This window comes from Microtus oregoni, unplaced genomic scaffold, assembly GCF_018167655.1.
Source record: "Microtus oregoni isolate MIOR12 unplaced genomic scaffold, Mior012 000006F_ref0000085, whole genome shotgun sequence".
NCBI classification, from domain to species: Eukaryota; Metazoa; Chordata; class Mammalia; order Rodentia; family Cricetidae; genus Microtus; species Microtus oregoni.
The window spans coordinates 3,417,483-3,705,840 of NW_024543065.1; the positions used below are offsets into that span (position 1 = coordinate 3,417,483).

The 288,358-nt window shown below is 40.6% G+C and overlaps 2 protein-coding genes and 1 long non-coding RNA gene across 6 annotated transcripts; 2 read left to right on the forward strand and 1 right to left on the reverse strand.

The window, feature by feature from the left end:
• The first annotated feature begins 4,363 nt into the window (after positions 1-4,363).
• On the forward strand, positions 4,364-154,617 carry Ahi1 (Abelson helper integration site 1). 3 transcript variants are annotated; one of them, XR_005974495.1, is made up of 25 exons: positions 4,364-4,644; positions 22,749-23,229; positions 25,159-25,340; positions 25,769-25,988; positions 26,866-27,058; positions 28,852-28,947; positions 31,384-31,569; positions 33,100-33,252; positions 34,938-35,070; positions 37,960-38,083; positions 42,248-42,477; positions 43,290-43,396; positions 47,307-47,425; positions 49,555-49,685; positions 51,691-51,831; positions 61,577-61,776; positions 69,292-69,318; positions 79,645-79,765; positions 104,943-105,004; positions 124,993-125,155; positions 128,004-128,101; positions 139,092-139,140; positions 139,545-139,788; positions 141,924-141,982; positions 148,581-148,683. XR_005974495.1 is itself a non-coding variant. In XM_041653427.1 (24 exons), the coding sequence occupies exons 2-24, from the start codon at positions 22,919-22,921 to the stop codon at positions 153,209-153,211; spliced, it is 3,159 nt and encodes a 1,052-aa protein (XP_041509361.1). In that variant the 5' UTR covers positions 4,364-4,644; positions 22,749-22,918; the 3' UTR covers positions 153,212-154,617. The 3 variants fall into 3 exon arrangements, 2 of the variants coding, with proteins under 2 accessions (XP_041509361.1, XP_041509360.1); XM_041653427.1 differs by lacking the exons at positions 139,092-139,140; positions 139,545-139,788 and adding an exon at positions 153,209-154,617 and having other exon boundaries at positions 61,580-61,776; XM_041653426.1 differs by lacking the exons at positions 139,092-139,140; positions 139,545-139,788 and adding an exon at positions 153,209-154,617 and having other exon boundaries at positions 4,367-4,644.
• A 55,764-nt stretch (positions 154,618-210,381) lies between these two features.
• On the reverse strand, positions 210,382-246,411 carry Myb (MYB proto-oncogene, transcription factor). 2 transcript variants are annotated; one of them, XM_041654913.1, is made up of 16 exons: positions 246,235-246,411; positions 242,003-242,120; positions 240,359-240,430; positions 238,704-238,796; positions 238,237-238,457; positions 236,027-236,261; positions 234,839-234,919; positions 234,387-234,491; positions 232,351-232,605; positions 231,119-231,487; positions 229,219-229,355; positions 228,229-228,343; positions 228,015-228,140; positions 226,837-226,947; positions 225,571-225,678; positions 210,382-211,706 (listed from the first exon to the last, which is right to left on the reverse strand). In XM_041654913.1, the coding sequence occupies exons 1-16, from the start codon at positions 246,255-246,257 to the stop codon at positions 211,590-211,592; spliced, it is 2,286 nt and encodes a 761-aa protein (XP_041510847.1). In that variant the 5' UTR covers positions 246,258-246,411; the 3' UTR covers positions 210,382-211,589. The 2 variants fall into 2 exon arrangements, with proteins under 2 accessions (XP_041510847.1, XP_041510849.1); XM_041654915.1 differs by lacking the exon at positions 231,119-231,487.
• On the forward strand, positions 231,402-234,765 carry LOC121450138. The gene is made up of 3 exons (XR_005974553.1): positions 231,402-232,111; positions 234,290-234,388; positions 234,470-234,765. It is a non-coding gene; the product is annotated as an uncharacterized LOC121450138 (long non-coding RNA).
• Positions 246,412-288,358: the final 41,947 nt, after the last annotated feature.

The following is a 288,358-nucleotide window of genomic DNA, read 5'->3' on the forward strand; positions in this document are numbered from 1 at the left end:
ACATGCATTCAAGAGAGCAGAAATATACATTTTATATACAATAAGACTAAAATTTAAAATGCATGAAAACAGACAGAAAACAAATTTGTCAAAAAAGCTAATTAAGATTCTCTTTCAATAGTGACATTGACTATGTTTTTCTTATACTCCCTATATTTCAAATTCTCCATAATATGTGTATTTTTTACTTTATATGTTTGTTATGAAAATAGCAAACACAAAGAAAAAGTACAGCAAAATTGTCAGTTTGAACAAGTAGCAAATTTAAGATATAGAAGTGTCTTCTTTACTTTTTGATTTTAGTGTGCAATACTTGAAAGCAAAATTAAAACGAATTTTGTCATTCTGTGCATTTAAGATAAATACTTACACATCCACAGGTCATTAAGAGCATTTAATACTTAGACCACAATAAAAATTTGATTACATAATACTTATCTTTATATAGTCATTTCACTTGAGACAGAAACCAACCACTCAATAGAACTTTTGTTTTAATCAAACACTGTTATGGCTGCACTATACCCACTTCCAAAATCATTTACTTATATCCTGAGCCCAATGCTTTAGAATGTGGCTATATTTAAAGAGAGGGTCTCTGAAGAGATAACTGATTTAAAATGAGGTCATTAGGGTGGGTCTTAAACCGGTATGATTGAGCCCTTAGAGAACATTGGGACACACTCAGGTAGAGTGGTAACAGATCACGTGAAAACACAAGGAAAAACAGTCATCTTAGAGCCAAGGAGAGAAATCTTGCGGATATGTTCATCCTGAACTTCTAACTTCCAAGACTGTGAAAAACCAAATTTTTATTCTTTAAGTCAGCCAGGATGCAATGAGTTCATTCTGATGACTTAGTACATGAATACAAGTAGTAAAGGGAACACGAGTCTGGTCGATGGGTATCCTATACCACAGGTTAAAACTTTTGTATATCAATTGTCTAGGTGGTTTTGTTTGTCCATCAATTTGACACAAGCTAGCTAGCTATCATACAGTGTTGTCATCAGACCGGCATGGAGACAAGTCTATATGGCATTTTCTTGATTAATGATTAATGTTGGAGGTCTCAGCCCACTCCTAGGCAGGTGTTCCCAGGGTGCATCGGAAAACATACTGACCAAACTAGGGGACTAAGCCAATAAGCAGCATCCCTGCATGGCTTCTGGTTCAGTTACTGCTCCTGCATTGAGTTCCCGCCTTAGCTCCCCACAATGGACTGTGGCATGGAATTGTAAGCCAAATAAATGCTTTCCACTCTAAGGTGCTTTCATCATAGTGTTTTATGACAGCAATAGAGAGAGAGGTAACTAAGACATCGATCACACATTTCATTTAATAAAATTCACCACTTGCATATCAAATGCTTTGAATACCCTTAAACAATTTCATCCCTGAAAGTATGCGTATGCGTGTATACATACCACAGAGATATTAGATAGATAGATAGATAGATAGATGGATAGATAGATAGATAATAGACAGACAGACAAACAGACGATAGATAGTGCCTCTTTCCAGGTGGGTTTTGATGTTAATATTTGCCTGGCTGGTAACAGTAATTTTGATCACTGCTGGCAGATTTCTACAGTGTCAAGTTTGTGCCTTTTCCCTTTTATTACAAATGTGTACTTAATAGGTTACTTAGTATGTATGTAGTAATAAAATTAAGAGCTTCTTAAACTCTTAACCTCTGGTTTTAGCATACAGTGAGGATTTTTTTTCTAAACAAATGATTATTCTAAAGATTGCCAAATGGTGATATTTTTTGCATGTATCATCCCTTCTATATTTGTTGGTTGGAATTTTAATGTAACAGAGAACCAGAGAACCTTTTTTTTTTTTTTTTTTTTTTTTTTTTTTTTTTTTTTGGTGTTTGGAGACAGGATTTCTTTGTAGCTTTGGAACCTGTCCTGGAACTAGCTGACCTTGAACTCACAGAGATCTGCCCACCTCCACTCATAAGGAAGAACTCTCTATTTCAATTTTTTTGAAATATTCTGTATTTCACTTATAGCCTTAAGTATTCTTGGTTAGTGCATTGTAACATATGATTATAATGATGCTTACACTGAGTCACCTGTATGCAATTGTGACTATTTCAAGATGACTTCTGGCAATCTTTGGTATGTTTCAATATTCTGTAAGAACATCCTTAGTTTCTGGTACAGTATTTTTCAATTCTGTTTTGTACATTATCTGTTCCCATTCTAAGATCAGCCATTTCTCCAAGAGGCCCTAGATCTTTGAAAGAAGAATGGTGCTCAGGAAACCAAGATCTTGTAGGCACCATGTGCTCATGTTCATTGTTTCTCCTAGGTGTCTCCAACCGGCAAGACTAGGGGAAAACCATAGATAGGCAGATACATAGATTATTTTACCCAGAATTTTTTGCAACCCAAACAACTGTATACATGTTATTAGGTTTTAAATGTCATTTCTGCTAGAAATACTATCTCATGCCACACTGTAGCTCTGCAAACACCCATCCCGTATATACCTCTGCAAGGATGTCAAAAGGATGGAGATCAGAACGGTCACTGGTGTGGATGTCAGGCAACTGTGTGCTCCAAACAATAGCTGACCAAGAATAAGCAACCAGCATTGTAACTGTGAAACTGGGAATTTAAGTGTCAGTTATGTGGAAATATGAAAAGTAAATAAGACACAATGCGCAGTTCTAGAAGGAGCTTGTTATTCATCTAACAAAGGCTGATTAAGTACTGTTGGATACTTCAGTACATGCTGTGGATGAAAACAGTAAAACAATGAAAATATATAGAACCAGCACCCACCGTCTAGCGAGGTGGACATGTTTGCAGTGCTCAGAGTATTTCATTTAGTAGGTGTCTTACTAAGATCCACAGAAAAGGCACCACTTGGGAGTAGTTTACAAGGAAAAATTTTCAAGGAGAGGAGGACACTATGATGAAGGACCAGGGCTGTAAAGGGTGTAAATTGTTTAGCATCGTATTCATAATTCAATATTGTATAAAATTATGTGCAATATATAATTCAATATTGCTTATTTCGTGATGTACATAATTTTAAAATTGGGAAACGAGGGAAATGAGAGAGAAAACCCAGGGAGATGGAAGGAACATCTGTATCCATGACAAAGTGATTAGATTTTTCTCCTTTGAAGTAATTTTTAAAAGAGGGTGGTAAGTCAGGAATACACAGAAAAAAACCCTGTCTTGAAAAACCAAAAAAAAAAAAGAAAGAAAGAAAGAAAGAAAAAGAAGAAGAAAGAAAGAAAGAAAAGAAAAAGAAAAAAGAGGGTGTTAGCATTATCAGCTCTACATTAGTAAGGTTAGCCTCATGACAGAGTGAAAGAAAGTCATCAGAACTGAACTCAGGATACATGAATGGGGCAGTTCCCCATTTGTTCATACTGGCAGCTTGCCTCGGGCAATGGTAAGGATGGATAGGCTATACAGTGGGAACACAAAAAATACAGGTTTAATTTAAAAAATAATAATCTAAGAACCCCTAAGGGTATCTTGCTGAAACCCTGAAGGGATGGTGGTAGCATAAATCAAGAAAGAGATTTAGAAGGGGAATTTTGAGATTTTTGAGTGGAAAACCCAGCAGCTCCTCTTGGCAGGCTTTAGATAGGTGACTTTGCCCGTTGTCTCCTCATTGCATTTTGAAAACAACATGAGATTTGTTTTGTTAGGCAGGATGATACCAGTCAGAAGGAGAAAGCTGGCCTCCAAACAAAAGCACGCAATACCGTCGCCACACAAAGGCAGGTTGTGTGGGAGGGCAGCTGCAGAAAATGGCCTCTAATTCTCGTGGAGGGAATGACGCACTGAGTATTTTTCCATTCCTGGTGATTCACAACCAAAGATGGCGCCTGAAGCAAAAATGAACAAAGGGGGAGTGGGCGTTTGGAAAACGTGACGTTCTTAATTCTTGTTTTCAACTCAGTCAACGGCGCCAGTGGAACTGTGAATCTGTCCTCCCTACGAACTAGTGTGTAGTGGGGCTCTTCATTCACACTTAAAAATTCACACGTTTCATTATGTGGGCGCGACTGCGTAGGGGGTGACAAGTCTTTCTGGGCCGCACGGCATGCATACATGCATGCATGCATGCAAGCATTCATTCATTCAATTATGTTTTCTACGCTGGGCGCGACCCCGTCGGCTTCCACCTCTGCTTCTCCCCACACGCCTTTGAGTCCTGAAGCGTGGCGCTTCTCCCCCCGCGGCGGCGGAAGGCACGTTGTCCGCGGAGAGAAGGAGCCCTCGTGACCGGCTTCCGGCTCCACGCACGGAACCTCGGCCCCGCGCGCGTGCACCCGGGCCGGAGCGCGTGCCCGCCGGATCCCGAGAGCCCGCGGGCACGAGCTGCCGACGGCGCTCGGCGGCACTCGGGGAGGGGGCGGGGCCGCGGCCCAGCCGAAACCTCGGGCCCTCCGACCGGGTTACCTAGGTAACGGCGGCAGAGGCAGGCCTGACGTCAGCGGGCAGCGCGCAGCCCGCACTGCGGCACGGGGCCCACTCTTCAAAGCGCGCGTCGCCAGCGGTGGAGGTGGCTGAGGGCCCGTCTCTCTCCCTCGCCGGGCGCGGGGAGCCGCTTCGTACTGCCGGGCTGTCGCTCGGGCGGGACAGGCCGCGCTGCGCGCTCCTCTCCGTGAGTATCCCGCGGGCGCGCTGTGGCGGGAGCCGGGGTGCGGGCGCTCGGCCAGGCCCGGCCTCTCGGGGGCGGCGAGGGGGCTGCTGGAGGCCCGGGGCGCGGGGCAGCACTGCGCCTAGCAGGTCGAGCTCGGCCTTAGCCCCACGCGCGGGGCCGAGGGATGCCGCTGCGAGCTACGTCTCCTACTTCCCGCTCTCCTGGTCCAGGCTGCCCGGCATGGTGCTCGGATGGAGGGGATGCAGCCTCTTCCTCTCTGCTCCCAGTTCGGGCTTAAAAGCTTCTCACGTTGATGCTCACCAAGTCTCTTTCCCTTTACTTCTAAGAAGAGTGATCGATGGGTTCTATTTATAAATAGAGTCAGATTATATCGATAGGGTCATTTCAGTATACGCCTCCCCCACCCCAGGCTACTTAAAAACCTACCAAATGCTTGCTCTGCCTTTTTTGTTACTGCAAAAACATTCGCGGAAACGTTTCCTCTTCGTTTTTTTTTTTTCTTAGAAAACGATGCTAACAGGTTTTTCACCTGTTGCATAAATTATTGTTTGAGCTTTCTGGAGAAGACTTAGAGGAAGATGGGGAAATTTTAGAAGAATATTTGAAACATTCGAATGCCAAAAGAATTTTTAACAATATTTAGAACATCATTATTTATGAGGACTGTCACTGATTTATTGGTTGAATTATGCAAATAAAATTTCTGTTGCTTTTTTTTCTTTGCTTTGAAATTTTGTTAAAGAGCGAATCATCAAGTGCGTATGCCTTTTTTCTTGCCTTGATGTGTAGGCGTATACTCCATGTTTTTCGAAGGAGGGAGGGAACGTAATCCCGTTCGTTTTTCTGCGTAGTCTCTCTTAGAGGCTCCTGTAAAGCTTCTTCGAATGGGGAAGTCTTAAAAATAATGGTATAATGACATCTAATATCATGTATGATAATTTTTAAAATTAAAAAATGTTTTATAAGATGATAAACACAAAATTCAAAGATGTTTTATTAAACCTAACCTTAAATTTTGGTGATATTAAAATATGAGATATTATTAAAATATGAGATATTATTTCTGTTTTTCTGTAACATTAAAAGATGATTATTTCTGTAATATATTTGCTGCATTATCATTAAATATTAGTGTTTATTCAGTTGTGCCTCAAAATATCAAATAATACTAGATAATATATATTTAATTAATCATGTATTTTCTTTTTTAGTTATTTGTTAACTGGGCATAAAGAATATACTGAGCACCTGCAATGTGGTTTTTTTTTTTTTGCAATTTCTTTTTTCTCCTTTCAACAAGTAGGTGCCATTTTAAGATGTTGGGCATTGAAATAGACAAGGCCTAGTGAAATTAATACCTTATTCAAAGCCATTTATCAGTAAATCACAGAACGATACTAGAATCATTGTTAACAGCTTTTTTTATAACTGAGGCACAGAGCTGGCCCTTCAGAGGCTAGCAGTGTAGTGTGTGTGTGTGTGTGTGTGTGTGTGTGTGTGTGTGTGTGTTGGGGGTGTGCTACAGAACAGAACATTTTACACAGATGAAAGTGGAGAATTTTGGGGTGCTGGTATCAAATTCAGATCTTGCAAATGCGTAACAGGCTTCCACCATTGAGCTTCCCCTCAGCTTCCCCTCTCCATGGCAACCAAAGAAAGTCAAATCCTTTCAAGATGGGTTTGTCCTTCCGAGGGGGAAGAAAATTCTAGAAAGAATTTATCTACATGCCTCTCCCACATTCACATTGTTTATGTCAGTGGCCGTCAGCTTTCTCTAAACAGCTATGGCACACATGGCTTCCTGATTGTAAACCTAGTAGGCATCCTTCAAATTTTGTAGCATCTTTGACACCTCACAGTACAGATTATTTTCTCTGTGTAACATTCCCTTTTCTTCGTTTTTTAAAACGCCGTTCTCCTCGAATTCTTTTTATTTTGTGGGGTCCAGAGTTAAACCTTTCGGTATTTTATGTTACAGAAACTATCATATATATAGGTGGATGCCCAAATCTGCAGCCTCTACTGGCTTAATGCATTCTACTGCCTACTAAACATAATATTATGCTATTATTTTTATTAAACAATGTTATGATGGCTGTTATTACTGCTATATATGCATATATTTGAAAGCTTGCTATGTGACAAATATCGTACCAAGTGTGTTGCTTATATATTCTCATTTATTCTTTATAAAATCTTACGAATGGTTCACTTTTATTCCCTTGAAATATTAGGAAATTGAGGTCCACAGGTAGTAGTCTTCTGACAGATAAAACTAGGATTTGAACCCAGGAGTTTGATAACTGTTTTGATGCTTGTGATTGCTTAGAACGCCTCAGATGCCCAGTCAGTGTGCCTCACTAAGTTGTGTTCCCATAAGAATTTCCTGTTGTAAGTGGACCTGCTATTTATTGGTACTTGTTTAATGCACTGTGGTAAGTCATTTAACTGCTAGAATAACCCATAGTTCCGTGAGTAAGCACTGTCAGGCAAAGTTTACAAATAAGACACAGAAGAAACCTCCCTCAATTCTCCTACCTCTTGTACTAGTTATGTAGTGTTTCTAAAAGATTAAAAACGTTCTCTTCAAGGGTCTGATCACACTGGCCTTGCAGCCTCTGTCTCTGTAATTTGGTGTGAATTAGAAAGTAGATGACAAGAAAAATGCTGAGGGTGAGTGGCTGCTGAGTGCTCAGCTCTGATTAGAACACCTGTACCACCACCCGCAGTGGCTGCTGAGTGCTCAGCACTGATTAGAACACCTGTACCACCACCCGAAGTCTCGGGAAGCAACACAAAAGAGTGGATGGGGAAAAATGTAATAGCTGGAGGATGGATGGTTTGTGCTGAGGAATAATGTCTTCTGGATGTGAGATAACTTAAACTCATGAGCTCACTGCTCCTGTGGTTAACCTGTATAAGGGTAGACCCCTCAACATTTTCTCATGGACAGCCAGCCCTCCCACCCCTGCTTCCCTGCATTAGGGACAATTGACAGAATATGGTTACTGGGCACGAGAGTGTCATTTTCTTCAGCCGTGTAGTCACTGATAAGTTACCCAACTTCCAGTAAATAATTGTCACTCTTGCTTATACAATCAACCTTACTTCAATTCAGTGAGTCACACACACAGACCTGAAAATTGGAGGGGACTTGGTAGGGAGAAGGGTTTCAGTGGGGGAGGGGGATGGCAGGTGAGAGAATGAAATGGCAGTGAAAATAACTAAAATTCATTATCTGTTTATCTGTCTATATATGAAACTGTCAAAAACTAAGATTTTTTTTTTTTTAAAAAAAGGAAAGTAGGTGACCAGGTGTATTAGGTCTGTAGCTACTTAAAGAATAAACACCACCTTTTAGCAACAAAAATATAGTGGTTTTCGCTGCATGTGTTAAGTAAATTCATTTATATAATCATTCTTTTCTTTTTAGTATTCTCTTTCTCTCCCAAGGAACAAGGATGAGGATGCCTGGAAAACATGGACCATTAACTAATAAAGCTTGAGTCAGTACAAAATATGTTTCTGTTTTTCATTTTCTTTCCTCTCTCCTTCCCTCATTTTCTAATATTACCTCCAGTTTTATTCTTGAAAATAGAAACATTGTATTCTGCTGAAGGAATTGGTATTTTTCATTGCAGATACAAGTCCCCATTCTTAAATAAAACGGGCAGTTGGGAAGATATGTGTTGAGTTTATCCATGATTTCAATAGCTTTGACACAAAACACATAAGGTATTCATTGGAGAAAAATGATACAAATGCTTGTCCTAAGCTTTTCTGTCGTCACATAATTTTAATGCCATACACAGGCAAACTTAAAATCATTATCCATAAATGCTACTCTGCTGGTTAACTTCTGTCAGTTTGACACAAACTGATCACCTGGGAAGAAAAAGCGTTGAGGAATTGCCCCCATTGGATCGTCCTGTGGGCATAGCTGTTGGACATTTCTTGATCAATGAGTGATATGGGAAGGCCCAGCCCACTGTGGGTGGTCCTGGGTTATATTCGAAAACAAGTTGAGCAAGCAATGGAGAGCAAGCCAGTAAGCAGTGTTCCTCTGTGATCTCTGCTTCAGTTCCCACCTCTAGGTTCCTGCCTTGATATCCTGCCCTGATTTTCCTTCAAGATGGACTATGATGTGCAAATGTAAGCCAAATCCACCTTTCCTCTTCCAGGTTGACGTGTTTAGTGATTTATCACGGCAAACAGGGCATCTTCCCTGAAGCTTATGTCTACTAATGTGTAATAAGTGTGTCCTCTTGACAGGTTGATTCCTTCAAAGCCTGTTAAGGCATTCCTTATTAAAATAGTTTTAGAAGTTTAACATACAAAGGGGGATGTTTGCTGCTTTTCTCAATTTTTTTGGTATGTGAAAGTAGTTTATTCAAATATAATGCAGCTTACTTAACCTGATACCAGGATCCTAAACTAATTCAAATGTCCTGCAGCCCTTCATGGAAGATTGGTGTAAGAGAACAGAACTTTAGAATAAACCTGATGCTATAGTGAATACACTGTAGCACAATCTTAAGTGCAAGATGTTCTGTGATGTTCTATTTAGATGTTCTGTATTACAAATTAGCCATCTGTTTCTGTAGGATTCTGACTGAGTCAACCTTAACCCTGTTTACCAGCTCTTGACATAAAGCTGGTAGATGTCTACTGGTAAGACATTGATGGAATCTACAAAATTCATGTTTTATGCATTCGTTTTTAAGTTTGGTTTAATTTAAGGAATTCTATAGCAGAAAAACAAAGTAGATGTAATTAGTCAAATAATATTTAGAGATAGAGATACCTATTTTAAGTTTGGTTTCTGCTCTAGCTGTTTAACTCTATAAATAAAGCATGAAAGTAGCCATAAAAATTCTTAACTCAGTGAGCATGTCGGTTTTCCATAAATCTGTTCATCCCACATCTATTCCTTTTTTTTTCCTTTTTCTTTGTTTTTTGTTGAGGTAGGGTCGCCAGAACCTTGACTGGCCTGGAAATCACTATATGCACTTTGCTACCCTTAAATTTGTGAAAATCCTCTTGCCTCTGTCTGACCACACATAAGGCATATGTCCATATGCAGACACACATACATACACATAAATAAAAACAGATCTTAGACAAAAAGAAAAATATATCAACTACTTCCTCTGCACAAGACTTCGTGTTAGTGGCATGAATATAATATAGGGATATAAGATACATAGTACAGTGGACAAAACAATGTGTTTCTGCAGGCAACCACGTAATTATCTGTATTCCAGATGAGTTAAGTACTCTGAGAGAAAAGGGCCTCTGGTAAGTGAGAAGCAGAAAACACAGTTGAGGTTTTTAGGTGCAGTGTTTAAATAAGAAGCTTCACCCTTATTTATTAAGCTGAAAAATTGAATGAAACTTGTACCAATAATAGCAGATTCATTCCCATGAGAGGGATTTATTTTGCCTGAACTATAAAAGGAAATATAACTGGGGTATCAATATCTAAGTGAACATTGGTTTTGATCTGAGTTAGAATGTCTAGAACCCTATGGCACATGTGAAGGACTTGTTTTATCCCAAGTGAATGGGCAATCTGGTATTTTAAGCAGGGGAATAATGTGATTTGATTTCTGTTTTAAAGAAATAATATGTGTTCAGTGCTGACTAGAGGCTAAGCAAATGCTAGTTATTTCTCATGCACCTCTGGAGGAAAACAAAATTTAGAAAGGTTAAATAGCCTGTCTAAGGTCACATGACTAGTGGAGGGAGGTGCTAGTGTGCTTCAGATGTTATCTGAGCAAAGGAGGATTTATGAGAAAGTCTCCAAAAGGTAAGAGAAGTACCAGGAAGAATTGTGTCACCAAAACATTTAAAAATCACTTGAAGAAAGAGGGACTACTAAATTGTTTTAATAAAACCAGGGAACTCAACCATAGGACTATATCCTTAACATAATAATAGTACACATTTGTATAGTAAGAGTAGTTTGGAAAATTGCTTGTGTCTTCATTTATATTTGAGAGCAAAGTTAAAAAGTAAAGTTGGCTTTGAAGAATTGCTTAAAGCATCAAACTGTCTAATAGGTAAAGGAAAAAATAAAAACCCTAAAAATCTAAAGAAAATACTTGATAAATCTGAAAATCTGGAGAAGACATCACAGTGAGTATTGTTCATTTGGTTATTATATGTAGATATCTGCATCAAATTATAGCTTTTTACTAAAGTAATAAAGTTTGGAACTGAGATCAGTAAGTAAAGTTCACATTAGAACCACATCACCCTTAAAGTATGTGGTTCACGTGGACTGTTGCCATCTACCAAAACAACACACCAGTAAAGTGTGTGCGCTGTACATTGTTGAGGAAAATGCTTTTACTCAGAATTGTGAAAAGCATAGAGTACAGTTTTATATCAGATATTCAGTGGATTGCCTTTATTGGGATTTCTTCTGTAATGTCCTACCCTGTAGAACAAGAAGAAATGATTCTTAAGGAATCATTATCTTTTCATGTTGGAGACACACTTTAAACTGAGGAATATAGCTTATTTTGAGGGAAACTCAAAACAAAAATAAATCAGTAACTAACTATGGTTTGATTCCTTTAGTATTATAAAGAATCTGTATTTACACCCATAGTAAGTGCACTGTTCAGTATTCATACTACCTTAGTATTTCAGTTCTGTTTTTTTATTATGATCTCTAGTGTTTACACACACAGAGAAACACATACATGCATGTGCATACATACACACTACCACCACCAAAAAAAAAAAACCCAAAATCAAACCAAAAAAAAAAACCACCATGCAGAAGATCTTATATATCACAGCAAATGGTACATTTTAAGCAGAAATTTAGTCGTCAATTATAGATTGTGTTTTGTTTTATTCCTTTCTGTTTGTATGTCATTAAAAACCATGCTATGTTAGTGTTCTGTTGTTTTGTGTGTGTGCACATATACACTGAGCTTTTCATTTGGGCCTTAAATGTTAATTAATCAGTACTTTACCACAGCTAATCTCTCTCTTTCTCTCCGCATACACACTCAGCCCTTTACAAAATCTCCATAACTGGGATTTCAGGCCTTTGCCACTAGGGTGGTGATGGCGCACGCCTTTAATCCCGGCACTTGGGAGGCAGAGGCAGGCAGATCTCTGTGAGTTTGAGGCCAACCTGGTCTACAACAAGAGCTAGTTCCAGGCCAGGCTCCAAAAGCTACAGAGAAACCCTGTCTCGAAAAACAACAACAACAAAATCTCCATAACTGGGATTTCAGGCCTTTGTCACTTAGGCCTGCCTTTAACCAAAGAGTTTTCAAAGATCAAGCAAAATAACCTATATGCAAGAAAGAAAACGTCATGTAACTATGATTTTTACCTGTGAGGGTAGTTACTGTTTATTTCATACAAGAATTTGGAACAACTAAGCAATATAAATTTTATTTTAAAAAGAGTTTGTTGTACTTTATAAGCTATCAGAATTCAGGTTATATTTTTTAAAGGAAGGAAACAAATGTAAGAAATGTAGAAGTCAAAAGTTAAATATCTTGAGTGTTTACATGTAAGTATCTATAATCTCAGCATGTATATGCAGAGAGAAGGAAGGTAGAAAATGAGGAATTTTGAGTATCCCAGGCCAGCTAACCTGCTTATGCAGCAGGGAAGAAAGACTCTGTCTCAGAGAAGCTGAAAGGCTAGGATTGACACAGGAAGGGTGCCCTCTGACCCTCATACAAATGCTGTAGCATCCGTGTGCCTGTACCTACCCATGCAAGCAAGGGTTAATTTTTGTACACACACACACACACACACACACACACACACACACATGCTTTTTTTTAAAACAGATAATGTATGCACAAATTTCACCAAACAAAATAGCCACAAAGTTTAAAAATGAAAATGGAAAAATACAGATGATGAAAGTTTTGTAAAGAAGCTGGGCACTTTCTCATGGCATGAATATATATTGAAAGAATAGAAATCAGGAGAGATGGAGAAAAGAGGAACTCTAGGCCTCACTGGAGAGCCAGGCCAATAGGAGACACTTTCTCAAAGGAAGTGAATAGTATTCTTCATGATGACATCGACAGTTGACCTCTGGCCTTCACATGTATTCACACCCAAGTAACTGCACATACATGTGTATTTACCCTCAATGTATACATACACAGGCATTCACAAAATGTGACATGACATTATTTGTCTGTAGATGGTGATAAGTTATTTTATAAAATATGAAGTAATTGCTTAAAAGGATATCTAAAAAGCCAATGATGGTATGGAGAAATCTAGAAAAATAATGAAACAGGAAAAAGAAAAAGGACAAACAGAAGAAAATATGTTTGAAGTCTGGCATATTAAGAATCCCATGATTTATAATGATGAAAGTCAACTCAAAAGAATTCAAGAAGTGGAAAATTAAAGACTGCCAGATAAGAAAGTTACGAGTATACATTGAGTATAAAAACAGGTTAAGAGTCAAGGGATGGAAGAAAGGAGAGCATGTGATCTTTGATTCTTGATTGCCAGGCAGTCTTAAGCTCCTGCTTTTATGCCTTTCTTGCCATGCTGCACTGTCCTTTCTGGACAAACCCTTTCTCCTTTAAGTTGTCTTGGTCATGGTACTTAATCACTGCAACAGAAAACTAATTATACACACTAAATGTGTTAAATAAATATATCTTAGATCCATTATAGAAGCTTTCACAAAAAAGTATCAGTGATAAGTAATCCCAGAATAAATAGAAGAGGAAAATAAAAAGAGTAAGTCCAAATCTTTTTAAAGGAGTGGTAGGATTGGTTATTTTATATATTCAGGGTCCCAGCTTCAAGCTTGCTAACTTACTAAAGATATACCCAGTACTCAAAAGCTAATGTACTTGGATTGTGTTAGAAAAGGTTACAGATTAATAAAATCAGCAGAGAGAAATAGCACTTGGGACTCAGCCCATTAAAAAGTCTTGGTGTCCATTGCTTTATGTGGACAAGAGTATGTCAGTCACATATGCAGTGCCTGAGTGACTGTAGCTACTCTTATTACAGAACCTTAAAGAAAATATATTTACTATAAATCATATTGTTAATAATAAGTCTTTGATCATAGTAATACAGTATGACTCAAGGCTTCAGGTATATAATATCGCAATAACTGGGAGTTTCCTTTCTAGCATCCTGTCAAGGGGTTGTCCTTAAATTTGACCTTGTTTGGGATTTGAAATATACATGAAACAATTTGAAATAAACCTGTATATTAATATATTTTAAATTGCTTTGTTATTCAACAATTTTATAAACAAGTATGATGTATTCTAATTATCTTCACTCCACCCTCTCATAGCTCCCTCCCACCTGTGAGGCCTCCTTCTCTACAGATCTCTTTTCCACCATCTTAAATTTTTACTTGTTATTTACTGAATGTTCCCGGACCGTCTGTGTGACCCAAGGCTTGAACCTATCCACTGGAGCTTAGGACTTCAGCAATGGGCAAATAACTGAAGGCAATGGTCCTCTTCTCCCAGATTCTGTTACTAACCCTTAGTTCAGCAGTGAGGAGTTGGGTCCCATGGATGACTCTTGCAGGGCAAGTCTCATGCAAGCCTAGAAGGCTGAGATGGCAGTGGCTGTATCTTGGTTAGAATGTGGCATTTCATAGCCTTTCTTCTGTTTTGTTTGCTTTATTTGGTTTTAAAAATACATTTATGTGTTATAATTAATTTTTTATTTATTATTGTGAGTGCACATACGTGGTGTGTACATAGAGGTCAGAGGACAACATGTAGGAGTTTGCTTTCCGATCATGATGGTACTGGGAATCAAATTGGGGTTGTCAGATTTGACAACTTGCATATTTTTTCCAGTGAGCCATTTCACTGGCTGTGGGCAAATTACTCTTTTTTCATGAATTTTAACCAGACTTTGAAAAAGGAAAGAAGACACAAATCACCAGTACTTGGGATCTAAGAAGAGACTCACTGTAGGCCTATAGACTTTGAAAGTGTGAAGAATAATAATGAATATCTCTGACAGAAAACTTAGTAAATGAGATGGAATACCTCAAAGGAAAAAAAAACTCCCCAAAAATCGATAACCTGAATACTGTATATCTTTTAAATCATTTGAATATGTTCTTAAAAGCCCTCTTAGAAAGGAAACTATGCTAGGAGTAATGAGTCTTTATCAGTCCTACCAGCCAGTTCCCAAATAACAACACAGACATTATTAATTATGAAAGTTCGACCTTACCTTCTTTCTCTTTCATTCAGTTGAAAACCAGGGTCTTGCCGGGCGGTGGTGGTGCACGCCTTTAATCCCAGCACTCGGGAGGCAGAGGCAGGCGGATCTCTGTGAGTTCGAGACCAGCCTGGTCTACAAGAGCTAGTTCCAGGACAGGCTCCAAAACCACAGAGAAACCCTGTCTCGAAAAACCAAAAAAAAAAAAAAAAAAAAAAAAAAAAAAAAAAAAAAAAAGAACATACTTCACCACTCAGTTATACCCCTGGCCAGGTTAGTTGATTTATTATAAAATTGGCAAAGTTATCAGTGAAGAAAAGGCTAATTTCAACAAAAGGTCCTGGAACAATTGAATGTCTATGCAGAACATAATAATCAACATGCTCAAGGAGGGCTAGGAAATGATTCAGTAAAGTGCTTGCCTTAGACGAGGACATGAGTGCAGCCACCAACACCCATGTTAAAACAAATAGTTGAAATGTGTTTATAATCTTAGTTGGACTACACTGGGTCTGCCTTCCATTGTTTTCTTGTTAGGTTAGCTTCCTCAAGAAATTTCAAGGTAGTGAGAGATTGTGTTAAAAAAAATATGTGGTTGGTACTGAGAAATGACACCTGATGTCTTCCTGCCTCTACATACACACCTATACATGTATGTGTACCACCTGGCATGAACATACACACGAAGAAATGGATCAGTGGGATTCCTTAGGAACCCATAAACTATAGGTTTTAGCCGATGCTATTGGTTGTACTCCACCAATTAGTGGCAATTGCCTATTGCTGAAGACACCACATACTTGAGTTAAAGAATATGGAGAGAGGCTGGTACTCTATTGGAAATTTTATCCATATTGTCTAGCCTTTATTGTGCTGGAAGGTGCTGTACACATTACCAGAGCAAAAAAGTAATCATCGGTCTCACCCAGCTATGAACCTTCAGAGTTACAATAATGATCTACCTGCAAAGTACACCCACTGATGCAATAGTAACAAGAGTGTTATAGGAATAATCAACCACTTTTTGGTTGGATTTAAGGTCCATTTTTTGATATGAAGCCCACACCTGACATTGCCAATGAGGCCAAGAAACTGAAGCAAAATAGGCCATGGGCCTTAGAGCAAAAACAGACTAGTGTTATTTTGCTAAGTAAATATATTAATAAAATGACATATCATGGCATGGTGCAATATGCATTTATCAGGGCATTGATCACCTTTGATCAGAGAAGCTTTTAGTAGATGATGATTAACAGAGACTCACAACTAGTCAGTGCAGAGAATGAGACTTTAGAATGCTCAGCTCTAAATGGAATGTCTATCTCATACCCCTCTTTTCAAGGCTCAAGGATCTATGCAGAAGAGGAGGTAAGATGGCAAGAGCCACGGGTTAATAGATATGTTTAAAAAAACAGTGTCCTCCAGACACAGCAGGTAGATGCATGTATGAATTCACAGAGGCACAAGACCTGCATAAGCTCAAGCCAAACAAAATCCCAGCACAGAGGAGAAGTAGGTATGAAGCCCCACCCCTAGCCGAAAAGCTACTCACAATTGATAGCGTTTAGAAGTGGGAGCAGTTTTCTTCAGTGGTTTCAAGTGGCGTGTCAACCACATTCCAGGACAGGCTCCATGCTTTAGGGTAGTTATCCAACCCAAATTTGTCTTCAAGGTTTTATTGCTCTTGTTTTGTTTTAAGGGGAAAAAGAACATGAAGTTGGGAGGGTAGGGACAATCTGAAGGGATTGGGGAGGTGAAAATTTATGAACAAGCACATTGCAGGAACTGGGAAGGCTAATCTGAGGAGGCCAGTTTTTATTTTACTCTGTTCTAACACAGTTCAAAGGTTTCAACCATTTAAGAAACATTATTTTAGCTCTTTTATCTAAGCTTTTAAAATGTTTTTATTCACTGAGAATTTCTTTTCAAAATCTCTGGTTTTGCATTCTTGGTTATTTATTTCCTTCTGAGTGTCCTCACAGTTTGTGAACATTGATACAATATTTCTGATATTCATTGAAAAAGAAAGAAAAATTTGTGTATGCTTCATTTAAGCATAGTAGAAATTCAGTTACTGAACTATAACTAAAAACAGTTTCTGAAAAGATAAACAGCATTTTTCACCATAGCAGGCTGCTAGAATTGAATGGACCTTTTTATTTTTGCTTCATCTTTGAAATTTTCTTTTTTTTTAAATTTGTATGTTACTATTTTAAATTAAACATTTTGCTCCTGAAATAAGATACATAAAACTAAATGTGCTATTTCGTGTGTGCGTGTGTGCGGGCGTGCATGTGTGTGCGTGTGCTGAGCCTGTTGCTCATATGTGTATGAGTTTAGGGTTGACTCATTGAGATTGGATTTGGATAACCTGTCAGGGGTCTCATCCCTAGCGAAAACTGATCGTCCCTCTTATTAACTAGTATTTTCATTGTGCTGATCCTGCTTAGACAGTTGGGTTCTTGAGGTTTCTTGAACTTCCCTGTCATATATAAAAAAATATCAAAGCAGATGTCCTTAATCCCTGGCTCTTGCAGCCTTTTCTTCCCTCCTGTGATGTTCATGAGCCTAAGGTGTAAGGGTTGTATAGCCAGTTGTTCTCGGCATTTGGCCAATTGTAGATATATATATCTATAATGATTTCTAACTGCTGCAAAAAGGAGCCTTGATAAGGAGGGAGAGCATACTTCTCTGTGGGTATAGGAAAAGCATTAGAATGCATATTGGTTTAAGAATGAGACAGTTCTCCTCCAGGGCCAGAGTAATAGATTTCTACATGGCTTTTTCATACAAACTTAGCTGAGTTCTTGTTAACTCTGACCTCTCCCCACATCTTTCTCTCCTCTGTCGAGTATTTTCCCACATGTTTTACTGTCTTATGTCCTGTAGTTACACAATTGCATCCTTAACACCTCTTCTGACACTGTGGTATCTTCCTTGCTTCCCGACCTCTACAGATGCTCCAACTCAAACACACAGATGTAGTAATTCTAAGCTAGGCTTTGCTTATAGTTTGTCTTTCTGGGCCTGTTACATCCTTCAGTATTTTTTCAGTTCTCTCTGTTTTCCTGTGAATTTCATTTTTAATGGCTGAATATCAATGTAATCTTGTTTATGTTTAAATTCTTAGAGAATTTCTCTAACGTACTTCCTTTTTTATTTTATTTATTTATTTTTTATTTATTTATTTATTAAAGATTTCTGTCTCTTCCCCGCCACCGCCTCTCATTTCCCTCCCCCTCCCCAAACCAAGTCCCCATCCCTCATCAGCCCAAAGAGCAATCAGGGTTCCCTGCCCTGTAGGAAGTTCAAGGACCACTCACCTCCATCCCGGTCTAGTAAGGTGAGCATCCAAACTGCCTAGGCTCCCACAAAGCCAGGACGTACAGTAGGATCAAAAACACATTGCCATTGTTCTTGAGTACTCAGTAGTCCTCATTGTCCTCTATGTTCAGCAAGTCTGGTTTTATCCCTGGCTTTTTCAGACCCAAGCCAGCTGGCCTTGGTGAGTTCCCAATAGAACATCTTCATTGTCTCAGTGTGTGGGTGCACCCCTCGCGGTCCTGAGTTCCTTGCTCGTGCTCACTCCTTCTGTTCCTGATTTGGACCTTGAGATTTCTGTCCAGTGCTCCAATGTGGGTCTCTGTCTCTGTCTCCTTTCATCACCTGATGAAGGTTAATATTCAGGAGGATGCCTGTATGTTTTTCTTTGGGTTCTCCTTATTTAGCTTCTCTAGGATCACTAATTATAGGCTCAATGTCCTTTATTTATGGCTAGACCAAGTATGAGTGAGTACATCACATGTTCCTCTTTTGGGGTCTGGCTTACCTCACTCAGGATAGTGTTTTCTATTTCCATCCATTTGCATGCAAAATTCAAGAAGTCATTGTTTTTTTACTGCTGAGTAGTACTCTAATATGCATATATTCCATACTTTCTTCATCCATTCTTCCATTGAAGGGCATCTAGGTTGTTTCCAGGTTCTGGCTATTACAAACAATGCTGCTATGAACATAGTTGAGCATATACTTTTGTTGTATGATAGGGCATCTCTTGGGTATATTCCCAAGAGTGGTATTGCTGGGTCCAGGGGTAGGTTGATCTTGAATTTCCTGAGAAACCACCACACTGCTTTCTAAAGTGGTTGCACAAGCTGCATTCCCACCAGCAATGGATGAGTGTACCCCTTTCTCCACAACCTCTCCAGCAAAGGTTATCATTGGTGTTTTTTATTTTAGCCATTCTGACAGGTGTAAGATGGTATCTTAAAGTTGTCTTGATTTGCATTTCCCTGATCGCAAAGGAAGTTGAGAATGACCTTAAGTGTCTTTTGGCCATTTGAACTTCTGTTGAGAATTCTCTGTTCAGCTCAGTGCCCCATTTTATAATTGGGTTGATTAGCCTTTTATGGTCTAGTTTCTTGAGTTCTTTATATATTTTGGAGATCAGACCTTTGTCAGTTGTGGGGTTGGTGAAGATCTTCTCCCAGTCAGTGGGTTGCCTTTTTGTTTTAGTGACAGTGTCCTTTGCTTTACGAAGCTTCTCAGTCTCAGGAGGTCCCATTTATTCAATGAGGCCCTTAGTGTCTGTGCTGCTGTGGTTATACGTAGGAAGTGGTCTCCTGTGCCCATGTGTTGTAGAGTACTTCCCACTTTCTCTTCTTTCAGGTTCAGTGTGTTCGGACTGATATTGAGGTCTTTAATCCATTTGGACTTGAGTTTTGTGCATGGTGATAGATATGGATCTATTTTCATTCTTCTACAGGTTGACATCCAGTTTTGCCAGCACAATTTGTTGAAGATGCTCTCTTTTTTCCATTGTATACTTTTAGCTCCTTTATTGAAAATCAGGTGTTCATAGGTTTGTGGGTTAAAGTCAGGGTCTTCTATTCGATTCCATTGGTCGACTTCTCTGTTTTTATGCCAGTACCACACTGTTTTCAATACTGTAGCTCTGTAATAGAGTTTGACGTCAGGGATGGTAATGCCTCCAGACGCTCCTTCATTGTATAAGATTGTTTTGGCTATCCTGGGTTTTTTGTTTTTCCATATAAAGTTGATTATTGTCTTCTCCAGATCTGTGAAGAATTTTGATGGGGATTGCATTGAATCTATATATTGCTTTTGGTAGAATTGCCATTTTTACTATGTTGATCCTCCCAATCCAAGAGCAAGGGAGATCCTTCCATTTTCTGGTGTCCTCTTCAATTTCTTTCTTCAAAGACTTAAAGTTCTTGTCAAATAGATCTTTCACTTCCTTGGTCAGAGTTACCCCAAGATATTTTATGCTATTTGTGGCTATCGTGAAAGGTGATGCTTCTCTGATTTTCCTCTCTGTTTCCTTATGCTTAGTGTATAGGAAGGCAACTGATTTTTTGGAGTTGATCTTGTATCCTGCTACATTACTAAAGGTGTTTATCAGCTGTAGGAGTTCTTTGGTAGAGTTTTTGGGGTCGCTTATGTATACTATCATATCATCTGCAAATAACAAAAGCTTGACTTCTTCCTTTCCAATACGAATCCCCTTGATCCCCTTACGTTGTCTTATTGCTATTGCTAGAACTTCAAGCACTATGTTGAAGAGGTATGAAGAGAGTGGACATCCTTGTCATGTTCCTGATTTTAGTGGGATGGCTTTGAGTTTTTCTTCGTTTAATTTAATGTTAGCTGTCGGCTTGCTGTAAATAGCTTTTATTATATTTAGGTATGACCCTTGTATCCCTAATCTCTCCAAGACTTTTATCATAAAGGGGTGTTGAATTTTGTCAAATGCTTTTTCAGCATCTAATGAAATGATCATATGGTTTTTCTTTCAGTTTATTTATATGATGGATTACATTGATAGATTTTTGTATGTTGAACCATCCCTGCATCTCTGGGATGAAGCCTACTTGATCATAATGGATAATTTTTCTTATGTGTTCTTGGATTCGGTTTGCCAGTATTTTGTTGAGGATTTTTGCGTCGATGTTCATGAGTGAGATAGGCCTGTAATTCTCTTTCCTGGTTGAGTCTTTGTGTGGTTTTGGTATCAGGGTAACTGTAGCTTCATAAAAGGAATTTGGCAATGACTCTTCTGTTTCTATATTGTGAAATACATTAAGGAGTATAGGTATTAGCTCTTTTTGGAAGATCTGGTAGAATTCTGCATTGAAAGCATCTGGTCCTGGGCTTTTTTTGGAAGGGAGATTTTTGATAACAGTTTCTAGTTCTTTGCGACTAACAGGTCTATTTAGATCGTTCACCTGTTCTTGGTTTAGCTTTGGTATATAGTACTTATCTAAAAAAATGTCCATTTCTTTAGCATTTTCCAGTTTTGTGGCATACAGGCTTTTGTAGTAAGATCTAATGATTCTCTGAATTTCCTCTGTGTCTGTGGTTATGTCCCCCTTTTCATTTCTGATCTTATTTATTTGCATGTTCTCTCTCTGTTGTTTAATTAGTTTGGATAGGGGTTTGTCGATCTTGTTGATTTTTCTCCAAGAACCAACTTTTTGTTTCAATGATTCTTTGGACTGTTTTCTGTGTTTTTATTTTGTTGATTTCTGCCCTCAGTTTGATTATTTCTAGTCTTCTACTCCTCCTGGGCATGTCTGCTTCTTTTTTTTCTAAAGCTTTCAGGTGTGCTGTTAAGTCCCCAATGTATGCTTTCTCTATTTTCTTTAAGTGGGTACTTAGTGCTATGAACTTTCCTCTTAGCACTGCTTTCATCGTGTCCCATAGGTTTGAGTATGTTGTCTCTTTATTTTCATTAAATTCAAGGAAGACTTTAATTTCTTTCTTAATTTCTTCCTTGACCCAAATGTGGTTCAGTAGTTGCCTGTTCAGTTTCCATGAGTTTGTCGGCTTTCTGGGGGTTGCGTTGTTGTTGCCTTCTAACTTTTATCCGTGGTGATCTGATAAGACACAGGTGGACACTGATATTTTTTTGTATCTGTGGAGGTTTCCTTTGTTTCCGAGTATGTGGTCAATTTTCGAGAAGGTTCCATGAGCTGCAGAGAAGAAGGTATATTCTTTCCTATTTGGGTGGAGTGTTCTATAGATGTCTGTTAAGTCCATTTGCTTCATTACCTCCATTAATTCTCTTAATTCTCTATTAGGTTTCTGTCTGATTGACCTGTCCATTGGAGAGAGAGGTGTTTTGAAGTCTCCTTCTACTAGTGCGTGTGGTTTGATGTCTGCCTTGAGTTCTAGTAATATTTCTTTTACATAAGTGGGTCTTTTATATTAGGGGCGTAGATATTCAGGATTGAGACTTCTCTAATGTACGTTCTAACTGGAAACATTCTTTTATGAATTTTAGCCCGTTGCTGTTTTATTAAAAATTCATCTTAAGTAAATTTAGCAGAAGGATATGTGTTTATATTTGTCACTTGAATTGCTAGTTAATATTTAGTGTTTCAGTGATATAGTTGAAAAATGCAGGATGGCCTTTCTGTACAATCTTGGCTTGAGAGTATTATTATGACACAATATTAATAACCCATGCATTTTTTTCCTTGGGAAACTTGAAATGTTTTTATTATCTATAACTTTCTGATGAGTTTTCTCTAACATATCTTAGCCAAATTAAATGTTGTATTACTCTACCAGTAAGGAAATAGCAACTGAACAATTAATTTATTTCTGTAAAGACCTTAAGTAAGTACTCTTATCAATATTAATTAACTCAGTTAATCTAAAATCACTTTTAGAGATTTCTAATCTTAAGTCTGCAACTCTAAATTGAGAATGTGCATCAGATGCTCAAGAGAAGCACCATTCTATCCAAAAACGAAATGAAACAAAAAACCAAGTAATTGTCTCAGTAGTGTTGGGCATCAATCTTTATTTTTACCTTTAAGCACTTGAACTATGCTGAACTGAGCCTTTCTTGTTGTATATTCTCCTAGGCTGCCACCCTAAGAGTACTCTTCAGGATACATTAGAAACTCAAATTAACACTAATAACCTAGAGCACTGAAGAGCACGTGATCAGAAGCTGAAGATTCAGAGGACAATGTTAGTGTAGAAGAAGGCAAGCAAGAAAATACATATCAGAGTTAGCCAGACCACAAGAGAAATGGAACAAGAAACTCCAGAGAACGCAGATTCTGCACAGCAGAATGTTAGTGCCAAGTCAGAGGCAGGCGATGATGCAAATGACGGAGGAGAAAAGACTGAACTGGAAGGGAAGGAGGAACTGGCAGACACCTATCAGCTCCAGGTGGCTGAAGAAATGGCGAAGGAGATTAAGAAGAAGATAAGAAAGAAACTAAAAGAGCAGCTGACTTATTTTCCTGCAGATACTCTATTACACGATGACAAACTGGGCAGCGAAAAGAGAAAAAAGAAGAAGAAGAAAGTCCCGGTCCCATCTAAACCCGAAAAGAGGTACTTCACATTGACAAATAGAAACACACACTAGTATCTTCCAGTTCTGAGTGAAAACTATAATGTAACAAAGAATGTTAGTGCTGCGTTTGTAACAGCCACCGAGGGGATAATTGTGACCGTTTATGCAGTACTATGTTTGCTATTGCTAGAAGCTTTACAAGAATTCACTCACTGAATCATTTTACCATGGCCTTGTGAGAAGCAGTAATGGGATGATCCTGTTTTTCTAAGAAGCTGGGTGGTATAAGCCCCAGCACCAGTAAGAGGCTCAGCCAGAACACCAACAGTCTAGCTCCACACTGACTACATTTACCCGCTTATACCCACTTTTGAAATAACAGGCCTGCCGAGTATGGTGCTTCATGCATGTGATGCACTTGGACACCAAGGCAGGAGATTCTGAAGATCAAGGCCAGCCTACATTCCATGGTGAATTTGATACCTACCTACCAGAGCACCATGGTGAAACCCTGTCTCAGAAAGCCCCTATACCCAAACAGACACATGCACAAATTCATTTTGATTTTGGGGTGGATATGTTTTCTTCCTTGTTATACAAATAACATTTGTTCATTGTGTAACAATTACAAAGGTGATAACTATTGGCAAGGTTCTGACAGAGTAATAGCAAGACAGAAGTGAAACTGTTAAAAATAGCATCCATTTTCCTGTATCTTATTGGAACTGGGTGATGAGGCCCAGCAGGTAGTCATAGAGTGGGATTCTTGAAAAACTTGAACATGAAGAAGCAAAGATCCGCTGGGGCCATCATATAGGCTGCTGCTCACAGTGTACTGTGAGTCATTACCACATTAGTGTGGAAACAGGAAGACGTTCTCACGAGAAATGAGAACTAGTTTATGAAGTCTAACTCAAACTATGCCGTACATGATGGTGGCATGCCAGTGTGACTGTCCTGTAAGAGTAGTGTTTTGTGACTGATAAAATAGCATAGTTTTGGCTGGGCGGTGGTGGTGCACACCTTTAATCCCAGCACTCAGGAGGCAAAGGCAGGCGGATCTCTGAGTTTGAGACCAGCCTGCTCTATAAGAGTTAGTTCCAAGACAGACTCCAAAGCTACAGAGAAACCTTGTCTCGAAAAACCTAAATAAATAAATAAATAGAAAAAAATTAAAAGTAGCATAGTTTTTGGGAATAACTACATGAAATACTTTTTACATAATCTTTTTATTTCTCAGTGCTCTTTTTCAAAAGATAGCTGAGTATGTTGAAAATTAATTTTTATTATTTAAAGGCTTATTTTTACTTCTTAAATTATGAACAGACTCCAGTAGGCCAGTTTCTGTTCCTGCCTGTTACTTCTTGCTGTATGCATGTGGTGCAGATTTTATTTTAATCAAGACTTCTGAAAAATGTAGTCATATACCAGCCTCTGGAAATCAAAAGCAATGAACTTTGTCTAGAAATCAAAAGTTGTGTGGCTAAAGTTTCTTAAGAACGAACTTTGAGATTTTCTTCTACTTTTTGAGTGATTTAGACATTTGCTCATTAATCATTTAGTCAGTAGCAGGAAGAGGATACTCAGAAATCCCATGTAATACAGGTTTGTAATCATGAAATACTATTTTATTTCCCCTTTGCTTATTTGCTTTTAGACAGCATCACAATTTGCTCCTGAGGCTAATTGTATGGTCCTCATGACTGAGTCTACTTGGTGCAGAGAGTACACTGTGGCATTTATAGCTTTGTTTATGCTGGCTTCCAGGATATGTAGCTCTTCATCAGGTAGAAAGTATTATCTATGGTTCCTAGTTTTTTATATAAGAAAATTCCAAATGATGACATTTGTAAGAGGAAGATGATATATTATTCTTTTTTCTATTTACCATTTATTCTTTCATAACATAAATAATAATTATAAAAATATCACATTTATAATGGCTCATTCTTGGGTTATACTTGCAGTACCTCAGACGTCTGTGATAATGCAGCTGCAGATGAACAAAAGAAAGAACGTTCCCTTGAGACGGCTACTCCAGGATCTCAGCCTGACGAGGAAATATGCTCAGCAGACAAGAAGGGAGATAACAATATGCCAGAGACCAGAAAACCCAAACCCAAAAAGACAAAAAAGAAGACTAAAGCAGGTTTGTTGCCTAAATTAAATAAAAATTATGTGTCTTTGTGGGGTAACTTGGCCCTAGAAACTTGTTCTGAAAACTGAAGGATGTAATTTAAAATAAGTCAACCTACACTTATTGGTGTATCTTAATTCTTGTGGAGTAAGGTGTTCATTTTTTAATAACTGGGTCTGTATGATGAGTTTATAGTTCCTGACTTAATTTAACTAAAGAAGGATATGATTTGTAGCTGCTTTGTGACATAAAAATTTAATTTTTAAGCCCCTGATGTTAGAACTGCAAATTGTTACATTGGTGAATGAAAGCTGGCAGAGGCTTTTTGTTCCCTGGAAGGTCTGTTGTTAGCGGAGAAAGGCACTGGAGATGGTCAGAGGAATTCTGTGTAAACCTAACGTGAGAGCAATTATGACACTGGTGTTTCTTCCCTGCCGTAGGTCTGGTTGAGAAGGAAGACATGAATAGTGATGGTGTTCATGAAATAACAAGCCGAGACAGTCCAGTTCATCCCAAATGTTTGCTTGATGATGATCTTGTCATGGGGGTTTACATTCACCGAACTGATCGGCTTAAGGCAGATTTTATGATTTCTCACCCAATGGTAAAAATTCATGTGGTTGATGAGCATACCGGTCAATATGTCAAGAAAGATGACAGGTAATTTTTAAAAAGTTAAACCACTTTTAAGTTGAAACTGTCTGAAATAGAAATCCTGTTTGCTGCCCTTTATGACTGAAAGTTAATAGGCATAGAGCTGTGGATTGGTATTAGAGAACAGGCATTCCTCAACTTGACTTTAGAGAGGAAATGGAGGAAGTGCATCTGTCTTGAGTGGAAAGTCTATCAAGCATAGTATTTAGGTCATAAATTTGCATTGTAAATATTGTGACTGTTCTACTGTTTAACCTCCTGCTTTTCCTTTGAGATTAATGTCTTATATGGACCTGAGGTGAGCAAATGTGTAATGACTATGTTTTCTCCTGAGGTTATTTCTAGAGAGAATGCATGTGTGAAAGTCTAGATTTAAAAAACAATAAAATAAATCATTATTCTAGATTATACTAATTCAAAATAAAATTTACTTGAAAGGATATTGGGAGGAAAACATTAAGATTATTACAAAACAAAAGACACCCACTTAATTTCTTGTGTTAATATATACACAGAAAATAGGATGCAAAAGAGTTCTTTTTTTACAGTTGTATTTGGAGTTATGCATTTTATCATGCACTCATTTAAACTTCTGAAGTAGCTGCTATTTTAGCTCTGTACGTTAAAGGTTATTCATACCTTTCATTTTCTATTATAATAAATTATGTGACCCAAAGGAAAAAAATATAATACAAGATTGTAGTAAGATGTCATCAATTTTAATTTTTAATAAAATTTATAGTTTTTATATGTTAAAGAACATTATTTTTGCTTTTGTGCCATTATAGCTATTTTTCTGCTTCTTTTATGGACTATACATTTTTCTCTCTTTTTCTAAAAAAGTGTATTGAATTGTAGTAATGGAAACTTTGTCTTTGAACAGTGAACGTCCTGTTTCATCTTATTATGAAAAAGACAATGTGGACTATATTCTTCCTATTATGACTCAACCATATGACTTTAAAAAGTTAAAATCAAGACTTCCAGAATGGGAAGAACAAATTATATTTAATGAAAATTTTCCCTATTTGCTTCGAGAGTTTGATGAGTGTCCAAAAGTCATTCTCTTCTTTGAGGTATGGATTAAAGAAAAAATTCAATTTTAATAAATATCATACAAGTATGAGTTATAAATTTAGTAGTTTTATAATGCGATAATGTAAGAATTTAATGCCTGGAATTTATTGTTGCAGTATGCTCTGTGGGAGCCAATGAGAAGCCCTTTTAGAAACAGAGATGGCACATTTGCTAGCTTCTTCCCAGTGCTAGGAGTTAAGTCATTTGGACTGTTCTAGAATGTCTTGTAATCTTTACATCAGCTCAGTGATTATGAACTGAAGTCACAAATGCCATCATCCATTTGACTGTAATCCTCCGTTGTGAATCCATCTCACAAAAGCAAAGCCATTGACTATATCAGACTATCTAAATATAGGCATGTAACCTGGAAAAGTAGAGAAGCATGTGCAGATCGGTTAGCAAATACAATGTAACACATGATAAAACGGCCCAGAACTTCTTAGATGTGGAGTAGAAGGGGAGAACAGTCAGGAAGCCCTGTGGCATGGGCAGACTTTGAGCTGACTTGTTCCAGTTTTCTCAGCTGCAAAGGCCAGGGGGCTGCGAGGACATTGATTTTCCTAAAGGCACTCCAGCTGTCTGTATGGGCAGTTTGTTTCCCATAATAACTGAAAAGTATGATGTTCCTCTTTGTCTGGCTTATGTTGTCTTTCCATAACAAAGGGGAAATAGAGAAAGCCACTCATTCAATATAACCAAGCTGGAGAATTTTAAGATGAGAACAGCAAGAAACTGCAATGACCAGAGCTGATGATTGATTTTTTTAGAGCTGTTTTTGATAGATCTGTGACTACATTATGTGTGATTTATACAAAGCTATGTTTTTAAAGGATATAATGTATCTCAAGGAACTTTAATAAAAACTTACCATTTGCTATTTATTGATACTTTTTTTATAATTTAAGAGAATAAAATATATATAGATCAAGTAGGTAACCATTAAAATGATATTCATGTTGATATATTAACATAAAAATAGATATCCATTTCATTCTGTATGAAAATTGTTTGCAAAATAGAATGTATTGCATTTGTAGTTCCATGCATGCATGTACTTAAGAACGCACAGAAAACATTAAATTTGCATAAAACCAATGTTGTTGATGGGGGGATGGGTCAGTGTATAAAATGCTGTTGCACAGCATGGATACCTCAGTTCAGCTCCCCAGGACCCACTTAAAAGTGAAGCCCAGTGGTATGTATCTCCAGTCGCAGCACTAGAGGACAGAGAGGTGGATCCCCAGCCTTCTGTAAAGATTTGTTATCTCAACTGAGCTTTTTTATTTTAATCAGATTTATTAAATTCAAAGTGATATCCTCAAACAAGTATCTGGAATACCATCTATGGCAGATTGCCTATACCCCCTTGATATTTAATATGCAGGCAGGGTAAAGATATGATGAAAACCTCGAGAGGCCTAGTCATAGCATATCCAAAGAAAAACCCTACCTTCAAAACAGACACAGCCATGACCCTGTATATTTATGAGGTAAAAGTGTGACTTTTCAGTATTTATACAATATGTAGGAGTCAGACTGGATTAACTGCTATAGTTATCATATTTGAGGTGGTTAGTGCTTTGAAATAAATTCTAATAAAAGGAATTAATATCAAAATTGAATCCTCAATAGTTGGATAAGTTAATTTGAAAATAAGCAAATGAGATAAATATTTTTTATTCCTTGTAAGGTAGACATTTTAAATACATAGATGATAATGTGTCCATAGAGAATATTAAATTTAGACAGTCTAGTATTCTGTGAAATAATTTTTAAAATATATTTACAGATTCTTGACTTTTTAAGCATGAATGAAATTAAGAATAACTCTGAGGTTAAAAACCAAGAATGTGGCTTTCGGAAAATTGCCTGGGCATTTCTTAAGGTATGTTATCACCTGTTTTTTGAATACATTTAAAATAATCTCTTCCAAGTTTTACTGGGTGTTTTTCACTAAGTCATTTTGGTCTCAACGAGTTGTTGACTCAAGTCTTAGCAAGACTTATTAAGAGTCTGAAATAGGGTTGGAAAGATGGCTTAGTGATTAAGAGCACTGACTGCTCTTCCTAAGGACCTGGGTTCAATTCTCAACACCCATATGGCAGTTCACAACTGTCTGTAACTCCAGTTCTAGAGGATCCAACACCCTCACACAGACATACATGCAGGCAAACACACATGCACATAAAACATATGAGGGGGGGAGAGGTAGATTGGTGGCACATGCCTTTAATTCCACTGCTCAAGAGACAGAGGCAATCGGATCTCTGTGAATTCAAGGCCAGCCTGGGTCTACAAAGTGAGTTCCAAGATAGCAAGGCTGTTACACAGAAAACCTTGTCTCAACAAAACAAAAAGAGGCGGAAATACTTGCTGATTACCCAGTGTGTACCTTTTATACTTTTTGACCATAAAGATACTGTACTCAAAGATACATACATTCCTGCCATCTTTGTTCAATTTATGAGATACTACTTAGCCAGTCATTGCTCAGCCAACAGCCCTGAATTTCTTACCCCATAACATGAGCACTGGATAGATGGGAGAGTCTAAGCCATTATTAAGTTTTAAAGAACATTGTGAAGAATAATAATATTTTAAACCAAAAGCAGTTTACTAGGAACTGCTCATATTTCTTCTGTGTTAAGTTTTGTACATATCTGCTGTATGAGCTATAAACTGCAATTACTCACTTACGTCACAACATTTTATTTTTTACTTTTAAAGATCAAATGAGTCTTAATTCATCCATATTGAATCATTGCTAGAAGGTATGAATTCTTGAGTCCATATCTCTGATCCTATAAGGGGTAATGGATTCTGTGTGTTTCCCATTTGTAATACTATGTGTCTTTTTCTTCATTGTAAAACTTACAAGCTTTACAAAGTTATCAGTAGTTTCTGTTGGATTAATTCTTTGAGCAATTTTGGTTTTTATTTTATATTTGCTGTATATGGTTGTATTAAATTTGTTACATAATTCTCTTGGAGTTTCTCATGTTCACTCTCTCCCCACACTTACAGACACACAGGAGGGTTGAAGATCTACTGAAGGATACAGTTTTCTTAAACCCACTTTTGTTTCTTGTTCTTCGGATTTGTGAATACAATTACTTACTGGACATTTCAGCTTTGACTATCCTGGAAAATCTCTTACCTCTTGTCTCTTAGTTCTCCTCATATTATCTGCCTAGGCTCGTGAGTTTATAACCATAAGTAACACATATCATGTTTTTCTCAGATTAATTCAAATGAAATATAATTAAATATTTACTTCCATAGTTACACGAGTCACACTTAAGGACTTGCCAGTCTCATGTGATATCCTCACATTGTGATGGCACTTCGGTCATCATAGGTTTTGGGACAACTCTACACCGAGCCTTCCTTGGCTCTTTTTTCTTCTTTCCAAGTTGCATTAGCCAACAGCACTAAGTGCCCTGCCCTCGGTGCCTTACTTCCAGTCCTAGCCACCTGAAAACTCCGTGAACTGCCGCAAAACACTAACTTTCTTCTCAAATTCACAGTGGACACAGTGCTTACAAGGGCATTTCCTATTTAGCTTTTATGGAGTAAAAGAAAGCTTCATTTGAACTGCTAAGTTCTTTTCCTAATACTCTCCATTTATCTGCTTATCTTGTTTTGTTTACTTGGCTTTTTAAATAGGCCTTTCAAAGAAGGTAAACTAAAATACTGAAAAATAGAGTGGTTGGTTTGAATTAACTTATCTTAAAATGATTTGTGTATACCATTTTATTCATTAAAAGTATTAATGTAGTCCTGTAGTTCCAGATACTGGGAAAGCTGAGGCGGGGTAGCGGGGAGGGGGTTATAAGCTCAAGATCTGCTTGAGTCCAGATTTCAAGACCAGCCTGGGTAGTTTACTCGGGATATAGCTTAGTAACAGAGCACTTGAGGGGCCCTGCAAGACCTCAGTAGGATTCATCTTTAGCACTGCTAGAGAAAAAGTACTGACAGTAAGCAGAAATGCTTGTGTAGAGTTATATGTACTTTCCTCTTCATCATAATTATTTCAAACACGTGTTTGTTGCTCACTCTTTTTCTGCTGCCATGATGTAAATGTTTTCTCAGCAGTTGGCAGCAGTTTTGCAGCCGAAAAGAGTGCTGCTGGAAAATGTCTTCAGATTTGCCATGCTGATCAGAAAGTGCCTCCTGCTGGGTTCATCTCCCTTTTTCTCTATACATCTAAACCATTTCAACCTGTTTTAGTCTTTTAAAACCAAGCTTCTGGCTCTGTGATTGCTTTATTTAATGTGTGTTTTCAAAAAAGATAACGTTTTACATAAAATCTTGTTTTAAGCTTCTGGGAGCCAATGGAAACGCAAACATCAATTCAAAACTTCGTCTCCAGCTCTACTACCCACCCACCAAACCTCGGTCCCAGTCAAATGTTGTTGAGGTTTTTGAATGGTGGTCCAAGTGTCCAAGAAATCGTTATCCATCAACATTGTACGTAACCGTACGAGGACTGAAAGTTCCAGACTGTGTAAGTTAAGTTAATAGTAAATACAAATGTCTCTCCTCTATTATCAAAATTAAGGATGATCTAATGTACTTTCCATATTTAAAGATCTAAGCTCTCAGAATGATTTTAACAGGTTTCTGTAACAGAAAGAATCCTGTAAAGACTGTGTTTAGTCTATAACAGTTAAAAGAGTAGATGAACTTGTAAGTTTTAAGGAGTAGACTTCACTGTTAAGAAAACTGTTTTGGCATAATTTTTTATTTCGTAGTTGAAAATAAATAGATGGAAAGTTGGTACTGGGAAACATTTTCATATAAAGGGCAATAAATAAAATGTTTTAGGCTTTGTAGTCAGGTGTCAAAACTTCTCAACGTTGTAGTAGGAGATGAGCCATAGAGGCACACAGAAAATAAAGAACATCTTAATGTGTCCCAGTACATCTTATTTATAATAACTAGTAGTGAACCAAATCATACTTGGGCTTTACTTTGCAGATCTTGATTTACATATTTTACACTAGAATCAGTAAATATTATTAACCAGCGAATAGCATTTCTACTTCTGTTGTCTATGAATGAACATTATTAATGATCTCATTCTAAATGAACATAAGATTGAAAAGCTTATGCTAATGTCTTTTTTATATTAATCTTTCATGTAAGTTGTACAGTCTGTAGCTGATTTTGTATGCTCTGAGCACAGGATTGATTTGCATTGGTCTAAATGGAATTAAATAAAATCCATCAGATCGTAGGGTTTGTTTTTAAGAATTTCAGATTTTTTATGATATTGGTTTTGTGATTGTTTTTAAGCTAACAGAATCATGTTCTATCAGAGGCATGGCATAACATTAGGTAGGTATTTATGAAGAAGCAGACGCAAGGGCTGTAATTCCAGGCACATCAGAAGTGGAATATAGAATACACAGCTCACTTCAAATACATAGCAAGTTTGAGGCAGCCTGAGCTACATGAGACCTTGTATCAGAAACTAAAACAAATAATGAAATAAGAATAATTAAGTAAAGCCATTTTTACTATTGGAATCTACTATTTTATCTAAACTTCTAAAGCTTTGTGATTATAGGAGAATAGTTCACATAACTTTTATTTCATTTAGAATGATATACAAATGAAAAAAAATTCTGGCTTGTGTTTCTAAAAGGTTTCCATACCATTTGTCTCAGTATTTTAATTTTATGAAGTTTGTTTGTTTGTTTGTTTTTATTCAAGCCAGGGTTTCACTATGTAGCTCTGGCTGTCCTGGGACTCACTATGTAGACCAGGGTGGTCTTAACTCATAGAGATCCATCTGCCTCTGCCTTCCAAATGTTGGGATTAAAGGTGTGAGCCACCACATGTGCTTTGTCTCAGTACTTTAAAAACTATGTACATTAAAAATATGACAACTTGTTGACAGTATTCTTGACTTCCACATGACCCCCGTGGAGGAAGAAATGCACCAATTCCTACAACTTGACCTCCACAAGTGTGCATGGCTTTAACATGTTTGTGCACTTTTAACATTTTCTCATTTTTCTTACACACATAGATAAAGCCATCTTACCGCTCTATGATGGCTCTTCAGGAGGAAAAAGGTACACCCGTGTATTGTGAACGCCACCGTGACACAAGTTCAGTAGACACAGAACCTGGATTAGAAGATTCAAAGGAAGTGGTAAAGTGGAAACGTCTCCCCGGTCAGGTGAGAGGGTTGATGATGCTTGCATTTGTTCATTTGCCATTGCTCTGACAAAATATTTGAGAAAAGCGGTTTTGTTTTTTGTTTGTTTGTTTTGATTTTTCGAGACAGGGTTTCTCCGTAGCTTTTGGTTCCTGTCCTGGAACTAGCTCTTGTAGACCAGGCTGGCCTCGAACTCACAGAGATCCGCCTGTCTCTGCCTCCCGAGTGCTGGGATTAAAAGCGTGCTCCTGGCACCAACTTCCTCCATCCAGTAAGCTTGACCTGACCATCTGAATAATCTTTATTAGCTATATTTAGTTAATATTTACAGTCATCTGATAATAACTGTTTGTAGGGCTGTTGTGATGAATATAGCTAAAGAAAGACATTTGTAGTGATGTCAACGTTCATGATATACAATAAGGGCTCTGTGTGTACTTACTTCATCTTCTTAAGTAGCTCAAGAACTAGGCTTTCTCATCCTTACACTTTTAAAGGAAGTATTTTTACAGCTTGGTATTTTGATATTGGCTGGCAGCACTGCTTTGGTACCACCCTTAATGAAAATACAGATCATTTGAACACAAACACTGCAATATCATGATAGTCTAACAGCTAATCAACTACTAATGTATTGACTGGGTTTTCTGTCCTGCCCAGTTCCCTGCAATTGCTTAGTCCCAAAGAAATTACACAGAGGTCTACATTAACTATAAACTGATTGGTTCATTAGTTCAGGCTTCTTATTAGCTCTTATAACTTATATAGCTCATTATTAGCCCATTATTCTTATCAGTGTTAGACATGTGGCTCAGTACCTTATTCAGCGGGGCAGTCATATCTTGCTTCTTCTGGGATTGGGCCAGAACTCCAGAGGAATGGGCTTCCTCCTTCCCAGAATTCTCCTGTTCTCAGTGATCCACCTCTACTTCCTGTCTGGTTGTCTCACCTATACTTCCTGCCTAACTACTGGAATTCAGCGTTTATTTAAAATATAATTGACAGAATACAGACCATTCTCCCACACCACTAATGGTCCAGTAAAATGCTTAACACTGATACAATAACCAGAGATAATTCATATCCAGGGTAGGATGTGAGGTGGCAGAATTCCAACACACTATTTAGAATGGAACACATTTTAAAACTTAGAAATCATTTATTACTGAATTTCCCACATAATATTTTCAGACCATAGTGACCATGAATAACTCAAACCACAGAGAAAGCAAGGCTCTCTGTCTTGGAGATAGCAACAGTGGGTGGTTATTTTAGGAGAGAAAAGCCAAGGATGACCATTCCTAAATCCTGAATTTAAACTAGGACATGCATGGCATTTGTAGCTTTCACATGTTTCTGACCTTAGGAAAAGTGACTGTTATCATTGAGTAAGGAGGTGAAAAACATTCTTAGTGTGGCTGTATGAAAGCAATATAACAATAATAGTGTTGGAGCATTAGATACTGAATTGTTTATTTGTGCTTTAGATTACTTAAGTGCTATTAGACATAAATTTGTTTTATGGAAAACCAATTCTGTACTAAAAGAATAATTTTTTATAGTTTTTCATTACTCTGTGTACGTGTCTTTCTTTTCCTATGTGTTATAGTAAAAGAACTTTAGCAGGAAATTATGGTAATGGAAATTATGGGGTCATTTTATTTTAATGTTTTCTAATTTATGTAGTTTTAATAAATTCTTTTTAGGCTTGTCGTATCCCTAACAAGCACCTCTTCTCACTGAACGCTGGAGAGCGAGGGTGTTTCTGTCTTGGTTTCTCCCACAACGGAAGAATACTAGCAGCCGCCTGTGCCAGCCGAGATGGATATCCGATTATACGTAAGAATGATGCTACCTATTTGACCCGATTGTATTCAGTGTGATCAATATTGGGTTTTTAGTTAACTGAAATCTTATTTAACAATTTCCTAGTAAATCAATCATATTTCTTAAAATAAAGGGATGGTTACTGTATAATATCTATTCAGAATGAGAAGATTGAATGAAAGATGTTATTTGTTTAACCAAGAGGTGGATTTTTATAAACGTTGTCTATTTTAAATATACACATCTAGTACAAGGAGAATGTTGAGTATCATGGGAAACTTTTAGCCCACTGTGATTTAGCTGGTAGTCGTCATGATCTGAATTACAAAGGGCAGCAGTTTTGCCATGTGCTAAGATTCTAATACGTGATCCTGAAGGACCTCAAAGAAAGCTCCCGTTGTGGTAGGGAAGGCAGCAGAAAGGCTTTTTATTTAGCCTTGGGAGATTTGAAAAGCAGGATTATAATATTCTGGATTTAGTTGTTTATCTCGGTAATGACATTAGCTTTCATTGTCTAGAAGAAGCCAGCTCTTCTTGGGCAACTGCCCTGATTCTCAGGCCACACTGGACTTAACCTAGCTTCACACGGTTCATGATATTCATAAAATACATGTTCCAACATATTAATTGTCATTATTATCTTTTGGAGAATGAAAGGGTTATTCATGATTTGTGTGCTTTAGATTTTTCTCTGTTAAATGTTATTCTGTGCTTAAATAATTATATATTTAGATTTATTTATTACTTTAATCTCAACAAATATAATAAGAATCATTATCTCTAGCTTTGCATTCTATGATTATGGGATGTCTGACTGAGAATTCACCCAGCTTGCTCCATGAATTTTGGAAGTATCCCTTCATTATTTCTCCAGGTGTTCTGTTTGCTGCCTTTGTCTTTCTTCTCCTAGGGCTGCCATCATATCTGTCTTTGGAGACAGGTGTTGTCTATTGGGTCTCTGACACTTAATCATTTTTATTCATTCATTTTCTGTTCCTTAGATTGGATAGTGTCAGTTCCCCTAAAATCAGGTTTAGTGATTCTTTGGCCAGTTTAGGTCTGTTGTTGAACCATTCTCTTGAGTTCTTTATTTCAGTGATTATACTTTTCAATTCCAAAGCTCCTTTTGGGCTCACCCTTAGCATTTCTGCTTATTTACCTATGCTTTCTTTTTTGGTGAGGAGAGCCTTAGGCTTTCTTTAGGTCTTTGACCATGTGACAATGATAGGTTTAATTGTCTTGCTAAGAAAGATCAGAACTGGGCTTCCCAGGTTACTGTATGGACAACTGCTTTTTCTTCCTGTGTGTAGTTATACTTTTCTGTTTGTTTGCCTGTTTCCATGTCACAACTTCATGTTGAAAGCTGAGTATTTGAAGTAACATAGTGCAGTATAGCTCTGCTTCCATTGTTCTCCTTCGGCCACCTAAGCTGTGCTACTGCTTCTGGTTGTGGGGTTAATCTCCTAGACACATTCTGTAAAGAATTTGTTCTCTGCTGTGTTATCAATCCCCTGTAGACTGTACCCAGTCAGCTAGTCTGATGCTGCCCTTCGCCAGGGAGCATTATTCTGGGATATTCTTTCAGTTATTTAGCACACAATTTTAAAAAGTTCCTAAGCTACTTCGGGTCACCCACATAAAGATAAAGCCTCCCAGTTTTTTCTTGGTTATGCATGTTGCCTTTACATACTTGTGTGGGGAGCCTAGATTCTTAGCAATATTTTGAAGGTGTCTATAGTTCCCCATAGCCATCCAATTCCAGGTTCTGCTTGTATTTAGATTTTGTGTTCTTTAGTGCACTGCTTCTTATCCCCAGCTGGTCTCAATCTAAAGCAACCGCAGCATTAGAGGGTGCCCCTGGTTGTTTCTGCATGCACACTGGAGCAGGTGCTTAGGGAAGCTACTCAAAGTAGTTAGCTAAGCCTGGGAGCCTGCTTTGAGTAGGACAGGTCATCGAATAGGAAGAAGTCTTTGCACTAGAGTTGTTTGTTGGGAGCTTCAGACCTCTTCTGTATCAGTGAGTGGTTTCTGGGCTTCTGATTTTCATTGTTTTTTTTTTCTTTACGGTTTCTTCAGTGTTTATTTAGGAGAGAGGAATTAGATAGTTGTAACAACACAAAGCTCAGTGTTCTTACTGAAACAACCGTTTTCTCAAGTAAGTGTTCCTCCAGCTCTCCCAAGCCTTGCACGGTCAATTCTGAGTTCTGTAACACCATTTGCAAGTCTTCTTTTTTCTTTTATAGGGGATTAGATTTTCCAAAGTCCCGATTTTGCTCTGGTTTCTGAACTGCTTAGTTGTCTGAAGGGTGGTTGATTTCACCACTAGGTGGAAGTAGAGGCTTGGGCACTGGTCGTTGTTGAGCACTCAGTTTAGATTTCCTTGAGTATCTGCCCTACCTTGCTTTGTCTATTCAACTCATTTGCTGCTAATTCCATTATGCGCGCTAACATTTTACTATTAGAATTTCTTTCCGACAATGCAATAGTTTATATTTCTCATTACATCCAAAAATTTTGGGAATTTAATTGATTTTAGAAGAAAGTAATACCTTATTTATGAAATTCTAAGTTATAAATTATTTAAAGTGAATTGCAATGTAAATAGTATTTAGTTTTTACTAATAAATTGACTATGAAAAGTTCTTTGGGGATTCTAGCAATATGAGTAATTGATAGCATGTTAAAGAATATTGTCAAAATTTAGCATATAAAAATTTTATGTAAACTGAGATCAAATTAAAACAGTTCTTGTGTTTTGAAATTGTGTTAATATTGTAAATATTTTTTACTTTAATTTTGCAGATAATGCTTAACTTTTTCTAAATTATTAGAAGTTGTGAATTTATATATTTGTTGAATTAAAGATATCCTAGACATTTGATTTCTAAATATTTTTATTAGTATATGAAATTCCTTCTGGACGTTTCATGAGAGAATTGTGTGGCCACCTCAATATCATTTATGATCTTGACTGGTCAAAAGATGATCGCTATCTCGTTACTTCATCGTCTGATGGCACTGCCAGGTTAGTATACGTTCCAGAAGTTCTTACTGTCTGTGCTGTTTGCCATCAAAGAAAGCTACAAGAATATAGAGACAGATACGCCTCTGATCATCACAGGTGTGCATCATACATACTGTCTGCTTAGACAGCAGTAAAACTTGATGCTAATTCTCTTGACTCTCTTTTATTTATTTAATGTATATCATTTCTGGCCCTTGATGTTTTCAAACGATTATGTGTAAACTGCTAACTAATATCTTGCAAGAAGTGTGTGATATTTGTGCTATACTGTAACCGAGGATTCTGTCTTGATTGTAGGCTAGGTATAGGGGCCCGAACCCATAGTGTTCAGTAGGTAGGTATAAACCAGTAAAGGACTCGGTTACATACATACCGTAAAGCTTTATGGCTTGTTAAATATTAACATTTTCATGAAATCAGTCTTAACTTATTCCCTTTCAATTTAATATGGATCACAACACAACATTTTATTTATTGTGTGATTCTTTAATTTTTTTTTTCACAGTCTTACTTGTAGCCCAGGCTGACCTCAAATGTGCAGTCTTTCTTCCTCAGCCTTCTCTGTGCAGGAATTACCGGAATGGCCATCACACCTGGCTCAATCAAATACTTTAAGAGCTAATTTTTAAACGTTATTTACTTCTTTTTGCTCCTTGTTTAACCTTGAATATTCATGATCTAAAAAGAAAAGGGTTTCGAGATTCTTTCTCTCTGTAATCTAGACTAGGTAGACACATGTTCTCTACCGCCTGGGAAACTGCATTGCTATCTTTTGGTGACCTGCACTAACTTCATTCTCACTTACTTTCCCTGCCTCCTGTTCTTGCTTAATAGGCCGTGTGATTTCTAGTGCTAGGCTCCTTCTACTGCTAACCTTAACTTCCCTTTCTATGTAAAATGACTATTGGTCAGTATGTCACCATTGTTCAGTTTATATTTAAGTGAAAAGTGATAATTAATGACAATTTACTTACGTTTCTATTAGTCTGGGGCAGTTATTGCTCCCTTAAAAGTACTAAAGCTGTTGACTGGCTTACTCTTTTATGGCAGCCATTCTATCTAGAGGTGGGTAATAACAGTAGAGAAAAGGTCTCAGTTTGCTGAGCCATGACAAAGGCTTTTAAGGTGTAAATCTCCTGAGCCTTCATACCTGCTGAGTCATCTTTCAGTCTCTCAGTTCCTTTTTCTCATTCACAAGCAGCAGATCCAGACATTAGATGCATCAGTTTTATCATCTTTTATTTGCTGACTTCAATTTATGATAAAATTTTCACTGGATATATGGATGGTCTCCATAATGTCAATCAGTGGACCCAGTTTTATATCTGTGCATCTCTTGATGAAACTGTATGGGCATAGACTCCTTAATCAATTAAAATCCAACCAGAGTGCTGGTGAAGAAGTTCGTCGGGTAAAGACTACTGTCTGTAAACCTGGGATATCTGGGACCCACACAGTGGAAGGAGACAACCAACACATGCAGATTGTCTGCTTACTCTATGTGTGTGCAGTGGCACATGAATCCCCCCCCACACACACAATTTTAAAAATTTTAAATCAACTAAGATTTCACCATGTGTATCCATATGTCACATATCGTTCATTATGTTTTCCTCTAAGTACCTTTAAAATTGGCATGAATTGAACTCTATAGATCATAAAAAGTCTTGTGAAAGCGCTGAGTGAAGAAAAAAGCATTATAACTAAGACTAAAATGATGAAGCGGCCTCTGGAAGAGATAGGAGGATGTTAGTAATGAGGAAGTGATAGCCAGAAGGAAGTTAGGAGGGTTGGTCATGCTCACAAGTGGCAAGTTGTGGACCCTCTGCCTCTGCCTTCTATCTGTTTTCCTGAAATCATATTCACGTGTTTCCATTGCTTTCTCCCAGGTAACCATTTTTGACCTGCTAGCTCCTTGTCATATAGTTTTAGCTTATTTTCTCCTATACGTGCTTCTAGAAAAATCTGGTTTTTCTCAAGTTAGCAGCTTCTAATACAGACAGAAAGACAAACACCTGTAATGGCTCTGCAGTAGGCTCATGTGTCCTGAGTTATATCCCATTTCACACACTCTGCTTTAACTTTTTTCCATATGTGCATTTTCTTTCCATCTAAAGGGTTTTTTTGCATTTTCATCTACTCTTTAATAATTTGCATCTCTTTGTTCTTTATGAATGGCTTACAAACTATTAATACATTTCTTTGGATGTTGGAGTCTACCTTTACATAAACACACACACACACACACACAAACACACACACACACACCCAGTATTGAGTCCTTTTGAAGGTCTTCATTTTTTTCTCTTATGTATAGTATGTCAAATAATAACACCAAGATTTATTAGTAATCAAATGAGAATTTTACTTTTAAATATCATAATATTCCTTTCAAATGAGCACTTTTGTTATTTTGTGTCAATTCTATATGTAGCATATGTTTATTGAAATATGCTTTTTCAATAAAATCTTTTGGCAATGACATGTATGCTTGATTTTCACCTGAACATTCTTTCATCCTTTCATTATTAGTTTGTCCCTTTAGTAATTTGCATATATCTTAATCAGCTACTGAGAAAATGCAAAACATCTCTATTGAATAGCTGACTCTATTTTTTCTTTTATTTGTAATTTGGTACATGTGTTTTACACAGAAATTTAAAAATTTCAAGACAAATATATTCCTTTTGCCAGGCGGTGGTGGCACATGCCTTTAATCCCAGCACTCGGGAGGCAGAGACAGGAGGGAATCTCTGTGAGTTTGGGGCTAGCTCCAGGACAGAGTCCAAAGCTACAGAGAAACTCTGTCTTGAAAAAAAAAAAATATGTTCTTTTGTTTCCAATAACTTAATCCATCATATAAAATACCCAATGATTAATACTCATAGAACTACTATACATTTCTAGATTTCGCCCATTTTACACATGCACACACATTTGGGAAGAAAATGGAGTGGTAAGCATAAAGGCAGTCCTTAGTATAGGAGAGCTTGTTCTCTGTCAGAGGACCATGATTATTTTAATAAAGGCAGTCCTTAGTATAGGAGAGCTTGTTCTCTGTCAGAGTGCCATGATTATTTTAATAAAGGTAGTACTAAGTATAGGAGAGCTTGTTCTCTGTCAGAGTGCCATGATTATTTTAATCAAATAGAGTAGGACATAGAGCAGTTGATAAAGTGTTTGCATATAAGCACAAGGACCTGAGTACAGATCCCCACCATGTATACACAGAAGCCAGTCACAGCAGCACACATCTGTAATGACAGAAGACGGAAGGATCCCCGGAGTTTTCTGGACAGCCCATCTAGCCAATCAGTGAGCATCTGTCTCAAAAAGTAAAGTTCAGAAATGTTTGAGGAACACATCCATGGTCAAACTGTGTGTGCCTCTTCGTGTGTCACATGGGCACACACACATAAACATTTAAAAAATAAATTTCTTATTTAATTATGATGTTTTAAGTGTTTAGGATCTGTATGTATATTATTAAGGCTTTGAAATACAAATTAAAAGTTACTGGGTTCTCTAGTTCTCTTGGCCTCCACATTTTCAAAAGGAGTACATACAACCTATTGGGAAAGTCCTTCAAAGTTTCTTCCTATCTTTTAAAATTATATATATAATGTATTTGAGTGTTTTGCCTGAGTGTATGTATGTACATCACATGCAGTCTATGTGCCTGCAGAGGTCAGAAAAGGCTGTCTTAGATCTGGAACTGGAATTACAAATGGTTGTGAGCCACTGTATGGGTTCTGGGAACCTAACCTGGGTCTTCTGAAAAGCCAGCCAGAACTCTGAGCCATCTCTTCAGTCCTCTTTCCTATCTTTTAATGCATATTGTGTTAAATAATGTTTTACCAGCTGTTCAGTGTGTATTTACCCAGTGTCAAAACTGGTTATAAAACAGATTATGTCCTAGTGAAAATAAGTTTACAATATAGGTTATAGTTACAGATAAAATATATTTCATGAGAAATTGTCTTTTAAAATGGTGGGATAATCTAATATGTGGTCATTATCATATTTTTATTATAAATATTAATTTATGTAAGTTTATCGTTGTTTGGCATTTGCTTACCTAAGTTTTATTGGCTATATTCTTCTATAGACAGTTAAAGAACATTGTGAATTTTCATCAGTCTGTTACTTTCTATCCTTTTCCAGGGTTTGGAAGAATGAAATAAACAGTACAAGTACCTTCCGAGTCTTACCTCATCCTTCTTTCGTCTACACGGCAAAGTTCCATCCAGCTACACGAGAGTTGGTGGTTACGGGATGCTATGACTCTATGATAAGGATATGGAAAATTGATCTGAGACAAGATACTCCTGTATTAGTCCGCCAGCTTGATGTCCACAGGAGTTTCGTCAATTCCGTCTGTTTTGATGATGAAGGTATATCACAGATATGCTCTAAGTCAGGATAGTTACATGAAGAGAGAGATTATTTTCTTGAACTGATAGGTAATATTGAGAGATCTTGCATTAATATTTGTAAGTGTTACTGAACTGATACTCAGATCAGCTTTAGAGATTCTAGAAAATTAAGGACAATTTTTTTGGTTTTGCTCAGAAATTAAAAGAGCATTCTAATACATAGCAGTATTCACCAGTTGAATAAGCTATTTTGTAAAGTATTACATTCACAGTGCTAAATAACCATATTTGTTAGCAATGAAGTGTAACGTATTCCTGCATGACTGTAATGTTTTCTGAGTCCCACTCAATTTTTAAAGACTGATATTAATACTTGTTATGATGGTTTTATTAATTTTCTGATCATTTTAAATGTAATGGTCATTGGGATTATGTTAACAGTATATATTAGAACAGGTATTTTCCTAGGTAGATAAAAAATTGCATAGTCTAATAATGATCAATACAGATACATGTTGGGCAATTTAAATAATTTGGATATGAGTATATGGGTGCTATACATGTAGATTACATTGCTCGTTTCTTTTTGTATTTAGAGTCAGATAAATGACAGAGGGAAATGTTACCAAAAATGCTCTTTAAAGGTGAATTTTCTTAAAGATAATTGGGATTATAGTGTGAGCTGTCTTTTTCTTTTTAACCTTTTACTGAAAAACCTTTCATTGGCAATTCAGTGCTTTGCTTGTTAATCTGGGATATGGCTCCCCCAACTTTATACCATTTTCTAGCTTTGCGACATTCTTAAGTGAGTAATTTGCTGTTGTCACTAGGTCATCACATGTATTCAGGAGACTGCATCGGGGTCATTGTTGTTTGGGACACTTACGTGAAAGTGACCGATTTGCAGCACTCAGTGCGCCACTGGGCGATAAATAAGGTACAGAACCCCATTTCATACCTTGAGAAACCATGAAGGAAACTGAGGCGAATCAAACACAGGGCCCGAAAAGACCGTAAGGGCATCCTAGTCTGCCCTTTGAAAAAATAATCTTCTCTCAGTCCAAAAACCAATTATCGTGTCTTCCTGGCAGCTAAAGTCAATAGTCATTAATTAACTCTCACGTCTTTCTGAGAGTTGATTGATCTCAACTCATTGAAGGGTTTTCCTTTGGGCGCCACGCTTCACTCTTTATGTTTAGGGCCTGGAACATTGTAGGCAGTGACTCTCCCGCTAAGTTCCAGCCTCTTTCCATTTGTCATCTTTTGAGGTCCGAGTTGCGGCATGGCATTCACTGAAGTTCACAGTGCACAGGCACATAAGCAACAGCTAATTTTCTGTTACTGGTAGCCTGTGTTTTCTCCTCAATCTCTACAGTCACTAAGAACAGCATCAGTTTCTGTGTCAGAGCAATGTAATTATGATGGGAAGCTGTCACTTTCATTGCAATAACTGCTTCATTTGAAACTTGCTAATGATAGAAACTAGCAAGAAATGTGTTCCCGATTGAAGTAAATACGGAAGTGCATTCCTTTTGGGAAAGAGTTTTATGGTCTGTAAGCAATTTTGTTAGTTCTTTTTAATTAAAGATAAATGGATTGGTAAACTTGATCTTATGTTTGTTATATATTATTATATTGTTATAGCTTCTACCTCGCATATTTTTCTTTATTTTTAAATGAATTTTGACAATAGATACCAACATGTTTGAAAAAAATTCTGTAAATTTCAGTTAAATCAAGTCTATCAGATCTATCAAGAATATCCTGTCTTTAGTTACTCTTATCTGGTCTGTCAGATTAACAGGGGACACCTTAAGACTCGTCATGTAGCCTGATTTCATACATTACATTTTTAAAAGAATTTTCTAATTACATGAACACTTACTGGATTGCTAAGTCTCTAATAAAGGCACCAATTTTCAATCATTTGAACCTACAATGCCAACTTAGTTATTGGCTTTAAAGTTCTTGTGTTTCCTTGTCTTAACACAGTGTCTTAAACAAGTATTAAATAATTTAAGCATTATTAGCTTAAACAGTGTTAACAGTATTCAAACACCTTAAAACAGGTGTCTTCAACCCAGACACCTGCTTGCCTTGAAAATCTACATGTTAGCATTATTTGAAACAGTCAGAAATAAACATAGGAAGTGAGCTGCTGTGTTGTTTTAGGAGTGAATGTACATGGTAAACAGGGGATTGATTTCATCGTTAGCTGTCTTCTGCCAGTGGTATGGGAAGTGCTGAGGTACTCACTCATCTGCCCCTAAAGATGAAGTGGCCATGTGCAGACTCCTAGCTAAGCTCCAAAACAAGGGTGTTTTAGTTTAGCATGGCTATGGCTCAGAACAGTTTGAAGGACGGAAGTCAGAGATAACCACTATCGGCCATTGCTTTCTCAGATTCGCACCTGACACTGGTCCCACATTGGTTTGGATTTTGCCCTTTTGCATGTCTTCTAGTTGGTCAGCTCTCCTTCAGGGTTTCTCCATCTCTCATTTGTGATAGTTTAGCTCACTCAACTTCCTGTGTGTAGTGTCGGTATTTTACTGTTTTCTGTGATGTTTAACAAGAGTTTATAGATCTTAGAACTGGATGGCAGCAGGGGTTCAGCCGCTGATCTTAGGGCAGCAGCAGGATGCCTGCCTGCCACTGTAGGTTTAGTCCCCTCACTGAAGAGGAGAACCTCTAGATGAAAAATAGAAAGCTCACATGAGAAGAAGGCTGATTCAGAGTTCTGCCCCAGGTTGAGGGACTTTCCTTAGACTCTGTGGACTTTAACCAAAGTTATCTGGGGAGACAGCTCTGCTCAGCCTGGTACTAGCATCACTGACACCTAAGTTATTTTGCATTTGCAGTTTTTTTTCTTCCTGTGGCAATACCAAGAAAAATCTTTGGTAATCATTTTTTAAAAATGTTTATTCTGTACATTAAAGGTTGTAGTACAGTTATGAGAGTGCTCATAGTAAAACTGTTGCTATAGTGAATCGAATTAACCCAAATCATCGTGGTACGTTGCCCTTTCAGTTGTTCTGTGACCAGAAGCGTATCTGTACATTTTTCACGATTCAGTACTATCTCATTGCATGTAGCCTTCATATTGCATACTACATGACCAGAGTTGTTCACTGTTCAGTGTGTCCTGACCTAAGGCTTTCTATTTCCTTCGTAACTTGGTTTCTTTCGCATTTGAATTTTTTTTTAAGTTCCACATAAAATTGAGACTGCAGTATTGGCAATATTTTTTATGTGGTGTCTTCCAAACTCATTTTTGTTATGGCAAATGAAAATCTTTCCTGTTTTGTGAGGATGAATAATACTAATACTGGAGAGGAGAGAAAATAGATGAATGATGGATGGATGAATTTCTTTAATGATATTGAACATCTGTTCATGTATTTCCAGCCATTTCTATGTCCTTTGTGGAGATATGTCTGTTCAATTCTTTTGCCCATTTTTTTTATCTAGGTTACTTGGTTTTTTCTTGTTATAAGTGTATGTGTGAAAGGATTAATCTCTTATCGGGTAGATGATTTGCAAATTATTTTCCAAGTGTATACACTGCAGTCCATTGTGCTGTTGCTTATTCCACAATGCATCTGCCTTTTAGTTTAATGGAGTCCCATTTACTTATATTTTTGTGGCCTACATTTTGGCATTGACCTTCCCCCAACATTTCCCTTCCAAAAACTATTGCCAAGGCTAATGCTCAGAAGCTTTCCCCTTTCTTGCTAACAGCTTTATAGTTTCTGGTCTTACCCATACATATTTTATTTACTATAAGTAATTTTTATTGTGAGAAAGGATAGTTCTTATGCAAGGCTCAGGCAGATTTCTTCTTCAGTTTTGCTACATGACATTATAAATTAGGTATCTTCATTAGCTGCTGCAAGTAACTGTAAGGAACGGAGGGAGGGGTGTAGTCAAAGCCTTTCCACAGTGATTATAAATCATATAATGAAAATATTATGCCAGCAGCACATTCTTCTTATAGAAAGTGGAAGTTTATAAGTGTGGCACCTGCACTACCTGGAACTGTGGTTGGGCAAGGGTCTGAGGAGTAGAGAACACACAGAGACACGGGTCACTCTTGAAGCAAGAATGACAGTCTTATTATGTTCCAAGGCAGCTTATATAGGGCTCTCTTAAACTAGTGGCCACGCCCTAGCTCTCGGGGTTTTTCAGCTGCAAGCCCACCAGAGACCACTTCCTTGTTATCAGGAACTCTTGAGGGTTCTGTGCTCAGGGCAGCTACAAGCATAGAAAAGCAAGTTGTTTACTCCAGCAGGCAAGGGTCCATAGAACATTCAGGGTCTGAGGGTCTGCAGCTCCCAACATATAAGGAAAGTCTGAATCTAACTAAGACTTCCAAGTATGGAAGTAATTTTTACGTGACATGAACAGAAAAGACCATGTGAGGAGCACTTGTGTTAGGACTGACTGACACTGAGAACCAACTGAGGAAGTGAGTACCAGACAGAACACATAATAATTGAACATAGCACTATATAACAGATAATACAGTTTATCATTTTTATTTCTTAAATATAAATTGAAGTTGATAAAATTCTTGTTACTAATAACTTTAAAATATTCAGTGTAGTAGAATTGAATTTTTGGTTCATTATTTTATTTTATTTTATTTCGTTGAGAAATACTCTTATATTGTAGCCCATGGTAACCAAACTCATAGCAGTCCTCCTGCTTTAGCCTCGCAAGTGCTGGCATTGTATGGATATGGTACTATCTCAGATGGAAATGACATTTTAAAATTCATTCTGTCCTTTATAAACAAACACTTCAGTAGCAATAGTTTGACTTTCTTTTCATTTTGGGCACCATTTTAGGAAATCAAGGAGACTGAATTCAGGGGAGTTCCAATAAGTTATCTGGAGGTCCACCCCAGTGGAAAACGTTTATTAATCCACACCAAAGACAGCACACTGAGGATCATGGATCTGCGGATGTAAGTGTTTTAGTAGTAACAGGAGAATTACTTCAGTTGGCTACTTTACATTTATAAAATGCAGCAATATTTTTGAGCCAGCAGTTTTGTGTACTGGGGGCATTATCTGTGGAGATTTTTTTTTGCTTCTTCCAGCTAATGGATGAAAGTCAGAGCTGCTCCTAAGCGTGCTCTAGCTAAGACAGCCCGCACAACAGAGTTACTTAATGCTGTTTGAATCGCTCTGAGGCTGAAATGGAATCAGCTGTTTTTATGTTTGCAATGAAACGCAGGCACTCATACCATCAACAGGGAGATACCTTTTGTTTCCATGATATGACTGAGATTATAATACTGTGTGTTATAATACACAGTAGATGGAGGTTGTGAAGGAGATGGCTCTTTGTCTGCTTTACTTCAGCAAAGGAAAGGGGTGGAGTATGGCAAAACAGTATGGACTACTAGTGTCTCTCTTTGTTGGTGTTTGAATTCCATGTGAAACAACCAAGAGAAAGCTACCGCATGGGTTTCTTATTTTATTTAGAAATACACATATCAGTCTATGTGAATTAATCCCACACATATCTTTTTAGTACTATTAGCTCTTACATGTTTAAACATAATAGCCCAAGACCTTAGCATGGGTACTGTGGGAAACTGACAGCAAAATTACTACATCTGAAGTTTATAATCTAGTCATTACCTTTCACATTACAACAGCAAACACTTAGATTATAATTTGAGATCTGGAATCTGACTTCGAGGTCAGCTTGGTCTACAGAGCAAGTGCCAGGAGAGCCAGGGATACACAGAGAAATCCTATGTCAAATAAACAAAAAACTTGAGATCTGGTATTGGAATCTGAATATTCTTTTTTCTATACTTTACATCCATGGCATACCAAATAAATAAGTCAGCTCTCAATATGTGTATCTTAATAAATATAAATGTAAGGTATAATTACTGTATATGTCACAGCAACAATAAAGGTGACAGCTGTAATTTAGCCTTTCTGTTAAGGTTCTGTTGAAAGACTAACATTTGAGTTCAGTCCTGAAGGATGGATAACTCAGAGACAATAGAGGTTTTCATTAGGGTAGAGAAGGAAACAAAGTGCAGACTGGGGATGTGCTCAGGGCAGATGGGTAGCCCGAGCGGAGGTTTCCTGACAAGGAATACTAACAGGGAAGTTTTTAAAAATAGAAAGTAAGGTCAGGCAGTGATGGCGCACGCCTTTAATCCAAGCACTCAGGAGGCAGAGGCAGGTGGATCTCTGAGTTTGAGGCGAGCCTGGGCTACAAGAGCTAGTTCCAGGATAGGCCCCAAAGCTGCAGAGAAACCCTGTCTCAAAAAAGAAAAAAAAATAGAATGTGGGACTGGATTAAGAGACCAAATTATTCCCTTTTAAAGCCCTATAATATCATACCTGGGTTCATAGGCAGGAAAAGAGTCAGCTGCTACTTTCTCCTCCCCTTCCTCGTTTCTCAGGTGGGAAAAATAGTGTATCCTGTTTCTAAGGCTTTGTGGAGGAGTGAGAGAGTCAGTAAGTAGAGTACCGACAAGAAACACACAGCAAGGACTCCAGAAGTGTCTCACTCAGTAGCTCAAGGACTGGAAATTTAAATTGAAAATGTTAAAAAATAAATACATATACATACAGCAAGATTGTTATGGAAATCATGTTCATGGTAGGAGCACATTGTCTAACAGTGGAACATTTCTTAAGATACACCTAGACAATGACGTAAGTGCATTGACATAATACAGTCTGTGTTATCTGACACCCTGTGAGCACTGAAACAATCTCAGCGGTTGCTCTAGGTCAGAACATCTAGGTAGTTTGTATTTTATATATATATATATATATATATATATATATATATATGTGTGTGTGTGTGTGTGTGTATGTATGTATGTATACGTATACGTATATACGTATATATATGTATATATTTCTCTTTATTATGGGGACTCAGCAGAGGAGAGAAGAAATGGGTCACATAAATTAGAAAGGAACATGAAAACTACTCTTGTTTCTTGAGTCTTCATCGCAGAATGCCTAAATTCAGTATTTACAACGAACATTTCTACACCACTAGTCTTTAAACGGTTAAGATGGGTTACATTTGCACATGTTTGCTTGTTTATAGACTAGCAGCAAGGAAATTTGTCGGAGCCGCGAATTACCGGGAGAAGATCCATAGCACTTTGACCCCATGCGGGACTTTCCTCTTCTCTGGGAGTGAGGATGGAATAGTGTATGTTTGGAACCCAGAGACAGGTAAGTGTTTATTGATCTTGAAAAAATGTTTTAGAGAATGGGATAGAAAGTTTAAAGTATGTGAAAACTATGGTTTTTGATATTCTTTTTTTAAAAATATTTATTTATTTATTATGTATACAATATTCTGTATGTATGCCTGCTGGCCAGAAGAGGGCACCAGACCTCATTACAGATGGTTGTGAGCCACCATGTGGTTGCTGGGAATTGAACTCAGGACCTTTGGAAGAGCAGGTAATGCTCTTAACCTCTGAGCCATCTCTCCAGCCCCCCCTTTTTTAAAATATTTAATTATTATGTATACAATATTCTGTCTGTATGACTGCAGGCCAGAAGAGGGCCCCAGTCCTCATTACAGGTGATTGTGAGCCACCATATGGTTGCCGGGAATTGTACTCAGGCCCTTTGGAAGAGCAGGCAATGCTCTTAACCACTGAGCCATCTCTCTGGCCCAGTTTTTTATATTCTTAAGAAAAATATGCCTTTGTGTTTTAAATCTGACTTTGTGTTTTAAAATCGGGTAGTATATTCGTTACTTTTCTCATCACGGTAACAAAACCCCTGAAAGAAGCAATGTAAGGAAGGAATGGTGTGCTTTTAGCTCGCAGCTCCAGGGATAGAACATCAGTGGTGAGGAAGGCATACTGGCAGGAGCAGGAGTTTACTGCTCACATGAGCAAGTTGGAAGCAGAGAGTCAGGGGCTGAGGGAATAGTTCAGTAAATAAAAAAAGGTGTTTGTCATGTAAGTGTGGGGATATAGTTTGAATCCCCAGAAACCATGTAAACCCAGAATCAGTGACACCTATCTGTATCCAAGCATTCCTATGGCAAAAGGGAGGCAGAGGTGGAAAAAAATACCAGAAGCTCTTGGACCAGTTAGTCTGGCTTCTGAAGAGGCAAGCAAAAGATTCTTTCTCAAATAAGATATAAGGTGAGGACACCCCCCCCCCACACACACACACACGGAGAGGGAGAAAAAGAGAGGGAGGGGGACTGACTAATGACCAGGAAATAGGACTAGTGACCAGGAAACAGGACTACTAGAAAACTTCAAAGCCCATCCTCAGTGCCACCTCTTCCACCTCTTCTTCCTCCACCTCCTCCTCCCCTCCTCTACGTCCTCTTCCACCTAAAGGTTTCAGAACCTTCAAAAGCAGTACCAGCTGGAAGCCAAGTACTCAAATATTCAAACTCACGAGCTCACAGGGAATGTTTTAATCAGTCCACAACAGATAGCTTTTGATTAAATTCATTTGTATTCTAAATACATATTAAATTTGTTCTTGATTGCTTTAATGTCTTTGTAAATTTAGAATTTCACATTATAAATCCAGATTTATTCTTTCTGTACCAATAAGATAGTGCAGATGCTTGAAAAGTATCTCATGAATACTGTAATACAAAACACAGAACACGGTAAGCTGAATTGTAAGTGGGTAGATAGGTGGGTGAGCACTGATGATTTCTGATGAATGGTTCTGGTGCCTTTTGACTTCTGGCTGATTTCCTAGGTTTCGGTGACTTCTGTTTGTGTCTACTAGCTCTAGACATAAGACAGACCTTTCAATCAGTTAACACCTCAGCCTCTAGGAAAAAAAGTAAAACAGAAAAATTGAGCCCTTGCCAATTCTTCCCTGTCTAGAGAATTTCTTCAACTACAGAGTTTTATGATCCCTCCCCAGTTTTACCAAATTCTTTGTTACTTATAGTTTTCTCACTTTTCTCAGGTCTCTCTCAGGCATACATACCTGGTCCCATCAGAACACTTCATGTGTGTTTTGTTTCCCCAAAATTGAAAAGCTTGGATTAAAACGCAGAAAGAAGCCAATAAAATGCAAAATAGACATAATTATTCATCACAGTGGTGCTCAGCACCTACAAGTATTTGAGCTTTTTATGCAAATAATGTGAGCCTCATGCTGTATTTTCACGTAAGGTATAGAATAATCTTGGAATGAGAAATATGTGACATAGTACAAGCTGTTGCATTTCTTTCCTCTTTAGGAGAACAAGTAGCAATGTATTCAGACCTGCCATTCAAGTCAACTATTCGAGACATATCCTACCATCCGTTTGAAAATATGGTTGCATTTTGTGCATTTGGGCAGAGTGAGCCAGTTCTTCTTTATGTTTATGATTTCCATGGTAAGTCCACTGCCTATGCAAATGACGTAATGGTTACTTTTATAATGGACCAGATAGCATGAGCACTATAAAATTTATCAGCAGTTCTTTCAATTGACGTAGTCTTTTTGACTATACTATACAGAAGAGCCAAAAAGATGGCATAGGTTAATTATAAAATTATTTGGATTTATGTTGTTTTTTAAATATTTACTTTCTGTCCTGAAATTAGGATTTTGCTTTTCTAATTGCACGATATTTCTCAGAAATATTTTATAACCTCCATATATTAATTGTAAAAAATAAAAAAAGTCTTTATTATTTTCTTTGCTTTAATTTGACTATGATATAACATCGTTCAGTATTTTGATAAGCTAGAGTGATATATATAATACTTATATACATGGAAGTATACAATTGTGTGGGTGTTATTCATGTAAAGCTGTAATCATACTTTAGTGAAATATGTTGAATTATCTAAGGCTATGATACATGTGATTAGACAATTGAGCTGGTATAAACCTGAAGGTTTTGTTCGTGGTACAGATTATAGTATACATTTTCCAATAAATTATCTTAAAAATGAATGCAGGAAATGAAGGTTTTTCTCTTAGTGATCCTTATAGAGAAGAAATGATTTTTGCATTCATATTCAAGTTTAGGAACTGGTGAGGCTAGTGATAAGCTGTCAGGCAATGAGTACCATTAAGGTATTACTAGCAGCTGTTAGCAAAGTTGTGCTGCCCTGTTACAGAGAAGGCCAATAGGTTTCTCAGGTCAGCCAGTGGCCAAAGCTGGCATCTCGCTCTAAGAAGTATCCTGAAACAGTTGCCTGCCCCATTCTAGCTTTCCCATGGACTGAAGAGTTGCCCCTGATTACTATAGGATTGGAACTACTCTCCACAAAAAGAGAGCACAGTTATTGCCTCAGACTCTTAGGCGATTTCACAACCATCTTCATTCAGTTTATAATTTGTTTTTTAGACTTTTGAAATTTCACTGTGAAGATTAGTTAAGTTCCGCTCTGTTTTAGTCTTCACGTAGCTTCCCTCTCTTCATTGCTAGAAGAGTTCCTTGGCTCAGAAAGGAGGAGGGGCTTTAGCTGGACAGTAGCATGGATCCCAGGGCCTGCTCTGCTCACTTCTGCGCCCTTAGCTACTGCCTCCTGCCTTTCTGACCCTCCACTCTTTCATCTCTTGAAAGACTTCTAGTAATAGTGCCCCCTCCCAAAGAGAGCTCTAAGGACTCCGAGACAGTGGCTGTAACGGAGCCCCGTAAAGTGAGATGCACTCTAGTTGAAGAAACCAAAATTAATATTCGTGTTTCTGCTCATCCAGCAGTAGCCACGGAACTTTACAGGAATTTATGCTTTAACAGCCAGCAGCATCTCTCTGTGGAATGGAATTGGAAAAGACAGTCTTCCCCTTTACTCTGTTAGTCATTCTTTCCTATTATTAACCCACATGCCAGCCCAGCCCAACTGTATCCACATTGTCTTTGACTACAGAAGGAAGGGTTTGGGCAAGCATCTCAGAATGATGATATCTGAGAAACAGCACCTGACAGCAGTTAGTTTATGCAGCATATTTAAAGCACAGTTTTGATATACTACACCTTTACAAAAAGAATTTAAGCTGAAAATGTTTCAACATATTCCCCAGACTCTTTGTTGCCTATTTTTAAAAAGGGGAAGCTTAGGAAGAAGTTAAATAACCTCAAGCCATCTAAGACTTGGTTCAGTTCTTTTGAATGGTTTAGATACAACAGAAACAAGAGTTATTTCAGTGTCTGAAGGGTTTTACACACTGAATAAAGACTGCAATCAGTAGTTTACATAATCTTTACATTTTTCATTAAAATTTAATGTTTAATTAACCTATTAGTGTTTTGCACTATACTTTATTTCTTAACAAAGGTATTTTGCTCAAAATATATTTTCTGAGAATGAAGTTCATATGTGGTTTTACTAAGTTTTAATGATACACAGTTCAAAAGAAACAGAATGGCTAGGTTACTTTAAAATAGCTTCTGAAATTTTCAAGGAAAAAGAAACAGTTCATTTTTTTTGTAAGTTAAATAAGCCCCAAATGAGACCAGAGTGGTAGCTGAATGTGTCACCTTCTTTCAGTTCTAGCAGAACCTGCGAAGAGTCAGCAGGAGTCTTTCCCTGCAGAGCATATGTTCAGCTTGTGGTCTTTTGAGTCTTTCATTCTACTGACTTTTTGCTTTTTTTTTTTTTGGGTAAGAAATATGATTTTTACTTTCAGAAGGCAGTCTTATTTGCCTGGTGTTGAAAGGGTTAATCATCTAGTGATACAAAGTTTAGTCACAGGGTACCACAAATAATGTACACTGAGGATTCCCATAACAAAGTGCTGGGCAGAGAAACGGTTTCTGCTGAATTAAGTTTATGAAGCCAGACTTTAGCAATAAATGTTTTGTTATTAAACATTGTTTGTCTACTTATATCTCTGTAATGTCACTACACATTTAAGAATAATTATAGTGCCTACATAGCAGTATGTTTTAACAAATTTGTGTGCGTTTGTGTGTGTTTAAATTGTTCACAATGGTTTTATGACATAAATGTTGTTTTCACACTATATCACAGGATATAGGAGTTGAATCAACATAGACTGTTCTTAAAATCTGGACTCTTATTTGCCCACTAAATTTACTTACTAGCAAATGACCTAATGAATTCACTTTTGAATATTAAAACTTTTCTATATAGTATCAGTTTCTCTGTGGGATATGTATTTTTATGGCATTTTTATACCTTGTAGGAAACAAAAATATAGACTTGTTCATTTGTTTATTACTAGTACCTAGCCTGAATAGTGACATATACTGACTGTTCATGCAGTTTTGTAGGTAGGGTCAAGTCTGTTTGACAAACTCTTACTATTGTTATTCCTAGGTAAGGAGCCTGAGTTCTCACTAGGTGGCAGTGTCTCCTCTAAAGGACTGTAATACTGTCTTTCTGAGGTAGTAGGAACCTTTTGAAGCTTTAGATATGCTATAAAACCAGAAATCAGACTCAGATTTTCCTGCTCACTGCTAGCCTTCATTCTTTTTACATAATTGGTTAAAGTACTGGAAAAACCTTAGTCAAACTGAAAGACCATTCCTACAGTTGTAGAATTTCAGAAGTAGAATTTGTATTCATCAGTGATCTGCATTGTCACTGTGGTGGCTTTATTTTTCACTCCATGGAACGCTTTCCCATAGTGCAGGAAATACACACCTTTTAGTTCGTAAAATTTGTTATAGCTGAGCACGGGTGCATGCCTGAAATTGTAGCACTTGGCAGATAGAGACAGGAAGATTATGACTTCTAGGTCATCCTGAGGCACATAGAACATTCAAGGCTGGCCTGTCCTGGAAGAGACCCTATCTGTCAAGCTGATAATTGCCTATAGTGTTTATAAAGTACTAAGTTTAGCATAGTTCCTGTTCAGTACATGTTTGCATTAAAAGTTAAAATTCTTATGCAATAGAATTATTTATTAAATTTTATGAAAATATAGAAAGACATCATTAGTAAAATTGATATCATTTGCTTTCTTATAGAATACTTCCAAAATACTTGAAAAAGATTGTCACCTTTTTGCAGATAGCGAAACTCAAGCCACAGAAGAATGAAGAAATAGTTCTTGGTACAGCTACCATTTGGTTCTAGGCTGTCTGGCTGTTGTCTTCATATATCTAAGTGATAGGAATTTAATAGCCACAGCTTATTATCATTTATGCTTCTAAATCAGGCTCAGATATTATAATTCTCATGTTTTTATGAAATTTTACCAGATAGTACTGATTATAGGATGGGATTTTAAATATTTATTTTTAGTAGAAGACATTAAAAATTAAATCTGCCACATTTTAAGGCCTGTTGAAGGTGCTTTATTGTATTCTGAAGTATTTATTATTTCTCATATAATGGATTCTTGGTTTTTAAAGCCAATAACATTCAATGACTAAGGAAATATGAAAAACTTATCAACATGATGGTCTTGAGCATCAAAAAGAACTATGAATTCTTCCCTGGGCCTTTTTTATGCTTAACTGGGTGCCTTGTAAAGTACAGCAGAGGGGCCCCAATGTGACCAGGGCTGACAGCAGCCTTGTTCAACCCTCAGCAAATGTATGTATGCATCTTTTTCTAAGCTGTGGAGTGAAACTAATACACACTCAGTCTTACCTCATATTTTATCAGACGATACAGTGAGACTATAAAGCAAGGCATGAGCTTAGGAACTGACAAAGGTCATGGCCCAGGCTTCAGTAGGCAATGCTGGTGGTTTTTCTATAGTGGCCCATGTCACACACTTCCAGCTGCACAGTATAGTATGGCTAGGAAGACAACAGGAAGGAGCAGCACTTACTGCAGGGCATTTGTAGGCAGCCTGTGGAGACAAGCTGTAAGCATTTCAGGGTCCTAACATTCTTTTAAGTAAATAACAGTTGCCACCTTCATGTTCCTGACACCTTGTCCCTTCCTCTGCCATGCCACTTAGCTCCCTGCAGTAACTGGTTCACCTCCAAGAGGTTTGAACCCCAAAAGGAGTCTCTGTGTTCTCCAAGCCTGCTTTAGTACATGTGTGTGGGCATTTTTTAAAAAGGGATGAAAGGGTGAGGATGTAAATATTAAAAGTGTGAGCTTTAAACATAGCAGGTTATTTCAGAGCTGAGTCTTTAACGGACAGAATTGATTAGCACAAAGAAAAAAATGTGATAAAATAGAAAAACAGGGCTATCTAATTGCAACATGATCTCTAACTGGAGCCTAAAAGTAACTTGGAAGCCTCCAAATTATTACAAGCATAGAGCTTGAAGGAAAATCCAAAAGTTATCTATTACCAACTATTTTACACTGAAAACCCAATGTCCTAAGCAGTTGTGTTCATCGGTGTTTGTGTGGTATGGGGACTGAAGCACTCACAAGCAGCATCTGTATGTAGTCTGAGAAAGTACACTTTGTGAATACTTCTGCAGACTGTGATGGTCCTCGTCAAGGAACAGAGGATGCTGACTTGGTGATACAGTCAGGTATTGAAATGACTGCCTGAAATCCAGCTTTTTATATAAAATGTTAACAGGGCTTCATAGGGTATTTGGAGTTTTGCTATTTTACTCCATTTACAATAGTTTAATACCGTTGTTATATCTACTTTGAAAAAATTGAAAGACATGTTTAGTCAGTGCCTTTTGCTATTTTGATTATCAGTTTAGAATCTTTGAAAGAGAAAAGTTAATACATTTTTAGGATATCATAATACTTAGGAAAAATGGCTTAATGAAAAGAAAAAGAGAAAAAATAGTTAAATCCCGTTAACTTGTTAGTGATACCAGTATGTGTACTTCTTGGCCATCCTTGTGACTGCTTCTCAGAGGGTGAAACTATGGTTGGCAAATACAGAATCTCAGGAAATGTAGTAAGTTAGAATGACAGGCTCTTCTTAGATGTAGCTTTACATACAGCAAGAAGATAATTGAAGGTTGATAGCACATTTTCAAAACAGAGAAGGCAGAGATCATCAAACATGCTGTTCATTGACTTCTCAGCTCTAGAGGCAGGCCTTCCAAGTGCCGGCACGTGGAGCACTACTCTTTAGTCTTTTCTACAGCTTTGGAGTTCCTCATTTTTTAAAGCTATCTTTGAATAACTGAAGGTGAAGTAAATGTTCTTGTTACTCTGGAATAATTTAAAAATATACACAAAAATGTGGAGTCAAATGGAAAAAAGAAAAAATTGACGTGCAGTGGCAACCCTTGCACTTACAGACAGAATATCGGTACTGAGAAATTGTGGTCATTGACAGTTGGAATAGTCAGCAGGCCTGCTCCCAGGGCCCTGTCCTCTGGAACTCATCCAGCATGGTCTGAAGAGAGAACTCTAGGTATTAGCTGGCTCTTCTCTTCAGTTTGCATAGATGAAGTTGTGTATGGATATCAAAATATGTATTTTCTACAGGCACGATATCTCATAGATAACTTTTACTTTAAAATGCCCCATGTTTTATGCTCATGCTGTATATGTTATTTTAGAATCTGGCTGATGCTTCATGCCTTTAAACCCAGTACCCAAAGAGGCAGAGGCAGACAAGTTTATGTGAATTTTGGACACACCTGGTCTACATAGCAAGTTCTAAGACAGCTAAGGCTACATAGAGAGATCCTTTCTCAAACACACACACATACTTTTAAACCTACTTTATATTATTTTATGGCAATAACTGTACTTGATAATCAGTGGTGATATTCCGTGATATTCCATTTTATCTCTCTCTCACACCAACACACACATCAATAATTTATTTAAATAATTTTAGACAGTAATTGTGGTATATGTTTAAGTGTATACCTTTCTTATCCATTTTTTTCCTTAGGAAAAATTGTCTAGAAGTACATCAGTCAGTTAGACAGGAAAAAAGGCATATTTTATTTGCATTTTTACTACTGTTTTCTTCTTTGTTAGCTGTTTGCTACATAGTTCTTCTTTTGACTGCAAAAGAACACCAACACACACATCAATAATTTATTTAAATAATTTTAGACAGTAATTGTGGTATATGTTTATATATGTGGTATATGGTGTTCTATGGTTCTGTTTTCCTGTTAGATTATTCATTTTAACTGGATTGTTGTGGGTCCTGTCCTCATATCAAAAGCAGTTACCCACTTTGATCTTTGTTGTGCCATTTGCGTGTGTGTGTGTGTGTGTGTGTGTGTGTGTGTGTGTATACAGCTTTATTGGGATCATTTACATACAATATACTGTCTGGATTTTAAATATATGCTTTGATAATTTATGTACTTGCAAGGCCATCACCTCAAGTCAAAACAATGAGCACACCTACCATTCTTGAGTTGCTTTCTGCCCCATTTTAATTGCTTTCCTCCTCTTCTCATTCCTTGAAAGCACTCTGGGCTGGTTTCCATGTTCCAGAATTGTTTTTAATAAATGATGCTGTATATTCCTTGAATTCTTTTAAGTCTGGCTTTTTCATTCTTAATTATTTGAATTTCATTTATGTTTTACCATTTATCAATAGCTCATACTTTTAATTGCCTGCTATTGCTTCATTCTAGAGGGTCACGACAGTCTGTGCATCTGTTGTCTATTGATGCTCTTCCTCTTATGTGCAGCTTTTAGCCACTATGAAGAAATCTGCTGCGTTTATAAGTTTTTATTTTGGAAAATGCTTTCATTTTCCTCATGTAAGTTCATAAAAATGAAAGGTCAGAATAATATTGCAGATGCATTTTCTTAAGCCATTAGGCATGGCAGTATACACCTGTAATCTCATTACTCAGGAGATGGAGGCAGGCAGGTAGTGAGTTCGAAGCCAGCCTCCACTATACAAAGACTGTCTCATTGAAAAGCAAAAATCACATTTCCCCTTGAAGTGTTCCAGCTTCTTCAGATCCTTGCCAAATCTGACATGGCAGGTCTTTGTCATTTTAGCCATTCTGACTGACAGGCTTGCTGCTATGCCCTAGTTCTGATCTGCGCATCCCTGCTGACTGGTGATGCCGACTGCTTTCTTAGGTGCCTGTCTGCCCTTGTTGGAGCTTCTTCAGTATCCGTTTACATTGGTGACCATGTTTTGTTTTGTTTAAGTTGGCTTCTTTTCTTTTTTTTTTTTTCAGTTTTGATTTGAGAGTTCTCCATGCAAATGCTCTATGGCATATGATTTAGATATTCCTCCCAGTGCTTGTCCTGTCTTCTATTTACTTAACACCTTGATCAGCAGAAGTTTGAAAATTTGAAATACAGATTATCAGTTTGTTTTTTCATGGATTTTAGTTCCGTATCTAAGAAATTTTTGCATACTCAAAGCTCCAGATTGATTTTTCTGTGTTTCATTCTATAACTTTCATAACTCTATGTTTTCTGCTTGCATCTGTGCTTCATTTTAATTTTAATACATGGCATGAAGTATGGGTCAAAGTTCATTCTTTTCATCTAAAAGTGTCCAACTGTCCCAATGCCATTTGATGAAAAGTTTGTCCTTCACAGTCACCTTTACTGCTTGTCTCTATATGCGATGGGTTCTCTGTTCTGTTGATCTGTTTACCATTATGAAAACAGCTAATTTTGTTTAGCCATCCAGTTAATTTTTGTATATTTCTTTCATGTTCTGTAACCTAACTGAAGTTCCTAGCTCTTGTGGCTTATGAGTATTTTTTGCTTGTTTTTTTGTTTTTATTTCATACAGATATTTTAATAGGCCTACTATTAAGGAGTCAATGTCTTCCTAAATTTTATTCCTTAGGTGCCTTTGTTTTTTCTCCTGTCTTATATTACATAGAAAAATATTTCTTGCAAAGAAATCTGTTCATTTTTTCCCTCATATGATTTGTTCATTATTTAGTGATTTCAAGTTCCCTTTATTCCATTTTTATCCCAAAAGATAAAAACTTATTGCCTTTCATTTGCTTTTTAATTTCTAGCCTTGTAGGACTTTATTTGTCTGAAGATTTAAATGGTTATGAAACAAGCTGATCTTATTTTTTCATAATCATATTGATATTTCCTAACTTTTTATGACTCACATAACCCTATAATAAATATCTATGAAATATAATAAATCTTTTTTTTGAAACATTCACACAGATGTACACACACACATACTACCTCACGTTTCTGTTTGTAATTTTAAGAGTATACAGAATACTTGTCCATTGAGTTAATGTTTTGATTTCTTTCCTTTCATGTCATTTTTAGAAAGCCCTCCATTTCAGTATTGTATAATTAAGAAAATAGTTTTTAAATGATAACTTTATGTATTTTTCTCCTTTGAGTTAATTTTTTCAGATTTATTTATCCAGTCAAGTAAGATAGTGTATTTGAGTGCATTTTATGAACCCTAAAGTGCAGTGAAGATGCTCCTCTCATCACTGGTTACCATAGTTACCATAGTGCAGTAAAGATGTTTCTCTCATCACTGGTTACCATAGTTACCATAGTGCAATTAAGATCTTCCTCTCATCACTAGTTACCATAGTTACCATAGTGCAGTGAAGATCTTCCTCTCATCACTGATTACCATAGTAACCATAGTTATAGTGCAATGAAGATCTTCCTCCCATCACTAGTTACCATAGTTGACCACTATTCTCAAAACACACCAACCACTCAGGCCTCTGTCTCAATCTAGGGATTTAATCCAAGACAAAAGTTATGTTCAAAAATAAAGCCAACTATGAAAGTAATTTTTCATGCAATATCTACAACATGAAAAGACAAACATCGTAAATATTTAGTGACAGGGGAGTGTTTTAGAATTATAATTCTTACTTATTATAAAACATTTAAAATGGTAATTATAAGTATTTGAAACCTTTTGTATTTAAATTGACAAAAATTTAAACTATACTTACATTTTGATATTTTTACATAGATGTATGTATAAAACTGGAAGAGATAAAAATGGTTTAGGCCTATGTATTTGTGAGTGATTGTTTTTATCATTTTGCATCATTAGTAAATATTTGAAATATATATATGTATGTATGTAAGTATATATTAGGCTTATATCTCAATTTGGATTACTTTCAAAGATCAATTATAAATTTACTTGACGTGAAATTATAAATTTTCCTTGATTTCATATTGCCTACAAATTTTTATCTTGCCATTCTTGACACCTAGCAATTAAAATGTACTGTTCAATTTCTGGCTGTTTGTTAAATGTTATCATTTCATGTCTTAAATATTTTATTATCTTTTTGCTAATTTTAGGTTCTTTTTTCTTTTTAGTAGCCCAGCAAGAGGCTGAAATGTTCAAACGGTATAGTGGGACACTCCCATTGCCTGGCATCCATCAAAGTCAGGATGCTTTATGCACCTGTCCTAAACTGCCCCCTCAAGGCTCTTTTCAGATTGATGAATTTGTCAACACTGAAAATAATTCATCAAGAAAAATTCAACTTGTGAAGCAGAGACTCGAAACTGTCACAGTATGTTTATTTTATTTGTTTGTTTGTTTGTTTGTTTATGGTAATTGAAAATTTAAAACCATTACTTTTGCCATGCCAACAAAGATTAACATAAGGCAGGTAGTTAATTTCTTAATTTTTTTTATTCTTATGTAGTTCTTTCCAAGTAGTAGTTAGGAAGCTGTTATTTGCAGCATACAAATTTAAGTTTGGTCAACTATTAGGACTTGACATTTCTTTAGAGACCAGGTCAAGACATAATAAGAAAGGATCCTGAAACAAAGAATCATACCTAGCACTTGTCACACACATGCAGTTTGATTTCTTAGGAAAGGAAGAGAAGCCACCATGTGAGCTCTGCATAATAGGATCATCGAGGGTAGGGACTATTAGGTTTAGACACTCGTCCTATGAATTTTCCCTGCCAAAACTTCTAGAGAAGTGGTTCTCAACCTTCCTAATGCTGCAACCTTTTAATACAGTTCCTCATGTTGTGGTAACCCACCAACCATAAAATTATGTTCATTGCTACTTCATACTTATAATTTTGCTACTGTTATGAATTATAATGTAAATATTTTAGAGAAAAGTTTATTGAAGGGGTCACAGGTTGAGAACCACTGTGAAATTAATTCATAAGAGAACAGATAATACTTAAACAAGATATTTCTGTCCATGCATTCAAATCCTTGTAATATCTTGCTAAAAGCTTAGGTTTGAGTGTTTCTTGAATTTCAATGTATAGCAGAGTCCTCTAGCAGGCTTATTAGAGCATTAATTGCCAGGCTTTATTTCTAAATATATCTGGCTTAGTCTATCAGTTTTCATTTCTGGCAAGTTTCTAGGTGCTGGTCAGGGCACTCGCTGTTGAGGACAGTTATTCTGGTTCAATCCATAGCATATAAGAAAGTCATACATCAACTTGTCTTCACTGTAATCTCCTTGAAGGCACCTCTGATAGTTTTTAGCATATTTATATCCTGGGTCTACTCAGCTGATTTTCACAACTCAGTATAAGTAGATGGTTGAGGGAAAAACTCTAGAAATGACAGAGACATCTGGCTGCCTGGACAGTCAGAACCCAAAGTTCTTCTGTAACGTTGGGGCATCCATCATCAGCCTCACGGCCTAGAGTATCTGTCAAACTTTTCAGTGAAGTAGGAAATTTGAAGGATTGTCCCACCTATATTGGCAAGGTTTTTCAGTTGCTTTCCTCTGTGTCCTGTGGAATGTCTGATAGTTTCTACTGTGAATCAGGAACCCAAAGAACCATCCTATCTTGCTTTGGCAAAGTTTAGCAGTCCTTTTCCTGTGTGTCCAGCATGTCCAGTTTATACCTCATAATGTCAAGCAGTCCAGGCAAGAGCATTTTCTTGCCCAAATGGCTAGCCTTACCACACTAAAGGCAAACTCCGTAATGAGCTTTTTCGATGCCTATTATCCTCTTTGAAGTAATTGGTGCTGCCAGGAACAGACATATATCACTGTTGAGAAAAGTCTAAGTTCTTAAAATATTTTAAATGCCATATTATATAGGTCTTTGAAATGTTTTATGATTACCTATCTAATTGAAATATATTTTTGTGTACCTAAAAGCCTAACTAATGTGGATATAAGTTTGACTATTATAGATGACTATTAATCTCTTTTTAATTATATATTACATTTTTAAATGAGCTGCATAAACATCATACCTTAAACAAGCTTAGAAATATACATACAGCATAACAAAATTGACCTTAAACTTATATAAATAAACTAAAATCCATACCAGTGTAAAATATTTTGAGATTAATAGTTGTTTTTTGAATAAAGATAGATTCAATAATCTAACTTTTCTCCCATCATTTCCACATCATATATTTTTATACTTCCCTTCTATAGAGAATCTGTTTTCTTTTTTGTCTTCCTCTTTAGGGGATAAATCAATACCCTTAATTATCTTTCCAGATTCACCATTTTGACATTTTCCCTAACTCTTTACCTTCCTATTCTCTTAATAATACACTATAAAGTGCTCATGTTGACTCTTATTGTAGCAGATGTATAACTTTGGCACTGTAGTGGTTGGTACCCTTCTTGTATAAACAAAGCAGCTATTAACTATTTGTATTCAAAAGACAGGTTTCATAGATTTTTTTCAAGTATAAATAGTGTAAAAATTCCTTATTTTAAAAGAATTCCTACATAAAAAGGTATAACTAATTTTGTGTATGTGGCTGGTGAGCTTCTGCTTGTGCTAAATGACATAGTATAATTTTGTATGTAAACTATTGCATAAGGCCAAGAAGTCATTAAAGATAGAAGCAGAGGAAAGTACTGCTCAAAATTATAAAGACTTTAATGGAAAACAAAAATAGTCAGTAATGTTAAGTTGTCAGGATAAATTGCCCTTTCAGTCAATAAAAACTAGACAGAGGGATACCAGATTCCATTTGCATTCAGTTGAATGACATAATGTCAGCCCACTAGAAATAAGTTTGGGTTATTACTCAAAACACATAACTTATTCTTGGTACTGAAAGTTTTATTTGGAATGATATGTCTGTTGGGGTATTGTATTGCTACCCACATTTTATAGTAACTTCATCTAAAGTCCATTGATATATATGTATATATTTTAGGAAGCTGCTACAGTACTAGGCTTCTATGTGACCTTTAAAAAGTCCTTAGTGTTAGTTATCCCTTCCCATGTTGCCCCCTCATCCTTGTCCTCCCATTTCCCACCCCACTTAACTCCCCTTTTGTGATTTCTGTGTTATCCCACTATAACCCTGTATTTCCCCTTCCCTGAAAGATTCCTTTCTTCCCCAAACCATTACCAGCTCCTTCTATTGATATTCTATGTGAACTCATGTATAGAGCTGCATAAAACCTTCTGGACAGACCGAAATGAGAATGTAAAAGTAGACTGGTGTTCATAGAGAAAGATCATCTCATTTAGACAGAGGGATACCAGATTCCATTTCAAGACTGGGAAGACGAGTCAATGGATAATGTGCTTACTGCACAATCATGAGGACATAAGTTCAGTTCCTCAACACCCACATTAAAGCTGCCATGCATGGTGGTGTGTGTCTGTAGTCCCAGCACTGAGCAGGCAGAGACCATAGGCTCCATAGAGCTTACTGGCCAGCTAGCCAACCAATCACTGAGCTTCAAGTTCAGTAAAGACCCTGTCTCAAAAATAATGTGAAGATCAATAGAGGCAGAAATCTGACATTTACCTCTCTCTGATCTCCAGATGTACACATCTGCCTACAAATGTGTATATGCCACACACACATACATACATTTATGACTATGCACATTAACAAGAAAAGGGCAATATAGGCAAAACATCAGAAACAGCAACTTAGATTGTGTTTTATTAAATAGAATAAATCAGAATATTTATTAATGATGTCCAAAGGTGGTCTGAGAATTTCATTTTAAAAGACACCCTGAATAAGATAAAAATAAAGGAATTTCAATGACAAATTTTTAAAAATCTCTGCATTGCAAATGGTAGGAGGAAAGTTAACACTTAAAATACCCAATTACTAAGATAAGTGGGGGACTGTTTTCAGCAGCATGCTAAAAATGCATGTAAAGGAGCGACGGGTACCTCTAGGGTCCAAGGGCTTAGACTAACCATGCCTGCTTTGTGACTCTCAAGTACATCAAGTAAGCCTAATCTTCCTCCCTGAAAGTTAGGGTTCTGATATACCTCACCTTAACTGAATTTCTAAGATTCAATGAGATCCTGAATGCAAGTCTTCCTGAGTTGTCTAAGATATAGTATAATAATGATAGTTGTTACTGTTGATAAGAACAGAAGTATATGTATTAAATAATTGTGTATACTATTGATAAGTGGTTTCAAAAGGCAAACCATGTATATATAAATGATAGCGACCTGCCAAGAAGTATTTTCAGCTACTCCAGATGAGCCAGGTAAAAGAACAGATAATAATTAAGATAGTTCTTGTCTTGCCAGATATTTAAATACATCTTTAAGCTGACATAGTATAAATATTGTGATGCAAATTCATAAAACGAGATATACCAAAAGGGAAAAGGAATTATAATTTTAGGAAACATAAGCATAAGTTAACTGAAGAACGTACATGTTAGGTTACATATGCAAATAGAACTTTACTGACCAAGAAGTTAAATAAGCAGTTAATAACTAGGGAGATGGGCATGAAGTTCAGTGGCAGAGCACCAGCTTACTATGCCCAGAGCCCAGGATTCAATATGCGTCACTTCACCACACACACCCCAAACCTAGGATTATGTGCTGCAAGTATTTCTCTTATGTAAATGAATGAAAGACTTGCTAGTCTTAAAATTAGTAATTGTCCCCAGACATAAATAAATTGTAGATATCTGTTTGATAAATATAAATGTATATATGTGTAATATATAACATGATACATACACATAGATATTTTCATATATGTGGCAAACACCAACATGGAAAAATATTAAGATGTGTTAAAGAAAATCTCATTAGCTTATAAGAACACACACACATTTAACATTAAAGGAAAATAGTAAAACCTCAAAGAAATGATAAAAGAAAAAACTTGTAACTTCCAAGTAGAAATCAATATTTCATAACCTTATTTTGAGGTTTCCTTTTTGCCCTTAAGTGCCAAAGAAAGCAGCTATCACCAGGAAAATAGTGAAAATGGGGACAGGAAGGGGGCTTTGTTCATGAGGTGTACTGTTAGCATAGCTCCCTAGGCTCTCTCTGAAGAATACTAGCCTCTTTGACCTTGGTCCTTTAGATAATGTTAGCCTTGGGCTTCTTGAAGGCCAACTAAGCAGCCTTGCTCATGAGCTGTTTTCTCTTCAGTTGGCACCCAACTTGGCTCTTAATACATGTTATCCCCTCCCTCCTCCCTTAGTGCTCTCCTTGAACACTTTTAAACCAAGCGTGCCCGGAATGGTACTGCAAGCCTTAGTCCTTGCCATGCTGCTCCCTTTCTCCTTCGGCAGGAGGTATACAGGGTGCAGATACACTCTTCCCTGGGTTTAGATTTAGTTGGAAAGTAGGGTAGAGGGTGATTGTATTTGTTTCTGTCTTTTTTTATGTTACTTAATTAAAATTAAAAACATATAACTTTAAGTTATTTGTTTCAGTGTTTTGATCCTTATAGCGTTTTTAATATAACCAATCAGATGTGTTCCACATAGTAAAAGGAATTGTAGTAGATATGTTACTATTTAAAATTTAGAGAAAAATACATCTCCAATAGAAGAAAATAAAATAAAAGAAGCCCTTGTGTGTGTGACAAGGTTTTGTAGACACAAGAACCAGTAAGCACTAGACATAGTGACACTCTAATCTCTCAGTCTGAAAACTGACATCTTGAAGGTACCTAGCTCTTATGGCATGCTTTCTAATATCATTTTATATCTTCAGATAATGGAAACGAAAATTAAAGAAGTGTAAAAGAAAAATAATGTCAAAAATATTTTTTAAGAAATTAAATCCAAGACAGGAGAAATAGTAATTTTATGAAAGAAAATTCATATGTTTTTAGTTGTTCAGTTTTGAGCACAGAGTTCTCTTTTAAATTACAGAATGTGTATGTCTTGGGTTAATACAAAAGCTGCCTTTGGAAATAAATCTTTGTCCAGTGTCTGTGGCTTAAAGAAAAAGAAAGAAAGAAAACATTTTTCCTGCCCAGATATTTTACTAAACTTTTGTTTTTATGTTTTGTATGATCCATTTTCTTTCAGTCTATACATAAAGTAGTATGTATAAGAATAAACTAAGATGTATTCTTAGCCTATGGTACCTTCGTTCTTTTTGTGTTCTACAATACTTTTTATCAGAATGTCTTTTATCATGTTTCTTGTAACTATATCTTGGTAGATTCCAAATATCATTTTCACTATAGATCCCTCTAGCTATAAAAGATAAATAGCTCAATATAGCCTTTAAAAAACTAAACTAGGAATATTTTCTAATAGAACTTGGGTTTAAGGTATTATTTGTATATTATTTAAACTACACAATAAATTCATCTCAGCAGGCATTTAATAGGTGTTTATTCATTAGGAAAGGACATAGAAGTAGGCGATAATCTGATCCTTAGAGCATTGTCATTCAGTCATCATATAAATCATTTGTTTCAAAGTTTGCAGACCTGACAGCTGCTTCCACAGTAAGACCTAAAAGGCATTGTACAGCTCAGGCGAGGTTTCTCAGGGATACACTCATTATTAACTTTTAGATTCAGAGATTTGCCTTCATGACTACATCCACAGTTGCTCGGAACTTTGGGTAACTGTTAGGATTAACCAGTTTAACAAGTAATTGATCTGTAGACCTGAACCTACGAAAAACCATCCTCAGATGACAGGCAGACCTATCTCTCTATCTGCTGGACCACTCAAGACTGCCCCAGTTTTCACAGTAACTTGAGCCTCGCTTAGTGGTCACAGAGATGCTTGCCAAGTAGAGTCACAGAAATAAGAATGGAATGACTTTTTATTTCCATATTGAGAAAGGTTAATTTTTTCTATTGCAAAAGCAATTCATTCTCTAGAGTTAATGTATGTAATATTTCATTATTAGTAATCCTTGTTGTCATGTGTTTCTGGTACTTTTCTAAGTGCTTTGCATACGTTGTTATAGTTACTCCTCAAACACTGGAGGTAGTAGAGGATGAGTCCAGGAAGCCCAGAGAGCAAAGGAATGCACGCAGACTGAAGAGTGGAGTTGAGGTTCAGGCCAGGACTCAAGCAAGGTTCCCAGTTCTCCTGTAGACCCTGAGTCTGAAAGGAAAACCCGGGGCTCTTCTTTTATGCTTGTTTGTTACTTTATTTCTTTATTCTAGACTTGAGGCCTGTTGTTGGTTTTTGTTTGTTTTTGTTTTAATATACCAGGCTGATGATAAATGTTAATTAATTCTAATTGGGGTTGAATAATATATTTGTTGTCTCTAGAATAGCAAATTTTCAACTTGTTTATTATTCATTGATTTCTACTACTTTCTTTTTAAAATGGATAGTTATGGCCTTATCCTGTGAATTATAAACTGTCCTTTTTCTGCTTTTTAAAATTACTTGCCCCATTCTTTATCAACTTTAGTACTTATGAGATGTTTATCAGATTAAAATTGCTAATTTGGAAATTATGGGCATTGATTCCATTTATGGTAATAACTGTGTACTTTAGCAGGTTCAGTTTGTATTTTTGGCTGAATTCTGTGATAGGACAGAATTTTGATATTTATGCCAGGCTTATTAAGGCGACCAAATCTTTCCTGAGACAACCAGAACTGGACCCTCAGAAGTTTAGATCAGTGACTTTGCCACTGGCAGGTTGGTCTTACTATAAAATGTCATTAAGTCTCTTGAATTCACATTATTTGCAGCTCATTGGAAAGAATGCTGAATGACAATCCAGGGTGATAAAGATACTTTCAAATGCTCATTTTGGTTATTAGAAGATTGACATCTGAATGTTTTGAAAAGAGACAATATTTATTTAAATAAAATTATGAATCCTTCTTTATTGTACTGTATTTCTTTTAGGAGGTGATACGATCCTGTGCTGCAAAAGTAAGTAGTTTTTATCACCAGGAAGACAACTTTAAAATTACAGTTTCTTTCATGCTATACTTGAGAACTGGAATGTACCATTGTAGACTTGGCAGCTTCTACAAAAATTGACCTGATGTATACATTTCTTATTAAACTTCCAATTTACCAAAATTATAATGGTGGAACCCCAGAAGCTTCAAAGTTTTGAAGATTTGGAATCCTAGCAATCGGGATATAATTTCAGTACGGTCCCGCACACAGCAGGCACTCTCTTTTTACAAGCAAGCCCACGTTTACACACAACCTTTAAGCAGTTAGTAGTCACAATGATAGTTGTTTACATCCTTTCCTCCTCCTCCTCCTTAGCCACTCTCAAAATTCATCGGAATAGACAGTCTGTCATTTACCAAATAGAATTATATGTCACATGGTAAAAGACGAGACATCCGGAAGGGAGAGAATTAGGGTGACTAGAAGAGATCTTCATGCAGTGTCATACAAAGGAAGAAAGTAGTTTGTTGACCGAGCATCTGCACCAGATAGCAGGAACATGGGGTAAGACAGGCATGCCAGAAAGTACTAGGCTTACCCCACCACTGAGCTGCTCAGTATCAGTCAGGACCCATCACATTTTACCTAATTATCACAAGTCAACCGGATATCGAATATAGACAAGGGGAAGGAAGATGGGGAGGGGAAAAGAGAACAAGCTCTATTCTGACTTGGCTGCAGATGTTCAGGAAACTTGTTCCTGATAGCAGTGATTGCTATAGTGATTATAGCTCCAAGATTACTAAATCTTCTTAAGTGGTAGCAGTTGTTCTGACTAGCCCTGACCTCTACCTCTCCTCCCTCTCTCCCCACCTCGGTGTGTGCCGTAGCCTTCACTTCTAACGCTGTCTGCACGTCAGTTGAGTCAGATAGTCCGTATACACCTAACCAGTATTTAAGGAGAATGTCCTCTGTTAATCTGAAAACTCACCAAGAGTGATAGGTAGCATCTTCGTCTTGTATCCCTAGCATGTAACAAATGTAGACTCAACATTCATCAAAAATATAATTAATTATATATTTGGAAATCAAAATTAGGAAAGATTAACATTACTAATACCTTTATTGCATGATTTTAAATAGCTTTTTATTGGGACATAATTCACACATCTTAATACCCTTTTTTAAAATTTATTCTTCTCTCATAAAATACATTCCGACAACAGTTACCCCTTCCTCCACTCCTCCCAGCCTGTGCTGCCTCCTCTCTCCCCCAGATATACTCTTCCTGTTTTCCTTCAGAAAAGAGCAGACCTGCCAGGGATACGAACTGAACATGGCATAACAAGATGTAGGAAGCAAGGTGGCTCAGGGGATAAAGACACAGGCCACAAAAGTCTGAGGACCTGAGTTTGTTCCCCAGGACCCATGTAAAGAACTAATTCTAAAAAGCTGTCCTCTGACCTCTTCATGCACACTGTGGTACATGTGTGCCTATATACATTATACATGATAATACAAAATCATAATAAATTTCAAAAAGGGTGTGAGTTCACTGTTTTTAATTATATTCAGCATTATGCGAGTCCTCCTCCAAAGACACCTAATGCCTATTAGCAGCCCTTTCCAATTTATAAACATAACATGTATCCATATTGCCTCATGGTAACAAAGTGCTGCTGTAGTTTCTGCACGTTGGAAACTTCACTTCAATGAAATCATATAATATGTTGTCTTTGTGGTTGGGAGTTGAGACTTTCATTTTGTTTTTATACAGAATTCAGCTCTGGAATCCACGCTGCCCTGATGTTCACTATATCCCCTAGATAGGCCTCAAGCTCACTGTGATCCTCCTCTCCCAATCTCCAAAGTGCTTAGATTAGAGACATGAGCCACCATACCTGGCTTTAGTGTGTGGCCTTTTATGACTGGCTTCTTTACTTACGAGCACCAAGATGTCCCCATTTGTACAGTGCATCTGCAGTACTTTTTTTTTTTGCCAAATATGTGTATGTTGCATTTTCTCACCTGTTCATCAGTTTATCAGCATTCGGCTTGTTTCTACATTTTAGCTTCAAGACTATGCTGCTATGGCCATGTGTTTCTATGAAAAAATTTTGTTGTCTACCTGTGTTTTTATTTCTCTGGGATTTGAGTTGGGAGTGTATAGTTTTTTGGATCACATAATAACTATTTTTAACATTCTGGAGAATTCTCAAACTCATTTCCAAAATGGATAAATAATTTTAGAACCAGACAAGGAAAGGTATGAGGGCTCTAGTCTCTCCTCATCTTCACCAATACTTAAATTCTTTGCATTCTTTTCATTTTCCTTGCTCTAAGAGAGTATGAGGCATGATATTAATGGTGTGATTTTTGACTTACCTTTTCCTTATGCTAATGATGCTGAACATTTTAGGCATGTTTTTTCTGAAATGTTTGTTGAAATTATTTGCCCATTTATTTTTTTGTCTTTTTATTATTTACTTCTAGTAGTGCTTCATACATGATATATATACACACACACGCACACACACATACACACATACATGGAGACATATATAATGGCAACTGTCTTTCAGATATAATTTCTACAAATGTTTAATGCCACTTGTATGTTCTTCCCACCCTTTGAAAAGAAAAAAATGTTTTAGTTTTTGTGAAGTTTAGTTTATCTTCTTTCTTTTGTCCATTTTTTTTTTGTATCATATACAAAATCTTATTACCTGGTTCTGTGTCTTATATATTTACTTCTTTGTTGTTTTCTTGGATTTTTGTAGTTTAGTTATTACATTTGGATATGTGGTTATTTTTAATTAATTTTTATATGTCGCGTAGCTTTCCAGTTGTCTTAGTGCCACTTATTTTAAGGACCGTTCCTGGCCCCACTGGGTGCTCCTGTCGCCCTTGTCACTGGTCACTACTCTCAGCAGCAGAGTGCCTTTATGCTTTCTCTTATACATCCGCACTGCGTAAGCTTTCGCCAAATGCTTAATAAAAGTGTCTCCTACTTTTCAAATCTCAGTCTGATTATTAAAATTTTGAATGCTCAAAATTGCTTTCTACATTTTTTTTTGTTTTTCGTTGTTGTTGGAGTTTTGTTTTGTTTTTTTATGAGACAGGGTTTCTCTGTGTGCCCCTGATTGTCCTGGAACTCACTCAGTAGACCAGGCTGGCCTTGAACTCAGAGACTGACCTTCCTGTGCCTCCCTGTTGCTAAGATTAAAGGCATATGCCACCAACACCCAGATCTTTATACAAGTATTTTAATGTTTACCAATATTTTTCAAGGTGCTTGTGATGTAACATTAACAAAAACATATGTGTGTGTGTGTGTGTGTGTGTATGAAGGCAAACTGAATGAAGTAATTTCAGATAATAACTGATAGTGAACAAAATAAACTTTTCGAATGGAGAATGGCCGAAGGGGTGGGGCCTGTTCTCTAGAGGAGGATTGAGGAAGATTTCCCAGAGAGAAACATTTAACAAAAACCTAAAATCCTGAACTAGGAATAAGGACACTGGGCTATTTAAGGATCAGAAATTATTACTTTGCTTAACTGGGTAGTGAATGGCCAAAGGCAAGCGAGGCTTTATGACAGGCCTAGAAAGGTAAAAAGGAGTAGATTGGGCATCCTTTTAAAGAATTCTCTCAGCAGGGTGGAGTTAACATACTGTATTGGAGAAACAATCCAGGGTGAATGGGAGAACTGATGTAGTGGAATAAGGTCTTGCAAGCACAATGATCAGCAGATAGTCACACTGTTTCTAGAAAGAAGAAATGCAGGGGAGACCTATACTAACAGCATGAAGCTGCAAATAGTGAACAGGGAAGATAATGTTAAGTTTATTGTTTGGGACCATATATTTTGAAGCTAGGTCTTCAGATACATCCAGTGTGGTAAAAGAAATGAGGGGCATCTTCTGTTTGGGGCTTTCAGCAATGGTGTAGATGCTGCTGGTGGCTTTTAGTTAGGTGAAGAGTGCTGAAGCGGAAGAAACGGGAGTTAGAAGTAGAGTCTTGGGCACAAGGATAACTGAAGTGGAGAACAGCTATGTGAATCTTGTGTTCAGGAGGGGAAGGACCAAAGCTCTTTTTAAAAGGCTATGAAATCGGACAAGGACTCCTATAGAGACAGCGTAGGTGAGACTATGGTTCCTGAGAAGGCAAGTCAAGGGGATTTTGAGGAGAAGCATTTCAGAAAGAATATTTAGGTACTGTGTGCTATGAAGACACGTGGTAAAGAGAGAAGAGAGTTGGCCTTTGTATTTGGAAAGATAATGGCTCTGGTTACTTTCCTTAAATGGCCACAAAAACACATTAGTAATGGGCTGGAAATGGAACAGAAAAAAAATGCCAGATTGCAAAGGCGGGCCAGTCTTTCCAAAGTGTGTGTCATGCTTGGGAGTAGCTCGGTAGGAACCATTTGGGACATTTGATGGATGCTGAAGTGTGTTTCCTTGCTTTGTGAATAACTCGGTGGTGATTTAGCCATTGATAATGTGCCACGGAGGTGGTAACTAATGGAGTTCTTTAAAGAGTGGGGGGGGGGGGCGGTAGAAGCACAAGTTCTCACACGGCTTTAAGAGAAGGGAATTTTCTTTTCCTAATTGGCAGGTAAAGCTAGGTAGATGCACAGGTGCAGATTTGCCGATGGGGAGATGAGAAGTCACATCCGATTGCTTCCCATGTGGCAGGTCAGGTTAGGCTCTTTTGAATTAAGATAGCCTAAGAATTTCTTCATAGTGATTTATAATTTACAAATTGCCTTGTGCTTTCCTTTCCTCCAAATTGCATGGAAATATATCAGTAGCGCTTTTGCCTGACTCTTTTTCCATTAAGTATTGTTTGTGACTTCTCATATTCACACAGTATAAACAAATATTCACAAGAAACTGACCTTTCCATACTCTCAGACATATTTATTCATAGCTGGCTTATTTTATATATACGTTTATTCTGCCTTTGTATGTAATTATTTCTGTCTGTCTTTTTCTAATATTAGATCATAAGTTACTTCAAAAGAATCTTTTTACTTTTTCTTCTTTTACTAACCTATTAATGATACTAACATAAACACTAAGTTTTTATAATATTGTTACCACAACTATTTCTTGCATATCTGCCTCTCCACATTCCTCTGTAAGCATCTTGACGCCAGGGAACTTCATCTTTTCAAAAAATAGTATCATCTCTTATCCTATATTAATAAAAATGCATTTAAGTTTAATTTACTTGTTATGGTTAATATGTGATAAGATTGGGCACGCTAAGGGTGTTGTGGCCATAGATTGTGGTTAGTACATGAATATGGAGCAAAAATTAAAAGGGCTGGGACGGTGACTCATTCAGTAACACGCCTGCCACAGAAATCTGGTGAGCAGTGAGTGCTGCCCCTGTGAAAATGCCAGGCACTGGGGAGGCTGGGACAGGCAGGGAAACTGAGCTCATGGGCTCGGTAAAGAACCCTGGCTCAAAACATAAGGTGGACATTAACTAAGAAAGACACCTAACTTCTATTCTTGCTCTTCGTCATTTGCAGATACCCCTGCACATGCATGCATACTCACCTTCATGAACCTGTACACACACACACACACACACACACACACACACACACACACAGAATGCTGTAAAGGGATTGTATTTTAGTCAGAACTATCTTGAAATGTACTATTTACCAAAAACATGTTTCTAAAAATTTTTAAATGATAGAAATTTCAGAGAATATAACTATATGCTGAGTTTATTATATATAATATATATCATTGTTACATACATATGAGATATATTTTATATATGCTGAGTTTAGTGGTGACTCTCAAGCAGTAAAGGCCTAAGAATCACGAGTTCAATCCTGATTCACCTACATATTAAATTCAAGACCTGGACTCTGAGACCATGTCTAAAATTTTAAAAATATTGTCTGTATACATCTACTTGTATATTTTCATCATAAAGAAGATACAGTTGGTTTAATTAGAATAGTGTTTCAAGAGTTAATTTCAGTTATTTGCAAATGTTTTAAAATACTTTTAAAAATATAATCTCTTCCTGACATTTGGAAACTAGATAAGAACCAGTTAATCTTCATTGCTCTGAGGTGCGTGAAGGGGCTGGCTTAGGTGGAGGACCTGCTATGTAGTTGGTGGTCTCTATGTGCAGGTGAGGAGCAGTCTGGGATGAGTCAAGAATTCCTGCCTGGTCCTCTAAGGGAGGGTGGCAGTGCTAGGGAAAGGCTAGGTCACCTCTATACGTAGGTTTTCATAGATTTCAGCAACACAATTAGAGAGCACATGAAGTGATGCTATAGATGTTCCTACCTGGGGGACCTCCATGAAGTGAGGTGATATGCGGGAAGAAGTGGACGCATCCAGCAAACACCATTGTGACCGAATGGGTAAACATGAGCAATGGCAGGAAAGGGCGAGAAGAAAGCGAGCATGACGCGGTGGAGATTGATTTTAGCATGCTGTGGAGATGAACGCAGTTGAAATAAGCTGAGGTATTGCTTCTGTGCTGTTTTTCAGAAAACCTTTCTTTTAATGAAGCCTACGGGAGTTCCTGAGGTAGAGGGAAAGCTTTTGTTGGTTTACTGTTCTTTTGTCCTAAGCAGACAGGACTATGTAGAGTTTCTTCGCAGACTTTGGAAGAGCCTAGTTACTGACTCCTGTGAGAACTTGAAGATTGAGTAGCCTTGAGCAGAAGCGCCCCTTCTCCCTCACTGAAAGAAGAAAGTAGAGCGGGTTCAAGAGGTGTAGTGTTTCATAGATTTAGAAGTAAGGAACTCAGGCCATTTGTGATTAAGTTTCCCTGTGAGGAAGGGCAGTGTACCAAGAGAGGAAAGAGGTAAAGGCTTAGCGAAACCAAGAGTCTTTAGGTAGGTGGCCGTACCTGGAGGCATATTGCTGTATTAGTGGCTTGAGCTAGACTGATTTTAATTTTGAACTTCATGTAATCTATGAACCACGATTCTTTGGTATCTGTTACAGGCTCAAACAACTAGATTATAAAAGGGAGATTCTCAGTGACTGCTTCACACCGAGCTCCTGCTTGGATAGTATAATGAACTGATTTGAGAGTAGCGAGAGAGAGTAAGGATTTCCTGCACTGACAATTGTAAACTTCCCATGCAGTTCATTACAACTCTTTTGCACTCCTCTGTCCTGGGTTATAAAGAAAGCACCTGAGTCTGTAGATTCTGTTTAGGTTTTTCCTTAAAATACTACAAACTCCTCCTTTTGTCCATTTCACTATCTTGCAAGCCAAAGCAACATAGTTACTCTTAGAAAGTAAGTTCTGAGGTAGAAAACAGGCAGCTGTCTGGGAAAGACATGAATTTGTGGACCTTTAACAAGATAGCATCAATGTGCTTTCAGTTTTAATTCTAAGCCAGTTTTTAAAGAATCACTGGAGGTTGAAAATTCACAAATTTCTAGTTGTGGTAAAGTAGCAGATGATCTGAAATTGGCTAGTGTGGTTAGACTTGTAAATCTGCATGGAAGGGAGTTCTCTCGCTTTCCTAGGGGTTTAAGTTTTCAATCCTAAAAGAGAAACTAATTATTAGTGTGATTAACCTTTTGTGTTCAGCTTTATGTTGGAGCAGGATGATTTTTAACAAGGATTAACCCACTACTGAAAAATGAGTGCTTGCATGTTCTGTATGAAGCTGCTTATACCTGAAAGAACGGGAAAAACAGTTTTGTAACTAACTTGGCAGAAGATCTAGGTTTTTTTTTTTCCTTTTCCTTATTATAAATTTTACTCAAATTTTGTGCCTTTAGGTTTCTCCAGTATGGAGGCATTAAACTGACTTGGGCAAACTGTGGTTTTGCATGAAGCAAGCCGAAAACTGTGTTGTGAAAAGAGGGTCGATTGGTATAGGGCAGCCTGTCTTTGCTAACCTTTCTGTTGCTGTGAAGCTATGGAGCAATCTTCCCCAGCATAGATTTCAGAAGCAGGTGTTGCTCCACTCTAGTTAATTGTTATTATTATTTTTCTTCCTCTAAATGAAATTCTAAATATATGTCAGACCACTTTGAAAATCTTTTGACTTCTAATTTCAAATCCCCACTAATAATAATTGATTGCTATCTCAAATCTTTTAAATTGAGCTACCTGCTCTATAATGTTGGTACTCATCACTTTATTAACATTTGAGTGGTATCCAAAAAAAGATGTCAGGAAAGATCAGAATCATAAAAATTGCTTAGGGAAAACATATAATTATTGTGCTCCCCCCCCCCACACACACAACATTAATGCATTTTAAAGTGTGTTGAAGCTTCTTGTTTGAGCAAAGGCATTTAACATCCTGTTTTAACTTTCTGCTATTCATTTTTGTTTTAGCACAGATGAAACACCAAAGAGGAAGATTGTGAAAGACACATTATGTGTATATCCATATCCATGGCATAGATATAGACTTAGAATTATGTAATTACAGCCCTAGGATACACCTGTTCATTTACACCGCACTTTAGATACACTGTTTAACATGTCTGAAAAGGAGTTCCAAGAATGCAAAAGGAAAACTAACAAGTGGCTCTAACAAGAGGTTAATTAGTTAAGTGATAAATGTCTTTTCATATGTATAACTTCCACTAAAAACAGAGAATTCGGAAATAATTACTTACTGCATCATCTACATTAGATTTTTCCTGATTATCTGATGGATGATACTAATACCTAATATTTATTCAGTACTATGTTTGTGTCACACTTTATAGTTTATTTTCACAGAGAGAAGTAGTGGATTTTTTTTATAGCACAGATGAAGCTCTGCCATTGCACAATACCACCAGCACTGCTTAACCTATTTACTGTATTGCCTAGTACTTGATAGTTAACATGTAAGTAGAATATTACAATTCCATGTCAAGTTTAATGGCACATTCTTATTAAAGCATATATATAACTTTTATTGAAATCTCCATTTATAGATGATTGATGAATCTCAAAGGTTTTTTTGTTATTTAGTAGCATATAGTTAGAGTATATTAACTTTGGCCAGAGCTTATTAATGGAGCCTGAGAATTTTTCCATTTGGCAGTCACTTAACACTGATGTGGTTTTGACTCCTTCTAATTATCGTGGCTGGGAACATAGCTCTGGGTGGGGCACTTGCCAAGCATGTGCAGAGTCCTGATGTGATCCCCATGGTCACACAGGAAAAGTTATTACTTTTAATGTTTTATGAGATAACAGAACGATTTTGGTTTTCTAGAGCTGTATTGCTGTATGGTCTTAATTAAGTTTTCTCCAGTCTGATCCATGAGACAGATAAAGAGTGTGTGTGTGTGTGTGTGTGTGTGTGTGTGTGTGTGTAAACCATAGTCCAACATTAGCCTAAATAGAACACATCATTTTTAAACATTAATGCAATGAAAATCCTAGTGAAGTTCTGTGTGGTTTTTATTCTTTAAGGAAATGTAAATAAAATAAAAATAAAGACATTTTTACATAGTAATATTTATATATAGTATGTTATCTTTGTATTTTGTTAATTCAAAGATTATTTGAATTTGAAGTGAATTTTAAAACTTAAGCTATCTCAATTTTTTTAAAAAGGTGATCACATTTTATGATTTTTAAAAAATATTAAATGAGGTTTTCATAATGAACAAGATTAGATTTTTCCTCAAATTAGTTATATTCTAAGATAAATTTGCTAATAAACTTTTTAACTATTTTAGTGAACTATTCAGATGAAAATGCACTTGTTATACATTTAATTTCTTGGAACTGTTATACTCAGAACAATCACGGTAGGTTTTACATGTTGTAGGATATTATATTTACTTGTGGAAACTTTGTTTGATTGTCATTTCTAATCAATCATTCTGTGTTTAGTCTTGAACAAAAAGTTTTTTATGCCATAGAAGCTTTTTCATGAAGTTAGAGTGTAGTGTATTATATCTATACCTAGAAACATGAATAGCACAGGTGTTCTCTGTTCCATTTGAAAAAGGGACTTCTCTGCTGTTTCACTAAAGTACTAGAAAAAATGTGGATAGAAAACATTTGAACTTTCTTATTTAAAAACAATCAAGGATTTGCTTTTATATTTGTATTTCTTTGAAACTTAAGCTTCCTGTATTTTAAATTATTGCATAGTGTCAATTCCAAAATAAGTAGATTAGAAAGGTAAATTATTTTGAGCCATCATCTTCCCTCATTAATAAAACTTTTCCTGTCTTTCAACTGTAAAAACCAACCATCAAAGTCACTAGCATTCCCTTCCATCTGTTGCATGTCCTGTTTTGGATACTAAGCAAATCTTTCTCATCTAGTTTTTGCATCCGTAACCCAGTAAATCTAAGGTGCTTTCTGATTTCTCTTTCCTATTACAGGTCAACAAAAATCTCTCAATGACTTCACCACCACCAGGCCCTACAAAGAAGCAGAGGGTGAAACAGTCGTTTGTGCTAACCACTGATGAGATTATTCATCAGTTTGGATTCCCTCAGACTGGTGAGCAGCTTTCCTGCTTTGCATATTTGTTTAAATGTTCAATGCTATTTTCTAATGAATGTACTTATTTCTATTCAGAAATAACACTTGTGCAATCTAATAGTCAATTCTCACACTTGACAAAAGAGATGCTCTCCTAGGATCTCTCTCTCTCTCGCTCGCTTTATTTCATAAAGGAATAATTTTATTTCCTAAAATAGAAATGATTGTAAAGTTCAGAATTGGCAATGTTAACATTAATTACCTTGAGCTTATATACTGTTAAGATCATTTCAAACAATATTTACATGTATACAATATTAAATCTGATTGAGTTTTTCAGTTGAATAAAAGAACTATGGCTTATAGATAATTGTATTTTTAACTGTTTGTAAATTACAATATTCTTCCTACTACCAAATTATTTAATCAAGAACTGAAAAATCACAAAATACTTATCTGTGATGAAGAGACTAATATAAAAATTTTAAACTTGAATAGTTGAACTTAACTTACCCAGAAACTTGGGAACCATATCACTTTTCTTCTGTGAAAACATTTAGAATTTATCATTATAGAAGTTATGCTAATCTCTAATTAAATTATATACTTCAATGAGGAAATGCTTAGATTTATAAATCTTTCTCAGTTTTTTATTGTTTTCATTATATTTATATATTTATAAATTTTACATAGAATACTTAGTGTAACTATTATTACACCTGTCTTAGAATTTTTATTACAAAACTGAAAATGGTAACTCTTAAGTTGAGGTGACAAAAAAATGTTTTGTAAGTGTAAAGTACTATATAAATTTGACATATGCATCATAAACATGCTTGTGAGCCAAGTTTAAAAATACTTAAAATCCTAATTTTAAAGCATTATAATAACTAAGTTGTCCCACATCTTAGGAGTTTAATTTCTAATGTTCCAGATATCCACCAGAATTTATATCAGTAATACATATCACTGTTATATATTATGGAAAGTGTACCATGTGGTGTACCCATCACAAATTTATTCCATATGCTGCACAGGAATATTTGACTTGAGTTAGTGGTTATCTTTTTAATGACTAGAAAGGATAGTCCATCAGTTCCTACCGTTTTTTTGTTGAGTCAGTTGTTTTGTTTTGTTTTTCTGGGAAGAAACTTGGTCTCAAAGGCGTAGATGTTGAGTATCTGGATGCATTACTATATTATCTTAAATCAGTTTGAGAAGCTTTTTATGCCTGCCAGCCAATAAGGTATAGATAACATGAACACGTTCCTGTTCTGTGGAGGGAAAGAACCGAAAGGACATATGGGAAGGCTCTAGTAGTAGAAAGAGTGATTGTCACAGAAACAGATAATATAAAGATTCAGAATGGAGAAACAGCTGGGTCTGACAAAGGGGCTCATGCAAACTTTAGCTTAGGTGGGAGTCATTCCATTTGCCTTAGACTTTCATAGCAGTGTGTTCTGTGAGTTTGCATATTTGTATCATGAATATCTATTCAGAGGTGTACTATCTCAGAGGCATTGCCAGTGAGCTGTAGGATACAGGTAACGTGGCTATGCCTGACTTTGTTTTGGTCACTAATATGCTTGACCTCATTTCAAGTCATAACCTTCCTAGAAAGTTTATATATATTATATATAAGATAAAATATATGATCAATGGTAAAATGACTACTAGCTGGGCATCCCAATTCTTGGGAGACAATGGGTCCCTTGAGTTGAAGGCTAGTCTGGACTACCAAGTGAGTTCCAGGACATTCAGGGCTACACACAGAGAAACCCTGTCTCAGAAAACAAACAAACAAGTTAGTCTTTTTGGAAGAAATCGTCACTCACAGCCAGATGAACTGGTGTTCAGCCCTAGCCCCAGTTGTAATTGACTATAGAGTCTTGAGCAATGTCTTTAGGATTCAGTTTTCTCAACCCTGCAGACAATTGAGGCATTGGTTTCTATCAGAAAATTCTGTAATTCTAGGGTATGTCTAGCAGGAGATTAGGAGGAATTGTAGTGAATAGGTTCAAAATGCATTGTATGTCATTCTTAAAGAAGTGATAAAAATATTTTAGAAAAATATTTACTACTTGTCTATTGTTCAAATAAGTTTTAAATGTGGCTAAATAAGTGTTCTTAATTATACAAATATGTTAGGATATGAAATATAGAAACACCAAAACAAATAATGTGTATATAATATATAAAAATAGAAATCTTAGGGATTGGAGAGGTGATTTGGTACGTAAGAATGAATATTTGTTTTGCAAAGAACCTGAGTTCAATTTCCTCTGACAAGCAGCCTGGAACTCCACTGCCAGGGCTCCAAAGCTCTCTTCTGGACTCCACAGGTCCCTGTACTCAAAGGAGCTCATACCCATATATACATATGGTCACACATGACTAAAAATAAAATAAATCTTGAAATCTATTTATATATATATGCATGTTATACACACACACACACACACACACACACACACACACACACACACACTGGGATATAAACCTTCACTGAAAGCCCAGATGAAATGTGCAGGCCCTACAGTGTTTAGTACAGGAGAAATCTTTCGTCCAGAGCTGTAATGGATGGCCCACTAGCACTAATGGAAATGGACTTTGCACCGTAGACTATGTAGAAAAGTGTTTGAATGCTAGAGTTTATACTCTGAAGTGAGTTTATATTAACCTTATTTATTCAAAGCAAGTTCTAGGAAATTGGGACTGCTAGAAAAGTAAGCATTTCTTTCTTAAATGGCTTATAATCCTCAAACTTGATGAAACACTTTGTTCTGAAATCGTTGTGAATGGTTCTTTGTTGTAGCCTTTCAAAGATGTGTAGTATTACAGTTCCTGCTTTCAAGAAACAGATGCTGTGCTTGGGGAGATAACTGAGTTTGTAGCAAATTAAGCTCGTGTGGTAAATTCTGAAAGCGCAGGTTTAAAAACAGTGTCGCTGGAAAGCAGTAGCCCAGAGCAGTTATGAGGCTCTGGGACTGCACAGCCAGGCCGACCTCTGCTGCCTGACCTCCAGCCCTACTGCTGACGTCACGTCTTCACGGTGCAGAGCTCCGCCCCCTGCACAGTTGCCTGTGGCAAAGACAGATGGTGGTTAAACTATACTAAACTAGGAATTCACTTTCAATTTTCCATAGAGAATAAGTTACCCAAGGCATGACTATGAAAAGTATATCTCATGCTATGAGATAAACTATGTTTTAAAAACTTATGTGAGAGACAAGCTAAAGTGGGAAGGGGCTCCCATGAAATACCTACTTTAGGTATTGTTCATTGAGATATTTCTCCAAACCCCTAATAATGAAATAATAAATAAGTCAACTTTCTTAAAATTTGAACTATATCTTTATTAAGGAATTTTTTTAAATGGAATTCTAATTCTTACATTTTAGGTGAAATTATAGGTTACAGCTCATGTAAATGTTTTATGATATAGTGAGCAAGTTATACTATATCTCAAAAGTGTTTTCAGAAATTGGAAAGCTCTCAGAATTGTAAGCTAACAGCACACCTAGAAGAAATAATGCCCAAAAGAAGATTACAAGAAATACTCAAACTCAGGGATGAAATCAATAAAATAGACACAACAATATCAAAAACAATATAAATAATTGATAAAATTATTAGTTATTTGAGAAAATCATTAAGATTGAGAAACCCTTAGCCAATTTAACTAAAAGACAAAGGGAGATGGTCCAGACTAATAGAATTAGAGATGAAAGGGGAACATAACAACAGACACTGATGAAATCCAGAGAATCATAAGGACATACTTCTAAAGCCTATATACCACTAAATTGGAAAATAAAAATTGCTTCCATACATTTTTAATATAATAAAGAAATACCAACTAATAGCACCTTGTCTTTACAGAACCATTTAAAATGTTATGTGTATCTTCATTTACTCCACAACACAATTCTATAGAAGTTAAACGTGAATCATACTGAGTAAAATCATTTAAATCTTCCAAGAGCTGGAACCTATCATTCGGTGAACTTACAGTGAATCTGAGAAGTGGGGGGACTGACTTGCAATGAGTCATGCAGCTGGTAGCAGCCCCATCTAACTCAGTGCTTCATTCTCACCATTCGGGCTGCCAGTCCCTAAGGAGGGCACGAGTTCGGGAGGGCAAGGAGTCTCCTTGTTCAAGGGCCTCAGGGAGGCTGTGCTTCTAGCTACTTCTCTGCCAGTAGCAGATAGTCACTTTGCCAGGTTTTCCAGAAAAAATAGGAACTTAAATAGTACTTTTTGGGAAAGTGTGGTTTTTGAGACTGAGGTGATATCTTAATTCTCAATTATTAATAAATTCACATTTCCTTTGACCTTTAAATAGAATTGTGCTTGCCATTTATTAGAGTTTTTTTTTTTAAGCCTGGGTTCTAGTGTGATGTGGCATTTGATCTCTAGTGAAATAAAGAGGCTCTCTGGAGAGACATCTAGGTCCCATTCAACCACCTTGGTAAGTCTTTACTGTTGAGCTAGATTCTAAAATATGACACTGGGCATGGGAGTACATACATGTGTCCCACCCACTCAGAAGTTTGAGGCTGGAAGAAGACCCGAGCCTACAACTTCAAGACAAACCTGGACCACAGAGCAAGATCCTAAGTGTGGATTAGTTAATAATATGCCCAATCACTGTTAATAATAATAACTAGTTAATAATATATTCAATCACTGCTAAGAATAGATGGGGAGAAAATATGAAAAAATTTAGTTGCTGGCAGTGCAGTGTTTGTATCATCTCTACAAGTTATTGTTCAAAGAGACTATTTTATGTATTCAGTGTATTTTTCATATCATTTCTCTAAATTAAATGTAATTCAGATTAAATAGATAAGCAAGATAAAGTAACTTTATTCATTTAATCTTCATATCTTTTTAATTATAAACTTGGGTTTGGATTACATCTAACCTGGAAACATGATGATTCTTGCATTTCAAAGGAAAAATACATTTTGGCAAAAAATAGGAGCTAGAATGACTCAGTAAACACAGCTGATGTTGAGGGGGTTTCCATTTTAAAGAAAGTAAATTAAGCTTCAAAGAGTGTTCTCAGCCCATCAGAGCTGGCAGAGCTCCGCCAGTGTTACCTAATGGACTTCAAACTGCCCATTGAAACGAGTGTCGATTGAAAATGATTTCAAACTTCTCAAAATTCCAGAATTTCAATTCAGTGGTAAGATAAATGGAAAGAATTAATTAATTCTCATAGATTAAAGATAATCTACAGAATTAACTGATTTTCCTGTAAGCAGGTATCTTGAACTGTACTTTATGTTATTAAAAAGAAGCAGAGTGCTTTTTAATGTGTAGTTTTTTGAAAGAAAGGCTTTATTTTTTTTTTTTAAAAAAAAATCACTTTTTAGAATTCAGCATATTCATCCCTCTCCAGCTAGATGCACCTACATTTCCTACTTCAGAGTATTGCCAGGGTCATAAAAATATTTTTGACTTTGAAATATACAAAATAGTTAGAGATTAAAAAACATGAGGTTTCCCCGTCCTCATTTTGAAATCGTGTAATTTGCATTCCAGCTAAAGTAACAGAGGAAATCTTATTTAAGACTTGGCCTAATAAACTGTTCTGACGTTGTTGCTCAGCAAGTCACCTAACTATTTTACCTTCTTCTAAGGAGCAGTCACAGGGCCAAACAGTATGCTGGTGTGACTGGTGAGAATAAGAACTTAAAAAGCTGGGAGGAGCCATAGTTGACAGTGCGTGCCAGTGTGCTTCAGATTCTGAGTTTGATTCCCCACACCTTAAAATCAATTTTTTTAAGACCTTGCCTTCAAAGAATCAGCAGGTTTTGTCATTACTGTTGTTGTCAGAAACAGACAAGAAAGCAAATGAGTGTAGTTCAGTAAACACCTAAGTCGGACTTAGGGCCCAGGTCAAAGCAAGAGAGCATTGAAATAGTCAGTGATTGCTGAACTGAGTGTTTTAAGAGTTAGTACATATTAAAGAGAGAGGAGCTTTAAAGCTGACGAGTGGAGAGAATCTGTCACAATTTCCATGTATGAAGTGGACACTGTCATGCCTCATTTTCCTGCTTTTTCATGAAGAATTTCGAGATCTAATATGGAAACATGCAGTGTGAAATCACTTGTAAAATGACAGAGCAACCCAATGTAGAGGATACTACTTTAATTTTCTAGCATTCATCCAACAATAGTAGCTTATTCTGTAACTAGCATAATTTTTGAAGTTATAAAAGTAAAGCCAGGATGAATATGTAATGATATAAATTCTGAAGTCATCCCTCGAATCTACCAGAGGTCCAGACTTCCTTCCAAAGCTAATGTTCATGCCATTCTTTACTCCTCTAATAGCCAGTCAACCCCAACGTCTGAGGATGGGACACATTTCATATTTGAATTTTTCTAATCACTGGGCAGATCTTAATTGCTTGGACTTGTCCTCTGACGCATCATTATTTATATTCCCTTCTTCAAAACAGAGACTTCATTTATTAGAGTTTGTCTTTGTATTTTGAATCTGTGCACCTTGTGTTTGCTATCTGCATTAAAGGTGTGGGTTACTATTTCACTCCCCAGAAGAGCATTGCTCTTAAGTATTCAGTGATTGATATTAATCTACTATTATTAATATAGCCTCCATTTATAATACTGATTGATTGATGATATTATAATTGGATTGTTTCTAACACTGTTGATAGTTTTAAATATATGCTACATGTAATTTCTTATTTTTAAAAACATTATTGTCAACATTTATGGATGATTGCCATGCCCAGGGACATGCATTTATCATGACTATCCCATGGAGCATTAAATTCCTCCTAATTTAGGGGGGAGAATATGAATTCAAACTTTTCTCATTTAAGTCAGAAGATTCAAATGAGCTTGTATCTGCCCCCTGTTTCCTAGACATTTATGTTCTGAGAAAATCATTTTTATTCAATTTTTATAGAGTCCATATGGTTTAAGCCTTACAACTTTCAGCCTTGCCCCCATCTGTTCAAAATAAGAAACTTACTCAACTCTTACTTCTTAGTCACTTCATTGTGTGATGCTATGTTGTTTGTTTGTTTGTTTGGATTTTCTGTTCAGGAGCCTTTATATTGCAGTATTTGCACAATTGGTATATTAATTGCCAATGGAAAATAAAAGCATGCAAATGGAAATTTTAAGCTGTAGGAAAACTTTAAATAAGGTCTAATTTACTACTGAACATAAAAACTATGTAACCCTAACAACCAAAGTGTGAATTCATATCTTAATGATACTCTTGATATTCACTTTTTCTAAAGCTTTCCAGTTGGTGTGTTAAATATTTAATTTTCTCCATTTTCATTCTAGAGATTTGTGAAGTTATCTGTCTGTAACATTTTTTTATAGAAAGTTCAAATGTAAAATTGTAAAGATTAGGAAAAGTTGAACAGTGTGTGACTGAAATAAATATAAAATATAATCTGACAGAAAATGTTTATTCTTACAAATGTGTAGCAAGATATATATGCTAATTGGTTTCTATGGATGCAGCAGAATGTTATGTTGCCTTGAGTGTACAGTCCTCAGAGAAGTGTCTGCGATTTCCGAAGTGGTCTCATGGCTGAGACCACGGTGCCATTCTTCCTGGTGAAGGCAGGACTCACCTTTGACACCTTCCTCCTTTCTGTCATTGGTCTCCCCCAGAGTTCTCTAGTTTCCTTGTTTTAACTCTCTCAGTTGATAGGCTGCCCCCTCGTCTGTCTGGGATGACTTGGCCATTAGTCACGTGTTATGGGTGTCATTACATCTGCCTAAGTCTTTCGAAGTTCTGGTCTCTGTTGTCATCTGTACTGGCATGTGTGTTCTGTGTTTTACTTCATGCAAGTGGCTTTTCTTTATTTGTTGCTCATATCTTCAGATGGAGGAGCAGTTAGAAATATGGCTTATCTCTTCAGCTGTGTGAAGAACTGGGATCTCCCTGGTTTGTTTTTATATTTGTGGCTAGGACAAATAATACACAATGTATAGTTCAGATAAATAGGAAAAGAATGTCAGAAAATTGCAAAAATGAGAACCCCTGGGACAGGGTCTTTACTCTAGAAGTTTTCACTCCTCCCAGTGTTCTTCTGGAGACTGATTCTTCTTCTCCCTGTCTGTGGTTAATGCTGGACAACTCCTCCCCATTCCCCTATCCTTCCCCCCACCCCCATTATTTAGGGCTGGCAGCCTATTTGCCTTAAAAATGTTTTACCTTTGAGTCTTTGCTATTCTCAGGTTTCCTTGAGTTCAACTTCCGCCAGTTATGCTGGCTCCATGTTCATAGGTTTTATGATAGCCAGGATGGCGTTCATACCAACTGCAGCACCCACACCATGGAAAGTTTCTAGGAAAGGTTTCTAGTCATTTCCATTGTTCAGAGTTTGAACTTTCTATCTGTTCTTTTCAAGTTCTGCAGTGGCCCTGGTGCCGCCAGTCCGGGTGGGCAGTTCTGCACCCTTATCTTACTTGACCCTTCATCAGCTTCTGATACATTTGGTTACTTCTTAGTGCATGGTTTCCGGTCACCACACTCTTGGTTTTTCTCTTATCTTGTAAGTCCCTCCCCTTTACTTTTTGATGCTGGATGATTCCTGGTTCCTGACATTTCTCAACAGACTCCTCCTCCACAGTTCAGTTCTTTTTGTTCCAGTGCAGTCCTGTGTCTCACAAACATTCTAGGAGTCTACAGTTTTTAAATAATATTTAATATTATTTTTATTTACTAATTTACTTAGAATGGGCATTTCTATAATCAAGTAAGCATGTTCCTCATGCTTCCTTCCTTAACAAGGGATAAAATAAAATATAATCTATGACTTAAAAATAATTCTTATTTCATTTGTAAGTTGCTCTGACTCAAGGTAATTCTTAATTAGAGCTCTAACAAAATAAACTTGGGTTTTTAAAGCATCTTAAGATGTCTGTGCTACAAGCTCTGGTAAGAAAAGAGCTGTCTACGTTAAGTACTCAGTTACTCTTCCTCAGGCTGCCATCCCCCTGAGGTCTGTACTGAGAGTCCCAAGGCTTCCCTTAAAGAACTTAGGTGTATGCTTTTGCATTTGTGGTTTACTCAGTTTGGGTTGAGTAGTGAGTATCTATGATATCATAAAACTTACTGGTAACGTGTTCTGGAAATGAATATCCATCATGTACTGAAAGTAATCAACTAACAGTGGAAATCAGGTCCAGGAGCCTGACCGTCTGGTAAGGCTAGAGACCACAAAATCAAGGCAATGTTGATTTGTATTTTCCAGAATTTTAAGTATACATTTTCAGGAAGCTGTTTCCCTGAATGAGAAAAAAATGAATGAAATGTAAAGAATGGCTCTTTGTGTTGTTCTTAGTCAGCACCTTGCCTGCCAGGCTGCGAGCCAGGGTGCTGAGCAATAGGGAAACTGAGAAATGACTGCACAGGGTGACTGGTCAGTGCTTTAGAATAGTGGGAGGGTTTGCCTTACAGACGTCTAAGAAGGCGACTGTGTGTCTTTGCAATGTAATTTTCTCTCAGAAAATGTGCATAGCATATTTTTATAACTAGTGAATTTAAAAATTACTTTTGCACGATTCTTAACCCTTTTTAAAGTAGAATTAGAAACACTTTATTTTTGGCAGAAATCTTCTAATAAAAGTTCTTTGTCTTTAAAAATAAATACTTATACTTAAAAAGTAGTCCATGCAATTCATGAGGGCCTGCTCTGTGCAGGGCCTCAGCCCAGCACATGGTAGGGAGAACGTGAAAGTGTGTCCTCACGCTCTCCCAGTCTAGGAGCCCAGCAGGCAAAGAAGTCATAGCGCTGTGACGGCCATGAGTTTAACAGGAATAGACATACCACACTGTGGGGACACAGGAGAGAATAAATGATTAAATGTGTAACTTTATAAAATGCTCTTAGTTCCATGGTCACATTTAGGAATCTGTGCTGTGTATGCAATATAGAGCAGTACTGTGTGCTCAAGGGATTTGCTAAATGGTAGTTCAGACCTGAGACTCTGAATTTTGTCACTGACCTTTGGAAGAGCTAGTGTTTCCCAAGTCCTGTGGGCTTTCAATGGCTACCCTACTTTTAGAACTAGAGCTGCTGACAGTGCTGCCGCATCCTGAGAGTGAGTAATGCATTCGTTGTCATATAGACGGGGACGTCAGGGCACTTGGAGGTGTGTGTGTACTTGTTCTGTGTATTTGCCCTTCCTTTGACTGAGACTGAGCTCCGCATAGTTATGGCTGTTGAATTTGAGAAAAATAAGAAGGGATTGGGCTTCTCATTTTTGCCATTTAATCTCTGAGCTTCTTTTTGAGGGGTTGGTTTTTTTGTTTTTGTTTTTTGTTTTTTGTTTTTTTGAGACAGGATTTTTCTCTGTAGCTTTGGAACCCTTTTCTGGAACTAGCTCTTGTAGACCAAGCTGGCCTAAAAGTCACAGAGATCTGCCTGTCTCTGTCTCCTAAGTGCTGGGATTAAAGGCGTGCGCCACTGCCTTTGGTAGTGACATTATAAAGATATTATCTTAGTCTTTCAATCTGTATTTTGAAGTAAGTATTTAAAGAGTTGAAAGTACAACAATTTAAAAAGCTAGTGACAAAGGCAGTTATAAGAATTATAAATGAACTTTTTATTGAAAATAATTTTTTGAAATGTATATTTTGATCACAGTTTCCAGACCCTTTTCATCCCCCATCCAACTCCATGTCTTCTTTCTCTCTTTCTTTATATAAAAAAAATCAATTAAAAAGAAAAAAGAATAAAACAAAGCAACAAACCAACAGAGAAAAAATACAAGACATACATACATAAGCACACACACAAAACCCATAAAAAATGTTACATCAGAACCACAAAAGACAAATAAATGAAAAATATTCACAAATAAAACATTATAAAACATCTCCAAAAATATTATTAAGCTAATTTTGTGTTGGCCATCTACTGTTGGATAGGGGGCCTGCACTTAAGTGTGGTTTGTATAACCAGTGAGACTCCATTGGAGAAAATTAGTTTTTCTTAGCAAGCAATAATCAGTTGGAGATAGATTCTGCGTTAGGAATGGAGGCCTGTGTCCACTTCCCCTCTCAGTAGAGTCTACCTGGCTTGGATCTGCCATGGTCTCTGAGTTCATATGTGCACAGTCCTGTTGTATCAGGAAGGCACTGTTTCCTTGGTGTCCTCCATCCCCACTGGCTCTCACAGTCTTTCTTTCTCCTCTTCTGTATACTTTCCTGATCCCTGAATGGGGAGGGTTTGATGAAACAGCCCATTTAGAATTGAGTATTCCAAGGTCTCTCTGCACACTGTCCAGTTGTGGCTCTCTGTGTTAGTTCTCATCTACTGCTAGAGAAACCTTCTCTGATGATGGCTGAGTGAGACATTGTTCTGATTCCCAGCCAGGAATCAGTCATCTTTTATAGGGAAAATTGATAGGATATTTTTAAATCTGACTTCTCTTTAATTAAAGGCATAGGAAATTTCTAAATCATGGTTATGCTTAAAAGTTAATAATTTTTCTTTAGAAATTAAATTTTATTATTGCCATTATTTGTAAATAGTGTAATTAGATTCCCATCTTCCAAAATTGTCACCATCTTATCAATATAATAAACCATTTCTTCACTGTTTGCTTGCTTAAACTTTGCTCTTAGTTTTAGTTATTTTGTTTTAATTATAAAGATATTTTATTTCTATATATTCAGATCTGAAATGCAAAATCATATGTTAAGTAAGGACCCAGTGTTTCTGCCTGAGGCACAAGATCCATTGAAAGTCTAAATTTACAAATCTTTCATTGGTATTCTAGCTAATCCTATGTAGATAAATGTTGGATATATCTTAGCCTTCTAGTGAAAATTACAGTGAATAAATAAATAAACATAGAAGAAATGACACGTAATGTAGAGAAAACGTATATGCTCTTCATTAAAATGATGAAATTTTTGAGATAGTCAAATAAGGAGTAGAGATGGAGTTGGACTCAGTTTTCAGAGGCTGTGACACATTGTCCCCATTGGCTTCTGAGCCCATGACAAGCACAATAACATGGCAGGGAGTGGATGAGCTAGCACAGCTGCTCACTTGATAGACAGAGAGCAGGAAGATCTTCCAGGGCACAGCACTAACAATCTTAGTTTTTCCAGTGATCAGGCTTCCAATACACGGTGTGTAGAGAAAATTTAAGATCCAAACCATAGGAGGGATAGAATCACATGCAGTATAAGGACAATCGCTTTATTAATTCATTTATTTTTAACTTTATCATTGTATGGGTTTGTGGGGGTGGAGGAAGTCAGTCGAAAGCTTTGTAGAGTCAGGTCTCTCCTTCCACCTCTGTATGGGCTCCAGGGATTAAACTCAAGTCTGGGTTTGTGCATTAAATGCCTTTACCCAGTAAGTTCTCACTGGCCTTATAGTTATTATTTAAATAGATTAGTCAAAAAACATTCCATTTTAAAAGCTGATATCTGAATAGAGTTTGACAAAAGAAAAACAGTAAGTGTTATCTAGAAAATAGTATCTCTCCAAGCAAGAACCAAGGCAAGAGTGTAGTGTGTGTGTGTGTGTGTGTGTGTGTGTGTGTGTGTGTGTGTGAGAGAGAGAGAGAGAGAGAGAGAGAGAGAGAGAGAGAGAGAGAGAGAGAGATGCTGTATAACATCGGCTATTCTTGGGTCCAGAAATTCCTTGCCTCAAACTTCTGAGTGCTGGGATTATAAGTGTATGCTACACCTCTGGTGTGAATTTAATATTTTATTAGTATCTGAGAAAGAATGAAACAGATCTTTTAAGAGTGGCATAGGCTGAGAACTCTTCTGAGAGCTGTGAGAGGACAAGCAACTGAGTTCACATGTCTCATAAATTCCTGTCAGTTTTTGAATATAAACAGCATGTCTCCAAAATCAGGTTATTGATATATTGATTGTAATATGAGTAATTTATCCCTAAAATAGAATTTATTTTGTTTTTATTTTGTCTATATGGATGGTTTGCTTGGATGTACATGCCTGCCCACATGTGTGCCTAATACCTTCAGAGACCAGAATAGGGTGTTGGATTCCCTGGAGGTGGAGTTACAGATGCTTGTGAGCCATGGTGTGGGTGCCAAGAATCAGGTCCTCTGGAAGAGCAGCCAGTGTTCTCAACCACTGAGCCAACAAACATAATTTTTATTAATTATAAAGCAGCAAAAACTAATGAGAGGGTTATAAATAATTCATCCCTCTGGGTTGATAAAAATTCCTACTTTTCAATAAACAAAACTTGAAATTTTTTATTTTATTTTGTATTTTATATATGAGTGTTTTTCCTGTATGAATGTGCACCATGTGTGTGCATTGCCCATGGAGGTCAGAAGGGGTCGTTGAATCTTCTGGAATTAGAGTTACAGACAGTTTGTGGGTTCTGGAAATTGAACCTGTGTTATCTGGAAGAGCAGTCAGGGATCTTAAACACTGAGCCATATCTCCAGCACCAAATATTACTTTTGAGCAAGTCAGTCAATATATAAATATAAATATATATTATAACAACTATTCATGCTTGCATAATTAACGTATTTGTCATTATAGGCATGTGGTTGATAATCAAATGCTGAGACAAAAACTAAAATATTGCTATAAATTTATGATATCTGCATTTCTTTCTGGAAACTTCATACATCTAATGAAAAGAAGGATTTTAATATATAACCACAGTACTGTTATCATACATGAAAAGTATTACTGGCTTTGTAAAACTATCGAATAAATGCTCATATTCGGGTATCCCTAATTATGTCAGAAATGCCTTAAGTAATCTCTATATTTCCAGCTTCCAGTCAAGATTCATATTTTCATTAGTGGTTATGTTATTTTATTAGTTATATTAATATCAATTTCAATTAACCTAGGCTGGGCTAATTGTCTTATAAAATGTGTTTTAAATTTATTTCATTGAATTTCATTCAAGCAAAGCCTGTGGCAATACTATGAGTAATAATCACTTTTGCACATCTTATCAAGTGTCAAGTGTTGTCGGGATATTCCACTGGCGTTGCTAAGTGTAGTCTTTGATTAAGGAGGTGGACACCAGATCTCTCCCTGTTTCAATTATTGTGCATTTGTTAGGTGATGTCAATGCCCTCTTCCCAATAGATTTTCTCAGTAGTTTCACCATCCATATTCAATTCATTGTTCTAGTGAGAGAAGATACAAAGTGCTGCTTTTTCAAAGTGATAATTTCCTCCTACTTTATTGGCTTGTGTTCTTCAGTGAAATATATTGGTTCCTTTCTTTTTTCCTTGAGTTCATATTTGAAGCTGCCCTCGTGTATACAGAAGTTCCTTGTAGTCACCCACCAGCTCATTTTCTATACTTTTTCATTTCCTCTCTTCCACAGTGATCTTTGCACCTTGGTGTGTGTGTGTGTGTGTGTGTGTGTGTGTGTGTGTGTGTGATGTTCCTTATAGAGCAGAGCACAGTTAAAGTCCATGATCTCTGTGGCAGGGACCATGACAACAGGCATGCATGGTACTGGAGCAGTAGTTGAGAGCTCACATAGTGAAACATTTGGAAAGCAGTGACAGAGACGAGAGACACCTGGAATGGCATGAACTTTTGGAACCACAAGTAACTGATGGAGGAAGGTCGTTGGTTAAATAAAAAGAAACTGCTTGGCCCTCATTGGTTAGAAGATATATGGGAGGAGTAAACAGAACAGAATGCTGGGAGGAAGAGGAAGTGAGCTCAGACTCCACAGCTCTCCTCTCTGGAGCAGATGCCTCAGAGTGACGCCATGCTTCCAGCTCCCAGGCAGACGCATGTGATGAAGCTCCGACCCAGGATGGACATAGGCTAGAATCTTCCCGGTAAGCGCACCTAGGGGTGCTACACAGATGATTAGAAATGGGCTAAATTAATATGTGAGAATTAGCCTAGAAGAGGCTAGATAGAAATGGGCCAAGCAGTGTTTAAAAGAATACAGTTTCCTTGTAATTATTTCAGGTAAAGCTAGCCATGGGGGCGGCCGGGTGCCAGGGACGCAGCCTCCCGCTCTTATTATTACTACAAATGGCGCCCGACGTGATGGACTAAACCCACTTAAAAAACCTGCGAAGGCTTAAAAATAAGGGAGAGAGAGTTTAACACAGATTTTTGCTGTTTGTTGGTGGCGTGCTGTAGAGAGATTTCCTGATTCGGCAACAACAGCAGAAAAAATGCTGTGTCATTTTAAAGCGCAGCTTCTTGGGGCTGTGCTGCCAGCGTGAACTCTGGCTTTAAAGCATTTGTGGCACTCTGCTTGCTAGAGGCAAGCAAGCGCTCTCATCTAAGAGAAGCTTCCTGACTCAGCTTTAGCTGCAAAACCCTGCAGCTCATTAAGAGGTCCTGCCACGAAACACTTAAACGGTGTTGACAAAAAGCTGAACGCATGCTTTTCGGTTTTCAGCTGTAGCAGGAAAAAAGCTGCGCTGTTTAAAAATACTGGCTTTCTGGGCTGTCCTGCCAGGGCAAACTCTGACTCTTTTACGCAGGCGGTTCATGCGGTTTGCAAGCACAGGCTGCTGAAGCTCGCTTGCTGGCAGGGATCTTGAAATGCCATAGAGTTGTGGCAGTAAACATGGCTACAGCCAGTACCTCAGCCATGAGGCTGGAAAGCTAAGGAATGGGCTGGATCCAGCCATCAAAGCCCCGGCTTTAGTCCTACTGAGATTGCTTGGTGAATTAAAGACTCATGTGGTCAGAAAAAGAGAGATATACAGTAAAGAGAGATTCAAAGACAGAGAAAATTTCTGAATGGTTTAAAGTGTGTTAAAAATATATGCAGACTAAAAGTTGAAGTTCTTAAAGTAAAAAACAAAAAAAAAGGAAGAGAGTTGTTGTGTGTGGTAGTACACACCTTTAATCCCAACACTTGGGAGGCAGAGGGAGATTGACCTCTGTGACTTCAAGGTGTGGTAGCACATGCCTTTAATCCCAGTGCCTAGAAGGCAGAGACAAACAGATCTCTGTGAGTTCAAGGTGTAGTAGTGTACACCTTTAATCCCGAATGCCTGGGAGGCAGAGACAGGCAGATCTCTGAGAGTTCAAAGACAGCCTGGTCTACAGAGTTACTTCAGGTCAAAGATACAGAGAACCTGTCTCAAAAAGCAAAAAGTTAAAATTAAAAATAAATGAAATAGAGGTTAAAAAAAAGATGGAAAATAGACAGAGAATTTTGATACTGTATGCTATTATGCTCTCTTTGAATTGTTTGAATGCTGAGGAAGGAGCAACAGATGCCAAAAGATATTTATTTATAAATGCTGCTGAACTAATCCAACATAGATATTTTGATGCCTTGACTTTGAAATTTGGATCTAAGGACATGATGCTTTGGAAAGGAGTTTCTTATTTTGTTTTCACAGAGGATGAGACCCTGTTCATTTCTTCTATTCCGATTTGGTATGATGGACCACACCCTCCTGAAGGGTTGGTGTGAACACCTTCAGAAAATTGCTTCGCTCAACTGCCAACTGAGATGAAACTAGCACACAGGTTATACCATGAAAGACCTAATTAACGACACCCCCATTCAGCAGGAAGCAGTTTGGAGAGAAATAACTGCGCCCATATTCCCAAAAAATGTTTATAAATGTTCTTTTACATTTAAAGGGGGATATGATATAGGTATGAATAATTTGCATTCGTATAGATTTTGCTTTATTGATAGAGATTTACGGTCAATTTTGTTATATGTATATGTATTTCTGATCTTGATTTAAGGTATTGTGATTGTGTAGGTCATTAAAAAATGTAATGTATAATTAAGAAATATAGGTTAATGGATAATCATCAGTAATAGTCAAGCTTGTAGTCATGTTAGTTAGATTTTTTAGATATATAGAGATATATTTCAGTTAGATAGACATTCTTCATATCTTTCAAAGATTATAGAATATGGCATTTTAAATGTTTTGATAACTTAGGACTTTTCATGACAATGAGACACTCTGCTCCTGGCAGCACCAATCTACTTCAAGAGGTAGATGGGCATCGAAGAGGCTCGTTATGGAGTTTGATAGCCATTTGGGCAAGAAACTGCTCTTGCCTGGACTATTGCATAAACTGGACACAGAGAACCCACAGAGAGAGGACTACTGAACTTGCCTAAGGTGAGATGATCTTTCGGGGTTCCTGATTCATGAAAGAGTCTGCGAGACATTCTGCAGGACACAACAGATAGTGACTGAACTGACTTTGAATTTTCCTGCTTTATGGAAATGTCTGCTGGATACCATGGGCCTGAAGGCTGAAGATGGATGCCCCAACGGTACAGAGGAACTTTGGGTGACTGTCCAGGCAGCGAGATGTCTCTGTCATTTCTCGAGTTTTAAAAGTTGCTTTTTTCTTGTTTGCTTAGGTAGTATTGTATCTTTCTGGAGTCTTTGATGGAGTTAAGAATAGTTAGTTATAGTTATAGTTTTCCTTAGTTATGATAAAGATTATTGTAACTTTTACTTGATAACTGTTTTGTTATATGTAATTTTGCTATGTTAAAGTTAAAGCCTTTTTTTTGTTGTTGTTGTTTAAACCGAAAAAGGGGAAATGATGGAGGAAGGTCATTGGTTAAATAAAAAGAAACTGCTTGGCCCTCATTGGTTAGAAGATAGGTGGGAGGAGTAAACAGAACAGAACACTGGGAGGAAGAGGAAGTGAGCTCAGACTCCACAGCTCTCCTCTCGGGAGCAGACGCCTCAGAGAGACGCCATGCTCCCAGCTCCCAGGCAGACGCATGCGATGAAGCTCCGACCCAGGATGGACATAGGCTAGAATCTTCCCGGTAAGCACACCTAGGGGCGCTACACAGATGATTAGAAATGGGCTAAATTAATATGTGAGCCTAGAAGAGGCTAGATAGAAATGGGCCAAGCAGTGATTAAATGAATACAGTTTGTGTGTTGTTATTTTGGGCATAAGCTAGCCAGGCAGCCGGGGTGCTGGGGACGCAGCCCCGCCGCCTTTATTACTACAAGTAACCTCTAGTTCTTCCCAAACAATTCCACCAACTAGGAACCAAGAATCAAACCAAAGAGCCAATGGGGGTCATTGTTATTTAAATCACCACAGCCAGAAACTGCAGCACTTAAACTCCATAATCTTCTCTGTTGATGGCTGAGAGAGCTTTGGTCTATGAGTCTAACAGTAAGCCATTAGAAGTTGGTGTAATACTGTGTCCATTTAGCTGCATATTCTTAGTAGGTTCTCAGCTAGAGCCTAGGACCTGTCTAGTCATAGGTTCTCAGCCTGATAACAGTGCCAGGCATGAATTTATTCTTGTGAAGAGAAACAGATCCAATCAGAGTGGCCAGTTACCCCACTGTGTTTGGCCACTCTTGTACCAGTGGGCATGTCTTGCCAGGCCAGTCATTGTTGTAGCTCCCAGGCTTCACAGATGGCTGTGACTGATGATGACTTTCTCCACTGGTAGCTGGCTTAGCAGCTTCCCGCACTATGAAAACTAGTCAGTAGGGAGGGAACACCAGGTCAGTACCAGCTTGATTAGGCTAGATTCCGAGACACAGATATGTGGTATCTTCAGCAATTGTGTCTTACAGTAAGGTTCTGGGGGATAACTAAGAGCGGTGTCAGTAGTCCGTGATGTTTGTGGGTCTGTAGGACCTTGCTGGACAAGAATTCCAAAATAAGCAGCTGGTTTCTGGCTACCACCTTATTTCTTAGACTGCGAGCTCTAGTGGGGCACAGGGCCTTATTGTAGGGATCTCTCTCTCTCTCTCTCTCTCTCTCTCTCTCTCTCTCTCTGTGTGTGTGTGTGTGTGTGTGTGGTGGTAGTAGTAGTAGGTGTCCATGTGTACTTTTTAAAAGTCTTTGGTGTTACAAGCCCCTTCTTATACTCCCTCCTCTACCCTTCGCTGCACTCCCAAACCCCAGTACAGCTCTTCCTATTCTGATAGTCTCTTTTAACCCTTTATCTATCCCCTTTACATTGAAAGACCCTCCCTTATGGCTCCTTAATTTTCTGGCCTCTCTGGATGTTCAAAATGACACACACACATATCCAAATATTAAAAGTTAACATCCAGAGATGAGAGAAAAACGTGATGTTTTTTTCTTTCTGTGGCACCTCCCTCAGAATGATTGTTTCAAGCTCCATCCATTTACTTGAAATTTTCATTTTTCTTAATAGCTAAGAGTATTCCATTGTGCAGCTATGTCACATGTTTAGGCTGTTTCAATTTCCTAGCTATTGTGTCTAAAGTAGCACTGAACATGGATGAGTACCAAGAGTGGTATAACTGACTAATAAGTAGATCTATTTTTACATTTTTGAGAAACCCCTCACTGACTTCTATTATGAATTTATCAGTTTACACTCCCACCGGAGCAAAGAGGTACCCTCCTTTTTCCACATCCATCACCCATGCCACCATGTGTTGCTCTTTTTTCTTCCTCTTTTTTTCTTTTTTTTTAACCTTAGCCATTCTGACTTGTGTAAAATGAAATATCAAAGAAATTTTAATTTGCAACTTCTTATTACCTAAGGATGTTGGCCATTTTTAACTGTTCCTCAGTCATTTGTATTTCAGTTTTTGAAAACTCTGTTTAGTTACGTGGCCCATTTTTAGCTGGGTTGTTTTCTTGTTCTTGATGTTTTTTTCCCAGTTCTTTATATGTTCTAAATCCTAACCCTTTGTGTTGCTGCTAAAGATTTTTTTTCCCATTCTGAATCTGCCTTTCTACTTGAATGATAGTATCTCTTTCCAAGTAGAAATTTTAATTTCAAGAGGTGTCGTTTATTGTTGGTTGTAATGCCTGAGCTATTAGGGACCTGTTCATAAAATTCTTTCTTGTGCCAATGAGTTCAAGCATATTTCTTCCTTTCTCCTCTGTCAGAGTCAGGATATTAGTCTTTTGAAGTTCCATATGAAATATTTTTTTAACTTATATGAAGAATTGCATTGGAATTTTGATGAAGATTGCACTGAATCTGTAGTTGCTTTTGGTAGAATGGCCATTTTCACAACATTAATTCTATCAGTCCATGAGCATGGATGTTTTTTCCATCTTCTTGTATCTTCCTCAGTTTCTCTCTTCAGTACCTTAAAATTTTCACTATGCAAATCTTTCACTTCTTTGGTTAAATTTATTCCAAGTTTTTGTTTGTTTTTTGTTGTTGGGTTTTTGTTTGTTTTGAGGCTTTTGCGAATGGTGTTGTTTCCTTGATTTCTTTTTCAGTGTGTTTGTCATTTGTATCTATAAAGGCTACTAAATTTTTGTGTTAATTTTGTCTTCTGATACGTTGCTGGATGAGTTTATCAACTATAGAAAGTTTAGAGTATTTTACATATTGAATCAGATCATATGCAAATAAGGAGAATTACACTGTTTTTCTCTTCTGTTTTGCATCCCCTTGTGTCTTTGACTTTTCTTACTTCTCCAGCTAAAACCTGGGGATTGTATTCAACAGGGTTGGAGAGAGTGTTGTGCCTGTTCTTTTGTCCTTTAATGTGAACCACTTCACCTTTGACTGTTTCCTTGCTTGTGATGTCAAAGGTTCACTTTGTATTTTTCCTGCCCCCGAGACCTATCATTTCCTTAACAGTGTTGATGCTATAAATAGATAATGGAATCCAGAAGCTGCATTCTAGGGCTCAGTGTATTTGTGATTGCTTGTGAGTCATCCCTCTTAGGCCCTATCACTCGATAAACATATCTAGAAATGGGTTTATAATGATACTGCCTCAAGTTTAAATTCCTTTCATATTTGTATGCTTGGGTTTTCATAACATAAACTTGTCATTTATCAAAAAGAAAGGATACAACCAGGCAGTAGTGGTACACCTTCAATTCCAGCACCAGGAGGCAGTGAAAGGTGAGTCTGTTAAGTTGGGCACCAGCCTAGTCCTCCAGAGCTAGTTCCAGGACAGCAGGGACTACATGGAGAAACCCTATCTCAAAAAATAAATAAATAAACAAACAAACAACAACAACAAAAGATTACAAATATTCTCTCCACTTTTCCATTTAACTTTGAAATATAAAAACCTTGTTTAAAAGAGGTTTCCTCATACCTGAATTAGCAGCACAGTTTTCCTGTTTTCGGCTAAGATTGGGATGTCTTCATTTGCAGTGTTTAATTATCTGATGCATTTTGAATATATTATACTGGTATAGATTGTAAGACAAAGATCAATTTTTTCAAAATGTCCATCTAGTTGTGCAACCCAACAAACCAAAAACAGTCAGTACTGCATTATTTTAGTTAAGGATGCTTCTTCACCCTTAAATATCCTTTATGCTTTTCTTATTTTGTTTTACTTCCATTTGGTTGATTTTTTTTAAAAGAAATGAAACCGGTTTTTTTAATAATGTCAGAGTAGACAGCTCCACAGCAATACTAACTAACATAATAACAAAATAGAAATTCACAAATCAATTTATAAAGTACAATATCTAAAACTAATACCTTTTACATATTCAAGAAAATTAGAAGACATGATGAAAGAGAATATCTCATTTACATGAACAGTGTCAAAGATGAAATTCTTGATAATGTGGGAAATGTTCAAAACAGTATGATAAAAGTGTTAAAATATTTCTGAAATGAACAATCATCTTGAAGAAATGTTAAGACATTCTGTCCTTTGTGCCAATGTAACACTGTATTGTCAGTTCTGCTCAAAATAATATGTGAGTTTAATAAGATTTTAGTTAAAATAGAGGTTTCTTTCCCCAGAATCAGATAAACTGATCTAAAATTCACATGGATCATGGAATACCTAGAGAAATATTGAGGGCTAAGGGGACAAAGAGAAGCCAGAAGAAATGAATACAGATGAATACCAGTTCATCTCCATGAGGTGGCTGGGAACAGAGCTCAGGGGGTTGGCACTGTGAGGCTGCCTGGCACATATGAGGTCTTAGCTGGATGTTCAGCCTGTGCGTGCTTCTTCCTGCTGCTTTGTACATTTCAGAAGCGCTTGCTGTTTTAGTACCTTTTATTAAACTTAACAGGAGCTCCCTGCCCTCTACAACTTCTATTGGAACATAATGGTTTTTATTTCATTTCTCAAGGCAAGTTCATGTATGCTGTGAATATGTTTCATTACCATCGATTAATAAAGAAGCTTGTTTGGCCTATGGTAGGGCAGAATAAAACCAGGAAGGAACAGAGATATGTAGAGAGAGTAGGCAGAGCCAAAGAGACAACATGTAGATGCCACTGGAACCTTAATGGTAGGCCATATCCTCGTGGTGATACACAGATTAATAGAAATGGATTAATTTAAGATGTAAGAGCTAACTGTCTCGAAAAAAACCAAAAAAAAAAAAGAAAGAAATACGCAGTGTTGTAATTAATATAGAGTCTGTGTGATCATTCAGATCTGGGCTGCCGAGAAACATAAGAGCTGTCTCTGCTTACAGCAAGTGCCATGACCATGGCAACTCTTCTAAAGAAAAGCATTTAACTAGGGCTGGCTTATAGTTTAGAAGCTTAGTCTATGGTCATCATAGCAGGAAACAGCAGTGTGGAGGGAGACGTGGTACTGGAGAAGGAACAGAGAGTTCTACTGCAGGTAGAGAATGACTGACTTGAGCTTCTGAAACTGTCAAGTTCAGCCCCAGTGACACACTTCTTCCAACAAGACCACACCTCCTCCAAGGCCACCCCTCCTCTGTGTCTATGGGACCATTCATTCAAACCACCACAGCAAGTAATCAAAGCATAATTCATTATTCTCTACTTGCTGTGTCTTTCATGTGGCCTGATGGAAATCTGTTGGTGGAATTTTTTCTCTCAGAAAAGGTCAATTTTTTTTTTCCCTTCAATGGTTAGATGAGGTCCATTTACACAGTGGAGAGCATCTTACCTTATTCAGGTTCTTCTGGTTTAACTGTGACTACGATCCAATAGAATGCCTTCAGAGAAACACCTGGACTAGTGTTTGACTCAGTGTCTGGATACCGTGCTTAGGCAAATTGACATGTGAAGTTAACCAGCACAATAAACCACGTATGTGTCTTCAGGTGTTGTGTGCCAATAAACGGAAAGCCAGAGTCAGATGCAGACTTTTAAATTAAGACCTGCTGGAAGAGGAAGCTGTTTCAGACATCTCTATAATGGTTCCTTTTTATATGTTCTTAACTTGAGCCTCAGCAAACATGTACTACTGGGTTTTCAAACTGTTATTTCTGCATGCTATTGAAACAAAGCAAAGATTATAATTTATGTAATCCATTTCTAAAATTGCTGTCTTCGGAGTCTGAGAAGATGGCTGAGTGGTTAGAGTGATTACCACACGAGCCCCGAGGACTGTAGTTCAAATCTCCAGTAGCAGTAAATGCCATATGCAGTTGGCATCCTGTCCTCCCACAGCCCGAGCAGTGGAGGTCATAGAGCGAGCTGGCTAGCTAGATTGGTCCTTTGTGTCTGAGCTCTGGGTTTAAATAAACTAAGGATGTTACCAGAAACTTTCTGTAGCAAGCAAAGGAGGAATATACCCAATGCCTACGTTTGGCCTATACACACACACAAGAATGTAGTTTCTAATATTCTACTCTTGAAATTGAAAACTGAAATCTGAAAGGTTTTTCTTTTTTTTCCACTGCAATTGTTCAAGCTTTTAAGGATGTAAATAAAGGGAATGTTTTGTTTTGTTCTTATCCTTTTAAATTACTTTTTATTTCTAACCAAACAAGACAACTCTCACTTGAAAGAGTGTGGAAATGAGCCATTCCACACTCTTCCCATTGATTGCAGCTAGGATAGAAGATGTGAGGGACAACAGAAATTGCACAAATTGACAAGAACCAAAATTGTTTAAAATTTTTCCGATTTTTGTCATTTTTTTTTTGACTCAAAGGTAAGATCAGCCTGTGAATAAATGTCTTTTCCTTGGGGTTACCTTAAAGACTTTACACTTAAGGAAAAACCCTGCCTCGTTTGCTCTACTTTATTTTTTCAGTCCAGAACAGTTCTGTTTTATTTTACTATTTCATCTTTTTCTCTGAATACCAGATAGCCACTCAGTTAATATTAGTTGGTTGTACCACGGCTCTAAAGTACTTCATAAGCTATTGGCAAACAATAGGCCCTGAAAATGCGGGAGGGGTTGTTTTTTTATTGCTTGAAGGCTTGTTTTGTTTTCTGACTAGAATTTACTGAATGGTGCATCGAATTTCTTATTTTCCTGTCTCTAGAGGACTGTGACAGACACTCTCAGCATCCTCAGTGCTGACATGCACCACCGTGCTCAGCTCTTGAAGAAAAAAAAAGTTTAAATGAAGCAAAGCTGCATTCTTAAATGTATTTTGCTTCATTTTTAAAGATGGTATAGTTTTGTTTTGATCTCACTTCACCCTTTTTACTTTAAGAAAAATCAGATAAGTACTTACAAAAGAGTGAAACTTAACATTTTGCTTAACCTGGGAATTTTGTGAATTGCTAATCGTAGACTTGGTAGTTCTCACCTCCAGCATCTGTGTGACAGCCTAGCATTATTTGATCAAACCATTCCAATATATTGTTACAAACTCACATGTTTGCTACTGGAGAGACACTAAAAAGTAAGTGAGACCCACATCTGTGTTCATTTTTAGCTTGTGCCTGACTTTGAACTAGTGTCTTACAGATCAGATGGGGGTGTTATGTATTTTACAGGATTCTTATGACAAAGAAATGCAATAAAGGGCACTGGGAACAAAAAGATAAGTCCACGTGTGATAAAAGGGTATTTCTCAAGATTAGCCCTTATTGTTGCCATTGTAAAGAGAGAGAAAGCAGAACTTTCTGACAGCCTATGGTGATTGAATAAATAACAGAATATATCACAGTAGGAAGTCATATCAAAGAGAAATTCAAATGGATTTATTTATTCTTTTGGGGAAATAAGGAAGCAGTGATTCTTTCACAGCTTTTATGGTGTTACATTATAAATCTAATGACCTCAAGTCAGAAATAGAACTTTCCCAGAAGAATTGCAGCCGAGAGCAGATAATGGTAGAACTTTTGTGCTGAGAGCAGCATATGAATACATCATCAACAGTTGCTAGATGCCACCTGAGGGGGGAAAGTGGCTTAGCTGACCTCACCAACTGTTCCTGACCAGAGAATTTGTGACAGTTTGGACGAATCCTGCCTTCTAAGGAACATTTCTTTCTTATGAACGCTATGATGTTTTCAAGGTAATGAGCATAATAACCAAATAACCAAAGGTTTCTTCCTTTCCGCAGCATTTATCAGCATAGAAAGAAGGCCTTGCATCCGTCAAGTACAAGTAGATGCACCACCAATGGTAAGGGACGCTCTCTCCCTCCCTCCATCCCTCCCTCTCCCTTCCCCTTGTTAAGACAGATAAGAAACTACAGAATGGTGCTGGTTGATGACACTGTCCCTGAAAACTCGTGCAGCTTCTCTTTCCCAAAGGTACAGCCCTACAAGAAATTAATTTGATGTGGAAAATAAAAGAAAACCTATTTTTTGCCAAAATATAGGAAAATAACATGCAATCTTAACAGCCATGTGTTCATATTTCAACCTAAAATAATTTATACTTTTAATAATGTAAATATATAATATGATACTTGCTTTTAAGATGAACTATTTTCTAGAATAGTATTATTTAGAGTGGATGTTTTATTATAGTAAAAGAATTCCCTATTGCTCAATTTCTCTTAAAAGTTATTTTACTGCATTATTATGGGAGTGACATTGTACCTCTTGTCTAGACAACAAAAGACAGTTAGTTATACTATTTACTATAGTAACATACTTAGAATGGTATTTTCTTTTAGTCTCTGAACATGCTTGTATGAAATAAGCCCAGGTAACTAGTTTCCAGTTGGAATTTTCCTAAGATGATGTCATCTAGAAGACATCTGCTCTCCCTTCAGCACAGTCTCCTCATCGTTTGGATAAGTCTTCCAAGCTCTTCAAATCACTCACCATTTTCTGTTGTGAGAAACAGCTCATCATTTTAAATGAAATAGAAACAATATTGAACTACATTTGGATATTGTCTTGTGATTAAAAATTGCCTTCCTAGAAAATTGACTTTATTATATATTTGATTAGTTTAATGTGTTTTATCATTTAAGGTATATGATATGTATGTCATGTTTGTCACTAACAAAACCATAAAAAATATTCAACTGTAGGGTCGTTCCAGTTTTCCTTAGTAAGTACACTAAGAGAGTAGCCACAACATTGTGTAAGTTTGATTCTTTACTAAAATTAGAAGCTGAATTAAGGAAATTTGTTATTTTTAATGTATTTGAGTAATGTACTCAGTCTTTAGATTATTTCCATACTTTTGAAATTTAATTTAATCTTATAGGCATTCCTATGGCACCTGTGTCAAATTTCTGGTTCATATGTAGATACTAGAACCCTAAAAAGTGCAACCCATCAGTTTTCTTGTTATGTAGTTTCTGAGATGATTATAGATGAATTTCTGTTATTAATTGGTGAAGTATTAGAGCCTAATCCACATGGAATCAAGAGCAGGGATGCTATTAGTATTTATGGCAGGTGTACAGTAATGACCCCAGAAGAACCCTGAGGTCGGAGCTGGTTCTCATGCATGTAGTGCTTGGTTGTTGTCTTACAATTCTGCTCCCCTGGCTGGATCATAAATGGTAGCTACTAATGTATTCATACCATTTTACCCCATATAGTCAACACATTTTTGCATATATATCATATACACACGTGCGTGTGCGTGTGAGAGAGAGAGAGAGAAAGAGAGAGAGAGAGAGAACTCCCCAAACCTCCAGCTCTCTTTTTATAGGTTGTTCTGAGGTAGGACCAGCTATTCTGGTGTTTCTTTGCTACAAACTGAAGAATGTTTTGCCCGCTGCTACAGTCCTTCAGCCTGCTGACAGTCTTGGCCCTTCCCCACAGAATCACAAGTCTCTTCATTATCAGATTCCCTGAGGTTCTCAGGACAGATTAAGTCTGACTTTTGCAGAAGTATAGTTCTATATAACTTTTGTCCTTGAGCTCTTTAATTGTTTAAGAGGCCAATATGTTTATGGGAAAAAGAAGGCAATCAGTCCTTAAAAATTATCACCATGAGATATTTGTAAATGCAAACCTTGTATTCCCTGGCCTGGAGAGCTCATGTATTAAGCCCCCTTTTGTGCCCAAAAACAAAATAGAAAGGGAATTACGCAAGATTTGAAAATGGCTCAGTGACACCTTGACTTGTCTGGAAACCTCCGTGCCCCTCATTCCTGCCTGTTACCTGTTCCTTCTTTGCTCTTGCTCCTCGTGCGCCAGCCAGCAGCCCATTTGGAGAGTACTAAATGCTAGTTGTGACTCTAGCCAGGAAGTAACTGTCCCAGGGAATGCTGTGCTACTTCTTCATAGTCTCGGGTGGAATTCTGAAGAGTTTTCAGTTAAATATATGGTTATAGGGGTGAGTTTGCTTCTTAACACTGTAATGCTGTGCCACATAGGTAAATATAGATTAGCCTGAAAACAAAACCACCGCTGTGCCTTTGTTCTCCATTGCCTAGCCCTCTTTTCAATTGACTTATTTACTTTTTATTTTCATTTGTTACATGAGCACGTGAGCGTTGTTGGGTTCGGGGGGGGGGGGGAGTTGTCTTTGGCATACATAGCACCCTGGTTTTGCACTACCTTTAATGGAAGTTAGGGCTGTGCCTGAATGGATTGATGCCCTGCATCAAAATGAGTCAGACTTCCCTTTTGATTTCTATATTGAGCTGGTGTTTTGCTTTTCCTTGTTTTAGAAGTGAGCAGTGAGTCTGTGGCCTGGCGTGTTAGGCAGGTGCTCGCCCACTGAGCTGCTCTCCCAGCCCTGCGCATGCCGAAGTCTTAGTCTTGTCTCTACCTGAGAATGCATTTCCAAAAGGGAGATGAATTAAGTCTCCATATCTAAAACCATCTCTCAGAGTTCTCTGTGCAAAAGAGAGAGAGATGAATTAAGTCTCCATATCTAAAACCATCTCTCAGGGTTCTCTGTGCAAAAGAGAGAGAGATGAATTAAGTCTACATATCTAAAACCATCTCTCAGGGTTCTCTGTGCAAAAGACAGATGAATTAAGTCTACATATCTAAAACCATCTCTCAGAGTTCTCTGTGCAAAAGAGAGAGAGATGAATTAAGTCTCCATATCTAAAACCATCTCTCAGGGTTCTCTGTGCAAAAGAGAGAGAGAGATGAATTAAGTCTACATATCTAAAACCATCTCTCAGGATTCTTTGTGCAAAAAAGGGAGAGATGAATTAAGTCTACATATCTAAAACCATCTCTCAGGGTTCTCTGTGCAAAAAAGAGAGAGATGAATTAAGTCTACATATCTAAAACTATCTCTCAGGAATCTTTGTGCAAAAAAGAGAGAGATGAATTAAGTCTACATATCTAAAACTATCTCTCAGGATTCTCTGTGCAATCATAGTTTTATTTGGTGATAGAAGTTGATCATCTCTGCCTTCTGGCAGAGTCTTAGGCAAGTTATTGGATGTTAGCCTAATACTCTTTTGTATAGCTAACCTGTTAGGCCTGCTTGTACATTATAGGCTTTATTTTATATGTACCTAATATCCCAGTTCTGATTTGAAGATTAAAACTGGAACTTTCTTCGTGTTGACTTTTTTGTTGAACAGTATTCACTTGAACACTCTACAAAAATGCAAGCAAGGCACATTAGTCCATTATATGAAAATTAGATGATTATAGAAAGATTATATGAAAATAATTAGATTATGCCGTTTAAAGACTAGTCTGTGCACCTGCTGATGGCCTGTGGCAAGGTAAGGGTAAATTATCAGCCTCTAATTTTTCAGAGGTCCTTGTCTGAACCCTGAAAGGCAGGTGTAAAAGTTAGTTAATAGTTAAGTCAGCATAGGCGTGAGTCCTTTATTTGCTTTAAATGAAGGACTTATTTGCAAATCAAAAAGAAGCCCCAACCAACATGAGTAAATGTTCCTAGGAAACACAGTTAAAGTATACCTGCTGTTTAATATGTTATCATATGCATAGCATGTCATTTTATGTTTTGTGGCATGTTATTATGCTTGCAGAAGACATTAAAACATAGTAAGCCATGCCAAATGTACACATGCTTCTTAGTGATTTGAGTTTTGTTATTTAATCTCCTCAATAAAATAATAAAGCAAAATGCAAACAATATCAAATTGCCTATTCTGATTAATGACTTGAATTTTTTGCAAAGATCCTACCTTTCACATCTGTAATAATTACTAATATGCTTTGCTCTTAATTTGTTCAGTGATCCTCGTATGAGCACACATTTTCTTTTAATAGGTGGATTTGAAGTAGTTTTAAGATTACAGTTTATATTTTCTAAGAAGTTTATATTTGTATATCTGCTACAACAGGTTCAGACAAAGTACAGTCTCTTATTAGGTTTATGCCTGTTATGAAATACCTATTATTTGTCAAAGTAGCCCTTTCATCATTAGGATTTAAAATATCCAAATTGACTTGAAATTTAAATGTTGGCTCAATAGTTGTTCATACATTCATTCTTTGGATTAACAGTAAAGTTTTTAAAGGTTAATTGATAAATTTTTGTCACATAACTTATTAGTAATTAAACCTTAAAGTTTTAGACTGTTTTGTTACTTTTTAAATATTTGAGGTGTCCATGGTATTGCTTGGCCTCAACACTAAATTTGTTCATAAATTTATTGATTGAGTCATACAAAGTAAATTTTATTGTGTCTCTGAAATTTTATGATAGGTCTTATTTTGCAGCATTTTGGAACATTATTGCTATGTTATTTTCATTGTTTAGCCCTGACGCTGACAGGATTCCTACATTCTGTATTACTACATTTTATAAAATAGTTTTTATACATATACTTATGTACAATGTGACAGTTTCATGTTTAATGTATTGTTGTAAAATCATACTTGTAGATAAAAGTATGGATTTAAATGAAATGTCTTGATTCAAAGGGCACACTTTATCTTCTCCAATGTATAGCATTTTCCAGGAATTCATAGCATGTAAACTGAGGTGACTATGCCCCTATAAAACTCATAAAATAGAACCTATGGTTGATCTCTTCCTGTAGGTAATTGCAGGGTGGAGAGGGAACCTATAAACTATAAGCTTTTATAGCTTGCCATAAAAGAGCCTGTTTTCATATATCAATGAAGTAGCAATTCAAAGCAGTTCTGCTAAAATTTCTACTGAAACTTGAAAACAAATGCAAAATAGTTGCTCTTTTAAAACCATTTATGACTGTTCATAATAAACAGTATATTAAGTGCTTGCACATTCTTTCTCCTCGGAACATTGTAAATTATGAAACCTGTGTTAAGTTTCTCCCATTGCCACTCCACTGACATTGTTTTGTAGATTTCATCCTAATTCTCTTTTTTCTTTACTATTTTTTTTAATCCATCAAACTTATTCTAAAATGGTCCTATCTCTGGAGCACTATAAAGTAACAGTGACATGAACTGAATTCTAAAGTACCAGCAGATACACAGTTTACATGGGAAAAGAGTATGGCAAACATTATTGAAATACCAAAACAAAACCCAGAAAACATATAATCCATGTCTTCATAAACTAGGAAACATGTCTTTAACTAGTTCTTGCATCTATAATAAAGATGACCTATACACAGTTTTAAAAAAAAAAAAGTATAAAATGACCAAGCAGGCTCAGAGCAATTATGGAAGGGATTTCATGTCACCATGGCAGTGTGTGCACAAGTACAGGAATACAGAATAGGCCTGAATGCTGGGAGGATTCCCAGGACCAGAGTTATTTTGGAATGCAGGTTAGGGTAAGGTTGTACTAAACTGGATCTTCAAAGAGGGACAAACTTTAAAAAGTAATAGGACACTCGAAACCGAAGTGGCAGTGTAACCAAAGATCATCTGAGGAAGAACACACAGTTTATAGACTGATAGACACCTCTGCCTTCCTTAGTCACAGAGAAAGACTCCACAATCCCTTTCATCTACCCTTGACTCTAAAGCCAGAACCACGTAGCCAAAGCTGCCAAGTTGTGTTGCTTCCTGGGACTGGAGCATCCCCCCTACACCCCACTCAGTTACATCTTCACCAGCTTTCTGTTTTCAGTGGTTTCCTTCACTGCCTAAGCTTGGCTACCCTGAATCTCCATCTGTAGACTAGACTGGCCTCAAACTCAAGGATCTGCCAGCCTCTGCCTTCCCCATTCTGGGATTAAAGTTGTGCGCCACCACGCCTGGCTCTAAGCTTTTCTTTAATTCCTCTTCACAAGTTGGAAACTTGATTGGGTGGGATCTTGCCCTGAGGTCACCCTTTATTCCATTTCTTAATCTGTTTATCTCTTTGAACACAGGACTTAGCTCCATTCTACTTCCTGGTGCTCCTTTTCTCCTAAATTGTACATTTTATATTTTTACTTTCTCAACTTGTTCCCTTTCGTTATAAATCATCATTAGAGTTAACACTAATAACTACATGAAAGAGACTTTACTAGGCTGTTTTTGAGATTTCCTCTGCCAATAAAATTATTCTAGATCTCTTCATATTAGCCTCAGGCAGACTCTTCAGACAAGGGCAAAAAGCAGCTACATTCTTCGCCAAAACATCACAATAATGATCTCTAGGCAACATAGTTCTTCTCTGAAACCTGTGGATCCCAGGCCCCCAGAGTTCTAATCACCCTCAGCACCACTCTCTTCCATGCTTCTACTAGGATGGCCCATTAATCAGCTCTTGAAGCAGAAATTTCGTTCATTATTGTTGTGCTGGGTAGCATACAGGTAGACTTGGTTCTGGAGAAAGGAGCTGAGAGTTCTACATCTTGATCAACAGGCAGCAGGAGGCAACTGTCAGGAGCATAACTTGATCAACGGAGATCTAAAGGCCTACCTCACAGTGACATACTTCCTCTACCAAAGCCACACCTACTCCAAAAATGCCACACCTCCTTATAATGCCACTCCCTATGAGTGCCATTTTCTTTCAAACCACCATAATAGCTTCTCCAGTCTCTTTGGAATTGTCATATTTTATAGTGTCCCTTTATGAATTTTCTGTTCAAAACATTAGGAAAATACAAAACAATTGAATGGCAGCTACTGCTTTAATTTTAGGTAACATTGTTTTTCCGTGTTTTGCTTAAGAATTATTATTTAATTGTATTTTCAGTTTTATTTTATGTTTAACAAAATTGTAATTGTGTATCTTTTAAAACAGGATTTAGTGATTACTTAAAATTTACCATTTGTAAAAAAATAATTAAATTTGATCATTTTAAAGAAGTATCAAAATATTCTACAACAGAAACCAAACATGAGTCAACCGTGTTGTTAAAGAAAACTTTCATTCAGAAAAGAAAACAGTGAACATGAAATATTTCTTATTTCAGGCTAAATTTAACTAAAGGGTATCAAACAAGAGACAGAGGGCTCAGCTTTAATGATAATTACCTAGCATTTATAAGACCCTGAGTTTGATCCCCAGCCTTGAAAAAAAATAAATAAAGACTATCAAACTGGTACTGTTTTTACTGCTTAGTTGGGCATCCATTGTCTTCTATGACTAATGTTCAAATAATAAGTTTCTTTCTTTGACAAATACAAACAGACCAAATTCCGTTTTCCTGGGCGCTATTTGTTATATCATCAGCCAACAGCAAGTTGTGCCTTGGCCAGAGATGGCAGCACTGCTGTATCTTAACACCAACACTCCTTGGTATAACCACTTCATTGAGTCACAGGTTAGCTAGATGCGTAGACTGTGATGAGTTCCTAAAAGGAAGAACACTTATTCTATGGTTGCATTAGATGTTGGAAAGCTTCCTGATCACCAACTGCTGGTAGCTTAGTACAGCCTAGGCAGGCTTCACTCAGAGCACTTTGGGGATTGAGAACATATTTTACCAAATATGGAAATTAAAAAAAAGATTATTTTCAGATTTGTAGTTGGAGTTAACATCTGTATTAGAATATAACATCATCTTTATAACTTTAAATGTTCTAAAGAAACGTTTTACTGGAAACAATATTCCTCTATGAATTGAAGAGTTTTTGAAAAGTTAAATAGCAATAATTATCTCCAACATATGGGGCACTTTCTGTATGCCAAATACTGTGTAAAGTGTTTTTTATAAGTGATTTCATTGTCCATCATAATTCTGTAGACAAGGGTATTCTCATTAACATTATATGCCAAAGGAGAAACTGAGGCAGACAGTCTTTTAAGATCATCTAGAAACACTTCAGTTTAATGTGTTAATGCATTATGGAAGATGGGCCAATAACAATAACTCTAGAAGTATTATTGATCCACATTAATAAGTCATTAAATTTCTATGTTACTCCATAGCACAAGGCAGATTTTGTGGAAATCATGAGTTGCTCAGGTAATAAGGGCAGTTAGTCTTGTAACCCAGTTGATATTTTAGACATCTGCTACATGGTGTCTGTTAGCCCTTCTAACCTGTGTTACATTATTGTAAGGGTAAAGTAACACTGATAAGGTAGGTAGAGAGCTGTGTGACAAAGCCCGCAGACTGCTGAGCACCATGGCAAGGGCTGATCAAAGCCACACAGGAGAGGGACTGGGAAGACCTTGATTTGGGACATAGCCCAGTACAAGTGCCTTCCAGAGTCACTTTCTGAGAGAGCCAATATCGAAAACATGTCTTGAAAAGAACTCTATCAGCCCAAGAAGTCTCAAGCAGATGATTTGAGGTAGTGGATATAATCTAGGTGAGTTCCTAGGAAAAGTAGCCTTGAGGTTTTCAGTAACTGAGGGCTGAAAGAGATATGTCAGGGTAACCTGGATGTGAGAAGGGGATCTTGGGGTTTGGTGGGAAGAATGCAGGCCAGAAGCTGTGGTTTTTCTAGTGCATAGGCAGAGTCACCTGTGACCTTGAGAAAGGAAATTAGGGACACCTGCTGCTCTGCAGCTCCGCTACCCACATGCCACAGACAGCTGTTTGAAAGCCAGGAGTGGAGGAATGAAAAGGTAGTTATGAGTGTCACCAATGAGAGGGGTTGGGCCTCCTTGCACTCTTCCTTGAGACCTATTTTGAAAGCTCACTGAAACACTTACATCTAACACCTAAGTGTGAATCATTTTCCAGCTGTTATTCTAATCGTGACTATTGTTTCCATTCTATTCAAGAAAATAATCTTTATAATCAATATTTAGGGTGTTGCTAATTGAAAACTTACAAACAAAACAAAACTAAAAAAGGTATTGCCCAATACTCCTGTCTTCTCCAGGGCCTTCCCATTTGCTCTAGTTTTCTATGACATTGCTAGCAGCCTATTGGTTCCTACAAGTAAACCCTTGGTAACTGTTAGGCTCCTTTAGTTGCAGGTACTCACATATGTTGCTTTCTCTGTCCATTGTAGTTCTACAATCTAATCTCTTACCATTTGCTATCGTGGCCAGAGTCAAGAGTCTGCTCTCTGACATGAAAAACTGAATCTTCATGTTTGTGCATTTACCTGTACTGTCGCTATGCTTATCCTAAGCACCCTCACCTCCCATAATCATTGTTCCAGTTGTAACTATAATTTTTTTTTTTTTTTTTTTTTTTTTTTTTTTTTTTTTTTTTTTTTTTTTTTTTTTGGTTTTTCGAGACAGGGTTTCTCTGTGGCTTTGGAGCCTGTCCTGGAACTAGCTCTGTAGACCAGGCTGGTCTCGAACTCACAGAGATCCGCCTGCCTCTGCCTCCCGAGTGCTGGTGTAACTATAATTTTTATAACAACTACATTTTAATTTGGTTCCCATTCCATAAAATTTAGCCTCTTATTATGTGTGTGTGCTTGTGTGTGAGTGTGCATGTGTGTGTGCATGTATTATGTAGCCCCTTGTATCAGGCTTACTGAATGTTTTCACAACACTCAACCTTGTACAGTGTGTCATCATGCATTCAGTTTATTATCTGAAGAGCCATCAATAAAGACACCTGGCATCAACCTCTGGCCTCCATATGCACACAAACTTGCATGCTCACACACAAACACACGTGTCCAAGAATATGCCAATTTGCATGCATACATACACACAACACGTGCATTTATATCCTCCCTATTTAGGAGAATAACTGTATCATAATATGGTAAAAATATATGTAATATTTTGAGAAACTTCCAAAATGATTTCCTAAATATTTTAATCACAATTAAATCCTACCAGAAATGAATAAGGGTTTTGGTTTCTCTGCATCTTCACTTATTATTGTTAATTTTTTATTTGTTTCCATTTATCCTTGAGCTTTCTTTTTTAGTCTAGTGGTTGTTTAAAGTACTTGATTTAATTTAATTTAATTTAATATTTGTGAATTTTCCTAATTTTACCTTGTAAGTGATTTCCATTTCAGTTAGTTATAGTTGTTGAATATGCTTTCTATGAATTTGAGGGGTTTTTTTATTATTGAGAAAAGGAAGAAAAAAAAAAACAAGTTTCCACCTCCTCCCAGCCTCCCATATCTCTCCCCCTCCACCCACCCTTCTCCCCCTCCTCCCACTCCTCTCCCCCTCCCTCTCCAGTCCAAAGAGCAGTCAGGGTTCCCTGCCCTGTGGTAAGTCCTAGGTCCTCCCCGCTCTGTCCATATCTAGGAAGGTGAACATCCAAACTGGCTAGGCTCCCACAAAGCCAGCACATTAAGTAGGTTCAAAACCCCGTGCCATTGTCCTTTGCGTCTCATCAGCCCTCATTGTTCGCCATGTTCAGAGAGTCTCAGTTTTAACCCATGCTTTTTCAGTCGCAGTCCAGCTGGCCTTGGTGAGCTCCCAGTAGATCAGCTCCACTGTCTCAATGGGTGGGTGCACCCCTCGTGGTCCTGACTTCTTTGCTCATGTTCTCCCTCCTTCTGCTCCTCATTGGGACCTTGGGAGCTCAGTCCAGTGCTCCAGTGTGGGTCTCTGTCTCTATCTCCATCCATCACCAGATGAAGGTTCTATGATGATATGCAAGATATTCGTCAGTATTGCTATAGGATAGGGTCACTTCCGGTTCCCTATCCTCAGCTGCCCAAGGAACTAACTGGGGACCTCGGCTTCGGCTCCTGGGAGCCACTCTAGGTTCAAGTCTCTTGCCAACCCTAAGGTGGCTCCCTTATCTAAGAATTGTGCTTCCGTGCTCCCCTATCCTACCTTCCTTTATCCCAATCTTCCTTTTTCCCCAAGTTCCCCCAATCAATCCCCTTCTCCCTTTTCTCTCCCCATCTCCCCTTACCCCCATCCCACCCCACCCCCAAGATCCCAATTTTCTCCCTGGCAATTTTGTCTACTTCCCATAGCCAAGAGGATAACTATATGTTTTTCCTTTGGTTCAACTTCTTACTTAGCTTCTTTAGGACCACCAATTGTAGACTCCGTGACCCTTATTTATGGCTAGAAAGCAATTATGAGTGAGTACATCCCATATTCATCTTTTTGGGTCTGGGTTACCTCACTCCGAATAGTGTTTTCTATTTCCTTCCATTTGCATGCAAAATTCGAGAAGTCATTGTTTTTTACCGCAGTGTAGTACTCTAATGTGTAGATATTTGAGTTTTTAAATTTTTTTAAATTTTTTTTTATTGAGAAAAGGAGAAAAAAAACAAGTTTCCACCTCCTCCCAGCCTCCCATTTCCCTCCCCCTCCTACCACCCTTCTCCCCCTCCTCCCATCCTTCTCCCCCTCCCCCCACTCCTCTCCCCCTCCCTCTCCAGTCCAAAGAGCAGTCAGGGTTCCCTGCCCTGTGGTAAGTCCTAGGTCCTCCCCCCTCCGTCCATATCTAGGAAGGTGAACATCCAAACTGGCTAGGCTCCCACAAAGCCAGCACATTAAGTAGGATCAAAACCCCGTGCCATTGTCCTTGGCGTCTCATCAGCCCTCATTGTTCGCCATGTTCAGAGAGTCCGGTTTTATCCCATGCTTTTGCAGTCACAGTCCAGCTGGCCTTGGTGAGCTCCCAGTAGATCAGCTCCACTGTCTCAGTGGGTGGGTGCACCCCTCGTGGTCCCAACTTCTTTGCTCATGTTCTCCCTCCTTCTGCTCCTCATTGGGACCTTGGGAGCTCAGTCCAGTGCTCCAGTGTGGGTCTCTGTCTCTATCTCCATCCATCACCAGATGAAGGTTCTATGATGATATGCAAGATATTTGTCAGTATTGCTCTAGGATAGGGTCATTTCAGGTTCCCTATCCTCAGCTGCCCAAGGAACTAACTGGGGACCTCGGCTTGGGCACCTGGAAGCCCCTCTAGGGTCAAGTCTCTTGCCCACCCTAAAGTGGCTCCCTTAACTAAGAATTGTGGTTCCGTGCTCCCCTATCCAACCTTCCTTTATCCCAATCCTCCTGTTTCCCCAAGTCCCCCCCCTCCTTCCCTTCTATCTTTTCTCTCCCCATCTCCCCTTACCCCCATCCCACCCCACCCCCAAGATCCCAATTTTCTCCCCGGCAATTTTGTCTACTTCCCTTAGCCAAGAGGATAACTATATGTTTTTCCTTGGGTTCACCTTCTTACTTAGCTTAAGGGTCATGAGTTTTTAAATTTTATATCCTTAAAAAGGTTTAGTTTGTGGTCTCGCATATTGCCTATTCTAGAGCTATTTTATTTTTCTAATTCAGTTTTCTCTTCAGTGTTCTGAGGCTGTATACAGTAAATGCATACTTGTGCTTACTTTTATCTTCCTGACTGACTGGCATTTTATTATAAAACATCATTCTTTGCCTATAGTGACAGGTTTTGTCTTGAAGAACATTTTGCCAGATGCAAAGACAGCTACTCCTGTTGGGGGAGGCTGTTCATTCGTTTCCAGCTGCCCCGACACAAAATAATCACTTAGAAACTCTATTATTTAAATCACTGCTTGGCCAATCACTTAAGCATATTGCTAGCTAGCTCTATTATATATGGTTAACCATTTCTATTAACCTATGTATCACCACGTGGCTGTGGCTTACTGGCAAGGTTCCAGCGTGTCTGTCTGCTGTGGCTCCATGGCTTCTCATTGACTCTGTCATTTTTCTCCCAGCATTCACTTCAATTTTTCCCACCTAGCTCTATTCTGCCAAGCCACTGGCTGAAACAGCTTTATTCATTAACCAATAAAAGCAACACATATCCAGACGAACTTCCCACATCATGCTCCAGTTCATTTAATGGATGTCCTTTAAACCTGAAGTGCTCCTCTTGTACAGCTTCTTGTTGATTCATGACTTTTATTTACTCCTGTAATTTTCTTTTTGAAATTTTAATCTATTTATGTTTAACTCAATTACTGATAAGGTATGGATAAGTCTACAGTTTTGTTTAGCTTTTTAGCGTCTTTATGTATTTTTCTTGTTATTCTGTTAAATTTCCACTGTTAATTTGGGGGAAGGTAAATTCATATCTTTATTTTGCTCTCCCTTTCTATTTTTTAGCAGTTTTATTGAGTTGTTTTCTTAGTAATTACCATTAGAATTTCAATTAACATCTTAATATAATTTAATTTGGATTAGGAAGAGTTTTAGTGTCACTCTTCCCCACCTTTACAATCTGTGCTGTTATTTTCATGTATGTTTTCATGTGTTGTAAGCCTATCAGCATGTGTTTATAACTACTTATATATCTGTAGTAGTACGAGCGGCGGGGCTGCGTCCCCAGCACCCGGCCGCCGGCATGGCTAGCTTATGCCCCGAAATAACAACACACAAACTGTATTCTTTTAAACACCGCTTGGCCATTTCTATCTAGCCTCTTCTAGGCTAACTCTCGCACCTCGACTAGCCCATTTCTAATAATCTGCTGTAGCCCACGAACTGGCTTACCAGGAATGATCTTAACCTGCTTCTGCCTGGAGTGGGAGAATCATGGCGACTCACTGACTCGGCTTCTTTCTCCCAGCCTTCTGGTCTGTTTACTCCTCCCACCTATGTCTTAACCTATCAGGGCCAAGCAGTTTCTTTATTGCTTAACCAATGAAATCAACAGATTGATATATGACACTCCCACATCATATATCAAGTTCCTTTTCAACTAGATGGGTATAAAAAGTTACAAATAATGTGGGTTTCTTGTTGTTTTTGCTTGTTTTGGCATGTTCATGAGCTTATCTATTTATATTCTACATCAGGTACTCACATGCATGTACATGAGCTTATCTGTTAATATTCCACACCAGGTACTCACATCATGTACATGAACTTGTCTATCAATATTCCACATCAGATGCTCACATGCATGTTCATGAGCTTATCTATTAATATTCCACATCAGGTACTCACATGCATGTACATGCACTTGTCTATTAATATTTGGCCTTGTTGTTTTGGGGGCTGTGGAAATATAGTACAATGTGGAGAAAGTATGTATTGAAAATGAACCTGCTCATTGTAGCCAAGAAGCAAAAAGATGAAAAAAGAGACCAGGACCCCATAATTTGTTTTGAGCAAAAACTCTGCTATGTTTCACTTGTTAAAGGTTCATCCATCTTCCAGTAGTATCACAAATTCAGGATGTATTTGCCTCTGCTCTGGTTAGCTTTCACAGACCCTAGATCCTGATTGGTAATTAGTTTTTAAAACATATGGAAGGACACAGCAATTCATAGGAGCTCACTAGTCAGCATATAAAAATGAACCTTCACATATAAAGTACTTATTTTTGAAGCCTAAAGTAAAATTTATGAACTCCCATTTTCATTTGTTTGATAAAGAATTCCCAAAATGGTGAAATAATAAGCGCTTTCTAGCTGTTGCTAATTATCACTGAGGACCTTTCTGTTATGGAATTGCATCAATCAGATAGAAGATTTTATAATTTATATATGATCCAGTATATTCATAGTTTAAATTACTTTTAAACCAATGAATGCTGTTCTTCTGGAATAATATTTGAACACATATAGTAAAATAAATCAAAAGGTAGGTGTACAGGATACCATCTACACAAACCTCTTATTTTAAAGTCATACAAACCTGGTGTTCTGTACTGTGCTTTACCTGGGACACAGAGAAAGACTGGAAATTCACTCTCTTGATTCTTAGTTTAATAATCGTTTGATTTACTCATGGTTGTTGTTTTATCTGAACATAATATAAATCAAATGCTTTCAAATACTTTGATAAAATGTTTCTGATTTTGCATATACCAGCATTATAAAGCATGACAGCAACAAAGCTTTTGTCTAGTACAAGGCGATATGTTTTGTGAAATTATTTGCTTTCTTTATCTCTGATTCCTTATCTATTTTTATCCAGAAAAGATTAGTTAAAAGTAACAGCATCTTGATTACTTTGTACAAATACTCATCAGGTTCTCTCATATTGTATTCCCATTCCCATAAATAATTAGAAGACTGATTTGCCATACTATGCTAGGAATAGGGTGTGCTTTTCTTCATTCTTCTTATGAAGCAAAATAGAATCCAGCGTCACTATGTGGAAAGGGGTCATATAACATTTAATGATGAGTTTCTACACAATTCGGGATTTATCATTAAATTTCCTTTCACGATATTTTATATTATTTCTGCTTTAATAGTAAAAGCAGTATTTCTTAATTAGCATTAGAAATAATTTCCTCAAAGTTTATTAATTTTAAGATAAATGCTAAACAGCTCTTTAAATTTTATCTTATATTAATTAATTGGTAGTAACTTACCAGTAAGCATTATACGTGCCCCTAATTGTTTGGATGAATGTCCATCTGCCAATTGGGAAAATTTACATGTTTTGGTAGCAAGAGTAGAAAGGCATGAGTGGAATTATTAGCAATGTTGCATCTTGGCAGTGAAACCAATTTAGGCCTAAAGTTGTCTCTTAAATTATTCTGACAAAACTTAAAAGTTATCCTGGGAAGGGTCAAGATGACCTTAGGTCACTGCATGGCACAGCAAGGTCCAACTCACATTAAAGGAATACAGGAAAAAACAGCTCATTTGCAAAGCAAAATGCACATTTTGTAGTTCCATGGAGGAGTTGTAGCAAACTCCTGCAGAGTTGGTAACTAAAACAAGCAAAACGCAGTTTCCCAGTTCTGAAGACAAAGTGTGAGACCAAGTAAACTAAGGAGAAAGCACAGAGAAGGTAGTGGAGTCCGGTGTCGCACTTGTTTTAGGCTGGCAGAGCAAAGTTCTCCAGTGAGGATGAAGCCAGCTGAAGCCCTGATTACTCGAGTGTATGAGTTTATTCAACATAACTTGGCTTGGTAAACTGCCTGAGGGCATTATGAATATTGACTATTGGATTTCATGCTAGATAAAAGTACAAGGAACGGCCAGACTGCTGAACTTGACTGCTTAATGTTCCTATAAGGGTAATTGAGAATCCTTCAAAGATAGTTAAAATGTTTAATTTCTTGAAAGATGTTACAAAGAAAACCCTACCTAGCATCTTGTAATAACCAGGCTAATTTTTTAAAAATACACAATAGTGTCCAGTAGGTAGTTCCAGTAAGACTGAAAAATTTATGCATCTGTAACCAAAGTTTATGCCCCATTTGGGTAGTACACCTATAATCCAGGATTTGGGGGGGGGGATGAGAGAGTGGGCTGAGGCAGCAGGATCATGAGTTCAAGGCCAACATGGGATACACAGTATAAAATCCTGTCTCGAAAGGAACCCTGACTAGAGATTTAGCTCATTGCAGAGCACCTGCCAATCCTATGTAAGGCCCTGTGTTTGACTGCCAATACCCACTCCTCCCCCCCCCCAAAAAAAAGAAGGAAAAGGAAAGAGGAGAGTCAGAGAGAACAACAACAAATGCCTAGCCTAACTCAGTGTGGTTGTATGTACCTATAGTTTCACCATTATGGAGGCTGAGGCAGGAAGATCACTTGAGTCAAAAAATTTGAGGCCAGCCTGGGTAACACAGAAAGACCTGGTCTCAAAAAACAAGCAAATAGAAACAAAGTCAATATTTTTTTTGCAGTCTCTTTGGCTTTGAGAGATTCTGTTTTGAATAATCGTGGTCCTCACTCAGAGTGGCACAGGAATATTATGCTGTTTTCCAGTATAATGTTCAGTGAATTGTATGCAATATTCAACACTTCTGTGAATAGATTACTGTTAGATGATTTTTTTTCAAGTGTAGACTTAATATAAATCATTAAAGTACATTTAAGGCATGCCAGGATAAGCTATGATTAGGTATATTAGATGCATCTGCCAATTATGATTCTTAAACTTAGAGGTCTGTTCTTAGAGCTAACAGTTTCAAAAGTCAAAGACCAGCTATATATAAACAAAGTGGATTTTATAAAACATCTCATTTCACAGACCTTTTGTTATCAACATGTAATAAGATGTATACACTAGCACTTGTCTTTTAACATCTGTTATAGAAAGATTTCATAACTACTCTTTTATCTCAAGAATTGAATCATGTTGCAGAAAAGAATTCTGTCCTACATGCATGCAGACCATTGTAGGGGCCAAATAGTAAGTGACAGAAGACACGCACTGAGAGTCTTCCGAGCAGACTGTTGATAGGGAGGCTGCTGGACCAAGAGGCTGGTCCAGATACTGTTCATTGGAGACAAACCACTTGCCCTCTTGCTGGGTTTTTGCCTGCTGACTTTTTTTTTTTTTACAGTTTTTCTTAACCACTCAGAGAGTAAAATCTTGTAGATAGAAAGGTCAGTATTTATTCAGAATTTGCTGCCAAATTCAACCAAAGAAGATCACCATTAAACTCTGATTATCAGAAGAGAGTATGTGTTTTCATATGAGAAGGTAATAGCGTTTTAGATAGGAACACATACTTGAATACCATACCTCCAGCTTCTCCTGAGCCACATAGTTTCTGTCATGAACTTTCTGTAGAAGAGAAGAGGCATAACCAAAGATCAGACTCCACTGCCAGAATGTAGACTGTTGGCATGACGGGCACACCAGTCCTTATTGTTAGACACATAGACAGTTGTGCCAGATGTCAATAGCAATGTCATGATGCCACACTCCAAAGACTGTTCCATTGCTTCAGAACTGCATTCCCAACTTCTCTAATGCTGCAGTTCTTTAATACAGTTCCTTGTGTTGTGGTGACCCCCAACTATAAAATTATTTTCATTGCCACTTCAAAACTGTAATTTGCTACTGTTATAAATCATATTATAAATATCTGTGTTTTCAGGTAGTCTTAGGTGATCTCCATGAAAGGGCACTTTGATCTTCAAATGGGTCCTGACCCACAGGTTGAGAAGCACTGATTTAGAGGCTAAAGCTTCATCAGCCATCATCCTCCATCAACAAGGATGCTTGTAACATTTGATGAGGAAGGCATTGCCTCTGCCTTAGACGTGGCACTCAGGAGACAATGTAAAGATGGAACTTAGGCTCACCAGGGCTGGAAGTAGATGCATGGGAGGCATTCCTCATGTGTGCTTCCCACATGAGGTTTTATCTGAAGCCATCAAGTTCTGGAACTATGCCAGTCTGCTAGAGCTACTACCAGAATACACAAACTTGGTGGCTTAAACAGCAGGAATTTACTTTCTCATAGTTCCAGAGGTTAGTAGGCTAGGACCAAGATATTAGCTGTGTAGGTTTCTCCTGGGGCCTTTTTTTTTCTGGCAGGAGGTCACCTTTACACTGTGTGCTCACATAGTCCTTTTCTCTGTGTGCCTATGTGCTTCTGGCATCTCTTCCTCTTCCAAAAATAGTGATCCTATTGGTCAGGATGACTTGTGACATCACTTAACTTTAAGTGTCTCCTTAAAGGCAGTCTCTCCAGATATATTCATATTCGGGGCTAGAGTTTTAAGGTTTCATTTTGAAGAGTGCAGTGTGATCCATAACAAAATGTGTGTAGCAAGTTCACAGGTAGCGTGTAGTCTGTGTGCTGCATTTGGAGCCTAAGAAAGCATCCAGTAATAGATGGGCACTACCATAGGGGTATAGTGGGCAATCTCATGCTAGGTCTTGTGGAACCTCTCTCAAGAGCTTCTTTCCTCAACAGACCCTTTTGGAAAATGTAGTAAAAGCGTTAATATATCACCTTTATGAACTAAATTAGCAGTGGTCCACATGATGACATAAACCTGATGTGCAGCTTCCTACATGATACATTTGTCCAAGCTGATCCTCCCGCTGTCCTTCAGAACTGGAGCTGTACAAATAAGCCTGCTGGCCTCATGCAGCCACAGTACTCCCTTGACTGTGTCGTCAGACCCCACTAACTACCCAAGTGTTAGCTTCCCCTGCCTTTGACTGCCACTCATAATGCAGGGCTTCACCATACTGAACCAGTTGGGGGTTCCTCTTAACTGAACTCAAACATGCTATGGAATCGGCCTGAGATGCACACCTACACACTTTGCCCATCTAATTCCTAATTGTCCTCTGGTCTCCTACAAAGCCTATGTGAGGTATCTCCTCTAGAAATGATCCTGCTGCTGGTTTACCACTGTGGGTGCAGCGCCAGCCACCTTAGGATTGACATAGTTGTTCATTGAAGGAATCCATCAACCTGGTTTCAGAAGGCTATAATGATGTGTTTCCATTTCACAGTTTGAAGCCCTGTTTAGTGAAGAAACAGTAGAATAAGCATATTCATGTGTATACATATTATAATGCCCACTTCACATAGTGCAACAGATCTGAGATGGACTGAGCTCTCTTTCCAAATGCTAGAAAGGACTTTTAAACACTCTGCAGCATCATTTTTGACTTGCATGTAGTTTTTTTTTAAGGAAAACAAGTCAAACAGGATGGATATTGTTATAAAACAAGAAGAATTTCATAGAAAGGCCTCTCCTCTTAGTTTGTGTCTAGCAAAGATCAGCTTTTAAAGGAAAGTCAGAAGGCATAGGTGCTGCTGTAAAACTATGAAAAACTGGTTTTTTTCAAGAAAAGTTTTTCTCAAAAAGAAACTTCAGCAGTAAACCCAATAATGATAATAGAATTATATAATCAAGTTCTTCCATTGAGCTTTTCCTTTTTTGTAAAGCTGATAACCTGAAGATTTTTTCTTTCAGAGGCATCTGCTTAGAGCAGGGACTGGGACCTCAAGGTATACCAGAAAGCACTTCTAAGAAATGGAATGGTGTGTGATGGGCTGGGTTTTTTTTTTTCTTCAAAGTAATTTACTTTAAAACTTCAACATCTGGTATTTTGAAACTAATCTTTGTGTGTTGAATACTCTTAACCATTTCTCAATCCCACAGTCTTTTATCTTGCTTCTCCTGCTGTGTTCCCACCACCCCTGATCCTATTAGCAACCCTTGAGACAGCCTCAGGCTTACCAAAGTCCTGCTTTGGTTTCAGCTGCTCTTCTGCAAGAGGAAGTGAGTGTTGGGGCTTTTTCTGTGGCACAGTTGTGATAAAGCTGTGGTGGTCTTATCTCTCTCTTAGGTTGTGGCTCTTTATGACTACACAGCGAGCCGATCAGATGAACTAACCATCCATCGCGGAGACATTATCCGAGTGTTTTTCAAAGATAATGAAGACTGGTGGTACGGCAGCTTAGGAAAGGGGCAGGAAGGGTTTTTTCCAGCTAATCATGTGGCTAGTGAAAGTAAGTGCATGCTCCCTTCCTGCTACCCTAAGATGGTAAAACTGTGCCCAAGATTTAATCGTTTCTACCCTTTCTTGTACTGTCTACATAACCATTGCATGAGTTTACCAGTAGGAAACATTTTTATTCTTGCAATGGAAAAGCTGAAAAGAGGAGGCACTAGGGTGCCAGAGAGCTCCCAAGCTGTGAGAAGGGAGGTGATCCCTGGGGACCCTCCCAGCAACTACTTCCTGCAGCTCCTTCTGCCCTGCCAGCTGCTGCACACAGTCTGTCAGCTCCTCGCTCGCCACAGTGACTCCTGGGTTGACTAGCATCTGAAGAATCTCAAATCCTTCAGCTCTCACTCTTCCTGTTTGTATCCCTCAGCTCTGGCCTTCTGAACCATGAGTGAGGGGCTGGCTCATTCGCAAGCTCACTGAGCAGCTTTAGTGAAAAGAAGAGTGAACAGGAGGAGTCCTGGTGAGGCCTTCTAAGATCTAGAGTTTTGCTGTGAGGCTTTGCAAGGTGAAAATGGAGCTGTCACAGAAAGCCTGAAAGTGAGGTGAACAGGAGCAGTGAAGTGAGGAGCAGGCAGCAGACTTCTTCAGAAGAATCCTCTAACAGCAGCTGGCCTGGTGGCATGCTAGGGAAAGCCCGGCACTCTAGTCAGAAAAGCCACCTTGGAGCCTATGCCCAGCAGTTGATGGAGACCTGTGGATCTCATGAAGACATTGAGCTCCATCTGCTAAGTTCTCCTACGCAGACACTCATGCAGTTCTGACTTAAAGTGAAATAGGCAACACCGTTATGAATACTTATTCTCTTTTGTTTCTACAAAGAATTATTTATTCATAATAGTCTATTTTCATGCTAATCTTTGAAACCCGTTGAAACCAAACTAGGTGTGAACAGAAGTACTAACACTAATTCCCCTTCAAGTTCAAATTGTGAGAGCAAAAGGATAGTTTTAAAACTGAAAAGGAGGAAGAATGTCATACTTAATTACTGTGCTAGATGAAGGGACTTCTTTTAATGTCCCCCTCTAAGGAATGACTGGCAGCTTGTAAGGTCTCCTGGAAGCACAGTGCATGGCTTAAGATAATGCAGAGTGGAGGAAGCTTAGGGAGAATGGAAGGAAGCTGGTGTCGGGCAGAGACCCCAGGTAGAGTTAAGAAGGTGTTAAAGTCCTCTCCCACATGCCCCACACCTCTGACTTCCTGGCTGCCATAAACATCCCCACTCCCCCAACTCTTTCCTGGGCAAGCTCTGGAACAGGGTCACAGCTAAGTTTAGTGGCAGTGGCAGAGCTGTCGTGAAGCACGGTAGTATGTCTGTGACTTTAACAGGAATCAGCCTGTTCCTGTCAGATACCAGTGAAAACATCTGCAGATACTGTTTTTACTTGGCAGTATAAAGAGATCATGTGTCTCCCATAGCATGTTCTGCAGAAATAAACCCTTAGGCTCTCCTCTCTTGACAAGCTACAGATAGATGATCTGCAGGGAGTTAAAATCTAACAAAGCTTACTTTCCTTATGTAGTGAGCACCTGCAATGATGGTTGACGGCTCTGTGCAGAACTGATGCCTCGCCTCTACTCAGGACCATCCTGCAGTTGTCGGCATTTCTTGCTGTGCTTTAGGATAATTAATGCTTCCTTTAGTCGCTGTTTCTTGTGAGAGCCTTGTGTAGGTGAGAGTAGGAGAGCAATCAGAATACCTGAGAATATAAGAACTCAATCTCACCCTTCAGCGGGTTCTTTTTTCCCTTTTATCCTATTTGTTTCCTAAATTTACCAAAAACTCAACTGCCGAATTTAGCATTAGCAGGGAAAATGACTCTCAGCAACATATCCCATTCTAAAACGAGTGGGAGGGATTGTCCTTGATCTGTATCTGAAGCCACATTCTGCAAAGCGAATGTGAGTTTATATACGAACAGAATCTCTACCCACTGTTCAGCTGAGACCAGGGGCGTTTAGGAGACCAGCACCATTCCATTGTGAAAGAGTCTGACTCTGTGTCTGAGCCACTGAAAAGACAACGCCATCAATTCCTCCCAGTCACATCTGACACTCTTTTCTCAAGATATAAAAAAACCTAGGGGTAACCCCAACCCATACTCACATCCAGCTAAAAACTCATAATCTTAATTGTGCAAGTTCAATTAAACACATCTTTGGAATTTCTCAATTTTGATTTACTCTTAATTAAAATAGATTTTCACTTTAGTACTTTAAGATTCCCATATGATTTTTTACATACACATACTTCATGTAGACTCAATAGACTATGTAGATTATGATCTTAGATTAAAGGGGTTTTAAATTTAAATCTTAGGTATTATCCTAAATCTGTGTTACGCATTCTTTGTTTCCAAATTATCCTTCAGGGCACAGTTCTGTCTGCTCTTCAGAGCTTGACACCCCTTCTACTTCCTTTGTTCAGGATTCTCCATCCCCCAAATCACTTTGTCTTTGTCGTTAGCTGCCTTTCAAATGATGCTGCATTTGTGGGCACGGCTGCCTCTAGGCAGACAGGAGCTCCTGGAGAGCAGAGACTGTGTGGCAACCTAGCAGTAACCTTGCATTCAGCAGGTTCCTAGTGACTGTGTGTTGAGAAAAAATGAAATAAGCATCTATGTGACTACATAGTCTGCATTCTAGATCTTCATGATTAAAGCTTCTTTACCTGTAAAGTCTGTAGTCAGACTGCAGACTACCTTAGCGAGCATATTCCGCATCACGTGCTGCTACAACCAAGCATTGAATATCAGTTTCTTTACATTTAAATACCTGCCCTCCTTCATAGTTTGTTCTCTGGTGGAACAGTGCTCTGGTTCTAATTCTATGACTTCCTGTTTTAATTCCAGCACTGTATCGAGAATCACCTCCAGAGATAAAGGAGCGATCTCCTCCTTTAACTCCCAAGGAGAAAACTAAGACAGAAAAGCCTTCAGCTTCTCAGAAGGTACGTATTGTCAAAAATGTGTTACATAGATGATGCTTTGATTTTTTTCAATCTGTATAAAATATTCCTTTATTTTTCATGCTTATGATATACCATTGTTTACATTGTTACTTCTTTTGATCTGGGCACCAATGAGAAGTATATGAAGTAAATGTTGTAGCCATTTTCCAGATAAGGAAACTGAGGAGGCTCAGAGAGGATAGAGTTCTAGCCCCCAAGTCCCAGCCTGTGCTGGTATGCAGCCCGGAAGTGGAGCCTGTGGCTTTAGGTGTGCTGCTTTCCACTCTGCGCTTGCATCTCCAGCGTCACCTTAACACCGCATCAGCCTCACCTAGAAGGCGCACACTGACCAGGGCTCACAGGAGTCCACAGAATAAAGACTGCTCCTTTCACTTGCTAGTAATTGAAGGCACTTTCAGCTGTTACCAGCCAGAGACGTGCCATTGCCGTTTAAGGTCTGTGCCGTCAGAAAGCAGTATCTTTCTGGTAGGAATAGTATTTCTTATGCATATGGCTTATTAGATCCATTCCACTTACGACATTAGCTCTTGAACACACACACACCAATATGTATCTTGTGGTTTTAGCATTTGAACCCATTCTGGCTCAGACTTTCAACACATAGTTATTGAGTTCTTCCATGCCGAGCATTGTGGTAACTCCAAATGAAGCTGGTATAAGTGGACGAGGCACTTGCCCTAACGATTTTGACGGACTGGTGGCAAGCCACCTGTGAGCCGGTAGTTTCAACAGAGTCTTGGAACCAGGATGGAGATAATATGCCTGTTTCATTGGGAACACGCGGGGAGAAACCTTCCATTCTGTTCTGGGAAGGCCCAGACATAGTTCCCAAGGGAGAAATGCATAGCCTGAAGCTTTGGGGATTTAAAAGAAGTGTTACAGGAACTTAGGACAAAACATTCCCAAAGAGAGAGGACTTGAATAAGGTATAGAATGTCATGATTGTATCTGAGGAATGTAGGTTTAAAGGGAAAAAGTTAAAAAAAGTTAAAAAAAAATAAAGGGGAAAAGTTGAGGAGAAATGGAGGCACTGGGCCACAAGCAACCCTGTGCACTCTGCCATCCTCCAGACAAGGGTTCCCCTGGGGGAGGTACCCCAGGAAATTACATAAAATGATTTTAATTATAGCACTAGCACTAGTGGTTAAAATAGAGGTAATAAAACCTAGCATGAGGAAACTCATTAGGGATACATAGAAGGAAAATACGAGACTGAGCCAGAGGGATGAGAGGTAGGCAGAGGCTGTGATTGCCTGGCTTTTCATTATTCAGCTGCTTAGTGGTCGAGAACCTAAGGTCACTCTGAAGTCGCTGGGTTGTTCATAGCTGAATAGATGATAATACTACAAAATTAATGAGCTAGGAAGCGTTGGGAACAGTGTGGTGAGACAAGGTGGCTGTGGAGAGCTGGTTAGCTCAGTTTTAGATATTTCAGTTTGCTACTGATGCCTTTAGAGATCCCAGGTAGAAATATCCACAAGCGCTCAGAAGTGCTGGACTGGGATTTGAGAGAAAGTAGAGCTCCAAAACCAAATGAAGAGGAATTAGTGTAGTCAGCCTCCCTGCTGGAAAGCGGGGTTTGTGGTAAAGGCCATGGCCCTGATAAGGTCTGCGGAGTCAGAAGAGAAGGAAGCCAAAGGCAGAGCCCAGTTGACACTGGTGTTAATAGAGTCAAAAAAAAAAAAAAAAGAATAGATTGGAAAACAGAAAATAAAAGAAAAAGACATGCCCTGGAATCTAAGGGTGAAGCAAATTATATATTTAGGCATGCCCAACATCGTGATGCCACTTTGCTGTCTACAAAGTCCCTGCTTGAAAACCATGTTTCGAGTTACAAAAAGAAAAAGAACACAAACAAACACACACATGCACTTACAAGTCTCTAATATTTAAATAAGTTTAAATGATATTTTAAATAAGTTTATTTTAAATAATCTTACGTTGGACCACCTTCCTAACTGTCCTTGAACTTGTGGGAAACAGGCTGCAGGTTGGACACGCCTGCCAGTCAAGCCGTTGGATTATCTGAGCATTTGGTAGTCAACAGGGCCCTGATAGCTTTGTGCTGGAATTAAAGTGAGAAGCAAGTGGAAGCCATTCTCAAAAGTTTCACTTCAGAGAAGTGAGGGCAAGAGAATGAGGAGTTGTTGGAGGAGACAAGATAGCCAGTTATTTTTCAAGTATTGAAGGGACACAGACTGATATGCTGTGGAGGCAAAATCAAGACATAATGAATTGTGGAAGGCGTAGGAGTTTGTTTCATTACAGAAGAACAAAATGCTAGATAAGTCCTGGGTAGACTAGAGCTTCTCAGCTGGTAGGGATTTTGCCTCCCAGGAGACATTTGGCAATGTCTAGAGATTTTTGTTGTTTTTTCAACTACGAGAAGCAAGTCGGGGGCTACCGGCATCTCTGCAGGATTTAGAGATCCTGCATCACTTACTCTCTACAACTCAACAGAGAACCTACTAACAAAATATGACAAGGGAGTCAAGCTTAGAACAGCATCCCTTTCAAATGCAGGGGGCAGGGAGAAGGGATAACTTGGGTAAAGTCTAGAAATAAAGAGTGAGAGATTTCCTGCATGTTTCATCAGATTGGAGAAGACGGAGAAGCAGGAGAAGGCTGGTAGACTTAGCCAGATTTGCCACTAGTTACAGGAAGCTCTCCTTTCTACTAATGAACACCAGATTTACAAAATTAGGCAGAGGCTTGTCTTAGGGACTGTTATAACAAATATGCAGTAATTTATAATGGCTTACATGATGAATAATTTTCACAGTTTGGAGACTGGCAAGACTAGCAAATCCAAGGTTAAGGTACTAGTAGATCTGGTATCTGTTGAGGGTGGACTTTGGTTTGCAGCTCCATTGATTGCAACCTCACAGGATAGATGGAGAAGAATCTCTCTTATGTCTATTTTGTAAAAGCACAAATTCCACTTGTGAAGATTCTCATTATCTCCAAAAACTGTCATTGGGAGGCTTAGAAATTTAGCATGGGGATTTTGAAAAGCTACATGTCACCAACTCAGCAATTCTATACTAAATTTACAACCCAGATAAATCAGTGCAGTGGAAATATAACGTTAGCATGGAGGCAATAACACAGCTTTTGGTTTAGTATGAAATGCAATGAAAGATCAAGCAATCCTGGTGTCCCCAGTTTGCACCATGCTGATCATTAAGCCTATGTACTCCTGACTTCCTCTCCGTTGATTCTGTTAGCCACAGGAGAAACCAGGAGTTTTCTATATTTAACTACTCATGTGAAATTGGTCCTGACCTTCCTGTTCCTAATGTGGCAGTGTTCCTAAGGGACCACTTACTCCAGAGAACTCTCACTGCCTGTATCCTTCTTCTCCTTAGATGGACTCACTGTGTCATGGTATAGTTCAGACTGTAGTTGTGTCCAGTTTGGATCTCCATGCTGCAGACACGCCCTTACATCCGTCTCCCAGTATGCTAGTTCTTCAGACCAAACCTTAATTCTAACAGATCTCAAGGAAACATACAACATGCAAATTAAATAGTTTTTAATATGAAGTATTATGCCAAGATTATAACAAGTTGTAGAACACTTGCCTAGCATGCACAAGAATGGTTACTAGTATTAATGCATAAAGCAAGTGTCACACAGAGTAAGAAGCCGTGTGGGCCAGGAAATAGGACATTCCCACAGAAAAGATGGAGCTTGGATCAGGCTTTAAAGTTAAGGTGAATGAATTTATTTACTGGAAGAATATAATTTGATCTGTCTATATGAATCCATGTGTTAGACTAGAATCCTACAGAGAGCAGTGGGTGTAATTCAGTGTTAGAGTGCTTGCCTAGCAATACAAGATACTGGTTCAGTCTCCAGTACTTTAAAAAATTAGGAATGTGCATGTTTTCTTATTTATAGACAGACAGACCGATATCTTCCAGGGAATTTGTTGTTGAATGTGTATTAGACGGTGTGATGATTCCTGGAGAGAGAGAAATGATCTGTGCTAATGTAAAAAGAAGTCCCCAATAAACATGATATTGCCCCAGGCACTAAAATGCCTTGAATACTGAGTCATTGAATCTGACAATCAACCTTGATAAATGTGAACCTACGCATCCCTAGCACCTAGTATATTGTATTTTTTAATTAATTCTTTATCAAAATAAGTATGGTTGATTTGATCAAGATTCTGTCTTATAAACATACCATAAGAATGCATCAGAGATTTAATTTTGAATGCCAGCCTTTTCTTATTATCAAGAGTATGAAAAGTGACTAGGATTTGTGGGAGGTCTGAGTACATAGCATTATGGATCTGTGCCAGGAGTGAAGCTGTGATTCTAGCTCAGCTACTTCATTGTACAGATGAACAAATTGAGATCCATAAAGTAGAGAGATACTCATTCAGATGACACTACTATAATAAGGGGTGTGGCCTCCATAGTCTCAAACCATGTCCTCTGTTCTCGGCCATCTTGTTAGAATAGACAGGCATTAACCTCCACAGCCAGGTCTTGTGTCACTGTGGTTTTTTACATGCCTGTTTTATGTTTGTTTCAGTGTGCCTTCCTCTCATGGAACTTGTAAGAATCATGTTCTGTTTATTTTAGTCTGTTTCTGAGATGGGGGTCTTACTCTGTTGCTCAGACTGACCATGAACTGCTGGGTTCAAGGGTTCTCCCACCTCAGTCTCCCAAGTAGCTGGGACTACAGGCATGTCCCAGTGGTCAGTTTTATTCTCTATACTTTAAGGAAAGAAACCTCAACTGTCCTTTTTAAATTGACTTCTGTTCAAACTATTCAATAAAAACTAAAATTATGCCTTTCAGTGACATGGCAGCCGCCACCTCCTCCAAGGTCTCCCAGTGGACACACCTGCTGTGTGGTTCCGTGTGCAAATCCTGACACACTGAAGTGGGGGTGGCTGGCAGCAGCATTGGTAGCCTGTGTGGAGATGGATGTTTCCTCCAGGCTCATCTAGGACTTCTCCACCAAGATGTGCTGCCAATTCGCATCTAATAGAAAAAGCCATTCTAACAATTTGGTCTTATTTTTTCATTTCTGTTTTAAACATTTTTAATTAGTTTTACTATAAAAGTAATGCATCTTCATATTTTATAAAATTTAGTGAATAAAAAATAGTATAGGATTAAAAATAAGTTCTGTACACTTATAATCCTGTTGATTCTAAGCTTTTCATGGCCTTCAAAAATCTCTGCATGTGAGCAGGCATGACTTCATTCACGTTGATTTATTTTATTAATTAGGATTATACTTAAAGTTCTTTTTACTTTTACTAATACATCTTGAACAATTTTCATTAACACAGAAAAATTGTATTTTTAGACCATTTTTAATTACTAAAACAACCGGAATATTCTTAATTCCTAAAATGCTGTGGGTATTGTTATTGTTATTTTTGATAAACTCTCAGTTTTCTTTTCTTTTTGAAATTTGTAAAAAAAAAATTACTTAAAATTGAGAAGCATCATTTATCTTCTATAAGTAGCTCATCATTGACACAGGTATAATGTGTGTGTGTGTCTCATATATAGTTTCAACATCTAATTTCAGTTGCTGCTAGATTTAGTGAAACTTATACACAGGAATGCTAGATGCCTTCTGGAAATACAGCACAATCATGGTGCTGCTTTGTAAAAATTCACTAGACAAATACTAACCATTTTTTTTATTTTCCCAAGATAATTCTAAAACTATATATCATAGCACATCTTCATGTAAAAAGAATGTGTTTTGATTATTTTCAGTATTTCCCTGGCATGTAGAGTCAGTAGGAGCAAGTTGGTTTAATTCAAAACAACCAATTCCTAAGCCAAAGTGCACTGTCTAATTATATTCAGTAGCATCTGCCTTTTTTATTTTGTTTTTTGTTGTTGTTGTTGTCTAGTCCAAAGTAAGAACAGAGAACCCCAAAGCATCGTATAATTCCATCATAGTTTGTCTCCCAATGCGTGCACACGCGCACGCTCACACACACGCGCACACACACACATTTTACACTAGTGGTTCCTGTTAGCATCTCATGAAAACATTAGGTACAGGATGAGGCCCCATGTACTGCCGCTTGTTTTCAGATTATCTAGCCTAGCGCAGGGTCTAGAATATTGCCACGAGCTCTGAAATACAAAGTCGTTGGGACAGTCCCTCAGCAGTTTGACCCCAGAAGTAGGTTTAGAAAATATTCCTAATATCTTCTTAATTAAATTTATATTTTTAAAATATATATATGAATTGTTTTCCCATTTAGCAGCTCGCTCCTAATTCGAGCCTAAACTCAGCCTTTATCACATTCCATTTTATTATGCCCATCTTCCGTCAAAAGCTCAATTTATAGACTAATAATAGATTTTCAGTGAAAATTCTGTTGTTGTTTTTTTTTTGTAAGACGCACAAATAAGTATTTTTAGGGGATTTATCCCAATTCTTTTCTGAATGTATCATGGGCGTGGATTGTTTGCTTGTGTAAAATTTATTGATTTCTCTGAGGTAAGAAGTCTTGAATAATGACTATTCGAATGTATAAAACATGACATTACATCTACTGTGCTGTTGTCAGTGTTCCACGTGGCCCAGGACTCTCCGTTAAGAGTCTTTAACAGAGTAACACAGTGTGTTCTTCGTGATGGTGTCTTCAGGGTAATCTAGACATCAACAACATTTCTCTGAAATGTGACAGATGAACGCCCCACCAGTCACTCTGTCAGAAATGTCCTTTAGATAGTGGCAGGACTGATTATGATCAGCCACACTGCCTCTGCTTTGACAAGCAGCGTGACCTTTCCCTGGAGCTCTCACACCCTAGCTCTGCTCTGCTCACTTTGGCAGCCTTCCTACTTACCAGATGCTCACCCTGAGCACGACTGGCATTCCAGGATGGTAATGCATTGTTTAAAATGTGGTGTGCATTGTCAAGGGTTGAGAATTTGTGGTGCTGTTGAAATATTGTTGGGGGGAAAGAGTTTTGCTCTCTGACTTTGAACCAAGCAACCCTTCTATCTCATAAGCCACTAGACCTGGCTTTATAAAATGTCTCTTAATCTGATGTAGATACCTGTTGATACTGCTTGTTTCCTGTGTTTGAAGAATTGATACCAGTCTTTGCAAAAACCATGGAAAATTAACAATATGCTGATGTTCTAGTTATTACTTAACAATCACAGTAGTGTGATCAATAGTGGTACTAATTTTATGGTTTCTTTTTAGGAACATAAAAGGGAATGGATCCTTTCTTATTCAAGGGTCCTTTTTTAATTCAAATGAACCATGAAATAACACATCTTTCTCAACATATTGGAGCAAATTTGCTTTAAGCACTCTTTGACTTGAGCATTTCAGCACTGAGAGAGCCTTTTCTATTTCACCCTTATTGTTCCCTAATTACTGTGGGTGTGCCTCCGCAGCCACCACCTACAGGCTACTGTATCTTAAAGCAGAGAATTTCCTTATAGTCCACATGACCTGATTTGGGAAGAATTACTCCTTCATGATGGGAGATTAGAAAATAATTCTTGCTCAAAAGAGGAAGTAGAGACCCAAATAGCTCTTTTGTTTGCAGGAGTTGTAAAAAGCGGGGAGTAGGTGTCAGCTGGGCAAGATGGCTCAGCTGGTAAAGGTAATTTCTCTCAAGCCTGACTACCTGAGCTCAATCTCTGCCATCCACATAGTTCAAGGAAGGAACTGACTCCTGCAGCTTGTCATGTGACCTCCACACTCTGTGACACACACACATTCTCACAAGTGCATGCACTCTTGCACATACTATTCGTTAGTTAGCACACTTTTTTAAATAGAGGTCTTCTCTGATGTTTTCTGACTTCTTGCTTCCCCACAGTCCACTTCTCTTCTTTGCAGTCCAGACCACGTGGGCCACAGGAAGTCAATTCATAGAAGCCCATTATTTAGCAGTTTGATGCCCGATGCATGAGCAGCACTTTGGACCTGTAATTTGTCCCATTGGTCTCCAAGCCTAGAGTAAACCCCTTGTCCATTTCTGTCATGTGAGTTCTATATTTATTTGTCTCTTTTTTCAAAAAAAAATTTACCACCTTGTTAATCGTGACTACCTGCCTCAGTGGGGCTCACTGTCTTGTCATCTTTCTGTTCGTTCACCTTGACACACTGCCACACTCCCCACACATTCTCAAAGAAAATAGTACCCACACCCCTCAAGCTGCGACTTCCATGCTCCCAGTCAGCGTTGGCTCTTGCCTTTCACAGGATTCTAACATGAATCCCTCATGATTCCATCCTGATTTTCTGTATATTTCTGTAATTTCACCCTGTTTCTGCATCTGTTTTGAGAGATCTGCACTTCCTTGTATGGTAAACCCCTTCTCAAGCTGGGATCCTTGTGTGTGTGTGTGTGTGTGTGTGTGTGTGTGTGTGTGTGTGTGTATGTGCGCGCGCGCTCAGCCCTCACCTGGGGATCCCATGCTCACTGCTTCACCTGCTTCGGCATCTTCCTTGTTTGCTGAACACTTGAAGAAAGCTTGGTAAAATGGAGTGTGGATAGTGATGGCCAATGAATCAGAACTAGTTCCTGCATTGCAGCCTAAAGAATGAAAGTGGCATTAGTAGGAGAGTCACAAAATTAGACATAAGCAGAGAAGGACAGTGACCGGAAATTGTGGGGTCATTTGTGGAAACTGGAAGTTATCACGGGGGGTGGGGGGAATACCTTTGGGACATTAGCAACAGCCTGTGAAGAACCTAAGGTGACCTAAGGCAGCATCATGGTAAGAGCTTGAGATAAGAGAAAAGACTGACCCCAAGTAAATAAAAGAATCTTGGGAGCTTTCATATGACACATTAGGGAGTTGGAGTTTACTCAAGTGTGGTCGTGAGCCATCAAAGTGCGGAAAGCAGAGAGGTGATGTGATCAAATGTCTATTTCAAAAACGTGTTCTTTGTCTAGGGATGTAGCTCAGGAGAAAAGCATTTGCTTAGTTTGAGGCTCTGAGTTTGCTCCCCAACACCACCACTAGAAGAAAAGAAACATAAAGATGAGAGGTGCTTGAACATGCCTGTGGGTTCATCCCCCTGGACTCACGGTGGGTTCGGCTCTGTTGCTGTGTCAGCATTCCTCCAAGAAACTGTTTAAAAGCATGAGTGTTTTTTCTGGCTCACAGTTTCCAAGGGTTCACCAGCAGTCTGCTGGGTCCATGGTTTTCAGGCCTGTGGTGAAGTAAAGCACTCTTGTAGAGAAGCCATGAGGGATTAGAGCCACTCGGTTCTTGGCAACCATGGAAACAAAAAGGGAACAAGAAAAGAGCTAAAAGCAGGACAGCCCTTCCAGGGAGTGTCCCCAGTGACCTACTTCCTCCACCAAGGCCCTACCATACATCCCAGTAATGCTATTAAATTTTGCATCGATCAGCATATTAAACCACTGATAGGAAGCATTTTATACCCTAACTTGTAACATGTTATCAACAATTCTTCACTCTAAAATCTGTGATAAGAGTGGAAAGGGTTGTCTGTGTTCAGGGTTCAGAGTACTTAAGCCCATAAACTCACTGCCTCAGTTTCCCTGTATTCCAAAGAAATCAGCAAACAGAAATTGGAAAAGGAAAATTAATTTATTTAATTCTGGTCAAAGGAGAAAGACATCTAAATTCCTCTCTGCAGTGCCTGTGGCCATGTTACAGTGTTAGAAAGCCAAGAGACAAAGACCAGAGTATGTGTAAGTGCATTGTGAGACAAGTTAACCCAGGTTACCTCCATTGTCTCTGCTGTGGTTTACAAGCTTTGATTCAAGTCCACAGACAGAAGAAGTATTTTAAAGATCCCCTGGCTTTTGTTTTTTGTTTTTGTTCATTTTGTTTTGTTTTGTTTTAGAGAAAAGAATAGAGAAGAGTGGTTAGAGCCCTTCGCATTCCTGGCCTGGTAGAGTTCCTTGTCCTTGGGTCTATTTGATGGATGCAAAGTGATAGCTCATTGTATGGATGTTGGCTTCAAACTTGACCCCTGCATACCTGTTAGACATTCTGATTTTGCTAGTGAAAAAGTGTGGTGGTTGATAGCTAAAGGAGAGTTGAACGAGTACCTCTCTTTTAGGATATATCCTCTCGCATTAGAGCATTGCATACATACTTCATATAATATGTCAGAAGAACCATTAAAGCCATTTCAGACATAGTTAGAAAGTCTGTCCTAATCCCAAACAAACTTCATTTAATAAATTTTTTTATGGAACTCAAGCAGCAACTTTTAAAATCCAACATTTTAACTCAACAATCCAGAGATATATTAATTTGTCACATGCTAAAGAATGACACCAAGACAAGGCTGTGTTTGTTTCTTTTCATTCCATAATGCAGTTGTTTTGGTTCTATAAGTGCAGAAAACTGTGTGTATAATAAAAACACTGACATCCAAAACACAGTCACTTCAGATCCTAGTTGTGTCCAGGCAGCCTTTGCTGGCACTATGTGGTATAATGGCAGCCACAGCATGACGTGTCCAAGCTATGGGTGTAGTACCAAGGCTGCTTGGTGGAGGTGCATGACACAGCCCTACATTTAGTTACAGTCTGCGACCTATGCGTTAAAGCACTGGGATCCATACCAGTGGCAGAGTGTGCCAGGCTGTACAAACCTAGTTGTTAACCCAGAGGACTATACTGCTTCCTGTTTGCACTTGAGACTTCGAACAAAGTTGTACGGAGAATTAGTTTTCCTGTTAACTCAACTTTAGAAAGCTTGGTGTAAGCCTTCAGCTGCTCTGTAGCCTGGGTAACTCTGGGCCTCCATTTCCTCATCTGTAGAAATAAGAATGTGGTACTGTGAGAGCTTGTGCTTGGTTCTGAGCCCCTCTCCCTTTTCTAGTTAACAGAAATCCCAAGAGAGGTTAAGTGGCTTACTAGGGCCACACAAAGTTAACAGTAAACAGAACCAAGACTAGAATTTAACCACCAAACCCTCATTGGCAACTTTCTTCTCTTGTATCTATGTTCTAAAAGGAAAAAAAAAGAATCAATCCCACTAAATAGAGGTGAAACATTTGGAGAGGTAAATGTATCAGCATGTAAAATAAAGCTATACTGTATCATAACCCTGCCTTATCTGCTGCTGCTGTGCTAGCTACAACGTGCATTGATTGAACATTCATATGATTTTTTGCCCATCTTTTACGTTTTTAGACCTATCCATTCCGATGAGTTGTTTGCATGGCCCCTTTCTCTTTCCTCAAGTTGTTTGTATGTTGTTTACTTCTCCTCCACATAACCAGTGGTATCATTTTAAGTTGCTCCATTTATCATTCCCTTCATATTTAAGCCTCGTTGCATTCTAAATTGAAAATCACCCTCAAGAAGATGAGGGCTTGGGAAGCAGGAGTCTCTAGATTCTGGTCCTCCCATTCCTCATCCTCGCTTTGCTCATCTTCCTCTCTTCATCCTCCTCTCCAAATCAAGGGTGCCCATGAAGAGGAAACGGAGTCACAAAACAACTGAGGTGTGTGTGGAAAGGAGGGAAGGAAGGGCAGCCATGCTTCTTGGCCTTGTTGATGGTGGGAGGCATCTATGGGCTGATTGCATTCCAGCCTTGGGGTCTTCCTGTTTAAAGACAAACAACAGCTCACAGAAACTCCTTCTCCCCTCCTACTGCCTCCATGAGTCACTACCCATGTGATGTGCTGCTGCTGAGACCAAGGAATGAGTGAGTAAAGGGGTTTAGAGTAAAGTATTCGTCCTCATTAAGTAAGTGTCTTTTAAAATAAATGTCAGAACGTTGCACTATGGGCTCCCTGCTAACTTAAGATTTATAAGATAAAAAGAGAGTCAGGTATACCAGTGGTAAGACCACAAGGGGAAACATAGCATGGACAGTATTGACTCTATAATTTATCTTTTATTGTTTGTTTTATTCTCTCTCTCTCTGACACACACACACACACACACACACACACACACACAGCCATTGCTGCTTTCTGTCACACTCTTTACAGTGTACTTCAGACAACATTTCTGAGGGTATCCCAGCATTCCGTTCACATGAGCAGAGTCTTATAAACAACACTAAGACCCACATAGGGCAGCACTGGCTTCACAGAGAGATTTGGCTTGATTTCTCAGTGGCTCCAGAGTGGGTACAGATTGGTGAGAATTCATGATGAGAGCTCTATGTTTGGTTCTCTCATTAAGCCCAGTCATTTGACCATGGTTTAGAAACATACAAAAATTTTTAGCAAGATGCTGGCTTCCATTGGGCTATGAAGTTGAAATAATACTTAGACCTTGTAGGTAATTTTTAAAATTTAAAACTTCCATTTAATTTGATTAATATGTTTGGAACTTACATGCTCATAAAGAGGTAGAGAAAGTTCTGTGAGAATTAATGTTCCCTGAGTTTGGCTTTGCTGCTTTTTGTTGCTTGTTGTGTGTGCTATTGGATGAGGGCAGGTAGGATTTTCAACAATCTGGACTAGACTTTGAATTTGAAATTGGCTGTGGATATATATTTTTTTCTCAGTATATTTTCTCAGTCTCATCAATTTTAGCGGTGAAGAAAAATCAAGATATACTATTAGTTCTTGTGTTGTTGGGGTCACTTCTCCTGCACCCACCTTTCACTCCCTGTCATCACTCTTTTTTTTTTTTTTTTTGGTTTTTCGAGACAGGGTTTCTCTGTAGCTTTGGAGCCTGTCCTGGAACTCCCTTGGTAGACCAGGCTGGCCTCGAACTCACAGAGATCCGCCTGTCTCTGCCTCCCAAGTGCTGGGATTACAGGCGTGCGCCACGACCGCCCGGCCTCTAAATGTTTGTTTTAAAGCTGACTGATACTAAACACATAACCATAGTCAGGAAAAGCAGTTGTCTTAAATTCTTTATAATATTCTAATATGCACGTAATGCTAGTTGAAAGATACTTGGTGCCAAAGCTCGCCAAGGCACCATCCTGCAAAACTCTGGTTATGCAGGAGGAAAAGTGGAGAGGCAAAGTGAGCTGCAGCGGAGGGGAGGCTGGAAAAGCAGGAGTTCTCAAGCAGGGTTCAAAGCAAAGCTCTGTCCTTTTCCATCATTCCCATTCTTTGCTGTTTTCTGAATGATTGTGTACGTATCTTCCATCTGTACACAATTCAGCAAGTTATTGTCTTACTTTGAATATCAGATGGATCTTCTTTGTAACATCTAATTATCTCAGTCTGTGTTAGGGCAGCACTGGGTTGATTTATAAAGCACTGTGGTATATTAAACACTGTTCCCTCGGTGTGCTTCAAATTCTAGAGAAAGTGTAAGCACTCAGAGTTAAGCTGGTGCCTCTAAAAGTGTGTACTCGGCCTTTTTCTCAGGGATGCCATTAATGAAGTAAGATTTACTGAAAAAAATTGTAAAAGGTTTAGAGTGTTCAAATTCAGTTCAGTTGAGCCTCAATATAAAAAATATGGAGACGGTGAGAAACCTAGAAAGAAAAGATGCACCGGTGAAAGAGATGTGTGGAGCTAAGCAGCAGCCATGGTTAAGTTACCTGAGGCTAATAAACAGCCTCTCCTCTCTGTTTTTCTTGTGGGTTTTGTTGTTGATGATGATGATAATTTTGTTTGTTTTGGTGTTTTTTTTTCCAGTACCAGCATCTGAAAACTAACCTTGTTTATAAAGTTTTAAACTGTGGTAGATTAGCTCTTGATTTTCCATAGGAGTGAGTAAGTTACTGGGCTAGACATCCACGTTCAATAGGACGTAGACATTCATGTTCTGTCTTCATGGAGGAAGCTGACGGGTTCTCAGTGTGTGGACACTAACCGCGCTGTTCTTTCTGTTGACTTACTGTTTGTTTTCTCTCCCTCTTCACAGCGGTTCCTGAATAAGGACAGGTCCCCGGATTCCAGACTAGGCTCCCAGCCCATGGCCCAGTAAGTGCTTCTCCTTTGGATAATGTCCAGTGAGAGACAGGTGGGCTTTGCTGCTGCTGTCAGTGTCGTTGTCATCATGAGGATCATCTGTCCATATCCCCTTTCTGTGGCAAGACGATCACACTACACGTTAAATTTCAAATAGCAGGCTCTTAAAAGACTTTAAGAATGGCCAGGCGATGGTGGCACACACCTTTAATCCCAGCACTCAGGAGGCAGAGGCAGGCAGATCTCTGTGAGTTTGAGACCAGCCTGGTCTACAAGAGCTAGTTCCAGGACAGGCTCCAAAACTACAGGGAAACCCTGTCTCGAAAAAAAAAAAAAAGACAGAGAAATAATGTTATATAAAATGGCAACACACTAAACAGCAGAAGACTCATTTTTATTTTTCATTTACTTTGTTTGAGTGATGTTTTGAAATAAAATTAACTGAATACAAGTGAATGGTTAGGTAAAACTAAATTATGAACTATTCTCCTCTGAAGCTTTAAAGGGAAAACATCCATTTCCCAGGATGTCATCAGGGTGAATGTGCTGTGTCACAGCAAAGCCTGGGTACAGTGTCCATGAACAGCACAGCATCTGCTGGCACCTCCCGTGTCCTAAACACATGTGCACACAGACCATCCCTGCTGGGCTTCCTTCAGACACATAATATTTTAAGTTAAAGATGTCCCACATACTTTCAAAATTTGAAGAATAATGTATGCCCTGATTGAAATGACAGGAATTGCCAAATAAAACCATGCAATATGCTATAAGACATTATTCTGCTCCACAGATGAGAGATGTGGCATTTTTAAGTAGACTTTAAAAGAGCCTTGGAGTTATAATCTAGAAGATACCTTACAATTCTTTCCACATCCCCTCTTTTAATAGCTGACAAATTCAAGAGGGAGCGCCAGGTGCTAATGTCATAGGGCATGGCTCTCACTACTAAACTAAGACTTCAGTCTCCAACCCTTATTGCCGGACTTGTCTCTTTCTCAGCTAGATTCTCTGCCACAGGTTCCATGGGAAGATACTGTTTCTGGCAATCACTGGGGTCTCTTAGTGATTTCCAAGTGATACAGGAGAAGTGAGGGTCTCTTCTTGGGGTTCTCAGACTCATTAATAAAAGAATTTAAGAATGGATTCGACCCAAGGTCAAGGACAAGTGTTATAGTTTGAAAGAAAGCCCCAGAGCAGCCCACTGTAGATCTCAGCAGTAATGAGGAGGGGTAGAGGGAAGGAAGGAAGGGAGGGAGGGAGGGAGGGAGGGAGGGAGGGAGGAAGGAAGGAAGGAAAGAAGGAAGGAAGGCAGGCAAGCCATCATTTAAGCTGGCATGGGGTTTAGCAAACACCGAAGACAAACAGCCATCCATGGTAGGGGAGAAAGACTTTTGAGAAAGAACAAGGAAGCCTGGTGTGTTAGGGAAAGTGTTCTTTAAAAATAGATAAAAAGAAAAGGATCTTATTCTCATCAGAAGTAGTTTTTTCTCAGTAGTTATTTGTCGCTGCCCAAACGTGTCACTTTGCTGTTTATTTTTAAGAAATCAGTGCTAATGATATGTGTGTGTGTGTGCGTGTGTGGGTGTGACGTCAGCACAATTGCCCACATCATCACATTTGATCCTCACAGTGTCCCCAAGAAAAAGTATCCAATTTCTTCCTGCCAATGGAGGAAAGAAATCTAGAAGGCAGCAGTTTGGAGTTCCAGTTTACCCTTCTTCCCACATGCTCCCCAACCTGGTTTTTGGTTTAGAAGATAAAAAATTATATAATTAGATACAAGATGAGGTGGCACAAATGGTCACTGTGAGAGGGGAAGAGTGTAGAGAGCTAGAAGACCTCCAGGAGGAAGCAGGCTTCAGCTGGACTTCCAGAACTGAGCCTTCAGAGCCGTCATGCTGACACAGGAATGAGGCAGGTACTTCACCACACGGAGGTGAAGCTATCAAGGACAGATTGGGAGGGGACTAATTAGTGCTGGGATCAGAGACTTGTGATGGGGAGAAGGACTGGAGTTCTTATTCCTGGAGAATGGGATTGGAGACTTGTGATGGGAAAAAGACTGGAGTTCTTATTCCTGGAGAATGGGGTTGGAGAGTTGGGAGCAACAGAGGTTTGAAAGGTGGGATCGGGAACCACAGCTCTCTGTTTGCCTGGTGTCTTACATGAACCTGCATAAGCATTTTCTGTATCAGGGCTTCATCCTGTTCTGACCTCACTGTGAAGGCAGGCATTCCAGGTGAGAGTCGGCAGCCGCTGTGAGCATCAGCCTGATGGAGAAAATGCTGATTGGGAGTTTTCTGCCTTAGCTGCTGAGCTAGACAATGGTGTGCACTAGTAACAATACATGATATGTGCCTATGAGTGTGCCCAGTGTGCCAAGGAACACGCATGCTATTCAGATCATTTGTCAGGCACCTAACATGCCATCAAAATGTTCTAGGTACTGGGGACACAAGTAAACCTATAAAAATCCTTGCCTTAGAGAGCTGGCATTTTATTTCCTTATGTGTAAATATTTGTGTTAGAATGTGCTATACTGTGGAGAAAAATTAAGTATGGGGAGGAGATAGAAATGGGGTATAATTGTTGCAGTTTTGAGTTTTGTTCTGTTAATATTTTTGTTTACAAATCTTGTTCTGTATCCTAGGCTGGCCTTGAACACATGGGGGATCTTCCCTGATCTTACATACCCAAGAGCTGGAATTCTAGACACGAGCCACTACAGTGGGTCTGTTGGAGTTTTAAGTTGAATTCTGAGAGAAAATCTTAGAGAGAAGAGTGAAGGAGAAAAGGAATTGAATAATGTATACGTAGGGGACAGGTGTAGAAGGCCTTGAGGCAGGACTGTAGGCACAAGCATACTCGGTATCCTAAAGGAACAGTGAGGAAATTGCTAGCATTCTGGAATGGGAAAAGCAGTTGAGAGAACTAGAAAAGATGAGGGTAAGCAGTGATCAGACCGTGTAACGCATTATATTTTATGCTAAGTAACCTGGGTACCATTAAATAGAGGGATCAGCAAATTTGAACAGCATCACTCTGACATATGAGGTAAGAATGAATACACATTAATAGGTGAGGATGAAGGCAAAGAGACTAGTTTAGATCATATTAAAAGTATCAGAAGAGATTCGGCCATACCTACAGGAAGTACAGTAGCAAGGGGGTTAGTGAAAGGGTCAGAACTGGGGCTGGGTCATCCCTCAGTCAGCTAAGTCCTTACCTCAAAAGCATGAGTTTTATGCCCAGAACACATGTTAAAAAATGATAGACATGGGAACCCATGCCTGTAATCCCAATGCCGGTGAGGTGGAGAGAAAATCCTTGGGGCTTGCTGGCCAGCCAGTCCAGCCTGATTAGTGTGCACCAGGTCAATGAAAGACTGGCTCAAGGAAGACAGTGTTCCTGAGGATGATACCTGCCCTAGTTAGGGTTACTAGTTGCTGTGATGAAACACCATGCCCCAAAACCTGATGCCCCAAAATGAAAGGGTATATATTTGGCTTACACTTCCACAGCGCTGTTCATCATCAAAGGAAGCCAGGATAGGAACACATACAAGGTAGGAAGCTGGAGGCTGGAACTGATGCACAGGCCTCGGAGGGGTGCTGCTTATGGGGCTTGCTCATCATGGCTTGTTCAACTTGCTTTTCTGTTGAAGCCAGGACAAGCAGCCCAGGGATGGCACCACACACAATGGGGTGGGTCCCCCATCAATCACTAATTAAGAAAATGCTCTACAGGCTTGCATACAGCCCCATCTTATGGAGGCATTTTCTTTTTTTTTTCTTTTTTTTTTAACAAGTTTCCACCTCCTCCCAGCCTCCCACCCTACGCCCCCTCCTCCCACCCTTCTCTCCCTCCCCTCATCCTTCTCCCCCTCCCCCCACTCCTTTCCCCCTCCCTCTCCAGTCCAAAGAGCAGTCAGGGTTTTCTGCCCTGTGGTAAGACCTAGGACCTCCCCCCTCCGTCCATATCTAGGAAGGTGAACATCCAAACTGGCTAGGCTCCCACAAAGCCATCACATTACATAGGATCAAACCCCCGTGCCATTGTCCTTTGCGTCTCATCAGCCCTCATTGTTCGCCATGTTCAGAGAGTCCAGTTTTAGCCCATGCTTTTTCAGTCACAGTCCAGCTGGTCTTGGTGAGCTCCCAATAGATCAGCTCCACTGTCTCAGTGGGTGGGTGCACCCCTCGTGGTCCCGACTTCTTTGCTCATGTTCTCCCTCCTTCTGCTCCTCATTGGGACCTTGGGAGCTCAGTCCAGTGCTCATGTGTGGGTCTCTGTCTCTATCTCCATCCATCACCAGATGAAGGTTCTATGATGATATGCAAGATATTCGTCAGTATTGCTCAAGGATAGGGTCATTTCAGGTTCCCTATCCTCAACTGCCCAAGGAACTAACTGGGGACCTCGACTTGGGCACCTGGGAGCCCCTCTAGGGTCAGGTCTCTTGCCAACCCTAAAGTGGCTCCCTTAACTAAGAATTGTGGTTCCGTGCTCCCCTGTCCAACCTTCCTTTATCCCAATCCTCCTGTTTTCCCAAGGCCTGACCTCCTTCCCTTCTAACTTTTCTCTCCCCATCTCCCCTTACCCCCATCACACCCCACCCCCAAGATCCCAATTTTCTCCCCGGCAATTTTGTCTACTTCCCTTAGCCAAGAGGATAACTATATGTTTTTCCTTGGGTTCCCCTTCTTACTTAGCTTCTTAGGAGGCATTTTCTTAATTAAGGCTCCCTCCACCTAGATGATATTAGCTTCTATCAATTGACACTAAACTATCCAGCACACCGCCAAGGTTGTCCTTGGCTTTCACATGCACGCACAAGTGCTTGCACACCAACATACACATCAACGCACACACCCATACAAGTAAACGCTCACGCATATGCATGCATGTATTTTTATAGGTCTGGTTTTATATATACAGATGTATTTGTGACACGTTTAGTGAAATATACTTGGTATATAATAAGTGACAAAAAATTTCAGATTTTAAGAAAGAGACACTCATGAGCCATCACCACAAAGAATTTCTCATTCTTTTCACATTCTTTCATTTCTTCCTTTCTGTAACTACCATCCCTTGAAAACCAGTGACCTCTCTCTCCTTCCAGAGTTTCGAGGACCACAATTTGTTTATTCATTATTTGTTTATATGTCTTTGAGTTGTCTCATTTGGAGCCACTACAAATATCAGTATTTGTGTAAGTCATCATATAGATATTTGCATCCATGTTTATTGGGTAAATAACTAGATTTTTATGACTAGAGTTGTTTTAATACGTTTTCTGTATCATCTCATATTTATAGGCTTACCCATATGCAAGAGAGTTGTGCTTCCTCCCCAGTACAAGATACGCTCAGTCTGTGATTCCAGCCCTTCCAATTCAAGAGGGACCTCATATGCTTTGACCTTGTATATCCTTAACCCTAATGGCTTATGATGTCAAGCGTGTGTGTGTGTGTGTGTGTGTGTGTGTGTGTGTGTCCATATATACTTATGATCTCTTTGGTAAAATGAGTATCTATTTAAATAATGTTTTACCTTTCTAATACTTGAAAGACTTCTGTTAATTTTTTTCTACATTTCTTTATTTTTGGAGGAGGGCCCTGTATACCATGGTGTGTGTGGCATTCAGAGGATAACTTGAAGGAGTCAGCTCTTTCCTTCTTCATGTAGATTCTGGGAATCAAACTCAGGCTGTCAGGCTTGGTAGCACATGCATTGCCTGCTGAGCCATCCCTCCAGACCTAGTATGACTAAGCTTCAGGGGTACACCACATCTTCTAAATATGGCCTCTCTTCCTGACTTTAATGAAGCCACCTCTCACTATAGCTTCACAAAGCCTCTGCCTGCACACATATGGAAAGAGTGTGTGCATGATCTCACAAGCAAGCATGTCCTTGGAAGGCACTGCTATTGTCCTAACTGTATAAACCATATTGAGCTTATTCACCCTCCCTGTCTCCACATACAGTCACATTGAAAGCTAGACCTTGAACTTGAGTTATGTACATGCATGCAGTTTTGTACACAAATACTTTGTCATTCCTGGTAATTCTTTGATTTTTAAATTCTTATGTCTTTTTAAAGCTGTTTAGGACATTCCCACTTTTACTATGCATACTTAGTGTACGTACTAGTTCCTCAGTCTCTCTCTTTCCGTGTTTGTATATTCTTTATTTTAGCAGTTTGTGCAGCGCAAACCATGGTGTATGTTTTGTTATTACCATTGAGTTTTTCACGGCCTTCTGCAGCTGGGTGATTTAAACTCTCGTAGGAGCTTCTCCCACTCCCTCCTTTGTCTCTAAGAAATACCCTGTGAAAGTAGAAGATTGTTTTTCTGTCTACATTGATAACATTTTCTGGTTTTCCCTTGTCATCTAAACAGAATTTGTTCCATTCTTGTCCCTTCATGTCTGAGATGGAGCACTGTCTCTCGCCCCTCTGCAGAGTAGCACTTGCGGTTTTCCTCAGGCCCCCGACTTATCATCCCTGTCCATCCCTCTGTCCCTTCCCTAGATCCAGGCCTTACTTAACCCACTACAGCAGCTGTCCTGCTGGCTCCTCATTTCTAATCTTCCCTTCCTGTAGGATGGAGAAGGGCAAAGAGCAAAACTGGGAGGACCGTGGACACAGAGCAGATATGCAGGCGAAGAGAAGTGAGCCGCCAGCCCGGAAAGTCACGCTGATAGAGGTAAGAGAGAATCGGCAGAGTCAGGGGTGAGAGAAGATCAGGAGGAAGCCATTTCATTACCAGGGAAAGACCAGGCGTCTTGGGGAGCAGTGGCAGATGCAGAGAGCATCGCTGCCGCGTGAGCACTGACAGGGGCATTGGCATTGCGGCTGAGAGGCTGTTAGAGGCCTTGGAGGAATGGTTGATGGCGTCCTAGAAGCATAACTTAGGCTGTCTTCACCCTGCGAGGCAAAGGCCACCACAGTAGTCTTTCTTTATTTCCAAAGTTCTGTGCTGGAAATTTAGGCTGTAGAGGTCTTTATACAGGGGGATGACAAGAATCTCTGCAGAGAGGTGGGAGCCACGTGGAACCCCTTCCACGTGTGAGGAGGCCCGGAGTCCTGAGGAAACACCCGGTTTGTGTTTTACACTGCCAGATGGAGCACATTTACCTCTGAGACAGGCCCTTGGGAAATGGTGGCGGGGGAGGGGGGGGGGTGAGCACAAGCAATGGGAGGAAGCCTTTCAGGAGACCTTGTTTTCTCTGCAGGCAGAAGTAGTTTGTCTGTTAAAATAAAGTTTATTTAGCTACAGCGCTAACTACACCCACAAGCATACATTTGTTACTTTCTAGAATTAGATTCAGAGTTCCGTAACTTTTTAATTTGAAAGAAATGAGTAAATCTACTTGTACATAAAGCCTAGATGAGTAGTTAATCCTGGGAGTGGCGTTTTACATAAGCGTGATGTTGGGATTAGAAAACGCTTTTGGTTTTGCTCTGGGTTTTGATTGGTTGTATTGTGATTGGTGGTTTTGTTTTTTGTTTTGTTTTGTGTTGTTACTGTTTTTTTTTTTTAAGGGGAAAGAGTTCTGTTTCCTAGACTGGACTCAGACTCTTGGACTCAAGCAGTTCTTCTGCCTTAGCTTCTAAGAACCTGAGCGTATAGCCACCTGCCTCTGTATCCTGCCAGGAATCATTTTGCAATGGATATTTGGGTTTATGTAATGGAAACTTTAGGATCATGCATGTCAGAAGTGAAAAAAGTGGTGCCCACTTGCTCATTTTGCACAGGATCCAGGTCCAGGTCCCAGCACTCATACAACAGTTGACTACTGTCTGCAACTCCAGTTCCATGTTATCCTCTGCCTATTCTTGTCCTCCTTGAGTACTACATGGTGTACATACATACATGCATGCACACATACTACATACATACATACATACATACATACATACAGGCAAAACACTCATACCCATAAAATAAAAATAAATCTTTTTTGGAAAGCAAAAATATGGCCCCATAAAGCTTTTCAATAATAGCTGGGCTGGAGAGAAACTTTACCTTAAGGATTTGCACCTGCAACATATAGGAAGCTCCAAGAAATCATCAAAAGGAGAAATATATCACTAAGGAAACTAGTGGAGAATGTATAGGCAATGTTACTAAAAGAATAATTATATTTGGCAACAAAAAGTGTTTACTTTAGCAGTAATCATTTCATGAAATGAAAAGTGTAACAACAAAAATAGGTAATATTTTTCATCACAAAATGACACCAAGTTTCAAAATTTAGGAACTAAATACAATACAGTACAGCACAGTACAGTACAAGGAAGTAGGTTATCCTCTTAAATGTATGCCCCTATGTACAATCTATTTGTTCTTCCTGGATGAAAGTTTGGTAGCAAGCTTTTTAATTTCCATAAAAGGGGGCATGTGAGGCTGTCTTGTCCACAGAATTCTTAGCCAAAGGTGACGGAGTGTCTGTCGTCCTAGTGACTCGTGTTCTAAGGTGGAAGACTCACTTGAGTCCAAAACTTCAAAACCATTCTGGGCAAATTAGTCAAACCACATCTCAAAATACAAATGTCCTTTGACTCGACAGTAGGAGAGCTTTTGAACACAATGGAGAGATTCAGTTAAAAGACTATGCTTTCAAGTAGATGTTTAAAAAAGAGAAGTCAATCTTTATGACAAAACATGGATTGAGATATCTCTTTATGACAAAGCATGGATTGAGATATCTCTGACTCAGTTTTCTGGTACAGTTGATTTGGCTGTCACTGAGGAGGCTAGTGATCTGAGCCCACTGGGGACAGAGACAATGGGACGTCTTTGCAAAGACTGTAAAGTTGTTCCAGTGGATTCTGCTCTTTGAAAGGGAATTTATTAAATTGTGAAATGCTTATATAATAGATTGTCAGGTCCTCATTCATATGACAAAAATGTTCTTATGTGAATAGAAAGAAATGATTGATAAATTTAGAAAGCAGTGATATCAACAAATGTTGTCTAAGTGTTGAAGTTGTAGTGATTTTCATTTTCATCCATGTATTTTCTATTTTTTTTCTACTCAACATTTTTATACTACTTTAAGATTCCTTTCAAAATGAACAGAATTTCTAGTATGATCTATCCTTTCTACACAAGAACTCAAAGCCCAAGGTCTCATAGAGTTCCTTAAGTAAGGTGTGCTTTTCTGCCTGAGGTTGGGGACTGACTGCAGTACAGGTTCTCGGCCTACATGGATGGCATTTTTGCCCCCCAGCACTCAGCCTGGGGCTCAGCACAGAAGCAAACCTGAGGAATGTGTATGGGCCAGGTTCAGTTTCTTAGGACGTTAGGCCCAGCCTGCTGCTGGGTCTCACTGTTACACAAACGTTAGCCCAGTTTCATAGTCGTTTTCATAATCTCTCTGTAGAGATTCTCCTTTCTCCTTTTGTCTGAAGTGGCTTTTTGAAGCCTTCAGTTTGCCTCTCTCTTCCTGTGTTCACTGTGGGCATGCTCTGTATAAAGATGCCTCAGACCGGGCTCAGACTCAGGTTTGTGATCATGAATTAGATGGGACCTCTTCCCTGCTTCAGCAAAGTGGGACTGTGCCTCCACTTTGAAGTCCCTGTCCTGTCTGCCAGCTGCCAGGTGCCCCCCTGTCTTCTGAGCAGCCTGTGGTGCACTGTCCCTTCTGTCCCTTCCATCCTGACGCTGCCTCCGGCTCCTGGGCGGTCTGTGAATCTTTCCTTCCCCTTGGTAGGCTGAACCATTTCCCTTCAGACATTCTCCACTGCTGCTGCTTCAGCTTTTTCTAAACTTCGCTCAGGTTTCCTCTCTGGGGTTTCTCCTGTTTACTTCTCACAGTGCAGCCCCCCTCCTTCAGTTTGCCCTACATCTCCTGCACCTGCAGAAGAAGCAATCCCACTGATTTCCAGCTGTGTGTCCCCCTTTGTCACCCTTCCCTTTCTGTCCTTCTGTTTGTCCTGCCATCACTATGAGCCCCTCCTCTTTTGTCTGTTGTGTTGACTTATTCCCCTAAGACCCCTCCCCATGTACTTTGCAGGTTTAGGGTCTCTGTGTGACTTGTACCTTACATTTATTTGAACCTCTGCTTTACTCTTTTCCGTTTTTATCAGTCTCTAACTGGAGAAAATTTTGCATTCTCTTTGTATTATATGTGGTAAGGGAAATGACTGCTCTGACTCTTGCTGTTACTTTTATATCCTAGCATGTTGTAGCGCCTTTCACGGGCTCTGCTTGACTCTGTTGCTGAGCTTCTCTGTGTAATTAATTACCTTACCAAAGTTAAAGTCAGGAAGCTTGAACCCATAACAATTTTTCCAAACCTTGTATGTAAATTTTTCTTATATGGAAAAAATAATATAACCACACACTTAATATAAAGCCTGTTTTGAAAAACCCAAGTGTTTGCCTTCCTCTTGGGCTCCCAGGAGAGCCAGTGGGGAACCGCTAGCTCTGCCCGTGCCTGCCTCAGTATGTCAGCCATCGCTTTTCTCAGAGGTGGTCTGTAGAGCTGACCTAACCTATTGCCATCGTTCCAAGACTGACAGTCCAGTATTACAGCCTCTCTGGTTAGCAGAAAGTCAGACGTGCTTGAGTCCAGACAGTCCATGGGTGGTGACACTCAGCAGTCAGGATGAACCCCAGTGCTCATCACTAGCTGGCGGGCCACTGTGGTCTCTAAGAAGGAAACATCTGTATCTCAGCTCTTGGTGATTAGTAATTATTTAATTTGTTTTGTTCACAAATTATATCTAGATCCATGGTTAGCGATCATTATCATGGTCAATCAAAAATAAGTACACATTTTCACATTTGATTCATATAGTCTGGAAAATATAATAATGTGTCCAATTATAAAAGTGGAGTAAATAGAAGAATCCTGATGAAAATAGATTGTCTCTTTCTATTTGTGAAATTGAAGTGTCCTCCACAAGAATCTTTGCCCATGAAAGGGAGAACTTCACCGGCTCAAGTACCTCCTAGTATCCCGAGAGCTCACTCCATCCCGCCTCATCTTCTCTGGAGACGCTTGTCTTTTTGCTCATGGTGACTGTGAGTGCAGGGGCAGTCAGTCCAGGTGCTAATGATCACAGAAATGTGAGCAGTACAGCTGAGGGGCACACTGTTCTAGCTAGATTAACCTAGTGCTTCTGTTTAGTGTGTGGGCTGGGGTGGGCCTCTTATGTGCATTGTTACAAAGTTATACCGAAGGACTTTGCTTATTATCTTTGTATACTTTTCTCCCTAGTAAAAAGTTGGAAAAGAATGAAGAAACAACCAGATGAATTGAAACGAAATGAAAACCTAAGCCAGATGGGTTTCTCTTTAGATTTTGGAAGAAAAGAAGTATCTACTGTTTATTGACCTTGTGAAAAATCTAAAGTGAAGTTTGGCTATTTAAAAAAAAAAAAAGTTGATGTGGCCTCTGGGCTTAATTGTTATAAACCATTGTGAGTGTTATTGGTCAGAGTATTGTATCTGTGCTGTTAGTGACTGCATCAAAATTATATTGCTGCTGTTGGTAAACCAATAAAGAAACCCAGAACTGCCGCTCAGCAAACGTGAATAAAAGCGTGTGCACTGTTAACGCATCCCCTCAGTCGCCATCCAGTGTTGCTGTGTGTGACGTGGCTGTTGGTGTAACGCTCTGCGCAGAGTGCGGAGCATCTGCTGTTGAAGCTCACTGTGTAAAAAGACAAGCAGCCTCTGAATACTGTAGATGCAGACTGCCTCAGTAACAAACACATCAAGAGAAACAAGTTGCTTGTAAGAGCTAAATGTTTACTTTGTTTTTGAGTGAGTTATATGTATAACTCACCATGCCTAAAACTAAGAGTGATTTTGGATGGACTAGCAATAGTCTACCAAATTTATTTCCACTTTTAAAGGCAGTTCATATTTAAACATACAAGTAATTTATAGATATATATTGTTTAATATTTATTTTAACCTGAGTATTTGTTTTTAAATTATTTCACATTATTTCTGTCTTTATTTCCAGAATAACAATGCCGTTACCATACAGCCATATATTTTGAAGTTGGGTGTAACAGGGAAATTCATCCATTTTGGTTTTTCCTTAACTCTTTCCTGTCTTCAACTCCATAATAAGTCTGTCAATAAAACAGTTTAACCCCCACAAAGTCAAAGCCTGTGGTAAAGTTAGAAAAACTTATTTACCAAAGTAGGCAATTGCTTCCATTGAAATAAGAAGTGAGAAAGACTGGGCTGAGCACTGAGGTGTAGACTTGTCCAGATGTACCGCGTGAAACAGCTTCTAGTACAAATAGATTTGGCTCTGATCCCTGCACATGCTGTAGAAGCTTCAAGTGGTAAACACGAGCCTGCTGTGGAACCTTTATAGCATCGTTGTTGTTAGAGGAGTTTCTGAACCCACAGAGTGGCATGAACACTGCCGCAGCCCACAGCTAGCACCGGAGTCTTTTCTGCCAGCGCCAGGTCGGCATTGCTCTGGTTGTACGTCTGTGCTCCCGGTGCATCTGGGCCAGGCAGCCGAGCCTCTCTGTACATTGCTGTGGTTGTGTGTCTGCTCCCGGTGCATCTGGGCCAGGCAGCAAAGCCGCTCTCTGTACGCACTTGTTGTCCATCTTGTGAGTGTGCTGCTTCAAACAGTAAAAATAAAGACATGTGTCCCTACCATTTGGGCTCCAGTGTTTTTCTTTTCTTTTTATCACTTATGAGTGTGTGTGTATGTGTGTGTGTGTTCTTGTGGGGGTGCATGTGTGTGGGCGTGCAGGTGTGCATTTGTGCCTGAGTGTGGAGGCCCTGGATTGATGTCAGGAATCTTCCTCAATCTTTCTCCCACTTCCTTCTTCCACTTTCTTCATTCCTCGAGGCAGGGTCTCTCAGGAAACCCAGTAAGGATCCCCCATGTCTGCCCCTGAGACAGTAATTACAAATAATCCCCTTTGGTTGCCCAGCGTTCAGATGGGCCAGCTCATAATTTTCAGCTGAATGTCAATTCTCTGATTTGGGCTGTAAATTCAGCAGAGAGCATTTCAACAGCTGTAGAAATACTTCAAGACTAACTGAAAGACATAACGGAGGAGTGGAGCATTGGCTGCGATCTTCGTGTGCACATGAATAGGTGAAGGATGACTTTATATCGCACCTACCGAAGACAGCAGGAACCATGGGCTCTCCTCAGAGCCCACTCCGTCCGTAGGCTGACAGGTTGCCAGGGTCAGCCGAGGTTCCATTCAGGAAGAGATGGAGTAGGTCTTTAGCACCCTCTAGAAGAACTGAGGATGCCCTTTAGCAGTGCCCTCGGGTTGCAGGTCCTGATGAGGCTCCTGCATGAACTAAGGCTCCACATCCACTTGAATTACAGCACCATATGGGAGTTTTTTTAGCATTTGTTTTTTTATAGTAATTATAAAAGTATTGAATGTTATCACACTGTTGGTTCAGACCAGCAGTTTGGCACCATCTTTGTATCTTGGGGTCTACAATATCAAATATATACTGTGACTAAGATTTGCAAGCATTTAATAATATAATAAAAACCCAAGATTTCTTCTCCATGGTGAGAGGTAGACGTGTATGCATCCGAGCTTTCATGTGTGGCCGTGTTCCTGTAGACAGGCTGGCACACCTACCCGGGTGCTAGGAATCCACACTCTAGTCTTCATGTTTGCATGGCAAATGCTTATCCACCAAGCCATCGGGTTTTTAAAAGAGTTCTATCATGAAGTATTTACAACAAAAATGAAAATTTGGGGCATAAAATGTAATTTTTAACTGAAATGAACATATTAAAGGGCTAACACTTGCTACAGATGAAATTCTGTGGATGGTTTCTGGCACTTCAAAGCTTGCTCTTAACTCTTAATTTTATGTATAACTTATTGTGAAATTTTATCCTTCATGACATTTTCTCTTAAGAAAATTTTGGATCAGCTGTATCTGGAAGTCACCATGTTATAGCTTAGTATGACATGTTGCTTTTGTCAGTATTTTTAAGAAGGTAAGAAAAAATAAAAATGATAACAAAATATTAGTGATGATATTTTTATATATTTTCAACTAATTTCCATCTGATGTCCTTAGATGTTAATTAAATGGTGGAAGTATTTTTAAATCAACATTATGGTATCAGTTTTACCCAATTGAACTTCCCTACAGAAAATATTTCCCAGATCTTCATCTTTAATACACACAATCTTCATTTCTCCTTGTATCAGATCTTTGAGGGACACAAAACTGCTGTGCTTTACAAATAAGCAACACAAGGCTCTGAAAGCTAAGTAGCTTGCCATGTGTGCACACCCAGGAAATGCCCATGGTAGCCATAAACGGACAGAGTAGAGTCCATGGCAGATCCTCAAGAGCTGTAGAGGACAAAGCGAGGCAGCAATTACATTGGAGACTCCAGCACATGGAAGGGTGGTTAAAACCATCTTCCACCCAAGTTTAGAAGTTTGTATATGCCTGAGTGAGAATTGTTTATAAAACTGGCCACTTGTGTGTCCTGTAATTATTCTTAGTAAGGCCTTACCATACCATAGTTCTAACATCTCCTGAAGAAGTGGGTTCCGCAGAAGCAAACCAATTACGTGTACAGTAACATTTTATTTATGAAGCAGAAAAGGCGCCCTTTCAGACATACGAAAGATAATAAAAACATCAAGCAGAGTGTCAATCACAAGACTGTGTTGACTGAAGAACTCAATCTATGGATGGATCCAATTATCTGCAGGAGAATTGAATGTCAGCATCACTTAGAGTTAACAATGGGCTAAGTTGGCAAAGGCAGACAGCTCCTCTCTGCAGAGACCCAGGAAGTAAAGTTAGTAATGAGGCTCTTCATTCAGCATATCCTTCTGCTCTAATTATTAAGCTGAATAGGGAATACTTTAAGCTAAGGCAGGAACTGGGTAACATTAAAAAAAAAAAACATTTGTTTTGTAAACGCAAAGAAGGCCGTCTTTGGATCCTCTCCACATCTAACAGTAGGTTGTGGGTGCCTCCCGTTTCTAATCTCGCTCTTCACTACCATTTATGGATGGGTTAATTTTGCCTCAAAAAGTTGATATGGTTACTAGCAAGAACCTATAATTTTATTTCTCCCATCTATAAAAGGGGACTTATGTCATAATCCATAATTCCTTTTCCAACTCTCATTGCTTAGGTCAGAATGCCTTAACTGCTAGCACACGACAGTGTCAACACACACAGTACTGAACAAGCTAGTGTTGGTGTATTCTACCTCGTTTCTCAATTTATTATTTGATTCCTCTCCAGAATGGAGAGAAGACACACGAACATTTAGGAGTGCCATTCTTATGGACTTACACCCACAGCAAAGGACTGCTCTTAGATGACCTTGGGGTGGAGGTGGCTTGCTTAAGGAACATAAGAGTGGGAAGGAGGAACAGTAGGCCATCTAGGAAGATAACTTGTTGAAAGCAAAAAAGCAACTGAAGATTTAAAAAAAAAAAAAAGTGGAGGAAGGAGGGTTCCCTGGAGAAAAGTTGGGTAGATTCAGTTCAGCTTTTGGTGTTTTTAGCAGAGCATCAGTTGGCTTTTGTGTGAGCTAAATTTGTTCACAGGAACGTGAACAAATATAAATGCCTCACATCATTTTTCTGAACTAGGAGCCGGGGTAAGGTGGCTCGGCAGCCAGGCTTTCCACCAGCCCTGACTGCTAACTCATGTTAACGTTCAGAGGGCTATGTCCATACGCCTGTCGGCAACAAAGTACAATGAAGGGTGGTAAAGGAATGTCACTCAAATCTCATAGTTCAAGAACATCAAATTCTCACTATACTTATCATGTGTGCAGGCAGACTACATAATAAACTAGTCTATAGCAGCTGTAAATTTCTGAGGATTTATCTAACCACAAATACATTGAAATGGGGAAATGGGGCTATATTAAACCATGCAAGATGCTGCTGGAGCCTTGCCATTTCTGCAACATCCTGTAATTAATTTATCGTGACAGGTCTGGCAAACTGAAACATTCGCGGAGCTTGCAACAGACTGTTAGACTACAGTGGTTGCTGACCCACAGGCATGCCAAGCGAAGGTAGTTTTTCTTCCCAAACATGACCCTTCAGGGCGCCCTATATCCAGGAGCAATTTGTCCTCTTGCAATCTCAAAAACTCCCTAACACATAGAAATGCTCTGGGCTCTGGGAATGGGCCTGCTTTGCTCTCTGGCGTGCATGTTATTTTCCGCAGTAGCCCAGCAGAGGAATGGCAGCCGGCTCAGCCCTTCCCCTCAGAGTGTGTTTGGCACTAGATATAATGGGATTGTCTTACGGGAGATTTGAATCGGTTTTGGAAGTCTCTTAGAAAACTCCTTTTCCTATGAATAAGATTCACATAAAACCACCTCTATTTGTGTAACATCCTCTTGAAATTTGAACAGTCCAGAGATGTATAATTGTGTTATTGTGAAAATGGATCCTCACAGTAAGGTCCTTCCCATTTCCTACCAGGATTATAGAATGATCACTGCCCGGTTGGACGCAGGTGCTATCGTGGTTGGTGTGAAGAATGAGCCCAAGGGCAGAGATGACGTAGTAGGAAAAGTGCTTGCTGCACAGACATGAATGTAGATGCCCAGCACCAACATTAGAGCCATGACAGGTGGCACCCACCAGCAACCCAGGCCTGGGGAGTAAGAGACAGGTGGCTCCCAGGGCTGACTAGCTAGCGCAGCTCAAATGGTTAGCTCTAGGTTCACTGAGATGGCATGTCTCAAAATATGAAGTGGAGAAATGATTGAGGAAAATGACAAGCTCTGGACTCCACAAGTACACACATGGGTGAGTATACACACACACATGCACACACCCATAGACCTCGTGTATATGCACACACGCATGCACACACCCGTAGACCTCGTGTGTATATGCACACATGCATGCACACACACACGCATGCACACACCCGTAGACCTCATATGTATATGCATGCACACACCCGTAGACCTCGTGTGTATATGCACACACGCATGCACACACACACACATGCACACACCCGTAGACCTCATGTGTATATGTACACACACATGCACACACCCGTAGACCTCGTGTGTATATGCACACACGCATGCACACACACACATGCACACACACACATGCACACACCCATAGACCTCGTGTATATGCGCACACATGAACACGCGCGCACATATACTCCATAGTAAAGGATGTTCTTTGTTGGGAAAGTAGAGCTGCCCTCTCTGGAAAGTGGGAGTTACATTGTTCAGATGCGCATAGCCTTGTCCGTTTCCTGGGAGCGTTTAGAGTTCTTTCAGTAGGCAGGAGAACCTGACTCATCCGGATCCCAGGACCTCAAAATGTCAGTAAGAGGGCAGAGGTCCCAGATGGAGGAGAGGAAGAAGGCTGCTGCTGAGTTGGAATGAGGAGAGGAGGCAGACAGGGTGACAGGAAGTGAAGAAAAAGCCTCGGATCCTCAACACCTCTTTATGTGAGCATCTCCTTCCAGAGCTCATCCAAAAACTTCGGAAATGGAGTGGAGACTCAGAAGTGGTTCGAACAAAAATGATCTTTTTGTTGGTTGTTTTTTTGGAGACAAGGTTGTAGTCCAGGCAGACCTCAGACTTGAAATCATTCAGCATCACCCTCCCAAATCCTAGGTTTACAGGGCCTGGGTCTCTGTGTCTAAGTTTTTTTTTAACTAACCTTGCCTATGACCCAGTGACTGGGCCACTCCAAATTCCAAATCCAGATGTTTCTTAGGTAACAATCTTATAAAACTGCATTATTTAGTCCTAATTATGGAAATATTACATTTTCCCGACTTTGTTTACAGTCATAAAGAAATATCCCGTCCTTAATTTGGTCTGTCTATGTATTATAAGTGATTGATCTAAGTAATCAAGGGTTCATAGTAGGTAGACTTGTAAACAAAGCAATAGCCAGAGGAATTGATGTTTCTACACACATGTAAGATAATGTTTTTGTTTTTAACAATTAGATGCAGAGAGTAGTTAATTCTGTTTGCATATCAAGAGCTGGAATCAACTACTTTGCTAAGTACATTGATAATTTAGGGCACTCTGGCTGGGGATGTAGTTCCCCTATGGGACACTTACTTGGCATACTCAAAGCCTAGGGGTCAATCCCCAGGGCTGAAAACATAAAAAAAATAATAAATTTAGGACCCTTAATGATTTTCACATGTTTATCTGTGTTTAGATGTGCATTCATGCTTTTGTGCAGTTCTGCATTTACTTATTCAACAACTGATCCCGGGACACTAGATACAGCTGAGCTAGGACAATCACCTTGAAGTGCCCACGTGTTTACCGCCATTGCCACCAAGGAGTGGTTTTTAGAGAATTTTCACTACATTTCCAAACTTGAGTCCCTTAACAGTCTACCAGGAAGACACCCCCACCCCATGTTTTCAAGCCACTCATAAGGTTTTGTGAGTTACTCAACAGCTACTTGCCAGAATGGGGCCCTCCCCATACACTGCATTTTTTCCAAACAGGAAAACTCTTTACCGACATCTGAAAAATATGGAAGTACATTATCGGAAGAGCCAAGTGGTGCCCCCCCCCCATTTAAAGGGCAGCAAGACTCGTTTACCCATGTGTCCTTTGGAATCGGGTTGTAGCCCCTTTAGGTAGTCAGCTGTGAAAAGGTGTTTGTGTTCTTGGTGAAGTCTTAAAGCCAATATATTTTAGCATGCAAGAACTTAAAATATGAACCTGTAACAGAGTTCAAATAAGAGCACTATTAAATGTTAATTCGTGTTTTCTAGACAAAGGAGGAAGGGGTACACAGAAAATTCTAGTTCCTTTTCCAAAACCTTTCTTTTGCACACAATAACTCTTAAAAAGGCAAGGCGGTGGTGGTGCACGCCTTTAATCCCAGCACTTGGGAGGCAGAGACAGGCGGATCTCTGTGAGTTCGAGACCAGCCTGGTCTACAAGAGCTAGTTCCAGGACAGGCTCCAAAACCACAGAGAAACCCTGTCTCGAAAAACCAAAAAAATAAAAAATAAAAATAAAATAAAATGTTTAAAAAAAAAAACACTTAAAAAGGGGGTCACGAATTTGAAGGTGAGTGGAGAGGTTTATGTGGGAGAGTCAAGAGGGAAGAAAATGAAGGAAGAAACCTAATTAAATTATCATCTCTAAAATAAACAAAAAAACATTTTTAAAAAGTCAAACAAATTGCTTGCATGCATAATATATTTAAGCTATAGGGCATTTGTCCAAATGCAAATAAATTATACTTTCTGTTGTTCTCTTAATGGACAATAAATTCCCATTTGACCTACAATTTCATTAGATCAGCTCACCAACTTGGAAGGCCCATGCCACATTCGTAAAATGAAAGCCTGTCTTAAAACTCTTCCCAGACATTCCCTCATCCACTATCATTAACTATTCCGAACAGCATTGGACTTATCTCCTGCTGGTTTAGAGATTCCTGTAGCTCTACCCTGGTATTTGCTAGTATCACAGGACACTGGAATGAAATCCAGTCACCTTGGAGGTGACAGCAGAGAAGAGAATGGGTTCGTATCTGAAGGAATGGCAACCTTGAGTAGCTCCACATAGCAGTCAAAGCCCTCAGTGTTCTGCCACAAGGCATGAGAGTCCCGGCTTTCCTGTGGAAGCCCCACTACTCATCCTATAGGAAGGCCTCCAAGGGCCTTTTTCAACTTTTTCAAGCCCTTAAGTTATTCTGATGCTGAGGAAGACCTCCCCAGTACCTCTACGGGGAAAAGGGTATTCCAGTTTAATATCGAATGTGGTACGATTCCTAATCGGGGCTTGGAAGAGTGACCTCCCTCATTGTCTTCTCACACGGTGCTGTGCCTTCTGCCTCTTGGAGCATGGTCCACATGATATGAAACTGATAGTGAACTGGAAACAGGAACGGTGTAGAAACATCATTGTATGACCAGAACTTACCGGTAGCTGATTTAAAACAGTAGGAGGTAAAAAAGTAAAATGTTAACTAAGCTGAATGTCAATCCCAATGTAGCTCAGTGGAACAGCGGTGTCCCAGCATGTGTGAGGGCCCAGGTTCAAAGCCCAGAACAGCAATCAATCAGATTAAATGTAACACCAAACCAATAATATAACTACATTAGCACCCTGCTATGGTCCACAGGCATCTACCCTTGTGTCCGGTATTGCCTGATCTCGTTTTCTTTCCTTTTCCCTTTCTTTCAGACGGGTTCTCACCAGACTGCCCTTGAACTCACAAAGATCTGACCACCTCTTCCTCCTGAGTGCTGGGATTAAAGGGTTGGGCCACCACACCCAGCTCGCAGGCTATAAAACCAGGATCTTGTGGAACTCCAAAGAACAGTGCCTGTCTTTCAACTGCACCTGTTGGAGCATTTCAATTCTCTACTCTTTTGCACATTCTTCCCTTTTCTGTTGTTTTGGGTGCCTTTTTTCTCTTCTGCATGGCATCAGTACAGTTAACAGTAGTTAAATTCTCAAAAACCTTACCGTGGGCCAGCCTCCGAAACTAGGACTCCACCTTGGAGTGCCCACGCAGTGACCTTGGATGGCATTCCTCACACACCTTTTGTACAACTCCTTATTTACATAAAAACATGATCCTCAAATGTGGATGTAATCTTTTGGGTCTTTTGCTTTTTTTATTGAGGCAAATGAGCCAGAATGTTAAGTCTCATTTGCATGGCATTTTGCATTCCTTTTCATCCAGGGTAAAAAGCCTTTTAAAGCTGTGCATGTGTGCTTTGCTTCTCATGAGCCTGACACCCCGACTACTCTTTTCTTGGCAGCTTTAATAGTTTTCTAAGGGAAGGGACCCTAGATCCTAGATCCACTGTCACTGGGTCTGAGGTCTCCCTGCAAGAATTCAGGGCTTTGTGAGTTTATGTTTTGGTTTTGTATCACCCAATGAACCCTTTCTAACCTCGGCTTTTGAATTCTTGTATGTTTGGTATATGGGTGCACCATTAACCACTTTAGCCGCTATTGCCATTACATGCACACCATTATATTAAGCTCACTGTCTTCCATAAAGTCATATTTGAGCAGGGAAAGGAAAGGTATTTATTATTATAATTATCCATAATTATGAAACCAATTCTGATAAAAAGCTAGCATTCACTGAGAACAGGCTAGGTTTTTTTTAGTGCTCATTGCCAAGGACTTTACACATATTATCTCAATTTTCAAAATAAGTTTGCAAGGTAAGTATTATTCCCACTTCAAAGCAAGGTTCCTGTTCCTCAAGGTGAGAAGGTGTGACTTTTAAGTCAGAGTGGCAGGATCGGATTTCCAGTTTGTCAAATTCCAAATTTCCCTTTTTCTTACCGTTAGAGTACTGCCCATGAGTTTGCCAAGCTGACTACATACTGTATTTTCCTTAAACAAAACGCTCATTCCAATCCCGGAAACATAACATTCTACTATTTAACACTGAGTAAAACATCAAAACATTTAATATTACCCAAGTTTCTGCTATGTCTTACAATAACAGCCATCTGCAAAAACAAAACAGGTTGATCCAACTAGTCCTGAAATTGCATCTTGCTGTGGAGACATTGACTTCAGTGACTTCAGCCTTTAAAGTTTAAGTAAAATATTCCTGGATCCTCCTGTTAAAGGAAATTTATCTTAGTGCAGAGAGGAGCAATAAGAGGCCGTTGCCAATGTGTTTACCCTGTGGAAATGATGTCTGTTAGGGTTGATAGAGGCAAAAATCGAGGTCCTGAGGATACAGCCCCTTTATATTCAAGCCCCAGGTCTGCCTCGGTGATAGGCAATAGTCTCATCGTGTTTACTTGCTGCTTCGCTGCATGGTGGTGCCAGGTTTTTACACCCAATCCCAGTGTTTCCATGCTATGTTCAGTAGGCATGCTTAATACATACTGAACAGAGGCAGATTCGGGCCCAGTCACTGAGCAAACCACCTACGTATGAAGAGATCCTAAGACGCAGAAAGCGTGCATTCGCTTCACATCCTGATGTAAAGGCGACAAAGTCAGCGTGGTTCTCCGTTTCAGATGGAAATTGGTCTTTTCAGCTCTTCCTCCTGCCCTTCCTCTCCCTCCCGCCTCTGCTGGTCACCTGTGTGCTCCCCACCTCTGGAACTCAGCTGTAGCAGCCCACCAATTAAACTCTTACCATCGCCTGTGTTACATACAATCAAAATTGTTTGCAAGGCCCTCCTGCACCCCAGCTGGTACGAGGTGCAAACAAAAGCAAGACAAACAAATCCTGTGCCTGTCTCTTGAATCAGCCTCAGAGCCAGGTGGTTGGAAAGACTCCCCAAGGCCCTGGGATTCAGGTGGGGGCAGTGCTTTCGCCCTCCCTGGTGCAGCAGGCAGCTGAAAACAGCGCACAGCTGACGAGCGGTCGACTAGAGGCGTGCATCTGGGCTGTGAAGCCACCATGACTGCCCCAAAGCTTCTCAGACTTCTAGAGCCTGCGTCTAAGTATTTCACTCCAGGACTAAAGGGGGATCCTCACTTTCTAGGGCACTTCTGAAGCCAGTGCCCAAGAGCATCTCTGGAGATAGCTCCTGGGGAATCCACACCCTAGAGTGCTGGTGACAAACTCCTGTCCCTGCTCCCCAAGGCTGTTGCTGCCAGTACCTTTGTCAGCGACTGCTCTCATTTGTTGCCTTGCGGTGCCATGAGTGTGAAGGGCTGGCACTCTCCCTTACAAGCTTGTTAGTAACTCATGACATTAGCCCAAACAGTCTCTGGCCTTAACCATGGCAGGAAGAAAAAGCATGGTAGACATGAAGACACCCTACAATACAGGTAGTCATATATTAGCACATGGCTTTTGGGTTTTTTTGTTGTTGTTGTTGTTGTTTCTGTTGTTGTTGTTTTTGTTGTTGTTTTGTCTTGTAGAACCAGACAGATGAAAGCATCGCTGAGTCCAGCCACAAGCATGGCTTTGGATCTTTCCCCAAATCTTCCTGGCCTGAATCAAAAAGAAAACAAACTTGGAAAGTAAAGTGGGCATTAAATAGTGAAAAGGGAGATGGGGATTTTACTTGGCATTCCTTTCTGTGAAGAAGTTAAGAAAACTTACTGCCATTTTCCTAGACATTCCCGTTTTCGTAATTCTTCCAAAATTCTTTGATTTGTAGTTGGGGGGGGGGGTTGTTTTTTGTTTTTTTTAACATTGGCAAATTAAGTAAGAAGGAAGCCCATTTTCTTATGGCACAACACAATGAGAGACCCATGCATCTTTATTCCCAACACTGTGTGTAGGGGGACCCCCTTTAAGATGCACGCAGAACTTCAAAGGTAGCCCCTCCCTATACACGCCTCCCCTAGTGTGGGTGTTTCTTTAACCACCCCCTCCACAGAGTGAACTTTTAGGTGAGCATAATTGTGCTTTTGTCTTGGACTTGGCTCACCCCACTACACTCTTACTTTGAGATCCCCTGGCCTGAAGCCCAGGGTGGGGCTTCGCCTTCAGTACTGTAAATAATGGTAATTACCTTTACAAACTTTAAAAAAAAAAAAGTTTTCCCAAGGTCAAGAATATCCAAAGTCTAGAGCGTGCCACCACTCTTTGTGTGCAAATCTCTTAGAATGTGGGTGGGGATTTTAAAAAGTCTCTCCCTCTTGGAATAGCCAAGCGGAGAGAAAATTGTATATATAATGGATTGTATATATAATGGCCAGCTCTCTCTTTCTCTGTGGGCCTCTATGATGTTAATGCCAACGCTTCCACACTGCAGGGGCGACATCAGGACAGATGAGAATAGATGTAGGAGTGACCAGAGTGGTGGCACACAAGGGTTTGAGGGGTCTGTTAAAGCAGCAGTCTAGTCTGGGGGATGTCTTCTGCTCCGATGGAGGGGAGGGGGTTTGCCCGCCAGGGCTGGGGTGCAACACTGCCCACAGATGGCTAAAAAGCACCTGTTGAGCCTGTGCCCTTGTGATCCCTCCAAACATTGCTGCATTGGATCACCACCGTGACGCCACACCATCTAGCTGTCACCTCAGGCACAATCACTGTATCTATGTCCACGATCAAAAGGATTAATGAAAATTCAAACTTTATTTCTTAATTCCGTAGCTTTGGGCCACAGAACTACTCAAGTCTCGCGTCTAAAGATCTGCTTTGTGCATGGCAAAGATTGCTTTCTCGGCCACAAATTTCCCTGATTGTTTTACTCTTGATTAGCTCACTTGAGTGTGGCAACCTGAACATCCAGACACATTTCTTTTTGCTGGTCCACAAGGACTCCTTTCAAACCCAAAGACACAGCATGGTAGCCCCTTGAGCATATGAGATCACTGGAGTTGTATCCAGACTCGCCTCCCATTTTCCCCATTCAGAAGCCAGATCCTCTCGGCAGGGCTGTGAGAGGTAACAATCAGGGCCATGGTCTTGCCGGCCGGGGTATAAGTCCAAGGATCAAAACCATCGAGAGTGCTCATTTTTACGCTAAAAGAAGATTCATAATGTGCCTATCCAAATGAAAACACATCCCTGATCCTAACAGCTCACTAACAAGCCATTTTCCTGGTCTCACAGTCCTGCTGAGGATGCTCAGAGGGTCTGGGATTGCTGCAGAGTCCTGCCAATCTCCGGGGCTTCCCCTGGAGAGTCAGCCTGCGTCCACAGCTAGACCCACCACTTCTCTCACTAGGAGGGCTCAGTTTTAGGAAGCAATTCTTCCTATGCACTTGGCCTCTTTCCAATGGTTAACTGTTGCAGCCTTGCGGAGTTCACGGCTTTTGCCTTTGAGTTTGTCTATGATTGAGCTTGCCCTTATTTGACCCTTCAGTTCGCCCCCACGAGATGCCACACAAACTTGGCCCTTCTGTAGGGGACTTCCAATAACCCAAGTCTTTGCATACAGCTATGAAATGAAATCCCAGGTGAGGATATCACGAGCCTCTCGGGGTACACAAGCAAGCTACAGAGCCAATGAGACATCCCAGCATGCTCTGGGGCAGTTCTACACCTGGCCTTAGGGCTGAGTCTCTGCTCTGCTCTGCCTTAGCCTCCATGGCCGTGTCTTTGGTGGTGAGGAGAAGCAGCTGAGGGCCAGAGGAACTGGATTTCTAGGTCAAGTAGCGGGGAGCACATCAAGCCCCATCTTCCCCTAGGCGTCTCTTAAAAAGAAGTCCCTCACTTCAACCTGAGTCACCTCTCCTTCCAAACCCTAAAAGTCTTCTTCGACATCCTCTTCATCCGCGGCAGGCAGCACTGGTGAGCGAAGCCCTGGTCCCCCTCCCTGCTGGAATGAGTCTTTTGGGGACCCACAACAGGAAGGAACTCTTTCTGAAGCTGTGGGGCTTTGCCGTGGTGCGCGCCGGAGAAGAAAGGGTTAAGTCGGCTGGGTAAAATATTGTCAATCACTAGTGACTGCCACCAAGATGAAAAACAAGCTGCACCTGTACCCCGGCAATTTAAGAGGTTCTGGTCAGCTACTTTTCCCTGGTGCTTTGTTCTGCCAGCTGCCTGCGCGCTTTGGGTGCAGGTGGGAAGCATGGACTTTGCTATCTATAAAAAAACTTAATAGTGAAGATCAACTTCCGCTTCACCTCCCCAGGGATCAAAGTTTTGGGCTTTCTTTCTTTGTCTTCCCTTTCCTGAAAGACTGATAGAGCAAAGCTCAGAAGAAAAAAAAATGGGTAAATTGTTGAGTCTTCCATGGTCCCCCCTAAGAAGCAGAAGATCGTTGGTGGGTGGTCTTTTTTTTTTTTTTAATTCCCACTTGAAGGAAAGAAAGGAGACATGACAAAGAAAAGATAGTGGTGAAAGAAATCAAAGGCGGCTGAAGGAGGTCTGGAGGACGACAGCCTGGGGAACCTCTCCAGTCACTCTCCAGCATGACAGAGAGAGGCCCTGTGCCTTCCATTATGACGTATAAACTCACTGTGCACCCCTGCCTCACTGGGAGGCAACATCACAAGTTTTCCATCTGCCTGTATTCCTTTCTATTACACAGCCATTGGCCCGAATAATACGTGGGTGAAAAAGAAATATGATAGCCCCCGTGCCTGCGCCTTGCCAATCACAACCTCAAAGGTCTTGTATTAATATAACATATATTCATTGTCTATAGTATGATGGTACTAAGTTAGCTGCTGGACATACAGTGGTTGTTACAGGCTGAATGGTGAACCTCCCCCCGCCCCCAACTTCATTTGGTGAAGCCCAAACTGCTAGAACCCCATGATATGACTATGTTGAAGATAGGGCCCCTAAGGCAGAGAACAAGTTAAAATTAGCCTATTACAGTGTCTAGCATCCCTTCATGGAGAGGAAATATGGATGCACCAAGCAATCACACACAGAAGAAAAGCCAGGTGAAGACACAGACAGCAGAGGCCTACAACCCAGTGAGAGAAGCCCCACGACAACACCGCTGACACCTTGATCTTGAACTTCTAATTCCCAGAACAACTACAAAACAAATCTTTATCTATGGCTTAGGCCTCTCAGATCACAGTATCCTATATGCCAATCCTAGGAGAGCAGTAAGCAGTGAGTCAGACGGGAGCCTGGAGCATGGCGGATGGAAAGCTTATTAAAGAACTCAAAACCTCATGCCCACGTGTGTCGGGGGGATATCTGATCACACTGTGAACCCCAGGTTTGCATTTGCGTTAATTAAATAGAATTAACCTTGGGTCAGGAGGCTGAGTTTGCAATTAGTTGACAGAAAGTTATCATAGAGCCTTAGAGGGAGGGCATCTGGAAGAGATGGAGAGGCCCACCAGAAGCAGTAGGGAAGGATTTTGGGTGGCCCAGCCTTTGTTTTGGTGGAGCAGAAGGCTGCTGTCTTGGGAAGACACCAACAAGGAGAGAAGGTTAGCTAGTTGCTACTCAGCCGCTCTGGGTTAGCAGGTTTTCACTCCGGCCTTTGAATCTCGAGTCTTATTTATAAATAGAACGATAGAGATTTAGTTAAAACTACCTTTAGCAACAGCGACAGAGCTCGTGACTGCAGCGACGGAGCCAGTGCCTGCAGCGACAGAATTCCTGCCAGACTGAGGCCTAAGCAACCAGGACAACACTGCCAGAGAAGCAGGTTTGAACTCCTGAGTCACAGTCACTGGCTGAAACAGCACAAGTGGGCAGAAGAGAAAGCGAGGTGACCAGTGGCCACCTTTCATCTTGCCTATAGTGTGAGAGCCAAACACTGGCTATCTTGGGATGGTTCATCACAGCACTGTGGTCGTTATCCCCGACTTACACAGTGGGACACAACTTCAACAGGAGACAACAGGAAATCCACATGGTGTTGACCAGGAAGGGAATGGACAAGACCTACAAGGTTAAAAGGCAAAGAATTGTATGGCTACTTGCCCATCCTGTTCAGGCACATGGAGAAGGTGTGGGCTTCGTTAGCAGTGGAAGCAAAGGACGCCTTTGTTTTTGTAATTGCTCCATGGGTTGTTTTCTTGAAAGATGTTGGCTATGTCTTTTTAAGCTGGGGCGTCCTGTAAACCAACTGCCTCAAAGGAAACATGAGACAATATAGGAGCTGCTTCTTGGAGTTCGGTAGGTTAACGCAGAGCTACGAATAGCTTCTAGGCATGTCATATGGCTGGCTGATGACTTAATCCTCTGATCTGTAAAAGACACTGAAGGGCTCAGGTCTCAATCTTTTCCAACGCCCCTGAAAGCTTTACTATCCTTGGGATTTTTCAGCGTGGTCACTGGGGGGAACTAGGCTTTGTCTGTCAAAGAAACGTGCAGGAGGCCAGGTGTGGAGGTGTGTAATCTCAGCACCAGGAAGAGAAAAAGCCAAAGGATCAGGAATGTAAAGCCAGCCTGGAAAAGTGCAAGTTGGAGTCTACCCTGGGCTCTAAGAGTTCATGGCTTAAGCAACTAGAAATATATCCAAGGCTTTGGTATGTCAGCCAAACAGACACACGGCACAGTGTGGATGCTGTCACTCACTGTGGTGCAGGGAGCATGCTTCTCCCCAGACAGGCAAGGATTCTGGGTGTATAGAAATGGAGATGAAGGCATGTGTGGGAACTGTTCTAGAAGTCCCAGCCTCTCCTGGAGAGAAGTATGCAGAGCTCAGTCTGGAACCCAGATGAGGAATATTAAATACAAAGACCTTATGGAGGTGGTAGAGTTGGTCTCTTGGTCGGTAAGACCGCCAACTAAAGTAGAAGATTCCCAATCGAATCTGAATTTCACATAAGCAGAAAATTATGTTCAGTATAAGTATGGCCCAAGAAACATTGGGAATATATATTTGCTACACACCTACACACCTCTAGTAAAGAATCTGTGATAAGGTAGGGAATGGTAGTGCATGCCTTTGGTCTTAGACAGAAGGGCTAAAAGTAGGCTGATCTCTGTGAGTTTGAGACCAGCCTGGTCTACACAGAACATTCCAGGCCAGTCAGAGCTAGATAGTAAGAGGCTGTCAAAAAGGGGGAGAGGGAGAAAGGAAGAAAGAAAGAAAGAAAGAAAGAAGGAAAGGAAAAAAGGGAAAAAAATCTGTGACAAAATTTAAACCTGACTGGCTGCCCTGAATTTTTATTTGTCAAACCTGGCGATTACTATCTGACTGGCAAACAGCAGTTTCAGTGGGAAGGGAAGCAGAATTGGCTCCATGCTAGTGGAGATGGGCCGAGAATTGAGTCATGTTTACAGCAAAACTATCCCCAGCTTTTGGGGTTGGATCTGAGCAGTCCTATGTAATATGTGGTTGCAAAGCCAGCAGGAAAATCACACCGTACCAACCTGGCATGCTCTCCCTTGCTAGTGTTTCTATTGCCACAGCCATTAATGACCTTACTAGAATTCCTAGGCTGTGTCTTCTGGATCAGGCTAACAAACCTCATGGGAAGTGGGAACACCAGAACAGAAGGAAGCCAGAATCTGGGAGGACTGAAATTCAGGAGACCAACCGCCCCTCCTCCACATGGGAAGTTCCAGAATTTCTCTTCTGGAGAGCGAATGTGCCAAACCATCACAAACTCAAATGCTCCAGATTATACTGTAGTCAGTACATCCCTCTTCAGCCAAAACAGCCCCTAACTCAAGTGGTTCTCAACCTGGGCGGTCACGACCCTTTCACAGGGGTCACATGTCAAGTATCCTGCACATCAGACATTCACACGACAATTCATAACAGTAGCAAAACTACAATTATGATGTAGCAACAAATAATTTTATGGTTGGGGGTCACCACAGCATGAGGAGCTGTATTAAAGGGTCTCAGCATCTGGAAGGTTGAGAAGCACTGCCCTAGCTCATCAACTAGTATATGGACAGGGTGTCCCATTGGCAAGATCCTTGATTTTCAACTTCTCAGCCCCCCAGAATGATTAGCAATAGAGATCTATTATTTGTAGACCCTCATTCTATGGTATTTTGTGGCAGAAGCCCCGGACGTTCAGCTTCCTCTTAAACCAAGACATCTGTCCCTACGTTGCATATTCTATTGAACAACCCCTCGTCCATCATGTTGTCTTGTTCCATGGTTCTCCCAGCATTATTCTAACATCCTTAGAGGATGTTTTAATCTGTCTTCTCTTAATATAACAGAATACCTGAGATTTAATGAATTATTAAAGAAAGAAGTTTGGTCTCATGGTTCCGGTTTCCAGTTATGGCCTCCTGCTGCCTCATAGCATGGCAGGAACAAGGAAGGACAACAGGAACATGTGGAAGACAGAAAACATGAGCAGTAGCCCCCCTTTACCACCCACTCTCACGGCAACTAGCCTACTCTCCAGAGAGTGGGACCCTGGTCCCTTAAGAAAAGCATTGTCATTCATGACAGTGGTACTCCATGACGTAATCACCTTTTAGATATCAGGCCGCGTCTCAACAATGATGGAGAGCAAATTCTACTGTGTGTTCAGGAGTCAAAAAACCAGATCACCCAGTCCTTGAGTCATTCCGGGAGCCTGGAACCCTAAGATGACCCAGACATTTTCTGTGGCAGAGGTCAGCAAATTCTGGCCCACGGGCTAGATTCAGGCTATAGCCTGTCTTTGTGTGACACTTGAGCTAAGAAATCTTTTTCACAATTTTAAATGGTTGGTGAAATTTTGAAAAGAACAGTATTGGCCGGGTGGTGGTGGCGCACGCCTTTAATCCCAGCACTCGGGAGGCAGAGGCAGGCAAATCTCTGTGAGTTCGAGACCAGCCTGGTCTACAGAGCTAGTTCCAGGACAGGCTCCAAAGCCACAGAGAAACCCTGTCTCGAAAAATCAAAAAAAAAAAAAAAAAAAAAAAGAGCAGTATTTTGTGACTTACAAAAATGTTACAAAGTTGAATGAAATTACCATAAAGTCTTTAAAGTTTCACTAATTTAAAAAATCTGTAAGGGAACTTTTGCCCTCATTATGTATCTGTCTGGTAGGCTAGATTTTGTCCTTTTGCTCCCCAAACTCTGGAATACTTACTATTTAGCCTTTTCACGCCCCTCCCCGCAAATCAACTAACCCAGTTCTGTGTTGTCAAGATAAGTCCAATGCCTAGCATGGCATGCCTTCTTTCTCACCTCCTCAGATTCACACCTTTTAAAACTTGATTTTCTCACATAAAAATTGTAGGTGTGGCCGGGTGGTGATGGTGCAGGCTTAATCCCAGCACTCGAGAGGCAGAGGCAGGCAGATCTCTGTGAGTTGGAGACCAGCCTGGTCTACAGAGCTAGTTCCAGGACAGCTAGGACTGTTACATATAGAAACCCTGTCTTGAAAAACAAAAAGCAAACAAAAAATTGTAGGTGGGAACCCAAGAGCCCAAGTAGATTGGTTTTCATCTTTTGTCAGAAAAAAATTTTTAGTGATTTTTTAGTGGCAGAACATTGCCAAGGCAGAAAGACAAGTCCGGTTGATTTTTCTTCTTTCATGCGGTGCTAAAATTTTGTCAGTAGCTCTGTCTCCAGCTTTCATTACTAAAAATTTGTTATATCTCCACTCACACTCTTGATAATGTTCTATTTCTTTTGAAATTTTAATTTTTTAATGTAGTGTGTGTGATGTGTGGTGTGTATATGTTTATGTGTATTATGTGTGTGCGTGTGTGTTTGTGCATGTGTATGTACACGCACGCACATGTGTGCGCACACATGTATGTGTATATGTGTGTATACACAAATGTGTGGGCATTGTGTGTACATATATTGCCATAGCACACATGTAGAAGTCAGAAGACCACTCTTGGGAGTCAGCGGCTTTCTTCTTCTACGTTGTGGGATCCAGGTTTCAAACTCCAGTCATCAGGCCTGTGAGAGCATCTCTACCCATTGAGCCATCTTACTGGCCCTGTTCTTTATGTTTAAAAATGTTTGTTCACATCTGGGCACGGTGGTTCAAGTCTATAATCTGAGCCCTTGAGATGTCAAGGCAGCAGGATCAGGAGTTCAAAGACATCCTCAGCTACATAGCAAGTTTGTGACTAACCTAGGCTACAAGAAACCTTATCTCAAAAGAGTAATTTTTGTTCTTTTGCCATCACTTCCTGCCACTCCTTTCTGACGAATGGAAGACACATGAAGAAGATGTGCTTGCTCAGTAAGATGGAGGGCGTAGACATGGCTACTGTCCAGTTGGTCATTGCCCAGCGTCCTTCCTAGATTTCTGTTTTTCTTTTCTCCAGAAAAGCTGAGTGTGCTTGGACTCTGGTCAACGCCACAATGTCCACTACAGTTACAGTACTATATCGATTGCACTTAAATCCACCTCAGAGTCATCTTCAGCTGACCCCAACTTCCTGACTTTCAGCGCCGACCCTGTGTCAAGAGCTGGACTTACTGACGTGTTGACTAATGCCTACTAGTTTTGATAGAACTGCCTCTTGTCAAAGAAAACTGTGACGGTTCCTCTAGAGGAGAGGAAAACCCTTTGCAAAGCAAGCGATGATACCCGGTTACAGCTCCCGGGGACTCGGAATTTCTTCATCTAGTTGTCCTAGCTATGCCCAAAGTAGCAATGTTCCTCCTTTTCGGAAAAGTCTTTCTGGAAGAGTGTTTACTCATTGAGCAACCATTTCTTTTTCTTAATTGATTTTGCAAAAGCAGCATAAGCTCTTTGTGACAAGGCAAACAATGGATTTACACAGAAAAGTCACCCTTCCCTCCTTCCTCCTGGCTCACTTGTAGAGCGTCAAAGATGACACTGAGCTTCCATCCACAGCTTCTTTGAATTCAGACTGGCCTAGACAGACAACTTGTGTGGCTTTTCTAAAACTCCGCCGTGTATATCACTCAGAAGCTAGAATGAATATGTCCAGGTCTAATCCATCGTTCTCGGTAACTGCGCATCATCCCAGAGCCAGCTGCTACTGTCCTAGTGGATGCAACCTTCCATGTAGGAATTTTTCAGCTTATAAAATGTTCAGTGCTTGGAGGAAGGACAAACCGTGACAAATGAGAAGAAGCACAGTATCACTAGTGACAAGGTTATGAGGAAATAAAAACTCCATGTCCAGCTGTGAGGTAGGCACATGTGTGCAGGGAAGGAGGGAGAAGCTTGGTAGGAACCCACCTTCACTGGCCTGTGAGTCTCATAGACAAGGGGGAAAGGCATGGACTTGGGGGGACCAGCAGGTGCACAGCTAGGGAAGCTCAAGGGAGCCTGCTGCTTCCTGGCTAACCCCCCATGACTGTGAGGGCCCTGGGCAGATGAGCACAAAACCGCACAGACTGTATACCAAGCTGTAGAGGTTGACTTCATCCAGAGGGCCGCGAATCAAACAGGAAGACACAAGTACATAAACAGGGGAGCCAGACTCTGTTTCTAGAAGACTGGTACAGTTTAGTCTAGAGGGGAGAGGAGCTGTGGGAGGGTGGTTGTAGAGAATAGGGAGAAAGCGATCAGAATTAACCAAACAAGGTTGGGGCAGACTGCAGGATTGGTGGTGTGTATGGCCTTCCAGCTTGGAAAGTCAGGACTATCTGTTGGGGGAGAACCAGGGAGCCCACTCAAAAGAACTGGTAATTTCTTTTACATGCAAAGGAAGAGTCTGTGGGAAGTTTGGGCTCTGTGAACATTTTCTGAATTCAGGATGACAATGGCCTGCCTCAAGTATCTTCGTTTAACTGAAGGAGATGTTTTCTCCATTGACAGAGAAGAAAGAGTGAAATGACTCACTTGGGGCCCTAAGCAGGGAGGAACTCTCAGCTCAAACGCCCTGCTGCAGACTCTGTGCCCTCCCAATGGGCCTCCTACAGCCGACGATCTGTAAACCCATGTCCTCGGGTAACTCAGGCAGCAGGGGATGAGCGGGTGGGCAGGATTCTAGCCTCCCTGTCATCAGTAAAGCCCTGTGCACACCTCCTAACCTGGCCGGCCACAGCACCGAAGGCAGCCTGTGCTCGGTGAATGCTCCTCCTGGAGTAACGATTCTCATGACCTCTAGGTCCCTAAGCCCGTGGTTATCATCCCACATCTTACTGCATTCGGTAAATGTCATGAGTCATTCAGTCCACTCTGTGCCAAGGACACAAGCTTCTGGGCAACTGGAACAAGATCTGCCTTCACAGTGCCTTCTCAGAACAGAAGAAGGCTGAGAATGACAGCCTCCAAGGCAGCGGCATGGCCGCATCCACACAATAAGCGCAGAAGCTGGGTGGATGTGTGACAAAGGAAAGCCTTCGGCTGTCGCCACTGAGTGATTCCGTGAGCAAAGGGAAGCAGGGATGCATCCACAGAAAAGCCCTAGAAGGCCTTCACTGCGAAAGGAATGTTCCCAGACCGGGGACAGCAGCACAGGAACCAATCAGGACAGTTGCTCAAAATCCCAACAAGGGTAATTTTATATTTACAATTTTAAAGTTCCATCTACATAAGGAAAACTCCAGAGTTTGTCTTGATGAACATCAACCTTCCTTTTGGGAATCCATGGATAATGAATATAAGTTTTGAGATAGTCCAAGGGGACTGGGCTGGAGGGTGAGATGATGGGAAATAAAGGGCAAAATTGTTCTGTAAAAATGTAAGGCTGTCTCTTAGAAGCTGGGGTAAAGACCTCCAACTTGGGCACCTTCAGTGTTGCTCCTAAAAGAAGCCACCAAAGAGGATTGGGGTAGGGGAGGAAATTGGGGGCGGGGAAGAAAGTGAAGTGGGGTAGCAGGAGGAGAACAGATAACACAAGGGCATTCTGGGCCAGGGGTAGATATGGCCACAGTACTGACCGCCCATGGCTTGTCTAACGGCGTGAAAGGCTAAGTCTTGCGGAGCACAGTATCTGGTGATATTATCGTTTCTTGCTGGTAGTGCCTTTCATCTTCCCCAAGTCACTAGGTGAGCTTTAGTAACCACTACACAATGCCATCCTGATAGTGACAACAGTCAGGGAAAGAATCCAGACATGTAATAGTAAGACTACCAAATGGGCCCAGAAGAGAGACCGGGGCAAGGATTCTGAGTGGGAGTAAGAGGGAAGGAAAAAGATAAAGGGAAGTCCAAGGGTACCTTCTCTCCTACCACTTAAGGATTCTTGGACGACTCAGGAAGGAAATTAAATTCCCTTGGGAATATATATCCTGTGACTACAGATACTTCTCTGGAGGACTTTAAAAGTAATCTTCATCCTCCAAATTCTGCTGCCTCTGTGACCTACAATCGACTGTCATCTAAAGCACAAAATGGAAAGTCCCAGAAATAACTTACCTGCCTTAAATTGCATGCCGTCCTGAGCGCTGTGACGAATTCTCATGCCATGATCCTCTGTGGTGCCCGTGACATGACTCTTTGCGTTGCCAGTGTATCCGTGCTTTATATGCTACCCAACTGTGCTTCACTTGACAGCTGCCTTAGTTAGCGTACCGGGGGAATCACAATGTTTGTATCCAGGTAGCCCTCATTTCTCCTGTTAATAGCCCCAAGGGGGAAGAAGCATCATCTGGGTTTTAAAGTGCTTTTTTAAATGAAGAGGTAAAAGTTCTCATTTAAATAAAAAATAAATGATAAACACATCTGTAAACTGAGATTGCTCGGATCTGTAGGATAAGATACTTTCGGAAAGGGACTACCTTTGCATAACTTTTATTTCATTATTATAATTGCTCTACCTTATTGTTAGTTGTTGATCTCTTACTGTGCCTAAATATTGAATATTATCACAGGTGTATGTGTGTGTATAAAGGATTTGACATTACTGCATCTCAGCTATCCCCTTGGGGACCTTAGGTCTTTTCCTCTACAGAGAATGGAGATGCTTGGCGAACACGACCTTCCCACATCTGCCCTGTCTGTCCCTAGCACTTCCGCTCATCAGAGCTTAGAATAGGGTTGTATGCAGATGGTTCCTGTGTGGCAGTAGGCTTAGGGACCACTGCCATTAACCAGGGGGAGTAGGAGGAGTTCTGGGAAAGGCTCTCTTTTGTTTGAGAAAGCTCCTTTTGGGGGCAGGGGGAGGTGGGTTGATGGGGCAGAGATTGGAGTGGGAGGCTGGGTCATGAGAACTGATGGGGTCTTAGATATGGGTCTGCTGAGGCTTCCTGTATGTGCCAGGTGTTGCAGCCCCTGCCATCCCTCCTGGGAGGGGCTGAGCTGTGACTACCTCTTTCTCTTTGGCAGAGTGTTCTCCCTGGCAGCAAGGTGCTGTTCACTTGTCGTTCTTACCCAGCCTTCCTTGCAGGAGAAGAGAGGCCAACTGAGGTTTGTCTTTAGTCAGGATGGTCTCTCTGGAAAGACAGCAACCGAGTGGAGGATATGCAGACCTCTCACTGACATCTAGCTCTGGAATCCTGCTTGCTTCTACCTTCTCATCCTGACTGGAAACAGCTAAAGAGGATGGTCTTTTCTCTTTCCATTAGCTAAAGAGAAGCATAACCTTCCAAGGAAGGGCCTCCTCAGTCATCTTCCCCAGCTTCTCAACAAAAGGAGGAAAGAAAGAGGGGGGGAGGAGAAAGGGAGAGAAGGAGGGAGGAAGGAAGAAAAAGGGTAGGGAAGGAGGGAGGGAGGAAGGAAAAATGAAAGCAATAAGGGAGGAAGGAAAGCAGGGAGAGAGGGAGGGAGGAAAGATTGCCAATAGCAAATCAAAGTCACATTTAGAAAATAAACTTAATTAAAGTTGCAAATAAGCAAAAACACTCTAAGGGTTTTTCTCCCTTGGAAATGCATCCCATATTCTGATTTTGAGGAAGAAGATATAACCATTTCTGAGCAGGGTAAAAGAACCAGCTCCTAAGGGGATAGACTTCACTCTAAGGGCCTCCCTTTTTAATATAAATGTGGGCAATACCAGGAAACGAGCCTGGCAGAACGTTTGCTGTAGATCTTCCCCCATATCTATCCAGAGTCTTAGGTAAACATGCTCCCAACCTCCGAGCAGGACACAGAGCACACCAGGCCTCTTCCGAACAGCACCTCCTCCCTACACCCTGAGCAGCAGCTCCCAAATCCATCAGCATCTATAGACAGAAAAGAAAAGGATGTACGTGAACTTCAAACAGCAAGAGACTTATACAAAGGAAGCCTTTAACTGGTGTCTGGCCACCAAACAGTGAGGGGAAAATGTGTACTTCACGGATCATCGCTTCTGTTCGTGGGCTTTTTTGTATAACTCTCAAGTGTGTCATGTGAAAATACAGTGTTCACACTGCACATGCAAGCATAGCAACATGAATAACATGTAACCTTCTGACTTGCTTAGAGATGCTACATAGAGACGCACATCCCACAGTGGAGGGCTATACCTCACGGTAACTCTATTCTATTTGACATGCTAATTGTCTTTTTTTTTTCTTCTTCTTCCAAGAGTCCAAGCATTTGGTTTGGAAGAATAAGGCCAAAGGCTCACATTGTTCCAACAGTATGGCCAGCTGCTGGCTTTACCACAATGAGCTTCATTGTTGAATAAATGGAGTCCCTCAGGTGAATGTAATTATGCAAATCCTCTCCTAACTACCAACCACTCCTGGCCCTCTCCCCAGGCTGCCCTGCCCTGGGCACACTGTCACATCGAATTATGGAGTTACCCAAGTCTCCCTTGTTTTCTGGGAGTGTCCTCCCACATTCTGGGGCCTGATCCCCCATCCCACTGCTGGCCCTGCCCCCTGGAAGGCCGGCCAGGGCCATTCAGGACCTCCATGGACAGACCTCCACAGCGAAGGCCTGTCTGCACTGGATGCCAGGGAGCAAGAATGGATTCCTTTTCATTTCCGAAGCATCTCTGCCCTTGGCTGCAGGCAGGTCTGTACACAAGTTAGCTCTGAGGTCAGATGCTACCCAAAGAGAGATGGAAAAGGTGTATTTATCGAAAACGATGGAAGTGGTGTAGATTCATAATTACATGTTACACACACACAAAGAGAGAGAGAGAGAGAGAGAGAGAGAGAGAGAGAGAGAGAATTATTCTTTGCCTACACCCAAATAACCCATGTGATGATGTCTCAGTGACTCTACTTTGACCCCCATCCACAAGACATGGGAACACCTGAGTTACATTACTTATTTATTGACAACTACAGACATAATTAGAAATAAGGAACCTGGACAAAAATCTCTTGAAAGTCCCCACCTCCCTTGATTTAAATGAGTCACTGTGGCATGGGGTCATTTTTTCCATATTTTTGGTTATTTCCCATAGTCACTGAAATAGAACTCTGCCTAAATGCTTAATAAATAAGTAACTGTAAGGCCACTCTTGAACTGATCTTCAGTGGCTTCACATAACTACCCATTTGGACTAAACAATGTTTACGGAAAATCCTTCATCCATCAGCATCCTGTAAACTTCGCTCTTGACCAGCCACCGCCTCTGTGACCAGAGGTTGACTAGAAAGAGTACTACAACGGCAGTGAACCAAACGATGCTTTTCTAATGAAACTAAAATCTCCAAAAGAACTTTCGAAACACAAAAACTACAAGTCACAAATTCATTAAAATAGAGCTCAGCCCTAATGCTAAGCTGATCCCTGAAGGTTAGGCTGTTTTAGATCCAGAAGGTGCCACCACGCTTCCAGCATGTCAGAGGGGGCATCAGCCTGAGCTTTGGGTCGCAGAGGAGAAGGAAAAGCAGCAAGCGGATAGGGAAAGAACTCGCCTATTCCAAAGCAGAGGTTGTTGAAGTTGCAAGGCCCGGGGAGGCTTGCTTGTTCTTGTATTCACACAAAAACTGCAGGATGCCAGTGAGCTGGAACCAAAGAAACAGGAAAGCATTGGGGTGGGGGGGGGGGGGGGGAGAGAATAGGATTGGATGTGTTTTTAGCTGACTCTCTTGCTGGAAGTCACACTTTTTTTTCTTTTAATAAGAAAGCCTGTGGGTTCTGTTAATGAGCTACAATTTTGGGTAATCGTCCACAGTAGTTCAAGGAAGAGTAAGTGCAGATGTACAAAATAAGGATGGATTTATGAACCATAATCTGCGGCAACTGTATTCAAGCTTGGCGGAAGGCTTCCTGAGATGTAGGAAATAGGGAACGGGCTCCTCTAAGTTGCTGAATCGTGTGTGTGTTGTCGAATTTTAAATGTTCTTTGTTTTTGGTTTATTTATTTATTTTTATTTTGAGGCCTGGCTGTCCTTGAACTCTCAATGTAGATGAGGCTGGCCTCAGACTCAGAGATCCACCTGCCTCTGCCTCCCATGTGCTGGGATTAAAAGCGTGTCCCCCCCACATGGGGGCCTTTAAATATTCTTAATACAAGCTCATGCCACGCACATGGTTACATATTAGCCAAGTGGTCCCGTAAGATTATAATGAAGCTGAAGAATTGCTATTGCCTAGTGGTGTAGTTGTCTTTATCATGATCGGCCTATGTATTTGCTCGTGGGTTGGGGGTTGGGGACCTGCTGGTGTCAAATCACCCACTGGGCTGCCAGCTGTGTGAAACGCAGCAATGCAGTTGTGTACAGTATATCATAATTGATAATGATAACACACGGCTAGGCGCCTGGGTTGTTGGGTTTCTGTTTTGCTTTGTTGCTAATATTTGTTGTGATCTCAGACTGTAGTACTCCAGAAACAACGTGTGCTTTAAACAGCGTGCCTCACTGCGCTGGCGCACAGCCTCCTACGTCCCATGCTGGCTGGGTCTCCTGCTTCAAGCTGCCTCCTTGAGCGACTGAGCAATACCTTCCAGGTTTGTGTGTGAGTACAATGGCCTCACCTAACGATGCAGTCCCAGTTTGCTTCCTATTGCTGGGATAAACGCTACGACCAAAAGCAACTCAGGGAGAAAAGGGTAAAACATGATTAATAAAAACCCAGAGACCGATATTTGGGTTCAACCTGAAGACCAGAAAAGCAAAGCAGCCAGCCACTGGCTCTTACCTCAACTTCAGTCCGAAAATGGTGATCCTGCCTCCAGGAATCTCAGAGTGAGACTGTGCCTGTGAGCTGTCTCCTCCTGTTTTATATTCCTCTCTAGGGCTGGGATTAAATGCGTGCACCAGTGGGATTAAAGGTATGCACTGCCCGGTTTCTACAGCAGCTAGCGTTGCTACTGGGATTAAAGGTGTGTGCTACCACTGCCTGGTCTGTAAGGCTGACCAGTGGGGCTGTTATACTCTCCCAATCTCCAGGTAAGCTTTCTTTATTAAAATACAAATGAAATGCCACTACAAAATGGTTTATTTGGTTTACACTTCCACATCACAATCCGTCATTGAGGGAAACCAAGGCAGGGATTCAGAGCAGAAACCTGGAGGCAGGAACTGAAGCAGAGGCCATGGAACGCTGCTTACTGGCTTGCTCCCCATAGCCTGCTCAGCCTGCTTTATTATACAGCGCAGGCACCACCCACTGCGAGCTACGTCCTTCTACATCAGACATTGATCAACAGATGCCCCCACAGACTTGGGCATGGGTCAATCTAATGGGAACCTTTTCTCTGTTGAGTTCCCACTTTCTAAATGACCCTAGTTTGTAATAAATCAACAGCAAACAAATGAAGGAATGAACAAAACCCTAAGCAGTTTCCTTTCCCAGACATGTACCTGAGGGTTTAGCTGTCATTTGTTTAGATCAGGTGCTTTGCTACTTTGTCCCTCAACATATAGTGGGGGTTATTCTGTCCACGCTACAGAAGACAAAACTGAAGCCTTCTGTCTATAGCCCAGGAAGAAGGAGGAAGTGACCTGGCTCTCCCTTGCCCTGGCGTGGTATGAGTCCTATTATTACCAACCTTTCCTGCCCTATCTGAGCCTCCCTTTTGGAGGAACACCCTGAAGGATTCGGTGCACAGGATCAGGGAGCCAGGGATTCTGGGACTGGTAGGGACCATGATAAAGATGTGAACAGTCACAGGCCCTGTCCTGTAGTTACTCCTGGGAACCTGAACATTGATCTAAAACCATAATTGGATTTTTTTTTTGGTTTGTTTTGTTTTTTTGAGTCTGGGTTTCTCTGTAGCTTAGAAGCCTGTCCTGGAATTTGCTCTGTAGACCAAGCTGGCCTCGAACTCACAGAGATCTGCCTGTCTCTGCCTCTCGAGTACTAGGACTAAAGGTGTGTGCTAATTGGATTTCTTAAAACTGCTTTTCTTTTTAGGAACATGACTCTATTTGCAAATTTTCCTTATTTCTTAGAAATACCTAGTATCTTATAGAAATATTTACACCATGGGGCAAAAGGGTAATTTTATAGATAATGAAAAAGTACTTTCAATAGTTAAAAAGGAAAGATTGCCTTTTTACTGATAGTGTAGGGAGAAAAGAAAGATTATTTTTTCCTCATCTACAAGGGGCTTGTAGCCACAGGCAGATTAACAAAATAAAAGCACACAGATTTATCCTCACATACCAAACAAATGTTTGCTCATGAATTTGGAAAGCTGCACTTACTGATCTGTGCAGATTTGCCTCTTCCAAAAGCTTGTTGGCATGTAATCCTTGCCCTGAGTTATTAAGAAGGAAGAATACAGGAGGGAGATGTAGCAGGTGATTAGCACTTTGCCCCATGGATAGATGAACCCTGCTCATGTACTGAAAAGTCTTAGCTACTTTTTCTGCTGCTGTGGCAAATTGCCATAACCAAGGCAACTTATAAAAAGAAGCATTTCATTTGGGGTTCCAGAGGGTTCAAGTTCATGGCCATCATGGTGGGAAGAATGGCCACAGGGAGACATAGCACGGGGACAGTAGCTGAGAGCTTACATCTTGGTTCACAAGCAGGAGGTAGAGAGCTAATAGTGAAGAATGGTGTGGGCTTTTGAAACCTTGAGGCCACCCCCAGTGACACACCTTCTTCAACAAGGCCACACCTCCTAATCCTTCCCAAAGAGTTCCACCAGCTGGGGACCAAGCATTCAAATACATGAGCCGATGGGGGTAGTCTCTACAAACCACTACAAAAGGTTAATGGATCATTTGACAGTAGATTTGCTATAAGTGCTGATTTAGCTAGTTTATTAGGTCAATGCTTGAGGATTTCATAAACAAGAAGAGCATACCAAATGCAGTTCCTTGACCCTGATCTAGAAACTTGACTCAAAATAGAACTCTTTGCTTGATAAATCACCAGTTGATATAACTGTGTCATTAGCAACAAAAAAAAAATGGATTAAGAAGTACCCAATGAGCTGGCTTATTAGAAAAAGTCACTTGCTACCAAGCTTGACAGCCTGAATTCTATCCCCAGGCCTCATGTGGTAGAAGGAGAAGCTGGTGGCTCCTCCAAGTTGTCCTCTGCCCTACACATGCACAACATGCCATACATACTTACACATACAAATAAAAAATACAATGTGACTTAAAAAAAAAAAGTTGGGCAAGGCTGTAGAGAGATGGCTCAGTGGTTAAGAGCACTGGCTGCTCTTCCAGAGGACCCAGGTTCAATTCCCAGCACCCACATGGCAGCTCACACCCTTCTGCAATTCCAGTTTCAGGCAATCTGACACCTTCATGCAGACACATACAAGCAAAACACCAATGCACGTAAAATAAATAAATCATTGACAGTTTATTCCCTTAAAGAAAGAGAGCTATTAAAGGAAGACAATAAAGACTAAAAGAATTTTGACTTCTTCTTTAATGAAGCACTTCATATATTGATCCCAGGGAGAATTTCTATCCTTCTGTGGCTTTCTTTGACTCACGCCAGCAAGCTACAGAGCAGGTGGAGCATCTCAGGCCCACATGGAGCACCAGAAACTTTAGGGGAAATATATATTTTTATTATATATTATATTTTTTCTTCCCACATTTCACTTAATCATGTAGTCCTATAACAAAAGACGAGTAAACAAGAAAATATCCGACAAATTTATTACATTTAGTTTTTATGTAACAGGCAAACCCTCAGAAATGCCGATCCTAAGAGACAGGGAAACTGGGCTATGTATGTCCAGTTTGATGATGCAGACCAATGGGCCTCAACCTTCCTGATGCTGTGATCCTTTAATACAGTCCCTCATGCTGTGGTGAACTCCAGTCATGAAATTACTTTTACTGCCGTTTCATAACTGTAACTTTGCTAGGTCTAAATTATAATGTAAACATCTGTGTTTTCCAGTGGTCTTAGGTGATCCCTGTGAAAGGGTTATTTGACACACCCCCAAGGGGTCATGACCCAGAGGTTGAGGACCACCCACGTAGACAGCTGAGAAACAGCTCCAGTAGACAAAGAGGTGAGACCTAGTGCGTTAGCTGGGAGATTGCACAGGCTTTTTCAGATTGTTCATAGGCTCTCTGCTCTGGGAAGATGCTCCGTTCTTGTGGGTGGAAGGAAGGCATCCCTGGAGTAGACATGTAATAAGATGCTGTAGGAAAGAGTTAAAGAAGTCCAAAAGGGCCCCCTGTCTCCAACATTTCCTCACGGCCACATCAGGTACCATGGCCCAAATCCCGTCATTTCGTATGGATTTTAAACCATCACAGCCTCAGTACATATATGTATTCATAAGTTTTGTCCTGTTTTAGTTGACCGTTCATACCAGTTTCTCAGAAGGAATAGATTCATGTTTTCGTTGCTTGTGTTCTCTTTTGTTTGTCTTAAGAAAAGACAACACAATGCTACCCAGACTCTTCTCGAACTCTTGGACGTGAGTGAATGTCCCACCTTAGCTTCCTAAGTAGCCAGAACTACAGCTATTCACCAGCACCCTAGACAGAGAGTAAACCTGTGACTAAGAACAAAGTCCTATTGACTGTATGACAGAGCAGACCGGTTGCTTCTCTGTCTCTGGGATTCATCAAGCAAGGCAGCATAAGGGAGGATGTATATTTGGGTTCATGGTTCTACAGGCCTAAGATTCCATCGTGGGAGGGAGGCACGGCAGCACGTGGCAGGTTTGGCGGCAGGAACAGGACGCGGAGAGATCCTTAACAGCAAGCTTGAAGCAGAAAGAGCAAAGCCTGCCCCCCACCTTAACAAATAAATAAACAAGCAACACAAATAAATAAATAAATGTTTTAAAAGAAAGATGTTTATCAACTTTCCCTATGAGCTCTTTTTAAAGGAAGAAAAGCTCAATCCTTGTATTCATTTTGGAGATTTTAATAACCCATCACAAAGTTTTTTTTTTTTTTTTGACAAGGCTAAGATCTTGAAAGGAAACAGGCCCTCACAGCTGTGAAGACAGGCCAGGAGGTGAGAGCAGGTACAGACCCTCTCACTGACAGCTCTTCCCTGGTGAGTTGTCAGCTTCCACCCCTGCTGCTCACTGATGGGTCCCAAGCCAGAGCAGTGACACTGGGGGCTGTCAGAGGGGAATCTCGGCTGCCAGGGCCAGAGCAATGCAGAGCTTAGAAATGACAGCAGAACAATGGGAAAATCCCACCGTGCAGTTATTAATCATGAAAATAGGGAAGTATGCCTTCTCATGTCAGCAGTGAACTCTGTACAGCAGGGGGCTTAGTCTTTCCGCTCCCTCCCTCTGACCAACCCAGCACCTCCACAGACAAGTGGATGGTGGGATGAGGGGGGCAAAGCTCTTCCTAAAGTCAAATTCCCCTATTTTCTTAGAAAAAGTATCTCTTTAATGAGGGGAAGCACATTGTTACTAAATGAAGGACAGTGTGGCAACATATAGACTTGAACAGCAACAGGTTATTACTTGATGGACATGATTAACGTAACAAAGAGCCAATCTGAGTCACCGCACAAATGTCAGTGTCTTCAGAATCTATCAGGAGCCTTTTCATGGCCCACATGGAAATACAGCAGTCCCTTACCAAGTATATGTCTCCCTGTGTAGACGGTGGCTGTGGTTGCGTACACCACGAATTAAATATTTAATAAGCAGAGCAGTTTATTTCATTTATATTTCCCGTGTTTGTATTTGTTATGTGCAAGGACGTAGCCTGCTTTCTTTCCCAGTTTCAGTGGAAGCCTGTCCCTTGTTTTCTGGGGGCTCCCGAGGACCTCAAATGACTGTACTGGCCAATATTTCATTCCTGCACTGCTGTCGAACCAGGAGCATTGCTTGTCTCGGAAACTTAATTTCCTACCCTGTTCCTTTCTTTGTTTGTATAAAATTCTAATATTTCTTCTTTATTTTGCCTGCTTTTCTCCTGGACTCCTGAAGTGGGATACTGGTATCAGCGTAAATACAATGTTTTATTGCTTTTTACTTATAGCGATGAAAGTAATTTCCCCAAACGTTTATAGAGGTCAGGCTTGGTGGTGTTCCTAGGAGGGTGGAGGCAGGGGATCAGAAGTCATTTTCATCTAGGTTTCAGGTTAGCCTGGGCTACAGAGAACCCTGATGGGCGCTGCCCCCCACCCTGCCACACACACACACAAATACAGCAGATGGATCATGCCCCAAATTCTACATGCCTCCTCTCACATGTGAATTGTCAAACACCTCTCTTCGTCATTCGTGTGAACATACTTATAGTGTGGTTCATATCATAAAATCTTTTTAAATACCAGTTTTATTTCCTAGTATATAAATTACCTATTCACTAGGTCTTTGCTTTTCTTTCTAATTGTATGAATATTCTGTGAATAGCAAAGAGTTTGCTGTCTAGATTTTAGATTTTGTAACTTTTTGTATGATTTTCTACTTTGGTTAAACAAGAGATTTTTTAAGAGATGAAAGTGTTTTTGAGGCTATTCTAGCAAATATACTGACTTCCAGTATTATGGTTGAGTCTTCTTAAACGAAACACTAATAGCAAACTAGTATTTAGATATTTGGTAAATATTCAACTACTTTTCTAAAAAACTGTATTTTGCTTTTTGCTCTATTATGATGGGATACACTATAGATTCTCTGTTCCTACATGTCATTACTAACCACTATCCTTTCTTTCCTGGTAATTTTATGAAGCCTCTTTGTAAGCAGAGACCAGGCTTTCATTTCCTGGCCACCCAGATGCAAATAATCACACAAAACTATATTAATTATTAATTACAACACTGTTTGATCAATGACTTAGACATATTCCTAGCTAGCTCTTACATCTTAAATTAACCCATTTCTATTAATTATTGTACCATCATGAGGTTGTGGCCTACTGGTAAGGTTCTGGTGTCTTTCTCCTTCAGCAGCTACATGGCATCTTCCTGACTCTGGCTTCTTTCTCCCTGCATTCAGTTTAGCTTTTCTGCCTAGCTTTATTCTGCCCTGCCATAGACCAAAGCTGCTTCTTTACTAATCAATGATAATAAAACATAATCACATCATCTCCCCTTTTCTGTATGAATAAAAAGGAAGGTTTTAACTTTAACATAGTAAAATTACATATAACAAAACAGGTATCAAGCAAGAATCATAACTAAGGAAAACTATAACTATCTGTCTTCAGCTCCATCAAAGACCCCAGAAGGATTTAATACTACCTAAATAAACAGGAAGTAAAATTTTTCCAAAACTCTAGAATTGACAGAGACCTCTTGCTGCCTGGAGAGTCACCCAAAGTTCTTCTGTAATTTTGGGGCATCCATCTTCAACCTACAGGCCCATAGTATCTGACAGACTTTTCCATGAAGCAGGAAATTTGAAAGACTGTTTTGCCTATATTGGCAGTTTGTTAGTCACTTTCTTCTGTGTCCTGTAGGATGTCCATCAGATTCTTTCATGAAGCAGGAAACCTGAAGGACTCTCTCATCTTCTTTTGAAAGGTCAGCAGTCATTTTCCTATGGATCATGCATGTCTAGTTTGTATAGCATACCATCAAGCAGTCCAGGCAAGAGCACTTTCTTGACCAAATGACTAGCCTTGTCACATTGAAGGCAAATTTCATAACGAGATTCTTCAATGTCCATCGACCTCTCTGAAGTAATTGGTGATGCCAGAAACAGACATATCTCACTATGGAGAAAAGTTGAAGTTCTTAAAAACGTTTCAAATTCTATATTCTGTGGGTCTTTGAAGTGTTGAAGATTATCTAACTGAAATATATCTCTGTATATACATTACATTTTTAAATGAGCTGCATAAACAATACCTTAAACAAGAGCAGAAATACATATACATAGACAAAATTGACCTTAAATATGTATCAATAGATCAAGATCCATACCAATGCAAAGCATTCATCTCTATATCATATTCGCCTTTAAATGAAAACAAACATTTATAAACAATTATTTTAGGAATTTAGGTGCTGTTTTCTCCAAACTACTTCCTGCTGTTCATTGGGCAAAGTATTTTTAGGGTTTATGGAGACCTTTCAGGTGGTCTTGCTCCATCAAACCACAGTATTCTGAAAGGAATCCATAGGTTCTCATCTTCTGTGGAAACAAAAGCAGAACCTTTTTTCCAAAGTAGCATAGACTCAAATTTTGAAGTCAACATACCTTTAAAGTATATATGTTGGTTTCACTTAGCAGTCCCCACAATCAAATGTCTCTATGCTGTTAACTCATTAACAGTCAAAAATTTAAAGAAAACACAATAGTGTACATAATCCAGACTCTCTATGTATTTTCCATCTTTATGTGGCTTTTTTCCTCTATTACTTTTTAATATTTATTATCTTTACTCCTTTAATCTATGACTGTCTGTAGTCTTTTCTATTACTCTTACTATCTCTTTAAAGACTTTATTTTATTTTCAAAACTATTTATTTTTTTATAACTGTCTATACCCTTTTTCCTCTCTCTCCCAAGCCTATGTACATTTTAAAATACAAGTTTAGTGGTCTTTTATGTCTAATCTGTCTATTGTGTATCTGAAATCCTTTTCTGACAAGGAGCATTTTAAAATGGTAATCAGTGTGGTCGTGCCAGCACTAGATGCTACCTCTGCCTCTCTTGGCTCCACCTCTCTTGGCCTTTCAATATGGCAGAGGTAGGGTTACTACCTCTGTGAGCCATGCTCACTGCCCCAGCTCCAGGGACACAGTTGGTCTATGTTGCCATTAAGGAACTTGTAGCACTCTGCTCACAAATCCCATTTAAGTGCTCCATAGCCAGACCTCCCAAAAGAGCCAGAGCCATTCTTGCCACCATTACAAACCAGAAAGTTATCTCTCAAAGAAGCCACTTCTCTGCTTGAAACCAGCAAACAGAGACTATCTGGGGAAAAAAATGTGGCTACCAAGAAGCAGCACTTGGCTCCCATTTTTGTGAGTCTAGAAGCCCTCTTTTTTTCTTAAGCTTTTTTGGGTCTTATGTGAATCCATGCCCCAGACAGAGGGTGCCATTTGTGAATGGAGACTGGGTTTTCATTTCCTGGCTGCTCAAACTTGAATAATCACACAAAACTATATTAATTACAACACTGTTTGATCAATGACTTAGATGTATCCTAGCTAGCTCTTACATCTTAAATTAACCCATTTCTATAATCTATGTATCATCACGAGGCTGTGGCCTACCAGTAGGGTTCCAGCATCTTTCTCCTCCAGTTGCTACATGATGTCTCCCTGACTCTGCCTTCTTTCACCCTGCGTGCAGTTTAGTTTTTCCTGCCTATTCTGCTCTGCCATAGGCCAAATCAATGGTAATAAAACATATTCATAACATACAGAGGCAAATGCCACATCACCTCTTCTAAAATATACTAAATTCTTAAAACCTTGAAACTCTCCTGTCTTAAGTTCTTTTCCTATTGATGTGATTAAAAGAAAATCTCTGACAAGATCAACCTACAGGAGAAGGAGTTTGGCTCCCAGTTCAAGGGTCCATCACGGAGGGGATGAAAGGTGACTTGGAGCAGCTGACCATACTGCGTTCACAATCCAGAAGCAGAGAGCAGTGGACGCATGCATGTTGGCTTCTGCTTATCTCACATGACACTTACACAGTCCAGGACCCCATGCAGGAAATGCTACCACTCATGGGGGTGGCTCTGTCCCTCAAAAAACACCATCAAGATAATTCCCCACGGGCCTATCCCCCAAGTGGTTCTAAGTTCTGTGAAGCTGACAGTTAAACCTGTTCCAATACAGTGCTCCATATGTATTTATCATGTATGGCTGCTTTGGAAGGTGTTAAAATATAGGACGGTGCTAGCTTTCCTTTTGGTTCTTTTCTTTTCTAGAAGCTTTTTTGATATCTTTACCTATTCCTTCTTTTAAGTAAAATTTAAAAGCATATCATCAGATGTGAAAGCATCACATCAGGGTTTGATGACATCGCTTTCATACTAGCTCTTGTAGATCAGGCTGGCCTCGAACTCACAGAGATCTGCCTGCCTCTGCCTCCTGAATGCTGGGATTAAAGGCCTGTGCCACCACTGGCCAGCTCCATTTGAGTGACTCCTGAGCTGCCTGGGACAGGTGACAAAGGATTAGCACCAGACACTCTGAGCCAAGCTGGACTAATGAATCTTTGCTCAGAACAGCCTCAAGCCTGAATTTAAAGGCTGACACAAATTATTGCCCAGGGGAAGATTCAATTCACATCCGAGGGAAATGTCAAGATTCAGGTCCAAGGGGAATGTGTTCCACTCTAATGTAGGGTAAGTGTCAGATCAATCAGAAGCCAAGAACAACTCAGGAAACAGATAGTGATGGTCTTGGGAACATCGCAGACTCTGTTTCCTCCTGGTAGTGGCAGCAATGCTATTGGCCTGGCTGCACCTGTTATCCACAGGCAGCAAACTTTTATGATTGTGTGCCTGTGCACACGGTCTGCCTCACTGAACCCAAGTATCTCTCCTATGACTGGTGTAGGAACTCCACACCAGTGGGTGCCTGGACTGGTGTTGATGCAGCGCATAGTTTTTGAGTGAGCTGAAGAAGAAATTTCTGCCATCTTTTGTTCAGGAGCACGCTTTATTTTTGAATCAACTGTGGAGTAATAGTGATGCCTACCATTGCCATTTCTTTCAACTTAACTTTGAAAAAACAATCAGAAAGACACATGCTCCTCTTTTGACTGTAAGCGTGAGGGATCAAGACTTTTCAACAAAAATATGCTGGTGTATTCTCTTTTCTGACATCCAGCTCCAGATAAACAGAATTGCACATCAGATAAGTTCTTCTGTGCTCAAACATTGCTTGGTGTTCAAATATATTTTAGCAACACTTTCTGAAATTCTCTAGAGTTGATTTCCATTTCAAATACTTTCTATAAATGACATCTGCATGAGTCAACATTTAAAAGAACAAGTATCATAAAGAAGAATTGGGTCCTTCCTAATGCTGAATCCCAGGGTTTAGCCCTCAACACCAGGCTTCTCAGATGACTTCCATGATGTGTGCTGAATCATGCTTTGAAAATGCTTCACGGCTCTTTGGGGAAACAGTTTACATGCGCGATTATAGGTCAGTTGTCCATCACATTCCTTTGGGGGAACTTCTCTCCCTCTCTATCACTGATCTAGTTGGCAGTAACTGCTGTCATTGACACTAGCAATCCCATCACTTTGACCACAACTGACTGACTGGTCAAGAACAATAATCACCCAGGAATATTCAGCATCCCAGACTTTGTGGATACTGATTAGAGTGTTTGGTCCTGCAAATCATGCTAGTGATGTTCTTGGTTCTTTAATCCTCTATGGGTACTTTGTCTGCACACCAGTGCCTTCGGCCTCGGAGCACTGTGCATCCGAGAGCTCACACCTGTGACTTTCATGGGCTGTCTTAGACTATTTGAGACAATTCCCTTATGCATTACCTGAAACCACGTGCAAAGAGTCAGAAGAACCTTCTCTTCTCAGTGTGGTCCTTAGCCAACGGTTGATCTAGGAGTTCAAAAGCGCAGCAAAGTGCCCTGTGTCTGGAGAAATTCAGCACACTATTTACACAGTAGAGCTCCCTGACAGCATCAGGCCAAGGTCAGGATTTTACCTGAAGTCCCACCCTTCCTTATCACCGCCTTCCTACCCCCTCCATTCATTTCCTTCTTCCTGACCTTTCATTATCCTTCTCTTTTGCGTGGCAGCCTTAACACAGGCTTTGACTTCGGAGGGAATGTGACCCAAACCAACACTGGTTGAGCCTGGCCCACCAAGATGATTGCCTGGAGCTACAAGACAGAGTCTTATCGGGCTGGGTGTCTGCAGCTGCTGCTGGTTTGGAATCCTAGGGGGGACGGACTGAAGCACAAAGAGCCAGCACTGGTACTGCAGGCTCTGCCTCCGGGTGTCCTTGAGTCTGTCTCCTCTCCTACTCTTTTGAAGATGTAGTTAGGATAGATTCCTGTCAGTTGCATCCAAGAAAATCCCAATACAGTTAAGACTAAAGCTCCCAAATGCTGACTACCATCTCATGAGAACACAGAACAAAACACAAACCCACAGGAGGTATTATGGTTGGATATAGAGTGCCCCTTAAGACTTAAGTGTTCAAGGCTTGGTTCCTAGCTGTTTTGATTGGCTTCTGAGAGCTCTGGCCTCATCAATGGACGAATGTACTGAGGGGTTCATAATTTGACTGGACTGTTGGGAGAGGGCGATAATGTGAAGGTTAGAATGTTAGTAGAAGGCCACCATGGAGTGGTGGGAGTGGGCGGGGGATGGGTGGGTGTGCTAGTTACAGGAAGCAGGACTTGGGAAGTCATACCTTGTCCCTGACTTCTTCCAGTTGTTCTCGCCTGTTTGTCTCACACTGTGGCCGCTACAAGATGGGCAGCCTCTGCCATACACTCCTGCCACAAAATATTCTGCTAGGACTAGGCCCAAAGCAACCGAGCCAGCCAACTTTTTATTGAACCCTCTGAAAGCAGACAACAAGATGAATTTTGTCCTCCTTTGGGATTCTCTCGGGCATGTTGTCACACAGTGAAATGTGTCACGCAGCGACACACAACTTTCCACACGATCTCTTCACAGTCCCATTCCTTTTCTGTCTCAGTCCAGGCTGTGTTCACAATGCAAGCATACTGATGCTTGTATAGAATGAAACCCTTTTGGGTGGCTTGTTACTCCTGGCAAGAAGAGCTAACCCTAGTTGAGTGAGCTCAATAAATATTAATTTAAAAAAAAAGCAAACCAACTTTGGAATCTCATGCCCTTCCAAATAAACAGTTGCCAAAAAGCATATCGGATAAACAAAGTTTTGAAAACATGCTTTCAAGATGAAACATATATAAAATTGTGGAAATGTCTAAGAACAGAAAGTTTGTGGGCATGTGGGCAGATAAGGAAGAGTTGATACCCTTGGGCACCCCGTCATATAAGCAACAGCAGGCTGATTCTTGCATCTCCTTGCTAAGGAAAGAACTCTTGGCAGCGTTAAAATGACCACAGAACCACGGTCTATGCTCCACCCACCTGATTTTATATATGCCAGTCCTTCACGTGTTCAGAGGGAAAAGCACCATTCATCTCAGGTGGCTGCAGGGTGCCTGTCTTCTTGACATCATATGTCGCTTAGTGGTCTGTCCCCATCCTAGCACAGAGTACCGCTTGGAGGACAGGGTGGATGAACACTGGTAGGCCATGGTGGCAGTGTCTCAGACACGTGATTCCACTTTTTCTCATTCGTTCTGACCTGGTGCTTGTCTATGCATCATGTGCTTTCCTCTAAAATCAATGAGCCAGTGGGAGTGTGGGCTCATGATGGGAAGAGCTCCCTTCAGTGGACCCAGATGCTCAGGAGAAAGCGGATCTGGTAGCACTCACTGTAGTGAGCAGGCAGGAAAGCAGGGCTCCATCAGAACTGAGCTGGCCTGGAGGAGTCCAGGCTCTCACGCTTGGTGGTCGTCTTCACCCTAACTAACCCAGTAGAAGTTGGTAGTAACAGCTGCATGACTTTCTGGGCAACTTTTTGGTTCTAAGGACGCTTGATCTTCATCTGAATGTATTATCATTCACTGCGTGGATAACAGAAAACCTGTGCTTTTCATAACTTTAGCCTTTATTTATCCATAAGGGATATATTCTGAGACCCACAATGGGTGCTCACACAGAAGCAGGTCCTATCTATAAAACATATAATTTTTGTAGTACCTACAAACCTAGATATAGTTTAAGTTATAAGTTAGATACAGTAATATCAACAACAGCATATAGTAATTGTTACAATACACTGCAATAAAAGCCATTTAAAATGAATGATTTGTTTATTCCTAGAATTTTTCTTTTAATATTTTTGGTCTATGGCTGACTTTAAGTAACCTTAAGCCTCAGAAAGTGAAAGATAAGAAGGTAGATTATTGTATATATGTATGTATATATATATTAATGCATATATATATATATATGCAAGCATCTATATACATCTAAAGGAAAGACGGAAGGGAAGGAGACATTAAATTTGATAACTGTATTTTCCCCCTTTTGTTTAAGTAAGAGAGTTGTAAACCTACTATGAAATTATATACAATAAGTACAAATATCCTGTTCTAACTAGCTTAAGTCTTGTATAATAAATAAAATGGCCAAGTCATCAACCCCATCGAAGATCTGAGAAGGGAAATAATGTTATGCAACAAATCACAGAGACAACTAGCTACCTGGGCAATCACCCAGCGTTGAAGCAACCAACTTTGGCTAAGGCCTAACATAACTGACATACCATTTTCAAAGGCAAGAAACTTTTCAAAACTATCTTACCCTGTCTTGGCAGGATATGACAGTCCTGTTTTATCCATTGATGCATGCTCTCTATCTCTGTCAGTGGTTGAGGTATGGGCATTTCTTTGCCCAAAGGCCAGTTCTGCCAAAAAGAAAGGCTCCAGGTGGAGTGTCTTTGGTGCTCAACATTCTCTTGGGAATAGATCAGTGTTGCCAGGAGCAATTGTATCTCACTACCACAAAACTCTGAGTTAGATTAAAGGCCATTTTCTACAGCTCTTTGAAGAGGATGAAGATTATCTATCTATACTGAATATAATCTCTATGTATCTAAAGAACCTGATTAGTCTAATTATAAATGACAAACTTAGATGACTAGTGATCTATATAATTCTCAATACCTATCTAACTTAAAGACTAAGACAATGAACAACTGTGCAATAAATGAGAACAATATGACCTCCAAATATAAACAATGTACAAATATACAATGCAATATGGTAAATATATATTAATATATAAACAATATATAAGTATCTTAATCAGAGGTAGAAATGTACACTGCAATGTGGTATATTTATACAATATATATATATATATCAATACAATATATATCAATATATAAAAAATGTTTTAAACAGAGGTAGAAGCATGCATGCATACAATAGTCAATATAATTTAACTTTGTATCAATATACAAGAATCGATATCAAAGTATTTGTCTAAAAACAGTAACTTCACAATTACAAATCTATTATCCCATTATCCAATTATCTCTCTCTTTTTTTTTTTCACAAAGTTCCCTGAGCTTATAAAACTTCTCCCCCAACCCTCAACCGTATACTAATTATAATCAACCCCTAAATGATGTCCTTAAACCCAAGGACAAACTTTACTGGGAGAGGGGACATCGTCGTCTAGAATTACTTCCAGCTGTCATGGGGGCAACGTTTTTTCTGGGGGATCCTGTGAAAGTAAAATGATGGTTAAATTTCAAGATCAATGTCTTTTAAAATTGCAAATCGTCTCTGAGTATTTTGTGCAGGTCTGTCCAGAATATTGTACAAGATGTGCACCCTGGCCAGGCTTGAGCTTCTGAGACCTCTCCCCTAGTGACAGCCACACCTACTCCAACAAGACCACACCTCCTAATAGTGCCACTCCCTATGGACATATAGGAGCCATTTTGATTCAGACCACGAAAGATGCCCAATTTTGGAAGACTGTTGTTGCTGTAGTTCTCTATTCCTCTTAAAAGGGAGATTAAAAGGCAAATCTGACTCCACTTCTGGTGACATTAAATAGTACCTCGAGACAATATCCTCACAGGAACTTACAAGTGTCTCATAATCTATGCGTTTCGGTAGCATGCGAAATTATAGTTTTCATCAAATTCAAAACCACTGGCTTATTGAGTTTAGTAAAAGCATGGGCTTCAAGGTTGGATGTTCACAGGAACATACCTAAGGGTAAAACAAAAACTAAACAGCACCGAATTGTGCAGTGAATTTCAAGGCCTTCAGATCAGAGGGAATTTCAGTGAGTCTACCAGTGTCTAACCCTTCAGATTTTTGCTCATCCAACATTGAAACCCATGCTTGTTACAAATCTAATAAATGTCAATGGATAATGGAGTTTGATAGTATGCTTCATCAAAGGCCTTCATTTCTTCTATAATATCTATCTTTAATCCAGAAAACATTGAATGGCAAAATCATAAAAAGACACTTAATTTTTAAAAACATCATCTTGTAGTCACCTGTATGCTCAGCTTCCATGTGTTTTAATCTACTACTAACTTTTCACAGCTGATGTATTTTTATTTCCTCTGCACACTTTGAGGGTTGTTCTTGTTTTGTTTTTTCTTTTTCTTTCTTCAAGGCAGAGTTTCTCTGTGTAGTCCTGGCTGTCCTGGAACTCACTCTGTAGACCAAGCTGGGCTAGTACTCAGGCAGTGATCTACCCGTCTCTGCTTCCTGAGTGCTAGGATCAAACGTGTGTGTCACTACATACAAGCTCTACATTTTGAGGAATTTAAAGATTCAGGAAAAAAAATGAGAGTCAAAGCAGACACAACGACACTCCTTGTCTGGAATCTGTAGTTAGTGCTAGTCTGTAATTGTTCTGTCTTCTCAAACGTCTGCTTCCATATCCATTCATCAACCTGTCTTGTATCCATCTGTGGTCGGATCATTCATTAACCAGAGACAAAGGCAGGTTAAGAACGCTGCACTGGGTGCAAAGTTATGCCTCTTTGCCCCATCACTAGGGTCTGCAGACAAAACCTCTGACACGCTGAAAAGTCAGCTTCACAGGAAGGATGTCAATAAAAGCATTGACTACCCTTGGTTTCAAGATGACTTAGGTAGGATGAAAGGAGGTATGGCCTAGCCGCTCTTAGTAAGGATTGGCAAGAATACAACTCCTGACTACTGGCCTAGAAAAAGTTCCTATAGTGATGTTCTAACTCTGAGTCATCGTTTGAGCTCCCCCCTTTTATTAAGAAGAGAAAAAGACTTCTGGGACTTCCTTCTCATTGTGATAAAATCAAATATAATCAAGGAAGGAGATCAAGGACTTACGGGATAGATGACAGAAACCAGCCCTGTGGCTTTCCCAGTAGGGTAGATGTCCAGGATAAAAGGTGAGCACCGAAGACTAAGAAACACACAGAGAAAAGGCAGGCAGTGCAGTCCTGGGAGGTGGAGGAGGAGTGGCTGACTACAGAGGTTTGGACGTAGGACCATGGGAATGTGACATTACTGTTTGAAAACTGTAATAGAGGCCTCTAAACCCTTTGCTTGATGATGGGTCTCAAGCACCTGTGACCTTGTGCCTCAGTCTATCCATGAAATGGGAATCTGTAATGAGCGTCATAAATGTATTCGAGATGTATGGCTTAAGAATCCCACAAATCTACTGGCTACTGGCTGTGCAGAGAATGAAACAGGTTCCTGTGCTCTCACTTTCGGCTGCCAGTGCGTCTCCAGGAGCTGTAGCCCACTGACTCTCTTCCTGCCTGAAGATAGGCAGAGGTGAAAGTTAGCATTTACCAGAAGAGGACTTAGAACAGTGGCTCTCAGCCTTCCTAATGCTATGACCCTTAATACAGTTAGTTCCTCGTGCTGTGGTGACCCCCAATGATAAAATTATTTTGTTGCTCCTTCATTACTGTAATTTTGCTACTGTTGTAGCGTAAGTAACTGATATGAGGGATATCTGATAGGTGATCCCCAAAGGGTCCCAACCCATAGGTTGTGACTGCTGACTGGATGGGTAGAAGGAAAAGACTAGGCAGGAAAGTGTCTTGAAGAATGGTAGTGTAAGGATGAAATGTCTATTGCTGACACTGTATATTTTTCATGGATTTTCTCATGGATAAGATTACTTGAGCCTTGGGCTACTTGTTAGTGCTTCTGACAACAGTTTGTGAGAAAAAAAAAAACTGAAACATCACACCCAGGAAAATTAGTCATAGCATTCTAATTACTGTCGAGATAATAACCATAGTAAAATGGTAGCTGAGACCTTGGACAGAGAGTTCTTTGTGGGAAAGGCTGTATTGCTGGAGTGGCTGGAGAGGAACTAGGATTGAGCCCTGGGACTAGACTAATGTTTGGAAGCTATTTGATCAATGGAAGGGTCACAATACCTAAGACAACCTAAGCTCTTACAACACCTGGGGATTGCTGTTGGAGCCTTGTCTATTTCTTACACACTTCCCTTGGCATCTTTACAAAAATGCCCATCAGTGGAAGGCATGTGGGTCTGTGGTAGTTTAAATGTGATTGGCCCCCATAAGCTCTTAGAGAGTGGAGCTAATTAGGAAATTTGATTTGTTGAACCGCATATGGTCTTATGGGAGGAAGTGTGTCACTGTGGAGATGGGGTTTGAGGTCTCATATGCTCAAGCCACGCCCAGTGTCTCAGTTCACTTCCTGTTGCCTGCAGAAGATGGAGAACTCTCTATGACCTTTCCAGCACCATGTCTGCCTGCACACTTCTCTGTCATACCATGATGATAATGGACTAATCCTCTGAAACTGTAAGCTACCCAGTTAAATGTTGTCCTTTACAGAAGTTGCCATGGTCATGGTGTCTCTCCACAGCAATAGAAATCCTCACTAAGACTTAAGTTGGTACCAGGGACTGGAGTATTTCTGTGATAGGCCTGACCATTATTTTTTTGAAGAAATGTGGACCTTGGGACTGTGGATCAGAAAAAGCAGTTGAACATTTTAAGTGCTGCTTAATGGGGATATTCTAGTAGGAGCATGGAAGACAGTGGTGTTGAATGTGATTTGAACTGTGGGTACCTGGACCAAGAGGTTTTAGGGAAGAATGTTAGTGTGTGGCCTTGACACAGTCTTGAGATATGTTAGTGAAAAATGTAGTTGCTTTTGCTCTTGTTCAAAGAGTTTTTCAGAAGCTAAAGTAAAGAGTTTTCTAATAATTCCATTGGCAAAGGAAACCTCAAAATAGCCCAGTATAGACTCTGTCATGTTGTTATTCATGATAACTCTAATAAAGATTTATAATTAAAAGGAGAAAACTGAACAAGGAAAATACAAAATGTAAAATTTAAGGAGAAAAGGAGCACCAGGAAGTGGAATGGAGCTAAATCCTGTTTTCAAAGAGATACACAGATTAAGAAATGGAATAAAGGTCATGGTGACCTCAGGGAACGATTCCACCCAACCAAGTTTCCAACTTCTAAAGAAAAGGTTAGAGCCAGATGTGGTGGTGCATGCCTTTCATCCCAGCACTTGGAAGGCAGGGACTGGCAAATCTTTGAGCTTAAAGCTGACCTGGTCTACAGAGCAAGTTCTAGGACAGCTGACCTTAGGCAGTGAAAAAAATCTTCCAAAAACAGAAAGTTGGTGAAGATGCAATTGACTAAGGGGGGCATGTTCGAATCCCAGCAAGCAGAACTTGCCAACTTTGGCCACATGATTCTGGCTTTAGAATAAAAGATATATGAAATGATTTGTGGAATATTCCTCTGCAAGTAAAGAAAACCACTAAGGTCATACATGTATCAGGGGTGTCACATAAATGCAGGCCTAGAGAAGCCATTTTGTGAAGCTGTGAAGGAGAAGCCTGGATTGCCTTGGAGACTCTAAGATGTTAGTGATGTCATTGGGTTCCTGCTGAGGAAAGCTGCTAACAGGGAGTGAAACCAGCCCGAGAGAAAGAAGTGTGTTGCAGTCAACAAAGATGCTTTCATCTTTGCTGGAATTAAAGATCTGAAGAGTGTTTTGATATCAGACGTGGAGTTGCAGAGTTTGGAGTTTGCCCAGCTGGTTTTTGATTTTGCTTTGGTCCAGTATTTCCTCACTGTGCTTCCTTTCCTACATGTTGGAATGGAAATGCATAGGCGGGGGCTGGTCATTCATTCCTGGCCACCCAGACCTAAAATATTCACCAGAAACTATATTATTTGTAATATTTTTTGGTCAACAGCTTAAGTGTATTTCTAGCTAACTCTTACATCTTAAATTAACCCATTTCTATTGTTCTATATTTTACCATGAGATTCGTGGTTTACAAGAAAGGTTCTGATGTGTCTGTCTCCTGCAGTAGCTACGTGGTACCTTTGACTCCACCTACTCTCTGTATATATCTCTTCCAGCCTGGCTTATTCATTAACCAATTAAAGCAACCCATATACAGAAGAACTTCCCATACCAGTGATGTATATGCTGTACTATTGTATGTTGGAAGTATGTGATCTGTTCTTTTTAATATTGATTTTATACAGGATTATAATTAAGAGATTGTATGGATCTCATAAGAGACTTTCAACTTCAGACTTTTAAACATTGTTGAGATTGTGATAGACTATGTGGACTTTTGAAGTTGGACTAAATGCATTTTTTTTTCATTATGATATTGTTATAAGCTTTTGGGGGCCAGGAGTGGAATGTAATAGTTTGAATGTTATTGGTTCCCATAAGCTCATAGGGAGTGGCACTATTAGGAGGTGTGGCTTTATTGGAGTTGATGTGGGAGTGATTTCTTATTAATAAAGAAACTGCCTAGGCCCATTTGATAGGCCAACCCTTAGGTAGGCGGAGAAAACAGAACAGAATGCTGGGAGAAAGAAGCTGAATCAGAGAGTCGCCATGATTCTCCTACCAGACACAGATGCAGGTTAAGATCTTCCCTGGTAAGACACCTCATGGTGTTACAGGGATATTAGAAATGGGTTAGATCGATATGTAAGAGCTAGCCAATAAGAGGCTGGAACTAATGGGCCAGGCAGTGTTTAAAAGAATACAGTTTCCGTGTAATTATTTCGGGGCATAAGCTAGCCATGTGGGCGGCTGGGTGCCTGGGACGCAGCCCTCAGCTCCCTATTACAACATGGAGTAGGTGTGGCTTTGTTGGAGGAAGCATGTCATTGTGGAGGTGGGCTTTGAGGTCTCAAGTATGCTAAAGCTAAGTCCAGTGTCTCAGTTCACTTCCTGTTGTTTGCACAAGATAAAAAACTCTCAGCTACCTCTTCAGCACCATGTCTGCCTGCATGCCACGTCACACCATGATGATAATGGACTAAACCTCTGAACTGTAAGCTACCCAATTAACTGTTTTCCTTTATAAGAGTTGCCATGTCATGGTGTCTTTTCAAATAAATAGAAACCTTAACTAAGATAGGACCTGAATGTGGCTTTGACCTTAGCAGTCTTTGTTTTTTGAAGTGTGGTTTTGCTATATAACCCTGGCCTATAGCTCACTAAGAAGACCAGGCTCACTTGGAACTCATGAGTCACCTGCCTCAGCATTCTGAGTGCTGGATTATAGGTATGTGGCTCTTAGCACTCTGTAGTTCAAGTAACTGGGAATGGAGACTTGTGTATCAGCATCTCAGAAGCTATAAGTCTAAGAGAAGGCAGGAAAGGAGCTATGTAATCCTCACCCGTATCTCCAAGTCCTTCCTCCTGGTAACTGCTAGGTCCGTAGATAGGCTAGAGGCTAGAGATCATCTAATCTTATACCTGACTAAGGAGGACTGTGTGTATAATTAGCATTAACAAGCCAGAGGAGCCCCAGATCTGAGTCCTGGTAGGGCTTACTTTTTTCTTTTTCTTGAAATCTGCTTCCTCTTCCTTCTCTTGCCTTCTGCTTCTCAAGAGGTCATTCTGCTCTTGGGTTCCAGCTAGCCTGGTGATAAATTTTGGTCAAGCCTCTTCTAAAAGGAGTTTCAGAATACTTGGAACCCATGATTCAGGTGACTCCCATGTCAGCTCCCGTAGCCCTGCTTCCCTTTCCCTGAACTCGGAGCTGTTGAAATGACACAACTTTCTCTAGAGAACAAATTCCACGAGGACAGAAACCATTCGTTCCCAGCCTACATCTCTAACATAACACTCTCGCTAACTTTACTGCCTGCCATGACTCTCCTACTGTGTGGTCAACAGTTATGAGGGACTTGCTAAGAGCAAGGCACTATGCCCAAGAACACAGTTCCAGTATTGTAGCTCTCGACTTGAATCCTGGAACAGCAGCATCAGCACCACCTGGGAACATACTAGAAATATAAAATCTAAAACCCCAGCTCAGGCCTGGGGACTCCGTAGCTCTTTGAGTTCACAGTCCTGCAATGACATGATGCTGGTCAGCATTTAAGTCCACCTGGACCTCCACAGTTATTTGTTTCTGTTTTCCATGTTCTTTTATCCAGGGATGGAGGATCTATAACATGCAGCATCCTCTCAGTAGCTAGGTGGATCTTAAGCCTGACTCTGCTTTGATTTTTGAGATGCTAGGGTTCCCAACCCATTGGCTACATCTGAGAATCGCACGAGAAATTTCCAAAAGGATAAAATTCCAGGCCTGCTCTTTCCTGAGAGTCTACTTCTATTGATCCTGGGTGTGGCCCAGGCATTCACTTTTTTTTTTTTTTTTTTTTAGAAAACATTCTTTTGGTAACTGAAATGTGTAGGTATACTTGGTAACAACTGGGCTAGTAGAGGAACTATTAAGGGGCTGGAGATAGGGTTGGAAAAATGGCTCATTAGTCAAAGAACCCGTATTTGCAAGGGACCCAGGTTCATTCCCAGGGCTTACGTGGCGGCTCATGACCATCAGTTACTCCAGTTCCGGGGGATCTGATGCCTTTTTCTGACTTCTTTGGACACCAGGTATGCATATGGTACACATACGTACATGCTGGCAAAATACTCATACACATAAAATTAAACAGACAAAAACCAAAGGGGTTAGAGAGACAAAATTGAACTCCCTGAAGGAGACCAATGTTTAGTGGAATCAAACAAGGCTGCTGTGTTTGTATGTCAAATGGATCAAATATTGGAAATTCCATAGATTTAACACACCTGATGCTCTCAGCTTCCAAGCAGAAGCAGCCATGGTCTACAGACAGGAAAAAGAAAGCCTGGGAAATGGGGAGATCTTAAACCAAATCAGCCTGTTTAACTGAAGCAGAAGCCATCATCTTCACTAATATTGCTATCATGATTTTTAATTATTTTTCCGTTTAGGGCTGGGATCACAGACTTTTCTCGATTTTAAACATTAAAGTTTTGCAGGACACATTTTCCCCCAACTGCTCAACTCTGCCACTGTAGCAGCTGAAACCGGTCATAAACAATATGGAAATGAAAGAATAGGGCTACGTTCCGGTGGAACATACTTCACTTCAACGGGCACGAGCCCAGATCTGGTCTGGGGCTGCAGTTTGCCTGCCCTTGTCTGGGCTGCTGATCTGTCATGAATGGTAGGAAGTAGATGTAAGCGGGCTTTGTTCTGTGATGAACAGCTGGCTGAGTGATTGAGGGTACCCACTGGTCATTGGACACTCAGGACGTCCATTTGCTGAGCAGCCTTTCAACGCACAGTCGAATGTTGTTGGATCCTTTAGATTATATTTCAGCAGCAATGCAAGACTTGGGGGATCAAGATGGGAGGAGAGTCAAGAGAAACCCCCTCTTCCTTCGTGTACATGGTGTTTAGCAAGTGTTGTTAATGCATCACCATCATAAGCAATGTACGTGCTAAATATTCTAAAACCACAATAGTTTTCCATTTTAAAATGATTTTTACTAGCCGGGCGGTGGTAGCGCACGCCTTTAATCCCAGCACTCGGGAGGCAGAGGCAGGCAGATCTCTGTGAGTTCGAGACCAGCCTGGTCTACAAGAGCTAGTTCCAGGACAGGCTCCAAAACCACAGAGAAACCCTATCTTGAAAAACCAAAAAAAAGAAAAAATTATTTTTACTTAGAGATGATGAAAACTAGAAGGAATATGGGTCTGTAGCTGTTTCAGTGACAAGCAACCAGACCGAGGGACAGACAGAGCCTGATGCCAGGATGTTTAAAACATCGCAAAGGATATTTTAGACTTATTTTCCCCCTTCTATTGAAAATAGATTATTTTCTCACAAATTATACACTGATAACAGTTTCCACTCCCCCTACTCCTGCCAGTTGTCCCCTACCGTCCCTCCCTCCCATCCAGATCCACTTCCTTTCTGTCACTCATTAGACAAGAACAGGCTTCTAGTCCTGTTGAGGTCTCTGTTCTGTGCTGCTGCTGGAGGCTGTGGGGATGTCCACAGTTCATGTTTCCGCTGGAAACTGTGTGGAAGTCCATGATCCACGCTGCTGCCAGCTGTTATGGGCAAGGAAACTCCTTTCTGCAGTGGTATCTATGACTGCAGACTTATAATTGAAAATGAGAGACATTGAAGGCATCTGTGAGAGCCTCCCCCCCCCCCAACCCACCCCGGAAAAAAAGAAAAAGAAATAGTCCAGACAGGAAACTATTGAAGAGAGTCCCTAAAAGTTGTGTAAAGACGCTGAAGTGTAGCTCTTCACAGTTGATGGTTGGTGGGGAGGGGGTGGGGTGGGTGGGAGTGGGTTGGAAAAGGTTTCAGTTAAGGGGCTGCCCATTGGGAGTTTTAACATGTTCCATTGAGTATAAGGGCAACACAAATTAAACTTGGAGTATTTGTGGGGGGCATAAGGGTAGGAGGGTGAACCTAGGAGGAATGGGAAGCAGGTATGATAGGGGTGCATTGTATGAAATTCCCAAATAATCAATAAAAATATTATGTTGAAAAAATGACAATAAAAAAGATTGGGCTGTAGTCAAGCCTGTAAAATATTTTCTTAATTAGTGATTAATGTGGGAGGGCCCTGCCCATTGTAGGTGCTTCCATCTTTGGGCTGGTGGTCCTGAGTTCTGTAAGAAAGCAGACTGAGCAAAATATGAGGAGCAAGTCAGTAAGAAGCACCCCTCATAGCCTCTGCATCAGCTCCTGCCTCCAGGTTCCTGCCCTGTGTGAGTTCCTGTCCTTGCTGCTTTTGTTGGTGAACTGTTATATGGAACTGTAAGCAAAATAAACCCTTTCCTTCTCCCTACCTCCTCCCTCCAAAAAATAAGAGAACAGGCTTTAAAGAAATAATAACCAAACATGACCAAATAAAATATAATAAGATAAAACAGACAGAAAAAAAACCAAAGGGTAAACCAACAGAAGGAAAAGAGTCCCAAGAGAAGTCGGAAGAATGAACCAGAGACTCGTGCATTCACACACTCAGGAATCCCACAGAAATACTAAACTGAAAAGCTATTACATAGATGCAGGGAATCTGGCGCAGACCCGCGGAGGCCCTGTGCTTGCTGTTTCACATCTGTGAGTTCATACGAGCTTTGCTCGAGGACCTCGTTCTCCTAGTGTCCTTCACCCCCTCTGGCTCTTGCACTTGTTCAGCCTCCTTCTCCATGAGGTTCCCTGAGCTCTAGGGGAGGGATTTGTGGGAGACATCTTATTTAGAGCTGTGTGTTCCGAGGACTCTCTCTGCATGATGCCTGGCTGTGGGTCTGTGTGTTTGTTCCCATCTGTGTAGAAGGACGCTTGTCTGCTGATGGCTGAATAAGGCATTGATCTATGAGTATAGCAGATTATCATTAGAGGTCATTTGGGAGCCATTTTATCTCTACTTTATCTTTTGAAGACCGGTAGTGTTTAGTTTTATTGTAGGTCTCTAGTCTATCTAGTCTCTGGTTCTCGGTCCCCCAAGCAGTGTTGGACTGGGTTTCATCTCATGGAGTAGGCTGTAAGAAATGGGACATCTTAAATTTAAAGAAATACAGCTACCAAAGTATAAGCCTATTTTTTTCTTAGTATGTTTGGAAATATCCAAGAAAATACTCCTGTCTGTAATCATGAATGTTATATACACATACACAGGTGTGTACTTAGGATATATATACTCAATAGAACTGTGCCTTGTATTGGAAATGACCAATTAAGAAATTTCTGAATAAACGAGTGCTAGATTCTTACCTGAAGAGCTGGGTGAGTTAGGTCTGGCCATAGTTAGATATTTAGTACTATTTAAAAGTATATGAGCAGACTAATTTTTTAAAGTGATCAGCCAAATGAGAGCAAACTCTGTTTTTATGTCTTCCCTAAGTGCAGTTTGAGGATGACTTCTTAGCTTGTAGGTTCATTGCAGAGGTTGTTCTTGACCTAAAAACCTCACAACCTACTGTGTGTGTTCCAATGTTTTGAGGCTACTGAAGTTTTCTTCGAGTTTTGCTTATCATTGATCTGAGGACTTCTGTATACAATGTAACTGTTTATGGGCAATAAATATTTCCTTCATGTAAACAGAAGGGCAAAGCACAGAGATTTAGACACACAAGGAAGATCAACAAGCTCATTATAGCTCATTATAGCCTGGTTTAGAAACAAGGTCTTCTGAATGACAGCTTTGATTTTTTTCTGTGTTAAATTCACCAATATAATAGATTCCTTTTGAAAGAACGTAGACAACAGAACCACACAATGAAAGAGGTCCAAATGCACTGTGAATGGAATTATGCTTCCTCTAAATGCAAAACCAGACCACGACAGACCAGAAGGCCAAGGTCTAATTACCAACACTGGTAACACACTGAATCTCTAGAGTTAAGAAAATCCTATAGCTATTGGCTGTTTTTCTAATGTTTGGTAGATTAGTGGGCATTTTCATTAGAAACTGGAAGTCTTGAAGAATGTTCAGATAGAAAGCGCAGGTTGTAAGTTTGTTGGTAAGACAGGGTTTTTGTAGTTCGAGTCCCTGAAACCACTTGTGTTGGAATCACTTAGTGGCTGTTAAACAGTGGTGACTTAGAGCCCACATATCATCCCTTACTTAAATTCTTGAGGCTGAGACGGAGAATTTCCAAACTAACAGAGCTTTAAGTCTCTGATGTCCAATAAAACTCGAGAACCAGTGGTTATCGGAATGTGTTCTATAGTTAAGGGCAGAATACGGTATGAAATGAAGCTGAAACATCTTTAGGACCAATGCTGGCAGGATTCCTTAATTGATGAGTAAAAAAATGCATCATTTATATATAAAAAATAAGTGGTTTGTACCATATAAGGATTTGGTGAAAAGTTTGGTAGGGAAGGTTTTAGAGAAAGTTCTGGTTGAAAATATCTTGCTTCTAAAGGAGAAAAGTGCCCTATGCAATCACTTCTTCCTAAGTCAATTATGACTTTATAGATTATAAAATATGAAGCTTTTAATGAAATGCAGACCAGGCTGATTTTCTGGGATTAAAGCACACATCCCTTGGAAATCCAGCAGCAGGAAATATGCTTTGAAAAAGAAATTAACTGTCATGGAATCCGGACTCTGATCATCTTTTACTAGCCTGAGGATTAATTTTATACTATATGTGAATAAAGAGTTTGAACAGGATGGTTTCTATAAGCCAGATAAAAATTAATCATTGTATTTATCTACCTAAAAGCCTTTAATAACTCCCCATATCACAAAGGACGAAGTTCACACCTCAATTCATGGCCTCCTATCTTTCCCCTTTTTTGGCCAGATTTCCCTTTCAGTTTCTTAACGCTCTGACCCCTTGGCTTTCACTGTTAGGCTTTTCCCTGCTGGAAACCTCCCCTCCTGCCCTCGTTGACAGCATGCAGTAAGCACTTAGCCAGCACAGTATCACGGCTTCTATCATCACTAACAACGGAGGAGAAAGAGCACATGTAAGATACGCTGTAGAAGAAACCAAAAAGTTGAAGGAAAATCACCCTATCATTTGCATTTATATTATGTAAAAAGGATTAGTGTATGGTAGAATGGCAGAGAATATTAGGGAGAGATATTTACATTTGAATATATTTAATTCACAACCATGGACCTCAGAAATCTTTCCTCCCCCATGGCTGGGCAGTTGACAGCTTTTGGTTGTTCCTATGTCATAATGATGCATCCTAAGGAGAGGTACCACTGAGTCTTACAGAGATCCATGAATGGATCTCCTGTTTCACATCACCTTCACACTGCTCAGCAGCCTTGAGGTGCACTTTAATATCCAATGTAAGTAAAACGAAGCTAGAGAGGCAAGATGAAACTGATGTAAAGTCACAAAGATGGTAAAAGGCCAAGTCTGAATTACAACCAAATGTCATCAGACTCCAGAACAGATGAGGCAATGCAGGGGCTCTCATAGGAGACCCTGGTGATGCTGAAGCCCCTTCAGGATCTTATTCCTTGAAATCTCTTGCATCCACCAGTCTCATCTGAGGACAAGGGACAAAGGATAGATTCGTCTTCTTGGTATCTTTCCTGTTCTTCAGATGTCACTTTACAGTAACTTACTACACAGTAACTTAAGAGCACTTTTTTTTCCACGTATTTTGTCACAGAGAGAAGGATCATTAAAACAAGAAACAAAGCAAACAACAAAAATGAACTAGCCAGAGCTGGGTGTACTGGCCAATGCCTGTAATCCCAACACTTGGGAAGTGGAGGCAAGAGGTTCAGGAATTAAAGGTCACCTGAGGCCACATAATAAACTCAAGGCCAGCCTGGGTCACAGGTGACCCTGCTTCAAATAAGCCAGCCAACCAACCAACCAACCGAATAAATCAGGTCCTTCTGTCATGTAAAGATGGACTACACAATGAAACAGTATCTCTGTAAAGCAGGAAGCATGCTTCAGTCAGATCACATTTACCTACAGGACAGTCGTTCTGAGCTTTCTAGCACCCAGAACTATAGAACGATAAGCTTTAAAGCAATGAATTGGAAATCTCTGACCATTGCCTTCCTGAAGCCACTAGAAAAATCTGGGTTATCAAATAGCCATTCACAGTTGCTTTCCACGCAACTATGGTATCCACAGAGATCACAGTCTATATGGGTAAAACCCAGGGCTTCACCTGCTCAGCTCTTGCCTTACTACTGAGGGTAGTATATTTCACAGATGAAACCCATCGTTTAGCCCCACATTCGCCATCTCTGCTACTTAGTTTGGCACAGTGAGATGACCAAGTGGTCATCAAGGCTCCATTTTCTGACCTCAGCAGCCAGGTGCCAAGTCAACAAAGCATCTAGTTGTTCAGAAAATGTTACTCATCAGGACAACCAATGAAGCCAGGCAGTGGTGGTACACACCTTTAATCCCAGCACTCGGGAGGCAGAGGCAGGCAGATTTCTGTGAATTCAAGGATAGCCTGGTTTATAGAGCTAGTTCCAGGACAGCTAGGACTGACACACAGAGAAAGACTGTCTCAAAATACCAAAACAAACAAACAAAAAAGATTGTAAAATGGTTCCAAAGACTAGTCATTAGATCTAACTCATCCTTGCCTTATGAGCACCAACTGTGTTATGCATATGAAACCTCATAAAATTGGAGTTTGGATCTCAGTGCCTTGGGTGAAAAGTAGAGTTTGTTCAAAGATATTGAACATGGCATGGGGATACATCAGTAAACGGGGGAGTTGGGCTAAATGGAAAGTCTGTGTTGGTTACTTTTCATCACTGGGATAAAATCTAGAAGCAGCTTGAGGACAGGTGGCTTTATTTTGGCTCACAGACTCAGAGATGTCAGCCCCTTATGATGGAAGAGCAGAGCCATTTACGTCAGAGTAGCTGGGAAGCAGAAGGAGAAAGCCTCCACCTTACCAAGGCTATTGCATCTCTCAGTGTCTCCCAAGACTCTCTAAGCGTCTTTCATGACTCTCCCTTTCCATACAGCATGACCCTTCAGTATACCCTTATTATATCTATTTAAATATCACTTTAAAAACAAACTCTGTGTATCCACGAACACCTATATGTCTGTGTGTGATGGGGCATGGGAACTTCATGCCACAGCACATTCGTTGAGGGTGGAGGACAACCTTGGCTCTCAGTTCTCACTTGGGTGCCAACAGGGTTTCTTTGTTGTTTGCCATTTCCTGTGTCCGTTCACTGGATGCAAACTTCCGGGGATTCCCTCCGCTGTCTCCACCTCCCATCTTGCCATAGGAAAACTGGGACTACACACCTGGATGCCTTGTCTGACTGTGTGTGGGTTCTGGGGATTGGAACTGGAGTCCGTATGCAATGGAGAAAGTACTTTACATGCTGAGCCATCGCCCCAGCCCAGATAACAGTAGTTCTATAAGTATGTTTCTTGCCCTCCTCCAATTCAAGAGTTTTTTTGAGCCCTTGTTTGACATATGATGAAAGAGTCTACCCAATTGTCATTGTGATCATTCTATGAACGACTTAACTTGGCTTGTCTTTACTTTTCCTGTGGCAAAGATACTGTATACATTTCAGATGGCAAGCATATTTTGGAAAGAAAATGGTGTTTTGAGTTTGTCCCATTTTCTTAGATGTGTAACTACTACCTCGAATCACAAAAGTAAGAGAGGCCAGGAAGTATGTAAAATACGGGCACAGCTTTATTTTGCTACAAGGCAGTAAGTACACTGTCGTTTCAGAAGCTCAGGGCCGGCCATCTTGTACCCAGTGTTCTCGAGGCAGAAACCGACTGTTGACTTCCATGTTTGTCTTCCCCCCAAACATAAGAACCACGAGGCAGTTCTGGTCCGTACACTTAATAACTATGGGGAAAGCTGAGCAGACTCAGAGTGCTTGAGTCGATGAACAGTCAGACTGAACTCAAAACAAAACATATGACATGAACAACATAAATTTCCCAAAAAAAAAAGAAGTGCAATGCATGTTTTTATAAACCAACAATAACAAAAAAAGAAACAACTTTCCTTAAAAAAAAAAAAAGAAAATGTACAACAAACGCAAAAATCTCCCAAATAAGTTTTCCAGTTACAAAAGGAAAAGGTATATATATAAAAATAAAAAAGTCTGAAATACTAGTGAATAATCAATTCTCTAATACCAAGTTTCTTTTCTCTCATCCAAGCTCTACTGCCTCTCTGACTAGCAGCATCTCTACAGGCTAAGACCATAGCAGCGAAACACATTTTTTTTTATTATTTGGCATTTACAAAATTAAATTACTGAATAAAAATATAATTTTTTATAAAACTATTTCATACAGTAATAATTTTTAAAGCAAGCTAACAAAAACTCCTCATGAACTGGTTTAACATAATAAATGTCTTTCCAATATTATTAACTACAAATGAGTCTTATAGGCTCCATGAACGGCTACTTGGTATTTAGTCAACATTCAGAATAATGCTTTCACTGTTTATTAAAAATATTTGTATGTATTCTTAGTGATTGAGAAATGTGAAATACTGGGGAATTTCTTTGTATAATTTTTTTTTTTAAATTTACCCCAGTCAAAAATACTGATCTGTTGGATCCTCTAAAATACAAATAAATCATTTTATTAAAAAAAATCTGATTATGATATTAACAAATGGTTACAATTCATTACCTAATAATTTAGGTAAGACTGTTATTCATTAATTTTTTAAAAAAATAATCCTTTTTAGTTGGGTGAAACCCAGTAAGATTCCATGCAACTAAAACGCACTTGGTGCTGCTCTGTACTGTTGTACCACAACAAAAATAGGCTCTCCTCTCAGGCAGGAAGAGTTCCATGCTGAGGAACGATAGGTCACAAGTCAACATTTAAGTGTTCTGAAAACCATAATGCTTTTCTGGAAATGTCTCACATGACCAGAGTCCGAGCCGAGAATGCGTTCACATATTTTCGAGGCTGACCAGAGGCCGTCATTTGATCCTCTGTCTTCCCACAGGAGGCTGGTTCCCAGGCACCACTGCAGGGCTAAGGGGGAGAAAGGGAGACAGTGAGGGTCAGAGCAGGAAGCGCAGGTGGCCCAAAGGGGCATCCCCAGTCGGGCAGCCAGGTGGGATGCTGTCCATGCCAGGAAGCCATTCGTCGTCAGGTAGAATGGGACCCTCAGAGCCAATGTTTCCTTACAACGCGACATCTTGTTACTGGGATGCCTTCCGCCTCTTCGGCAGTTTTACATGGTGGGAGCGGGACTGGGTGTCATTCTCCAGATACATAAGGCAAGTTCTAGGCCTTTACTCACTCACAAAATGATGAATGCATGAGCCAACTACCTAATTAAGTCAATTAAATTTGACCTATCTTCTGTAATGCCTCAACTCCTGATAAAGCCTACACATTTTGATACACATATGTAAACTATATACACACATTGTATTTCAAAATTCACTTTATTAATATGAGCTCACCACGTAGCTGAGCTGACCTTGAACTTCTAAGGCTCCATCCTCAACCTCCCAAGTGCTGGCTCAGGCCTTCTTGTACTGCACAGAAGTAGTCTGAGACATCTCCAGCCCTACTTTAGCTTAGCTTGTATGGATACATTGGAAGTCACGGGACAGAACTAATGAACAATGTCCAGACACCCGAGACAGTACTGGGGCCTGTGTAGACTCAGTCATACATGTATACTGTACACCCGCTCCATGAGGCAGGTCCAGACAAATGTTAGTTGGACTGGAAAATGAAGTGGTGGGCTTTGGACGCCCAAACCCATGCCATGGTGTGCACACAGGGGCTTGAGCACTGGTCTGCCTGAAGAGGGGGAAAGACTTGTACACAAACTATGACCTCAACAGCGCAGTGCCTGGACAGAGGCAAAATGGCACTCAGTTTCTGAGCTCCCAGCAGCCATTTCGGAGAAGACGAACATAAGCTCCCAAATCAAAAGTGAAGCCAGCAGTTTAGGAAACACACTATTCCTGGTGTTGACATTGAACAGGAATGCTTTTCCATGGGACAAAAGAAAAGTAAGAAAGATCATATGCAGGAACAGTGGTGAACCACAGTAACCCCAGCGTTTGAGTCAGAGAGAGGTAGGAACATCAAGAGTTCTTGGCCAGTCTAAGCTACACAGTGAGCTCCAGGTCAGCAATGGGCTACATAGCCATGCCTTGTCTCCAACAACAAGGGCTCTGCCCTCCAGAACCTGGTGTTTCTTTAGAGAGCTAAATTGCACATGTGATTTTATAACGTGTAAAAACAATCTGTGGCGGTTTGCGGAACCCACAAACAAGCGAAAAGGGCAGGGGGCACTGAGAGGAGCATAGGTAGAAAATTAATGGAGGGAAAGCCTAGCGGGGGTGGGGAGTTAGTGATTTGGACAGTCTTCATTTAGAAGGCTACAGAGAGATGAAGGGGAGAGTAGTTAGTTACACAACAGCATGGACCAGACCTTACTGTGTACCGCCTACAACCTTGCTCCATGTTAACTCACACTAAATACCCATGGCATAGCTACCCTGTAGTCTCCCACCTAGTTTACATATCAGGAAGCTAACACGGAAGAGAGCACGTGTGAGCAACACGTTCAAGATTGCACCGCTAAGAAACAAAGGAGCAAGAAGCTGAACTGAAGGGATACAAGAGGCCACGCCCCTAAGCAATATGCGAGGCTGCACCTAGCCGACATCTTGCCAAGAACACAGTGAGGAAGTTGATAAGAAAATTCAGGGGTTCAATTACCAGGACCTCCCAAGGCACACAGAGCCATGGGGATGTGGAGTGAGAAGTGACATGCTTGCTGGCAAACAACAGCCCTGGATGGACACTGCTGCCATCGGGCTGAGGTTTCCCAGTTCCAGCGACTTAACGTTTGCAGCGCACGGTGTTCTCACTTCCCCAGGGCCACAGCCTCTTAGCCCGCCCCCTGCCTCCCCATCCATGTAAAGGGCACACTCAAGTGCACAGTGTACTCTAAGTGTTCAGAGGTGCAACATGCGACTTGTCATACCCCACAGCAAATGGGTCAGCATACAGGCTTTCAAGGAATGGCATATCCCAGACATGATACAGGAAGGAAGGCCCGTGTTCTAGGTCGGCTTCTAACACAAAGTCACATTTAATATTTTCCTAGGCAATAAATTTAGTTACAATATTCTTTGAAATGGTTCTAAACCAGTGTGGCTTTCAACTTGTAGATGGCGACCCCTTGGGGGGGGGGGATTGAACAACCTTCTCACAGGGGTCCCCTAAGACCACCAGAAAACACAGATTATTTATATTATGATTCATAACAGTAGCAAAATTGGAGCTATGAAAATGATTGTATGGTTGGGGTCACCAGAATATGAGGAGCTGTATTAAAGGGTCACAGCATTAGAAAGGTGGAGAACTGCTGTAGAATGAATATTTCTTTGGACGCAAATGTGCAGACAAGCACACACATCTCTGCAAAGCGCTTCTCTTCACCCAAAGCCCCTTCTTCAGTTTTATCCACTGCTTACTCGCTGAAGCTGAAGTTCCTCCAGCACAGCACAGAAATGCAGGCAGACATGTGAAGTCACCTAAAATATTAAAGTTTAAGGTTTTATGTTTTATTTTCAGTGACTGAGTTAGTGCTTGTAGTCCTGAGCAAAATACGGTATAATAATTAGTGGTTGAGGGCTGGGCGGTGGTGGCGCACGCCTTTAATCCCAGCACTCGGGAGGCAGAGGCAGGCAGATCTCTGTGAGTTCGAGGCCAGCCTGGTCTACAAGAGCTAGTTCCAGGACAGGAACCAAAAGCTACGGAGAAACCCTGTCTCAAAAAATCAAAAAAAAAAAAATTAGTGGTTGAGAGGCAGTAATGCAATGGGTGCATTCTTTACACAGAAAGCTCTAGGTGCTCAAGATCAATGACTAAATAGATCCTCAGAGAACAAGGAGGAGAGGATCCTGGGAATCAAATGATGAATGGGGGAGTCTAACACAGTACCTGACCCAATGATACTGTTTATGTAGAGTTAAAGTATACAGATATATAGTAACAATGAATATGTGTCTTCAAAAAAATGGAGGAGAATGAGAAACAGAGAAAAGAAATCGAAGCAAAAAAGGATTATTTCTATTTTTCTCTGCTTTTTCTATTAAAAAAAATTGAGCTTTTCTACTAGGCTTCAATTAATATGGAATACAATTTCTAAACATGCAGATTCATCATCTTAAAGTTCCACAGCAAAATCAGTTTTATTTGTCTTTATTTGTGCCTTCTGGTGATGGCCACATTCTGAGGCAGTGTAGAATGGTATGGTGGGTGACTCAGACTGTCCAAGTGTGCTCAGGAGTTCTTATTAACTTCTGTTTTCAATTTTAATAGAATTGTAACTTTGACAAGTCCCCTACATGATTATCCCTGGACTCGCACTTCGTTCTTCCTCCAGGACTAGACATCTAACATGGAATCACTATAATAAAAAGGTACCATATATTTTTCATGATCACTTTGTGGGAACTTTCCAAATGGCCAGCCTCTCCTACAGCAAAAGAGAATTTATAAAGCTAAAATTCAACAAAAATATCCAAATTCCTCAGCACGTGTCCAGAGGCTTGCAGCCTAGGGCTACCGAGAGGACTCGGAACACCTGGTTCTGGTGTGCACACAGTAGCGTGCAGTAAGCTACTGTGTGTGAGAATCACTGTGGACAGAAAGGCCAGCGAGCACGGGCCCAGCAGCTCTCTCTGTACTAGGAGAGCACACAGTAGGCCCACCCCACAGGGAATGTAATAAACTGTTGAGGACACATAGGTGCCAGTGACGGGAAAGGAAAGCAAGATCAGATAGGTGGACTCTGAGGTTAAAAGGAAGAAGTTCTTCAGGCTAGGGTGAGAGCCAGGTGGGGAAAGTATTTGCTTTGCAATGAGGAAGAGCCCAAGTTTGATAGGCAGGAGTGCTAAAAAAATAAAAAGCCAGGCACGGTAGTGTGCACTTGATGCCCTAGCACTAAGAAGGCAAAGGCAGGTGGCTCCCTGGGGTTCACCAGTCAGTCAGATTAGCTCACTGGACAATTCAATGAGAAAAAAAAAAAAAAAGGTAAGGGATAAGGTGGAGTGAATAGCACCTGAGCTGTGTGTGCTTCTCCCAAAATACACACATGCACACACACACAGACACACGAATGAACATGAATACACACACACACACACACACACACACACACACACACACCAGAAAAAGGAAAAAAAAAAGAGCTTCCCCTTTGTCTTATGATCTTGAACCCAGGGCCCTACAAACCCTTCGAGCAGATGACAGCTCTAACATAGGATTAGGTGTTTTAGTGTTAGGATTATTTTTTAATACTGTCACCCAAGTCTGTGTGTTCTTGTTTTCATCCCCTAAATCTTTGTTTCATTTACTTTAAGGAAGTCAGTAGGCACTGCAGACCTCTCTCGTGAATTCTCGCTCTGTTACTAACCCTTGGTCTTCCGCAGACACCAGCCTGTCTGAAGTCATTTCAATGTTAATAATCCTCCCCAAGAGTCACCTTGCTTATCCTGTAATGCATCTTCCATTGCCCCTGGGCAGAAGTGAACTATAAACAGTCTGTCAAAACTTTAACTGGGATATCCTGTTAAAGCACTTTGAAAAAAAAATTACCCAGACCCTTTGCAGAAGCAGAATAAATGAAAGGAGACAAGACCGCATCCACAGGTGGTTTTCTGCCAGAATTAGATTATCTTTTTTTTTTTTTCTTTCTTTCTAAGACAGGGTTTCTCTATGTAACAGCCCTAGCTGTCCTAGAACTAGCTCTTGTAGACCAGGCTGGCCTTGAACTCACAAAGATCCGCCTGCCTCTGCCTCCCGAGTGCTGGGATTAAAGATATTGCACCACCACAGCCTGGCCAGAATTGGATTATTTTAGCATCTTCATTTAGACTTCAGATAGTTTTTGCCATCACCTGAACAACTGCTAGCATTATTACATTTATACAGTGTCTACTAAGGTCAAGGTGTCCCAGAAACTCTATGTTTTTTAATTTTTTAACTAATAAGCATAGATAGATGGTGCTTAAAGAATCAGAAGCAAGAATTCTCTGATTCTATTTCGTTCACTCAAACAAAATATTACTTATCCTAACTTGAATGAAATTCTGAAAGTCAGAATTCCTTGCTAGAGGGACATCTGTTTAAAATGTCATTCATAAAGGAAACCATAGAAAATTTGGGTTGTATCTTAACTCAAGATGTTGCTGAGGGAAGGTCAATTAAATGAGCAATGAAATGCTTATGCCTTCAGAGTGCCTATGGGAGGGGCTGAACTATGCAGCTGACGAATCCCTATCCACCAGTGCCTCTACTTCTTAGGCTAAATTAACAAGTGCTCGCCCACAGCGGTCTTTCATAGATATGGGCTCTGACCCACCTGTCTCTAGAGGTTTGCATTCTTACATTTTTATAGATGTTCCAATCATTTATATCCTATAGCTTGGGATACCCCAAATTTTTAGAACAGCTCTTTTCTTGAACACTTCCTAGGATCTGATTATTAACATCCAGACAACTGCCAAATTACTCTAAAGCCATTTATCTTCCCTGGCCTCCCCAGGGCAGATTCTATCTCAGTGTTTATTCTAAACACCATCAAACAAAGCCGTGCCCATCTTGGAATGACTGGGGCAGGGCAGGCCGACTCAGCTCCTCTGAGAGCCACGTTTGCTTGGCCTCTCTCAGCTCCATTCCAGAGAGGCACACAGAAAACTTTCTTGGTTTATATCACCCACTGAAAGCAGGTCACCGAAACACTTCTGACGGTGACATGAATTTCTGCCAATGTAAGGGGAAAAACGGTGACCAGATCGAGTCACAGTGACTGTGTTCCACAGCACAGTAGAAAGATGCGTAAAATGTGCATTGTCCACAGGCCTTCCTGCTACCAACACAACCGCAGAAAAGGAAAGAAATGCAGTCCACCTGTCATTCATTTGTCTCCACAGTCCCAAGAGGCCTGACTCCCCGAGTTTCTGAACAGTTGATCAGTCTGTTTCTTTCAGTGACCTACTGTCATGGTTCTGCACGGTAGCGCAGGGAAGGGTGTGCTGGTAAGAAAAATCACAGCAATACAAGAAGATCTGGCAAGAGTGAGGCCTCTTTACCTGATCTTTCATTCATTTACTATGATTATTGGAAGATGAGGTCTCATACCTGGTTTATGTGGCATTGGTTCAAACCCAGCGCTTCATACAAGCTAGGCAAGCATTCTACAAACTGAGCTATGTCCTTTTCAAAGGACAGAGAGTGTGCACAGTTTTCCTCTGATAATAAATATTGGAACACATTGGCTCGTGTGCTGCCGTCTTGGAAACAGCATCATATCCAACTGCTCTTCACTGCGACCTTCTGAGATGAGTGGAGAATATACCATGGTCCTCAATTCATAGGCAGGAGCAGTTTACTTCATTTAATGAACTGAAGCCATCAAAATAGGAAGTGCTAAGCCCACAGGAGAGCCACATGGGAATTCATGAAGCTTCTGTGCAGTGCCTGTCACAAGGAAAGGGCTGGCCTTGCAGTTTAAACTACATTAATAAACAAGTCACAGAAAGATTAGCAACAGCTAAAACACAAAGAACAAAAATTAAATCTAAGAAGAGAGAGAGAGAAAGAGAAGTGAGTCTCAATTGCTGGTTACAGTCCCGTAAAATTCTCTGATCTGAGAATGGGTTTATGTAATAAATTTATTTAAACTCATTGTGTGCTTAAAAAAAAAAGAGTAAAAGAGTAAGACCCTGCCAAACCAAGTCAGGAAATTAAAATTTAAGGCTGTCATTCTGTGGTTACAGAAAAAAAAAAAGAGGAAAGTAAGTGAAACAGCCGACAAACACAGCTTCTACACTCAAGTTTGAAACAGGGATAAAAGGAAACATAATTTAAGAGCAAAATACAGAAACTCGGGCAACTTATAGCTTGAGTACAGTTTTGAATCAGGCGATATGAATGTCTACCTTGAGATGTGTGTATTAGCACAGAGTATGTTTTTCAGCCTGTAAAGGAAATTGAAAGAACACAGAAAAGCAGGCGAGTCTTCCCCCGTGGAGGAGCTCTCTCTGGGTGTCTACCTCAATTCTCTCAGGGTAAACACTGAGCAGTAGGAAGGACTCTGTGGCCTCCCACAAATCCGACTTTCCTGCCCCAAACTGAGTTTTCTAAGATGAATGAATATTCTCTATGCTTCTCCCCTTGTGATCCCTGTACACACATCTAGACTCCAGCCCACTCCCCCCATAACTTGGGGAATAGGCTAAGGACTGCTAAAGAGAAAACGAGAAAGTTTCACACCTACTGAGCCACATGAAAGACGCAGACACCAAAGTGTCTCAAACTAGTTATGAGTGCACTCACTTTCAGTTTAAAATTAAAGAAAAAATATCTAATAGAGAGAGAGAAACCCAACAGTTATGCTTTTGCAGCTTCAACAAAGTCCTTCTGAAAAAGAGGGTAAGAAACTATCATTTAAGAAACAAATATGAGCTGGGCATGGTGGCACATGTCTTTAATCCCAACACTCAGGAGGCAGAGGCGCATGTATCTCTGTGAGTTTGGAACCAGCCTGGTCGGCAAAGAGAGTTCCGGGACATCCAGAGCTGTTACACAGAGAAAACCTGTCTTGAAAAACAAGAAAGAAAGAAGGAAGGAAAGAAAGAAAGAAAGAAAGAAAGACAGACCACATGACTGTGTACAATAGCTCATAAACTTTTTATGTTTCTGTTTACTTAAATTAATTTATTAGACATATAGAAGATAAACCATAATCAGGCTGGAGAGATGGCCCAGCTGTTAAAGACTCAGTTCACAACCTAAACTATAGGAGCCCCATGGTAAGTTCTGTGTTGTCCCCCGTAAGAAGCCACATAACAAAACATACACCCAGCCCCAGGGTTTCACCTCTACCTATCATTTCCCTACACAGGATTCAGAGCACTTCGGGGAAATAATGAGTCCAAAGGAGAGCAAGGACACGGGACGAACAACAAATAGAGAGAACTGAATAATCAGTTCCGAGTCGCACAACTTTCCAGGAATCCCAGATGACAGACGTCACCGCCACGGCAGCTAGGCCGTTGGATGATGCAGTCCAAGGAGATTGGAGCAACGAGAAAATCGACCTCAATGAGTGAAACGATTTCAGTTTTAATCAAGCAAGTAAACGAGACTGCTTTCCTTTGATTGCTAGGGAAAGCTGACTATGCCCTGAGAATCAGAGAGTTCAGGAATGATTGTTACTGATGTATGATAACTGTGTGGCGTTACGCAGAAAATGTCTATTTCTAGAGCCTGGAAATACATTTGAATAAGATATTATATCTGGGCTTACATTTAATGCTTCACATAGATAAACATGGCAAATTGTTAGGCACTGCTGAGAAACAATAGTTTCCATATCTCTGTATGTTTGAAATTCATCATAATAAAGTTTAATACTTCCAGTTTCTTGCACTTCGCGTTCCCTTCCTCCATTAGTGGTTCTGGGGATGGAACCCAAGGCCTTGCACACGCTCAGTAAAGAATGCCATCGGCTATACCTCCATCCCAGCTTCCTATATTTCTAACCTTGAAATAGCAAATGTTTTGCATGTAGGCATGTTTATTCAATAGTATATATATTAGAAACAAAGGCTTAAAGCACTCAGTATATGGACCCCGAAATGATAATAGCTGCCATCTAAAAATGTGTTGTCATAATCCAGCCTGGGATTATTAAGACTATGCTGAATTACATTTGTAACTAATTACAAATATTTTACATTTTATAATTAATTACACCACATGAGTGGCAATTATTTTGCATATTATAAAACATTCAAATTGAAAATATTTGGGGAATTTGTTTTTCAGTTGAAAACTGGGCACAGTGAATTACAATTTGTAATCCCAACACTCAGGAGGCAAAGGCAGGAGGATCACCACAAATTTGGGGCCAGCTCGGGCTACCCAGTATATAGTAAGACCCCATTTCAAAAAACATGGTGTAAAACCAAAAACATTATGCTGTGACAAAAATATTTAGATGGATTGGCTAAAGAACCATTTAGCATTTAATTTATTAAGGGTAAGAATTTAAAAAGTTATAGATTATATAAAATGCGCTTTATTCAATGAGATGGTTGACAGTGACTGGCAACTTGAGAGAATCCAGAATCACTCGGCAGACAAGTCTCTGAGCGCTCTGGGAGGGATTATCTAATGAATATATTATCTAATGCTAGCCTCTAGAGCATCTCAAGAAGTATCTTGGTTAGTTAACTGAACAGGGAAGATACACCCGAAATGTGGACAACACTATTCCCCGGGCTGGGGTCCTGGATCGCCTATAAAGGAGGAAACAAGATGAACACCAGCGTTTATTGCTCTCAGCTTCCTGGTTGGATGTGACCAGCAGCCTCCAGCTCCTGCTGCTGTAATGGATGGTACCCTCAAACTATGAGCCAACACACGTGCCTCCATCAGTACTTTGCTTTTGTCAGATTATTTATTTCACAGCCAGATAATTGTCTAAGGCAGTCCAACAGACAGGTCATTTAATACGTGCACGATATGTTCACCCATAGCTCCGACTGGATTATCCAACAGAAATGCAGGAAATAGAACTATGTTTAAATAAACAGAATCACCGCTGTATGAGAAAACAGCGGATCTACTTATGCCCTGCCCTCAGTTTTGTTTTCTGGGTTTTTTTGTGTTTTTTTAGCTTCTGTTATTATTTGGGGAGGGGGTCAGCGGTGGTCAGACAGTATTAGAGTATTCAGAAATAAGCACTCATGGGATTAAAATAACATATATTACAGTGTATCATTATATTTGCTGTATTTCATTGTTAGTTGTAGTTACTCTCAATGCCTAATTTATACATGAGAGTTTATGACAGGTATATAAAAACATAGTGTATGTAATATTTGAGATCAGCCACGATTCAGGCACCGCTTGGCTGGGGGTGGGGGTAAGGGAAAGAGAAAAACACAGGCTCATAGGTAAGGAATAATATTGCTCAAATGTTGCTGGGTTGAGATAATAAGAACATTAAGGATGTGTTTAAATATTCAGACTCATTTTATGTACTCTTCAATCTTTATCATGAAAGTCTGAAACATTTTAGAAATCACATGTGAACATCTATAGTCTCAGACACTAGATGCCCCTGTTGACAAAGTCCCATACTGGCTTTTAAAATGTTCCTAGCACTAATAATGCTACAGTAGGGACTGGAGAGCTTAGTGGGTAAAGATACTTGCTGCAGAAGCCTGGTAACTCGAGTTTTGATGCCCGGAACCCATGCAATCCCCGTGTGGAGACACTAGGCTGGAGACTGGTGGATCTCCCCAGACTCCAGCTCATGGGCCAGGTAGCCTGGCTTACACAGTGGTAAAGAGACCCGGCCTCGAACAACATGAAAACGTCAGACTGACATTTTAGATGACCTATTTTTTATTAAGTTTTATATCTATCCATGTTCAGCTCTGAATAGGTTGGCCTAATCACTGTTTGATTAAGGCAAAAACCAATAGGATTTAATTTTAGGAGCATAATCATGAGTTTTCGATATATGAAATAATTGCTGCCACCAAATATACACATTCGCTGTGAAGTTCAAAATGGTCCCTCTTTTCTTTTCTTTTCTCTCTTTTTCTTTTTGGTCATGTTCTCACTGTGCAGCTCTGCTGGTATGGAACTCTATGTAGATCAGGCTGACCTCAAACCCGAAGATCTGCCTGCCTCTGCTTCCAAAATGCTCAGATAAAAGCCGTGCAGCTTCACGCCAGGCTAGACTTTATAGCTTCAGTAAACATCGACTGAATCTTAGGACTAGGCTATAAAATGTGCATGAGACTTAATGCACCTTAAAGCATGAACAGCATTAGTCAAATCCAATGCTTTGGGATCCAAGGGCCAAGGAACAAAACAAGGGTTTCCCGCTACACCAGCTCTCTTGATAAAATGGCTGCCCCTTGCCCTGACATCCTTTAATCCCTTTTCTGTGTCCCACCAGGCCAACTCCCGTACCTTTGTGGTGTTCTGAGTTTGCACTACTCAGAGCCAACTCAAGCATGACTGCCCCAAGAACTGACTTTGCATAAGTATTGGCCTTCCTTCTTGCCCACACCCATCTTTCATCAAAGCAGTTAGTATCTGAGGAAAGCAACAGGAAACGGATCCAACTGAATTAATGAATAACTGTACCTATAACTCATCTGGTTGTCTGTATTACCCAAAAAGTGATAACAAGGACCAACTTGATTTCTCCGTGTCTTGTGACCAAAGTGTGCATAGTCTTCACCAGTGGAGTCTAAATATCAACCGAGCCCAACGGCAACAGCCTGTATTGTTTCGGGGTTGCCACGGTACCTCTTACTGGCATCTAGAGGGGAGTTATCCCCCAATTAGCACTGGATGTTTTATTTAGCAATCTATGCTTCTGAAATGAGCATAATCCTCTTTGTAGGGTAACTTAAATTATATAGATAAAACCATTACACAGCTAGGATTCCACATGGCTTTTTCGAACATCCTTAGTGTTGGTTGTCTTTCTCTTAACCGCACCTTCTGTTCCATCCTTCCAGCCCTCTCTCCACTTCAACCTTCCCCCATTATCCCTATTTTCCCCTTCATATCACCTTTGTTCTACTGTTCCCCCTTAAGATCTTTCTTCCCCATCCACACCAACGAACCACTTCTAGACTCCTAGATTATACAGGCAATCCAAATTAAACACACAAATAAAAAGATCCAACAATAAAATCTACATGCGATGTTTGTCTTTCTGGGTCAGTACTAACCAGGAAGCTCCCTCCATACTGGTTACTTTTCACAGGACTGAAAGATGCTATAAAGACTGTGAGAGGACAGAGAGTTAGCATCAGTTTTACCCAGTTTTATGCTGTGAAATGCAATAATGACCCACATAGCAAGATACACCCATGGTGGCAACAGTGGCACAATGGATAGGGGGTAACCAACTGTTTTCTTTTTAAATTTAAGGCCTGCTTCATAGGAGTAAGCATATACTGGGTACTACAGATTTGCTCAATGACCCATGGTTGGGGAGTTTACAGGCCCATATTTAAATCTACTATTATTTTGATAAATGAACACAGTATTAAACTCTAAATTCATATCTCTTTACCAGTCTATTAGTGAAGCCTCCAGACCCCATCAGAGAAGTTTCTTTGTGTGTTGGATGGTTGCTAACAGACACTCCTAACTGGCTAAACTGGAGTCAGTAAGTTATGGGACAGAGAGAATAAGTGCCTGAGAAGTGCTCAGCCACGAATATCTATGTCACAACTCTCTCTAAACTCAGGAACCACCACAGAGTGGGGAGGGCAGGGGGTTAGAACACTGTAAGAGACAGAGACTGAGGAAATATCAAGCAGAATAGTGTCTTCTGGGCATGAGAGAACCATGGCACCCACGAACCCCCATCAGCTGCAGCTGACTGCATCAGGCCACACCAGTCAACAGTCTAGGATGCAGTGGGAAGGGGTGCATGAACCCTCACCCTTAACTGGGAGTCATGGGCAGTTGATGGCTTCTTAGGGAGAGAGAGTCAGTTTCATTCAGAGCACGAGATGCCTGGCAGTTTGGCCATGATGCAGATCATGGCTCCACACCCGGAAGTATTATGGATAGACCAAATTAGAGTCAATAGGTTATAGAATAAAACAACAACAACAACAAAGACGAGAATTTGGGAAGTAGGGCGGTGGGAGTGGATCTCAGAGGAGTTAAGGGGAGGAGTTGCAGATGCTTATGATCCAGATATAATGCATAAAATCCCCAAAGAAATAATAAAACTATATTTAGATGATAGCAACTATCACAAATACTTGAAAACAGGTTTTAACATTCTCTCAACTTAGCTGAGTGGTGGTGGCTCAAGCCTTAGATTCCATCACTAAGGAGGCAGAGGCAGGCAGGCCAACTTCTGTGAGTTCAAAGTCAGCCTGGCCTACAGAGTAAGTTCCAGGGCCCATCAGGGCTACACAGAGGGGTGAAGAAGAATCTCACAATTTGGAGAGAGCAGGCTTAACCCAGTCCAGTAGTGGGAAGGTCCTATAAACAAAGGTCAGCTCTCTCACAGTCTACCCTCCTTTTACATTGCTACGGCATCACACAAGACTTCTTACTTCTAACCAGGTTATCAGGTAGAATTTCCCTCTGAGTAACAACCGGGGTGGGGGTGGGGGAGCTGCAGCTGGCTGGGTGCTAGGCTATTTAATGTTGGGAGCTGCTTTAAATAATTTGAGGGAACAAATTTGCATTCTGATTTACACTTGGCTTGGGATTAATTTGGAATTTGTGTGCATTTCATCAATAGACACCTACTTCAGAGTTACAAGAGAAATCTCTTTTGATATAAAAAGTTGATGACAGATGGTCATCCCAGATGATCGGGGTAGCACTGATGGCTGCCTTTTTGTCCTCCTAGCCAAATGCACTGCAATTGATTTCTAACTAATTTCATATTTCTTTAGAGATCTAGTCTCTCAGCTCTTGATTACTGGTTGATAGGGCAAGCATACATAATAAGATTCTGAAATAAAAAAAAACCCTATAGATACGTATTTTTATGATTGTGTAAAAGCAGAAGGAGATACTAGCACATTCTAGGGTAACACATGATTTTAGTCTCAGTTACAGTTTAAAAAAAAATGTTTCACTTCATCACACTGGGGGCCCTGATTTTACAAGAATTTCCAGTGTCTCACATGAGTAGTAACAAAAACACCACACAGGGTGAGTTCTAGACACTAAGAAGCTGCTTTAAAGCATCATTCCTTTTTATCTAAAGCATTAAAACACAACGTAAGGTAACAGATTTGCAGTTAGTGAATTTTAAGACACCACATGTTAGAAGAGTCATTACCTGCAAGGGACCCACCAAGGGCCTGTTTTTAGGGGCTGTAAATGCTCTGAGAACATTGTCTTCGTCTTCAGACACTGGTGTCATTAAAACAGAGCTGGTGAGAATATTCTAAAGGGAAAGGAATCATTTGAAATTTAAATGAGGTGGGATAATACAAAAAGGAACATAAACCCAACTCTGGAGAGTAGCTTACTACAAGATGACACGCATTAGCATGAAGACATGCAAGTGTCTGCCAGAAATTCCTTCCTCTCTGAGCCAAAAGGAGCTGACTCTATACTGGCTTCCCAACCCATTGTTGCAAACATTTCCCAAACAATAAGAATGCTGCAGGGTCCCATCTAATTCTTGACATATGGCATGTACACAAAAAATCTATCTACCCGATGAGTTTATTTATCCATGCTTCTAAAAACAAGAGACGTACTCACAACAGCACTTTATGTTCCCTATTGGCCCAGAAGTATTTGAGAACTACAAATCAAGAGCAGCGCAGCCCGTGGTAAAAGTGCGGCCTTGGCAAACACCCTCTCCAACCTCTAAGGCAGCACTACCCAGCTAAGTTTCTAACACTGAGCCACTAAACCATTAAGTTACCCAGTGGCGCAGTTGGTATAATGAAAATGAAAATGTCAGCAACATTATTTTGAGGATTACAAGAATGAATTTGTACTTAGCAGTTAGTACACACTGAGTAACTATGAACGATTTTCACTGGCTTCGCTTGTCCCTAAGATGCAGGAGGCACTATCCACAGATTAACTGTTAGAATGTAGTAATAACCAGAGCAAGGTGACAGAGCTTCCGCTCTGCGTGCGTGGGTTCACCAACCAAAACACTGACACAGAAAAGTACATTTATACACCATGAGAGATCGGAGCTAATCCGAGAGCGATTTAAAGCACATAGGAGGATTGCATGGGTTATATGCAAACACTGTGCCATTTTAATTAAAGAATGAGAGCATCTGGTGTGGGACCAATCTCCTGTGGCTATAGAAGGACCCCTAGGGTAGGACCTAGAATGCCAAGCATTTGATGCACACCAGGACTGTCTAGGTAGCAGGGAACCAAACAACAGATTGCTTAACTGGAAGGAAATAAGACACTTAGAAGACAAAGCAAATGCAAAGGAATCTGTGGGTGTGAATACTTAGAAACCCAACGACATAAAGAGTGAGAGCCAAAGGCACTGTGGTCCCCCACACCACCCACGGGAGTCCATGAGACACACACACCATCACAGAAGAGGCCACATGATACTCACTGGGGCATCTGCCACGGGAGACGCCTGAGCGAACAGCTGGGTACTCAGACTGTTCCCTTCCCAGTGGTTTGAGCAGAAGAAATTTCCTGCTTTTTCCGTGGGTGACTCCACCTAAGAGCAAAAAGGAAGTGCTTTGTTATGGAAGAGACTTCCAGGAAACATTTGCTGTCAGGTGTAAATTTCTACCCCAGTCTTTGGAACACAAAGTCTTGCCTGAATGGTGGGTTCAACCTGTTGGCAATGGCTCTTCCCAGTAAGTTAGCACGTAGATTTCTGATGATTAAAATTTCATTCTGTTGGGCTTGGAAACTTCTATTCTTGAATCTATAATTCTCTGGCCATGGTCATTCTGTCTTAGAATAAACTATTTCTTGGTACTTAAGATGACAGAAATGAATCTGTCATTTATCTATCTCCTGTCTGTCTGTCTGTCTGTGTCTCTGCCTGCCTGCCTGTCTTTTTGTCCACCTATCCAACCCCCTTATTGATAAACCAGCCTCGCCTCCATCTTAGGCCTGAAAAGCTGTCTTACAGTAAAGATAAACTTGGTTCATTCCTGTTATGATTAAATCTCTGTTTCTCAAGGACTGGGCTATGCCCCACCTATGACCTTAAGTACAAATGGTTCTGTATTGTATGTTTCAGGAAACAACAACCATGCCTTTGTTTCAAAAAGTTGTTATGACCGTCACCTTGCAAATATGTCTTGGTTTCAGGAGGTTGTTATAACCAATGTGTCATGCGTATGCTTAATATGTTATGTTTTATGTTCTGCTTCTGTAACCCCCTACCCCTGAGCTATAAAAACCCTTATTTTCCCCATGTTCAATGCTGACTTCTTGAGCCCTGTGATAGAGAGGGTCAGCCCATATGCATGAATAAAAAATCTTGCTTTAATTAATTTGGCCATGATTTGGATCGGTGACCTCATTGCCACTATATCAGTAATTTCTGAAAGTGGAATATAAACCTGCTGCCCCTTCCTCCCTGTACCCCTCTCTAGTATCTTTTCTGTCTAAAGAAGTTGATGTAACTGAATTTTCAAATGGAAGACGGGAGTCTGCAGTACACCAGTGCCTTTCAACTATTTTTGCATGATAGTCTTGTGAGGAAAGTGTCACCGCCAAATAGCATGGATGCGACGCAGTTCAGAGTGCAGGGGAGCTAGGGTAACTCACCTCCTGTTTGATTTTCTTCAGTAGTGGGGGTCCATTCTCTTGAAACTCAGCAACAATTCCAGATTCATCGGATTCCTGCTTGATCACATCCTGTAGGTCTTCCACTAAGTGGGAGGGTGTCTGAGGCTAAGGGAAGAGGATATTTCTGGATCAGAGGATACTTATCATCTACACGGGTAAGCGCGCTAAATCTAAGGACCTTTCTTGAACTTACTAGCATCTTCAGGGGACCATATTTGATTTCTTGAGCGGCAAGAGCATGTTTGAATGGTGTGGGGGTTCTCGGAGAGCTTTCAAGGATTGACCTTTTGATAGCTGGTGTCCTAAAGCTGAGAAAGAGAACCATCAAAAGCTCAATGAAAAAGACACACATTGCTTACACCCCCCTCAGTGCATAACCACAGTTTTTCGTTATAGCCATTAAAAGATAGTGGATCTCGATTGTTGTTATATTACAGATCTACGAATACTTCAAAATACTTTGTCCTAAGACTAAGAGCTCTAAAACAGTTCCTGTCTTTTGAGGATGGTCCCAACGATACAGGTGATGGTCCTGGACTGAAAGTGCTGGGAATATCTGGTATCACTTACAAATCAGTCTTATCTACTCCCTCAAGTGGACCAAAACTAGAAAACATGCTAATGTCTAAAACTTTGCTTTTACTTGGAAGCAATAAGAATGCATTTCTTTCAAAGAATGTATTTCTTTTCAATTACTTAATCACCTTGGGCTTTGAAATACACATACACATGCACATACATAAATCCATCCATCCATCCATTTATCCATACATACATACATACATACATACACAATTTTTTCCTGTAAGTATCTGAAGAGATCCTAATGCATATATCTTATAAAAAAGAAAAAGTAAAATTAAAAAATATAAACTATGAACCATTCTCAATTCTATTCTGAATGCTTTAATCTTTTTTTAAAAGAATATCAAAAAATAATGGGAAGAAAAATTGGCTGCGAGAAGTATATGAAAACTAACGTTGTGTGCACTTAGACTGCACTAGAAAAAGCAATTTGCTCATTTCCTGGTTAGTCGTAACATGCTGAGGATACAGTCATTGTGGGAATGCACAGGATACATACAGTGAATGAATTACATATATACAAGGGGGTCAAACTTCTGGGACTGTCTTCATTAAAATAAATAATATAAACATTTTTCTTACTGAGCCGAGGACTTACATGGAATTTTCCTTCTGGGTTTTCACAGTCTGGTCTCTATGACATGGTGTTGTCAGCTTGTGACCGCTGAGAGGGGTAGAGGTTAAAGTAGGCACATCTAAGCCTGAGTTTTCGTGGTTGCTGGAAGTGTTCAAGAACTAAATACAGGAGAAAGAGAGAGAAAACTAACTTAGATTAAATAATGAGTCTGTGCTTGTCCCAATTTGAAGGCAGACCCACATAGTAAGCAAGGATACTCCAGGGACTCATGAGCCCAAATACTGACAACACTAACAACCATATAGTGTTGATGGGGATATTGACTTCCTTCCACTGAGGACCAAAATTTGGCATGTTATTTATAAGAAACAAAATCTAAGGTCAAAGCTAAAGCCTTGAAAATTCAAAAGCAAATCTCCTCCATAAATGACACTTGCCATGAAAGTCAACGGGATGTGCTCTTGATTAACCTTAAAAAGATTATTATCTTACTTCTCTTTCATATTTGGTTTTCTCGATTCAATGATCTAGTAACCCAGAGTAATATTATGTAAGGTTTGCATTACGTGGAAAAATCACTGAGTAAAAAGCTATCTCTCTCAGAATCCTAATGTTCCCAAAGCAAAACTGGTTTGGGAAACCTAAGGGATCTTAACTCCTGGGTAGACCGGCTACACACCAGCACACTTAAAACTCAAGGGAAGCCAGGCACATTGGCTGCTTCCTGTAGTCACAGTTATTCAGAGGCAGGAAGGTTTCTTGAGCACAGGAGTGTAAGGCAAGCCAGGACAGCCTGAAAGACTCGGTATGCAATTTGAAAAGCTAAAAAAAATTTAAAAATCCAAACAAAAACAAAGTCTGAGGGGGTTCTCTAGTAAAGAAGCCTTCTGAAACCCGGAGTCAGTGTCCCAAACTTTTCTACCTATCTAGATCTCCTCCCACCCCCCGAGATATTTTAGGTCTTTCAGAACTAATTTCACAGAGCACAGTTTAGGAAAATATGGGGGGAAAAGAAAAACACCTAAATCTATATTTTGGGGAATGGGAAGACCATTGGTCTATCCTTAAAGTTCTTTTTAAATCATGGTTAGGAGCATGTGTAGCTCAGTGGTAGGGCACTTCGCTAGCATGCAAGAGGCCCTGGGTTCAAGTCGCAGAACCACAAGAAAATAAAATGAAGTAAAATAAAACGAAATGCAAAACCTTCAACAATATAACTGGGGGGAAATGTTTTAAAGACACAAAATGTCTCTTAATTTTAATTTGGGAACACATGGCTCCGCGAAGCATTCTAATGCTCAAGCCTTAAGAGCACTATATGAAAATAAGAATATTCTTTGGCAAACAGTACGCTGGTTAAAAAAAAAAATGCCCTGGCAAATTTTAAAAGAACCGATGCCGAAAACATTAAATTATTTTTGCATAAGCATCTGTTTGTCGTTGTCTCCCTCAACACTTTCGCCGACAGATAGGTTCTAATGACTCCGTTCTCTAGCTGTAATCCAAATGTTATGTAACCAGAATTTGGTTCCCTCCTCCCCTAGGGTGAGTAAATCACTTAGTAATAAATGAGCAAAGAGGCAGAATTTGAAGAGGGAGGGCTAACATGGGAGAAGAGGAGGGCACGGAAATGCTCGCTTCTGGCAGAGAAGGAAATGAAAGCGCATCTCATGCAGCTATCTGTCTTCCAAACCACCAGGAGTAAGAGAGAGAGCGGCGACAAAGCCTTCGGCCAGCCTGCCGCCAGCCAGCCCACGCTCGGGAGGCCATCTGCAATCTCAACCCCAGCTAGATCCGAGACAGAGTTAAATCGGCCAGGACAGCGGTCGTTAGTCATTTTGTTCAGGAGATTAGTCTCTAATTATTAAGGCTCAGGTGTCGGCAGAAAATTAGTAACAGCTGTGCAGAAGTTGTGGTCTACCTGCGAGGGAGAGAAGGGTAAGCCTCTGACAGGGGACCGCTTGGGAGTTGAGCTGCTGCTGAGGTCAGCAAATAGGAAGGCGCTCGAGTCTCCCGCGGCTAAGGGGCTGGGCTGGCCCCGCTTTTTTCGAAGGATGACCAGTGGAACCATGCTGTGCCTCGCAGGAGGTAAGGCTCTGGCAGGGCCAGGGGAAGCCTCCCGGCTCAGCACTGGGCTGCTCGCCCTCAGACCAGGCTCTCCTGCAGGTCTAGTCTCATGGCCCTCTCTTTGCTGAAGCTGGAAGGCTTTGCCTGTGTGCGGCTGGCTACGTGAAAAAGCTGCTTCTTCTTCAGAGAATGCAAAACTGCTGAGATCACACCATGAAGAGTCCTGAAACAATGTGGGAGGCACAGAGCTTTGAGACAAGGTGTGTGCATGTGGCGAGTGCCACCATCACCCGAAACACGGCACGGAGCGAGCAAGCGAGCGAGCTAGCGAGGAATGCCGCCTGCGAGAAAACCCTGGGTCTGTCTGCTGGACTTCTAGCTCAGGGGTCACAGGGGTATTTGGGTAGCCTTGCCCATCTACTGTGGGGAGCTCAGTCACTCTCTTTTGCATGCATTTAAAGCAAGCAGAAAACCTTTCTAGACGACACATTATGGTAATAATGGCTGCTTTTTAACCAACTAGAAGACCAAGAAAAAAAAAATGAGAGTTTGCAGAACTTAAATTTGTTTCACTGAAGATGCTTTATTTCAGTGAACCAATGAAGTTGCTAATCGATGTTCAGTATTCTGGAGAGAAAGCTATGTCCCACCCTCAAACTGAAAGTTTGTCTTAAGCTCCAAGGAAATTTAAGCCCAAATGTGCTGCCAAAACAAAAACAAAAACAAAAAACAAAGGAAAAACAAAAACAGCAAGGAAAATTTCTAGAGTATAACAAGAATTAAGCAAAATACACGAAATTCTGTTTTAACACAGCCCAGACACAGTTCTTATCCTGAGCCCGTCCTGGTAAGTCAATTACTCTTTAAGAAAATTCACATGCGGAAGGCAAAATATGGAAAGTCGTCTTTGGTGTGGGAAGCACGTGAAATCAGACCGCTGAGAGAAATGGGCTCGCCAGACCTGAAGACCTTTCCCTTTGCAAGGACCTAGGCCGGATCATATCTGCTATAGAAAATGGCAATGATTCATTATCAGTACTCAATTCCTCTTCCAGAAACGACGTGCCTTTTAGCACTTCTACTTACAGAATCTATAAATTGGAGTGTTTCTGCAAATTCTAAGAGGTTCTTAACATTATCCAGAATGGTGCCCTGGTGGACGATCATGCACCTGGCTGGCGAGGCGCTTTCCTCAGGTAGAGAGCCAGGATCTGCAGGCAGGGAAGGAGTGGAGCGGTGTTCTCCCAAACAGGAAACAGGTGCACTGTCTCCATGAGGTCTGATCTGGTCCACAATGGAGGTGCTGTGCCACCCGGGATAGCTGCAAGTATGGGTCTGTGTCTGAGGGAGGAAGGGGTGTGTAGAAATAAGGATGGGAGAAGAAGGGAAGAAGAAACTTAGCAATAATGTTGCACAAGGCATCGAGGGCTGTTGGGGGCAAGATAAAAAGTTGTTGCCTCATTCAAACTTGGGCCTGCCAGACAGTTGTCAAGATGTTTCCTTTTTGACGGCTTTGCAATAACTCTCTAATTTATACCTACAGGATTGCTTCACTGGCTATGATTTTAGTCAAATGCAAAACCTCGGGAATGCTAGAAAAACACAAAAGTCTTAGAGTGTTTTAGAAAGCCATTTGAGTCTAATTTGCAAACTGCCCGTTTTTGCTGTGACTGGCCAAGGGTTCCATTTGCATTCTAAGCCATTGAAAGGACTCTATGGTTGGAGCTGCTACTTTTATCTGCACATATCCTGTTGCTTCTTTTTTTTTTTTTTTTTTTAAGGTTACAGGTTGCCCTGATGCAAGGTGGGGCTGCAGAGTGTACGCGGTTAGGAAGTGGATCAAGTTAACAGAAGTTCCCTTCTGTTGCAAAATGTTGACAAAAGTTCAAAAGTGGTTGAACTACCACGCTCAGGTTATTTCATGATTTAACAAAAACAACAAAAAAGACATTCCACCTGAAAAATCCCGACCGGGTACCCCTTCTCTCATCCTCACTTCTTGGGTAAACTACATATGTTCCAAAGCAAACAATCCAGTTTGCTGACCAATCAAGGATTCAGAAACAGCCCGCGGAAAGGCTTGGGCTGTAGTTCAGGGTCAGAGTGCTATCTAGATGTGAGGCCCTAGGTTTGATCATCAGTACAAAAAAAGGAAGGGGTAAGGGGTACTGGGGAGATGTTTCATTCTGAAAGGTGATTGCCATGCAAGCCTGAGACCCTGAGTTTGATCTCCAAGCATCCACAGCAGTAACCCAAGTGCTGGAGGGGCAGGGACAAGCAGAACCACGAGCTCCTTGGCCAGTCAGCCTAGGCAAATGGGCAAGTTCCAGGTTTCATGAGACCCTGTCTCAAAATAGAAGGTGGATGAACAGCGAGATGGCTAGGCAGATAAAAAAAGAGTTTGATCCCCAGAGTCCACAATAGAAGGAAAGAATTGATTCTGTAAAACTGTCCTCTTACCTCCAAAAGTGCATGTGAGCACGTGTGCACAAACAGACACAATTATAATAAAACTTTCAATCTAGAGATCTGTCAACCTCCGGCCTGAACATATGTGTGCCCATACACCCGCATGCATAGTGTACACAACTATGGGAACATATGTGTGTATACAGAAATGTGCACTATCACTACTAATAGAAATGGGCCACACAGCTTTCATACATGCAAACCAACGTTAGCAGCAAACATTTAAAGAAGTGACCTATGTACCTTATTTTAGGCATGCATAGACAAAATACGCATCAAATCGAATTTGAGATTATAACATGTGTAAGTTATAATAACAAGTTATAATAACATGCTAAGAAAATAACAGCAAAAGAAAAAGACTCAAACAAGTGGGCACTACATGTCTATAAAGCTTTGCTAAAAGGCAGATGTTTCAATCATTCTATCTTTCCTAGTCTTTAAAATTGATGGACGTCCTTTTGAAGGAAACAGTGGATGCTGATAGTCTCAAGGGTTACTGTGATCCTGTTATAAAACAAACAGCTAGGCGACTTCTGATTAGCATTGTTCGCAGATACACAGATCTTGGCTGATACAATGTTTAGAAGAGGAGAAACCCGAGAGAGAAGAGTGCAGAGACAAGGTTGCCTGGCACACGGTGATGCTCTTACCGGTAACGTTTGCTGTCCTTTCAGCTCATTCTCGGTTGACATCAGGAGCAGCTCTAATTCCTTTATCCGCTTTTCTTTCTCAGGGTCTTCATCGTTATAGTGTCTCTAGAGTGACAAGTGAAGCAGGCAAAGACAAGGTCTGAGGGAGGCACCGAATACAGCCCCGAGAGCGTCCGTGTGGAACCACCCCCACGAAGTTTACCACTGCTCGTGCAAACTTATGGGACTTAAGGCAACGAGGGGAAAGCAGAGGCCAGTGCGCATGCTCACAGATGCATCAGAGACTTCCAGAAGCCACCAGTGGTAAATGCCTGTCCCAAACTAGGTCCTCAAAACTGCTAGCTTTTCTTTCTATTACGAATTGTAATATGCGTGCTTATGTGGCAAAAATAAAGTGTCTTTAAAAGCGGTGCCTTGTTCAGCTAATGGGTTTGCCCCTCTGACCATCTCACCTGTATGGCTGCAGCAGCTGGTTGAGGGACATTGACGATATTTACATGCAATGCTACAGGATATGGAACGTGACTGGACACCTAGACCAAGAAGCACAACAAAGGCTACGTCATTCAGACTTATGACTGCTTCACTGGGACCGAAGGGGAAAAAGTACTTTGCTGGTAAAATTCACAGAACGATCAACAACGAAAACAAAACTTCTCTAACTTGAAATTTAGTCAGGTATTTAAAAGTGGCTAAATAGTCCAAGAAACGCAGAGAAAGAAGCCCAAAGGGTCTTTCCACCCCAACAGAAGGCATTCTTTAATCAGAAAAAGGAACAATGGAGAAACGGATTCCTGCAGACACGAAAGAAGCTTTGGGAGAAGTCGCTACCACTAGCTGTTGGTCACCAGGGATGTTTTTCTTAGAGTAATGTTTAGCTTTAATAAAAAGCACAGAAGCTTTTATGATAATTCATTCACCAGAGATCTTTCTGGAAATTCTGTAGTCAAATCTAAGAAACTGATACAGCCAAGTAAAAACTATTCATGAATATGTTTTACATAACATTTGCATATGATCTTTGTAATTCTTGGGTAAGCTTTGTCTTTTTTTTTTTTTTTTTTTTTTTGATTCAGAGTTTCTCTGCTCTGTGCAAGCCTGTCTGTCCTGGAAACTCACTCGTAGATCAGTAGATCAGGATGGCCTCGAACTCAGAGTTCCTGTAGCCTCTGCCTCCCCAGGTCTGGGATTAAAGGTGTGTGCCACCACCACCCAGCGGGCAAGTTCTGTCATTTTATCGATGGTTCTATGATGAGCATTTCTTGATAGTCTCCTGTTTAGCCTTCTAATTTTTCATTTTGGAAAAAAAAGCAAAATATTGGACTATAAATCTATCTGCATTCACCCAGTGTTAAGACTTAGCAACATTTTAAGGACATTTACATTCAAAAGCTAACTTTAAATCAGACTTGGAGCAGGGAGTAAGAATCAGACAACTTAGACTCTATTTAGCGTTCCGTCTATGCAGAGGACGAACTATTTCCGTTCTTGTCTCCAGAAACAGAAGCCAGACTCAAGTGTACCCTCGGCTAGGGTCTAGCTGAGGGCCGCCTGTGACCAGACTCATGTAGTTCATATATATGAACTGTAACGGACATAACCATCTCCCTCCTCCCACTAGGTTCTCAGGAAGGACTTACATTCTGTGCCTCAGAGATGTGGTAGTAGGGATACTCGCTGTTAACTGACGGCTGGCCAGTTGGGGAGAGCTGAGATGAGGGTGGGGCCTGAGCAAAACCCATCAGGTGATTGTTCTTCTGGAAGCCAGTGGCCACCGGGGGCTGGCTGGCTTTCGGAGGCTCCTGCAGGTAGCCTTCCTGTTCCACCTTGCGCCTCATGGTGGAATTCCAGTGATTCTTGATGGCATTGTCAGTCCTGTGTGGAAAGGCGCCCCAAACAAATGACAACCATGCTATTTCAGATCGTAGTTAACTGACAGAAAACTGTTTCTAAAAAAAAAAAAAACATCTCTATGGTTCCAATAACCGCTATTTTCTCCTTTTAATTGTCTTCATCTTTTCCCTGCTGCCTAGTTGACAATCCATAGATTTCTCTTACTACTGCAATCTGGGATGTATTGAGTTTTCTGCAAATTCTGCTTTCTTTTTAGCATTTTGACGCCTTCATAAAGGCGATGTTCACTATAATAATCCTTCTCCAGGTTCTGCCCATTCATGTGCTACTGGATTTTAATACAACTTAAAGTCCCAGCTGTTATAGACCCTTAGAATGTGGCTTAGCAGGGTCAAGACACCACAGCAGGGACTTAGCCAAGCCTGGGGACAGCAATGGCAAAACCTCAGTGCCCTGTCTGTACCTCTCGTAACTCTATGTACAAAGTTAGAGTAAAAACATCTCTATTACCTTTGAAAACCACTCTCATTAGTCTTTTGTTTGTTTGTTTTTTTCAAGACAGGAATTTTCTGTGTATCTTTGGAGCCTGGTCTGTAAACCAGGCTGGCCTCGAACTCACAGAGATCCGCCTGCCTCTGCCTCCTGAGTGCTGGGATTAAAGGCATACGCCACCACCACCTGGCCCTTCCCATTATTCTTATAACTAAGTGACTGGATAATGCGGTAAGGACTTTCTCCACCAGACTCAACAGGATCCCACATGAAAGAGGCCAGCTCCAGCACATTTTCTGTCTTTTGGGAGGGGTGGGGGTGTTCCTGAGACAGGGTAGTAGTCTGGGCTGACCTTCAATTCCTGATCTTTGGGTCTCAATCTCCTGAGTACTGGGATTACAAGCAAGTGCTGCCTACCACACTTGACTGCCTAGTATAGTTTCAAACTACAAAGCATTTACTATAAATTCTTTCCATTCTTAGGAAAAAATTCTCAGCTCAAAAAAAAGAAAGAAAGAAAGAAAAAAACCATTAAAGACTCCCTTTTACTATTTCCATGGGGGTGGGGAAATGAGTGTTAAAAAGAGGAAGTTCGGGTGCCCCTTAAGTATTTAGAAAAGTCAACAACATATCCTGAGGCCACATGGGAGGAAAGATCTCCTTCGACCAGATCCATGACTTTTTGAAGCTCTCAAGCCACAAGGGAGGAGATGCGTTGGTGCAACACAGGGAAATACTAAAGAAGCCATCTCTGAAACCATCCTTTCTCCACTTTGGGGTTAAGAAGCTAAAGAATAAAAATATTTTTAATGATCTTTTATTTTAAAATGTATAGCAAAAGTATTTCTCAAAAATTGATAAAATCAATTATATACCTATTTAAATATAGACAGACAATGGGTCAAAGGTGAACTTTCACAATTATCCTTCATAAAGGGGCCCTTTTCTTGCCTCATCCAGTAAAAAGAAGACATTACACTGAAATTGGTTAGAAATTGGAAATAGGCATGATAATTCTACATACACAGCCTTTTTTAGTCACTGGAAAAAAGAGTAAGCAAATGGTACAATGAGGTGCAAGAAGTAGATATTACTACAGCAGAGAAATGACCAAAATGATTGCCAACTGGCTGGGATCAAACCAGTCTATGTGTCTTTGGTTTCCTTCTACGTAGCTAGAGTTCTTCAGTTTACAAAATGCTTTGACATTCATTTTCCGTGATCCTAATATTAGCTCATGAAATAGAATATTAGTAATTTTGCAAATGAAGAAGGGAAGGTTGAGGGGGAAAAGCTTGGCCCAAGGCCTTTTATGTATGTCACCACTGAGGTGGCAATAACTGTGCTCTACGAAATAAGATCTCTTTTCCACTTCTAAAACTCAATGATTCTGGTCTATCTAACAACATGCTTCTCACTGATAGACTGCAATACATTGACACGCTTAGAATGTGCAATGACCGTCCTCTTGCTCTTCCCGATCAATGTATTGACCAATTATTACCGTCCAGGCAGCAGCTTTGCGATTTCTGCCCATCTATTCCCCAGTCTCTTGTGTGCCTGGTAAATAATTCTGTCTTCCTCTTCTGTCCAGGAGGTTTTCTTGACTTCTGGATTCAGGTGGTTATGCCACCTCTCCCTACATTGTTTTCCGATTCTCCCTTTTAAGTGCTTGGCAATAACAGACCAACGTTTAGGGCCGTATTTCTGGACGAGCTCTATTACCTTCAGAGAAACACAAAAACAATCTGTGTTTTAATGTTACAGGATGAGTCGGTATCATAAAGCTTCAATGTTACAAGATCTTTAGAAAACTTAAGAAAAAATAAAACCTGTTTTCATCCACTGAACATATATGGGAGCGAGCCCTTTACTTTCTGCTTGTACAATAAATTGTTTCCTTGGGATGAGAAACATGTTTTAGAAATAATCTTAATTACAGTTCACACATCTAATGGAAACAGAACTTACTCTTTGATCTTCCTCCTTGGTCCAGGGACCCTTGATGAGTTCGGGGTTTAGCACCTTCTGCCATCGGTGTTGGCACTGCACATCCGTCCGGTTCTAGACAAAGCATGCACCATCGCAAAGATAAAATGTGATGAGCCCATGAAGACTTTGTTCAATATGAATTATGTGTGAACAATACAGAGTGCAAACTTTCAAGAACACTTAAAGGCATGTATGGAGAGCCCACCTGTCCCACACTGCTTAAAGACTTAAAAGTATATCCAAGTTGCATCTAGGATTGGAGTCTGTGACTAGTGAAGGGAATAGCTGCGTCACATGAATAAAAGGAACGTCTTATGGCACACACATATGCCAATTTAACCTTAACCCAAGCCTGTGGTCTGTAACTCCGTGGCTTAAGATGGGCTAGAGAGTCCATACTGCCTGGTCTCAATGAAAATCCATTAGAAAGAACTAAAGGGCTTCCCATTCAAACCGAGAGATGCTTAGTTCAGGATCATGAGCACTTGTGTTTAGGAGGAATGAAAGCAATAAAAGAGTCTCACTTTCTAAGAGCTTTCCATCTTAGGAGAAGGAAAAGATAAGCACAGAATTGATTATCACAGATGGCTAAAACTGATTTATCTGCAAGAAGAAACCCAAGCAAAGTGCTGTTGGGGTTAAGGAGAGACGGCCCCCTTAAGATGAGATGCTGCTTCCTTCAGAGACATCCAGGAGCTCCTGACGTGGCCTTTGGAGGATGCTCAAAACTTTTAACAGGAAAAGCAAAAAAAGAACATTCTAAGGGGTAAAATCACCAGGAAGAAAAGCCCAGAGGAGAAAAAGCAGAAATGAACACAACCAAACCTGCTTGTGGGGAGGAAGTAGGAAACAGAGGGGGTGGTGGGGGGAGACAACAGTGGAACCATAAGTTGAGACCAGATAGGAGAGCCTTTGGGTGTCAGGTCAAGACAGTTCATTTACTTTGTGAGAATCTACGTCACCACTGGTGGGGCTTTGCTTAATTGTTATTTGTTTATGTGGTGCAGGAGATCAAAAACCCAGGAACCCAGACACTCTAGGCCAGCACACTGCTAGTTAGGAATAGCTCCAGTTTAGGAAGCTCTATAAGCTGATAGCGTTTGGAACTGATGGACACGTCAAAAGGTAGGAAGATTGTAATAGAGAGGGCAGGGCGGCCACCCTGTGGCCAGAACATAGGAACTAAAAGGATGAGAAGGATTGTAAAGGAATCCTAGGTTCCCGACTCAGCATTTAGATGAGAGGGTATCAATCCAAAGGCACGCTAGAATCTTAAATCTATATACCAAACAATGTGGCTTTGACAAAAATGGGAAATTTAGAAATTAATTTGGAGAAAATGCCCAGTTAAAAACTCTATCTTGTAACAATTCATCAGAATGTTAACTTACATTATCAGGATAAATTAAAACAAAAATAAGAAGCAATTTTTGGAAATAAAATCAAAATCTCTGGATAGCATATTAAGAAACCTCAATTATGTGTTGTATAGTCAGTAATAAAAATGGTGGCTGGATCTGCCCTCCTTACATCTACATAAACAAATGCATAGTATCTTAATAAATTCTCCAAGAATTTTTCTTTAAATCCAGAGGAGGCTTTTCTGTCATAAAAAGAAACAAGAGCCAACTTACCGGCAGGTAATTGGCAATCACTTTCCAGTCATCTGTTCCATTCTGCTCCACCAGCTTCTTCAACTTCTCATCCTAGGGCATTTAAAGGCAATGCTAGAATATCAGCTGTCTACTGAATAGCTCTGTTCAAGTTATAATGGACAAAGGAACCAACTTCATGATCCAATGTGGAAAATAGCTTCCAAAAGCATCCCAATAAAGCCAATATTAATTAATGTACTATGCTGGTCTGAACATAGATTCATTTACAAACACACTAAAGCTTTTACTTTGACACAGCTGTTGCATGGTTATATAAACAGATTCCTCTTGTCATCTATAAAATAGGAATGGTAGTACCAACAGGGTTATCTGGAGATTACACAATACCATTATGCAAAACAGCGAAGCCTGGCATGTGCTGGTGTTTAGTAGATGGTAACTGTTGACACTTTTACTGAATGGGGGAAAGGGAATTCCAGTGTTAAACGGAGTTGCCATTCAACCAGGGCAAGAGATGAGACTATGGGGGAGTTGATTTCCCCCTAGCTCAATCTTTTTCATACAGAAGCCGAAGATCTTTTACATGTTTCACTCAGAGGTGTATTTAATTCAGTAAGGCCACTAAGGTTTTGTTTCAATATGGCCAGAGTTTATGAATGAAGACACTAAACGTTCTCAGGCAGTTGGCTGGCCACCACTCTACTAGGTCACACGTGCCTTTACAAACATAGCTTTCATACGGTCCTGCAAAGATGCCATTCACACATACTGACCAGAACAGACAGGAACGGGAAACCATGGTTAACAACAAAACTTTGATATCCCGAGGGGGCAGCCTCGTGACAGGTGGAACATGCATTTCCGAGGTGCCCCCCGCCCCTGGGAGTCTTGTCTGCCTGCTCTCAGGAGCCCCCAGGTTTAGAACACAATGAATTCCATAGTTCAGTCAAGAAGAAACCTTTCTTCACAGGTTAATGATTTTGTTCTAGAAAGAAGTGGGCATATCTTCTCCCGTTACTGGATGTCTTTAGAATAACCTTTCACACACATAGGTCTGTGAAGCATCATATGTAAAGAATATTAGATGAATATATTATGGCACGATGAATTCTATGACTGTTTCAGCTTAGAAAAAAAAAGGAATGCATTAATTTTCTTCCAGGGAACATTTGTTACTATCCTACATATTAGCAAGTGATTTTGATAAAGATAAAGAAACACTTTAATCCCAGCCCTCGAGAGATTTGCAGCATGTTGGGAAAGACATACACATAGAAACATCAGTGAAGTCAAGAAGGCACTCAGTGGCATGGGTACACAGCCTTAAAGATAGCAGCCAGTAACAGTTTCACAGGACATACGATCTGTTAAGATATAATGAAAAGGCATAAAAAGTGGTGGGGCTCCAGAATGAGAAATCGATGGGCAAAGCATAAAGGGGAAAGCTGGGAACACTCAAAGAACAACAAATGATTTGGAAACAGATAGCAGAAGGAACACATTGGCAGAGGTGAGGGTGAGGGGAACCTTCTGTCCGGAATGGCAGGGTAAACACACCAAGAGTCTTCAGACGAGCACATGTAACTTAGCTACAATTTCAGTTTTCACCAACCACACACTCTTCATTTCTTTTTGTATGTCTTGATAAAAATGACTAGTTACCTCTTCCCTGGTCCACCTAGTTTTCCCCAAGTGACGCTTTCCAGATTTGGGAAGCAGCCCATCATAGTCATGGTCACACATCTCAATGTCTTCATCATCCTCATCGCTACTGTATATGCTGCAGAAATAAGAAGGGACAGACATGGGCTGAAAGCATAGGATCTAGACTACTGGATTATGAAACTCACACAAACACTTTCCAAAGTCCACCAAGACAAAACCTGGCACACTTGCGCAATATGCTTGTTGTCGGCATTCTGTTGCTGTAGTGTTTGTAAACTGGTTCTTCTGTTGCTGGTATCCACAGAGACACCAGAAGCTCTGGCACTTTCCATCGCTCTGCATGTTTGAACCTGCTGTTACTGTTAGACCAGCGACAAGTTACACATCTGGCAGCCGCCCAACCAATGGACGCCTGAGCATGAGGCTCAATGCTAAGGACAATAAAAGGAACAAGAGCCCATGTCCTTTCAACAAGGGCATACTCAAACTCTTTGGTATATGTCAAATCATTTAAATAGTTTCTGATCACAACGAACCAATTATGTCCTAATAGAGCTGGTATTCCACTAAATAAGACTAAAAAAAAATCAAGACACAATACATTCAAAAGCATAATTGCGATCAAAGTCCATACATAATACTAAAAAAAAAAAATTAAGCAGGAATGGTTTCAAAACCTGGGAAAGGATACAGCCATCAGTCTGTTTTCTGATTAGCATAAATCATTCAAAACTCAAGGTCTGGTCGACCCAACTGGTGGCTGTGTTTACAAAACTGTTCCCAGAGTAACTAAGCACATTACTAAGGTACTGACTAGTCAGAATCCTACTTACTCTTGTTTTCTGTCTTTGACTGAATGGTGTCTAAAATATCTTACAATGTAACTAATTAAAAACCAAGGGGTTCCCCCCAGACGAGATCTACAGGTTTAAAAAAAATACTGTTTTCAAAACAGCTTTTCCTTTACTGAGTTGAGTAACATTGTGGATTCTGATGACGGCCTAAGTAACTCCAAACTTATCAATCATACACAGAATAATTAGCAGTCTAATCATAGTTATCATTCTCCATAAAACTTAAGATATGAAAAATGACACACTTAACAACTTCACTGAAATTCACCATTGTAAAACCAAAAATACCCCATCAAAGTCAGTCCAATAAAATGATATAAAACAATATCATATGAAAATTACTTTTAAAAAGCAAACTTACATTCATAATAGGTTTTGTCTTCCCGAACTAACTCACTACATGGTGGCAGGATGTGATCTTAAAATAACATCACCCCCACCCCAAAAAAAATCCCACTAAACTGTATTCTTGATGTGCAATCATTTTTTTTCCACTTAGTATCAACCTTTTGAACCAAGAACAGCTTTGTTTCCTACAGTAAACAAGAGACAGTAAATAATTTCTGAGCAATAATAATTAAAAACTTCCGCTTCATATACAACACAGTGCTATAGAGCCAAAACGAAAGAACAAAAATTATAAGCCCCAAACTGTAAAGTCAGCATCTTCAGGTGACAATTCCCTTTTGCTATGGAACTGCTGGGAAAGCCTTCCAAATGAAGCAGCCTTCCGCGAAGCACCAGGTATACCAAGAATGCCAACGGGATCTGCAGGTGGAGTCACATACTAAACTCTCATTAGATTCGCCTTTTAGGTTTGGCGAGATCTGGAGATGCAGCTCTCAGAACTGGGGACATTTTCCAAGCAAATAATTGGGTTTTCCTCTGCTCAAAGTTTTAACTAAAAACAAGCAACAGACTCAGTCGCCCACAGGGGGCAGTCGAGAGTTAGGTGAGGGAGAATTGGGCTCACAGGACTAGGGATTCTGGAAGCAAAGCTCTACCAGTCCCAGTCCCGTCTGAACCTAGTTGTTTGATTTGTACAAATCTCTCTCCCTCTCGTGAATCCTGTCTTATACATTAGGGCGTGGATTCTATTTTATAAGGTACTTTCCAGAGCGCATGTCTCCACTGTCTTCCGTGCCTCTTACAAAGCAAGCCCTGAACCGCTGTGCAAAGCCAAAGTCTTGGGGGTGAAACGTGGCATGTGACTCTTGCAGCTCCTGAAGGGCTATTCGAGGCAGTAGGGCGAGTGCAGCCTTGGCAAGGGGCTCGCCTTCGAGCTTTGCATGCGATTTCCTTGCCCTAAAATGACCTGGTCGCCTCAGTAGCATGATTAATTTCGACAAAGGACCAGAAATAACTTTTCCTTTATCTGCTCTGACAAGATCTCAGACCCAACAGTCAAAGGACTTTCAAAGGCTGATTTCAGGCTAGATGCTCTCGGCTCCTCCACCTGCGAGAGCCTGTGTGGTTACAAGAGTACAACTATGAATATTACATTCTATCAAGGAAACAAACCGTGCAAAGAAACGAAAAAGAGTTGCTGGGGGTTGGGAAGAGGGAGGGGAACGGGAGGAAGTGTCTGTGGCCGCTACATGATTCTAGAAAAGGGGTTCAGACTCATTTCGCTGACCTGGTTAATAATGCCTGTCGAGTTGACGCTCGCCCTGCAAGAAACGGCTCTGAGCCCGCAGCCGGGTTTCTCTTCCCCCTGAGCCAAGTTCAAGGCTCCCGCCCCTCCTCGCCACCCCCACTCCCCCACTCCGGACTACCTGGGAGCCTCAGGGAACCTGCGCGGCCACGCCCCGTGCAGACAAAACCTTTAGGCTCCGAACCTGGGCCGCGCCTCCTCCGAGCACCCTTTCCCAGCTCCCTCCTCCCGGTGCAAGTTTCAGCTTTCAACAGGTGACCCGGTTGCTGTCGGTTTAGGTCCCAAAAGCGAAAGGCAAAACGTCTTAAGGGGTGGCACTTGGACCGGCACAGCAGGCCTGGGGCCAGGCACTGGGAGCCAAGATCCAAGGTCTCCCCAATTCACCCCCCTCTTGTTCCGACGCCCAGAGGTTGCCGCTCCCCGCCTGGCCCAGCCCGAGGGTGCGCTGCAGGGCCCCACGCCCACGCTCTTTGCAACTTCCCAGAGCCCGCGCCCTGCAGGGCCAGTACCTGTTCCTTCCAAAAAACCAGATTAAGTTTAGCAAAAATCAAACCACCGGTGGAAAGGCGGGCGGATAGACGTGTGTATGTGTGTGCGAGTGTGTGTGTGTGTGTGTGTGTGTGTGTGTGTGCGAGTGTGTGTGTGTGTTTCACTAGGGCCGTCCGGTGACCTTGCCAAAGGCGGGATACCTGAGGCAACTGAAGCGGAGTGCCTGGATCAGAGGCGACCTCAGCTGCGTCCACGTGTGCACGGGGCGCCTGTACCTCTCTCCGGCCAGAAGAGCCTGGGCGACGTAGCCCCGGGGACGCTGCAGCTGCCTTGGGTGCCGCTGACCTCCAGCACTTTGCACCCAGTGACGACCGCCACCGAATCAAGCCCCCCCCCCCCCCCCCGCATCCGTTGCTCGCTGGGAGCCCCGTGTGTCCTCGGGAAATCCCGAGGTCGGCAGGACCTAAGCTACCAGCAACTGACAGTTCCGACGAGCGCTCCCTTCTGTTTCTGATCTCTCGTCATAAACGTGGGGACGAAATGGAAAAGGATTGTACCCATCTCCCCGACGAGTGCGGTGACATGTGCGACGCGGGCGCGTGCAATGCTTGCAGTAGAAATATAAGCCTCTCCCAGAACAAGTACTCGCATTTTCAATAACAGGGTTTGAAACAATCGGCAAACCCATTTTATCCGCCTAAAATCTTTGCAGCAGCCTGTCAGCTGACACCTTTCTTGCCTCCATAATGAATGAATGAAATGTAAAATGAACTACCTGCAGCCACTAAACAATCCGGCCTTTTCCTATATTTGCCATATGCTCTTCAAATCCAAGTGCAAAAACATCTCAATGCATTCAGCAATTAGGCTGCGATTCCCTCGCCGACACTGGGGCATTAAGCCAAACACCTGGTGGGCTCCCCAGGTCTGCTGGAACCGTTCTGTCCTTGGCTGAAAACGTGTCGGGTTTTCTTCCCCTCCCCGAAAGAGAAACCTATCCCCATGCAACTTGCGGGGGGGGGGGGGGGGGAATGAGCCTCTGGAGGTGCTTCCCACTGAACCGGTGCACTCCTTACAGAGTTTTCCATTCATCCACTTCCAGAGTGGCTTCTGCCACCAAGGTACCGACTGACAGCCCCGCAAACAATCTGGGATGGAATTCCCACCTGCACCCAGGTGCCTGGATCTCCGCGCGCCCTTGCCCGAGGCCGCCCGCCCAGGCTCCCCGTTACCTGTGCCGGGGTCTTCGGGCCATGGCGAGGCGGGCCGGGGCTCCGCGAAGAGCCCCGGGGACCGCACCGGTTGCCGCCTCCCGCTGCCCTCCGCCTTGCCTGCTTCCTTCCCCCGCTGCGTAGCGGAGCTCCGCGCGGCCGGGGTGAAGTTTCTCAGGAGAAAGGGGAGGAGAAGGAGGTCACGGAGGAGGAGGAGGAGGAGGAGGAGAAGGAGGAGGAGGAGAAGGAGGAGGAGGAAACAGGTTGATATTAAAGTGTAACTCTGTAAACAGATGCCATCAAACAAAGAGCTTTGGACACTCCCCCTCCCGCCAAATCTGGCGCCCCTGCAGTGCGCACGCGCCCTGCCCGCCGCCTCCGCGGTCGCCCGAGCTGCAGCCCGCCTGGCCGCCGCTCCCAGTCGCCTCTCGCGCCGCGGTGCTGCTCCTGGCGCGTAGCAAGGCTGGGACGGCGGGCGGGCGGAGAGCCCGAGCTGCAGAGGGGTGACCCGGGCCCTTCGCGGCGCCTTTTCCTGTGCAAACCCCGCTCGTCGGCCCGGATGGCGCCGACCCACGCCCGGTCCCGCTGATGCGGTTTTTGGGGGCTGTGGCAGCCGCGCAACGCAACGCAGTCACTCCACTCCGCAGGCTCCAGGGCTCCCGAGCCCGAACCAGCAGCGCTTTTCCACTCACTGGCACCCGGATGGGTGGGGGAAACATCTGAGTTGAGGGTTGGACCCCCCACCGGGAGAGAGGGCATTAATCTGTCCCCCCCACCCACCCAGGAACAGTGCCATTGTGTGATGACCGGTTAAATAGAGAAAGGGAACATACTTTTTTTCCCCCCTAAAGATGTTTGGCTAGGTCTATTTTTCCACTTTTAGTTTTAAAGGGACATCTTAAATTCATTCATAAGTGACAAAGGATACTAAATACAGGACGACCTGTGGTTGTGGCCTTTGACAGATAGGGACCCGGGCTCATCTTTCGGTCTCCTCCCCGATCCTGCAGCCCACACACCACTTACATTTTGTCGCACGCAGGCCCTTCCTCCCTCTTTTAGACACCAAGTCCCGGCCCCACCCACCCCTGGCGGCGCCCACCCCTGGTACCTCTGCCTCCAGCGCTAGGCTTCAACATCACACACCTGCTGGACATATCCACTGGATCTCAACCAACCAACCCCTAGCATTTCTCAGGAAATCTCACGTTTACACTCATGATTTTAAAACCTAAACCCGCGTTTCTCAACAGGTGGGTCTAGGGACTCATTCACAAGGGTCGTGTATCAGATATCCTGCATATCAGATATTTACATTATGATTCATAACAGTAGCAAAATTACAGTTATGAAGTAGCAACGAAAATAATTTTAAGGCTGGGGGTCACCACAGTGTGAGGAACTGTATTAAAGGGTCGCAAGCATTAGGAAGGTTGAGAATCACTGAGCCACACAGTGCCGGATGGAGTCCATGTCATGGTGGATGTGCTTTGAAGTTTTTACCAGCTGTAAGTCAGCAAAGGCATTCCTGTTTCCTTAACTATAGGTTCCCAGAGGAGGAAAGTGCTTGGTGCTGAATTTATAAGGATTGGCAATTGGGGGATTTCAGGGGAGTTTCAGCGTTACTTCTGTTTATAAATCAGTACCCTTGGGGATTTTTTTTTTCTTTTCATTCTCAATACACACCAATTTATTTTGCCTTTAATCTTTTAGGAGTTTGAGACTTCTGCTGACTGGGTTTGTGAGTGTCCCAAGTGCCCTAGCAGTTCAAACTTAGCTCAGAAAGCATTTTTTTTTCTTACTAAAAAAGCACATTCTTACTGAAATGAGTCATAATTTTGTTAAATGGTGAGGCAAGCTGGGTTTCAAGACTTTATCTGGTGTTTGAAACGTTGCTTCTTAAAACTGGGTATATAGTTCAATCTTTATGAAAAGATTCATAACGATTCAGAGCAGTTTGGTGGCTCCTAAGTTTTCACAACCTTTTCTTCGGGAGAGAAGAAAAACAAAGCTTCTGGAGGTTGAAGCTTCAGTTCACAGTTCACCGTGGCAAGTCCCTTGCAGGTTCATATGGACGTGAAGCCAGTGCTGATGTATAGATCCCACAGTGAGTTTCCTGCACACCGACAATAAACATTTACAAATCTATGGCAAACGTCTAGGAGCAGCTTACCCACGGAGAAATGGTAGTCTGGCTTGGCGCTACTTTCTGCATCTGACTGGAATGGTTTCCCCACCTGAGTCTTTGAACCCTTCTTACAGTGATTTCACAGACTCCTCCACAAAGTTCTTAGGAGGTATACCTACTTTATAATTCCTTTAAAAACAAAGAAAATGTTTAAGTAGAAAAAAATACTTATTTCCCATTTCCTTAAATGCCTTTGTACCTTTTTATGTATGTGGCTTTGGGAATCCCTAATATTCAAATATCACCATTAAAACTCCTGTCTGGGTGAAAAAGTGTTTTTAAAGTTTTTGCAGAATGTTTGCTGTGGCTGTATTTATGTATTGCTCCCTCCACTCATAAGAATGGTGAATGTATTTTAGATAATAACTTTTTATGTTTGTCACTCTCGCCTTTTTTTCATTTGTTTGTTTATACTCTCATAAACCGAGGATTTCAGCTATGGCAGGACAGAGATAGGACTAAGTTCAGGTACATCCTTTTAGTTGGGATGCTCCACACAGGTAAGAAAATGTTTCTGTAAAGGACGAGATGTTAAAAAGAAAAGTTTTAGACTTGATGATTGTTCTGTATTTTCTTCCGTTCCCTGCCTTATTCTGCCTCCTTCTCTTTCTCTCCAAACCCTAATGATGTAAAACAACAAAACCTTACTATTATTATTCTTTCTAAAACTCAAAGGTTGTTGTCCACTGGCAGGCCTTGCTGATTCTCAGTCGTGAATGTGCACCAGGATCGCTGGCTACACCCACACAAAACGCATGGTCCTGATCTGACCCGTAAGTCTGTTTCAGTGGGCTTGGGGCAGTACCAGATACCCCGCATTTCAGCAAGTGTTCAAACGGTGTTCCTGGGAGACATCTCTGGACCACTAGTGGCAATCTTAGATGTGTCCACCTTGGCTGGTTTTCTCCCACAGCCTTGCATCTCTCCTGTGCCAAGTGTCCCAGCTCTCCATAGCTCATCTTCATAGGAGAGTTAGTGTCAGTGACCAAGAGGGCTGTGCCAACCTATTTGCTTAGCTTCTTATATGAAACACAAAGGAAAAGGAATCGCTGGTCCCTTGCAGGCCTTTGTGGTTTGCCCTCTCACAAAACAAGCTTCGGGAGGGAGCATTTTTACTTGACCCTCAACGTTGGAGGAGGGCTAAAGGAAAAGGGGCATAGAAAAGATCTGAATTCCCAATGCTTTGCTGCTGATCTTTAATATCAAATCAGCATCTGAAGGTGAACATTATCACTGCGAGTCACAGCCCTGGGTCCAGGGGTCCCAGGTCTCTACCACCCACCTTTCCCACCCCCTCAACCCAATTTCCTCACAGCTTTATTAAAAGAGAAATAATTACAGTCAATACCAAATGGTTAGAATACAGACAATTCCTGGTGCCGTCAGGTAATGAAGAACAGCTGTGGTGTGTATAATTGGAATCCCTAGGTTGTAGATAAACCTCATGCTGACTCCCAGCAAGCATTTTAATCCTAACAATGAAGCAAGTACTGCCTCAGTGCACTATGGGTCACAGAGCTTCCAGAAAGGGTGGTGAGCAAATGCATCTTTCAATGATTACTGGATTAGGCATACCTTGTTTGTTTCTATTCTGCAGATTTCAATTTGATTTATATGTCCCCATAACAATGCTTGAACTGAGTCTTGAATCAAAGGTTTGAGTCTTTCTAGGAACAGGAAGAAGGAGAGTGATTTGGGCAGAAGAACTGAATCACAAATCACAGGACATGCTCCAAGCTTAGGGACCATGGAGCTTTCCAATTAGGAGGCCTAAGGAGAACTTTGAAGACCAGCGGTGTGTGAGTGAGTGCGTGCCTCTGTGTGTGTCTCCGTGCGTCTCTCTGTGTTTCTCTGTGTGTGTTTTGAATTGACAAGCTAGATTATAAGAGCTGAGCATTTGGAATATTAATTTAATACAGTGATTGTCAGATTGGAGTGAAAAGAGCCTGAAAGAAAAGAGGCCGGTCAGTTGGTCTGAAGGAGGACAATAACCCAACTGAAATGAAAAGGAGGCGTGTGAGAGGGCATTGCCTATGCGCAGCCCTTTTAAAGAGTCCATAGCTCGTTGAAACAACTGGAGACCCAGTTCATAGACATAAGTGAAGTCAAGAGGGAAGGAGACCTGTGCGTTAGGAATTTCAAAGAGGAAAGCATTTTAGATTTCAGTCTGTTGAGTTTGTGGTTTCTCGTAGAAGAATTGGAGTAAACTGTCCAGCATGCAGTAGAAGGATGGTGGAGAAGTGAACCAGGACAGCCAGGACAGCATGTGTTAGAGCTGAATGTCACCAACCAGTTGTTAGACAGGATGATCGCGAAAAAGAGTAAAGCCCAAGGCTGGAGAGCATCTCCGTGAAAAGGCATTTATCCTGCATGTGTGAAGCCCTCTGTCAGATCCCTACACAAAAGGAGATGAATAAGTAACTTATGAGTAAACATCGTTCAAAAGATAATATTTAAACTCACCACTTCCAATTTTACTATGTTTTCTTCTGATACATCTCTGTGATGGAAATACTATCCAACCTGCTGTCTCTAGTCTTAGTTCTGTGTTTATACAACATGCCGTCTCTTTCTAGTTCTGAGATTAGAGAATTATCTTGGCTACATTTCTGTGATGGAAATACTATATAACCTGCTGTCTCTTTCTAGTTCTGAGTTTGGAGAGTTATCTTAGCTACATTTCTGATACGTCTCAATGATGGAAACACTATACAACATGCTGTCTCTAGTTTTGCCTTTAGTGAATTACCTTCGCTTGAAATTGGCAATGGCTACAGAGCTCACACCACAGAAAGTAGCACATTCTACAAGTAGAAGCTGTTTCCTTTGGAAAACTCATTCTTTAACATCTGTTTAAAAAAAAGCACCACACTCAGCAGTGCTGTTTTTAGAAGTTTGTTTGCATGAAGGCCGCAATTACTTCCTATCACAAGTTGCTAATATACAAACCTAATGTACAGAAAGTTGAGCAAGGGAAAGTCATAGACAATATGTAAAAGGTTGACAGAAGGATTGAGACTAAGAAATAGAGGTTAGGTGAAGATATATATTGCATATATATAATAGATATTCTATATTATAACATACATTATAATATATGGTATATATTATATGCAGTATTTTACATTACATTATATTATTATATATGCAGCATTATATAGTATATATTATTATATATGCAGTATTATATAGTAGATAGTATCATATATTATATATAATGTAATGTGTAATATTATATATTATATTATTATATATAATGTGTGGAACTGGGATTGAACCTAAGACTTTGTGCAGACTAGGCACATCTGAGCTACATCTCCAGTCAAGATTTTTTTCATTTAACATAGTTTCGTTAACTGATTTTAGAAGACTTTCCTTTGTTTGAAGAAAAAAGGTGTTATAGGGCTGTGACTTTCAAGCATTTTCAGCCCTCTGGCAAGAAGCAGGTCTTGGGATGATGCACCACTTGCCGCTCTTAGAAAGGACTGGAGTCTCAGCGCCCCCATCCGTGGCCTCACAACTGCCTATGATGTCAGCTCCTGGGTACCTGATGCCCTCTTCTGGGCTCCCTGGGTACCTGCACATACATGCTGATATGCACACAGGGACTCACCCACAAACACAGACACACACATATATAAATAAAAAGTAAAATAAAACCTTTTCCAAAAAGAAAAGCATCTATGTCCTACCTTATAAGCACAGCCATATTTAAAAATAAGTTTTAAAGCTGGGGCTGTGGGTCAGTTGCAGAGTGTTTGTTCTGTGGTTCCCTAAGCAAAATACATTCTTTACAAAACAGTGCTTATCCAAGCTGTGTAGGTCGTGATTAACTCAAGCCATCCCAGGAAAACCATCTAGAGTTCGGGCTGGCCTGCTCTACTTAGCGAGTTCCAGGTCAGCTGGAGTTACCTATGGAGATTGTGCCCCAAAAGCCAAACAAAACGGAACAAATCAAGACAAAACAAAAGAGACTCTGATTCCTATCACCATGAACTCTGTTCTGGTATGTCTGTATACATTTGTCGGGAACCCTAAATTGCTTCTGTGCCCTACTTACAGATGGCAAACTACAGTTTAGAGAGCATGATGCTGACGATGAAGGCCATACCTATTTCTCTTTTGATAAACCTTCGTTGCAAAGTTACTGAGTTTTCTCCAAGCCATCTTTTCAAAGCTTGAGGAAAATCCTAAAATTCAGTTTACAGAAGTAATTTCTCTCTACCCCCCCCCCATTGCTTTCTGTGGGGTCTTCCTCTACAAGTCTTTACAGACAGTACAAGTGTAAAATAGTGGCTTTCAGGCAGTTAATGAAATGCAAGCTTCTGGTCTTAGAGATGCAAATAGGGCTGAGGGAAGGCAGTCCCAGTGGTTGGGAGCAATGGCTGTTCTTCCCCAGGACCTCTGTTTGATTCTCAGCTCATACATGGCAGCTCATAACCATCTATAATTCCAGACCTTGGGGAAATGTTGACATCCAAGCAAAACACTCAAACACATGAAATGAATGTTTAAAAAGAAATAACTGTAAACAGAAACAGCAGCAGAAAAAGCCAATGACATTTAGGGAACTTAATGAACAACAAAAACAACAAGTTTCCTAAGTCAGACCCATTGTGTGTAAAGACAGAATGGAATTTCTATGGGTGGCATCTTGTACGTCTTCAAGCCCGGAGGGTGCAGTCCTGATGGTTTAAATGAGAAAGGTCCCCCATAGGCTCCAGCACGTGACTATGTGACTACTTGGTCTCTAGGTAGTGTTACTCTTTGTGAAGGCTGAGAAGGAATGGCATTCCTAGAGGAAGCTTGTCACTGGGGGCTGGCTTTGGGAACTTCAGGCCTGGCCCTGCTTCTGGTTTGTCCTCTCTCTGCTTTACAGCCTCTCCAGCCGCTCTCTCCAGTCACCAGGCCCGTGGCTGGATGCCGTGTTTTCCCACCATGATGGAAAAACCCTTATCACTCAAAACCACAACAACCCCTTCTTCCATCAGTTCCTTTGGGTCACAACGTTTTATCCCCGCAACAGAAAGCTGCCTGTCACAACAGTAGAAGGGCTTCTCGTCTTTAACATTCTCCTCGCGAAATCCATAGGTCCTTGTTTCACCTCTGTGTACCTGACGGCGTTCCCATAGCTCCTTATCACTGATAAACACATGTAGAGTGTGTACTCAACACTACACTCCGTACCAGCTACGGACTTTTGAAAAGAAAGAATGGAGCCTTTAGTTACGTAATTCCTACACACACACACACACACACACACACACACACACGACCTCCTTTCCATCCCTGAACTACCTAACAGCCTCCTAATTACTCCCCCACCCTATGGCTTCTTTCTTTGCCATCCAGTCCCCACATCCCACTGCCTGATGGATCTCATTATAAGCACTTTCAGTAACTTAGTCATCTGGGTAAAGACCTATAACTGGCTGCCTAATGTTGACAAGATAAGATCTGAACTCCTTAACTTGGCATTCCCTGTCTCGAGTTTGCTTGGCCTCTGTGCCTACACAACCTTACCCCCAGGGGTGATGGTATGTAATAATTGGGATGGCTCATGCACCAGCCAATCAGAAGGGGCTTCGCTGTGGACAGCCTACAAAGCTCCTCTGGGGACACTGGCAGAATGCCATTTTGCCTCACAACCAACTCACCAATCCAACCTTAACTCCTACGAAATGTGTCTGCAACCCCCTAACACAACAAAATAAAACAAAGAAATCCTTGGCGCTTGGAGGTTTCTGTTTCTAGCATGCCTTCAGCTGGAAATGCTGGCCTTCCTCCTTTAGGCTCATGTATGTGTTGGTCATCCATAGAGAAGAGTTTATTTCTGCTTATGGTTCTAGAAAAGGCAGTCCATAATGGTAAGGGAGTCATGGCAACAGGAGGCCAAAGCAGGAAGCCGGGAGATCACATCTTCAAGTGCAAACACAAGGAAGAGAGAACCAGCTGGAATTAAGGCGAGACTATAGACTCTCAAAGCTTACCCCCTGCTAAAGTTCTTTCTCCAGCAGGACTTTACTTCCTAGAGGTGGCAGAGCCTCCTCAAACAATGCCACTAGCTGGGGTCTGAATGTTCAAATACCCAGGCCTGTGGGCGACATTTCTCATTCAAGCTAGCTCATTCCTTGAAGCTCAGTTTTGTTGAACTTTCCCAGATTTCTGTAGCCCACAGTTGACCCGATCATGAGTGCTAGGCTAATCCTAACTTTGCTGTAAATCCCCGTGTGTCCCCCTCAGCCCAACCCCTACCGTACTTTTGAAACTGTGTATATGAGGTCCAGGCTGGCCTCAAACTCTCTGTGGAGCATATGACCTTGAATTTCTGATCTTCTGGCCTCTACCCTCCTAAGTGTTCAGATACAAGCATGCCTTACCAGGTCTGGTTTGTGTTGTTCTGGGGATTCAAATGCCCATTTGCATGCTGGGAAAGCACTCTACCAACTAAGTTATCCTCCCAGCCTTCCCGCCTCTTTCGAGGCTATTTCTTCACTTCTCTTTGTGTTTTTAATAACTGTGCTTTGCCATCCTCATCAGGAGTTTTAACGTAAGCTGGATGGCAGGAATCATGCCACCTTCAATCTTTCTATACTCTCAGTTCCTGAGCTTGAGCACAAGCACACACACGCACACGCACACAAATATTTGCTGTGCTGTTGACAATTGACAGGGAACTTGTTGGGACATACTTCTTTAAAGGATTTTAAGTCATTTTTTTCATTTTTATTTTCTTCTTTTAAAATTTTTATAGATTTTTATTTTTTTAATTTTAACTTATTTTATTTTATGTATATGTGTGTTTTGCCTGAATGCATATATGTGTATTACATCCATGCCTGGCGCCTGTGGAGTTCAGAAGATGCTGTCAGATGCCCTGGAACTAAAGTTCTGGATTGTTGTGACACATCATATAGGCCCTAGGAATTGAGCGTGGGTTCTTAAAGTGTTTTTAGTTTTTGCGCTATCTCTCCGGGCCTTTATTTTTACTATTTTCTTAATTACATAGATGCATTCATAAATGATGATGGTGATGTGCATATCTATGGAATATGTGCGATTGAGTGTGGTTGCCTGTGGAGCGGGAGAAGAGGGCATTGGATCCCTTGTGACCGGAGTTACAGGAGGTTGGGAAACAGTTGACATGGGTGCTATGAACTGAACTTGAGTCCTCTGTAGGAGGAGCACATGTGCTCAACTGCTAATCCATCTGTCTGGCCCTGTTTAAAACACAATAATGCTTACCTTTGCATTTCAGACTTTGAGGCAGGTTTGGTAATATTGCATTGCTTCATCTAATTCAGCAGGTCCTGTTTCTCCCATCGACTGCCCGCTTCCTTCTGCTTTGCTTCGTGTGTGTGTGTGTTTGGTGCTGGTAGTTGAAACCAGAGCACTCCACATTTTAGGTAGGTGCTCTGCCACTGAACTGCAGCCTAGTTCACCATTGACATTATTGCTTTTCCATCTTCACACGGGATTATTGAGACTGAGGAAGATGACGTGGGTTTCCTGGATCTCCCAGATGCCTAATGGCACAGCTGGAGTGAGAACCTAGGCTTTGATGCTAAATCCTCAACTCTAACCACGGCTCTGTGAGAGCCTCCAACTTTTATTGCCCTGTGTATATATTCTTGCAGTTTAGCGGACCCATGGGTGGACGTTGTACTCTCCTTGGGCGAAGGTTGGTAAACTTGGAGGTTGTGCAGCATCGCCAATGATCTAAGTAGCTCTGCTCTGTTTCTCAGCTGGCTATAGGGTGCTGTCCTTTGGCAGTGTGGTGTAGAAAGGGTTTTCTTTGAAGCTTGTTGTTTGTCATATCGCGTTTCTGAATTTTGTTTCCCCCTCCTTCTCTACTGTTGTGTATTCCTCTCCATTTATTTTTTTTTGTAACATATCTCCATCTAATGTTGGCTGTACTGGGATGTAAAGATGAGTGGCCGTACATTTAAAGCTAGTACGAAAATTGATATGGGAATGAATGCCTGATTCCAACACCTGAAGAAAGGCTTCTTAGTTGTAAAAACCATTTGGTAAACTGGCATGTTTCCTAATTACTAGTTTGTCCTAACTGTTTGTGGGTACCATTTCTGTTCCCCTCCTTCTCTTCATTCAAAGTCTCAGAAACATGATGCTTTTAACTCAAACAGTTCAATAAGGAAGTAACCCTAAGGAAGTTATTATATATACTTTGGACCCTTTGCATTAAGTAAATGACGTAATTTAAATGTGAGCCCTGTTAGAATAAGGCACACCATCACCCCATCCTGGATTTAAGCTTATTAGTAGAAATATGAAAAGTTTGCAAATATGTAAAACCAATACCACAAAGTCACGATGTGTGTAGATACCGCCTTAACTTCCAAGTAACAGTAATAAAATAAATTTAATAAAAAAATAGCTTATAAAAAATTGTTTAAGAGTTATCTTATTTTGTAAGCATTTGTTAAGTGAAAGTGTTTTTGTTAAGCAAGTGTTTTACTTTCGTGAACGAAGTAGCCTTTAGCGAAACTGCAGCCAAATCCTTTGCATGAAAACTTAGAGAAAATTCTAAGGCACTAACTCTCGAGAGAGTTGAGGAAAATCACCTGATTATATTGTAACTCAGAGCCCGACAGACACTTTGCTGTGGAAAAGCAATGCTTTGTTTGGAAAAAGTTTCAGGAACAACAAAGTTCCCATAACCAAGTTCTAACTCATTCATTTATTCTTGGTAAATAACTGGATATATTTATGGGGTAGGAGGTAGCATTTTTGCCATTTGGATAGATGTTTATGTTTTAGCCTAGATTACATAGTTTATTTTAAAAAGCCTTTGATGATAAGAGGTTACGGCTCAGCCGATAAGGTGCTTTCCCTGCAAGCACAGGGACCTGAGTTCTAATCCTCAGAACTCATGTAAAGGCAGGTGCAATAATGCAACTCTCCAATCCAGGTGCTCCTAAGGCAAGATGGGAGGAAGAGACAAGAGAATCCTCAGAAGCTCCCAGGTCAACTGGCCTGGCAGATAGATGCAGCATTGAACAACAAAGAAGAGAAACTCTGTCTCAAACAAGGTGGAAGAACCAAGCCCTAAGGGAGGTCCAACCAACCCCTCAGGGAGGTCCAACCTCCACACATGTGCTTTGCCATACATGTGATTGCACACACCAACACACATACAGGCACACCGAGAGAAAATAAAGAAAACCTTTGATATGTTCCTTTCTTTTAAAATAACAGAGCGTGAATGATAGCATCCTAAACATTGAGAGCAATATATATGAGAATGGTTTATTAAAGACCATGACTTTTAACATCACCTCATCACATGTGTAGCCCAGGCTGATGTCAAACTCACCATCCCGTTGCCTCTGCCCAGTGCTGAGACTGCAGATCTGGACCACCATGCCGAGCTACATTCTTCTTAACTACTGAGTTGACATACCTGTGGATATAGGAAGTAGATGTTGCTAGGGTCAAAAGCATGGGGAGAATTCTTATCATAATGTTCTTAAAGTTACCCTTCAGTATGTAAAGATGGGAACTTTTATGAGAACATAACTTGTGGTTAAGAGTCTCAAAAAAGCAAGCAAGCCTTTGCCAGAAACCTAAACACGAGGCAGAGTTTCTGGGAGCAAAAACTGGTGGCACTCCTGGGGAGTGGCTTGTGACTTCTGTGCCATGTTATTTCTTAGTTGGTCATCTTTCAAAACCGTGAAGAGCTTTTGCATAGATGACTCACTGAACTGAGCATGCCAAGTACAGTTTTGAAATGACGGCAGGCTGGCTTGAAGATACTTTCTCTCGGCCAGTGGCATTACCATCCTTTCGGTTGTAGTCAAGCCAGAAGCTCAGAGCCACCCTAAACTCTCCCTACCCCAACATTTAATCAAAAACAAAGGCCTGTTAAGCTTACTCCCTTCAACTTTATACAGGAGTGTCTGTCTTATTTTGTACCCCTGCCACCAACTACTTCAGACTAGACTCTTACCAACTACCCGATGCTAGGCTAGACCTCTCAGAAATCATCCTCATAGACACTGTTATTCAAGAGTAAAGAGTCCTAGTTTTAAGACTCACGTTGCCCAGAACTTTGCCTGTAGAGATGACTCGACCACAGCAGGAAGTTCATCTGGGAACTTTGCAAACTAACAAGACTCTTGTGTTGCCTCCGTCAATGTCTCCTTCATCCTAAGAACCAGTCTCTATCATGATGCAAAGATGACAGATCCTAACTCCGTTCTTTGCATCCAAGACTCTTCACAATCTCTTATCATATCTGCACAGGTCTCGAGTCACAGCTAATAAAATCCCCCCCAAACACCATAAAGCTCTGTGACCAGGTTCTTCATTTATTGATTTGTTGGTTTGTTTGTTTAAACAGGATTTGGCTGTGTAGTCCATCCTGATCTCTAGCCTTGAACTCACCTCAAGGTCTTCCTACCTCAGGTTCCTCAGGGCTATGATGTATAGGCAGGCTTTACCATCTGCCTATCCTCATTTAGTGACAAATTCTTGCTTATTGTACTAGTCTTAATTAGAGGCCTGGTGCTCAAAATGTCTTCAATGACAAATTAAGTTCTTCAGTGACTGGCAAAACAAAACTTCATTTCCAATATTTGTTTGGTCTCTCTCTCCCTTTAGAAGAGTGGTATTTAATGACGTACATACGTTGGCAGTGTTCAGAAGTCTGCTTTGGTAGATCTCACTGAGCTCTGGGGATACGTATTGTCAATAGAATTGGGCAATACTGATAGAAGAGTTTATAGAGAAACACCGTACTTGACTGTAAGCTTCCTAGAAAACTGAATGTAGGGTCCAATTAACCCTTGTTAAACAAATCACTTGTGCCTTGTAACATACTCCAAATGTTGGAAGCAGTCAGTTTCCGAAACTGAAAGTGACTTTGTTATGTCTGTCCATCCTACCCTGCTTAAAGACTTGGAGTTTACATGGTGCTGTGTTCGCTGTGTTCATGTAAAAAAAAATAATAATAATTATCACTTCTTTGGAGGTCAATAGCACAACTTCACTTGGGACTTGTCTTGTGGTGGAAGAAGACGGTTAGTCAAAATTGAGTGGCCAAATCCCTGGTCTGAAGGTGTTGAGTCAAAGAAGACCAGCCTGGGTGGTTCTCACACACAAAGATCTGGGAGGGAGGAGGCTCTGTTTAATTGTAGAACAACCAGGTCAGGCATCAATGATAGCTTGATATAACTTATTCTGCAGTGTGCTGGTTACTTCTTGTCTACTGAACACAAGCTAAAGTCATCAGGAAAGAAAGGAACCTTAAGTGAAGGATTGTTACCACCAGATCGACCTACAAACAAGGCTGTGGGGGCATTTTTTCTATTAATGATTGACGTGGGAAGCCCATGTCCTCTGTGGCCCACCAGCTTTGGACAACGTTTGGGTGGTAAAAGAAAGCAAGCTGAGCAAGCTGTAGGGACAAAACCAGTAAATAGCATTCGTCCATGGCTTCTGCGGGATTTCCTGCCTTTGGGTTCCTGCCTTGCCCTGACTTCCCTAATAATGAACTGTGAGCTGTAAGACAAAATAAACTCTTTCCTCTCCAAGCTGCTTTTGCCCATGGTCTTTATCACAGCAACAGAAATCAAACTAGGACCAACAGCCTGAACAAAGACACTATTTCTCTTTATCTGACGATGACCCTAAAGGAAAGGCAGAATGTTCTCCCAATTGTTGCTTTTGAAATTAACATATAGGCTTACTTATTATTAATATAATGCATTCGTTTGTTCTTTTTTTTTTCCTTTTCTTCTTAAATCAGGAACTCAGGTGGGATCCCAGTTGACTCATATTTGCAGGTATCCTCCTGCCTTGGTCTTCCTAGTGCTGGGATTAGAAGTGGGCACCACCATTTGAGTCAGCCAAGTGTGTGAATCTATAAAGATCTGTTTACTCTGGTGACCTGGAGATTTGCTTCAGTAATGACTTGCTTGGAAGAATCCAGCTCCAAAACACTGCTCAGCCAGCAGTGACCACATTGTTACTCCGTTGCTATAGAGGTAGAAGCCTGCTACACCCTGACAGGAGCATCAGGCAGCTCAACTGAGGGCTTCCAAAGGAGGTCGTGGTTTGGCTACCACCAGATGAGAGCCACAGGTACATCTAGAAAACCAAGTTCTGTCCCACGGGCCGACTACACTGTGTCCCTGATGGGATATCTGTTTCGTGAGTGACAACAGCTGCTAGGGGTCCAAGGGAGGCCTCCTCCAGTCTTTTTCTCTCTGTAGTCCCCTCTGCCTCTGCTGGGGGTAGGGAGAGACTGTTTTATGGGTAATCTTTCACTTCAAGCAGACAAGACTAGGTTTGGAGAGAATTTAATGCTGAATTAAAGACAGAAGTTGGAAATATAGATCTGGTCATGGGTCTCCTGAGGCTGCTTCCTTCTGCCAAACAAGCAAGACTAGGGCGCTGCCAGGTAAACAAGGCTATGCCACTGCCGGGCCAGATAGATGAGGTTACTGAAAGGTTCTGTTGGAAAATAGCACACTCAAACACACACATGTGTGCACACACACACATGCACACACTCATGCACACACGCACACTTGCACACAGGCATGCAGATACACACATACACACAGAGGCATACACATACATACACAAAGTGTTCTGAATTTAATAGTTAAGTGAAGGAGTGTTGGGAAATGGAACCATCAGCCCATGTATTTTTGCACACTATAATTTGGTCTATTTTTCCTGAATGGCATTTACATCAAAATATTGCCACCATAATGTATTGCATATTGCTAGCAGTGATGTTTCATTCATTATGTTCGTTTGCTAGAAATAATATTGATGCCTGTACTCTGGAGGCTGAGGCAGGAGGATGCTAAACTAAGTTCCAACAGTTCATACTGGGCTGTATGGCAAGATCCTGGAAATAAACAAAAAAAAGCAAACAAAAACAAAACAGCAAACAAACAAAACACAACAATACAGAAAGGAAGGAAAGAAAAAGAAAAAAAAAGTTTTTGCTTAACTTATAATTTATCCCAGGGCTCCTGAATCGGAACACCCACCATCCAATAAAAATTAAAGTGTGTTTGGGTTATCTGGCTTTGTGTGGAGATTATAGGAAATGCTGGAACATACATAAAATACAAAAAACATGTACAAGTTCCCGTTGTTTAAGAGAGACTATTTCCACAGTGGTCGTAGGTTCATGAGATCATTGGGGGGGGGGGTAGGGAGTTGCGGCCATTTGTCACATGTCATTTTACATGTGATTAGACAGAGAGGTAAGCCTGGCTTTAATTATGTTTCATGAAGTTAAAAGGCAGAAATTCAAATCCAAACCTAGTTGTTAAATAACTACCGAGTTCATAAACTGAATCCGATGCAACCGACGTCAAGATCTAGTATTGGTTTCATGCAAAAGCAAAGAGCACATGGAAATGTTATTCCTTGTGATTTTTAAAAATAAAATTGTAATATTTCTTCCAAAACTTAGAAATGTCTACTTCAAAGAATTTACTTTTAAAGTGTAGATGTTGCTTTCCAAAAAAGAAAGAAAGACAGAAAGAAAGAAAGAAAGAAAGAAAGAAAAAAAAAACTCATGGGTTTTTGTTTTTTTTAAATAAGAACAACAGTTAACCTTTTCCACTCCCAGAAATACAGACTCGACTAAAGAGAACCAGAATTCTAGTCATAAGCCCTTATTCTCTGCACTTGAAGAACTGAAAGGTTTCTCTGTTATTTTCTGAAGGAGGGGGTTTCCTGTGTGTCTCTCGTGCTCTGGGGATCTCCTGTCTTGGCTCTGCAGCAGCCTTTCTTTGCTTGGACCATCTTTGAGTCAACAAGGGCTTCTGTGTCTCTTGGGGGAGCCATCCACATTTCCTCTTAACAGAATCAGGGCACCTTTTCTTGGTGCCTGGCCGAGTGGAGCCATAGGTAGGTACCACAGGAGGAGGCAGAAGCCGACCTGAAGGGATGTGGTGCTGGCTTCTCAGCTGTTGGTAGCCAACCTGTCTGGAGGTCTCTCTTGAGTTATTTATCTCCCCCCATAAGGTTTTTTTTTCTTTTTGTGGAGATTTCCCCACCTTTTTACCTTTTGTTAAGTTGTCTTTTGTATTTATATAATGTTTTGGCTTAAGGGTATTCGGGGCATAAACCTTAAGGGAAAAAGCTTGCTTGGTAGGAAATGAGAACCTGGGAGAACAGTTGTGTATTGTCTGTGTCCTCTGTGGGTTTTCCTCTGTCTTTGCCTCAGCCAAGCACTGTCTAAGGGGAGGAGGAAAGGGCTTCCTAAGGACCACTCCTGCAATGCCAGGAATGACCACTAGGGAAGAAAGCATTGACCATTTCCCTAAATCTGCAAGAAAAGAAGGCCCCCTCCCCATATCAGTATTTCGAACCAGTAGAACAGAAAGATAAATGTATTTCTTTCACTTACACAGAGATCCTGAACTTTAAAAAAACTCACAAATGATGTTTTAAATGGCTTATTAATGCTGAGAATTTTATTGTAGTTCAATAAAGACCTCTGTGTCTCCATTACACAGACTAACAACACCTCCAGACATATTTACAGTCATTTTCCCAGCTGATAGAGTTTAATTAATGATATAAGGACATAATTACATGTTTCAGTGAGCTCTCGCATATTTACAGGAACTGCTGTAACTAGCTTAATTAAAGCAATTATGTAAATAGCTGATAATGCACAACAAATTACAGAAAAAATATCTCCTAGAGTCTGGTGTGTATCAGTGTCTACGCAAGCATAGAGAGGCAAACATTTACTTCAGCATAGAGATCCATGGGCTCTTCGTCAATTCCTCCTAAGGCAGGCAGAGTACAACTGTTGGAGGTTTGGTAGCCGTTTTCTTCCTTCTTGAAGTTCTACAGCAGAATGAAGGTCTGTCAGCGACGAAATTGCTCATCCTGTCCCCCGCTGGCTGGAGTTTCAGGATGAGTTTTGTGTCATGTGGGGCAGTGTCATTGCCTTAGCTGAGAGCTGGAGACGGTGCCTAGAGAAAGGCTTGACGAACCTCACGCCTCTTTTTCATTTCCTTTCTTGCCTTTTCTTTATCTGCTATCTTCTGTTTCCATCACGGTCGTGCGCAGATGCTTCTCTGGACCAGTCAGTCCCCCAGTGCTCTTGCATTCAGCACAGTTTAGAACCAATGTGTAGAACCTGGAATTAATGCCCCACTGTTTGGAGTTTGGTCTCTGGTTGCCCACCACTTGGAACTATCCAGTGTTGTCCTTCCCCTTGAAGGATCGGTCATAGTGATCAGCACCTCCATTTAGAGTGAAGAACTCCACTCCTTTATCAGCTTCTGTGTCCCCATGGGCTGATATCAGGCCTGCTCTCTCCCCTTATTCTGGCAGATGGATCTGACACATTGCTCTCTTCTGTAAAAATGAGCTAAGAAAATGTATGTGGGCCAAAAGAAATATTAATTTTTGTAAGACTATGGAATCAAATTTTGATGACAGCTCTCTCAAAGTAATGACTTTTGTAGGCTTGTACATCCATCCTGCGCCCAGCTTTCTAGCCTCCTCCTGTTCTAACCCTTTTCCCACCTTCCCACACCTCTTTGGTCAGGTCAGCCCCTCCGCTATCCCATGAACATATTCTCAAATCTATGTGTTCATAGCCCTTGCTAGGTTCTGCCCCTGAACTACACCTTTCACTAGTTTCCTCGAATTTGACTTTCTAGGACATAGTCAAGACCAGAAATGTCCAAGACAATGCAATATCATCTACAAAACAGTATCATCTACAGATATGTTGGGCTACCTTCATAGCCATCCTGGGGTATTGCCAAGTAAATTTATCAGGCCTATGCTGTTGTATATTTCTAGCTACCTCTTCTCCCAGCTTAATAGGAAGCTTCTGTGAACATGACCACTGAGTCTCTCTCTCTCCTGTATATGCGTGTGTGTGTGTGTGTGTGTGTGTGTGTGTGTGTGTGTATGTGATAACTCTTTACTGTGGGTGCAAGGTCTGGCACTTCTTTACTCCCTGTCTTATTTCTATCATGATGTTGGATATTTTCTGTCTTGTTTCTATAATACTGGCTAGATTTTTATATCAACTTGACATAAGTCAGAAGCATCAGAAAGGAGAGAACTTTGATTGAGAGAATGTCTCCATAAGATGAGGTTGTCACCCAACCTGGAGGGCTTCTTATTAATTTTCTTCATTAGTGATTGATGGGGGAGGTGCGGCCCACTGTGTGTAGTGGCACCTCTGGGCTGGTGGTCCTGGGTTCTCTAAAATAGCAGGCTGAGTAATCCAGGATGAGCAAGCCAGTAAGCAGCACTCATCTATGGCTGCTGCATCAGTTCCTGCCTCTAGGTTCCTGCCTGATTTGGGTTCCTGCCTGGTTTGATTTTCTGTCTTGGCTTCCCTCAGTGGACTTTGATTCAAGATACATAAGCCAAATAAACCCTTTCATCTCCAAGTGGCTTTTGGTTATGGTGTTTCATCACAGCAACCACAGCCCTAAATAATACACTTACCAATCTTTCAGTAATTTGTCATTCATGGATTTAAGTATCTTTAATCAGGATCTTTGCATGTCCATGATCACCATATAATAACAACTTTGCAAGGCTTTTAACTGCTATGGTATATGTCATTCCTGTTCCCATGTCTACAGTTACTGATATCTGTATCACATCCATAGGAAGTTCTGGAAACTGCTTTTTAGACAGTGGCCCCCAACCTGGGGGTCACAACCCCATGGAAGGTTGAATGATCTTTTCACAGGGGTCACCTAAGACCATCGAAAAACACAGACTATGATTCATAACAGTAGCGAAATTACAGTGATGGAGTGCAACAGAATCAATTTTATGGATGGTTGGGGGCGGTCACCACAATATGAGGAACTGAATTAAAGGCTAACAAGATTAGGAAGGTTGCGAACCTCTGTTTTAGGGAATTTTCAGACTACAGGGGACACAGGCATGTAAGTAAATAATTGCAAAATCTTGTGATATATGTAATGGAGACGGATGTAGGAGTTACTGAAGTGGTTCATAGTGAGGAATGTTCAATTGCAGAATGATCAATACTAACTGGGAAACGGAATGAGGGGAGATAAGATGAGAGAGCATCAGGCCATTCCCAGAAGGTTTATTTTGAAGATATCACCAATGACAACATCGCTTTGTGAGGGAACATTCTGGAAAAAAAATGTGAGAAAGGTTTGGAGGAAAGAAAATAATGTTTGGACAAGTGTGGTCTTTGAGATACCCATGAGCCATGAGGAGAGTCACCGTTGCGTTGATTTCACAGAACGGGTGACACTGAGCAATAAGAAATGAGAGATATTCACATGACCACGACAGTCATATGGAGTGTTTGCTTTTCCGGAAGAATATGCAGAATGAGCAAACAAGAGCAGAGCTTCAGAGGCGAGATAGGAAAGGGCAATGGAGAACACAATATGGTTCTGTAGAAAAGCCTAAAGCTCCAGGTTCCCCAGACCTTGGGGATGGACCTTTTCAAGTTCCACCACCTAAACCTAGAAAAGATTGCACACAAACACAAGCAAAGGCCATTGTGAGCATGACATTTTATTTGCACTTGCAGTAAGTGGATAAAAATATTCTTTCTAGGGACTGGAGAGATTTCTCAGTGGCTAAAAACACATTGCTGTGCCCTTCCCTACTCAGGGTCTGCTGTGGGCGTTTATCCCATTATGGCTTCTGGAGTTTCTCTCCCCTGCATTAGTATTTTCTGTTTGCTTATGATTCTGAAACGCATCTCCTGTCTGGGTGTGTCTTTGACCTCCAGATTCACATAGGTGAACGCTAGACACCCAACGCCTCTATCTACTGTGGCTCTTTCTGTCTTTCCTTGCTTGGCAATGGGAACCGAATTCTTCGAGTTAGAAAGCTTTGTGGTTATCCTCTGATTTCCTCCTTCATCATTCATCAAGAAAGCATGCTGGCTCCACCTTTAATATCAGAATACGATCATTCCTCCCCACTCCTTTGCTGCCACTCTGTCCAGCATCAGCATCTCTACCTGTAAGGATGCACGGTTTCCTGATTGACTGGCTTCCATCTATGCATCCATAAGAGCTTTGAACCTGTGACTTAGTTATGCTTGCCCAGACCATTCCTAGCCCTGTGACCTCTGGACTGGTCCTGGAACATGCTACGCTTGCTACCTAAGATCTATTTGCACTTGTTTGTTCTTCTGCTTGCAGATCCCCCTTCTGTTCACATGGTATGCTCCTCTACATCCTGTAGCTTCCATTTAAACTTCTCTTCTCAGTGAAAACGTCAGCTCCCTACACCCGCATTCCCAATGGCCCTTCCATGCTTATTGGTTCTTTCCAGGACTCAAATCACTTTCTAATGTGGTATATAGTCACCCTTCTTTATTTTCACAATTCTTTCTTTGTCCACTGAAACACAAGCTCTATACTTGCTGTATATCCATGAGATCTACTTGTAAATAGTTTGGATCCAAATGGTCAACAAACAGTGTCACAAGTCCAAGCACTGAACTAAGCCTCAATGATAAAATAAAGCATTCCATATTTTTTTTTTTTAAAAAGCTAAGCAATGTAAGATGAACTCCGGTAGACACTGTTGTGTTTCAGACGTGGTTCATATCAGCGGCAGATGATGGTCGAGAGTTCTTGCTGACTAATTTATTGAAAAAGAGACAATGAACTTAGTATTCTCAAGGGTTAGAGGACAAGGGGCTGGAGAGATTAATCATCTGGCAAAGTGCTCATCTTGCAAGCACAAGGGCCTGAGTTCAATTCCCAAACCTGTGTAAAGATATTAGGCATTGTGGCATGCTCTCGTAATCCCAGTACTTGCTCCAACTTGGTGAGTTCCAGGCCAGAGACACTCTGTCAAATAAGAAGGTGGATAGTACCTAAGGAATGTCGCTTGAGGTTCTCCCTTACTCCTCCGCATGCACACCCCATCTTCATGACATACCTGCAAGCAGACATAAACACGCCTGCACATACACATGCACACACACACCAACACATACACACCAACACATAGACACCAACACACACACCAACCCACCCACACACCAACACACATCAACACACATGCACACACACACCAACACATACACACCAACACACACACCAACCCACCCACACACCAACACACATCAACACACATGCACACACACACACCAACACATACACACCAACACATAGACACCAACACACACACCAACCCACCCACACACCAACACACATCAACACACATGCACACACACACACCAACACATACACACCAACACATAGACACCAACACACACACCAACCCACCCACACACCAACACACATCAACACACATGCACACACACTTTAAAGGTTAAGATTTGCATAATGAGACATGTCTGTAATCCCAACAGTTGGGAGGTAGAGACAGGGAGATAAAAAGTTTGAGGTTATCCTAAGCTGTATAGTGAATTAGAGGCCACTCTGGTCTTCATGAGACCTACCTTGTCTGAAATGAGACAAAACAAAAAGAGTCAAAGGTTATGTCAAAGAACCCAAATAGAAGACAAGAAGCTTGTAATTCATGTTGCTTTGTCTTAACTTTCTTGGTGGAATTTCAGCCAATTTTACCCCAAAAAGAAACTTAGCTCCCTAGGATCCAAAACAGCTCAAGAAGACATTATGTTTATGTATACTCACATATGCAACACACACACACACACATGCACACACACACAAAAGGGGAGAGAGAGAGGCTGTGAGATTTTTTACATATTTCCGCCTCATTTAAGTAAAATAAGGCATTTAGCTGTAAAAACTGGTGGCAGGAAAGGATTTGACTATAGTCACTGATGTTTCAGAGTGATAACGCAGAGGCATATGCTCTTCCCCCCAGAAGATATTTCCCTCTTCCTCTTCACCCCTCTACCCCCTGTTGCCTAGGACAGCCTGGGGCCTGGGACTGAGGAGGGTGAGCTGATGCGGGGGGCCTTCTAACGGCACAAGCTGAAGGCAGAGATATTGAACACAGTGCTTAAAGAAGCTGTTATTTCATCATCAGTTTTGTAACTGCAGAGCATACTTGAGGAAATTAGTATCTTATACAAAGACGGGTATGTTTTATTTCTGCAGAACATGCTTGAGGAAACATGTGTCTTATATTCCGACGGGTATGTTTTACTTCTTCAGCAAGGATTTTATAAGAGAAAAAGGAGCTGCTCCATGAATAATTAGGAGTTTGCCATCAACTTGGTGCTGTACTAAACCATTCAAAAGACCTTCCCACACAAAGCTGCCCCCTTTCAGTCACCTTGCTTCCTTTCAAGAGGTGAAACTTTGTCTTTCTAGGTCAATTGCTAAACGTTTCTTTTTTTTCTTTTTCCTCTCTAAGCAGGTAATGGAAAAGAAGTGGGCACCGTAGAGCTACATTAGGTCGAGGCTAACATGGTTGCTCTGGGTTTTTCAGGAGAGCGTGCACATCTTAAAGCCATAATAGCAGCAACAAACCCTGTTGCCCATAGGCCGGACTCTCATCCACAGGCACGGGCATTGGGTTCATTGCTACAGTCACGGAATACTTTTTACTTTTCCTGTGCCTTGGTCAGTAAGCAACCTCTTGCATGCTTCTCTGTCTTTTCGTTGCTGACTAGAATTAACTTACAGCACAAGCAGCAGAGACATTAAAGTCATGTCATGGTAACTAATGCTTTGGAGAGAAATACAATTGGCCTTTTGTTTACATATAAGGCAAACATTTTAAATGGTAATAAGCTCTATATTTTCTTTCCTTAGTCCTTTCTTTGGTAAAGGAGCGGAAGAGAGAGGGGGGGGGGCTGTCTGTATATTCATATCTGGTAGTTTGAAACTTTTAAGATACAGATGAGTAAGTTTACCCACAATTCCTGAATCTGCCTTTCTTTAACTGGAAGAGCAATGTGACTGCACACGGGTATGTTTCTAGCTAGTGGATCTAGACACAGTTTCTAGATTTCCTTCACAGTTTTCCCCAGCTCCTTGTAATCTCCACCTTTTTCATTCCTCCTCCTCCTCCTCACGCTTCCTCCTCCACTGCCTCCATATGTCTGTATTTGTGGGTATATACAAATTAGTGTCCTGGCCTCTAAATTTGTTGTCAAGCAAGGATTCTACATGTCTTCTTTTATATGTATCTATTTGTTCTGCCCTGATTTCAGCCACTTAATGCACCTGATGCTTGATTCAGAAAAAAAAATAACCACTCTCCCTTCCTTGTTATAGGACTCAGTTCATTTTCTTAAGTTATGACTCTCTTGATTCATCGACGTGTGCCAAGTATTGGCAGGATCACGTTAAGTGTACCAGTTCAAAGAGTCAGGAATCAGGTGGCTGACGCCTGCATGAGAATCTGTGTGATTAGTGTCACCATAGCAATGCGTATAAGAACAACTGTTAAGGAGATGGAGGAAGGCACTTGCTGGAAAGAAGGAGTTGGCCTTGGTATGGAATGAAACTCAGAAGACACTTTGCCAGTGAGAAACTACCCTGAAGGAACAATATGGCTGTGTGAGTGTCCCTGCAGGGACAAATCAGATACTGAATATGAATGGCCAGACAGGAAGTGATGCAGATAGAGGGGTGGGGGACTGTTAGAACTGGAGCCTATATCTTCTGTAAAGTAAAGCAGAGAGCCCTTGCTTATCTGTCACTGGGAGATGCCGTGCACAGTACACAAATATTAGCCAGCATTCGCAAGCCTTCCATTTTTGACAAGAATACAGAAGTCCTATAAAATGCCCTAAAATCTTCACTCAAAGGCCCAATGGATGGAGCCATTGACTGCCATCAGTGTTGCTCTTAGATGAAGGTGGCTAGTTCAGAGCAGCAGATAAGCATGTTCCGAGGACGGGAGAGCTGGCAGGAAGTGGTAGCAGACAAAGTGACAGAGGTCATCTTGGAGACACTTTATAAAAGGCCCACTGTCTCTTCATTGACCGTTTGGGTTTCATTCTGGAAGTGACAAAGGACAGTAAAACACCATGATAATTAAATTTACCTTAACTTCTGAAAAACACGGATAGCCATTGCATTTTCACTTTCAAAACTAGATATTTCTTTCTGTTCCCAGAGGCAGCGGGCACAGGCGTAGGGCTGCTACTTGTTTGAAGCTGTTATTCGTAGGAAGCGTCCAAGAGCGCATTGAGCTGTCGGACAGCTCTCTTAGCTATGGGTTTACATACACTGTTGTTTAATAGGGTAACCAGCCCAAACCATCCCACTAATAGACATCTTTCTGGCAGCTCCCAAATCTGCTTTAAAAAAAAAAAAAACAGCCTTCACAAAATAGGAAGAAGAAAGGAAAGGGAGGTAAGAAGGAAAAAAGGAAGGAAGGGAGGGAGGGAACAAGGGAGGAAGGAAGGAGGCAGGCAAACAAGTACTAGAGGACCTAGGGTGAATTTAGTGGCGCAGAGCATGCCTTTTGGGCACAACACCCTGGGTACCATTCCCAGACACGCACACCCAAAACAGAACAAAACGTGACATGCACAGGTAGGATCAATGCATCAGGAAGCAGCTTTAACTTTCCCTAGCTACATACCTTTGGGGTCAGAGTTGGGCTGACGTCATGTCAGAAGAATGTGTTTAAGCTGTAACCTGTGCCTACCTGTGATCATGGCTACCGATCTGGCTTTGGCCACAGCTGTCTACCTTAGGTCATCCCTACCACTCCCTGCTCTCTCCTCAATGAGGTCTGATATTAAGAGGACGTAAAGAAAGAACACCATTATTTTCCACCGCAGCTCTGGGCAGGCACAATGCACTACCCTAGCTACATATACCAACGCTGGGCTTAAGGGCAAACTCAGCACGTTTTTAAGATATTAATGCTAAATGTGGACTTTGGTGATATGAACCTTGTGCCTGGGGGAGCATGCTTTATTCTGATGTCTATTCCAATAGAAGCAGGGCATAGACTGGTTCTGGAATACGGATATGCTCTCCTCCGCCCTCACACAGACAAACACAGTACCCATCAAAGCTTGTCAAGGACTGGGCAGGGGTGGCACATGTCCTAATCCCAACACTCGCAGGCAGAGGCAGGTGGATCTCTGTGAGTTCGAGGCCAGCCTGGTCTGCAAAGCGCATTCCAGGACAGCCAGGACTGTCACACAAAGAAACCCTGTCTTGAAAAACTAAAAACAAAACAAGCTAAAAGCCTATCAAGGGGACAAACAACAAACACAGAAACATACACATGTATACACGTGTGAGGGCAAGGGCACACATGCACGCGCGCGCACACACACACACACACACACACACACACTAAAATTGGACCCTGAAATTTCAGTTGATAGGGCCTTAGAACTAGCATACTAATACCTGTCCTAGCAATGACAATGTCACCTCAAGCTTTTATGAGACCAGGAGAAACACGATAGGAAAAGTTACTTCAAAGCAGAAGTCTGGATTTCGAGCGTTGAGACCCATTTCACAGGATGCTCTCGGTGACATCGTCTTCTTCATCCATCCTTCAGCTAGTCTCTTTGTGAGCTGAAGCTCTGAAAACTTTATGAAAAGAAGAATCTCTTTACTTGCACCCCTGGTGGTGAATACCCTTAAAGCACTTGGGAGTCAGATGCAGTCAGAAGGCTGTGAGTTTGAATAGCAAGCTGGGTAAAAAAACCGAGAGGCAGGCGGAGAGGCGTGACCTTTTCAGTGTTATCAAGATTTTCATGAGATATTATTGATAACACTTATTTTTACTGGTTTAAAAAAAATCACACTTTAAATGCAGTAATACAGCAACAGCAAATTCTTTATAATAAAAGATGGTATACAAGGTAGCCTATAAACTGGACATTTATTTTCATTCATTTCCAAGTGGTAGCTCACTTGGTCCGCCACGGTGTGCTACAGATTGGGGAAAGTGAAATCGCTAGTCATCTTCAGCGGACCTGATACAACGGAAAATCCCTGGCCTCTTGGGCCCTCTGCATGGTGCACATCGGTGGCCAGAGAAAGATCTAACTAAACCCTCACAGATGTTGTCCACATCAACCCAAACCTTCTATTTCCACTTTCACCCCAAAAGTGGAGTGCGGGAAAGATCCATAATTAGGGGAACTTTGACACTCCGCTTTTCTGGTTTGCCAGCTTCCCGGTTTTGACTTTCACCGCTTTTGTTATGGTTATCGAACTCCATCCTGGGATCACAGTCACGCATTCCGTTCCTCCTGGATTTTTTTTTTAAAGTGATTATTTCTTCCTCTCTTCACTTGTTCTCGGATACTCAGATTTTTGTTTTTTTAGCAACTCATTCTGTTTGCTTCTCGTTGAGCACTTCGTACAAGGGATGGACGCTTAAGTCTTCAGTTTCAAACACAAGGCTGGGCTTTCCCTTACTCTCTGAGAGAGGTGAGCCACCTACTGGTGCCTTTTGATATGACTCGAGACTAGAAAATTCTAATGGCAGAGCCTAGTCAGGTTTACAAACATTGTCCTTACACGCTGTTGTACGTGTGTACAAATTAAGCCTATTAAGGGAAAATGTTTTTAAATGCTGTGTTTTTTGTCATTGTTTTCATTGCACAAGCAGCCTCGTGTTTATCAGGCATGCTCAATGGGCAGGAGGCAAAAAAAAAGGCTCCCGAGAGATCTGTGGTGTTTAGAGCACAGACAAGCAACGGGCTCGGTGCTCTAGGACACACTAGATCATGGGAGTTTTTAAGAATCATGAAAGTGCAGCTCCTGCCCTTAAGAAATCCAAATGAAACGGTCTAGGATGAAACCCAAGTATAAGCAATTTTTTCCAAATTCCCCCAGAAGACTCGAATATATCAGAGCTGAAAACGGCAATGATTTTTGAGGCGTCTCAATGGTAGAATCTTTTCTTACTTCACTTGCTAAGCAAAGAGATAGCATCACTGGGTTTCTTACAAAGAGAAAAGCTCGCTGGATAAGATTAAATATAATAAATGTGTTTTTTAGAGAGAAATTGCTATGAACTGACCTGGTCGCCATGATCAAATCCTATCAGTAGCCAACTGGAACTGAAAAATTCGTAAGTTTGTGCAATCATTAAAAAAAATGTAGAATGAATCAGATAGACATAATTTCTTTCAGAGTTCTGCTTTCTCTTTCCTTTTCTGTGTCAACTGCGGCTACTTTGTTAGCGTCTGAGCTCTAAAATGTGGGCAGTGATGGCAGACACCTCCCAGGAGTTGAGGAGAATCAAGAACTCAGCCCCGAGTCTGGTGCCAGCAGCAGCCGCTGGGAAGTTCTCAGAGAAGGCGGAGTTGTTACTGAGGACAGGAACTGTACCCAGTTGTCACTCCAGTGAATGGCATTGAGCTGGTCTCCAAAGGTGTCTTTGAAGCTTCGCTGAAGTCTGCCTTTATGTTGCTGATGCCTTCTTTCATAAAACCATATTAAACTTCACATAGTCAACTCTTGACTTGCGATGCATAGCTAAGCAGCTTAACCGAATTTAACTGCAATTTTACTGCCAAACGATGCTTCTACGACTATGACTAGGCCAGGGCACAGCTCACATGACTGGAGAAGAATACACTGAAGCCTCCTCTTCCTCTGAGCTGCCTGAGCTACAGCTAAGGCTGGGGTATGGGCATGCTCGCCATGGATCAAGAGATGCAGAGCATTGCATGTTTTCTTTAGAAAAAACATCAACACTTGCTAACAATCTTTAAAGACATTTTTAAAGTGCTGAAAACACATCTTCAGAGAGAACCTACTAGTTTCCTTTTGCCTTCTTCCAATTTTTTTTGCGTGATTCTAGCCGCCTTAGGTTTCCTGGACTGAACAAGCCCTGTCTTTTGCCCTGGATCTTTTCCCCCTAGGTTCTAGAGTTTATCAATTAAAGCATTGGCACCACTGTCCAAGGCCAGGCCTCACAACCCTCCAGTATTTCTGGCTGTTTGATCTTGAGCTTCACTGGGGCCTGAGGACTTAGTATAGAGTTATGTATTTAGTACTTAGTGTATGTTCTATGAAGGCCATCATTTAACAGATTTTTTTATTTGCTTATTTGTAAGACCTTTTAATTTGCTAAATATCATGAACATCACCTAAAGGTTGATACACTTTTTTACTGATGACACATTAATATTTGAGGACTAAAAATTGCATATGTAGCATTAAAAGTTCCACTTCTTCTACTTTAGATTAAATTGATTTTAACCAGATATACCTAGTTCATGTATTCATATCCACATATCCAGATCATGCAGACACAGGCTATAGAAAGAATGGGAACAGAGAGATGGCTCAGTGGGTAAAAACACTTGCCACCCAAACCTGACAGTCTGACTTTGGTCCCTGGAACCCATGGGAAAATCCATATGTAGTAGTATCCCACATTCTTATTTTAAGACGCAGAGGCAGGAGAATTTGCTGGAAGCTTACGTACATGGTATAATAAGAGAAACAAGAGACTTCTGCCTCTAGAACAAAGAGGAAGCAGAGAACTGGCTCCCAAATGTGTCCCTTGACCCCCACGTGTGCACAGTAGCATGGCTGCGTGCACACTCATCTCTCATACATACACAAACATGCCACAAATAAACAAAAATTTAAAAATTGTTTGGAAACTATGGGAATTTAATGGAGAGGTTACCAGCGCCCACAGAAGGCATTGCTATATATCTTAAGACCAAAACCTTCAGGCAATTGGTGCATGTGGTTCTTTATATGGGAAGCATCTGCTGCAGATTCACATTCTGGTCAGTCTGATCAAGAGAACACCTCTTAAAGACTGAGGATGAGGATGAGCGACAGAACATTTGCCGAGCAGGCAGAGGCCTGGGTGCCAGTCATAAGGAAACACAGGAAAAGAGACCGCCTCTTGGCCAAAACATTCTAGGGTGTAGTAGTACCGGGGAAGAAAAGTGATTCCCCCTTTTCGCTCATGGTGTGTCAGGTTTGGAGAAGGCTGTGTGATGCTCATCTCTTCGGCCGGAGTTCTTAGCACATGGAGGTTATTAGGAGACTAAAGTGCTGGGGACATGAACCAAAACAGGCACAGCCCGACCTGCTGGAGCATGCCATCCAGGAAGGGAGACAGACAGTAATCAGATGATCAATTGAACAAGTGTAAAATTATACCTGTGACATTCTACAAAGGAAAGGGGCCCGGCACAGCGAGTCTAGAATTAAGCACTTGACCTGACGCAGGGTGGGGGTCAGAGAACGCTTGCCTCTAAAAGTCACGGTTGTGTTGAGAGCAGATGGACAAGCAGCCATTGACTAGGTGAAAAGGAAGGAATGAGCAGAAGGAACAGAAAGTACACATGACCTGCTGCACGAGGAAGCAGATCCAGTAAAGGGAAATGAAAGAAAGCCAGGTGGCCAGGCCCATGACAGCATGGGATAAATGGATTAAGCCACTGATACACTGGAGCTGGCTCGTATTTATGTCCGAAACTCAGTCTATGCTCAGGCCTTTACAGCTGCACCTTTAGGGACATGAATTTTGTAGCTTGGAGTTATCTGGGTAGGGTGGGTCTATTTGCATTATAAAAATCGCCCAAACCCTCCATTTGTGGCCAGTTCTTCTGTATTGGACAGCGTGGAGCTATTTCTAGAATCAGAATCTGGCATGCTCAAGGTCTGAGATTCGCAACAGGGTAGAGATATAAATCTTGAGACAGAGTGCGCCGGGGTTCTGGGAATTAGCAGGCAGCCAATCAAGTTTGAAAAGTGCCACCTGGAATCCTGACTTTATCATCTGTCCCTCTCCTTGATTCTCTTCTTCTCTTCCTCCATACTATTATTGAGCCTGGGATGGAAAGGGTGGACATTAGTGCTTGGAGAGGCTAGGAAGAGAGAGAGAATAGCAAGTCAAGAGCTTAGAGCAGTGAAGACAAGCCCGAAGTTCAAGGTGTGTGTGCTGGGTGCTGATGCTGCTTTGAGAAGAGAGGGAGATGGCTGAGGGCCTGATGATGATGGCTTGTGACCTGCCAAAGGTGAAACAGAGTAGAGAGAGCACAGGATGCAGAGCCACGGGACGCAGAGTGCCTGCAAAGCCCTGACTACGAGGCAAGCTTCCAGGGAGAACAGAACTGACTCAGAGATCCCAGCTAAGGTTCCCATAAGAGAGTGTCCGAGAAGGAGGAAGAAGTCCGGGGTCTGGGGTGTGTGTGTGTGTGTGAAGGGGCAGTACTCTGCTTCCCAGGCATTCGGTCTTGGTATTTGTATGATTGTATTTACCACAAGAGAAAGACAATGAAAGTAGAAGAAAGGCAAGGGACAAGTTCTTAGCAATAGGAGGATTCAAGTTCCTTGAAATTATAATTTGACTTCACTTTAGGCCATAGGCTGAAGTGCAGATGGCTGGGGTTTTCAGTCTGCATCACTGTACAGAGACAAGGTTTCCCTTCATCGTGGCAGGTCTGCCGCTGAGGAGAGACCGCGGCTCTCCCGCTGCCATGATGAAGCCCAGTTCAATTTACAACCTTGTGTTGCTGAGATTTCCTTCTTCCAGGGCAGACTCCCTGGCATAATTAAAATGAGACACTCTCATCCCTCCCCTGCCCAGGTCTGGAACCCTGGACATAGGCATGTTGCTGCAGGCTACCTGCCCATCACCCTGCTATTCACTGCCCGCCCTCGTGGGCACAGAGGAGACTAAACCTCAAGATCCGACCTGATCTCCTCCTCCATTCTCCTCCTCCATCCTCCTTCTCTTCCTCCCCCTTTCTCATCCTTTTTTTCCTCTTCTTTTTCCTGTTCCTCTTCTCCTTTTGGCTAAATGTCCCCCGCCACGCGCATGTGCATAGACTCTGACTGTGTTGTTCTTAAGAAAATAAATGGCCAGGAAAAATTCAACAGCTTTTTTCCTTAGCACCTAGACAACCTAAGGCTCTCAGTCCCCTCTCAAACACCACAGACCTGCTCAAGAGATAAGACTTAATCTGTCACCCTTCCGGGAGTTGTTTGTGTTTACCTGGAGAAATCACACTGTTAAAGGGAACAGCAAAAAAAAAAAAAATGTGAAAAGGGGGCCTCCCTGCCCCTTATGATATCATCTCTTGAAGGGTTCTTCCTGGAGGCCGAGCAGGAGCAGAAACAGAGACTGTTCCTCGGGGTGGGGAGGTCCCTTTCTAAAGAACTGAGCTCTGTCAAAATCAGTCCTGGTTCCAGGGTGGCTACAGAGTGTCTCTACAGAGAGCTACAGACACACGGATGGGCGCACTGCGTTTTGAAACATGAAGCAAAAGGAGCCAGCCTTCCCCATTTAAGACTAGACTGACAATATACAACCTTTTGGGGGTGTTGAGAGAGAAAGTTTGCTGCTTTAAGACGTGTGTTGCCCACTAACCGTGGACGCAGTGTTCACCTCTTAGAACCCTAGAGTAAATCTAAAACCACAAAACAAGATGCACAGGCCATGCCTATGCCTATCTTTCCTGAATAATGGGCCCCTGGGACTTCTAAACCTTTGTCTCTCAACATACCTAATTCAAAGAAGAAATGCCTCAACACGTCATTTGAGCGGCTGGCCCTTGCTCACGTTGGTAGCTTAGATTTGAAGGCTTGGACAAGAACTTTGAGACAGTTACGTGGACGTCATAAGGTCATGACTGGGGCTAGGTTTGGAAATTTGATCTACTAATTGCAGAAATGAAGACCAGCGATCTGTGCAAATGGAAAGGAAGGCCAATTAGACACGATTAACATGTAGATTCAAAAATAAGATAGCACGCACTCCACTGTGAGACTCTGCCAGGAGAGTTTAACAAATTAAAACGAAATGTAGTCAAGTTGAGACATCAGAAAGGCAGGTTATGCAACATCCTGCAAACGCCTCGAGACCTGCTTAATGGATCCTCACGCTCAGGGAAGATGGATTCCCTCAAACAGTGGTTTTTCTCTGACCTGCACGGCTTTCTGGAAGAAAGGCCAAGCATTTTTAGTTCATTCTGGTAGCAAACACAGGCATGTGTAGCAAGTTTTAGAGGTACCCAAAGTCTTCACATCTTGTTTGCATTTAACAATAGTTATACAAAGGATCCTATGAGATCTACTTTCAATGGGCCACTTAGCAGCTATGTATTAAATACAAATCCTATTTTGTGCCTATAAGAGTATGCAATTAGAAAACAGAAGTGAAGACCATAATTCCTGAGTTGTTTTGAGGCATCCCCTGCGCTGTTCCCAAGGTTTCATTTATACGAAGCTTTAGGCTGTTAGGGTGCAAATTACACCTCGCTCGAGGGCAGCAAGATTTACTTAATGACTATCTGCAGATCAGTGTAGGATCCCGAGGGAGGGACGTTATTAGAGTGCAGAGCAGTAAGTGCCCTCTGTACTGGAGAAAGCTGCCTGGGCCCTCACTGCTGGCTTTGATCTCAGCAGCCCTCGTAAAGTCTGCTCAATTTCTGCCTCGTGTTTTATAGGGACTTTCTTCTAAGGAGAGCAAAACTCCGGGCAGACATTATCTAATTCCTCCTCGTAACATTCAAGTATGGTGGGGTGGGGCCGGAGTTATTATTCCCCAACCCACTTGACATGTGAGGAAATAAAATAGAATGTTAAGTGACTTTCCCAAGGTCAAATGGAAGCAGAACAACAACAAAGAAGACTTCTCCTAGGCTTTCCCATAGTTAGCCTGGAGCCTGACAGATCGGGCAGCTGGGCAAGGCGCCCCGGGTTTTGAGCCAAAGCACTGAGTTTACCCTCTTCTGGTGTTGACTCTTCATGTGATACTGGATGAGAGAAAGGTCGGACCTTCTGGAGTGAATTTTTTTCTCTAATATAGAGCAAGAGAACTTGTAGGGTGGCTCAGGCCTTTAATCCCAGTATTCTGGAAGCTGAGGCAGGAGGATCAACATTTCAAGATTATCTAGCCTGGGCCACATAGCGAGATCCTGTCTCAGCAAGACAATAAACAAGAAAAGTACTATATCAGAAGTGTGTGCCCCTACTTCCCAGTTAGTTTAGACAGGGCATTTCAGTAATGATACCTGAGAAGAAACACCACAACACATTAATGTCCCAGAGTTTATTAATGAAAGAGTTTGTGACTGTTACGTTGAAATTTATGAATAAAAAAAGAAAGTAGAGCACCAATTGACTTTTTAATTTTAATTTATATCACCTTTGGACTCAGCTCAAATTGTCTATCCCGGTTTTTTTTGTTTTCTTTTCTGTAGAAGTCTAAAGATTTCAATCCAAAAAAAGTCCACATAACCTTAGTTCTTTCTGCCATCTTTGACTTTATGCCCCTAACTTAGACACAGCCATAATTCCTGGGTTACACTGGAAGCCTCACCTGTGATCCCGGACGAGTATCTCACTGTCACACAGCTGTCATTTCCTTCCTGTCTGGGCTCTCGCCTCACTTCATTTTATCTCCTGCTTGGCCTGTGGTGCCCGAGATAAGTCATCACTACCAGACCCGGTGACTGTCACCAGGCATGAAGAGCACTGGGACTGGGTTCCTCCCATGCGGAGCCCATGAACTCTGTGTCCCCTGGAGCATTCCAAGTACAGGCTGGCACTGAGCAGGAGTACAGGATGCTACCCCTTGTCTCCACGGAGCATATCTTCCCATAAAGCAATCCTTCTTACATTTGTGTCAAAGTTTTTTGTTTTGTTTTGTTTTGTTTTTTTTACTGTGACAGCCTCAGCAGCAGCACTGGATTAGGGGAGAACATGGAGGAAGAATTACCATGGGACACTTGGAAATCCCTCTTCTCTGATCACTAGTGCTCTTTAGAGCAGATGCCACAGCAACAGCGAAAACCCAACTCCCAAACAATATCACTTGTGACTTGGTTTTGTTTTTTTTTTTTTTTTTTAAATTCTCCCAGGAGGTATTCTGAACTTGAATGCGTGTGATTCCTAGCCTAACATGGACATCACTCTGTTTGCCTCACTGATTTGATAAGGGACAGGTGAAGAAGTTAAAGTTAACCAATTTGAACATGTTTTTAAGGTTATAAACTTTCTCGACATTTTCTGCAGGGCACATGAACCTCTGATCTTAGTTTATTCAATGAGTGGATGGTTTTGTACAACTGGACAAGTGTGGCCGTCTACAGCTCCTCTTATCTATCAAATAAAGGCGAATGAAAAGAGAAACAAAATGTCAATCAGTCTGAGATTGTATATCTGAGGTTGAACAAGGTCTCTTTTCCTAGATGTCGAATTCCATGACTCATATGGTCACCTTTTGGGGTAAGGCACATTAACTTATGCTTTTTTTTCCTTCTTACCCATTCCATCTGTTGCATATCCAATTCACATCCGGAGATATGAAATTTATAGATCATAAACTGAGACTAATTGACAATTTGTTGTTGCTGAAACAAGAGGAACAATTTCTTTTGGAGAGGAGAGGGTTAAAAGCAGCATTTATAGCTGAATTGTTTAATTTTTGTCTGGTGTATATCTAAAAGAGTTATTTGACTTTCTTTTTGAGTTTTTTCTCCCTATTTTTTGAGACAGGGTTTCTCTGTGTAACAGGCTGTCCTGAAATTCTCTTTGTAGACCAGGCTAATTTCAAACTCACAGAAACCCACCTGCCTCTGCCTCCTGAGTGCTGGGATTAAAGGTGTGCGCCACCACCACCAGGCTTGAGGTCGTTTGTTTGTTTCCTTAGAGCAAAACTGAGAGAAAAGTAGAGTTCCCGTCCACCCACCGGCTCCACATATGCCCAGTCTCTACCATTGTCCACGGTATCAGAGAGGCATTTGTCACGGCTGACACGTCCTCACCAATCAGCCTAGAGTTCACATTAGGGCTCATATTCTTGGTATCAGAGTTTGTCAGATGCAGAGAGGCATCTCCTAACAGTTGTCTGTGGTGGCATCATTATCCCTCCTCCTGCCTCTGATTCCTGGGAACTTCTGGTCTCCCTATAGGCTCTGCAGTAGTACCTTTCCCAGAATGTCATAGAGTTGCGATCAGGTAGTCTGTGGTCTTTAACATTGTTTCTTTCACTTAACAGTGTACAATGTAGCTCGGGATCTTTTTGCTAGTACTGAATGTTATCCATCCTCCGTCAGGACATCTTGGTGCCTCCTGAACTGGGGCAGTTAGGAATAAGGCTGCCATAAACATTAACGTAGAGATTTTTGTGTAGACACATTACCTTTTCTGGCTTGAAATATATAAAAGATTACTTACTGTTCCAGTCTTAAAGTTTTGAAGGTCTGTTAAGTTATGCTTGCGACTTTTCACAGAGCAAAGTATTTATAGAGCTTGAGTATATAAATCAACCAAACATCACCATAAATGGAAACTTGGCTAAAAATATAAACTCTTGAAGAATTTTTGTGTCCAAATCAAAACCCTGAAAAATATGAGATTTTTTTAGATATGTAGATTATCCTTAAAGTGGAAAAATTGACTATGGTATGTCAATTCTTTTAGTGGCCTAAAAAAAATAAAGAAATATATATATATATATATATATATATATATATATATATATATATATATATATATTGGATTTTCGAGACAGGGTTTCTCTATAGCTTTTGGTTCCTGTCCTAGAACTAGCTCTTGTAGATCAGGCTGGCCTTGAACTCACAGAGATCCACCTGCCTCTGCCTCCCAAGTGCTGGGATTAAAGGCGTGCGCCACCACTGCCTGGCAGAAATAATAATTTTTTAGGTCACTAAAACAATCAGAATCAGATCAAATGTATTAAAATTTTGCCTCCCTAAGAAGAACAGATGTGCAAGACTAGAGGTGAGGAGATCTAAAAGTTTAAAATTAAATTTGTGCACATAAACTTTCCAGAATCTTCTTCTGGACAAAGACTCTGAGGGAAATTTTGGAGTTGTTCTGAACTGAGATTTGAAGGTTGTCTTGCCCCCCTCCTAAAGGGTGTGTGTGTGGAGGAGCAGGTGTTGGGGATACAATACATGTGGAGCCTTGCCCCTCTGGCTGTTACCTAGGGAGACGGTTAACTGACCAGGATTTTAATAAAAGGTATAATAGCTATTAACCTTATTTCATTTATTTTTTTTCTTTCTTCCAGGCTTTTGACTAACAAACTTTTCTAATGCGCACGGCAGAATCCAGTCACAGGAGCTGTACTGCTTGATTAATTCTGACTTCCCACTAGGAAGTTCATCCCCTGGGCTGGGGAGGTAGTTCAGCATTTAAGAGCATGTGCCTGGCAGTAGTGGCACATACCTTTAATCCCAGCACTTGGAAGGTTGAAGCAGATGGAGCTTTATGAGTTCGAGGTCAGCCTGATCTGCACAATGAGCTCCAGGAGAATCAGGATTACACAGGGAACCAAAACAAACAAATAAACAATCAATCAAAAAACCCTAAACCAAAACAACAACAACAGCCACAACAAGAAGACGGGCTGCTCTTTCACAGGGACCAGAGTTCAGTTCCCAGACCACATCAAGGTGGCTCACGAATCCAGTCCAGGGGCATCTGACACCGTTTGCCTCAGTCAGCACCTACGCTCATGTGCACATGCCCTCACAGACGCGTACATATAATCTAAATCAAATTTAAAAACAAATAAACAACAGAGAAAGAAAGAAAGGAGTTCACCCTAACCGTTATTCAGAATGAGTTTATCTTTCTGACCCACTCAAGACTCCTATCAGTACATGGCATATAAAGGAGTTAAGGAAACTCAAGGAACTTCAGAATGTCTGTTAGCTACAGTACCAAACAGAAGACTCTGGATGGGGTGAAGGAAGATTCTCTCTGTCTCTCTGTCTCTGTCTCTGTCTCTGTCTCTCTCTCTCTCTGTCTCTCTCTGTCCCAGTTCAAGAGCAGTTAAAGTCAAGTTACAGCCTGAGTGTCTGGGAAAGTACGGTTTAGCGGTCTCACAATTACCCCTGTTGTTCCTCCGTGGGAGAAAGAAGAAAAAGCCTTTTTGTTGTTGTTGTGTCTTATTTTGACTTTAAGGACTGTTTCAGCAAGTTCAGGAAGAGGAAGTTGTGGATGCCAGGTTATCGCCGGTTCTTGTGGGTGTTCCTTCTTGCTCCCCTCCAGAGGTGGGAATTTCCCTGCTTTTCTCCTGCCTTGCCACGTGCCCCCAAGAGCTCTGGGGAACAGCTTGCTCACAAGCAGAGCTCTGACTCCTTTTAGTGGGATCCGTGCTTAAATCATGCATTTTTGGGGTCATTGAATACAGTAAGCAGCTCAGGCAGAACTCCATCCTTCAAAGAATCGCTTCCCCATGTCTCTGAGGACTGTCCTTCAAAGGCTCGAAAGATTTTCTCAACTGTTTATTTCAAAGTCAGGGTATATGGAGATAGAGTTTTATTTTGTTTTACTCTGTTTCTTATCATGGTGGCGCTTTGTGTAGAAGCCAAGTCTTCGTGCCTGCTGGATACATATGCTACCACTGCAGCCTCAGATCAATTTTGCAATCTTAAATAAAAACATGTAGTCTTATAAATTTAGTTTCATAATTTTAAGGCTGAAATTATTAGGTATTTTAGCTTTTATTCTAGCAAAACACAATAAAATATAAGGCTGATTAAAATATCCTATTTTCAGGCTCCTTATTTACTGGCCATTGCTAAGATTACTAAGGGCTAACATTTTCTGTCACCTGTGATTATATTTCCTTTTTGGCTCTAGTATTTCAAAAAGTCATTATTATGAAAACCATGGGGATTCCCGCCCCTCCCCCCCTTTCAAAGATAGCTGCAATTAAAGATAATTTTAATTCTGAGTAGTATTACTTTGTGTTCACAGGATGCCTGTAGGGGACTAATATCGCTGGGCACACGCTACAGCTGTCCACTCTCTGTTAGTGGAGGATAGAATACACAACTGTGTTTGTAAGGTGATATTGGTTCCGCTCTGTAATATAGTGTGGCCCTAGGATCAAAGAAATGGGCACACGCATCTTCAATTATTTATTCCTTTGATAGAGTTGAGCAAAGCATTGATCGGTGTTACCACTTACAGATGACGTACACCTACACACATGGGCTTAGTAGGGCTCTTAGGGCACCAAAACCAACTGTATCTGTGAATATAACTTTGGTATTTCTTTATCATGTCACAATACATACTTATACTTTTTATTAAAGGTTTATTTTATTTTATGTATATTCGTGGCTTTCCTGCATGTCTATGTGTATCATGTGTGTGCCTGGTGCCCTTGAAGATCCAGGGATACTCTGGAATGAGATACATTGGTGATTATTAGTCAACACAATGGTGCTCAGAATTGATTCTGGGTTCTCTGTAAGAGGAGCAAAGGCTCTCAATCATGGAACCATCTCTCCTGCCCCACAGTTTAATGTGTGTTCATATATATGTGTATGTATGCAACATGTATGTAGAGTACATGCATGTGTATGTGCTAATGTGCATATAGGCCAGAGGTGAACATCTGGAGGTGTGCCCAATTTTCATCCACTTTTTCCTTTCTCTCTCTCTTGAGACATGATCTCTCATTGGCTTGGGACTTACCATTTACATTATACTAGCCTCTCAGATCTGCCTACTTTTGCCTGAGATTACAAGTGTGTGCCACGACACCTGGGTTTTTCATCTGGGCTCTCAGGAGTGAACTCAGTCCTCATGTTTGCACAACAAGCACTTAACTGACTGAGCCATCAACCAATCACTTTATTTACTTATTTACTATTTACTTATTCATTTATAGGCAAGGTCTCACATACCCCAGGTTTTTCTCAACTGACACTGACCTTGAAATGCAGGTCCTCCTCCTACCACCTCCCTAATGCTGGGATTGCAGGTGCATACCACCATTCCTAATCACTATGACATTTTCTACATTAATTCAGATATTTCAGATCACTGTATTGATGATGTCTCAAGACTACTAAGTCTACAGGAACCCCTCTTCATTGTGTACCCAAGGCAAGTGCCTCCTGGCCCCAGATCCCTATAGTGCTATGTTTCTATTGGTCCATCTCTGACTGATCGCTTGATCTGCTAACCCAGTGTGGAACCGATGTTGGCTGAGTGATGAGTCCTGCTGCTGCTGACTAGGGGACAGTTTGGCCAGATGTCCCCAACAGAGCAAGTCCAACAACATTGACTAAGAGGCCATAAAAACGTGCTTCATGACCCCTTCTGAGAGATGGGAAGAAAAGGCCACTACCCTGTAAATAACTGGCTCTTCATCCCTGTAAAAGCATCCACAGAAGCATCCTGTAAATAACTGGCTCTTCATTCCTGTAAAAGCATCCACAGAAGCATCCTGTAAATAACTGGCTCTTCATTCCTGTAAAAGCATCCACAGAAGCATCTTCCCTTCTCTGTGCTGTGTTTTCATTGGTACATTGTGTTCTTTTGCCAATGGACACTCATAAATGATGTATTCCCACGACTCCCCTCTTACCCTCTCTGGTTTCTCTCCCACTCCTACATACATCCCCTCTCTCTTTCCCTCATTTTCAAGCTGTGGATTTGTTAGTGCCCCAAAGGATTTAACTAGGGCTGTCTATATGACCTTGAGTTGGGGACTGACCCTTAGAAGCCAGTGGACTGACTGGGCTGATCTTCTTACCACCGTCAGAACTGAGTCAGCCACAGTACTTAGATGTGTGCTGCTTTGCTCGGTCCTTAAATTAGGGGAACCATAAGAGTATCCATCTCTCGAGATTTCTTTGAAGATGAGGTGGATTATTTCACATACCTTGACAACACTTTGCTAGAAAACTGCCCAAGGCAATGAAATGTGAATTTGAAAATGGGACGCGGTCAAACCCTTGTAGGTCAGAAGTGCAGAGACTTGATAAGGGAAAGTGGAGCTCTTTGTGCCATGTGCTTCCTTGATCACCTGGTGTTGGTAACTGCAAAGGGGAAAGGCTTATTTCGGCCCATGGTTTCAGAATGTTTGCCGCATCATGGTGGCCAGAGCAGGGCAGAGAATGAGAGTTCGCCTGCTGCCAGAGAGCATGGCAAAGGGATTGCTGGTGTTCAGCCAGCCTTCTCCTTTCCCTGCTTTGATTCCACCCTGTCTCAGTCCATGGGATGGTACCACCCACACTTGAAATGGGTGTTTTTCCTTCAGTTAGTTCTCTCTGATGTGTGCCTTACCAGTCAGTCTCCTGCATGATTCTAAACCTAGACAAGATAACGATGAAAATTGTAACCATCACACATGGTCTCGCAAGATCTCTCTAAGAGGCTGCGTGATCATATCGAGACATGGACGGTCCTAGTGGAGAAAAAGCAAGCAGTTAATCCGCTAGCTCTTTCTTTTTTCTCATTGGTTGAAGTCATCCCCTGTAATATAACCTGACCACAGGTCCGTTTATGGGCTCTAGCCTCAGTCAGTGTATACAAGGTGTATCCAGCTAATGCTTGGGTCCAGTGGCCTCTCCTGCTCAGGCCTTCTCAACCATGAGGACACTGAGGATACGCTTTGTAGCCTCAGAAATATTGCAAGCCCTTTTGCCAGAGCACGGATCCTTCTGAACACACACAACTTACAAACCAGCTGCTGTTTTCCCCAGAGCATAATCTTTTGTGTTTGAGGCATGAATTCATTTTCACCCTACCTGAACCTATGTGTCATACCTGACTTTGAGATTTCCTTCTGGTCACTTGAAGTTCAACTTGAATGTTAAGTCTTAGAAAGTCCTGATGGTTGAGACAACCTTCCTCCCTCATGCGCAGATGAAGAGGCACACGCAGACCCTTGAACTTCATCCCCACTTTTCAAACGCATGCACTGCACCTTACAGATGAAGACATTTTGTGTTAGGAAAGGAGAGGATGTGAACTGGGGCCCCACATCTCGTTCTCACACTCTTCAGCCTGGCAGCTCGTAGCCAAACCACAAGTGGAACTAATGTCTCAGTATTGGCTTCCCATCACAACTGACCTATTATGAATTTGCTTGTTCCTCGTCAATGTCAAAGTTGGCTTACCCAGGATATGAAAAGGTGTTATCTCTCTTCCTGTTTCTTTCTCACAATTCAAGTTTTGAATTTGAATGCTTGCCTAAAGTGAACATAAATGCTGGCTACAGAGTTTGGATTAAGAGAAAGCAGTGGCGTATATCTGAAGGGATGCTTTTTGCGTCAGCTCTTGTCTCTTCATTTCTCAGCACCTCTCTCCCGGGAACTTGTGCGGTGACCCAGGCCCCTCCCTTGGGCTACCACAATCTCGCCTCTGTATTGCAGATCTTTGTGCCATTTATGGTTTCTTATCCTCTTTGGTCAACACATGTCAAGTTATTTACATGTTTGAGAAGTCCCAAGATAGCTGAAAGAATGCTTGGTTAAAAAGACCTAGAATTTTCCCTTACAATTACTGTTAAAGATAATGTAGGAATTTTCTGGGAAAAGGTAACTGGCGTGTCACTTTCCTGATCTCTAAATGGACAGAGGTCTTTAATCCTTCTGCTTCCTTTATGGCTCGCTTACCAAGTAACTTCTTTATAAGGGACAATGATCAGAGCTGACATCCTTAGCAACACTACACAAATAAATATGCCCAGAGTTTGGAAGTAGTAACATACTCCTGTTATCCCAGTTCCCAGCTCATGGGAGGCTCAGATGAGAGGGTTCAGGGTTTAAGGTCAGACTGGACTACTACAAAGAGAATTTCAGACCAGCCTGAGAGGTACATAAGAAGACTCTGTCTCAAACATCCACACAGGGAGTAAACCACGCATGTGGAGTGGCCTCGGCTTTTGAGTAGCCAGCCACGCGTATGGCAACTCGGTTGTGGTCACCCAGGATCTAGCTGGACCTTAGCAATATGCAACCACATGAGATATATCTTTCTACCTCAGAATGATTAGAAAGGTCCTCTCTTATACAGCAAGCTGGAGTCTGCCTCCTGGTATTATTGGGCTTCTGGGTCTTGTTTGTATGGCCAGGCAGAGTTTGCAAGTGTTTTGTGTACCTGCAACCAGTTACCCAGGGTTCTTGTGGGAATGCAGCTTTCTCTCCCTTCCTCATCACAGGGCCTTTTGAATGACAGTGTGTGTCTCCACCCTCCTAGATTTCACGTCTCTGAAGCCAAATGACGAGGTTTATGTCCTTAGCACACACCTGTGTCCTCCAGCTAGCTGAGAGAAGTTTAG

What these genes read in the sequence shown, in the direction of transcription:
- Ahi1 (XM_041653426.1), top strand. Translation starts at nt 22,919, where the DNA reads ATGGAACAAGAAACTCCAGAGAACGCAGATTCTGCACAGCAGAATGTT. An exon ending in GGAAACGTCTCCCCGGTCAG is followed by an intron (nt 33,253 to 34,937) that starts GTGAGAGGGTTG and finishes AATTCTTTTTAG; the next exon opens with GCTTGTCGTATCCCTAACAA. An exon ending in TAATCATGTGGCTAGTGAAA is followed by an intron (nt 125,156 to 128,003) that starts GTAAGTGCATGC and finishes TTTTAATTCCAG; the next exon opens with CACTGTATCGAGAATCACCT.
- Myb (XM_041654913.1), bottom strand. Translation starts at nt 246,257, where the DNA reads ATGGCCCGAAGACCCCGGCACAG. An exon ending in CTAGGTGGACCAGGGAAGAG is followed by an intron (nt 240,431 to 242,002) that starts GTAACTAGTCAT and finishes TAAATGCCCTAG; the next exon opens with GATGAGAAGTTGAAGAAGCT. An exon ending in CCTTGGTGGGTCCCTTGCAG is followed by an intron (nt 211,707 to 225,570) that starts GTAATGACTCTT and finishes TCTCCCCCTTAG; the next exon opens with CCCTGCAGTGGTGCCTGGGA.